The 288,358-nt window shown below is 41.1% G+C and overlaps 1 protein-coding gene and 1 long non-coding RNA gene across 21 annotated transcripts; both read right to left on the minus strand.

Annotated features, from left to right (window-relative positions):
- Positions 1-10,525: 10,525 nt before the first annotated feature.
- Arpp21 (cAMP regulated phosphoprotein 21) lies at positions 10,526-173,335 on the minus strand. Of its 19 annotated transcripts, none has more exons than XM_040739944.1 (21): positions 173,069-173,335; positions 127,824-128,000; positions 125,908-126,071; positions 125,034-125,075; positions 124,279-124,368; positions 119,873-120,017; positions 118,601-118,679; positions 117,907-117,966; positions 117,079-117,219; positions 99,626-99,734; positions 97,196-97,297; positions 91,237-91,274; positions 89,462-89,521; positions 85,326-85,555; positions 78,685-78,918; positions 67,186-67,367; positions 66,284-66,388; positions 64,757-65,017; positions 61,753-61,879; positions 12,461-12,609; positions 10,526-11,288 (listed from the first exon to the last, which is right to left on the minus strand). In XM_040739944.1, exons 3-21 carry the CDS (start codon positions 126,031-126,033, stop codon positions 11,031-11,033), a joined length of 2,538 nt encoding a protein of 845 aa, XP_040595878.1. In that variant the 5' UTR covers positions 126,034-126,071; positions 127,824-128,000; positions 173,069-173,335; the 3' UTR covers positions 10,526-11,030. The 19 variants fall into 19 exon arrangements, 15 of the variants coding, with proteins under 15 accessions (XP_040595878.1, XP_012972490.1, XP_012972486.1 ...); XM_013117036.3 differs by lacking the exon at positions 173,069-173,335 and adding an exon at positions 171,673-172,321 and having other exon boundaries at positions 89,462-89,518; XM_013117032.3 differs by lacking the exon at positions 173,069-173,335 and adding an exon at positions 171,673-172,321.
- A 90,309-nt stretch (positions 173,336-263,644) lies between these two features.
- Positions 263,645-284,005, minus strand: LOC121137436. 2 transcript variants are annotated; one of them, XR_005874656.1, is made up of 4 exons: positions 283,917-284,005; positions 281,938-282,012; positions 266,822-266,906; positions 263,645-264,330 (listed from the first exon to the last, which is right to left on the minus strand). It is a non-coding gene; the product is annotated as an uncharacterized LOC121137436 (long non-coding RNA). The 2 variants fall into 2 exon arrangements; XR_005874655.1 differs by lacking the exon at positions 281,938-282,012.
- Between the last annotated feature and the right edge of the window lie 4,353 nt (positions 284,006-288,358).

Consider the following 288,358-nt stretch of genomic DNA (forward strand, 5'->3'; position numbering starts at 1 on the left):
ATTCCTATTTCCTCAGGATTAATCACTGGCCTGGTATTCAATACTTTATTCTCTTCATGCATATTTTAGTGCATATTTTAAAATATGTGCTATGTATCAATATTTATGAGGCATTTGTAGAGTTGCTCTGAATGTTTTCAAATTTATACAAGTATCACATCTTAAATATTCATCTTCTAGTTGCGTGTTTCATCACAGACTTAGCTTTTTTTGATAGTTTTCTGTGCTAGTTGCAATCACAGCTTTTTAAAAATCATTACTGTTGCATTATATTTCATTGTGTGACCATATTAATTTTACCAGTTTTCCTACTAGTAGGCATTTGGGTTGGCTCATCCGCCTATTAAATATTCTTACAAGCATGCTGCTACTGCCTCTTGCAAAATGCAATCGAGAAACTTTCCTGTAGGTAGGGTTGGCACATCCTGGGGTGTGGTTATGTTGAACTTCTTAAGTTATTGCTTCCTTTTCCCAAAGAGCAGTCTTAATCCCCGCCCCCAGACCAAAGCTGAATGAAACTCTATCACCTAACATCCCCACCCAATGCTCATGCTGCCCAATTATTTGTGGCCAATTAGAGATCTGTCATTGAAAATTTGTCCCTCCTCTCAACATTGGTGACACCCATCATCACTACAGTTTTAGAGTCCTTTACAAGTCATCCTGAAATTTCATCTGCACAACCACGCTGACAGCTGGAGGTCCTCAGAGGTGACAGTTCATAAGGGCACAGGCCTGGGGTTCATGCTGTCACCAGAAGGGTGAGCTGCTCATGTCAGGAATGAGCTTTTAGCAGAGGTAGCCTTCCTTCCCTCTCTCCTGCACACTCTCAGCACATGGACCCCGATGTTCCACAAGCTCATGACAGCAAGAAGGCCTTTTGCTGAGTTACCAATATCCTTTACATATGTTAATAGATATACCACATAGAGGAACATATATGTGTGTGTAAGTACATGTGTATATGCCATACATTCTAATCAAATTCTTCTCTTTATACCTTGTCATGGTGACATTTATAAAAGGATTTCAAACTTCATGGCGATGAAACTTTAACAAAATTTTTGTTTTACCCTTATTCTGTGTGTTCTCTAGAAAATTCAATATATGCCCTGAAGTCATGAAGATACCATTTTATTGCTCTCCTGACACTTTATGGCTTTGCTTTTTTCATTTAGGAATTTCTCCACCTCAAGGTTATTTCCAGCTACTTTGTGAGATAGAGGTCTAATTTTATTTTTTCATAAAGAATTTTCAATATTGTTTTATTCCTTTTATTAAATGGTTTTATTTCTACAATTTGTACTAAAGTATTTTCATATGTGTCTATTTTTAGATACTGTAGTTTTTGTTTGGATATATTACTTTGTTAATTTGTTGGTACTGTGAAGCACGTGTGTGTGTGTGTGTGTGTGTGTGTGTGTGTGTGTGTGTGCATGTGTGTGCTTTTAAGTATCAAGCCAGGGCTTTATACATGCTAGGCAAATGCTCTACCAATGAGCTACACCCTATCCCTACCATACAATTTTAGAAATTATATTTTATATTTGATCAAATAATTTTCTCATCCTGTTCCTAAAAGAATGTTTTCTTTGCTGATGACAATCCCTTATAAGTATGGGGATACACTTTTGGAGTATCTTGATAATATGTCTCAATTTATGGCTTCAGCTAAAAATGACTCCAGGAATATTTCATTTTTATTCACAAGCAGGCAACATCCTTTTCTCTAATGTACATAAGCTCCATGTGGCTTATTATTTTTTCCCTTTTTGCTTTTGGCTTAATTTTCACTCTATGATGACTTTTTCCCATTTTTTATTACATTTTTTTTTTTTTAGAAAAGAGCTTGTTTCACATGTCAATTCCAGCTCCCTCTCCCTCCCCTCCTCCCTCACCTCCGCACTATCCCCCCAGCCTCCCAACCTATCCCCACTCTCTTCCACATAGGGGATATCCAGAGTCTGTCATTCGGCTCAGGGCAGGGTCTAGGCCCACCCCCAAGAGTCCAGGCTGAGAGAGCATCCCTTTTTGTATGATGACTTTTAATGTTCATTTCTCTTAATATTTATTTTTATTATATGTGTGAAGCAGGAACTGAAACAGACAGAAATTGTGAAGGGTATCTGCTAACTGGCTTGCTCCTCATGGCTTGCTCAACTTGCAGAGGGTGGCACCACCCACAGTGCGCTGGATCCTCCCACATTAGTCATTAATCATGAAACTGCCCAACAGACTTTGCCATCAGACCCAGCTGATGGAGAAATTTTCTCAGTTGGTGGTCCCTCTTACTAAATGACTATAGAATGAATCCAGTTGGCAAAATAAACTAAAATAAACCAAAGAACAAACCTAACTATCATAGTGCATGTGAAGATATTTAGGATTTCCATTATTGGGGGAAAGGATGAGACATACAGAGATGTGAAAGAATAAGATGGGTGTGTCTCTCTCTTCCAAGCAATACGAATGATTGATAGTGTCTGTGAGAGCATTTAAATGAGATTGCACATAGACATAGTAGCCAATCAAAGTAGACATTATGTAAGACAATATGAATACTCTCGTTACATATTTGGACTCATAAGCATGCAGTCATGACATAGTATTCTATAATGGCATCTCAACACTTTGTCGCAAATGTGGGCTCTATGCATACCACCTCTCGCCTTTTCCTGGGATCATCTTAGAGCCTTGGATAAAAACTCTTTTGAATTGAAAAAGAGTAGATCGCAGACATCTGAGACTTCTGGAGCTTGGCAGAGTGTTCCCTGTTGTGAGCGATCCCTGTGATTATTACATCAGGGAAGAAAAGATGTTGTCTGAGTCAGGTAAATCTCCAGGGCAGATGACAATGACATCCAGGCCATGAAGACAATCAATCATAAAATGATCTCTGGCAGGCTCAGCTGCCAGGGTTTTCATCTATTCCCACTTAAACAACTGCTTTTAAAGCATCTCACTGCGTCTCCCTTAGGAAATTATTTCATTGTATAATTGCCCTTGCTTCAAGTGAAATTTCCTTAATGTCCAATTTGAATGGCCCATTTTTTCAGTCTCAGGCCATTGCTCTCTGTTACATCTCTATTAAGCACCTTTAGTAACTCCTATCCCTTTTGGAGAGGGGGAAATAGGCTCCCACATCTCATTTGAAAATACAGCCTCATGCTTCTAGATTTAAAAACAGGATAACATGTGAGAATGGCAGGGGACCGTGCAGGTGCTTCTCTTACTTCTGAGTTTTCCCCTGCTTTCGAAAGCAATTTGTGGCAGCCCTTCAAGGAGCCGAGAGTTCTCCATGCACACATTTTTTTCTGAGCATGCTGGAACAGACAGGCAAACACACTCGATTTCCTCAGTGAACTCTGAGCTTGCATTAGCCGACATCCTTGTCCTTCGACGTGAAGGGAGGAAATGTAACTCTGGGAACCTGCCCACTGCTTTGCTTTGCCAAGGTTTGAGAGGACCAGTTGTAAAGGGAAACCATGAAGCTGAAGTGGAGGGAGATGGGGGGTCTTTGGGGACACTGTGGCAATCAAAGCTTGAGGGCTTCAAATTTTTACCACATCCAGACTCTTCTGGGGTGCAGATTAAGCTGTGTCTCCATTCACCTTTTACACACACACATAGATCTGTCACTTTGAGACATTTTCGTGGTGAGTTGGAAGTAGAAACATGATTCTGAGCTTAATAGTGAACTCCCTTCTTCATTTGTGTGTGTGCATGTGTAGTGTGTATGAATGTGTGTAGTGCATGTATAGGTGCATTTTCCTGTGTAGGTCATGTGGACACCAGAGATCAACACTGGTACTTTCTTCAATTGCTTCTTTGCCTTTGTTTTTGGAAGGGGTTCTTACTAAACCTGTAGTTCACAATTTAGGATAGATCAGCCAGCTAGCAACCCCCAGCATCCTATTGTCTCTGCCTCTCGCATTGCTGCCATGCCTGACTTTGATATAGGAGTTGGGGATATGAACTCAGGTCTTCATAATTCTGCAGCAAATGCCCTGCTTGCTGAGCCATTTCCTCAGTCCCTTGCTACTTTATTCTTAATTTTAGGAGCATCGTGAATCTGGCTCTTTTCTCCCCCCTCATGTCCTCCGTGTTCTCAGTGTCCAAGCGCCATCCATCCCCACATGCACCCTCAAGGATGAGGCCTTGAGAGAAAATACAAAGATAGTGTTTCCTGATTGGAGGTGCAGCTTGAGAGTACAGGGCTTGCCTATTGTGTGCAAGGCCCTGGGTTTGTTGTTCCTAGAAAATTAATTAGTTGGTTAAGTGAACAAATAAGGTAATAAATGAACTAATTAATTAATTAACAAAGAAATAAGATGAGTTTCTGTTCTCAGCCAGAGTAGCCTGGGCCAATGCACAATCCATCTGTGCATTCTTTAAACAACTTATGCATCTGGGTTTGTTCCTAGGTTGCATGGCAGATGCATATAAAATCCCCTCCTGATTGACAGTTCCTATCTGTTCCAAGTCTGACCTTTCTTCATCCTGAAGAGTAAAATTCAATAAAGCCTAACAAAAACAAATCAAGTAGCAAATGTAAACATCAGGGTGTTCTCCATGCTGCTGTCCTCAGAGCTACTGACAGACTCAGAGGAGGCCTCACAGAGCCCAGGAGACTGATGAAGACAGTTTTGCGGAGAGATTTTCTTGTACAGAAGGTAACCCTCAGCTGTCCTATCCCCAGGTAAAAGCAGAGCCAAAGAGCAGCAGCTGCTAGGGTTAAGATTTTTGCCATTGATGAGACATAAATAGTGGGCAACTCTTTCTACAGAAATTATTTGTGGTTTGGGACCCTTGCTGGAAGTTGATAGAGATTTAAATTGGAAACAAATATTAATGATGAGGACTATCGGAAAAGAATGCCAAGCCTCTAGCAAAACAGCCCCTCACAGTGCAGAGGGATGTTACAGGGTGGGGGAAGTTAAGTGAAGCAGAGAACCCTGATCTTATGCAGAAGAATTTGTACCCATAGCGGTAAAGAGGCAAAGTCCTGAGCCATGATGGGTAAGCATTCTCATCATTTTCTAATGCAGGGTCACAGGGAGTGGCTATCAGATTTCATTATGTATCAGTAATCATCAAATCATGCTGGAGACTTTGTGACCCTCCCATGATGCCTGCTGGAGACTTTGTGACCCTCCCATGATGCCTGCTGGAGACTTTGTGACCCTCCCATGATGCCTGCTGGAGACTCCGTGGCTCAGGCTGTTTTCAGACTCTGACAACTTATGGGCTCTGTTCCCTGACATGTAGCTGAATGTAGATTTCTGTTGCTGTTCCCTCTGGGTCAGATGTGATCTTTCCCATCTTGAATGAGAGCATCTGGAATCACAGGCATGGCAACCTCAGATATGTTCTAGCAACATTCCCATGGGAGGTGGGATAGATCATGCCTTTGAGTCACCCATGTTCCTGTAAATCACAGTTATAAACTCACTGGGTCACTAAGCCCTACTTGGATGGAATTCTTTCTCTGGTCTGTCAGGGCTTTGTGCTCTGTAATTGAATAGACATTTCTGTGTGTCTCTCTATGAAAAGTCAAGGAATAGTAGGGCATTTTTATGTGCTGATTTGGGGGTCTCTAGTGTCTTGCTGTGCCCAGGGTAAAACTATTGAGTCTTCGAAGCTGCAGATGAAATACATTCTGGTTTGTTCCATAATGTCACTGGTAGCTGTGGCACTATGGAAGACCTAAACAGTTTGTGTTCGTTTGTGGTCTCTGAATGAAGACTCCTTTCAAATGTATCCCATCTTACTTTCAGGGGCATATCCTTCTTTTACAAATCATGGCTGATATCATGTTACTTAAAACTGGAAGCTCTTCCTGAGGTGTGTTACCTGTTTAATTCTACTGCCCAGGCAGGGTCAGATCAGCCAGAACCACTGTGCATTTCCCAGGATGCACCCCTCCATAGATTCTACTCTGTCACCTCCCACTGTAAATTATATTTCATGTTTTTGTGTGTTTCTTTTCTCTGTAGTAATTCCTCTTAGCTGGGGTTATGACACATCCACACCTGTCTCTGCAAACCCAAATTCCATGTTGTCCAACATGGTACAGGCTCATAGAACCACAGATAGATAACTCGTCCCCTTCTTTGAATTGTTAACTTTTGTTATTCTTTGGATAAGCCCCATAGCTGATGTATTTTTGTTTCCTGAAACACCAGCATAACTTGTTCTAAAATTTTACAAGCTTCTTAAAGGTAGGGCTCCATGAGCAGTGGCTCAAGGTCTTGAAATGACAGTAATGTTCTAGTTTGGTTTCTACTGCTGTGACTAACATCAAGGCCAAAAGGAACCGGCAGCCTGGAAAAGACTTTTTGCTGTTGCTTATCCTTCCACATTACGGTGGTCCGTCTTTGGGTGAAGTCAGGGCAAGAATTCCAGCAGGACCTAGAGGTAAGAACTGAAGCAGAAACTGTGGAGGAGCACTGTTTACTGGGTCTCTCCTCATGGCTCGCTTAGCCTGGTCTCTTCTAGCAGCCAAGACGACCTGACCGGGCGTGCACTTGCCAGAGTGACCTGAGTCCTGTCTCAGCCATCCTTAAACAAGAATATTCTCCATAGAGAATAGGCCCACAGGCCAAGCTGATAGACATATCTCCTCAGTGTGGGATTCCTCTTTTCAGATAATTCTAGCTTCTGTCAAGTTGACATAACTAACGGGGCAGTGAGGATGCAGTAAGAACACGGTGAATAAATTGTACCATAAATCACATGTGGGGGGAGTCATCAGGGATAACTATATTCACACACTCTATACCTCATGACTACACACTCACGGATAAAAGAGTAGAGATAAAGTCCCTCCACTAAGCATTCAAAAGTGACAATCTAGAAATATGGCATTACAACAATTCCTCCCAGATTCGTGCCCACACATGTGCCAGAGTGTACATGTGTCTGTTTTATTGTTTTAGGATTTATGTAGACAGATGATATTAAGTTAGGCTTCAAATCAGGGATCTGCTTGCCTCTGCCTCCTCTAATGCTTGGTAAGAGCCAAAATGCCTATCTTGTGAAAACTGGGAGCATGTATGCATGCCCCTACCTCAAACATCGTATGTGCACAGATTCAAAAAATGTTCCAAGGAAAATATTTTAGGAAATAAGACACTTATTTCCTGTTTATTTAAACAATTGTGTCTACTACATTTTGAGAATCCCCAAAGATCTACTTCAGCTTAACTTTGAAGGTGAGGCATTTCCAGAGTTAACTCTGGTCTGTAAATGATCAAGTCACCTGTGACACAAGTGCCAGGGAACAGGTGAATGGTGGAGCAGCAGCCGTGTACACCTCATGGGCCTGTGTGTGGTCCAGAGGGAGGAGGAGGGTGGAGTGCCCATGTATCCATCGCGATTTGACTGTTGTCAAAAGTGGAATCAGAATCTAAATATACCTTCTACAGAAGCTCAAAATCCATTTCTGTTCCTTCCCCCTCACCCTATTTGGTTTTTCTAAGTCATTCTTTTAAGAGTATGTTTTTCACAAAGGGCTCACATTTCTAATGGTGATTAACAGCTCTATTTCAGTCTTCAAATTATATTCGCAGTTATGTAATCTTATTTCTGTAACGCTGGTGCACTCTCTCCAGCCCTGCCTCATATCCTGCAGAGTCATATTTTAAAAAAAAAAACAGCACCATGATATGTTAGTCAGAACACTTACTACCAACTCTCAGAGCGCAGTCAAGACAAGATCCATAGGAGTAAGGCAAAGTACCTCAATGTTCGTGTACTCCTGTTTTAAATGATCCTGAATAACTAGGATATAATCAACCATGTAATAAAAGTTTCCATAAGTCACCAGTGTGCCCTTTTACGTTCACTTAGAGGTGTAGGAGAACATTAGAGATGACTTTAATTACCTATCTATGTGGTTATTTTTCTAACTATCTGTATATTAATATCTCCACCAAAGCTTATAAACTGAGTAAACTATAATTAAAATGTGATGATGATAAAATTATTAACCATGCTGAAAAATATTTTGAATGTACTCTTGACAATAAATAAAATTCTGAATATGCTCACTTGCAAAACTATGATCCTATGTAGCCAATTTAAATATTCTAATGCAAGAAAATACTAGAGGCAAGGCATAGAGGTACATTGCATTTAATGCCAGTAAGGAGGGCAGAGGCAGAGGCAGGTAGATCTCTGTGAGTTCAAGACGAGCTGGTCTGCACAGTGAGTTCAAGAGAAGCCAGAGCTACATGGTAAGATTTGTCTCAAAAAATTAGTGAAGGCAAGAGAAAGAATGTTTGGCATTAAACAATATTGGAAAAGAGTGTATAAACATAAAACCTGTCTTTATCATTAGTGTGTGTAAGGTTTAAATCCACGGAACCAAAGGGGCTCAGCAATTCTAGGTATCATAAAACAAAGGCTAAAATTTTCCAGAGTTCTATAGAATGAAGTTAAACACTTCAACTCAGAATTAGAGCATTTGACTCTGGAATCAAGGGAAGGTCTGAAGGTTAAATAGAGAAAGCCTTTGAAAAGTGAATCTGTGCTGATCCAGAGGGAAAGGTGCTTGACATCAAGGCAGGGGAGTTGAGTTCCATCCCTGGGATATCCATGGTAGAAGGAGGGAAATGAGTTCTGCAAGAAGATGTACTATGACTTTCACGAATACACCACTGCATTTGCATGCATGCACGCATGTGTACACGTGTGCACACAAACACACATACACACAGAGTAAACAAATAAATAAATGTAATTTAAAAAAACGAACACATATTGGTCAAGGTCCTCTTTCCATTTGGGAAAGAAATTAACTGGAAAAATGTACTGTTCTCAGTGTGGTTATTGGTTCAATGGCTGAAATATATATACATATGTAAAACACTTTTCATGGTCAGGGATTAGCTTGATGAAAAAAAAGTAAGCAGATCCAGATATACAGAAAGGGAATTGACTTTACAATGAGAGAACTTAATTAGAATAGCAAAAAAGCTCCCTTTGAAAGGAAAAAGAAAATGACAGACAGAAGAAAATGGTAATCTGCTAAGTAGGGTTTTTAAGTGCTTTACTCTAACCACAGCTAAACAACAAGAAAATGGAGAATTCAATGTAGAAAAGGGGGTCAAATGAAAACCAATGAGAACTTCCCTGATACCATTCTCACAACTAATTTTTCAGCAGGAAATATAAACCATAAGCAATTATTATGCAGTGGTATCAAGATGAAAGCTATGAGGTTTTATTCCCTCAAATAAACATTTTTCCCAAGAGCCAACCCTCAGAGTCCAGAGTTCAGTTATTATTTTTGAAATGTTGTCCTAACTCAGTTTTAACCATGAGCCCCACAGGGAATTATACATTGAGGGAGTGAATAGCTATCTTATGTCTTCCTGTAGATGTTCTAGCATTTGTGATTGAATCACTGCTATATACATATGCATTCTTTTTCAGTTACCAGGACAAATGTCAGCAGCTCTGAGTTGTTGGCTTGCTGTCAAAACCAGTGATAGTTTGGAGTGCACAGTCTAGTATAACAGGAGGAATTAGTCTGTACGTCTTCTCTGTTACTATAAACAAATGTCTTCCAGGTACATGGTTGAACTCCAGTTAAGACAGAACAAGCCTAGATGTAGGATAGGCATTCTTGCTAACAACATTCAAAATTTCCTAGTAGGTACTATATAGCTATATGCCTCCAATATTCCCATAATTAAAAACAATGGCACAGATATCATCTTATATTTAGGACCCTTATAATAATATCAAAATTAGAGGCTATTGTTAGTAAAGTGTTTGCTTAAGCATCTCTTGGAGAGACATTATTCAATGTGCAATGCCTGGGAACCACTGTTACTTTTCCATGTGGCATTCATGAGATGACATCCCGAAAGAACAATCATGACACCAATAAAACATAAAGTGATATTGAATGTTCAGTCATAAGCGAAACTTCTATATCATGCCACTCAGAGCACAGGGAACACCACAGAGGAAGGGCTGAAAGAATGTAGGAGCCAGAGGAAGAGGTGGAGGGTCCTGAACATGACACAGTGTGACACAATTGAGGTCTCAGATGCTGTGGTCACCTGTACAAAGTGAGGCGTGTCAACATCCTATCACAGGAGAGGAAGGCTTATGAAATCCTGCCCCTCTTTCAGGATTTATAGGCAGCTAATGGTTGATGGGAGATGAGAGATTTTCCCCTAAGTGTGTCATTATGCAAGTTCCTGTAAATAATCCCTTTCCCTTGCTTCTGTAAGAAACCCCGCATTGCTTCATTAAAAACAAACAAACAACAATCGAAAAGTGCCCTGGGAGCAGGGCAGCTTCCTCAGAAGAGGGAGGGTATCGATGAGAGTGTGAGGAGATGCTGAGGTTAAATGTGACCAAAATGCATCCTATACATGTATGAAAATGTTATGATGAGGTCCATTCTGTTTAATTGACCTCTGATAACAGAAACATTGAATAAACAAGTAGATAGCATGTTGAAAGAGATACTGAAACAAACTGGTCGTAAAAACATGACCTTCCTCCATAAGGTCAAATAAGCTTTTATTTTGATTAAACACTACAATACCATATATATCCATTTAAAAAAGAAAACTCTATAGTGTATATAAATTATTCCTTCCATTCCTTAGCTCTTTTCTTTTCCATTACAGCTTTGGTACAGTGTGATGTAGTTTATATATTTTTTAAATACTTTTAGCATCACAAACTCAACACAAAGTACAAAACTAATCCGAATCAGGGATATTGTAATCTACACAGTGGTATTCAGTGGTAGGAGAAAATCTTACCTTGATGAACTCATGTCACTAGCTAAGCTAGAAAGGCATACCTAGCAGACATGACAGAAATATGCACCATTAACCAGCTAATGTGTGTGTTAGTCTTTGATTAGTTTGTACAGAATACCAGCAGCAATCAATTGAGTGTTGAGTGGATATAGAAGTCCTCAGCCAGTTGCCCTAGTCTCCTCTTCCTGTGAAGGCCATGAGTTAACATCTAATGAAGTGGACCGCAGGCAGCCTGAGCTCTCAGAACTTGACCTGCCAACTCGCGTTGCTCATGCTCGCACAGTTTGTCCTGCAGCTAGCAGACATGACAGGAACCGTGCTGGAAGGGCAGTGTGGACCCATCAACCTTATGTTGTTTTGAGGGGTTGGCGGTGTGACGTTACAGTACACAGGCATTCCGGTGGCTGGGAGCGACCCTTGACCTGCCTGACTGGGCAGCATGATTGGCGGTTGGTATGTCTGCTGGGGCACTGCTTGAGAACCTTGGGTCATTGGCACCTGTGCAAGACACAAGCAAAAGTCTATGTGAAAAGGCTGCTTTGATGTGTCCGGTGAAGCATATCATGTCATCAATATCACTCGAGTGTTTGAGTGGAACTAAACAGGTCCCTAATCCTATACCTATTGTTTATCAGTTATTTCACTTGAAGAAAGTCACTTAATGTGGCTGAATGTACATCTCCTGACATTGTTGCATGGTGTCATGGCTTAAGATACAATGTACTACATTCACAGGTATTCTGGGATGCAAGTATCCTGTGGACCATAGATTGCACATGCATGAATACCATTTGGGTAAGTACATCTCTGTTAAAAAAAAAAAAAGAACCTCTGGAAGTATGGCAGGGACGGACAGATCCTAGTTTGCAGCAGATGAGCAGATGTTTAGACTCTTGAACTCTGAGAATCTCCTTTCCTTCTCCCCCTCCTCCCATCCTCTGCCTTCTTCCTTTGCCCCAGGACATCATATGGGTGCCACTCACGCTTTCTCTCAGTGTGAAACCATGCCCCTTTCTGGTTTCATAAGAAGTAGTTTGGAGTCTTCTTCAGTAAGGATAGGATTTTGTCCAGGTAGAAGGGGTGAGTATAGTTTCTTTAAAGCTGGAAGCACCCAGCACAGTTAAACTGAATGACCAAACCAGCTTACTCATTCCTCATTTCTTCTTCTAGAAGACTTCTGGTTACAAACCATGAAAGCACACATGATATGTGTTAAAGACTCTAGTTGCTTTGATCTGGAGAATGGAGTGCATCTGCAATGTCGTGCTTTAAATGCATCTTAGATGCCATTTAAAAATCTGTGATAACTTGAAACACATAAGAACAAAGTTTACTTGAGTGAATACAAAAAATGATGCTTGTTTTTTTAAACAAATATCATTTCAATAGAGTGCCCAAAGGGTCTTCTTGTATAGAATATTAAAGAATTTTCTTCTGTGAATAGAAAATTTAAATGGAGGCAAATTCAGCAGAGCATTTAAAAGCCCAGACATTTGTAATGGCACCTGCACACCCTTTTCTTCTCCTACATCTCAATCAAAGTCAACTAATGGTGGGATGGTTCAAGCATCCACAGCCCTACTAACCGCCTAACACAGGGAACTTCCTATAGCGTTTACTTTGAAAAGTGTGAGTTTGTGGCGGGGGCTGTCCCAGATGTTGGCACACACCTGAAAAGAAGACATGGTTGGGTAGGAGACCACCACACCCTGCACTGGGGCTCCTTGCTGACTGCTCATCACACCCTGGCTGTGAGGTGACTGCTGTACTCCCATCAGGCCTTGGAAGCCCTGCTGACCAGACAAGACTGGCTGGTAACCTGAAAAGGAAAGAAAAGAACGTTCTGAATGGATTATAAGAGGCTGGAACAGAGAAATTGTAGCATTGCAGGGGATGTGAGCATTGTTTCAAAGTAAGCCTCAGACAACTCAGTCTCCATGCTGTGAATATGCTAGCCAGCTGCTTGTTTCCTCAGAATGAGAAGTTTTCTTTACAAAATCTCGAAGTGTGGACAATAGCATGATTTCAAAAGGACTACTGACATTTCCATTGCTGCACAAAACAGTCCAATAAAAATCTTCGGATATTTCTGTGGTTACAAAGAATGGTCCAATGAAAACATTCTGACATTTCCATTGCTGCATAGGATACTCAATAAAAAAATCTGACATTATTATTGTTACATAGAATGGTCTATGAAAACCTGGTATTTCTATTGCTACACAGACACTTCCAATGAGCATATGTGACTATGATTAATTCTTTATTACACAGAGGCTTCTCTGGATGTCATGTTAGCGCTTTCCTGTTTGGCTTCATAAGTTGTCTCCACAACTTCATATTATTATGGATGACTGCTTAACTTATTTCCCCACACTTCTGCACTATCTTTGTGTATGCAGAGACCACCAGTCTATTCACGGAGTATGGAATCTACTTGGACATGTCCTAGTGAACAAAACTACTTCCTGTGCTGAGTAATTAAACATCCACTGAGGAAAAATGTGTCAGCAAAAGAGAAGCAATTGTATCTTTATTCTGTTCAATAACTAGCTCCTAAGGGTAGTATTCAAGTAAAATATGCAGTAAATAGTCATGAATATGTATTAGATAGTATAGAATACAGTAAAAATTATGTATTTTGTATTTTAACAATTACATATTTTGTACATTGTTGGTTGTTTTTTTCTTTCTTTTTATTTGGTGATAGAGCAGATTTGATTCTTAATTTTGTTCTCAAAACAAGTAGCTCAAAATGCATTGCAAAAGAAGATTGAGAACTGTTCTTATAAATCTTGAAGAAAGTTACGACTTAGACGATACAGCAATAAATAAACACAGCCGCTTCAGCCCCTGCTGTAAAATAAGGTGTGTCCAGAGATTATCTAATATAATACACTGAGAAATTGAGGATAAGAGAGGAGAATCTTACCACAGAGATAAGTTGTACAAACTGATTCTAAAATTGAAACAAGAACACAGAATGTACACACGTTGTTAATAAATGGTATGTATCGAGCACTTCTGAGGAAAGATAAAATTATAGCCCTTCACAGAAGAAAATACTTGGCTGGGTAAATACACGTCTTCATTTATATCAGAAAGATCATGGAAACCTGGTGGCAGAGAGTCACTGAATTAGAATCCTAGTTCTAGTCTCCAAGTGGATCTGGAGCAAGTTGTTGGGACAGAAGACAGTAGATAGCAAGTTTGGAGGTCTGACAAGTGCCTACAATTAGAAGGCTGAAACACTGTCATTTCTAAGGTCACCTTTTAACCTGTCTTGTGTGTCCTCTTATTTTTATTCTCACTGCACACACCGCTCATTATCACAAAGGTTTGAAATTTTTGTAAGGACACCATGTATCACCAATATAATTTAAGGTAGTGCTTGCCTTTCTGCTCTATTCTCGTAATGAGTACTCAAAACTTTCCTTAAAGTGCTCAGAGGCTCATGAAAGCCTCAAAGCACACCATCCCGAAGGTCTCACGACTATAGTGTGCACAGCTGAAAGGCAAACCCACCTGACTTGGGCTAAGAAATCCCACAAAGGCCACACCGTTGTTAATATTACTTTGCAAAAGGTCCTGGATGGAGAGGTGCTTGAATACATTTTCTTTTAAAATGGTTTCTGTTGGTCTTTGGTGTCTGCACCCTTCATCCTAAATCATACGTCTTGCTTCCATGAAATTTACATTGTGAGGTCAAGCAGAGGAGGTAGGAACGTGTTTGCCTTGCAAGCATGAGGACCTGAGTTTAATCCACAGATCTATTGTTGACAAGAAACAGATCTGGATGTGATGACACGCCCTTGTAATCTCAGTGCTAGGGAGGCAGAGAGAGGCACCTCCTGGGTGGTGCTGCCTTTCCAGCCTAGTCTGATGGGTGTTTCCCAGGCCAGCAAGGGACCCTAAATTAAAAAGAAAATTGGCAACACCTGAAGAATGACACACCCAAGGTTGTTCTTTGTTCTACACACACACACACACACACACACACACACACACACACACACAGAGAGAGAGAGAGAGAGAGAGAGAGAGAGAGAGGGAGGACCCACATACATCAAAGCAACATATCCTAAAAAGATAGCCTGAGAGTATTTTACCATTTCATCTGAGTTCTTTGTATGTTCATTGTTGTACACATAAGAAGATAACTTGATACGGCTGTGGGAGAGTTACAATCAATTAGGAGCTATATTCTTTGTTACCAGTTGATTTTGTAACAGAGAGCAGGCAGTATAAACCCACTGTCAATGTCATTATAACAGAGGTGTATTTCTGCCCCCAAACTGAGGGCAATCTTTTAATATTTGGAATCTCAATAGATCTTTTACAGATTATGTGTAGCTGCTAGATCAGTGGTTCTTAACTACCCTTTTTGGGTGTTGTACAACCCCTCCACAAGGGTTGCCTAAGACCAATGGAAAACAAAGATACTTACATTACGATTCATAACAGTAGCAAACCTACAGTTAAAAAGTAGCAAAGAAAATCATTTTATGGTTTGGGGTCACCACAACATGAGGAACTGTATTTAAGTGTAGCAGCATTAGGAAGGTTGAAAACCTCTGCTCTAGATAAATCAAATGAATAGGAAAGGAACTCATTTGCATGTTTGCTGATCGAACACCCTCATCCTTCCCCGGAGTCACTATGTTAAAAAATAAACTGACGTTGCTGAGAAGAGATTCATGCTTGCTAAAGCCAAACTAAGGTGAAAGGGGAAGAACAGAGGTGTAAAGATGTTCAGAGAGGGGGGGGGGGAGGAGGGAAGGAGGGGACAGAGAGAGAGAGAGGAGGGAGGAGGAGGGAGGGGACAGACAGGGAGGGAGGGAGAGATAATTCCTTTGTAGAAAAATGAAGGCAATATTCAAGGCCAGGCAAAGCCCGTGGGGCTGAGTGGCCACATCTCCATGTAGGACACAGCCTGCTGCAGAGCTATCCACCCTTCCTAGGTGCACAGGTGCAGTGCCATGCACCCTTTCCCTCTCCAGGCCTCATCCCAGGATGATTTGTGAGAGTTAGCATTTGGTTATGCATAGCAATATGCTACCAGCTCTGCACCACGGTCCCACAGTAAACACACTTAAGGCAAATAAGGATTTATGGGGGTGGGCTGGGGGGTGGTGAACAGTCTTCAATTTCAAGCTGAAAACTGAAGTGTAAGGGAGGCTCAATTTATATTCATGAATCCCATTCCTTTCTCAATTCACTCTCCAGGCAAGAAATTTACATCTGGAATGGTTTAATTGGAGGTACCCATTTCTTTAAATTATGCTAGGGAAGGTGGGCTGCAGAGGGGTCCCTAAGATAGGAGACTCAGAGAATGTGAGCTGAGCTCCTGTGCAGACATGGAGAACTAAAAATAACATAGTGGTGACCCAGGAGTGAGCCAGTACCTTCTGCCTGGGACAGCCTTTGTCTGAGGCAGAGATGGCAGAGCCCCTGGCAGCCTGCTTATCTTGCCTGCTCAAATGAAAAATGTGTTCCAGTTTGTCAATTGGTAGCTGTGAAATGATCACTCTTTTATATTTATTGAGGATTAGTCAGCTATAATACATCTTACAAAATAGAAAAAAATAGCAACACCCTCCTGCCTGATGGGCTTGCTCAGGAAATGATGGAGACATTAGTGGTTTTTATTATTTTATGCTCAGTCAAGATTGATTCAATTTTCAAGTCACATGTGCCATTTACTTTTCTCAAAGTGAAAAGGTTAGGGGTAGATGATGCCTCCTGGCCACTAAAGAACCAACTCTACTAAGTGGCGACTTTACAGAGTGTAAGATGTCTGACTCTTGTAAAACCGAGGACCAAATAGGGCTGAAAATACATGAGAGGTTGAATGCTGTGGGAAGTTTGAGGGACTTTGTTAATAGTTACACAAACAAAAAGTTTGTCCTGGCACAGTACAGTGAAAACTTGAAATGTAAAGCGATCTACCTGATACATTGTTGATACTGATATTTTAACTCTAACTTAAAGGCTTTGCTACAGATGGCACTTTGATCATCATTTGGGGATTTAGGGTAAGTCTGCTGCTGTTGGCTGTGGATACTGCAAACCAGGAAAGTGGGAAGAGAATGAATTTCTCGGAAAGTTACTTCTGGGTATCTTAATCTACCCAAGCAGAGTGATTTACGTGTCATGCTATTAGTGAAGCGTTCTTACTGTTGTAGATTCCTTTTCCCACTGTTAGTCAACAGTCTGCATAATACAATGATTTTTCCTATCTGCAGTGGTGTTTAGTGAATAGAGTGTTTGCCAAGCAAGTGTGACGACCAGAGTTCTGTTCCCCAGAACCTACACAAATGCTGCCTAAAATTCCAGCTCTTGGAAGGTAGACTGGAGCAAGCTGAGTACTGAGACTAGCATATCAATGAGCTCTGGGTTCAATTGAGAGACCCACCTCGATGAATAGAGTGGAGATCAATTGAAAAAGGCTCCCAGTGTTGACCTGAGGCCTCTATACACATGTTCATAAACATGCACCTATACATACCCACACAGACACATACTCATACATGTACACTGCATAGTTACCCAGTACATATATCCCTGCATTCCCAAGGAATTGTATCTGGAATAGCTAGCTTCTCAATTCAAACTCTGCTCCTTTATCTGTGGTGTAAGGTAGGAGCATGGCAGTTCCTGATTACAGAAAAACTGGTTATTAACATGAAGGCAAATTGCTTATTCAGAACTGGTTCCTCCCTTTTAAAGTTTCCATTGTCTGCTGGTTCTTGGCTATGCCAGCCTTACGTGTTGATCACCCAGGCTCACACCCAGAGTGAAGTAAGTGCTTTTTCATGATGCTGCAGAATCCTGAGAAGTAGTAACGATCATGAAGCACCTTTTATGCAAAATGATGACTTCCAAAGATACAGTAAATCATTAAGGACCCAGCGCTATTATGAGAGACAACTACAATTTATGCTGTGACTTCTGACCCTGTAGCCTCTTGCTTTCTCTCTCTCTCAGTCGAAGTGCTATTTATTATTCAGGCTTCCCCTCTCTTGTACCTAATATAATCTCTCTCATGTGGCAGGTATTCAATGACCATTTGCTACATTAATTGTTTTCTCAATAGTTAAAATGGTTAGATGAAGAGAAGAATTATGACCCACAGATTTTTAAACAAGGTCCTCTTCATATGAAAGGAAGAAAATCAAAGCTGAAACATGATTGCCTTGTGAAAACCAACTCTTCCCACTTAATAACTGTCCTGCAGGAAAGCCATGCAGATGGTGGGACAGTGGGTGGACCCTCACAGTGTAGAATGAGGTTGGTGGCTGTTCGAATAAATAGACTACACTCTGACAATCTTGGAAGATCAGGCAGGGCAGTCTTGAGTTTCATTCTGTTCCTTCCTGACCAAAAGTAACTCAAGGAAAGAAGGAGTTTATAGACCCAAATTCTGTCCACCACTGAGGGGAAACTGAGGCAGAAACTCAGCAGCTAGTCCCATCATACCCGTAGCCAAAGCAGAGAGAAGTGCTGCCTGTTTGCTAGATGCTTCTGCTTAACTAGCTTTTGCATTCTTCACAGCCCATGAATGGACACTGCCTGTATTTAGGAAGGGTCTTCCTACCTCAAGCAGCACACAGGATAGTCTCTCATAGACTCCCACAGAGGCGAAACTGATCTAAGCATTCCTCACTTGAGGCTGTCTTCTCCGGCAATTTTAGGTTTTGCCAAGTAGACAGTTAAAACTATCAGAGAGAGCTTAATTCTATGTGATATCAACTCAGTCAAAACTCTCGTGGACAACCGGTTAACTCTAGGATGGGTGCTTGGATGTTGGAGGAGGAGGCGGTATTCATAGTATCTTGAGGGTAGAAATGGATGGGAGAAAGAGGATGAATGGGGACCTGCAAAGCCTCCCGGGATATTAGGTGAGGGGCTGAGAAGACAAACAACGTCCACTTGAAGAGCACTGTGTTTGGGGGCGCTCTTGCTATGTATTCTCACTGTGTGGACACTGCGAGTGTGTCTGTTAGTTTCATTCCACCACAGAGGCTGCATCTCTAGGACACGAGACCCTTCTCAGCGTCAGCAACTACCTTTGTTGTTCTAGGGCCTGTGGATGAGGAGGACAGGTGTGTAGCCTCATATTGCAGTATCACTGTGGGTTCCCGAGGCGGACTACCACCTCATGCCTCAGAGAGCAGCCTTTGGGCCCCTCATTGAAAGACATTTCCACCTACATCCTGTATGAGGTCAGCAGCCCTGAGGTTCCCCAGACACACCTGATTTCACTGTTTTTGTTGACACTGTCCAACTCTAACACAATCCCCAGTCTAGTAAGCCAGTCCAAGCGAAAAGCAAGGCTTGAGTTTTCTCAGACACTTCGCTCCGTGCCAGTCTGCTGGTGCACATGACTCGAAGCCCACGTCGGGTCTTTAAGACAAGGGAGGAGAGTATACGAGACTGCCTTTTTCTGTTTTGCTGTTGAAGCCCATTAGGAGTGGTTTCTCCTCTGATATAAATGCCCTCTGTCACCTTATTTATTGGTAGTCTCTGAATCCATTCCCTTCTCTTCCCTTGATATTTATTATTTAGTGGCTTTAATTCCTCAGGAAGAGGGGTGTGCTGTGACCTGGGAGGAGCCTGCCTGGGGATGCGCGATGCTCAGCACACTCTCCTGCACAGACCCGCCCGTCTTAATGACTTTGAAGGGAGCCATGACAGGTCTAAGTGGAGCCAGACTTCCCGAAGAGTCGCTTCTCTCCTCACTTGCTCCTATCCTCATTAGCTTTCATCCTTCTCAGCGAGTAATTCTTAAAAGCCTCTTTACTGTCCCCTGAGAACACCCATGCACAGGTCATTGTCTGATGGCAGCACACATCAGAGGAGCTGTCCTATTACTGCCAGCCCGGGGGCCTCCTCTCTGCAATTACACCACCCTGATCCACGTTATCACAAACACAAAGCTGGGTTCCTTTCTCTCTTTTCTTTCTTCCTTTCCTTTCTTTCTTTTAAATCAGGGCAAACATGAGAGACATTGTTAAATGACTGGAGGAATGGATCATGCCTGGAATTTCAATGAAGGTTCTGAGAGAAGCAGAGCCGAATCCCATTTTAAATGGAAGAGGCTGTCATATTATTGAAGTAATTCTCTGAACTTTCCTGGCCCAGAGTGCTGTGCTGACAGCCGAAGATTTCCAACAATCCGGAGGGAGGAAGGCTGCCTGCAAAACTCACCAACATTTTACTTTCTTAATGAGGGTAGCGGCTCAGAGGACAATGTGGCATTCCTGCACCTCACCTGGCCCCATTAATTATGATGCTGCAAACTCACCTGGCGGGTAGCAGGACACTGGAACAGACAGAAGGAGCACTTCCCACAAACAAGCTGGGGGAGGGGTCAAGAACAAGATGGAAGCAGCTGTGGTAACTGGCCCCTTGGTGCCAGTTTCCACAGATTTAATCCATTTCACCAGGAGGCTACAAGCCATGAGGTCAGCATTACAGACCTGCGCTGCTACAGGATGTAAGAATGTAACCAAGCTTGGCCAGCTACCTCAAAATAAGTTTTATAGCAACAGATTCAATCTATAGATAGCTACCTATAACTACACCTGGGAAGATATTTCATAGGAACAGATCATGTCTCAAAAGTGCCCTCTGGGACCAAGAAGATGGCTCAGTCGGTAGCAAGTGTGAGGACCAGAGTTCAGATCCTCAGAAACCACATATAATCTGGGAGGGCACAGGCAGGCCACCTGCAATCCCAGCACTTAGGATTTTGAGGCAAGGCATTCTCTAGGCAAGCTGGCTAAGGGAGCTAGCCAAACCAGGAAGCTGGAGTCTCTATGTGAGACCTTGCCTCAGTAAATAAAGGGAAGAACAACCAAGAAAGACACTTGCTTTCAATGTCTGGTCTCTCTCCACAGGCACACGCACACACACACACACACACACACACACACACACACACACATACACACACAAGAATACATATACATACACTTAAGTATACACACACTCACACACACAAAAGAATACATATACATACACTTAGGTATACACACACACACTGGTACACACACACACACACACACACACACACACACACTGGTTTCAAGCTACAAGTGCTTAAAATTCAATTGGTACTATTCCTGATTATTTAAAAAACGATTATTTCTTTCCTGAGCGTATGTGTGTGTATGTATGTACTTATGTATGTATACGTATGCGTGTGCACTGGTGTTGGGATAAGGGTTCACACCTTCTGTGTGAGCATGTGTGTGGTGGCTAGAGGACAACCTCAAGAGTAGTTCCTCAGGAGCCATCCACCTCATTTTTGAGATGGGATCTACCCAGTTCTGTCTCCCTGGGACTGGGATAACATGCTTATGCCAAGATATCTGATCTGTGTTCTGGAAGCTTGAACTTGGGTCCCCATACTTATGGAGTGAGCACTTGGGGGGGCATTTCAGCTATACAGCCACTGATGTTTTAACAGTGGTTCTTTAAGCTGACAGGAGATGCTGTCTTACCTCTAACCTAACAGACAATGTCAGCAATCTCATTTGCTCTTCACCTCAGTTTGTTATTTTTATCCTCCTTCCTCAATGTATTGCTTGTTCTTTGCTGTTTAACATCTAAGTGACTGTCATAGCCATTCTCAGGGCTTATATGTGGGCTGGAGATGGAACCAATCAGACAGGGGTGGGGAAGGTGAGAAAGAAAAGTGGGAGCGTGTCTCAGATTCCGGGGACCCCTGAGGAAGGAACTACTCTTTCAGGCATTTACCTCAAGCAGGGTAGGGAAGAAAGTCAGCTAATGGAAGGCTTCCAGGTGGTTCTTTGACAAGCCTTGCTACATGGAGGCTTAAAACTATCCCCTTGGAAAGTCCATTTCACCTGAATTTTTTTCCAGACTTGACTTCGAACCTACAGGTATACAAAGTCACTACATCAAGCATCTATTGATAATAAACCATAAATATAATTCTTTAAATTTATTCGTTATATAAACAACTTTACTGTGCTTGTTTATGAAAACAATCCAAAGATATACTAATGTGATACCTATATTCTGAGGAATGACAACAGGAAAATATCAAGTCTTTGTTTTCCATAATTAAAGCATCATATTTCCATTAAGAGCAGAAAACATTGCATATACAGTTAAAACACTGCCACTCATAACATGCTGTGGTCTAGAATCTGAGCCAATGTGTAACAGTATGATTGGTGTTGTTGGGGTGATGGCATTTGCAGTGTGAAGCATACATGTTGTCCGTTCACAACCAAGACTGTAGTCAAGTTATGTGAGGCAACACAGGTGAACATTCTCAGAAAACTCTTGGATTCACTCCACAGTTGATGTTGAGTTCATCTTTATCCTCATGCACTCAGAATTGTATTGCCATCCATTATTTTCACAAGTCACCCCCATAGTCAGTTATGTGATGTCATAATCCACGACTTAAGAAGCTTCTAATAGGAAGATAAGGGAAAGAATCAGGATCCACATATGCAAAGGCCAGAAAGGTGAGGAATAAATTCAAAGGCAGTAAGACACAGGTGCAGCTAGTAGAAGGCGACAGATTTGGAATCAGGCTCAAACTGTAAAGCCTTAAACACTATGCTATAAAATGAGATTTAATGCCGAAAGATCTGAGCAGCATGCAGAGTGGGCATGCAGATATCAATGAAATGATGAAATGATGGCCAGTTTTATAAAGCTATCCCTGAGTTCATCAAAGATGCAGGGTTGAAGGCTGGGAGTCTCTGGTGACAACACTACCTCAAGAGAAACAATGAATCTTATTCAATCATTCAGGGAGCTGTCCTGGATCTTGCCTCTCTGCCACTTGGTTGAAGACACTAGACAACAAAAAAATCTTGAGATAAGAACAAAACAGTGCTCTGTGATGAATCTGAGAAGCCAACACGAAGCACTCAAAACAAGTCCTTACAAGAATATGATGGAAAAGATGCTTATTTGTTTAATTTGGGGGATATGATTGGTGTTCTTTGATTCATGTTATTGAGATAACTTCCCAAATACTCAGTAGACATCAATGAGAAGGTTCATTTTCAGATGAACTCTTCATTCAAAATCAGTTGACAGGGTTTTTTGCCTTGGTGGTACATTCTACAGTAGCTACAAAGTTGAAGTTGGGTAATCAAGTTAAATTCCCAAACAGAAACTATAGAGAGAACTGGGGAGACGTTTTCAGTTACGTCACAGATATATACTCATTGAGTATATACATGCAAATTCCCATGTGCTAATCAGGATCTGGTTTCCTCTCATTTTTTGGTCACATTTCAGGGAGATACTTTTTTTACACGGCTTCTGGAAGGTTGAACTCTTGCACGGCAAGTGCTTTACTGCCTAAGGTTTCCCCAAGCCAAGGCTAAACATTTTTATAGTTGTCATTACAGTTATAGCTGGTAATATGACTTTCAGTTCCTCACTATTTTCTAATTACATCAATATCCCAATAGATGAGATCCAAAGCAAATGCCTCTGGACATCAGATAGTGTCATACACTCAAACAATGGTCAAGAGACAATTTGTTTTCTCTGTATAACCACCTAACGCATATCCATCATTGATAGAACAACAGTAATAGAGGTCTTATATCCTTCGTATGAGGAACTGTTGTTTACAAGTGTTGTTTCTATCTAGACCAAGGCAATCATCAGAAATCCTCAGTCTTGCCCCCACAGATGCAGATTAGTTTGTCTTGGGCAGGTGAGATGGCTCAGCAGGTAAATGCCTTGCTGTAGAAGCCTGATGACTTGAGTTTGGTCCCTGGAGCCCACGGTGCAAGGAGAGAACCATCTGATGAAGGCTGCCCACTGACCTCCACACATGCATCATAGCATGCAGGCACTGGAAACATGCACACCCCTGCAGGTTGTCTCTGCTGCATACTGAGAAGCCTTGCTTTTTAATGACCCGCTCCAGGGTTGGGAGAGAAATGGTTCTGATCAGTCACTTGTTAACTCCTGCTGTCACCCCAAGGCATCCGAGGGTAACGCCAGCCTTCTTCCATCATGGTTAAAAAGTGATTTATAAGCTCCAAGCTGGAGCTTCTAAAGATGGCTGTCAGCTCATTGCCTGAAGTTTTCTTTCAGATGGCAGAGTACTTTAACCACAAAGCACAGCCAGGTCTCTCAATTCTTAGGATAACAGAGGAAGCTTCTGGGTCCAGATTCCTGCTACCTCAACCTATACAAACACACAGAAATGCAAACATGGGGACTGCAGAAGCTGGCATCTCCCTGATGGACCATGAGGTCACATCCAAAGGTATCTATGTGAGGCACTGTACTGGGCCCATCCACCCAGAGGTTTGAGACTCATTTCTTAAATCAATTATTCATTTACTACTCCATCTAGGCTCACCATTTTGCATCTGCCTCTCCTGGCTAGAACATTGGTTTCCGTGGATCAATGGTCTGCAGGCTGGCCTGTCTCTGCAGAACCTCAAATGGCTATTGAAGGACAAACTACAAAGCACTGGATCCCAGTGATTCTACTTCAGCCAGGTTATCCTACAGCCTGAAATGTGGTTTTTCACAGGTTGGTGTTGATCATGTAATCTCACTCTGAGGGTTGGAGAAAATAGTTTAGTTGGTAAAATGCTTGCCTCAAAAACACAAGGACTGGAGTTCAATACCAAAAACCTACACTAAAAATGCTGGACATGGTGGCCTGCATTTGCAGTCCCCATGCTGAGGCGGTGTATATCGAAGGATGTCTGAGGTTCACTGGCCAGCTAGTCTAAGTGATTGTTGAGTTCCACACTAGTGAGGGATCCTGCCCCAAAGTGGTTTACTGGAATTCATGACACCGGTTGTTCTTTGGCCTCTCCATGCCTGTACTCACATGAACACCCATGTGCCTTAAAGAGAGAGAGAGAGAGAGAGAGAGAGAGAGAGAGAGAGAGAGAGAGAGAGAGAGAGAAGCAGAAGAAGGAGAAGGATAGGGAAAAGAAGAAGAAAGACATAGTTGTTGGGGGAAGTCCTGTGCATTTGTCAATAAAGTACTGTTGAGCCAATAGGAAACCTAGATAGGAGGGACTAGGAGTCGAGGAGGATTCTGGGAAGGAGAAAAACGAGAGTCAACATGTAACACCATGGGGTAGGAGCCCGGAACTATTCTCCGGTAAGAGACATACTTAGATTAACAATTATGGGGTAATTACTTAAGTCAGAGCTAGCCAGTAAGAAACAAACAAGGCCAACAGCTTCATAATTAATATAGCCTCCTGTGTGTTTATTTGGGACTCATGCAGCTCTGGAACCAGGCTGGCGGGAAGGCTTCTCTCAAGGAAAAGACTTCTCATAACACATAGTACTTTGATATTCACTGAACCTTCATGAAGTTCACAGTTAGTAGTTACCTGAATTGAGAAAACAGTGTAATTCCAATACACACACTTCTTCCTTGAATTCCTACCAGTTACTATTTGTTACTTTTCTGAAAGCAAAGCAAACAAGGACAGCTCAGTAAGAGTGGCATCCTTTCTCTCTAATTCCATTTTACTTATTTTTAAAATAGGCTCAGTCTTTGTGTTGAGGAGGCCAAGTTAGACTGACAACGCTCTTGCGAGACATGGGCCAATGGTGAATGGCAGTCAGGGGTCACTGTCTCTGATTTCCTTTTTTGTATTCCTACTTTGCATGGCCTTGAACCACTTTTTCACTTACTTGTAACCTTTTCCCTAGGTACATATTTTGTCCTTCTTAACAAAGAACTGTCTCCTCCCGTCCCTGCCTGGCCTTGCTTCTTCATTTGACACTGTAGTTTACCGTTACTTGTCAGCCTGATGGAATGAGAATCACCTGGGAGATGCACTTCCGGGCATGCCTGTTGGGGGTTGCTTTTCTTGCATTAATTAAGGTGGGAAAACTGCCCACTGTGGGGAGCGTCATTCCCTGCCTGGGGACGCGGATTGAGTAAGGTATTCGCCATCACACAATCTGAGGTGATCGTGTGTTGGGCACGCAGAAGTCGCACTTGGATGTACTAGGTGGGGAATTACCACTCTCCTTTCTATGCCGCCTCTCTGAAGCTGGGTTGGTGTGCGCTCCCCTGCCTTACCACCCTCGATGGCTCACACGGTTTGTGAGGCAGGCATGGTCATTATTCTCATTTACAGGAAGTAAAAACGATGCAGAAAAGATCTGAGTAGAATGCGAAGGTCATGAAGAGTTGAGCTGATGACTCTCCTAACGGTGACTTACTTCTATGCTCTCAGGACCCTGCCAGGCAACTGAAAGGCTAGAACACAGTGAGAGCGGAGGAAGGGGTCACCTGTGAGAATGAATCCCAGTGCCCCGTGCGAGGAGCTCTGCTTCCTTGCCCGCTCTTCTGCCCTTTGACCTCTCTCGGGATATGCTTTACACTGGCATGGTTCACCTAGAAGCCACAGGGCAAAGTAAGCTGAGAGAGGCACTCCACGGGGTTAGAAGAGAAGGAGGGATTGGCAAATGGAGGGTCCTCCACACTCCTTCCCTTCAGAAAGCACAGAAATGCCACACCGAGAAGCGTTTTCCCATCTACTGGGCCAATATGCACAAATGAAGTATTTAAGAGTGACTTGGGTCAACTTCTAATAGCATCCTGGGTTTGCTTTCTTTCAAAAAAATTAAAGATTGATTTATTTTATGTGTATGGGTGTTTTGCTTGCATGTCTGTCTATGTATCACATGCATGCCTGATGCCCACAGAGGCTAGAAGTTGGGTCCCCTGGAACAGTTTTGAGGCACTATATGGGTGCTGGGAATTGAACCCGGCTTCTGCACTATAATAAGTGTTCTTAACCTCTGAGCTATCTCTCTATACATGATCTCTTGCTTTCATAGAGCTTTTCCTTTCCCAACATTCATCATTTTTAACATCGGGTAATATGTCAGACTATGCACTTAGCATGACCACTTCAGCAATTGAATAAATGTTAACTTTCAAATGTTTGTGTCATTAGGCATTAGGGTAGAATATTTGACTCTCTGCTCTAGTGCTTGGCAGGGAACTCATAATAGCACAGGGAGCATTATTAAGTAATGTCACTGTCTACATATCCTAGGGGAAAGGGAAAAAATGATATTATGATTCAACTCAAGTTGCACCACTTGTTTTGTTAAATTTGACATTTTCCTTCACTTTCTGCAGAAGCAGACGGCTGAGAACAAATGTTAGCAGTGGGCGAAGTTAAGAAAGAACGGATGGAGGTCTCTGTTTCTGCCAGCCCCCACCTGTTCTTTCGCTCCTGTGACTGTCTCTGACTAAGGAGATGTTCTGTAGCTTAGTCTTAAGCTTATAGTACATTTAGCCAAAATTTGTTCCTTATTTACTTATTTATTGGTGCTCCGGCTAGACCCCAGAATCACCACCTAAACACAGATTCTACCACCAAATTATACTTCCAGCCCTGATCAAATATTTATTGCAACCATCAGCAAGGTGAGACCGTATGAGAGAATCCTTGTAAATAGTGTGGTTCACTCTGTAGTCAAAGCTAACTTATGTTTGCTGCTGGAAAAGTCAGAATCCATAGCTGGTGGAAGCTGCATGCCAGCACTTCTGCCCATTTCTTCCTAATTCCCAGGTTGTTTGTTTGTTTTTGCTTGTTTTTCTATAAACCAGAAGCAAAGATTCCCCAACCCCCACTTTCAGGGGCTTTCTCAGAGTAAGACGCAGGGTAAGGTGATCTCCTCAGCACATTTAATCCACAATGACTGGACTCATCGAAGAGTCAGTGGAGGTGCTTTTACTCACTTCAGAATTACACTTTCAGTGAGACCCAAAGTGCATATCAGGAGTATCCAGCGGGGGACCTCATTTTCAAAAACCAAACCAACAAACAGAACTGGAAATGTTCCTTCTAGCTTCCAGCATCCAGGTTTCAACTCACAGAACCTCCGCGGGCCACCGAGGAAGAGCAGTGTGCCAGCGGAAGGGGCTGTGACTAATTCAGTGAATGTGCTGCTTGGCCTATGAAGTATAAAAAAATTGTTAATCTCTAGGAACCAAAGCAGTTGGGAGGCAAATGCTGCCTCAGTACTTATGTTAGCCAGGAATAGAAACAGCAAGCCGACAGGCTGGTGTAGCCCAGGCACCAAGTGCAGGCATGGACCCGATTTCTGGCCATCAATGTCCTAACAATCAACTCCTGGGTTCCAGACAGGGTTAGGTCATCAGTATCAGCAAAGAACCAGACTCGTTTGTAGATGAGACAGTTCTAGTTCTGTGTCTTTTGTTTTCTGACCAAAGTTTGCCCATCCTGTAGCTTTGCATTTCCCTACCAAAGTGTTCAGGGAAAGGTGAAGTCACCCTCACTTAGAGCCTTGTTAGGGAGGCTATGGGGGGGGGGGTTGGCTACTGGGTAAAGTGCTCGCAGTGGAGACCTCTCAGAAGTTCAAGTCTGGCATAGTCAGCAGAAAACAAACAATCAAACAAAAACAAAGAGACCTTAAGATGGAAGGCAAAGGCTGATACCTGAGGTCATCCCCTGATCTCCACACATGCACCATGGTATGTCCACATCTCCACATTAATACACGCACACACACATACAAACACACACACACACACACACACATACACACACACACAAACACACAGCCTCCTCAGATGATGAACAGACTCCAGATGCAAACGGATCAGACATCTTACATATTTCCCTGCTGACTAATTCAATGGGACCACTCTCATCACTTCTAACCCCCTCTTCTCAGCTTTCTCTGCAGCTGTGCTGGCCAAGGAGCCATCCTCAGCTTCTAAAGGGCTTCTTGTCACTTAGCACTCCAGAGAACTGGGTCAAGGTCAGGCATTTACTTCTCAAGTCATTTCCAATCTAGTCCCTTCATAGGGTTTTGTGTGAGAGGAATAATTAATCTGTAAAGGAAACATAGTACTTTCAATGAACATGTTGTGCGTTCTTTTATTCCACTTGCAAATGCAGCATTAAATAATACTCATTATCTGCATGAGCCAGATTGACTTTTTTCACATCTAGCAAATGATCTGTGATGCTTTAATTTACTTCTTATTTTTTTTAATCATGAATCCTGAGCAGATATATTTTGAGATGTTGGCCTTGGGAACAAATGAATAATAAATGAACATTAAAAAACTTTGAAGAATAAAAATGCAATTTTTTAAAACTAGTTTTCTTGAGACATGATTTCACTGTTTTCTTAGCTACCCTGAAACTCAGTATGTAGCCCAGGCTGACCTTGAATTCACCCTGGTCCATGGACTTCAGTCTCCTGAGTGCTGGCATAATAGCCGCAAGGGAAAAATACACATCCCAAAACACAGCACTTGGACATGTTATGCTTTGTGCATTAGAAAGCCAACTGGTTGAATTTTGATGGATTTTGTGTTTGTCCTTAATTTATGAGTGAAGGCAAAAGAATCCACGCCTCTCACTGCAACCACTAATCCTCCAAAGCCCATTATGGCTTAGAAATAGCCTTCATTCCTTCTAAAGAGAGGCCAAATTGTTGGGTCACAGATTTCCTCTGTTGATCATTTCTTTAATTTTAATCATCATTCTCTGATTTAATGTACATTATAAGATACATTGCATAAAATGGAGATTAGAATCTGCATATCTTGGTTCTGGTGCTTTGTTTAAATGAGGTAACTTTTTGTATAGTAGACCATATGTCCCTGTTAATGCTGATGCTTTCATGTAAATCGGTAATCCCTTGGGGCTAGGAAGATGGCTCAGCAGTTTGCTGCTCTTGCAGAGGACCCAGCTTCAGTTCCTAGCAACCAGGTTGATAATTTTTTTTTCCAGTTTAAATTTAGATAAGAAACAAGGTTTCTTCACAAGTCAGTTCCAGGTCCATCTCCCATTCCCTCCCTTCCTCCCGAGCCCTCCCCCCCCCGTTATCCCCTCATTTCCCCAGGGAGGGTGAGGCCCTCCATGGGGGTGTGCATAGTCTGTCATTTCATATAGGGCAGGGCCTAGACCCTTCCCCAAGAGTTCAGGGTGAGAGTGCACCTCACATTGTTCTATGGGAGTCCAAAGTCCGTGTGTATACTTGGGATGGGTACTGATCTGCTGCCCAAGGCTCAATAGATTCCCTAGGCCTCCTCACTGACACCCAGATTTAGAGGGTCTTGATCAGTCCCATGCTGGCTTCCCAGGCTGATGCCTGGGATTCAAGAGTTAACCTTTGTCTGGTCAGCTGTTTCTGGGGGTTAAACCAGTCCAGTCTTAATCCCTTTGATCATCAGTCCTCCCTCTCTGTTACCCTTTCTTGAGTTCAGCTCAGTTTACAGTCACCTGTAACACTAGATCCAGGGATCCAGTGCTGTCTCTGGCCTCAGTGAGCACCAGGTACACATGTGGTACACAGACATACATGTACATACATATAGAATAAAAATAGGTCTTTCAAAAGTCCCTCTCAAGTGTGAACAGTTCAGAGAAGAAATTACACAGTTACTATATAGCATGTAGACACATCACACATTCATGTGCACATACATGCACATGCAAGTATGCTTGCATGTATGCATAAGTATGCTTATATGGATACAACAAAAAGTTCATTTTTGTTATTCATTTTGTGATTTTTTTCATAAATTACATTACAGCGTTTGCTTCTCTTTAGCCTCTTATTTATTTGAGTTTCTGCGATAGGATCTCATTATACAGCTTAGACCCGTGGTTCTCAACCTGTGAGTTACAACTCCATAGGGGTTGAATATCAGATATTTACATTGCAATTCATAACAGTAACAAAATTATAGCTATGAAGTAGCATCAAAATAATTTTTCGGTGGGGGTCATCGCAACATGAGGAATTGTATTACAGGGTCACAGTATTAGAAAGGTTGGGAACCACTGTCCTGGTCTGATTTCAAACTCATGATCCTCCTGCCTCAGTTTCACTAATGCCAAGGCTGACATCACGTAATGGTAGACTAAGCTGTTTTTGCTCTGTATTTACTATGTCAAACAATATGTGGCTCAAAAATTGTTCGACGGGGCTTGAGGAGATTGGTTCAGTGGCTAAAATGTTTGCTGTGCCAGCATGAGGGCCTGTGTTTAAATTTCCAAAGCCAACATAAAAGTTGGGCACAACAGGGAGTTCCTGTCAGTGGTCTCAGCTTTCCTGTGAAGAGATGGGAGATGGAGGCAGGAGGCGCCACAGATGCTTGTGGGGCAGCTAACCTGTGCACTCGGTGGCAAGAAACCTGTTTCAATCACAGTAGAAGATGACAAACAACACCAGGAGTTGTCCTCTGACCACTAGTGTGTGGCCTGGCAAGTGTGCATCTGCAATCATACTCAGAAACATGTGTGAGCATGTGGCATGCACACATGCACACACTCATATATACACAGGTTCACAGACACACATACATATACATTTGTTCACACACACCCATCCGCATCCACATGTATAAACACACTTACACACATAATATACATATATATACACACATATATATGTATATATATACATGTTTGCATGCACACGCACACACACACACACACACGAACACACACATATACACATGTTTGGTGGCTGATTAGGTTGCAAACAGCTCCAACAAGGTTAAGTGGCTGAGTCAGAGAGCTGGCTCATCTGACTTCTGTTTACTGGGCTGCTCACCAAGAGCACATCTTTATAAACAGTGTTCTTGACTGTATAAAGTTACACTAATTAATGTGTTAGTCTCCTTTAAATTGACCAGAAATTCTCAGCACAACGTTAGTAACCACTTCCTGATTTCCTCACTGATCTTTGAAAGAGAAGAACCGGAGTGTCCAAACAATAGGTACTGTGACAAAGGGCAGAGCCTTGACCCTGAGTACTTGGAGAGACACACTGGTGTCAGCGAACTGTGGGAAGGGTCCCCTTCTCTATCAGCTACATTCTGACTCCTATGTATAACATGTCCCTGGCTTTGAGAACCCCACAAGCTCAGGTGTCAAAGTTGGAATTCAAAACACCTAATGTAGAAGGAAAGATGAACAGTCCACATTTTGTATCTTTCAAATGTAGCATAATTCTTTTAAAATTGTTGTTTTAAAAATATTTTTTATTTCATAGTTAATTACATATACATAGGGAGATGAGGCCACCTGATTTGGATGTTGGGAATAAAACTTGGGTCCTCTGGAAGAGCATGCATGTTCTTAATCACTGAACCATGTCTACCGCGCTTGTTTATTCTTTCACAGTCTCATGCATACGCACATACTGTTCTTCTAAGTCTTTATCCTGCTTTACCATCCTCCCGCCCTCACCAAATCCCTGCTTCCCAAGTCCTCCTACTTTTGTGTTTGATTATTTTTGTTGTGCTCTTTGCATTTAACTGGTATTTGTGTTTATTTAAGGTTATTACTTATAACCTTACATAAATTTATAATGAAGGTTCTTATTTATAACCTTTAACTGCCTATAGCTCCTTAGAGAGGGGTGGGGACTTATGATTCCCTCTACTACCTGAAAGGAATTAATGACTTGACTTGAGGGTCTCAGTCTTGGGCAGGTCTAATGCACGTAGCTACTGTTACTATGAGTTCATGGATGTAACAGCCATGTCAGGTGAATGTAACATAATTCAAATGGAGACTCCCACATCTAAACACAAGCCCCTGCAAGATTCTTAGTTTTAGAATGGAATTGGAAAGAGAGAGTGAGGAAAAGGAATAAGGAAGGGAGCCAAGGATTAAACCAAGGAGATCACAGACTCCAGAAGAGAGTGGGAATACATTTGCCACCATAAAGAGCAACTCACTGTTACCCAGACGATTTTTGGCATCTATGAGATTCAGAAGAGACAGTAAACAAAGTGAGATATTTCTCAGGGAGTCCTTTGCGAATTAAATGTACATGGTAAGTTTTCCTGAGAAGAAAGACTCGAGACACAAAATGCATCACTTGATCACTTGGTATCTTTTTCACATTTGGTAACATTTTCAGTCCTGTTTTTATTATTTTATTTTATTTTTGGAGTTATCACACCTCCTAGAAGTAACTGTTATTAAATCTGTAAGCACTTCTTCAGGAATGCTTTTTGTCTTGCCAAAGGTACATTTACAAAGAATACATAATTGAGCAGTTAGGCTTTTATACATTGCCATCAATCTGACCTACAGTGGAGACAGGATGCAGACCCTGACTTAAGCCTGTAATCCTGACACTCAGGAGGAGGTGGAAGCAGGAGGGGATTTCAAGGCCAGCCTCAATTGCATAGAGAGTTTGAAGCCACCATGATCACACATATTTTACTAGAGACATCAGAATCTTGAGCTAGACCTCAGCTTAGGGCACTGGGGAAATGAGGACCTGAGTCCTTAGCATCCATTTAAAGCCAGGCATGGCTGCATGTGCCTGTAACATCATCATAGAAGAGTAGAATGTATTCTGGGAGTTAACCTCCCTCAAAGTTGCACTTCCAATTCAGTGAGAGACCCTACCTCTATGGAATAACCAAGAGAGCAAATTCCAATCTAGCCTACCAATGTGAACACAAGCATTTACATGTGGGCTCCTCACATACATGTACCATGTAACACTCACTACACAGCATGCAAGTGCACAGAGACAAACACACACAGAGAGAGAGAGAGAGAGAGAGAGAGAGAGAGAGAGAGAGAGAGAGAGAGAGAGAGAGAGAGAGAGCTTCACGGATACTGCCTTGGCAAGACTTGAGATAACACAAAACTACCTGTATCCACATCTAAATAGATGTACCCACAGATGAAGCATAGTAATTACCTATGCTGCTGTCTTACTAAGACACAAATAGTGGCTTCTTTTGAGCATCAAATTTTAATTAAGGAAAGCTAGTATTTCCACAGGTGAGGTCCCTTGGAAAGCTCATGAGATAAAATTTCATCAACAGCAACTCCTCAGTGGCCTGGCATTATTAACAAGGTCCTGAAGAAGGATACAGTGAGGCAACAGCTTCCCCTCTGTGAGAGCAGCTACTTGATACTCCAGAGTCACCACGGTACACCTAATGATGTCCTGATGAACTCAAGCATCAAGTCGAATGGCTGAGGTTTGTTGAGAGGGGGGCGAGCTTAGTTACTGTCTTTGGTTTGGTGGGTATTTTTTGTTTGCTTGCTTGCTTGCTTGCCTTTTGAAAGCACGAATTGTCCTTATGAGAGACAACATGTTAAAGACCCAGCTTTTCAAATATATTACTTGCATATCCTGGGGTAATTATTTACCACATTATTCCAAATCTCTGTTTCCATTATCTATTCTGCATACAAGTGATGGCACCAATCTGATAGGGTCTTGTGAGAGTGAACTGAAGTAGTACTTTACACTTTACACATACTGACAGCTATACAGAGAATGCTTGAATTGCTTAGAATGTCTTAATCTATTTTAATGTGCTTCAGGGTTTGTTTACATATATGTATGTATGTATGTATGTATGTATGTATGTATGTATGTACATGACCTGCATGTACTGTTTACAGATGCCAAAGGAAAGCATCCATACCCTAAAACTGGAGTTACAGATAGTTGTGAGAGGTCATGTGGGGGCTGAGAACCAACCCTGGGTCCTCTGCAAGAACAACAAGTACTCTTAATCCCAGAGATATCTTTCCATCCCTGCTAGGGATGCTTTGAAATTAGGAATTTGACTGTAGTTAAGGGTATATCATGGCCAGGTTCCATTCCCATTAATGTTCTTAAACTTGAGGGTTTGCTCCTTGCTTTGGTTTGGTGGGAGAGAATCTCTCCCAGGATCCCAGACTGCACTCAGGGGTGATTCTCCAGTCTCGCCTCCAGCTACTTGGGTAATAGGTGCATACCACTACAGCCAGGTGAGGGAACATATATTTTGACAGATTTTCAAGATACCATTTCAGTACCCTCAATAGTAAGAAGGGCTATGCTTAGGGTGAAAACATGTCAAGAAAGCCAGACTCCTTTCTTAACTAGCTTCAGTGAAACCTCAAGTATTTATGAAGGACAGGTTGCTGTAGGCAATGTAATCACAAACTAATCAATGCCAGTCTTGGTCATAGCACTTAAGTACTGGAAGACCAGTCTACTATGGCTCTGGCATGTGTCCTGCACCCTGAAGCTGCTGTCAGTCCAGGAGTCCAGGAAAAGCGCAGGCAGCTATTTCCAGGTACTCAAAGATCTTTAATTAGCATGCATGTGGGAAGCCAGTGACTGCTACACAGAAGATTGCCTGCAGTAAAGTGAATAACAAGAGGGGATTATTCCCTGGAGAGCAGACACACTGGACAAAATACAGACATGCTGGCTTTGGATTTTTCTTTTTTTGAGACAGTGGCTCCATAAGCCAAGCCTGACATCAAATTTCTGGCAATCCTCCTGCCTCAACAGAGTGTTGTGGTTGTAGGTTGGGTGGTTTTATAAAAGGCATGACAGCAGTGGTTTGGAGGATTTTAGTTTTAATGGGCACTGAGGAGGATGATCAATCCCCTATGAACAAAGAAATGCACCCTACTCCTGAAATGGCATCATCGAGCTGGCCACTCCCAATCACCTGTCAATTTGAGTGTCAGCTTACACCTGACTTAGGAGTGTGTCTCTGTGTAGGTATTGTTGATGATTTCCTCAACATCAGTGGGATATAAATCTAAGTATCTTGGGCTTGAATTGGTTTGAGATTATTTCTGTTTAGAATTTCATAAAGTTCAAGCATAATAGCTTTATTGGGACAATTAGATACTAATAAATTGAAATGAATTTCTTAGGCTCTTAGAAGTCGTTTTCCACTTATGTATCTTTTCTTTTTGACTTGCATCTAAGAGTAGCCCATGCTGACATTTGATACCTCAACAGATGCCCACCCCTTCCTCAATGCTTTAACTTAAACTTGTCAACTTCATCAAAGATACAATTTGTGAATGGGAGTAGATGATAGCCACAGAAAAACAAGAACTTTAATATTGACTTTAAGTAACAAATGCATTTGTTATCTACAGTGATAATATCAAGCCTGAACAAAATTTGATATTAAGTCATTTTAAAAATATTTTTCCTGATATAAACTGGATTTTCTTGTAATCTATTGAAGCTTATCTATATCAGTATCATTCAACAGATGAAAACTAAACATAAAAAAAACTTGATCTGAACATGTATCCTGGAGGACATTAAAAATGTTTTGCTAGTATCTGGCTATGCAATCATTTTTAGAAATTACTTCCTCTCTGTTTCTTCACTCTAATTCTAATGTGATTTTGTGTTTCTATTCCCTTTTTGCTTACCTCATACCTGACAAGTAGAACAACACCTGCACATTTCAGATGTGTATAAATGTTTTGCCTTGCATAGCAACAGTGCTCACAAATGAGGCAATGTTCCCTTCCCAAAGAATAAAACCAGGTTGTAGCAAGAAGAAAAGGCATTGGATACCAGCATGCCTCTGGGCCAAGAAAACAGACCTAAAGGCCAGACTAGGAAGAACTGCCATCCTCTTGCCTCAGTTTCCCAGCTTGGAGGATAATCTACAGTCCTGTGATGCTACCAGACATTTTTGGGAGTACACGCAGAGCATCGACACATGTTACTAAGGAAATCAAGGATCCTTCTGGAGTTCTTAGTCTTGTTAATAGGATGATTTAGGAATGAACTCAAAAGGAAACTAGAAAACAATTTTATTATTTTAAAAGAAACCAGTGCAGATAAGTTGTAAATCTCAACACTATCCAGAGTAGAAAGAGGGTGAAGAAACAAAGAACCAGACTTTTTGAGTTAAGTTGACACAGAGGCCAGCTACATGAGGGACAAGTAGCCACATGGTAGGGAGGGGAGCTTTAGAGAGAGTGGAAAAGTCTAAAATATCTTAGACACAGCCAGCATCCCAAATAAAAGGACAGAAGAGAAGAAAACTGAGAAGTTATATCTTTTTATTAGGACTCAGAACAACCCAACAGAACCTCTTGGTGGCTCTGGAGCAACTGCACTGAGAGTAGAAATTCTGGGAAGGAGGAGTATATTATCTTATTAAAGGGATAATTATTCCTCCTGTCCCCTTAGAATGGCTTATCATAGGCCCACTTTCCTGAGGGATGCTCCCCTGATTAGGTGACTCACTGACCCAACTGGATTAGCTCTTAGGGGTCACAATGGTATATGTCCACCTAGAGGTGGATCCCAGTCTCCACTATGACATTAGGAGAAAGTAAATGCCTAGTTTGGACTATGCTTGGAAGAAAAGCATGAAATAAATTTAACTTGAGTCCTACAGAAAGCTAAGCAGTGACTTTTCAGATGAGTGATTTGTAGCCCACTACATGGTCAAGAAGCGTTGTAGCCTCTTTCAGATCTGACTGGTTCTGCTGAGTTCTACTAAATAAGGCAGCATGGGAACTTTGAATTATAAGTCATCCAGGCTTAGTATGTAAAACCTCTTCCTTTGGATCACATTTCCCACATTAGCTTGTTATTAGAAGTGAACACTTAATGGTTTTGAGTCAAACTACCATATACCCTTCTAAGCGATTACTCAACACTTACACTGTGTTTCTGGGCTTCCATACTGAACTACCGAGGCTCTAGCTACAGGAATGTGCTCTTCTCCTTGCTTGTAGCAAAGAGAGTTGTCCTGAAAGGACAACCAGGAACCTGCAAGTATACATAGAGACAGTCTCAGTGTTAAGAGGCCCACAACTGCCAGGACCAAAACTACAGTCTGAAAGCTGTCACTTATGCTAGCCAGTGAAGGCATAAGGCCAGTCACAGAGTTGCTCACTAACCAAGGATGGTACAAAATGGAGAATTTAAATGATCTGGGATGAAGACAAATTTATTTTGTGCCAAGAAGACAATACTCTATCTTGGCTTTGCAAAATACTTGGGGTCATTTTCTTTTGGAAATTCAAAGTCAAGAGAGAGTCCAAATACATGCTGTGATAGGAGAAGGACACCGAGGCATGTCAAGGGAGATTTGATGACACCGTGTGAAGATGTGTCTCTGTTTTACCTCATCTGCCCAAGGTACCTTCTGGTTGGTTTAATAGAGAGCTGAACAGCCAATAGCTAGGTAGGAGAGGATAGGTGGAACTTCTGGACAGAGGTGTGTGTGTGTGTGTGTGTGTGTGTGTGTGTGCTGTAGGTAGTTTTATTGTTCATGACATAACTGTTGCTAGGCGAAATATACTATGTATGTCTATTTACATTCTTCTTTGGTCTAAAGGGTGAATTCTTCTGGCCCCATTATCATTTCTCTTTATCTTCCATTTTGGCTTAGAAAAGGCTAACATACAAGAGACAAATTGTGTTATTTTAGCCCTTTCGAATTTACTTATAATATGAGATATTACTAACTGGTCAATAAACTTTCCTTTGAAAATGAATTTAGGATTGGAAAATGTCATGCCAACAATTAAAGAATGTGCTAGCAATTTGACAGTGCTTTGTTGCAATAGTACTATAACATGGTCATCATTTAGAAGCAGTGCAGGTGGCCCTTTTGTGAAAAGACAAATTAGAGTAAGTTAAGCCCATTAAACATTTACAAAATGTAGAAGTCACTGTGCTGGAACAAAATTATCAGTAAAAATATCATCCTCGGAAGTGTTAGGGACTGACCCTCGGGAAGTGTTAGGGACTGACCCTCGGGCCATATGCACGCACAGCCAACAGTCTACCATTAACCTGCAGTTTCAGCCCCTAAAGTGAAGTTTTAGTGGGATTCCTAATTGAAGACCATAATTCTCTATGAAGTAACTTCATTATTTTCAGTATATAGTTATCTCCCTTTATCCACAAGCTTCCCCTTTGTGGTTTGCTGCCATAGTTTCAGTCACCCACAGTTAAAGTTCAAAACTGTTAAATGGAAAAATCCCAGGAATACATAATCCATACATTTTAAATTGACTCCTGTTCTGAGGGGAGAGACACAGACTCACACTTCTGCATCCTGTCCCAGTGTCCAGCATGTCTATCAGTCCCTTAGCTGAGTTCCTGCTAGTCAGTTTAGTGTCATGGGAGTTCCTGATCTGTAATCAAGTGCTCTGGTTTGCTTCCCCACTTGGAGAGCGACAGGTTTATTTTGGCTTACAGGTTACAAACAGTTCGTCATCTAAGAAGATAGGGCAGGCACTCAAGCACAATCTTGAAAGCAGAAACCATGGAGGAATTGCTGCTTATTGTCTTGCTGCAAGATTCATGTTCATCTACCCTTCCTGTTCAGCCCAGGACTTCCTGCTTAGGAATGATGTCACCTACAGTGGACTGGGTCTTTCAAAATGAATTTAGAAATCAAGTGACCATAATGTAGTAATTTTTAAAAAGTGGCTCCAGAGAGAAAGATGTCATACGGCAGAGTTCAAGTGGAGGGGGTTTTTATTAAGGGAAAAGGATTGTAAGAAGGGGAAATAGGAGGGGAGAGACTGGCTTCTTGATACAGGAGCAGTTGGAGAGAGGAAAGAGAGGCAGAGAGGGGGAGGGAGGGAGGAAGGGAGAGAGACAGAGAGAGAGAGGAACAGACAGAGAGAAAGAGTAAGGTGGGAGGTGAGAGGGCCCTTTTTAAAATAGTGAGTAGGTGGTGCTCTTAGTGGCAGCAGCTGAGGGCATATCCTGTAAGAACTCCAAAGACAGGCCAGTACAGATGCCTAAATACATAAACCAATCTGATGGATGCAATTCCTTAATTGAGGTTCTTTCTCCCCAGTATGCCAAGTCGACAACCAAGATTACCAAGCGAGCAAGTGGCCTTCATTTGACTAAGACATGTCCCAAAATGCAAGAGCAGTGAGTCCTGAAATTTCAACATGCCAAACAGAAGCCAGGAAGCATTTCTTCCAAATGAAATGAGCAAAAATTTAGATACGGTAAGAAAAGAAAAACGGTCATTATGCTGATGTTGCAAAAATGCATGTAAAAGGACTCTTCTAGCCATACTACTCTTAGGAAGGAAAAGGAAGTCCTTGCTGGTTATACTACACCCCTCAGCCTGCAAAAGGTACCCCTGGGATGAATGGCCAGCGTTTCCTAGGAGGGTGAAGGAATGATGCCTGGGGGTTAGAGGCATGAATAGGAGATGTGTTCTTGTGACAAGCACCTATGTGAGAAAGCATCCAGCCAACAGAGATCCCTGAAACTAGTGGCAGCCATACCGTTAGTGCAGGGGAGCCATACTCACAGATTCAGAAAGAGATTTGAAACTATTCACACTATAAAAATGGTAGCAGAGGCTTCGTCTGCTGATGAACACACCAATGCTACTTTTCTGGCTGAGGTGATATGTTGTGGCAAACTTACACATTAAGCTCTATCAAGGGTGTGAGTCTAAGGCAGGGATACAAATTCTATGGGTGCTGAATGGTGTTGTCTATCTATTAGGCATCTTAGGGTAAATCCTGCAAAGGTGGGAGTGAAACATTCCTCTTTCTTCCTTTTCTTGCAAAGATAAACTCCTATTAAAATTAATGACATCACCATGAACTAAATAAATATCAGTCCCCCCCTTTCTCACAACAGAGATGAAATAGTGGCAATCCAAAAATAATTGGTTTTCTAGAAAAGTATGGACTAATTGTATTTTTGCATCTTAGTATTGGACAATGCCATATTTTGTTATCTGTAAAATTGAAAACAATACTTCTCAATGTTTTGGATAGGTTTTTGTATATTGAATAACTTCTAGAAAACGGGAAGTCAGGATCAGCCCCCTTCCTCATGGACACAGACAGAAAAACAAAGAAGGTGAGAGTTTGGGGAATGGAGGAGATACAACAGAGAAAGGGATTCTACATGTTCAGAACCTGCAGTGTTTGCATCCCCAACTCCATTGTACATGTCTCTCCATCCTTCTAACCACAGCAGGCATGCACGTGTGTGCACACAGTGACAAAGACCAAACCAACAGAGCAGATCCGCAGCTTCAGGACAGGTACAGCAGTTGCTCATTCTAAAGCTGGCTTGTTTGTCGACATCGTTTTCTCACAGCGAGCTACTGGTGCAATTACAGACAAAAGTATTTCTTATCACGTACAGTGATGGCAGATGAGTTTACAGATACCAAGCTGCTTCCCAGTCAATCCAATAAAAAGAACAGACTTTATTGTCCATCATCCCGAATTGAGTCCCCGAACAATATCAAAAGGAGATTGAATTTTCCTTACTGGGAACTTCAGACACTGTGTTGTTATGTAATATGTTTATCTTCCCAATCAGGAATCTCAAAGATTCAAATCAGAAGCCTTCTGAATTGAAGCTTGGTGAATGAGAAAGGAGTGGGAAATTCAGAGATGGTTCCAGATAAAGCAATGGGGAAAAAATTGATTCCATAGCCTGATTGATTGCAAAAGTTGTCTAGCAGAACTGACAAGGGGTAAAAATATGTCAAACCACAGGTTTTTCAGTCTCTCACCATGGTATATCTAAGTATGACACGCACACACACACACACACACACACACACACACACACACACACACACACACACTTCTGCATGTGGCTACCAGAAGTTGATGACAGATCTCTTCCTCCTCACTCTCAGCAACTCATCTAGGCCAGTTGGCCAGCGAGCAACCAAGGATCCACTTTTCTCCACCTCCCAGTGCTGGGTTTACAGACATACACTGCCACAACTCACTCCTTATGTTGGTTCTGGGGATCTAATGCTAGCTTCTCACAGATGTAAGAGCTACAGAGACGAACAGAGCTACTTCCTGTTTTATAAAGAGAATGCCCTGTACTTAGCCTTCCTTCCTTGTCAACTATTGCCACAGAAACACTGGGGCAATAAAGAGCCAGGCAAAATTTAACCCTAGTTACAAGCACTTAATGTTCACATCACCATGGTAATGATAAGGAAATAAAATACTGCTATATAACGAGCAGAATAAAGTGTTCTCTTCCTTCATTGACTCACACGATATCTTTGGCGTATGTCCTTGCATCTTAAAAATACACACATCTGGGCTTCTTAATTTCATTTTAGGAAATGGGTTATGATGCGTTATACTTTACACAAATAAAAGTCTTGGAGAGCCTGTGTCTTCAAAGCATGAAGATAACTTATTGTCCTGCCAAATGATAAAGCTGCTTACACTGGCAGTGGTGATTTATTGAAGCAATTCAAACACACTTGGAAAGTATATTAGCTTTGCCTCTGCCCACAAAGGGCACATTTGAGCAGGGTAGGACACTCCTATGATAAATTACAGAGTAGAACCTCAAGTGAAAGGAATTGGCACATTGGTGGCCTGGAGGTTCCAAATTCCAACAAGAATATATGTTGCATGGTGATCCTGCACAGGCATCTAGGGCAGGCCAGGAAACAAATTAGTGCCCGATTGTGATTGTTTGATTTCATGACAATAGTGTTTCCTCTGAGATGGCAAGACTGCCTTGTTTCCAGCCTTAAAGAGACTATAGTGTCTGAGAACATTCAACATTACCTTCAGGCTACCACCACCCCAGCCAGTGGATACACGTATGTTAGTCCCAGCTGGGAACTTGACAGAGCCGTGGCTGTACCATGTATGGCTAAGCTTTTAAATGACCATAAGTTAATTTTGTATCATCGTGTGTGTGTGTGTGTGTGTGTGTGTTCATTTGTGAACACAATATGTACCCAGATACTCATGTGTGAAGACAAGCATGTACATATATATATGTACATACATGTGTGGGAAGGACAGAAGTTAGCTCACCCCGTGCTTCTAAGGTACCACCCACCTCTACCTTGCTTCTTTTGATTTTTTTCCTTTTTAAAATTTAAATTAGAAACAAGTTTGCTTTACATGTCAATCCCAGTTCCCTGTCCCTCCCCTTCTCCCCTGCTCCCACCCACCCCCTGTTCCATTCCCTTTCTGCTCCCTAGGGAAGATAAGGCTTTCTATGAGGGATCTTCAAAGTCTGTCGTATCATTTGGAGCAGGGCCTAGATCCTCCCCCCCTGTGTCTAGGCTGAGAGAGTGTCCCTCTATGTGGAGTGGGCTCCCAAAGTCCATTTGTATACTAGGGATAAATACTGATCCACTAACAGAGGCCCCATAGATTGCCCAGACCCCCAAACTGACACCCATGTTTAGGGGGGTCTGGATCAACCCTATGCTGGCTTAGCTATCATTCTGGGGTCCATGAGATCCCCCTTGTTCAGGTCAGATTGAGTCAGGGGAAGAACTGAGGAGAGCAAGAAAAGAGATACTATAACAGAGGGAGCCATTATAGGCTGAAAGAGAAATCTAGCAATAGGGAAATGTCCAGAGATCTACAAGGATGACCCCAACTAAGAATCTAAGCAATAGTGGAGAGGCTACCTTAAATGCCTTTCTCTGATAATGAGATTGATGAAGACCTTATATGCTACCCTAGAGTCTTCATCCAGTAGGTGATGGAAGAGGAAGCAGATACACACAGCAAAATGCTGAGCTGAATTACTGGAATCCAGTTGCAGAGAGGGAGGAGTGTTGAGCAAAGGGGTCAAGACCTCTTTTGCTTTTTAATCATGGTCTCTCACTGGCCTGGAAATAATCAAGTAAGCTAGGACTCTTGGCCAAGGAGTCTGCTACCCAAGTGTTGGGATTACAAATGTGTGCTGGCATGCCTCGGTTTTTTTATGTGGGTTTGGGAGATTGATTTTAGGACCTTATGCTTTTTGGTCACCGTACTTTTACTCCCATAAGTAGGAGAGTAGGGTCTTCAGAATCACTCTTCTCTGTGCTGGGGCAGTCAGGGCTTTGTTATTCTCTAGGCATTGCTCTCTGTCCAACACTACTTGCCAACGATTTAACTAAGCAATTCACTTGCATTGTTGCATTTAAGTGCTGATGAGACAGTCTTAGGATCATCTCCTAACACTGAGGCACAGAGAGATTAATTTATTCAAGGTCACACTGCTGTGTGTGGCAGAGGTTTGCTCTCAGGTAATCTAATACCTTCTTTCTTAGCTTAACTATTCCATTACATAGGGTAAATAATTTATGTGTAGTAATTATTGTGGTCAACCTATCTAAAAGGATATATTTTTGTCTTTCTCATTTTTTATCCCAGTAGGAGGGAACTACTCACTTGCAATTTAATTTAATACGCATTGAAAGCACTTTGCTGAATTTGTACATTTCCATGTCACCTCTTTGTTTCTTGGAATGTTGAATTTTGTTCCTTGCAAGAAAGCAGGAGCGAAGCTATAGCCCAGTTATACTCAACCAACAATGCTTCCCCACTGACATCAATACATGGATGCCTGCCTTTTGCGATAAGCTTAAAGTCCCAGGGCACATAAGAAGATCTAGTTAACTCTGTTACAGAGTTTCATACTGTCCCCATGCCTTCTGCTCATAGCTAAGTTCCCTAGCTATCTATCATTCAGACCCCACTTCAGACACATTTCTAACAGACTTTGCCATGGCTCTCTCAACCTAAATCACAATAGAAAGAAAGAGACTGAAGGAGGACAATCCTGATCTAGAGTTTGATATCTTGACAGATATAAACCAAGAAAAAGGGAGTAGAGCATCAGGAAGAATTGACAACTGACTTCTGGGCAAAGAACAGGCATAGTGGCCAAGGAGAGAGATTCCACAAGGACGTGCAGGTGAGCGTGTGTGGGTGCCTATGCATGAGCACATACATGCCTGTGGATGATTACTTCAAGTTTCAACTTCAAAGCTGACTGTTCTCCATTTGGGAGAAGCTCTTCATTCTTTGAACATGCTGTGGAATCATAGCCCACCTGAACGGATTCTTACAGGAGTGGTGGGGGTAGCTTCAGTGTGGAAAGACCCCCCTTGCTCAGGGCTCTCTCTGCAACCATCATTGGATAACTGCCTGTCACTATTTGAGGCTCAGTAAATGCTCAGTACAAAGTTGGTGTTATTTTTTCATTTAGAAACGACACTCTCAGAAACAGGGGCCTGATGTCAACTTTTTACTTGGTGGGTGAACACCTTCAGGGGCCAGTATCCAGAGCTCTAGTCTTTCTTGGCTCTGATCCTTAGAAATGCATTTTTCCCTAGGTTTCCTTTTCTATCATCTAAGAATAAAGAATTTGGTTGGCTCTTAAATCTACTGAGATTATTTTTCACTTGGAATTGTAAAAATATGCCTTTCAAAGGTAGGATAAGGAAAAAAGCAGCAGAGTGGAACCCAGCTTTGATGCCAGCCTCTTTGAGTGTCCTCCACTAAGGGGCCTGACACAGGAAGTAGATATTACAGTAAGTTCTTTAACTTCCTATTGTTGTGGTGCCATATAAAGAAGTGCCCATGAGGACTCAATAGCTTATGAATCGCTGGCATCTTAGGATACGCAGCCTGTTACCTTGTCTCACTTTTCACTTCCTTTGTACTTTGCTTCTGCCTGTAAGTTGCCCACCTCCCTACCCATCACCGTCTCTGAACACACTCCTAGAGGCAAGAAGGCAAATAAACATTCACTGTATGGGATGATACTCCTGGGAACCTAAAGATGGGTTTGAAAGTGTGGATGGAAATTCATGCTCAACTTGATCCTTCCAATGGGGGTTCCCTTTGAACACTGGAAAGGAAACAAAAATCGGAAGATTTTTCAAAGGCCAGTGGTTCTTAAATATTAATGCCATGTTAATTGCTGAAGAATGCGTTTTAGAGAAACTGACCAGTGTGAGTTTTAGGATCCATTATCTTTAAAGAGAAAGAAAGCTTTTGAAAGGAGTGGAAGAATGTGCCTGCCCCGCCCAAACATAAATCATCTTTGGTTAGATGTTGGTATTTGGAGGAATCTGGGACTCTCCAAATCCCCATTTATTAATGTTCTTCATGACCCTTCCAGGTCAATATGCTTTGAGAAGCAGTTATTTAGAAATCATCAAAGGACATAGCTAATATATTTTATCATGGATGGTCATGGGGGCATGAGGGGGATGAGGTGGAGGAGTAGGACCGTGACTGTAAAACAGGGGCAGGCTCAATTTGCCTTGGCATGAAGGTCAGAGAACAACTTCTGTGGGTAGTCCTCACCTACTTTGAGACAGGGACCCTTGTTTGCCTGACACGAAGGCTTCTGGGTACTCTTTTTTGTCCTTCTCCCATCTCACCGGAGGAGAACTGGATTACAGATGCACTTTACTGTCTTTTTATGTGGCTTCTCAGGATCTGAACTCAAGTCTTCATAGTTGTATGGCATGTAATTTACCCACTGGGCTCTCTTCCTAGTCCTCTTAATTTATTTGTTTTTCTTTTTTGCTGGTATTGTGGATTGAAACCAGAGCATTGCACATGCTAGATAAACATTCTACCGCTGAGCTTAACGCCCGGTGATGCCTCGGTTCACTGGTGTCACATTGATGGGTCCTGCCAGAGTAATAATCTCCTATCACAGGGTGGTGACATGCTCTCTCATTTTAAAGTTTTCACAGTTTTAATTTGATTCCACACTGTCTCCAAATTCTTCCACGAGCATAATATAAGTTCCAGTCAATCACGAAGTTCATATCAAGTTCCTTTAGGATTAGCAGACACACAACTCCCAGCTGGTGTGCCTTCCTACTTCCTGCTTCAACTCCCAAGCCTGTTAGCTCCTCAATAAAGCCATCTGTTGTGATTCCTTAGAGGCTCTGCCTCCCCACAGGCTCTCCAAACCCAACCCTGGCTTCTGCTACAAATATCACAGAAACAGCCACATGGCAGCTGTCCCTTTACAAGTGGTGCCTGTCACTGAGAGGCAAATGGAAAGAATTCAAGTAGACAAGTCCTTAGAACAATGCCACAAACCCTGAGGGCAGGGAGGTGAGGCAGGAGGATAGCTCTTGGTGATGCTGGGAGCTGGCATTACTGAAATACATAATTTATACTCCGTTACTGTCATGAAAGCCAATAACAATGAGCAAAGGGAGGAAGCTTGGAATCTTGTTAGCATGCTTCTGGTGGTCTCCTTGACACACCCCAGTTTAGTATCTTCTTGTGGGTTTCTGAAATATGTAATATACACAAACATGCAAAGGAGTTTTTTGTTGAATGCCATCCAATTATTGAGGTGGAAGGGAATTCTTACAGTGGTGCAGTGTTACTGGACAAGAAGGGACACAGGCTCACTCTTCCTATCTGCTTCATTTAAATTATTGGTATTTTAATCCAAAGTACAGTGTTTGTTGACTATTTTGGAAGGACACTTGGCTAAAATACATTGATTTTTTTTTACACTGAATATCTTTCTTTGGTTTACAAAGTATGGGCCCACATCAGCAAGTCAAAATATTTTGGCAGATATCAAGTCTGACAGTGGACTCTGAGCCTCAGAGACTGAGAAAATAAATTTCAGTTGTTTAAGCCACATGAAAAGAAAGGTGTAGGTGAGGAAAAAGGAAAGATAGGAAAGGGCAGCAACTCATTCTTTATTTTTTCATCTCTTTTTGTACTGAGGAGTTCATCCTACAAAAGAGGCAAGAGGGTCAACAAGCTCAAAGTCCTACAGTGGCAAGCTGAGCTGGTGGTCATCCCACAGATGGGAGGAGAAGGAGTGGGTTTACCACCTGTCTTGTTTGTTTGTTTGTTTTAGAGACAGGGTTTCTCTGTATTGCTTTGGAGGCTGTCCTGGAACTCGCTCTGTAGACCAGGCTGGGCTCAAACTCAGAGATCTGCCTGCCTCTGCCTCCTGAGTGTTGGGATTAAAGGTATATACCACCACACCTGGCTCAAAGATTTTCTGTAGTTTCTTTGCATTACAAATCTTCATTAGAGTCACCACCAAAAACCACAGGACAGAGTCTATATTAGGTTGTTTTGAGATTTCTATTGTCAATGGAATCACTTTAACCTTGGGAAAACTTCAGACAAGGGCAAAAATCAGTCACTTCCTTCACCAAAATATCACAATGATCTGTAGTCAACATACTAAATTTCTTCTCCTCTGAACCTTCTTGAGTGAGCACGCCACGGTTCATCAAATCACACTCAGCACCACCATCTTTCATGCTCCTACTAGAATGGCCTATTAAGCAGTGCTTAAAGTATTCTACTTCTTTCCTAACCCAATGTCTGAAAGTTCATATTATTCCAAACAAAAGCATGGTGATGGCTATCACAACAATACTACGGTCCCTGGTACGAACTTCTGTTTTAGTCAAATCTTTTATTGCTGTGAAGAGACACCATGACTATGGCAACTCTTATAAGTGAAAACACTCAATTGAGGAGACTTACCTACAGTTTCAGAGGTTCAGTCCGTTATTATCATGGCGGGGAGCATGGCAGTATGCAGGCAGATGTGGTACTGGAGCTGAGAGTCCTGCACTTGACTTAAATGCAACAGGAAGTTGACTGACTCAATGGGTGGCATCCTGAGCATAGGAAAAATCTCAACGCCCTCCCCCACAGCGATGTACAAGACCATACCCACTCCAATGAAGCCACACCTCCTAATAGTGCCACTCCCTATGAGCTTATGGGAGCCAGATACATTCAAACCACCGCAGCACCCTTTCTGTGACTGACAGGCTCAGCAGTGGTGTACCAGAGAAACCAACAACTTTGTGTGCACATTCATCACTGCTCTGGGGAAGGAAGCAGAGTCAGAAGGATCAATATGCAGGAAAGAAGTTGAACTTCAGATCCAAGTGATTCGGGTTTATTGATTTCCTGGTGTTTCCTGGGAGCTCAGCACTCCAGATTGCTCTAGTGACCTGTGAACTTGCTGTGTAGAATTAGAATTCAGTAGGTTCGCCTTCCAAGGTGGTTCCATGTCTATGTTTACTATGCTTGTCTTACTGTATTTTATCATTTTTTAGACCCAGTCTCCTGTATCCCAGGCTGATCTCAAGCTCTCTGCATAACCAAGGATGACCTCAAACTTCTGATTCCTCTGCCTCCACCTCTTGAGTGCCAGGGTTACTTTGTGTACCCGCCATGCTTGATTTATATGATGATGCGGTTTGAACTTTGTACTTCATGAATGCAAAGCAAGCATTCTTCCAATTTGAGCTACATTCCTAGAACCACATCTTGTCCTTTTCAGTAGAGAGAAAAAATATGCACAGCTCATTTAGAAGCATGCTTAATAAGTATGTTGTGAGTATTGGCAAATTATATTATTTTCATGGCAGTCACCAAACATGCCACTATATCCTGTCAGAGTAAAAAAAACTTTTATATGAAATTCAGGGCCTAAAAATAAATGTAAAAATATATTTTGTCCATCAATTAAATCAATCCATCTGGACCATCATAGTTAGACTTGCACACACATAAACTTCACTTATCAGAGTTTTCTGTCTCTCTACTTAAACACTATGAAAGCCAAAGGCATTGATGAGAGAATGCCAATTTTACCACTGAACTGTTTCATTAAGGAACAAAGCAGAATCAGGGATTTGTTGTAGTCTTTCAGTCGGTGGCTAAACCTGGGCTGTGCAACTGCATGTGAGGGAAGTGCTGAGCCTGGTGAACAGCAGGGCATTGTGAGGAGACAGGCACACAGATTTCTGTGTGAGTGTGTGTGTGTGTGTGCATCTGTCTGTCTGTGTCTGTGCACATTTCTGTGCCAAGAAAACCACCTTCCTGTAGTAGATGCATAGAGGCACTTGAGGTAGTGTGAGCACTCCAAATGGTGCCACCCTAACAATGAAATATTAAAAAACAAAACAGAGATAGAAAATTACCCTGAAACTTCCATGGAGTCCTTCCCACCTGAGGGGAGAATACCCAAGCCAATAATGACAATGTTTTATGAAATAGTCACTCAAGGTGGAAGCTGAAGAATCATAAAGAAAAGATTTCCAAGCTCAAGAACCACAGTGTATGTGATGGTACAGGAAACCAAAGGCCACCCAGAGAAGCATCTCACAGCAGGGTTGTTCTCACTCAAGACTGTTGTGTGGAAATCTGGGGAAGTTCCCTTGAGTGGTCCTCATCTGAGCAAGACCTTCCTGGGCAAGTCAGAAGGATTGTCATCAATCCTGTCAGTAAACACATACTAATATTATAAATGGATTCAAAACCTTTCTTTATGTCACCAGTGCACAAAAAACAACAAAAATCTGCTGAAAATCGTGGTCCTTGTGCTCTGCGACAATGTAAACTTATTCTTACTAGTTCTAGAATCTTATTGGTGGATTGCTTTGATTATCTTCTACACAAACCTTTGTGGTATCATCCAATACAGTCTTGCTTATTAAATAGTTGAGTTAGAAATGTTGGAAGAGTCACCGTACACAAAGTATAAAATGTTGAACAAGGAAACACTGTGTCAAAAAGAAGAGTCATAATCAGTAAGTGACACAGTCTGTTGTTAAAAGCAGGTTCCTATCTACACATGCATGCGCATGCTCGGAGGTAGAAAAAGACAAAAACAAAAGAAGTCCCTTGCTGTGTTCAGGCAGCAGTCTTTGTCCTCTACTGCAAGTGCTCCTTCCCCTTCAGACTTTATAAAATGTTCTGTCCATCAACCAAAACACCACAGATGGTACCATCTGGGCTATCTTTTCTCTCTCCTAATTCTTGCCTGGGTTCTTAGATTTGCCTTTTATCTTTGCATTGCTCTTTCTGTCTGGTCTCCACACACGTGGCTTCTGGACAGCCAGGGCTGAGACTTTGTTTTTCAGGCAGACTAGCTGATCCCACATAGAGTCTCCATCTCACTTCACTGGAGAAGAATCCCTCAGGCCTCTGAGTTACGTCCTCTTAGGTTGCTGCACAGGCCTCTGAAGATGGATTTAGTGGCATTCCTATAGAATTTGACTTCCTTAAGAAAAAAGAATGTGAAACCACATGGAGTCGGGCTGGCCTACCATGGGCATTCTTACCATGTTTGATGACATGGGTTTCTCTGAAGCAGTGTGTATTTTGCAAGGTGTTCAGGGCTCTATTCTTCCCGCCTCTTTCTGCATTTATTTCTTGTTCCAAGAACAGTTAGATGTTATGGTTTATAACTCACATCATTTATGAGCCTTGGATTGTTCTCTTTGCCTCATCTGCATCTCCCTAGGCTCAAGACAGCAAAGCTGAGATTTTTCTAATGGGCAGAAACCAATGGCTCATAACATGTGCCATGGTGCCAGAACAAAGCTCTTACAAAAAAAGCAAAGAGGTAGGAATATTTTGAAGGACTTTAAAACTCCATTTTAATGGGTCTCTAGGAACCTTTAAGGAAAATGTTTTGGGGACCAAGCACAGTGTGTCATCAGGACATGACTAAATGGTTGAAATCTTTGGACATCATAGTCATCCTTGAGGCCCCTGAAAAAAGCCATGGAGAAAGCCTGTTGAGGCTTCAGGGATCAAGCTGAAGTATAAATGTGGAGGCTGCACACGTTACCAACACCCATCACCTCCCCATGAAGAGGCAGGTAGGGGTCTGGGTTGTGGGCTGATTCAATTAGCCTTCTCTTCTGGTAACCGTGTGACCTAGGGCTCAGCAGCTAAAAAGGGTGTGTGAGACAAGGTGTTCTCTCAGAATCATTGTAACTCAGTGAGACACATGCAATTGTGTGGTCTGCGTGGGTGAGAGTGACTGATGCCTGTCTCTGCTGGTGTGGTAAGGACCTGGAAGGTCTGGTTAATAGCTGGGCACCATTCTGACAGTGGAGAAGGGGCAAAGCGGGATGCGTGTGATGGACGAAGTGGGCCCTTTCTCACTTGTTTTGCTCAGTGACATTTATGTCCCTGCAGTATACACTCACCTGCCATATCTGAAAGACTGGGGTGAAAAGGATTTTAAAGAAATGCATATTTCAGTGCTACTTAATTCTAAGGAATAGTCCTTTACATTTAATGATTTACATACTACTTTATATTCCAAGTGCAAAGACCACCAATAATCCTAAGCAAAAGCTGATCCAGTGGAAATGACAAACATAACCCTCCTCCCCAAATCTAGCAATTTTGCCATGGGTGCCTGACACCTCTGAATACAGGGGTCTCTCAATCCTCACATTTGATAACTATGGCTCTCTAAATAAAGTCCCAAACATAAGGGCCATCTTTCAAGCTGGCTCTAGGGATAGCCAGGTACTCAGAGCTGATGTGATGGAGTAGAAGACTCAAAGTAAGAAAAGGCGTGGGCTCCAAAGGCACACAGTCAATAAATTGAGAGAGACAGAGACAGAGAGTCAGAGATAGACAGAGAAACGGAGAGACAGAGAGAAGATGATTAAATATAACACAGAGAAAGTGTAGAGTTTTCAGTGAAAATCTTGTCTAATATAAAAAAAGAGAAACTAAAACTCTAATGAACTGGTACAGGTTTGAGTGGGAATAGGAAGTGATGACTACGAGGAATTTTCGAAAATGTCTTTTGAAAGACCCTTAGGACTGAAAGTTCATAACTGCAGGAATAAAGAGCCAAAGACATGGGCAAGAAACTACCAAGAAACCAATATAGGAGGAAAAAGAAAACGATAGACATGATTGCATATGCTCTGAATAGCTTATTTTCCCTTAAATATTTACCTTAAATTATTTTGTTAGTAAACCAGATTTTTTTCAAACAAATATATGTATGTAAAGCCTTTAAAACTCACTATAAAAATGCATTTATTTTTTCCTTGCTGTGTTTCCTTTCTTGTTGCCCCAGCTCTCCTTCCTTTGTTTCAAGAAACTGCTTTTTTCAGTTTTCTACTGTGAAATTTAAAAGCAGAAACTGCATTGTTTGCCATCCCCCCCCCCTCTCTCTCTCTCTCTCACACACACACACACACACACACGCAGCACAATACACAGTGTGCACATTCATAGACACACATCACACCCACAACCACACACACAATATACACACACTACACACATTCATATACACCACACATATACCACTACATACACCACACACACACACACACACACACACACACACACACACACACACACACACACACAAATAAAAAAAAACATCACCACATCCATGTTGGGAAATGCCTAATGAATGAAAATATAGCATCTAAAAGATAAGACAAAGGCAGAAGGCTAAAGCCATTGTCACTTACCTAACAAAGTCCTTTCATTATAAACTCCTGTGGGGTACAGCGAACCCAGACATTTATATGTGGAAACATGTAGGATTTTTCATGCCCAAAAATAGCAATTCCTGTCATCAGTTCCAAGACTTGTTAACCTGTCCCCTAATCACAATGTGATACTTCTCAACCCCATTCCTGCTAATGTAATAATTAGGGAAATTAATGAATGAAACATGGGGGATATTTCCATAGAAACCTTTTCCAAACTATTATTTTTTGAATAGTATTTTCCAGGAGGATTTATCCATGTGACTCCCAGGACTGTTAATAGAAATCAGACAGACCATTAAACCCTCTCTTGTCATTTATCTTTCTGCTTCTGATAGCACAAAGCAGTCACAAAAATTGCACAGCACGTCCCCAGGGCTGTCAGGTGTGACAGACTTCCCATTGCTTCTCTGAGTGATTGTGAACATACTTTCTCAAATAAAATATATACATATATATGGAGAGAGGGGGGAGTTTTAAAATTTAGCATGTATGGAGTTATATGTTAAATGCTTAAATCCTTTTTAGAATCATCAAATGCAAGGGAATGAAATTTAAAATCGAAAAATAAAATCCCAATGGCTGAACATCAAAGTATCATTGTGTTTTTCCTGTGTCTGTGTGTCTGTGTGTGTGTGTGCATATGTGCACACATACACGAACACCAGAGGTTGACTTGGTGTGTCTTCTTTAATTGCTTTCCCTCTTATTTTTTTGAGGCAGGGTCTCTCACTGAGACTGGACCTCATCACTTTGTCTAGACTGGCTGAACAGTGAGTCCCAGAGATTCTCCTGGTTCAGGCATTTCTTTCAGGTTCTGGGGGTTGAATCCAGGTCCGCGTACTTGCATGGTAAGTATCTTATAGGCAAGCCACCTCCCTAACTCCGTAAATGACTGTCTTTCACACCAAATCATAATCCCTACTGCCCCTCAGCAGCTGTCTCTTTTCTCCCTCCACTTGTATCCAACCCTAGGAGTGGAAAGCTCCATTGTGAACTACAGTAAATAAACAGAATTAGGAAAGAGACTTATTTAAAGTCAAAACCTTTCCCAAGTGACAGTGGCACCAGCTACTAAGTGAGTTAGACTGAACACATAGGATTTGTTGTCAGCCCTGGTTAAATAAGCACATAGATTCCATGAAGGTGCAATTTTCCCCATCGCAAATGTGCTTCAGAACATTAGGGATGCAGTAACAGTCTTATTTGGGGCTGTTAATACTAACAGTACACCATTACAATAGAATAGCGCACCTGAAGGAAGAGATCGATAAAGTTAAACACAGCCTTATTTATAGAGCTTGAGTGCAAGCCTATCTGGAAGGGACTGTGGCTTTGGTATATTTTCAAACATACTCATTCAACAGAGAATTGGATGTTTTTGCCAGAATTGCCACTAAGATTATCCCATCGTTCTCTTTTCCACAGAACGCAGAGTGATTAGAGGAGGAATGAGGGACCATTCAGTGACAGGATGGGTTCTCAAGACCGGGTCACTCCAATCATCACAACACTCAAAATTAGCGCTTCATGTTTTACTGTTTGCTAAGTCTCCAGGCACTGCAACTCTGAAAATGGTCAAAATTTAACAATGTGTATATTTACTTGTTGCAGGGAACTGAATTGTCAGTTATCATTCTTTGTCATTCAACAATATTTAATTACAGCTACGATATTGGTATGTTTGAATGGGATGGCTGAGGTGTTTCCATTTAGCTTTTAAATGCTCACACTTTCTTCAGCCACCCTATCCCCTCTCAATCCCTGTGTAAGACACACACACACACTCCCTGCACACAACAAAATGAACACAGATGTATATGAGTGCTGCTATGCCTTCTCTAACTGGCTATCTTTAAGCTGGTATTTCCAGCAGGCTGATTCCCTCCTCCTACTGTGCAATCCTTCCCTAAAGGATTACCCACCAGTGGCTCCTCAAATGTGGAATGGAGGTGTGACCTTTGAGGTATTCCCAAACTTTCTAGTGTCACGTGGACATCTCTGTGTTATTCTGTGATCATATTAGCTAGCAAGATGAACAGAATCAAGATAAGCAGTATCAACGCTCCCTGGCCTGGTTCTCCTCCCCTCAGAATTCCTCAGGTGACTATTATTGGCACGAAGCTGAAAGTCATGTGTGGCCCTAGCTCCAAGGCACTGGGGATTTTACCCCCACTTTCATTTGTTTGCTCCTCTCATGGCTTGTCTGCCTTTGGCGTGTTTGAGCTCACATACTCAGGGACTCTGTCAGCATTTGGTGTTCAATCTGCAGGTAGTGAAGTCCCAGGAGCCTCTTGCCTTCCCTGCACAGCATACTGTGCTGGGCAGAAGGCTGATCTAGGCTTGGTTTATTCCCTGAGCACTGTCAAATGTCCATGTTCTCTTCCATGTGTACTTGTCCTGAGTCCTGGTGGCTCTTAGGCAGTGTGGGCAAGACAGTCCAAGGAAGATTTATATCAAATTCAAGGAGGTCAAGGTGGAAGGATTAAGAGTTTAAGACAAGACTGGGCTATAGAGCAACACTCAGCTGGGATGAGGTAGGGGCAAAGAAGGCCTTCACCAGTGTCTTTGCAAGCGATTCCAATCCAACATGAATATTTTAAGGTCATTGGAGCATCAGTTACTCAAAGATTAGAAAAGCATCCAGTAAGCATAAGGGGCTCTCACAAGTATGCTTGGGTTTTGCAGTACAATGCATTTTTCTCCCTCTTTTTAAATTATTTGACAATCTCATATGTTTTCTGAACTTTAAACTCCTATTCCCCCAGCTCATCCCCCCAACCCAAACTTTTCTTCCCAGCAAGCCCCCTGTCCCCCCTCCGTGTTTTTAAATATATTTTAAAAATGCATTTATTTTTTATTTTATGTTTATTAATTTTTGCCTGCAGGTATGTAAGTGTACCATGTGCATGAAGTTCCCACATAGGCCAGAAGAGTGCATGAGATCCCCTGGTGTTGCCAATGGCTACGTGGCATCATGTGGGTGTTGGGAATAGAACCTAGGTTCTCTCCATGAGCACTAAGTCCTCTTAACCTATGAGCCATCTCTCTAGCCCATACCATTTTTTAACCTTCTGAAACTGATTATGGTTGTTTATGAGAGTGTGAGCCTGAGTGGGGAGGTACTCACTGGATTTACCTTCATGTTTTTCATCTGAACTATAATTTAAAACATAGGGAATTTTCATAGACTGATCTCTATCTTTAGTGTAGTTTTCCCCCATATAAGCCATTCAACAAATAGTTGGCTATGAGGAAAAAGCACAAGTCAAATGGTTTTACAGAACAGAGGTGAGAGCGTGTATAATGACTCACCTACAAACCCAGCATTTGGCAGACAGAGACAAGAGGATCAGAAATTTATAATCATCTTTGGCTATAAAGTTAGCTTGGGATCAGCCTTGACTATAAATAATGTCTATCAATACTTCCCATCCAAGGCTCACGGAGCATCATGGAAGGTGAGGTATGAGAAGATATAAGAGCTAATGAATGAGGTGGAGATTTGTGAGACTGTATATAAAGACAAAACAAAAAACAGGCAAGAAGTATCTCCCGAGAGAGAAAGCTCAAGGGTTAAAAAACATGTACTACTTTTGCAGCTGTCACAGGTTCAGTCCCCAACACTCACATCAGGTGCTCACATCACCCATTTCTGGTCTCCACAGATAGCTGCAGTCACATGCAACACACTCCACACAGACAGATAATTAAAAACAATGAAAATAAACCTGGAAAAAAGAATCATTTCCATAGCTGTCAAAATCCAAGGGGAATCACCTGCAGCAGTTATAACATAATGTAGGAATCTCCCAGGGATTTTTCTCTTTCTGCTCTGTAATCATCTCATTGTTTGGATTTCATGACATGCAAGAAACACGGGCTTTCCTGGTCTGCTAGGTGGGCAGAGCTGTGAACTGTCTGTTGTTGTCATCTTTATTATTTTACCTAACCCTGAAGTTTATTACTGCTGTTAACCAACAATGTGTACAAGCCTATGAGAAACTAGAGACGTGCTGTTTTGCTAAAGATAATTCTGTCGGACTACCTTCTAAATATTTATGTCTGTGCCCATGGATTTGTGTTCATCTCAGCTTCTGTTGAGGAAGTTTTCTTTTGCAGTAGACAATAGTTACTGTAGCAACTCATAACAGTTCAAAATACTGAGACTAAGTCACTGTGGGTGTTCAGCTGCAGACCAATTGTGTCTACCAATACTTCCCATTCAAAGCTCGGGCAACACTACGGAAGCAGGGTAGAAAGATGTGAGTGCCAATTACTGAGCTAGAGAGCTGTGAAATGCTGATTTCTGGACGTGGCATGGCTGATGAACACATCAGCTCACAGCACCAATGGCTGTCTACACAAGAATTGAACGTGGCAGTATGGATGGGCCCCACATGTGGTGAGGGTGCGAGGAGCAGTTGAAAGCTGAAGGGCACAGGGTCTCTCTCCTTTGGGGATGTGGCTTTGGGTGTGTTCCCCATTGTATATGGCACAATACCTCTTAGTATATGGGCAGCATCAATTGCTCTCAGGGCTTCAAGAAAAAACAACAAAGATATTAACTTGGGAAGAACATGGGTATGAGGGAGAAAGGTGGTAGTGGTTGGATGTGATCAAAATACATTGTACAAATGTATGAAATTTTCAAAGACTAAATAAAAATTATTTTAAGAAGTCTTATACACATACAGATAGAGACAGAGAGACACACAGCGAGAAAGTCGTTTAAAAGAACTGTTCTTTCAAACCTCACTCATCAGAGCCTTTCCCTTCTAGACTCTTTCCATGGAATATTCTAATGTTCTTTTTGAAGGAAATGAAGCACCTCTCATTTGTTTGGGAAAGAAGCCAATTGATAGTAAGCATTGTGTACCTCAAAGGCTCCTTTCCTGTGCTTGGATGCCAGGGATATGGGGTAGCCCTTGCATGGAGGTTGATTTCAGATATATAGGATGTTTTATGCCTGGTCTGAATTTCCCGCCTTTCAGGAACTGTCAAACTAGCAAGCGTAATGCCAAGAGACATGCAGAAGAGTTCAACAACAAAACAGGCCAACAAGATGTAGATGTCATTTGTACAATGTGGTACCTCAACATAGATTATTCAGTTTCCCCCAGGACTTCACAGAGCATCATAAAGGTAGAACATGGCAATCTTGGCAAACCTACTTTTAGCATAACTAAACTCACACAGAACCTCCACCAAACTGTAAAGGAATCAGTCTACAACCAATAGCAGAAAGCTGAGAAGGAACTCCAACTTGTGCGTTAGACAATATGAGCTACACAATGCATGGGTCAAAGAGGCAATACTACAGAAACTAAAATTGCACACACAGCTGGGGGTACAGCTTGCTGGGAGAACAATTGTCTAGCATTCATAGGGTCTTGGATTTGATCCCAACAACACACAAAAAGACCAAAACCAAACCGAACCAAGAAAATGAAAACACAATCTATGAAGGCAGGGATGCAGAGGTGGTGACTCACAGAGGTAGGGCCTCATGCTTATGGTAAAAAGAACAAAATGTGCCCAAGTAGCTGAGTCTCCTTTCTCCAAAAAATAAAAAACCCAAAACAAAACAAAACAAAAAACAGAAAACAACATCAGAACAAACCTGAAATGAACAGAGCCAAGAAACAGAGAGATCAGAAATTGAAATGGTAAAACAATAGAGAAAATGATCCATGAAAGAATGCCAAGTTGGGTAAATTTGGTAAATATAGAAAGACTATGCAAAATAAAGAGGAGAGTTGCAAATGAACAATGTCAGGAATGAAGCTGTGAGAATTGTAAGAAAGGGAGAGGAAGCTGGGCGTTGGTGGGGCACCCCTTTAATCCCAGCACTCGGGAGGCAGAGGCAGGTGGATCTCTGTGAGTTCGAGGCCAGCCTGGTCTACAAAGTGAGTTCCAGGACAGCCTCCAAAACAATATAGAGAAACCCTGTCTCGAAAAACCAAAAAAATAAAAATAAAAAAGAAAGAAAGAAAGAAAGGGAGTGGGGATATAGCCCAGGGCTGGAGAGCTTGCTCAGCATACTCATGTCCCTGGATTCAATCCTTCCTGCTGCAAACTGTAATTAATAATAATAATGATAATGATAATGATAATAATATTAATAGAATGCAAATACCAATGTCAATTTGATGCTCCTAAATTCCACAGCTTTCAAGAAATGGGCCAATTCCTTAAGAATCACAAGTTTCCCAAGCTCAAAATTAAGTGTGTAAAATTGGAGTTGTGTAACAATCTGAGCAGCCATCTAATTAAAAACAAATATAATCCAGAGCTGGAGAGATGGCCTGGTAGTTAAGAACACTTGCTGGTCTTGCAGAGGACCTGATGGTTCCCAGCACCCACACCAGGAGACTTACAACCGCTCCAGCTTCAGGGGATCTGACACCACACTGTGGCTTCTCTGTGTACACACAGTGCACACACATACACTCAGGCATGCTCATATATAAATAAAACAAATTTGAAAACAAGTACAATTCGTAATTTAAATGCCCTTGAAATTCTCATAAAAATTATCAGGAAAAGCATTAGAAATGAGTTTTGAACCTGTAGGCTGAGTTGATTTCACAACAGAATTCTGTCAACATTTGAAAAAAAATATCTCACAGTCTCCTCAAAACAAGCAAATAACCAAAACCCAAGCAAACAAATAAATAAGCAACAACAACAAAAGCAGAAAGGGAGGTACCCTTCTCCATTCCCTTATCAGGTTAGCGCTCCTCAAGTGCCACACTCAGATTCTTTTCAAATGGCTGTTTACAAACATTTATTATTGCTGCAAGGGATATTTTATAGTAACGGTTTATAATTTCTAATATAACTATGAGATCCAAATATCATTTTGCAGATAACCCCTTTGGCTTCTCAGACACTGCTTACTATCCCTGGTCTGCATTCATCACCGCTGCCAGCCGGGGAGTCTTAATTATAGTAGTGTCCACCAATGAGGCAAAGACAAAGGAGATCACTAAGAGGAAGATTCCTTTCCCTGGTGTGACTAATGTCCACGCACTGAGTGCCCTGCACAGCCAGTTGTGAGGACTCCTGTTCTCTTCACCATCTGTGCTGGGGAGATAGCTGGGTGGAGAAAGCACCTGCTGGGCAGGACACTGAGTGCGTGGGCATTTTGATCCCCAGTTCTACCAAGACACCCATCATAGAACTAATATAATTCTCTAGAATCTTAAAGTCACACATGGACACTATGTCAGATAAACATGACATCAGTAGAGTTAATGACCTGCACTGTGCCGCCTTCAAATACATCCCTAACCCAAAGTCAAACTTCTCAGTGTTACCTTCTGGCCTAAGATCTGGGAGATTCAATGATGACTGTGTGTGAATATGTATTTTCACATGAGTGCAAGTGCATCTTGTGTAGGTATCCACACACGCATGGAGGCTAAAGAACAGCCGTTTCATCCCTCAGCTGCCATACACCTTGGCTTTTGAATCAGGGTCTCTCCCTGGCTTGGTGTTTGCTGAGTAGACTAGGCTGGCTGGCCAGTGAGCCTTGTTGCCTGTTTCTGTCTCTGCCTCTCCTGGGCTTCTCCTGAGCTGAGATTAAAAACTCAAGTCATCATAGTCCTTTTTTATTTTTGACCTGGATTCTAGGGAACAAATTTGGGTCATTACGCTCACAAGGCAAATATTTAACCAAATGAGCTTTCTCACAGCCCTAAAACATAATTTGAAAACCAACATTAGCAGATGAGGATGGGAGAGTACATCATGCAAATGCTCTATTCTTCACGATTGAGCAGGATGGACAGACAGCACAGCATATGAGGCATACCTAATTCTGGAGGTTTCCTGAAAATTGCAAAATGCATGATCCAAGGCTCCCCTTTAAAAACAACTTCAAACCCTTTGGTTTTCACTTCTACAAAACACAAAAGGGTGCTCTGATGTCCCAAAGGAATACAGCATTTAAACAAAAAGTGGCAGTTGTAGGTTCCTCTAGTTTCTCTTCAAAGTCTTTGACCAGGTCATAATATGAACTTAAGAACACATGGCCATCCAAGTGCCGAAGAGCTGAGTTCTGTCTCCCATTTGGATCTGGCAAAGCTGCAGCATCACTAGCGATGGAGATCTTGGGATGTTTGTACCTGGGACTAATCCTCGGCAAGGACTGTGAATTGTGTTTTCCCCCGGCTTATAACACGGGCACATAATCTTATCCGTGTCAACCACGTGCTATCTGTGCACACTACTATATATTTGTGTATCCGTTTATCCAGTGCAGATATCAGATCTCAGAGCAGGACCTTCGCGGAGAGTCACAGCAGGCGTCCCGCTCTTTAGTGTGACCTACTTACAGAGTCTCCCGAGCCAGGCATCTTCAAGCATGACAATTATCAGTTTTCCCCTGCAGTTTGGTCAGCAGGAATGACACAGAATTCTGCCTAGTGGCAATTCCCTCAGCCCTGCCGGGCAGGTGCCTGCTGCTCTCTGGGTAATGACCTTCCTTAGGCGTGTGACACAGCAGGGAAAGAGACCGGTTCACTGTGAGACCTGCTACTCACTCTCTTACAGTGCATCGGCCCCCCTTCCCACTGCACAGTGGCCGCCAGGACTCTGGGTGGCAGGCATGTGGCCATCGTGACAGTGAACCACGGAGTCAGAGTTCTGTCAATGCATGCTGCATAGTCAGGAGCCTTCTTCTAAAGACGGTGCTGGCTTTTAGGACGGTAGCAAAACACCCCAGTTTGGCTCCTTGAGAACTAGGGGAAATGCTCTCTTTAAATTGAAAAGGAAACAACAATGCATGGGCTGGGAAGGCAGGGATGTGCTTGTCTTGCTGCTTTAAAATAAACCAGAGGGTGTAAAAACAGCCTGTAGGGAAGAACTGCGCATGCACAGGCGGGTATGCACGGGGTCTCCTTCTCGCACCTGTTCATTTCCCACACAGTGAATCAGACGCTTTGCCAGCTTCCCTTGGTAGAGAAGACATGTGACCTAAGATGTCTCTTTTGGGTACTCATCCAATGAGTACAGAAATGAAGTTCACCATCAAAAATAACCAAGCCGGAGGACAGAAAGGAAACAGATTTCACATACCTGCTTGCTGTGCGGTCTGTGGTATCTGCTGACTCCGCTGAGTGCTGTACTGAACAGAGGCCAGGGGTCGGTACTGCTGTGTGGTTGAGGTAGGGTACTGACCAGATGGGTAGTAATATACAGGCATCTGTACAACGTGGTGATGAGAGAAAAAGCAGAGATGAGAACTGTGAATGGGAAATGTATTTTTCTCATACAACCTACTTCTGCTATTCAGTGTCATTTAATTGTGGCAGATGGTAAAGGTGGGCCACCATCTTCCTCTTCCACACCTGTTTCAATGTGCAGGCTCTTTCTCCCATGGTGGGAGACACCTCTTGTCCGTGCTCTAGAAACTGAGGAACCTCTATGACCTGCGTTGATCATAGCAAAGGGGCAGAAGTGAAGTCTGGGATTCCTAAGCCAGAACTTGAAGGAATCTTGCAATTCTGCTGCTGGAGGAGGGATGTAGTAGCCAGGGAAATACTTATGTACCCTGCAACAGAAAGAAGCCAGAGCCCCATGACTGGCAACTCTCACTCTTTGTACAACAGAAAAGGGCCTTTTGAGAAGAGTCCTGGCCACTTGATAAATGGGTCCTGAGCAGCAAAAGATCACTTGTTGTCTAGCAACTGCTTCAAAGACTGATTTACATAAAGCCTGTATCAAAATATTCAGTATAAGTAATACAACCCTATGTTAAGATAGTCTCTATTTATTTTCTGCAAACTTATTTTTGGTAGTGGAGATTGAACGTGGGCCTTCATGCTTGCCAAGTAAGCAACATAGCAATCATCTACCTATGAACCCGGGCATCTTGTAGGTGTGCGTGTATACATACACATGAGCGTGGGAGTGGAGGCCAGAGGTCAACCTTAGGTGTCATTCCCCAGGCATTATTCAGATTGGGTTTTTTGAGAGAAGAGTCTCACTGACCTAGAACTTGCTGATTCAGCAATGCTGGAGGGTAAGAAGAACCCAGGATATATACCTCTCTCTACTTGCCAGCTCTGATATTCCAAAATGAGCTACTATGTATGGCTATTTAATATGGGTTGGGGGATCAAATCCACCTTTACCTAGCACTTCTCCGTGGTGGGTGGGTCATTGCTTACTTCTTAGGAATGATGACATCATACATCAGAAGCTAATGGACACTTGACCCATCCTGATCCTCCAGACCTCCATGCTAGCAGAAGGAATATAAGCTGAGTCCAGAGAAATGTTTTGAAAGACAAGTATGAATGCTTTGAAGGAAGAAAGGAATAAAGATATCTAAAGGGGCATAAATGTACACTTTGAACTGACCATATCAAAATGTGGAGAATCAAAAAGTGGATAAAAATAGGAAAGAAATAAATCGCAGGAAGAAGTAACCAGGAGCAATGAATTCTTCTTCCTCATCTGGTCCTCAGGTTACTTTTAGCCTTGATCGTGTGTCTTTATGATTCTTTCTATGGACATTAAGAAAGCACGCACAAGCCAGAGGAAACACATTCAAAGGTAGTCCTCTGAAGAAACTGAACATATTTCCAAAGATATCTACAGACTGACTTGGCTGAACTCTTCCCAATGCTGCATAGTTGGCTAGTTAGACTTTAAAATGCACATTGGAAGTTACAATGGGCTGTGACCTGCATCTGTATCTATGGGTCTCTTCGTTCCCAATAATAAAGCTTGAAATATTTAATTTATTAGTGAAATTAATTGATATATTAATAGAATCATTTCTCCTATTACTTAAAATTGTTTTAAAGATCACTTTAAATCCCACTAGGAAAGAAATATTACTGCGATGCTGACTGGAGGTGCACTATTAATTAATCACTCAAAATGAGCAACTGAGGAAAAATCATTTTCTGGTGTAGGGTTTTGTGTGGCTTGAAGAGAAAATAATTTATTCAAGACGTGAAGGCAGTGGAACAAACGGCACCATGGTGACATGCACTTTAAGCAGTGCCTCCCAGGCTATACTTCATAATTAGGATGGAAGCTGGTTGGGATGGGCACGCCTCGGGAATGGAACAGAAAATGCTGGTGTGCATTTTCCATCTTGACAGTAATCACTTCCAATATTCTGCAAGGGATACCCAGGAGAGCCCAGAGATGTTTGGGACTGAACAGGAACACATAATCAGTCTTACAGAAGACAGTAAAAATCAGTGATCTGTGGTGTCTTACATGCTCCAGTCAATTAAATATGATTAATGGCTACCTGTGAGATCGAGTATGGGCTCTGTCTCCCCTGGGGAAGAGGGAAGGACAGCAGGCATTGGCTTTCCTCTTTCCTTTGTATTCAAAGAGACAGGCCTGTCTGTAGCTTAGATCCAGAAGGTGGGTGTCAATTGATAAGAAAAGAAAACACATTTCTTGAGCAGCAAGGGAGGAGAGAATTTAAAGTTTCCGGGTTCAGGACATTCCCTCCCAGGCTTCACCCAGGCAAACAGCATCACATAGGACCCAATGCTCTGTGTGTGTGTGTGTGTGTGTGTGTGTGTGTGTGTGTGTGTGTGTGTACATGTAGAGTCCAGGAAGCAAACTTCAAGTGTCATTTCTCAGGATCCATCCAGCATATTTGTTTTGAGATGGGGTCTCTAACTGGCCTGGAACTGGCTGATATGGCTGGATGGAATTGTTATTAGCCTCCCAGGGATACACCTGTTTCTGCCTATTCAGGCCTGGGGTTACAAGTGTGCCTCACTCTACCCATATTTTTAATGTGAGTTCTGGGGATTGAACTCAGGCCCTCGTCCCTATGAATAAGGCCCTATTCTGAGTGAGCCATCTCCCTAACCCGAGTCAATCGTTTCCATGGCCTCATGCCAGCAGCATGGAAAATGGTCATCTCCAGGTTATACCCTCTGTGAGGTTCATTTGTCTCTCATGGTCCCCAGGCTGCCAATGTGGTGAAGAGAACACATTGGTGATGGTGACTATTAGAGCGAACAAGACGGTAAGACAAGTCACAAGGTCAAAGGGTCATAAGCCATCTGTGGTGAAGAAGGGAAGGAAAGCCCACACCTACCTGCGCAGGCGAAGGCTGCTGTACAAATCCCTGGGGAGAGGGTGGGGCCTGCAGGACCTGCTGGGAGATGGGAGGGCCAGTGTCTGAGAAGCCCCCTGTGGAGAGCTGCTGGCCTGCAGAAGTGATGACATAGCTTGGCGGCTGAGCTGGCTGTGGCATGAGGGAGGCCGGGTAGACTGTACCAGACGGAGGTTCAGGGGTGTCTCCGGAGGACTGTCGGCTCATGCTCAGCTGACTGAACTGGGCAGCCACCTCTTCTCTCTGTGATCCAGGGAAATAAGTGAAGAGCCAATAAGGCAAGCTGAACCTGGTTACGAGTAAGACAAATGGAGGCAGACACACACTTACACTTGAGATGAGAGGAAGAAGGAGGAAGCACACATTGGAAAAAAAAGAAAATAAAGGAATTCCTCAGTCAGATATTATAAGACAAATCACATGAGAAATCAAGCTTTGTTCAGCCCAAATCTTCTTTCAGTGGAAGAAAATTACTTCTTTATCATGGGGGGGGTCAGGCTCCAGAGAGGAGGCACTGCAGTAGAGAAGGTTTGCCTGTCAGCTGGTCTCACAGTAGCTAGCCTGGACCTGCCTGCTTGAGAGAAGACACACCCTTCTTCTGGAGTGGCAATGGGATCCACATACCCATCCCACACAATGATGGTTCACTGGGTCTAAGCTGATACTTCTGGACTGTGTGCTGTTTCCACAGGGACCCACTGTTAGTCAGGGAAACATGTAAAGGAAATAGTGGGTTGCATTCCTGAGGGGACCAGCACCAGGAGCTTAGGGTAGTGATGGTTGTATTCTGAGTCAGAGTTTTATATAATTCTGACAATTTTACATCAAGAACATGCCACCTGTTTATGCATGACACCAAACTCTCAGGACAACGGGTGTGCTTAGCTAGTAAACTTTGTGTATGTGTCCATGTTCATGTATGTGTATGTGGGCATGGGTGCATATGTGTGCATATACATGAGAACTCAGAGGTCAGTATTGAGTGTCTTTGTCTGATATTTCTCTAGCTTACAAATTGAGACAGGATCTCTCACAGAACCTGGAGCTTACCAGCTTGGCTAGACTGGCTGACTAGGAAGCCCAACAGGCCCTCCTACTTCTGTGTCTGCGGCACTGAGTGTGCAGGCACTTAACATATGTCAACCTTGTTGCATGTGTTCTGAGTATCTGAACTAAGTTCCTAAAATGCTTAGCAAGCATTTTATTGACTGAGTCATTTCCCCAGCCATTTAACCAGTGAACTTTAAAAAGGGTATCAGAATGCAGAAGCATTTGACTTAGGAAAAACAGATAAAGACAAGAAAAGAAAGAAGGAAAGGGAGAAGGAAACCTGCTTGGAGGGGCATACTGTATCAGTCAGGCATGAGATATTTACACACATACCAGGACCTCACAGCCAGGCCAGGCCGTGCATCTAACATTGTCTATTGCTGAAAAGGAAAACTGTAGAACATATGAGTATGTGTACGTGTGTGCATGTGTGCATGTGTTATGCATATGATACAGTACCAGCGGGAAGTGCTGCGTTGGCGACACAGGCAGGAGATGCTGGGCAGGAAAAGAGACCGCTGGATATTGCACAGACTGGGAAGATGGCTGCAGGCCCTGGACAGACTGGAGGGAAGAAAACACTGATCAGGTAACAGGAGAGTGTGAGGCTGAAATTCCATTCCCTGGGAAGTACACTGCTGTCCTTAACAGGTTCTCTAGGAGTACTCATTGAGGAGAGGAACACCAACCACACAGGCAAGCCTAAGGCTGAGTATGCCAGAGCTAGATGGCCCCAGTCTTGAGGAAGCTCAAGAAAGCATGCCTTTGCAATGTCAGTGAAGGGCACTCAATGGTGGCTCGATGCCCTGGACCTACATGCGTTGTTCAAGGACTATGAAGTGAAATCACATACAAGGAGGCTCACCCAGGGAGCCTGCTCAGGACACCAGGTTCCCTTGTGCCTCTGTAGGGAACGTGACATCTCATCACCTTTCTCGGGAGCCCTGGATGAGCATCCAGGCCATTTGGCACTTAGCTGACTTCTGCTCTTCCCACTGAGGAAGAGCTCAGCACTGATTCTACAGACATGCGCATTTGATCTGCAGTGAGTGGGGATGAATTAACTCGAAGTCCTGGAAGGGGTTGTAAGTTGCATCTGAAGCTTTACATCAAATAGCACTTAACCTAAAGAACTGTATACTCATTTTCCCAAGTACCCACTCTCACTCAAGAGCCACTTGCACTGGGTATATGAGCTCATAATATTGTGCCAGTCAATGATTATACTCCGGAAGATTTTCCCTAAGAACCTGAGCGAGACTACATGAGACATCTTGTCTCCTAGATGGATCGCTGACCTAAAGCCTAGGTATCCCTCATCGGCCAGCCCTTCTGCTCCCTACTTCCAGCCAGATCTTCACCTGAGTGACCAGTGGCCCCGCCATCTGGGGTGGTGATGGCTGGACCTGCTGCTGAGGCTGAGGCGATGGCTGCTGCTGTGGGGGTTGTTGGGGCTGCCCACCAACAGTGCCACGCAGTGTCTGCTGACTTCCAGGAGGATTGTATATTGCAGGAGTTCCATCCGGGTTCACAAAGGGCTGACCTGAAATGAAGCCACACAGAGCCTGGCTCAGATGAGTGTTTCACTATTTTCCCTGCAGGAAAAAAAAAATCACTCTTGTGGCATCTCTGAAAACACCCTAAAATGAAAGCACATGCAATAGGAGTTGAAGACAGGGACCCTGCTCCAAGGATAATGTGTTTGTGCTTATGACCCAAACTAGTATAAATGGGATGACCCGGTGAGCATGAAGTAATTTAAGAAGCAGCAAATAAATCTGCCTCACTCCGTGAGCTTTGCCACGCTAAGGGCAACTGTGAACCATGGAACCCAGTAGGGAGGTCTGTGCAGAAGCAATCTTCATGCAGCCCTGGTTTGCCCACTACATTCACAGTCATCAGGAAGATAACATACACTGAGCAGTAGCAGCTACTTTCCATTTACACAACTCAGGCTACCTCCAGTCACAAGCTGTCTGCCAAAACACTGATTTCGCTTCTATTCAGTCTGGCCACCAAACAAGAATTATGCCAGTTCCACAAATGTATACTCCAAACAAGGGAATGGAATGAGTTCTTCCCTCACGTCTCCAAGCACACGCAACTTTGTTCATTCACTTAGTCAGTAGATGAACAAGTTTCCCCACAGCGTTTTCTTACATGCTTAGTTTTGACCGATCCCCCATCCCTCTTATTGCATCCCCAATGTGCCCTCCTAGCCCCCTTTACCCCCTTCTAGTTAAGAATCACATGTATGCTATCGCCTCACTCACCTCCCCCTCCTAAAATCTCATTTCTCACATCTCATGGGCCCTTTTCAGTTACCAGACTTCTTTTTTTTTAACTGTTTGATATTTTTAATTACTTGATTGTAAATTATACAATTTCTACCGTTTGGTATTTTGTATAAAACCATTTTATAATACACAAGATTTTCAAATGCAACAAGGACTATCAAAAACTGCATATATGTGCCAAGTTACTGGCTACAGTGAAGCTTTATCTTAAAAATACCTTCAGGAGAATAAACATCCAACAAGTTCTCTTAGCTTTAAAAAATATGATTAGAAATATACAATTTAATAAAATATCAAGACAATAATTTATCAAATACTGATTACACTTTAAATCTTCACTTAATCATCTGTGCATGAGTGTACAATAAAGTCTTCAAGCAATAGGTGTAAAACCACAGCACTTTAATCTGATGGACAGTCTATCCACAATGAGTTCTTTTGGATAATTAAGGAGGTAATTTCTATAACACATCTGTAACATGGGGACAGTCACTGACAGGTGACATCTAGGATCCAGGAAGTCTGGGTCTGACTAATGGAAAATCCTTTCTGCTGTGGATTAGTGGGCAATCCCTCCCCAATTACAACTACCCAGAGCCTTCTGGGATAGAAGACCCTGTTGCTACAGAGCATGAACCAGGAGATGTTGGATGGAGGGGCCTCTTTAACTTAAGAATTTTAAATAGCTTTGAAAATACATCAAGTCCTCTTCCAGCAGAATTAAAATTAGAAAGTAAATGTATAGGTGACCTTGGAACTTGGGGGACCCAGACCATCCAGAGTTCAAGAGAGGAATGCTTGCAAAGCTGGGATACAGGACTTGCAGACAGATTAATACAATTCTGAGGCCCAACTAGAACTTTGTTGCCATGAGGCAAGAAGGATGGACCCTGAAGCATGTCACATTCAATGGTAGCAGCATTTATCTAACATGGCTACATGTTCTGCAGAACTTCCTAGCTTTAACTTGATCCCCAAAATCTAACCCCTATCTATTGTCCTGCCCCATGCCCTACCACCTCTTCCCAACAGGTGGCTTCTACCTCTTGGCTTGGGCCCCGATGGGTCATAGAGGCTTTCCCAAGTGTTCTCATGAGACTCGTTGAGCATTTGCAAGTCTAGCAGATCTTTCCAAGTTTCTGGGTAACTTGTGCCTAGACTTCCTTAGTCTTCCATTAGCTTGAATCACTGTCTGTGACAAGTGAGTATTTGTTCATTTGGTGTGTGTTCTAGAAGTAACAGCTGCTTTTCTTCGTATATTTTATGAAAGTTCTTACCACATTTTAGAAAGCAGTTGATCAGAAACATTAAAACCCATTTTCTTTAAGATTTCTCTCCCACTGAAATGTCCTAGTGAGGTTAGCCAATGTTCTAGCATTTTTCAGTTACCAGACTTGAACCCACACTTACTGCCACACAAATACATATCATATCACAATTGGAAGCTAGTCCACAGGAGAGAAAAATATGCCTGGGATTCTTTACTAAATATATTTTTTCCTGTTCCATTCATTTTCCTATAGATTTTATAATTCTGTTTTGTGTGTGTGTGTGTGTGTGTGTGTGTGTGTTATATTTCTAAAGTGATGTGGACCCTGCTTGGGGTCACAGTGTTACCACTTGTGACCAAAGCTATCTTAGATTGGATCCAAACTCAAAGGACAAAATGTATGTATATATGTACGTACGTATGTATGTATATGTATATATATTCACCTTTTGAGATAATGGCATGTCCACTGTGATGTTGTTGGTTGCAGAAACATAAGAATGGCGCCTAGAGGGAGAAGGGCTCCCTGGGTCAGTGTTGTTCTCTGGAGAGAAGCCTTCTCCCCTGGGTGTTGGGAGATGGTGCCAGCAGCAAGGTGAGCTCTCCTGCAGCGCATAATCCAACTCTCGGAGTCTGTGCATTGTACTGAGTTCACAGGGCTTTCAGAAGTGTGCCTTTTGAGAACTAGAAGCATCATATACAGGAACCCTGCCTTGACGTTCTTACTCATATATAGGCAGAACAAGCTAAGATTGGCAGGTGCCTGGGAATTTAGCCAGCAAGAAGTGAGCAGGAGAGAGAGAGGTAGAATGGGGATGGGGAATATAATGTAAAAACTGTCTCAGAGGGAGTAGAATATTATAGGCGGGGATTATACATACAATCCTCATAAAACAATGTGCTATTAGGAAATGGGAGTAAACAAATTAACTCAGAAACTTTAATCCTGACATATCAACGAGTATGCCTCCCAGGACTCAGGAAGTTACATCACTAGGCTCATAATGACACCACTGACTGCTACAGGAAATGAACCAGGAATACACTCACAGAAAATATGTTGATTAAACTGAGTGATTTCTTTTGAGGTCACAGCCAGCCAAGTCTGGAACATTGAGACACTGAATCTGCCCAAATTCTTGAATGCTAGGATTACAGGCATGCACCACCACACCAGCATAATGTGTTTTTGTTTGTTTCTTTGTTTTGGTTTTGGTTTTTTTAAGACAAGGTTTCTCTGTATTGTTTTGGAGACTATCCTGGAACTTGCTCTGTAGACCAGGCTGGCCTCAAACTCACAGAGATCCGCCTGCCTCTGCCTCCCGAGTGCTGGGATTAAAGGCGTGCGCCACCATCACCTGGCTTTTTTTTTAAGTTCTTTATGTTCCAGGAACCTGATTTTGTTGGGGGATATTTTTACACTATGTGAAGATTAATTGCTATGATAGGTGTGATAAAAAGCTGAATAGTCAATAGGTAGGCAGGAGGTATAGGCAGGACTTCTGAGCAGAGGGAGAAACAGAGGACTCTAGGCATACTATTTCATCAGCAGAATTGGAGCAAATGAGATGTGCTGTACTAAGAAGAAGTAACCAAACCACATGACAGAACATAGATTAAGAAAAATATAGGTTAATTAAGTTATAAGAGCTAGTTGGGGGAAAGCCTAAGCTAAGGTGAACAAGCTTTCATAATAATAGTAAGTGTCCGGGTCATTATTTGCAGGCTGATATTCCAAAGATAGTCTGACAAAAAAAAACTTACTACATGATTTCTTACTATTGTCACTTAATTTTAGCTAAATTTTATTACATGATTTTTTTCTTAAAAACTTAAGTGTTTTTTTCTAGACTCTAGACATGTAATCTGTTGGTCCCCTAAGTCAGAAATTTGAAAATAGCTAAAGAATACTTATGTTTCAAATTTTTTCTATCAGCCTTGTGAGTGTTCTAACACTCAGTTTTCTGTAACCCCAAAGGTGGAGACAGGAAGAAAGCTGGGACTCCCTGAACAGGAAGTGCAGGCTACAGGTGAGCCTCAAGCAAACGAATGACCTTGTTTATAAAAAAAAAAAAAAGAATGGTCACTGAAGAAATACACCTGCTCTTTGTCTGTGGTCTCAGAAGACACACACACACACACACACACACACACACACACACATACACACACACACACACTCGCCTATACCTGCACAAAGATGTGCATCTATATGAACACTCACCTCAAATACACATAAAAGAACATACACTAGCTCTCTCACACACACACATGTAAATGAATCCTTTTTATTATGACTTAGCTTATAGTCACCATGTCTGAGACATATGAAAATCTACCTATAGTTCCTGTTAGAATATAACCCTAAATGTCCTTTGTGGTAAATTCTAAAATCTTGGCCAGAAATGTGATTAGCTCACTGTGGTGAAATAAAGTGATGGCTTAAAAATAACTGCCTACGAGATTCCTAATGATCCCTGAGATAGGGATGGCTGGGCCTGGAAAGTGCAGGAGAAATAAAACTCCAGTCTGATGCTCACCCAGGAAAGGTGGCAGAACCCAGGGGAAGCCACTGGCGTTGCCAGAAAAGAGAACAAAAGCAACTTCCCCAGACGCCTGCGCCAGGTGGCTATTGGCTTTCAGGTCAGACCACAGTAACTCCTCTGTGTCCAACGAATTCTGTCAATCCAGATGCAAAATCACACCAAATACCATCCATTAGTTTGAGTGACAGCTGCTGCAGACTTAAGGGAAAGAAAAGCCTGACTGGGCCTGAGCTTGTATTCAGTCTGATAGAAGCAATGTGGCCGAAAAGCTTCAGGAGCAGGCTCAGTGGGCCACAGCATACACACTGGGTGGAAATGCTTGATGTCAGAGATGAACTGGGGTGCCCTGAGTTCAAAGCCAGGGACAAGAAAGGGACTGGATATAAAACACACATTCCTTTCAAACGTATAATACTAGCTAAGCAAGTTTTCCACCATCCACATCAACACATCAACTATTATTTCAATAATAGGTAATTTTAGACAATTACATAAGGTAGAATACTTTGTTATTACTGCAGGACAGTGAAAAGATTTTAAAAATACACTTAAAATAACAGACTGCAGGGCTACGAGATGGCTCGGCAGGTTCTTGCCGGCAAGCATGAGTAACTGAGTTCAGTTCCAGGGATTCCCCACAGTGGAGGAAGAGAACTGACTCCCACAGGTTGTCCACTGCCCTCCATCGGCACAGTGTGGCATGCCTGTGTCCACCAGTAAGTATTATGAAATAAAGCATTAACACAAATGCCCCCTCCCTATAAGGAGCTTATAACTCTCTTAGTAACAAGGAAAGTCACATAAGAAATAAAACCATTATAATCTCTTGAAAGAAAACATGTCTGATCTCTATATGATTGAAGGGTAATGGGGTGGCTTTTGCTTTCCTATTGTCTAGAAGGCCATGTATGCAAATGTTAGAAAATCTTGTAGGCAAGGATTAACTCAGACCTTGAGGGCAGATAGTGCACCAACAATTCAGGGCACATTTGAAAACAATGTGAAAGCATTTTGGATAAACAGAAGCTGGGAATCCTGATGAAAATCTAGCATTGTAGAAGCCAAAGGGAGCATATGGCAGAGACAGTACCAAGAGGTTCTCCAGAGCGAGGACTCCCCAAAATGCAGCACCCTTCCATAGTCATGGGTTTTCACAGATGGAGAGAGAACAGCATGACAATACAGCAGCCAGGACCATCAACTACAGTGTAAGTGGGGGCTGCCTGCTGGCATTTCTGGATTGCAGGGGAACCCCTGCTAAAATCACCCAAAGGAGGCTGGGATCCAGGACAGCTGAAGGAAGATCATGGCAGAGAGTCTTGACTTGCCTGGCAGAGACAGCACTGGAAGACAGAATACTTGTGACCACTCACTCATCCAGGTACTGACAATAGCCAGGAGGAAAAAAGAGGGCCTGAGTGAGGCTGAATGAGAGGTAAGTCTGTGGTCAAGACAAAATTCAAACCTACAGAAGAGGGTGCTGTGGGTTAGCATGCTTGCCATACAAGTGTGAGGATCAGAGTTTGAATCCCTAATGCCCATGAGAAAAGCTGAGGTGGATGCATGATTGCCTTTTACGTCAGTGCTATGGGAAGCAGAGACGGGAAGACTGCATCAGCACCAGCTTGCTGGCCACTCGTCTAACCACAGGTTCAGAGAGAGAGAGAGGCTCTGTCTCAAGGAAATAGAGTGGAGAATGATTGAATGGACATCTGACATCCCCTCTGGCTTCCGTTCATCCGTGAGTACACATACCACACACATATACCCCCCCCCACATATACCACCTTATACTCCCATATACATATGGAATTCTTTCATAGCTGTGGCTGTTCTTGGGTGGGGGCAGGCACAGGAACATACAGAAGGGTTCTCAGTATGCCCCTGTCTAAGACATAGCAAGAGTTAAGTCCACTATGCAAGCAAAGGATGTTCCACTCTTTGTTTCATGCAGCAGACACATGTCTGGGACATACATGTTCATTTACCACACATCCATCAGCAGGTCAGAGAATAACTTGTAGGAGTCAGTTCTTTTCCTTCGTATAAATTCTAGGGATCAAACTCAGATGGTCAGGTTTGGCAGTAGGCACCGTCATCCACTGACCCAATCTTGCAAGGTTGGCCAGTTCTACTTTCATACATTGAACACAGACTCAAATATATGACATTGTGCGAGAAATCAATGAATTATCTGGATAAACACACGTGATGGCTGGCAGATCTTTTTTCGTCAGTAACTATGCAGTATTTGTATTGTACTAAGAAGTCTGTCACTCATTCTAGGGAATCAAAAACTAAGTAATCAATTTATTAATTAATAGTATAGACTTTCCCCAGAAAGTGATTTAAAATACGCTAACAAGGGAACTTGCCAAAGGGCATGAGAAGCAAGGCAATCAGGTGCCATTGGTGTATGACATGAAAGTATTTGTGTCATATGCTTGGTAAGGTATGAAGAGTGATTTCTGCCCATGGTGAAATGAGTTTCAGGCCAGAGGTTATTTAAGAATCATGTGGTAGGCAGACAGTGAGATCAACAATTAATAAATGGGACCTACTGAAACTGAGAAGCTTCTGTAAGGCAAAGGACACAGTCAGGAAGACAAAAAGGCAGCCCACAGAATGGGAAAAAATATTCACTAATCCCACATCTGACAGAGGGTTGATCTCCAGAATTTACAAAGAACTCAAGAAGCAAGTCTCCAAAACATCAAAGGACCCAATTAAAAAGTGGGCTGCAGAACTAAATAGAGAGTTTTCAATAGAGGAGTCTAAAATGGCTGAGAGGCACTTGAGAAAGTGCTCAACATCCTTAGCCATCCGGGAAATGCAAATCAAAACAACTCTGAGATACCATCTCACTCCTGTCAGAATGGCTAAAATCAAAAACACCAATGACAATTTATGCTGGAGAGGATGTGGTGAAAGGGGGACACTCCTCCATTGCTGGTGGGAGTGCCAACTGGTTCAGCCACTTTGGAAATCAATATGGAGATTCCTCAGAAAAATGGGAATAAACCTACCACATGACCCAGCAACTCCACTCTTAGGCATATATCCAAAAGATGCCCATTCATACAACAAAGATGTCTGTTCCACTATGTTCATAGCAGCTTTATTTGTAATAGCCAGAAGTTGGAAGCAACCTAGATGTCCCTCAACCGAAGAGTGGATAGAGAAAATGTGGTACATCTACACAATGGAGTACTATTCAGCAGAAAAAAATAATGGAATCATGAGATTCGCAGGCAAATGGATGACACTAGAAGAAACCATCCTGAGTGAGGTAACCCAGTCACAAAAAGAGAAACATGGCATGTACTCTCTCATATGTGGATTTTAGACATAGATCTGGGGAGTGCCAGCCTACAATCCTATGGCCAGAGAGTCTGGGAAACAGAAACTTCATTTAGTGGCTGATCGAAGAAGAGGCAGACTCCCTTGATTAAGTACTGAGCTGAACTCAAGAAAGCCAGTAACAGAGAGGGAGGACTGATGACCAAAGGGACTAAGACTGGGCTGGTTTAACCCCCAGAAACAGCTGACCAGACAAAGGTTAACTCTTGAATCCCAGGCATCAGCCTGAGAATCCAGCATGGGACTGATCAAGACCCCCTGAATCTGGGTGTCAGTGAGGAGGCCTAGGGAATCTACTGAGCCTTGGGCAGCAGATCAGTACCCATCCCAAGTATACACACGGACTTTGGACTCCCATAGAACAATGTGAGGTGCACTCTCACCCCGAACTCTTGGGGAAGGGTCTAGGCCCTGCCCTATATGAAATGACAGACTATGGACACCCCCATGGAGGGCCTCACCCTCCCTGGGGGAATGAGGGGATAACGGGGGGGGGTTGGGGGGAGGGCACGGAAGGAGGGGAGGGAAAGGGAGAGGGACCTGGAACTGACTTGTGAAGCAACCTTGTTTCTTATCTAAATTTAAACTGGAAAATAAAAAATAAAAAAAAAGAATCACGTGGTAGGTATCACTTGTGTACTTACATGCACACGTACACATACCACTGATAGGTGTGCAGTATGTGTTACATACTTCAAATACATGCATGCATTTCCCTTATAAGAATTTATTTTTATTAGTTTTCATGTTGTGTGGCTGGAGGTGGACTTGCAGATGTTTGTGAACAACCCGACCTGGGTGCTGGGATCCAACTTGGGTTGGCTTCAAGAGCAGTGTGTGCTCCTAACCACTGAGCCATCTCTCCATCCCTGAAAACATATATTTTCAATCAACAGAACTAAAGGTGCTTTAGAAAGAAGAGACATGGTTTCCTTTTTTATGTGCATGCGGTATGTACATATTTATGTTTGCATATATGTGGGCACATGTGTATGTGTGTGTGTGTGCACTCACAAGTGTGTAAGTACAAGTTCATGTCTGTGAATGTGCTTGTGAAGGCCAAGGTTGATGTCAGGAGTATTCCTCAATCTCTTTCCCCTTATTCATTGAGGCCAGATCTACCAGTGGAACCTAAAGCTCTACAATGTGGCCAGTCTTGCTAGCTGGTGTGTTTCAGGCATCTCCTATTTCCACTTCCCCAGCTCTCAAATTGCAGGCAAACTTCCACATGCACCAGGCAGTTACAGGCAATCTGGGGATTCACAGCCATGTCCTCAGGTTTGCAGGCTAGTGCTTTAACCACTGAGCTATCTACTAGCCAGAAAATGTGATTTCTCACCTCCCATCACTCAGTCATACTATAAAATACCATTACTGTGGTCTTTTCCTGAGGGGTAGTTTAATGCCTAGCATCTGTCAGAGCAGACTAACGCCTATAGAGAAGTCATTCAGCAGTGTCTTCCCTCCAGGTGAGAGCCTTTCTCACAAGGAGATGTTTTGATAGCAGCCTTAAGTGACTGCAGCCAATGAATGAGAATCAGGACTTGGTACCCACAGAATTCGATTTCTTTGTTCAATAAGTGAGATTACATATGATAATAAAACACACAACAGATGCAAAGCCACGCAATCACTGCTAATAATACTCTACAAAACATACTGATGTGCCTTCTTAAAGACACTCTGGAATTCTGCTTAAGACAAATCACACACTCACACACACACAGGCATGCTCACACTCCACCACACACATACACACACACAAAACAAACAAACAAAAAACAAATGTTCTGTTTCCACTCATTTCTGTAAGCCCTCTATCCAATCAACAGCAAAAGCGATTATGCCAACAATCGGAGCATCCCTCCATCAGGGCCCATAGTAGTGGATATGATACTGGTGTCCTTTAATTTCCTTTATGAAGCTTACAACAATCCCAATAAAACCGGAGCCATTCAGAGATGCTCCTCAGAAGTACCCAGTCGGAGGCTTTCAAGTGGTTTTCGATAAAATGATTATGGTTCTGTTCTCTTGTACTTATGGCACTTTCAGAGCATCTCCATCAAATGCCAGGCTCTGAGAATGAGCCATATGCTTTATGAAGATGCGCATTTACTCTGGGAGCTATCTTACCATAGTTCCCATGTTGCGCTGAGGACCCTAATCACCAGTACCAGTCTCTGTGTGAGCAGACACAGCCAGATAGATCACTTGTGTGAGACGTTCAGCTGCTGTACTTGCATGATTAGCTAACTGAAGAAATACTCTATACACCAGAGCTAAACAGCAGACTCCTTTCCAGGGAACTCCATTCTTTCCAGCCACAAATAAAAAGCTGTTAGCATTAAGTGTGTCAGCATAGCTCTAATAACCTTTTAGACACCCAGCTCTCTGTGGTGGGAAACTTCGGTCTGTTTCTTAGGGAGGCCGAGACACTTCAGCCAGCAGAATCCCCTTCCCTCCTCAGATCCTAAAGCTTGATGACAAAGGCATCTTGGAGGGGGCTAGGCAAACATCCTTAAACATTCTCTTCAGTTTATCTGCTGAGGTTGGATCCTCCATATCGTAGGTTCTTTGTTGTTAACGTGGAAGTTATCTAGTCCCTAGGGAAATTGGCTATTCATCATAAAACAAGCTATAATTACGAAAGGAACAGTTTCCCAGCCCTACTGTAAGTAGCCTGGGTCTATTATCCCCATGAGCGGCTATTTAATGGCTTGTCATTATTCTCTTTACTCATGTGGGTTCCTCTCACTCTGCAGGAGCTGGGTAAAGTTCTGTAATCTTCTACAATCAGGGAGCTGGGATGGATCCATGGGATGCCTTGCACTCCTGAATGCCTTTGAGTGAAAAATACATCAGATATAATACCGCACATTAAGTGTGAGAAATGTCAAGTTTTGGTTGAGATATCCCAGCTCAGAACACCGCTGACTCTGATCTTAGGTCCTCAGAATGGGATAAAACTCTCCATAGTCAAGGAAGAAAGGACCAAGAGTAGGGGATGCTGCCTGATGTCCTCATCATCTCTTTCCTCCTCTTCCTTCTCAACTCCTTCTCTCCTTTCCTCCTCTCCTCCTTTGCCCATCCTCCTCCTTCTTTCCCTTTTCAGAGCTGGGAATTAAACCCAAGGTCTTAGTCATGCCAGGCAAGTTATCTACCATGGAGTTCCAGTCCTAAACCTTGAGGAGTCTCTGTTCTATATAAATGTTGATGAATATATGCACACAGTTATAATTTAGACCACCCAGAGTCACCACAATGCAGTCCCCACACTCTGCCCCCTACTCAAGAATTTTTCAGAAAACTTGATGGCAAATTTCAATTACCAAACAGGAGAACAAACCTTTAATAACTCGTGTCCCCAGTAGAACGGGGAGGACTGACCTGTGTGTGGATTAAGAAGAATGCTTCCAGGTGGGATACCAGTTGCAGTTTCAAGTGGAAGGAGGATGTAGCTGGTGCTGCTGGGAGGGACCTGGCCCCCCATTCCATTCTCTGCATAGGGCATACAGCCAGGAGAACCAGCTGCCACACTAGAGGTCAGGGCCGTGCTCTGCAGAGGTGGGTGGGTGCGGGACAGCGATCCCGAGGAGCCTGCACTGCTGGAAGACTCAGAACCTGGCAGAAAGATAGAAATCAAAATAACATTGGAATCCAGACAAGTAGAGAGACAATAGTCAGACATAGATGGCTGATGATTCCTTTGTAAGGTGACATTGGGGAGTTTGAGATGTGTGCTGAAGGATGGGGTTAACCTGTGTCCATTCCACATCTTGAGCTTGTGTTTATGCAAATCTTTGCTTCCTATTTCTCAGGTGTGCCAATTTTCCTAGGGAAGGGGGGATTAAAAACAAAGATTCCCTCAACTTTTGCATGCACATTCTAGGAGATAAACTGGTAAATGGGATTCAAGTTATGCCTGCAAACTCCCATCTCTTGAGTATTTAATGCTATGTGAAATACTTCTCTCAGTGAGATTGATGATAGTCTGATAAGAAACAGGGGCAATCTGGGTGGTGGCGGTCCATGCCTTTAATCCCAGCACTAGGGAGGCACAGGCAGGCAGATCTCTGTGAATTCCACACCAGTATGGTCTACAAGATCTAGTTCCAGGACAGGTTCCAAAGCTACACAGAGAAGCCCTATCTTAAAAAGCCAAAACAAAGGAAGGAAGGAAAGAAGGAAGGAAGGAAAGAAAAGAAAGAAACAAGGACAGCATAGAGGATAAAGAGATGTCAACTCGAGGTATCCTAGGACAGGATGCCTCCTGCATGTTTCTGAAACTCCATTCCTCAAGCCCTCTTATGATTAAATTCGAAAGGAACTTATGGAAACTGATATTTATCCCCTATATAAGCACATAATTAGATCATTTCTGTTGAGAACACAGTGTCACATGAATGGGAATTATTTTTATAATGCTGGAGAGTGAATCCAGAAGAGCTGTAGCTCTGAACTAAACCTGTAGCCACAACTGAACAAATTTAAAAATAAATCAGTATTTGCTATAGGGAGAGGGGGTGGCCTACGAGAATAGGTATAGAAGTGAGAGGTGAGGAGAAGCAGCTACCTCTAGAGTCTAACATTTTTCCAACCTTCTGACTGGGAGCAACGTTGAATGTTATGGAAATGTTAGTTTCCATGATGGACTATATATTCAGATTGTGAGTCCAAATAAACCATTGCTTCTTTAATTCACTTCTTGTCAAGTACTTGTTCACAACCATGAGAAAACTGATAAAGAATTAGACAGGAAGCCAGTAATTGTTAGCTGCCCTTTAAGGTTAGCTTTATTGTATGCTTGGGCCAGTTTGTAAGCCTTGGTCATCTGGAACAGGTACGGCAACAGTCTACACAGCTGCACTACTGAAATAGTTGACTAAAAATTATGGACATTCACAAGAATTAAAAAGCACAGGGTGAAAAATGTTCAAAGGTTTAAATTATATTGAAATCTATATTTGAAGACTTAAGAGTTTTAGGCTCCAAGAGTTCAAAATGTTTCTGGCTTCCTTTTACCAAGGGTATACCTGAAGACAGGGAAAATATATAAAGACTATGTTGGTGTGACAAGCACCATGCTCAGTACTGTGGGTGGTTTAATTTCTACAGAAACATGCTGCTGGGGATCAGAATATGTTCCCAGATTCGTTGGATATATTTTCCCAGAGACCGGTCACCGTGTGATTGCATTTGAGTCCAACACACGAAACTTGACTCTCCATGCGGTTCAAGCTCTAAGTCTGCAGGCCGCACATCCAGTTCAGCTGTGTCACTCAAGTGGCAGCCAGGTAGTGCTGAGCCCTGACCAAGCTTAGTCAAGTTCTAGAGGATGTTAAGTGCAAAATTACTCTCAGAGGGATGCATAGCAGCTTCCAGGAAGCAGGAGAGGAAAAAGACATCAGGACAGCTGGAAGAGAGACTAGGTGTACCTTCCAGAGATAATTGGGAGCAAGAAAAGGGAAAGCCACAAAGCAAAGCAAAATGCAGATCTAGGAAGTAATGGACAGGAGGAAAAGCACGGAGAGAAGGCAGAGGACAATGCAGGAGGAGGAAGGGATGAAGGGGGAGAATGAAGAGAGGAGAAGAGGAGGGGAAGAGGGTGAGAAAGGAGAAAAAGAGGAAGAAGGGAGATGACAAAGGAAGAAGAGGAGGGGGAGGAATAGAAGGAGACGCAGGGAAAGAAGTGCTCCAGCTGTTCATGAAGACAGACAGACAGACAGACACACACACACACACACACACACACACACACACACACACACACACTTTCCTCCCAAGACCAACTAGTCGAACAGTAGCACTATTCTGTAAAATGTAAAACTTCCTTTTAGTTTCATCAGGTTATTTTGTTCACTCTAACAGCTTTATTGACATATTTTATGTACCATAACATTCATCTTTTCTCATGAGAAATCCAATAGCTTTGAGTACATTGTTGAAGTAGTACAAACACCAGTACTATCCCATTTTAGTACATTCTCATTACCCCAAGGAAGTCAGTAGGTTTTAGAAGTCACTAGTCAATCCGAAGTCCTTGCCCTAACTCTACATATATAATACATAATGCCTGATCTAAAGCCTGCCTTTATATGTTGTCTGTTTGGACATCGTTCGTAAATACAATTGTAAAATATGTGTAGACATCTTTCTTGATGTAGTTACAATATGGTTCAAGGCTCATACACACTGAATTATGCATCAAAGCTTCATTTCTTTTCTTCATTCAGCTCTATAAGGCCAGAATGAAAAATAAAAACTATAGGGTAGATATATGTATGCACAGTATACCCCCATGAGGCTGGTTCTGATGCACAGTGGAATGATTAAATGTAAATAATTAACATAAAATGTTAGTTATCAAGAAAGGTGATTTCTCATACTTTAGCTGCAGGGCATGGATAAGTCGAACTGAAACTGAACTGGAGGATCCTTTCCTGATGACCAGCTTTTCATAGTGTTGGAAGGTGCTATACAGGATGCCAACAGAGAAAAGCTGTCAGGTATCCTAACCAGTTCTTCATCCTGTGTGCTGTACTACCAACACACCCAACAAGATGTGCCAACTGGCGCGACAGTGACATTACTATGAAGTAACCAATACTTTCTGATTGGATCTGAGGTTCACTTCATAAGAGGGAATTACTTCTTGGTACTAGAGACATGGTCAAAAGCTCATGGCTGGGGGAGGCATAGGCTCTAGTGGGAAACCTACTAGTGTTCTTTTACTAAATGGACATGGTATTGTGCCCTCTAAATAGTTATGCTTATACTCAAAGATTAGTGTTGCTTTTCAAAGTACATTGTGTGTGTGTGTGTGTGTGTGTGTGTGTAGGAAATTTCAAAGGCATGAATAAGTAAGTGTACTGACGAATAGTGTTCTGTACCTAAAACTTCAAATCAAAGAGCAAGGGATGGTAGAACATTACCTCACTTAGTGCAAATTAATAATCATATCTCATGTGTGGCCTCATCACAATGAGCAACCTCCTCTCTATCACCACTAAGCACTTTCCTTCTCCATGCCAGGCCACAGAAGTCTTGTTTTTTAGTAATAATTCTAGAAAATATTTCTAGATTCAGGGGGTCAGAATTCAACAGGGTAACCTAAAACTTTCAAATTATTAGGGGAAAGAAAATGCCCAGGCTTCTCCTTGTCGTAACCAAAATAAAGAGGAGGAAGTGTTGGGAAGAGGAGGTATTTTGCATTTGAAATCGAAAATTAAAAGTAGGACATCAAAATTAATATTAGAATATCAAAAACAACTCTTGGAGGTTGGCATGGAATCAGACAGCAGTAAAGGTGAATTACATCTAGGAGATAAAATCACATAGCCATTCAAATCATAAAAGTAATGAAAGGATGTCTTGTGTCTATGTAGAAGTTATTTCAAAGTATAGATAGATGCATCAGCTGTTACCTGGAAACTTGCTAGAAAGGCAAATTGCCAGGCTCCACCAAGTGACTTAAGAGCCTTGGAGGAGGAGCAATCTGTGATGTCACTAGTCTTTGTGTCTCTGATTACACTCAAGTTGAGAACACTGCTCTCAATCTCAACAGTGGGAGGGAGGAAGAGTGTGCCTAAGCTCAGCCAGGCTGCTGAGCCTAAGGGAACAACAAGGCTGTAACACAAGGTCCATCACAAGAATGTCCCCATGGTCATTGTGACTGCATCCTCAGCCTCCATAGACTTGTGCTGGCCTTCTGGCAAACAGACCCAGCATCAAGCGACCCCATGTTTGCATCTCAAGAAAATGTTTTGTGCTTATGTAGGACAATGTCTCCAGCATGGAAAACATCTCACTATCACCTAGTTAGAGCAGGAACCTGTGCAAGGAGGAGTGTAACTTCAACGTCCCATTTTCAGAAAGCACATTTGGTTTCTGAAAGACCTTAAAAGTATTCAACTTTACTACAGCAATGAGAAAATAAATCATAAATCTGCGCTGAAGCTGATGGCAGCAAAACTGGCAGGTTTACTCCATAAAACCGTCTTGGGAAGTTTTAAGATTGTTTTGACATCCTCCTTTGATCTCCTTCAAAAAAAAAAGTCATTTCTCCTCTCCATGCCTGCACCTTGACAAGATTTCAAAGGCAGACACTTAAACTAAAAGAAAAAAAATTGTCTGGAGTGCTTATAATCGCTAATGGTTCTCCAAAGAGCGTGGCATTTTAACATTCTTGAAGAGTCTTAAATGCTTCCGAAAGCCTGTGCTTTGGAAGTGACATGGGTTTGCCTTGTGGAAATGGTGATTAATTTTAAAGTGGTAAGAGCTCTTTTGGGGTGCTGGAATTTTTAAGTGCACCATTTAAGGTACTTGCTTTCTGCATCTTAAGAACTAAAACTGTTTAACCTTTCTCAGTTTACGAAAGTTCAAGTGCACCACAGTGGTTTGTGTGGATTTCAGATGCTGTGTTAGTGAGAGAGGAGAGCAATTAATTAGAGTCGAAATCAAGAGCTTAGCAGCCAGTAAGCAGAGCTCTCAGGAAGAGGGCACCCACCCACCTGTGTTCGCCAATGAACATGGTGATATGTATATAGCAACATCTCTGAATAAATGCTATTAATTTGCCTTCTGTGTAGGAAAACATGAGATAATTTCTTCGGAGGAATTTGTCAACAACGTAATTACGCTAAACTGTCAGCATAAGGGACCCAGATTTTGTGCAAACTGCTTCTCTCTTGCTCAGCATGATCATGGAAAAGAAGTCAGTGCAGGGCGGGGATGTCTAAGCTTCAACTGTGCTTCTCCATCCTCTGCACATGCGCACAAACACACACACACACACACACACACACACACACAAAATCTCTTTTTCTGGGTGTAAGAGTCAGAAATCAGTGATTGTAATAATTCCCCAGGGACTGTCCACCATTCTCTTGGCACATGGTAGGTATCTCTGTGTTCCGGAGCTCACTAAGTAGGCTAGGCTGGCTGCCTACTGAGCTCCCGGGATCCACCTGTTTCTTCCTCCCACTCATGAGATTACTAGCACACGCCACAAGCCCCACTTTTTACTGGGTCTGAGGATTGAATTCCAGTTGCTGTGCTTGCAAAGCAAGCAATTCACAGAGCCTGACTTCCCAGTCAAGAGTCCACTCTTTTGGAGTGAAACACCACCACGTGATAACAGTATTCTAAAGTTGTAGTTCAAGTGAATTTTCATGGTTGCTCATCACCACTTCCTAAGCACTTTGCAAATTCCTTAGTTTTTTGGTGATATTTACTAAAATATCACTATTCCCCCAGAGGAAGGATAAAGCAGAAATCATAAAGAAACAAAAAATTACCTTCACTTCTCAGTGAAGTTTGGAAACACTCAACATTCCAGAGATTGACCTTCTTCATCTGCAAATTGGGTACACAAACATTCCATGGACATAATAAATGTAAACGGGCAATGATTATACCCGTGGCATTTGCAACGTGCCATGTAGTTAAATTGCTCTGCATATATTGAAGCCTTTTATCTTCCTAATAACCATTAAATGTAAGAATGCAACCATTTATATACCTCAGAGGAGGAGATAGGTACATATAGTTTCAATAATAGCAGGTCCAGATTCAGAGGTACAGTGTGCTAACACAGGGACCGAATCTATTACTATTTTAATGATCATACAAGGTAGATGCAATGAGTATGCTATAGCATTACATTCAAAAGCAGTGGCTAATTTTTGTTAAATAGTTGTCATCATATTTGCCAAGGTAATCATCTTTCTAAAAAAGAAAGAAAATGGTGTCACTTAAACTTTAAGTAAGCCAGATTCACAAAACAGCCTGTGATAACTTACATTTTACCAGTAAAGAAACTAAAGAGTAAGACACTTAATGGTGAGCTTAATTCTGTGGCTAGCTACAAAGACACAATAACCCAATTGAATAGCACCTCCTGATTCCTAGAATGGAATGGAATTAATATTCTTGCCATTAGTCAATTCAAAGTCGAGAGAAATGGAGAGTGCGTGGCCTTTGTAGAATCCCGGAAGCAACGGGGCAGGGACTCATTCGGTAATACCTACCTGTTTTGGACAGTTTCCCAGCACTCCGGGTACTGGATGTGCTGTCGCCCCTGGTCAGCACCGTGATGCCCCCAAAACTTGCTGTCTTGGTCATGGTGGGCTTCAGATTGCGGTTGGAACTGTCAGAGTCTGTGCTGCTCCAGGCCCGCTGCTGGTCAGACCACCTGAGCTCAGTCTCTGAGCTGCTCTGCCGGCTCCCAGAAGTTCTCCCCGAGCTGTCTCTGTTACCCCTGCATAGCCATCAGAGAGATTCATGCGGACAGCATTATGTGTCATGACGAGGTGGGTGGGCTTAGGGGCCCTTAGTAGAATTTGTCTCCTATATTCATCTCAATGACTCCTTAGACAAACCTCCCACCTCCAGCAGTGTTACAAATACCTGGATGACATAAAGACACACACAACGTATGACACATGGCACACATTATTCATGAGAAAACCAAACCTAGAGACACCATGGTCCCTCTGTCAGTGAAGGAGACACAGTTGGAGACAATTGATATAAAATATAGTGGTTAACATCTCTCTCTCTGAGAGGAAAGGGAGTATGCTGTCCTGACTAATGAATTCATGTTCAGAAGTAATTATCATCTTACATAATTCTAAAAATAATTCCCGGGAAAGAAGTTATTTTTTTCTTCTTTAGCACTAAATAATTGGCCTTGGAGAAGAGCTATTTATTAATTAATTTCCAGCTTTATGTTCTGTATGGTCTCTGTGTTCAACAAGATTTTGACAAAAGAGCTATCAGGGAATTACTGTATGAACTCACACTAAGAATTTACCCTGAGAGTTTAACCTCAGAAGTCTAGAGAAACAGCTTGTTAACCTCCTTCTTGGGTAGAAAAGTTTATGACAACAACAGGGCCGACGCTATACTTTGGCATGAGATTTTCCAAGGGCATCAGTGGAAATTTCAAATGCCTCTTGAAGTGAAAAAAAAACCATATCCATTTGAAAAGAATCTAACATAGTGGAAGTTATCCAACAGCTAAAGCTGAATTTCTTGAGGACTCCAGAATTTCTTCAAGGAATATACAAATTTGCATGCGTTTTGAGAGGAAATTTGTAGTTTCCTTGGTTTCCAATCTCCTTAAGGAATAACTTCGTATATATTTACAAGGCTTTTGATTTTTTTCTGCTGAAATAATGAATCATTATAGTACCCTAGACTTTTCCTGGGGTATAAATGAGGGAAGGGAGCATTGCTCACAGATAATAAGTGTAATTGTCACTTCACATCAGTATGTATTGTGATGCTACCAATGCTTGAATCAGATCTCAATCCCCGGCTAGAAGCTTTGTTTAAAAATAATCCTTTAAAATCAATAGTGTCCTGTTGAGGCATTAGAAGTATGTGTAGACATTTGATAGAAGTACTCCAGCCCAATGAGCAGAAGTAGAGCCTAAGTTTTAGCTCCTGTTTCATTTTATGAACCTTTTGTTTTGTCTGGGATGAGAAGGGAGATGGATTTGATAATTGGTAAAGACAATGGCAGCTTTGAGAATCAAGGGAGGGTTTGAGTAGAGAAGTCAGAGAATAAAAAGCATTTTCATGAGGCATGTTGGGTGAAAATACCTCCTCATCAATGTTTTCTTCTGATGTCTATTGTCAGAACCTTGGGGATAGCTGGCTTAAGAAGTAATGGATGCCAAAGAGGAGACATAATATATAAATGAAGTTGCTCATCAATGGCCAGGTGCTTTTAATTTACACACTCTTAGAAATGTAAGAAAACTGTTGGGGCTGTTATAGAGGAATTGGTTCTCCGAGTTTGTTCTTCCAACATCCAAGTTCAACTTCATTCTTTTCATATACATTTTTGATTACATTGGTTCATCGTTGACAAAGTGCAAATTTAAATCATTCCTTAACATGTATTAACGAACCAGGATGGGATAATAACCTCTTCTGTAGATGATCTGGAATATTCATTATAGGAAAACATTGGCTTGAAGATCTGGGGTGGTCCTGAGCCTCAACGTGTTGAATGAGGCAGAAGGAACCCCTCTGGATGGAGGTGGTCATTTGTCCCATCACTGAGTTTGCTTCATTTATTATCCCTTTTATTTGTGACTTTTGCACCTCCATTTCAGGAATATAGACTTGCGAGAGTTCCAGTGTGGCTGAGAGTGTCTTTGCAAAGGACGTGACCTCCATTTTACTTGGGCTGTAGTTGACAGCCTTTGGCATTAAAGAGCTGTTTCCAGCAACTCTATGAGCTCACTAGACTTGAACCACATCCCCTCATCCACAAAGTGAACTAAGATACGCTTGTATGATACCAGCTCAACTTATCGTCTTAAACCAGGAGCTATGCATTTTCTAAAGGGGGGAATTTAAGTATCTACTTTTAGGCAATCCCATAAATAAAATTCAAGTTAAGATATACAATTATTTATGGTTTGTAGATATGTAAAATTTAAATATAACTCTTATTTCTCTATCTATTGGTTATTTATCCCAATAAGTGCAAGCTCCGTCCTAAAATGAATTCCAAGCCTACTTGGTAGGGAATCATGACTATTACAGAAAAGCACTTACTCAAATACCTTTCCACTTCTAAAATTTCATCTTGGTCCTTTCCAACCAGCATCTATGAAAATAATGGTCACTAGATCTGGTCCTTTTGTAGATAACTATGCTTCTTTTCCATGATAGTCATGAATCAGATAGACATTCTATGTTCTGTTTCTCTGCTTATTGATAATTGTTTTTATTTTTCCCCAAGTCAGGGGTATATATATGTACTTGGAACCACATTTACAAATTATCTATGTACCCTGAGTTTCTGGACTAGTGTAAGTGATAGGCTGCATATTGGGACTGACTACCTGATTATACCATATCTCTGCTACGAGGTGATTTGGAAGTTGTGTCAAAGGAACTGGCTTTTTAAAGGTTTATGTCTAATCCATATCACAGAGTATGTGAGTTCAGAGTCAGAGTTTCCAATGGAGAAATTCAAGGTCATTCTTTTATACATTCAGAAATGCGAAGGGAAATATCTAATGATGTGCAAGGGACTTGCTAGAGCAGTGCTCAGTCTAGGAAAGTTAGAACTGCAGAAACAAGGCCCCACTTCTCTTTTTCTGCCAATGCCTGGTGGAACAGGAAACCTGTACTAGTGATATAAACCTTAATTCAAACTGCTAACAAAGGACTTTGTACAAGCACACTGTCAGTACACGGTTCTTCTTTTCTGAAATTAGTAAGAGTTTGATGTTTTATCTTTCTTCTGACAGAGTTGAACGGGTACTTAGAAATGTATGCATGCATACACAATAGATACTGAATATGTCAAATGTTTTGTTGGTGTGTGTGTGTGTGTGTGTGTGTGTGTGTGTGTGTCTGTCTGTCTGTCTGTCCTATGTGTGTGGTTCCATACGGGAGTCTGTTCTCCCTTTTTACCATGTGGGTCTTGAACTTAGATCACAAGGCTTGGTGGCAGGCACCTTTATCCCCTGAGCCATCTTTCAGGATCTGACAATGAGTGTTTTTAATAACACTGTTTACAACTGTCCTTATAAAGCATGTCAGGCAGATATTTAAGAGAGTGGTGAAAGATGGGGATGGCCCCTCTGCTCTCATAGAGGTGTTAGCCTACTCCAGAATTCAAAAAGTAATTAATTCCTGCCCCTCACTCTACAGATCTTGGTTTAAACAGTTCATCATAATTGAAAGCAACTTCATAATTTCATTTTAGAAATTAAATAGGTGCTTACAATAATGTTTGAAATACTGTGATGGACAGGAGTGTTTTAAAAACCAGTCCCCTAATAGAGTTATCATCAATTTGGTTTACAGTATTGGAAATGTACATACAATTGAAAGCTTCCAGAGAAATTGTAACTTTGCTTAGTTTGTCAAAGTGGGTTTGAAAATGTTCAACCAGTGTAAACAGAGAATCATCCACATAAAGGTACTTCTGGGAAGAACCCAGAAGGAAAATATACAAAGTCATGGCTTCCCAGTGCTACTTGTCACCCTGTCTAGTTGTGTATCAAATGCTACGAGAAGAGAACTGAACAGCTTTTATTCCATGAACAGAAATATTGCATACTAACACTTATATTTCACACGGATTCTGCCACATCATCTGAAAACACAGTTTATAAAAGTAAACCATACCAACCGAAAGAGCTGTCTTTTCTTATAGGTCTCATTGCATATGTGAATGTCTTCCTGGAGCCTACTGGGAATAAAAACATGATGTTTATGACACGAAGCCTAAGGGTATGCAATTGCCCTATTCAGGTATGCAGTGCCCTGTGCAGAATGGCTGTGCACATCATCACAGCAAGCCTTGCTTGTAAATCAAGCCCATGAATTAGGATTTACCTGTGTGATGTTAAAGTCTGTATGAGTAAATTCATGGCAGCTTGTAAGGGTGTAGAACTTATCCTATGCTAGACAGAGGGTAGAGGGAAGAATGTAAACACAGAAAAGAGGAATACAAGATGCTGGTAGACATAGGATAGAAATTCAGTTGAACATTTCTTGAGATTTTCCTTAAGATTACTATAAAATTATTTATTACTCCTTTGAACTTCCTGGAAACACCAGTGTTCCAGAACGGTCCAATATACAATTTATTTTTCCTGAAGGGACATTCAACTTAATGTTTCCTTCTTGGAATATCAGAACAAGTTCATATAGGCAATGGACATACATGACAAGTTATTATAATGTTGAATATGATCCAACTTGAACATATATAGCATTTAAAAATCAATGAATAGGATTAGGGAATATTGTAGGGAAATGATTAGTTAGATGACTTAGAAATATGTTTTCAAGGAAGTGAACTGTTAATGTCTCTGGTATGGGTATAAAATTTTGAAATGCTTTAGATCATCGTCAAGGAAACCAATTATGGATTCTAAATTGCACTAAAAATGGAAAATATGTATCTCAAATTGTAACAGTATGGAATGAATATATTTTATCTTTTTTTCACCTGAAAGAGGTAATTTTCTCAATATTTCCAACTGCTAACATGGTGACTTTTTTTCTTTTGGATTAGTTATCTCTAATGTCCAGTTTAAATTCTGAGTACTAGCATTTAATCAGACTTACAGGGACACCCATTATATTAACACCTGAAATCAAATTAACAGTTGCTTTATTTACGAAACTTATGTTTCTAAATCAAGTTCATATTTTGATTAATCTTAAATGTAGCTAGTACAACCCATGCCGCCTTCATTTTTCTAGGATCCACATAACTGAATCGTGGGAACATTTTAATAGCTACAACAGCTTTAAACTGTTTCAGAAGGTAAGTTCTGAAAGGTTAAGTTTAAAAGGTTTGCTCTTAACCCCAAGACATTATAAACTCCATGAGCACTCTGTTTCTCAAGCATCTCCCTCACTAGACTTAAACCAGCTGGACTGAAACTATGACAGCATTGTGGATAAAGTTTTCATATCAGCCGCTTCGGGAAGACAGGGAGACTCTTACAATTTGAAATTTAAAATCATAGTAGACTGATTTTTTGACATAGCTATTTAACGTGATAAGACATAAGAAATGGCTGAATACGCTTTTAGCTACCTGGCCAGTAAGCCAGAGAAGTCTCAAGGCTGCCCACACAGTCTCCATTCCTATCCCATGTCAAGGTTGCAGGGATTACATCTTCAGGAGAGCTTGAAACAGAGACTTGGATGGAAAATACTTAAGCCTCTGTGCAGAAGTGTCTGAGAAAACTTCTTCCTCCAGAAAACTCTTTTAAACATATCAAGCAACATATATGTGATTATATATGCGTGTATACATAGATATATGCATGTTCTCATACATATATTCAAGTACACACTTATATATGCAATACGTATGAGCATGAGAATGTAAAAGACACATGACAAACCATCCCTCTAAAGACACAAGAAATATAAATTTCATTTTACCTGTTATCCATAAACAGGCTTTCCTGGGAGCAAACAGACTGAAAAATAAAATAAACAAGAGGCACCATGTCAGATGTGCTGGATTGTCGGGACTCTCAAAGCCTTGCCTGATTTTAAAACTACTTTCCCTTCCTAGGGGAAAAAGATTAAGAAAATTATGTACAAGAGATGAGAATTTTAAAAGGAGAAAAGCAGGTTAGCATCAGTCGTTGACAGGGTAACCAGTTCTCAGCAGCACATGGTGTTTTCCCGTCAGGAACTCCTCGAATAGGAACAGATTAAGACCCAGGTCAGGATCAATGTCAAAGAGAAATGTGAGCGAAACATCTGGCGAGACAGGGGACTGTAGCATTCTGAGCAGCCATGCAGCCTCATACACCAGTCAAGGGCACGGGTTCTAATTAAGACATGAGAAGCAGATTTGACATGACCCCCCTAGGGATGGCAGAGCTGTGAAGCCAGACCCTGAAATCCCCGCCTCAGTGTGATACATCCTCATGGAAGAGAGACTGACTACAGTGTCTAAAAATTGGAGACGTGCCATCAGTTATTAATCTGAATTAAAGTTGGGGACAGGACAGAAAATGAGCACTAGCCAATTGAAACTAATTAATAAATGCTATCAAGTGTCTTTTCTCTGGTTTTTCACAGAGAAAGCCAACAGCTTTCTTGTTTCACTTCCTTTACTGACCTAACTCTAGGGAAGTTAAAATTCTACCATCTTTATCTGCTGAGAAAATATGGGTCTGGTTGAATTTAAACAAAGAAAGAGAGGGATCTAAGAAAAGCAGAGACGAGAACACGTGACAGCACACTGTGCCGGGGAAATAATAAAGAACTATTTTCGGTGTTAGGTGTTATCTATCTGCCTATGCATCGTTTTCTGTTATAGCTTTCAAAATGAATAAGTGACCTATAAATGGGATAAACAGGAACCTAACAGGTCCACTGCACTACAGAAATAGCAATGACTCTCTGGCATTTTTTATGCATGTGTGCACATATCTATGTATGTCTATGCACATATGCATGTGTGTGTGTGGAAGCCAGAGGACAAGTTCAGGTGTTGTTCCTTAGGGGGTGTCCACATTTTGATCATTTGGCTGGTTGTTTAAAGACTAGTGTGTGTGTGTGTGTGTGTGTGTGTGTGTGTGTGAACATGCATGTATGTGTGCCTGCCAAGATGCACATGTGGAGTTTAGAAGACAACTAGCAGCAGTTAGTTCTTTCCTTTCTACAGGTGTATATTTGGGCCTTGAACTCAAGTTATCAGGCTGGACAACACGTGCCTGTACCTGGTGAGCTATCTCACTGACCGCTACCTTGCCTTTTTGAAATAGGCTCTCTCACTGACCTAGAATTCACCAAGAAGTCTAGGTTAGTTGGCCAGAGACCCTGGGATCTACCTGTTCCTGCCTCCCCAGGGGGATTAGAAACATTTGACATCTTGCCTCACAGCTTCCTGGTTGAGTTCGGGGTCAAATTCATGCCCCTGTGCTTTGCCAACTGAGCCATCTCCCCAGCCCCTGGCAGCAATTCTTCAAATTAAACTTGCAGTTCATGAAGCCAGCACTCAGGGAGGCAAGCCAGATACTGTTCTCCACCTCCATCCAACAGTGAAATCACTTCTTTCCACTAAGCCAGAGGTTCTGTTTAGACATGGTGTCTCCTCAATGGTTGGAAAGAAGTCAGTGGGCTTTATAATGTTACCACCAGGCACTGGAATTGGAGACTCAACCTATTTGAGGAAGTTGATCAAAGACATTCTGATGTCTTCAGACTTTTTAACCACAAACCGTTTGGGGAGGAGAGATTGAACAACTTCAGTTCTTTGCATGAAAAGGGAAGACACCAACAAATCAAAGACATTTGTCCCCAAAATGTCCTTCAAGAGTATGCATCTAAATGTTCAGAAAGAGCCTCAGAAGCAGTCTCTCCAGGGTCCCCCACACTCGCATAAGTGAGACAGCTACGGCTTGTGACTCAGTTGCTGGTGGAAATAAACTTTGGAAATGGGAGTATTAATAACTGGCACATTTAATGGCAGAGAAAGATGAAAGTGTCACAGTAATTAAATACAACATTTAAAGCTGTCACTTATATGCATCCCGGAATATTTAAAAGGCTCCTTTTTTTTCCAAAGAAGAAAATGATTTTGCTTAATGGATTAGCTTTCTCCCCCACATCCCACCCCCACTGAGCTCACAGCCTGTGCCCTCTCTGCAGCTCTCAGAGGACAGACCCCACATTTGCTAGGGGGTCCAGCAGGAGCCTCTTGGGAGACACAGATGTCTTCAGCAAAATACCTTCCAGGCAAGGCAAACCTTGCTCAAATATCCTGCCTTGTTAACCAGTCTTCCCAAGGTTAGTAACATCAGGTGGAAAAGACCAGAAAATGAGATTAAATTCTCACCAAAGAAATCATTTTTTCAAATATTCCTGACAATAGAGACATACTGGTTTATTATTTGAGAGCTAAATTTGTCTGTACATACAACTATTTGGCTCTCGGACAGCTATCTTATCCTTATCTCAAGATACCAAACTTTGGAAACATGCCTATTTTGTTCATGAGACTGCATATATAGAAACACATACAGGCACACATGCACACTGCTTCTCAAACACACTCACATCTGAGGCACCAAGAAGCTTCCTCAAAACACTCAACATTTCTTATTTTAAAATACACCTGAGTTTTGCTAAAGCATAAGTAACAGTCTGAATTCTCAAGTAGGGAAACATGCACACATACTGTTTTGGTATAGCCACTGTTAAATAATAATTGCTGAGCAAGAACTGGTTTTGTTCATTCTGTTTTTTTTTTTAATTATGAGAAAATGAAATCAAAGACTAGTTAGCATAAAGATTAGACTTCTAAAATACAGGGTCCTTGTGCCGGATCCTTTGATTGGTCTAATAGTTGACTTAATGGAAAGTAAACTATGATTTTGTTAAAAATGATGGACAGTCTGAGTGGTGATATGACCCATCAGTTAGGGACCTGCAAGAGCATGGATGAATGTCCCAGGAAGAGGGCTATCAGCATGTGACTGGCGAGGAAATGTGTTAAGGTGTCTACGAGTTCAAGAAAGATCATCTGGCCATGTTCCATCCTTGGAATTCTGAGTTGACAGAGGCTGTGGCCACACCTCGCTACTGCTGAGTCACCTCTTATCTTCTTCCTTGCTGACACATCCTTCCCACGTTACTCTGAGTTTGGTCTGTGTATCCAATGATATACCGTGGGAGGGGAAAAAGTCACCTCCAGGATGACATCATCAAACACCGTTGCTTTCATTACTCTCATGAATTCTCCTGGGGAAGTGAGTTGCTAGTTTTGGAGACATACAACGGCCTTCAGGGAAGTTCGCCTTGGAGAAAACTGCCAACTGCAGACTGGTCCCAGTTCACAAGACTGGCAGAGTCGCCGCATGAGTGAATCTGGAAACAGCTAGCAGTACCTCAGCCAAACCTTCAGGAAATAGGCCCAGCTAAGAGCCGAACAGTGACCCTCTGCTACAGATTCTGAGTTATTATCACCTGCTGAGCTACACTGGATGCTTGACCCGTAAAGACAGTGGTGACATAAGTGGTTTCTGTTTGCTTTATGCTGCTAAATTTGGGATTAATTTGTCATACTCAGTGAGTAGGTTACAGTAGGGTGCCAGCGACAAGAGTATCTCTGTGGGCTTAGGGAACAACAGTGGGCATGAGTTTTCTACCTTAGGCTTTTAAGAATCACGGTAACTTATAGAAAGGTATTAAGCAAAGGGAAGATGTTTTTCCCTTTAAAAACACATATAACATCATTTTACTAATGATATTAAGGGTGTCACTCAACTGTGTAGTGGGTTTGTGAGTGTGTTTTGGCTGAAGGACACTCATTTTAAAACCCTTCCCTGTAGTATTCGGTTGCAAGTAGTGCCAGAAACAGGCTGGCAAATGATATGGGTTTGGAGTTAGTGAGGGACTGGAAATAGCTTGGCACCTAAGCTCTGTCACACTTAGATCTACTTTTCAGTTGAAAAGAATGTTTCCATCCCTGTGGCTAGTGAAGCTCAACATGGCCAGCAGTGTCTCAAGCATTTTCCCTGGGTCCTCTGTCCCCAGGGAAGGAAAGCCATGTAGGCCCTTCTCTCTGTGGTCATCTTCTGTGGAGTTAAGAGTCATGGGTTCCATTCTTATTCCAGACAGGCATCTAAAACAGTGTTTCTTAGCACCCTTCTCCAATAAAGGGGCACAACTTTATATAGATGAAAAGGAAGACAAAACAAAGCAAAAGGTTGTTTATGCCCTGTCTGTGTGACGGGCATTTCCTACAACTCTTGACTTGTCAGAAGCCTGAAGGAAAGCTGCATAGAGCTAAGCACACATATAAAGGAGGAGGGAATTAAAGAACAAACAGCAAACGAACGTTCTGGACATGCTGTCTCTATGAAGGTCTTCAGAAGCAAGTGGGCTGCCTCTCAGCTCACTATAGTCTCTTGCCCTCTCAAGACAAAGGGAAAACTATCAGCCATTTGATTCTCATATCTAGGGAGAATATGTATCATGGTGCATTCTGAACATAGCAAGAGTCTAAGTAGTCCACACATACTCCCTAGAGTTGCACCCACACCTCCAGCTGTGATAACCTCCATTTTTCTCTGGACCTGAGTAACTGATCATTAAATTTCTATCTCAGTGTGTTCAAGAAGAGTGAGGTAAAGAGGATATAAAGGTGAAACCTACATGACAGATCTTGCCTCTTTGGCAGCTTCAAGCTATAGAATTACCGCAAGTGGGGGTTGGTGACACCTGCCTTGGCTTGAAGTGGTCTCCCCCAAGCTGAGGAGCAAAGTCCAAGTGTCCTGCTGGCTTGGTGTGTCCTCCAGCAACAAGTTCAGCCACAGAGCTTGACTGAGGATGCTAGGGATGCTGGAAGTGTTGACCACATTGAAGCCTCCTCCACAGCTTGCAGAGATCAGGCTACCTAACACCCGAGAAAGCTCCCAAGGGCCCCACAGAATAGAAAGCTATGGCAATTCCTCAGTGTTTTAACCTGTTTGTAAAATCCAGTTCTTAATTTTGTGTCCCAATTTTTATCTAACTTAATTGAATTTGGTCTTGAGCATAATGGGTAAAAAAAATTAAAACCCAACCACATTTTCTTTGTTTGATTTTGACTTAAAGGAAGTTATTTTGTGATTATTCCATTGACAAATTGTTCACAGATCTGATTTGATCTGAAATCAAGATGGGGAGTGAATATTATCATCTAGCTTTTGCATACTGAAGTGTTCATATTTGGTAAGAATACAAAAGACACTCGTGTGTGTGGTATTTGCACACATGTATGCCTGGGTACGTGTGTGGAGACCAGAGATCCACACAAGTACTTTCTTCTATTGCTCTTTGCCTTATTGTTTGTAACTGGAGCTTCTCAATGAACTATGAGCTTATAAATTGACTGGATTGTGTGGCCAACGAGTCTGCGGGATCTACCTGCTTCTGCCTCCCTAGTGCTTGTGGTATGGAAGCCTGACCCCATGCCTGTCTTTTACAAGGGTGCTGGGGAGCCAGACTAAGGTTCTCATGTTTGCACAGTAAACATTTTACTCAAGGGGCCATATCTGTGGCCCTAGTGTTAATTTTCTTTAAACTCACTAGGAGGTGATCTCTTCCCTACTATGGATGTAAAGGAATATCAGAAACTGACAACCCTTTCTATAAAGACTGTCTCTTTTAATGACCCGAATCACACCTGACTATCCCTGGGATCACACACAGACTCTTGGTCTGTTTGCACCATGTCCCTGAACCAGATTCTTTCCTGGAAGCATTTGTGTTTTCTGCTTTGTGGCTCGCTCCTTGGTCCCAGCCTCTGTATTCCCTGCCAGCTCTCTGTCTGAGAAGCGAGGGGCCTTTCTGCTAATGGAAGGACCATACTCAAGAGGCAATTAAAACAACTACTCACATCATGTGCAAATATTCTCTCCCTCACTCTCTGATACTCCTCTTCTCTCTCTTCAATTGATTTACTTCGTCTGTCATCTCTAAATGGATGCATTCTGTTTTGCTGAACAGAGAAAAGAAATCAGGAGGGTTATCCATGTTGAGCTCGTAGGCAACTGTCAACTGAGAATAATAAATGCTCATTAAGATAACTGGAGCCTGACAAGCCCCAACCCCTCTGCTCCCTGAGGAGGCTAGGCTGGAAATATGTACTTACGTGTGCATGTGTCTATCTGTGTGTGTGTGTGGTGCATATATGTGTATTCTTGTGTGTGTATCTGTGTGTGATAAGTGTGTATATGTGTATGCATATGTGTGCATCTCTGTGTGTGACATGTATGTGGTATGTGTAAGCACGTGTGCATATCTGTGTGTATGTGTGCATATGCACATGTGTGTGGTATATACATATATATGCATGCATGTATGTATCTGTGTGTGTGATCTGGTTTTCTGTATATATATATATGTGATATATATATATATGCCTGTGCATAGCTCTGTGTGTGATATTTATATTGTATGCTTATATGTGTGGCATATATATGTGTATATAGGTGTGGCGTGTATATGTGTATGCATGTGTGTGTATCTGTGTGTGATCTTTGGGTGTGTGTATGGATGCATGTGTGTGATATATATAGTTGTATGTGTGCGTATTTATTGGTGTGGTTGTGGTTGTTTGTATGTATGTATATGTGTGTATGTGTTTATATATGTGTGGGTGTGTGCATCTGTGTGTGGTATGCTGACATAAGAAGGATACGCTATTCCTGGTTCATCCTCTATGGAGGAAAATAGAATGAATATTTTAAAAATGGGCAGCCTTGAATATGCCTTGATAATTGGCCCAGATATGGGCCAGCCAGGAATAGTTTATTTCCCCTTGCTGAGTGTGTCTGACCACACAGGAGGCAAAGTGTTGATGGAAAAGCTAAGAGTTGAGTTCAGGGGGCCTGAGGGATGAAGTGACTGTAAAGGGATCTCAAGAAAGGACAAGACAGCAGAGAAAGTGGGAGTCTGAAAGCAGCCCGTGGATAGTGGCTGGCTTCTAAGGTTTCTTTGTTTGCTCAGTGGCTAACCCTGTGAATTTCATGGGGACCATAAACTCTGCCTAGCAAACCTGTTTGTTGATAACAGTCAATGCTAGTGCAAAGAAAGCTGCAGTAACAATCCAAAGGACCCAGCATGAGAACCAGGATTCATCCTCTCTGACCTATTCCCTGCATCTCAGCTGCCCTCCCACCTGTCTGCCACTCTGAACAAAATCCTCTCTGCACTAAGCTCATCCATCCATCCGTTCACCAGACACCCACAGAGTACACAACACAGGCATGTTCTGAAGTCAACAAGAGCCCCGGTGCAGTTCAGGGCCGGGGGCTGCAGTGGTGGGAGACAAGGAGGTACAAATGAGGAGTTCCATCAGAGATGCACACGCTGGCTCAGGGTGACTCACTTTGAGAAACTCATAGGAGACTTTGAGTGAGATACATATTGTCTTACCTGTATGAATGCTAAAGCAAAGACATGTTTCAAAAATGTCTATTTGGATTGTCAGACACCAAGTATGTTCTCCTGACTTTCTGATGTTCTTATTGTCATTATTTTTTTCTGTTTTGGTTTTGTCATTTACTTAGTCTTCTTGCTTGTAACCTCCCTCCCTCCTACCCACGCAGAGAAGAGATTCAGTAAGGTCTCTTTTCATTTGCTCCAGGACCATGATTAGGGCTGTTCTAGAATGGCAGTGTTTCATCACAGGCAAAATACGCAGGGATCAGTTTCTGCTACATTTCATGCAAACAAGCAAACACATTGCATAGACCATAAAACACGAGAAGAAGGGTGGGGGACGAGAAGGGAAACTCGATGCTTTGCTGTGAAGATTTATTTTTAGGATAGTTGCAAAATCCTCCCGTCCTCACCATAACAAGGTATGTTCTTTACAGCTACACCGGTGGCTCATCGGTCCTCATTGAAAATCCAGCTCAAATTGTGCACAACGGAAGGAAGGAAGGACAGAGCTGTAGGGAGTGGAGTGACTGGCAGAGTTACACAGACATCTGGAAAGGCAGCTGACAAGCTTATTCCCACAGCTCAGAGCTTGCGGCGTCCCGACCCCCACCACAACATGCAGCAAAGACTGTGCCAAGCACCACCCATGCAGCCCAACACAGAGCCACTGCTAAGCAACTGAGGCAACATCGTGTGGCTACCCACTGAATGCCAGAGGGGGAGGCAATGGAGGCCAAGGGGTTGGAGAGAGGGCAGCGGTTGTCAGAGGCAGGAAGGGGTGGCTAGGAGGCAGGAGGGGGCAACAGAGGGACAACAAGAACATCAATCAGCCCACCTTCAAAAACAACAATGTCAGCCACTCTCAAACTTGAGAACCAACCTGATTGTCTTCTTTATCAATACTAGAGTTATCTCGCTTCAAGATAAACCGCTTCTGGGATTCTTCACTTTTTTCATCTTTTAAATGTTCACAAAACCTTTGCTCTGGTCTGCCAGCAAAGTAAAACATATCAATAAAAAAGTATTTTTCTCCCGTCTGATTAAGCTTAGTTCTTAGTGTGTTCCCCCCACACACACAGTGGCATTTAACTTGAAAGAGAGAGAAGAGGGCTTTATATTTGGTTGTGGAATTAGAATTGCTGACCTTATACAGGTAGGTCATAACATGTCACTTTTCACGTGGATTACAATACCTTTTGTTATTTCCAATGCAGAGTCTTGCTGCTGCACGCCCATCATCGGGGATGAACTTACAGAAACAGTTAAAGCTCCCAGCACACGTAGTGATTCCATGTTTTCCTTAGCTGTTTTGACCTTGTGTGGCCCCACTTACGTGAATCCCCCACACATATCCTCAAGCAAATAGGAAGTTATTTTTTTAATGTTTGTATTTCTCTGATATCGGGGATTGACTCTGGGGGTTCTCACAAGGGCTCTAACTGTGAGCTGCATTCCCCAGCCCTCCTTTTCCTTTTAATTTTGAGACCTTGGTCTCACCAAATTGCATAGGCTGGTCTTGAACTCACTTTGTAGCTCAAGCTGGTCATGGGTCAATGGCCTCCTGCCTCAGTCTCCTAAGTGGGTAGAATTGCAGGTTGTACCACCAGGCATAGCTCAATATACATGCTTAAAACATGATCTGTCCTGTCACCCACACATGATGACTGCCTTTCACCCACACATGCTGAGAGTCTTTGGAGTCCACACTGAGAGTTTTGTTTTCAAGCTATTTTTCTTCTCCCCAAAAATAAATGCTCTGGAATCTGGCTTCTTTAGCCCCTGACCTTCTGGTCCATGCCTTCTAAATCAGGTCAGTAATTAGAAAAGCTGATGATATTTAGTTTAAACAAATTATTAGCTGATTGTTGTGAAGGGAAGGCTCTAAGTAGTTGCATACTACTAACTGGTCAATTGATTTTGCCAAATCTCTTAATTATTACAGGTTAGTTCCCCATGATTGGCACTGCACACACCCTAAACTACACGAATGAGTTGGGGCTTGGGATCATCACAGAGGACATGTTGAAGTGTTTGTCTCTGGGTTAAGAGAAGCTGTCTCACTGCTTCTAGAGTTCCTGACCATGCTGGGTTCCTGGCATCACAGGCAAAGGAAGCCACTTCATAGTGGCTGTGCTCTATAGTGGGTGACCAGCAATTAAGAAAAATTTCCATTACAAACAGCATTTTAGTGACAAAGGAATGACTCAAGAGTCTAATTCAAGTCAGAATGAGGATCACCCTCTCCTCAACACCTCTCCATGTGTTAGAACAGCGGTGACCAGCCGGCGAGAGGAGAGAAGCTTGGCTGGTGCCAGCTGCACCGCACAAGGTTTCTAAAATGATGCCACCCTCTTGTCCCATCCCGTTGGGAAAAGTGGGCTGCAGAAGGAGATTTTTTTTTTTAGATGAGGAGAACATCCCTCAGTGATTAATTTGATTACATAACTGTAGATTTGCCCTTGAAATAGCGTAAGTACATCCCCACAGACGTGGTGGTGCAGGCAGTCCCTCTTTTTTTTTTTTTTTTTTGGTTTTTACAAGACAGGGTCTCTCTGTATTGTTTTGGAGGCTGTCCCTCTTGACTCTACAGTGCACAATGGGCAGGAGGTAAGGTCTTGGAGGATCTCACCCCTCAGCTTAAAGAACCAAGAAGCCTCATCACAGCATCTTGATAATCAATGCGAACATTTTCCACCAAAATTAAAATGTGATAAAATATAACAAATGATCTGGAAGTGGAAATAGGACATGAGGAATGAACACATTTGATGCAGGGTAGTCAGCATATGCATGGGTTCCTTACTGTACAGAAAGTTCTTACGATAGCAACATGTTCAGTTATAGTTTGGATAAATGACAGCTCCCCCAAATAATTTACTGTTTTGGAATTCTGGACCAGCACTTCTTTGACTGTTATATTATCCCCCTCCATAGCAATTGAAATAAGAATGCTAACTTAAAGATGCTGATTATATAAATGTTAATTACATCATATCAATGTTAATTAGTCTCTTCTGATATCCTCAGGCCCTAGTCTTCTAAGCCCTAATAAGTGAAATTATTTGCCTAAATTTGCAGCTATCCTTTTTGTTTTTATTTCTAATAGTCTGTTGATATTCACACACAAATGAGAGGACCTGAGAACATGAATATTTTGAGTCACAAACACAAGGTGAATTTATTTAGCCTAATTTCTTCCTTTAAGAAAAAATGTATTTGAGTGAGAACTGAGAATGCTAGCTGGCAGATGGTTTACGTGGGTTGGACACTGTTTCCTTACAAGCTTTAATCCTTAGTGGCCATATCCAAACCTGGTGCTAGGAAAACACTCAATTTAATGAACGAATCAATCAATTTATGGATGAGTGACAATTTAGCCAAGCTGTGTACAAGTAGTTATAGCTCAGGGACTGACCAAGAGTCACTCAGTCAGATATAAGGTTATAATTTCTGTAATTATAGAGCAGGACATTGGAGAGTTTGGTTCACAGGAGCACAAATTCAAATCGAAAACAGAATGATCATTAAACATTGAATTTATGTTTATTAATCATTAAAATCTTTTACAAAAGTCTGAGCTTCTTGGGTAGGAAAGAAATCTCAATTCTCCTTTTGGGCTCCTATTCCAAGGGTATCTTTGTGTAAAGTGTAATAGAGTTCCTTCTGAAATCCCATTTTGTCATAGTGCTATTGTGTATAGCAACATATATCACATATATGTATGCATGTGTGAAAAATACTTTGATAGCATGATAAAATTTAATCAGAAGTAGTGTAGCTGCTCATAACATAAATGTTAATAATATTTCATTATTTGATATAAAATATACAAACTGCATTCTCAGTGACTGATTTACAAGTTATCTTTTTTATATTTTCAAAAGTTAGAAAAATATTAGGCCTCTTAGGTTTCTTGAAAAATATTTAAAGTGTTCATAAGGTAATTTTGAAATTTGTTTAAAAATAATTAAGCAAGTGTAGTAAGACTTTTTTCCAGGTTAGTTTTATGTAGAACTATTCATGACTTTTAAGCTAACAAAAGTACAAATTGAAATACTACAGTAATTGAATTAAAACTACTGACAATGGGCCATTGTATCACAGCTATTTAAAAAATCACTTTTACATCTAATTGAACATTTCAAGCCCTAAGATGAACAATAGTAAAATAATGCATTTAGGAATAGTATTTCAAATAGTAATGAATTACTTTTAATCTGTGAATACAGGAATGCAATTCAAAAACAATTCTCAAAACTATAAAACAGGTCATGCTTTTATTAAATGATGATAAGTGAACTTTGCTATGTACCTTATGGACATGTATCATTCTGGTTCAATTTGTTTTTTTTTTTTCAATTTGCTTCATGAGGTATCATGTCTACCTTTCTATATACCATTGCCAAAATGCATAGGAAATAAAATTAATGCTTATTTTAGATGAGTAATAGCTTCCTTATCTCAAGGTAAAAATGTGTTTTTCCACAATCTGTAGCACATATAGCAGACTCTGCTGCAAGTCCATAGCATACACTGCTGAGATATAGTGACTGAATAGGCCTGCATTAGGACACACTACTTCTGTATAGTGAATAGGCCTGCATCTTGGCCTCTCTGGAAAAAAAATGAATATTTAAGCTGGTTCTACGGTGCTCCTTTTTTATATGGAACTCATGGAAGAAAGGGTTGTACTGAAGATTATCAAATCTCTTTTCTATTCAATAAATTTCATTTTGGTTAAATTTTTTTTCCTCAAGAGAAATGGACATTCATTATTACTATTGTTTTGAATCTTTGGCTTATCTTTAAATATTTTAAACAGTTTGGTCTCACTTTTAGGCTCTTACCACAAAACTTGTCACTCTTCTTCCAAATAGTCCTGCTGATTCTTACCCTCCCTTCCTACACAGAAAGGAAGAACTGAATGGAGGTGGGGGTGACAGTCGGTGGTGGAAGTAGGGTAAACAGAGACCTTGGCATGTCACCTAGACCACAGGAAAAGTGCGACTGATGGGAGATAGATCTCAATAGTGCTCAGAGGGAGAGATTGGCTGGACAGTGAAATGAATAGTATTCTGATTCTGATTTGTTAAATACAAATAAACCTAAGAAAACTGTGAACATTTCGATTAAAATGCTCACAGCAGTGGATCTTTGACTGAAAATAAATAAACAAACCCTGCACCTTTATTGAAGAATAATATTTCACTATTTCCCATATCAGTCTGTCATGTCATTCCACTTCATTTCCTTTTAAATGATACTATACTGTAATTTAGGAAGTGAACGTGTTTTTAATTAGCTTTGTATATATTTTGCATTTCTTTGCTATTGTCTTGGGAATAGCCCTGTGTATCACAGCGCCTGTGTGGAGCTCAGAGGATAACCTTGTAGGTGTCATTTCTCTTCTTTCACTAGGTGAGGTCTAGGGATCACATTCAGGTCAGTTACAGACTGAATCAATTTTACATCTTTTATTATTATAATCTTTCAAATTTGTGCTTAGAATTTTGCATGTTTTGGAAAAACCATTTTCTTTCTTTTATATGTATGTATAGTGTGTGCATATACATGTCCATGTGTATCCATGTGTGGAAGGTTACATGTATACCTGTGTACATGTTTTTTTGGAGGCCAGAGTTACAGTATACACTGGGTGTCTCCTTCAATTGCTCTCCACCTTGTACTTTGAGACATCATCCCTTTCACTGCATTTGGAGCTCACCCATTTGGCTTACTAGCCAGCAAGCTCCAGAGATCCTTCAGACTGCTGCTCTCCAACACTGAGACTATAGGTACGGAGCCATGCCTGTCTTTTTATTGGCTTCTGAAGATCCAAAGTCAGTTTCTCCTGCTTGTGTGAGGACCGTTTTATAGCTCAAACTATCTCGCTAACCATTTTCCACCAAGTTCTTCAATATGGGTAAGTGCTAGTGGACATGCAGGCTAACAAGGGACCGTGGTTCTTCTTTACTGTCGACAGCTACAAATGACACTTAGCAACACATTCCAAGGCAACCTGAGTCTGCAAGACTCTTAAGATGGTCCTTTTGCTTTGGTAAAAATACTGGGCTATATGAATGAAAAACTAAGCTGTGTCAATTTGCCTAGATAATGGGATTCTATTTCTAAGAATGAATCCAAAGGAAATGGGTGTAAATAAACACCGAATTCCATCCCACAAAAACAGAAGAATGAAGATATCTTCCGTATTGCATAAGGAATTTGAGGTATGTTATAGTAACATGGAGTCCTCTAAAACAATATCCAATAATACTGAACAGTAAGTAAAGACACTGTATAAAAATACAAATGCAACTTGACTATGCTGATGTTCAAACTATAACACATGGCAACAGTAATATTGTTAGCAGAAGGCAGCTTTACTTCTCACCTTCTAATCTTTTATGAATGTATGATTATAGTAATTACACATTATTTTATAGCAAGAAAATAATGAAAGCTATTATCTCAGACAGATAACAAAACAATTCAGCAACTTAATAGTGACTCATACCAAATCATTGGATTATAAAATTATTCTTATATTATGAATATTTTATTCTTTCATTGAATGTATTATTTAATAATCTGCTGAACTGGGGATTTAAATGGTTTATTTTGTCAAATTATTTCTTAATTTTTATATTATACTGCATGGTTTTAGAAATGTAAGATTAAATTTTGCTCTTTGCCCCAGTAACATTTCTTACACTAAGACCCTCTAGTACATGAAAACTCATCTCATACTGCAAGATTTCCATGTTTATTGGTATGTTATTCTTGATTTGTATGGGTAGAAATTTTACCAATGACAAAATGATAATGAGAAAATGTTAACAATCACCAAGAAGATCTTGTGTGTGTGTGTTGTAAAGAAGACAAAACAATAATATAGAAGATGATTTAAGGGGATAAGACAGACACTATAAAAATTTAAAAGGGAAGTAAATCATATACAGTTAAGACCTGATGTGGTATTCTTAGTTTGTGTGGCTAGCTATTCATGAACTGTATTGAGCATGGAGTTTCAACACAGCCAAACAGGGATACAATCACTGAGCTTAAGGGCACTGGTATCATTCTTAAAATTTACATATAAAACAAGGGTTTGCACAAATGGAAAATAACATCTATAATACAGAAAGAAAATGTCCTTCAAAAGTGACCCATGAACGATTTGATATGCAATGCCTATGAAATGTTGTTTACTACTATCTTCAGATAAAAAGGCAATGCACACCTATGTTCTTGAAACTATACATCCATTCCTACACTTTTATCCCATAAGTACCAAAGAATCTGCAAAGACAGGGTCTCATCAGAATAATTGTCAATTTTAGGTTTAGGCTGTTGGATCAGATTCAGGATTTGCTGAAGATTACTTTAGCTTTTTTATATTTCAAAAACCTCAATGATGTTTTTTAAATAAACCTATGAACCAACCATATAATGTCCACCCACACATGTGATACATGCTTCAACATACTTGTCCTTCCTCTCTCACAGCTTCTGCCCTGAGGATACACACTCCTCAGCATGTGGCACCTACATGCTGTTCCTTCCAACACTTCATTAATGAGACATTCTTATTCGGTTCTATCATATTGATTTATCGAAAGTTTTCTAATTCTCAGCTTTTTCTCAGTGGTAATAAACTTACAAGGTGCCTAGACCCTGAGTGTAACTTGCCCATCTAGTTCTGTATTATATAAAGACTCGAGGAGTAAAGGGGAGGAACTTGAGGTTATGATCAAATTACATTGTATGAAATTTGTCTTAGTTAGGGTTTCTATTGCTGCACTGAAACCCAATTGACCAAGAGCAATTTGTGGAGGAAAGGGTGTATTTGGCTTGCACATTACTGTTCATCCTCCAAGGAAGTCAGAACAGGAACTCAAACATTGCAGGAACCTGGAGGCAGAAGCTGATGCAGAGGCCATGAAGGGGTGCCACTTACTGGCTTGTTCCCACATGGCTTTCTCAACCTGCTTTCTTATAGAACCCAGGACCACCATACCGACCAGCTGGGAGTGGCACCACTCAAAACAGACTGGGCTTTCCCTATCAACCACTAACTAAGAAAATGCCTGCAGACTGTCCCTGAAGGCTGATCTTAAGGAGGCTTTTCTCCATCCGGGTTCCCTGTCTCAGATGACTTTAGCTTTCATCAAGCTGACATAAAACCAGTCAGCATGAAATTCTCAAAAAAATAATAAACATATTCTTAAAATATTGCTGTATTAATATATCCAATGACTCTAATTTCCATTCCCTAAAACAAATTCTGGAAGATGTGTTAATAACTGCAGAAGAAATGATCATTTACTGCAGGAAATCATTAATACTAAAATGATTTTAACATACGAACATCACTGAAAAATAAGCCTAACACATACTGAGTCTTTTCAATCTGTCTTATTGACTGTGATTTTTTTTGACAACTTATACAATGTCCATGAAGGAGGAGTCCTGCTCATTTGTTTTGTTGCATAAATTGAAAAAAATATAATGTGTGCTTTAGCATGCAAAGGAGAGATGAATACATGCAAGCAATCCTGGTAAACCCTGCAGTGCTTTACCTGGTACTAGTGAGGATCAAAATAACAGTTAGAAAATCTTATTATACCCTGAAGTGCTTTACCTGGTACTAGTGAGGATCAAAATAACAGTTAGAACATTTTATTATACTGTCTACAGTTTATGAATAGGCAAAATTAGTAGGCATGTCAATAAATTATACTCTAAGTTTTATTATATTTCATTTAGTGTGTGTGTGTGTGTGTGTGTGTGTGGTATAGGAGTTGGTTTTCCCACTTTACTGTGTGGGTCCTTCTAAGGCCTGGCAGCAAGTGTCTTTACCCACTGAGGCATTCCCTCAGTCCAGAGTAAACCAAGAAATATTTACCTTACATTCTCATCAGACTTAGTGATAATATTATGATAGATCCAATCTGTGTGGTAATATTTGTATAATGTTTGAATCATGAGTGTCCAAATGGGCCTGTCAGTAGTTTATGAAAATAATTCTGTCCTTGAAAACTGAAAAGTAAATTGTGCTTTTTGGAATGAATGGTTTTTGTTTGTATGTGATAATATCTGGGTGAATTAGCCCATTAAAATTTGCAGGTAAACATTGTACTTGCACCAGTGAAGAATTGCCATTGTGATTCAGTTGATAAAGATTTTTTGTTTGCTTGCTGTTTTGTACAGGTTTGAATGATTGGGCAGAGATGAGAGACTGGGAAGTTGGGGGTTGTGTTCCTCCGTGTTCACTGTGGGATCTGGAAGGGACTGGCGTAGGAAGAAGCCAGGTCATGGGCTTAAATATTTTGTATGTGCTCATTTCTTTTGGCAGACTCCAGTTTGTTTGAAGAGTCTACCGAGCATTGTAGCATACTGTAACATCCACATCCTCTGACACTCTCATCTTCAAGTGTTTTCTAAAGTCATTCAAGGCACAACTGCTGTAGGTGAATATAGCCCTCAGTCAGTATTGAGCCTATTCCTTCTATCTGCATTAAACGTCTCTGCAGTTTGAGACTTTAGCCAGAGCCTAACTACTTATGCCTAACATATTTTAAGTACATGAAATAAGGTTTACTAGTAAGTGTGCTGAGACAATTCATAGTTTATACCATCTACTTTAAAGTTAACAGTCCTTATTTGGGCTTCTTTAACATTTTTATATGTATGCTTAAGTATGGTGTGCGTGTGTGTGTGTGTGTGTGTGTGTGCATGTGTATGTGTGGTCCATTTGCATGTGCATGTGTGTATGTAGGTCAGAGGTCAACCTCAGGTTCCATTCCTCTGCACGTGATCCATCTTGGGTTTTTGTTGTTGTTGTTTAGTTGCTTTTTTTTTTAAATACAGGATTTCTCACAAGCCTGAAAAGTTCCAAGTTGGCCAGGCTGGCTGGCCAATGAGACTTAGTGAGCTTCCTGTCTCTATATCTCCAGTTTTGATACTACAATCATGCATCACCAAGCCTGACTTTTTATGTGCATCTTGGGGCTCAAACTCAGGTACTCATGCTTGCACAGCAAGCACTTTACTGGCTGAGCTGTCTCCAAATCCCTCTGCACAGCTTTAAAAATAATCAAATGCAAATTAGGATTTTGAAAGTGAACCAATGCATAGCAGTGAAAGATTACTGCTTAATTATCTCCTTGCTTTTCATCATAACTTGACACTAGTGATTCTATGAATGGTAATTCTTCTCCCCATAACCTTTGAAAGCTTAAGAGCTGAGAGGCAGGAGCTCCAGATCTTTGACCATGGTAAGACAGCCTTGGGCTTTGGTTCCTCTCCTACAAGATGGACTGACTGTACATCCTACAATTCTTAGAGCTAAGTGAATAAACAGTCAAATAAATAAATATACCCCTTGGATGCATCACCGTGTCACATAAAAGCTCCCTAAAATAATCATAGTACAGATTCTATCTGTATTCAAGGTGTGTGCTCACTTTGTTTCCAAAATTCAACAGTGAACTACCATACAACTGGAAAAGGGTACAAAATAAATGTGTCTTCCTTCCTCCTTGCCGTCTGTTTCTGTGATCTTCCTCTCATGCACAGAATCTTTTACTCTCAGAGGAAAAAGGAAGACAATACTATGTAGACCACACAATGCTTCAGGGAAATGGCACAGAATTTAACCAAAGTCAACAAACAGCTCTGTGTTTGAGTTTAAGAGATGATTAAGAACCTAGGTGTCTTCCCAAAGAAAGGGTAAATGTTTAGGGAGATGACTATGTTAATGGTTCTGATTCTATCATTGAACAATAGACAAAAGTATCCAAACAGTACAGCATCTTTACCAATCAGATGAGGAACAGGAAGTGGAACATGTTCAGTCCACAAGCCTCATAATTTTACTGAGAGCAATGCATTTTTAGGCATCTGATCTCTGTGTTCTGGTCAGATGATTGGCAACACCATTCATATAGAAAGCTAACGATAGATTCACCATGTTTAGAAATGGCAGGATGCTAGCCAACCACTCCAAGATGCACTTAAATAGATGGATGCTTGGTCCTCTGTAGAGGCCTCAAGTAAGTGTGAACTCAGCATGCACCTTACAGATCTCAACCAAGGACATAACATGGGAGAAAGCCCATGTCTGTTCTTTGTTTTGTTTTGCTTCAGTAAAAACACAGTCACCTGGGGGGGATGAAACTCCCCATTGGGGATACCCAAGCATCCCCACAGTTAAGTTTCAGTGCATCAGCAGATCGTGTGGTCCTTCACCTGTGCTCAGCCTCTCTGTCCCGGGTCTGTGCCCTGAGATGGTGGAAAGTTCAGTAATGACCCTTCTCTTCAGGGATTTAGCAAAGGCCCTTCATCTCATGCTCATCACCTTCTTGAGAAAATGTCTCTAGTTAAATCAGGCTTCATTGTTTGTGATTTCGGGAATAGATGTCTCATTTAACTGTCTTCTGAAGCTATCACTCCTCACCACACACCTCAAGTATCCTGCGGTTGGATCCTAAGCTTTTGTTTGTATAGTTTTGTTTTGTTTTTGAGACAGGGGCTCATTTTGTAGCCCAGGCTACCCTTAAACTTCTCTTGTAGCCAACCTGGTCTGAAATTCACTGTGTACTCCAGGCTGGACTTCAGCTCATGGAAATCCTCCGAGTGATTCAGATTACCCCTGTCTCATGGTTTGTGGAGAGTGGAAGTACTATTCTCCAATGCGTTTGCTGTTGCCAGGCTCGCTCTGTACTCTTAAGGGTAGGGAATTTGAGGCAAGCAGAGTGGGTGGATGTAAAAGATGAAACAGAAATTGTTGAAGATATGACAGCCCTTTAACATGAAAATTATCAGAGTTAAGAGTTGATCTGCACTATGCAAAGATATTCAGGTATGCATGGGTAATAATCTCATTGTTTGTGGTGAATGTTAGTGTAAGCAGATGGTTTCCAGTCTCCAAATGGTGAACTCCAGATCTACATTCTTTCTCTGGGATGAAGGTGAGGAGAAGGAAATAAAAAGGGGGCATGAGGGACCCTTCATAAAAAGAGCAATGAACATCTTTGTGCTAAATATAGAAAAATAATTAAAAGAGAAAATGGAGATTGAGAGACAAAGTGTGAAGCTTCTAATTTAACAGGACAGGCTTGTAACAGAAAACTTCACAAAATCATTTTCAGAGTTTTAGTCTTCTACCTAAATCTCCAAAAATGTAACATTATTCTGGGATGGAGTCTCATGGATATGATCCCAGCTACATGAAAAGCTGAGGCTTGCACACGCAAGTCCAGCTCGGGCTGCAGAGTAAGTTCTTGTCTGAAGACAAAAATAACACTATGAAGAAAGAAAAAGACTAGAGATGGGGCCATAGCCCAGGAGCAAAGCTCTTACCTAGCAAACATGAGATTCTGGGTTCAATCTCAAACACCACAGAAGAATAAAAGCAATATTGTAAAATCTCCGGTGGTAGTCAAGCATCATAGACCCTAGTGTCCGCATCATGGATTTTCAGTGGACGACAACACCAAATTCTGACAGTCAACCAGAAATCCAGTAGTGAGAAATGCAAAATGCTGGAGAATAAGCTGTTTTGCTGTCACAATTCAGAGGGACAGGGCAATGGAACCAATTGAATGTGAAAAAACAAGAATAACAGCAACTGCAAAAACATAGGGTCTTATCGCAAACAAAGAAATTGCTGTTTTAAGCAAAAGTCAGACAATTATTGTTGTAATGTAGGCTCACCTGGCCCCAGCTCTCAGCCACCTGTCCATGGAAGGTGTATGTACTTCAGATCTTTAAAAGAAAGGCTCACCCACTTCTGTTCTCCTTCCACTCTCTCTTTCTCTGTTTCCCTCTCTTTTTCCACTCTCTCGTTCCAGCTGTCCCCAGGGGCAGGCAGGTCTTTTCCTGTCTCCCTCTTCTCTTCTGTCCTCTCTCTGTCTCTGTGTCTCTTTAACTCTTTTTCCTTCCCTCCCTCCTCTTTCTAGTAAAACTTCTCACTTAAGTTCTGTCTGCCTGGCATATTTGTCCCTCTAGGTCACCAACGCCTGCCATGAGGTCCTCCAAGGTCCCCCATGTGTTTTATCATAACATTTATCATAGGAGGCCTCCCTGTAAATTACACCTAGAGGCAATTGGTCACATATTCTCACCTGTTCTTTCTTGGTTAGTTCTGAGCTTAGAAAATCTGCAACACTACAGGCCAAGATTATTTTATACTCAGATGACAGCGCCATCTTGGACTGTCTCCCACAAGAACTCCATGGTAACTCCCTACTTTCTCTATTTTTTCCTAACTCTAGCCCTACAACTCAGAGACAGGAAAGTTTGGCCAAGCCTTCCCATCACTATGACTATTCCTCTCTTGAACTCATCCTACTTGTTAACAGCAGACTGTCCTTCCTAAAGCATCAAGCTCACCTATCAACACTTGCATTCTAAAGGGCTCGCTATTGTCAAGGTCCCCCCCTTTAGATAACATTCTGGTGGATGTCCCAGTGATGTTCTGTGAAGCAGAGAACCACTGCAAAGTCCTAAACCTGGAGGGCAAAGGATCTGAGTTAGACTCCTGATGGCAGAGGTTAACACATAACCTTGGCTGACACCCTCTCTCCCTCTCAGCAGATTTCCTCTCCACTCCAGGCACTAGCGTGACCTTTAAAATAGTCTTTTGTTAGATGGCTATAAGAACTAGATGCCACCATCTCTGCAGAAAGCTCAGCTCTTTGTCACTCCTCAACAAATGTGAAATATTAGCTTAGGTTTGTTTAGATGCAATGGATGGATCCTCTCTTCCTGCATTTATCTGAGTGTTGCTTACCCTCAGTTTTGTCTACTGCACAGGCATTGAGAGCCCAGCCTCTCTGTTACAAAGCCACATGTTCTCTGGGATCTCAAGAGCGTGGAAAGAATTAATACAAAACCTATAGTGACTTTACTCCAACCCTCTCCATCCTGTTTTCTTGTTGCCTGTGGAGCAGAGGCTCCTGTGCCTCTGATGAGAATCTATAGCTACTGAGGGCACAGGTTTTGTAAGAGCACAGTGAGTAGATTCATCTTCTATACTAACATGATTGCTAAACATGACTCATGGTTGTTCTCCTTCAATAAACCACACGCGTTAGTAGTGACAAATTTGAAATATTTATCAAGGAGTATCAAATTAAAGAAAAATTCTTATGATAACTTATAACAGTGAGTAAGTCTTCAAAACATCTTTAAAATAACAGCTCTTTAATTCCTATTTTTTAACAGATAACAGAGGAATTAAGCAGTTGGAATCCCTATCTAATCCACTCACACATCTTGAGGACTTGGCTTAGCAGTTGAGAGGGTTTGGCTTGAAACAATCATCAAATTATACTCACTGGTTTAGATCTGAGTCCTGTTCATTGCTCTTTCTCTGAAAGCCCCAAACTGAAATTCTCTTTGTACGATTAGATGTGATGATATACATAAACCAAGAATTGAAGTGTAGGGCACAATGAACACATAGTAAGTGCCATGATTCTAAGTAGGAGATGGTATCAGTTCACTCACTCAGGAATATGTCCTGAGACTGGTTCTTTCCATCAAGGGTGAGCTGATGGATGATCACTGAGGGTATGACCGAGAATGGCAGAGAGGGGCCATTCATCCTTCCATATGGTACTCAGGGATTGTACCTTATGACCTAAGTAGTCTGAATTTCATATAGAACTATTTCTTTCTGTGAAAAACTTAACAGTCTCAAGTCACTGTTTGGAATGTCTTAAACCACTCCTCATCTGGAAAGCCAAGGCAGACAGAGGCTGCTGACACTCTGCTGTGACTGAGGCCATGGCGCCAGTGTAAGCATCTCTGTTATCGGAGTATCTTACAGAGCTACAAGGAGTCACTGAAGAAAAACAATCAGCAAGTCAACATAAAGAATGCTTTTCTCAGGGTGGTGGTACATGCCTTTAATCCCATCACTGGGGAGGCAGAGGCAGGCTGACTCTATGAGTTCAAAGCCAGCCTGGTCGACAGAGTGAGTTCCAGGACAGCCAGAGCAGTTACACAGAAAAGCTGCTCATCCCCCAAAAAAGAGAGTCTTTTTCTTTCTTAACTTTTTATCTCATTTCCATACTTCATCCAAACAGTTTGCATTCTGGATCTGTTTTCCTAAGCCACAATGACAATTAAAATACGTATTTTCAGGGATTGCACGGGAGCAGCAGAAACCTGAACACATTGGAAAAGTACTCCTTGAACACAGCACTTACAAGGGACCATCCCAGATATCTCCCTTCAATATATTTCAATCCAACAATATGTCAAGATTAGCCTGGCTCTGATTGACTATCGGTTGCTTTGGCAAGGAAAGTCTTCGTGTTTGTGGAGAATTCAAACTTCCCCAAATAAATGGTGGCTGAAACCATCAAGGCACCTAGATCTTCAACACAGCGCTGTGAAGAGAATGGTCCTTTTCTGCCTTTAAGTTCAGTAGACAGCTATAGCATACATAAACACTCATGAACAACAGGCTTTGCTGGCACTGCTAACATGATGCACGTCTTGAAAATTGCAATATGCTACTATTTGAAATAACCTTTATTTCATCCCCTTTCCTTTTTGTTCCCTTTGTAAGGAGGTAGCAGTTCACCCTCAAACTCTACCACTAGTGCCCCACCCCTTAAGAGCCACTTAAATCACTGAAGGTTAAACATACCGTGTTTGGGACGGAGCAAGAGAGTTGGATGCTTGAGCTGATAACTAGAAACTACACAGCTGATAGTGGGGTTGGGCATGATTTGACTCATGGAAGGATGGCAGAAGGCTGGAGAGAAGATGGGGTGATCAGACAAAATTTGTTGCTGCTGCCACCAAAAGTAGTCACCAACCCTTCAAGAGGTGCTGTCTGCCCATGCTCACTGTGCACTTTCCTGAAGGTATAAGCATGCACGGTCTATTTAACAATGCCCCAGAAAAAAACAAAGCTGGGGTCTAAAGAGATGGCTTAGTGGGTACGTGCTACTTCTGCAATGCAGCTCCCAGTACCCATACTGGACAACTGCATTCATTTGGTTCACATAGATAGACACATACCTATTCGAGCATACACACACACACACACACACACACACACACTCACACACACACACACACACACACACACACACACACACACACACACTAAACTTTCTAAAAGTGACCAAAGCTTATGCTTCTCTGGAAGAGAAGAGGTTTTGCGATGGGATTTCTGTTAGTCAGCTAATGGAAACCTTAAAAACAGATTGTCTCCTGCAGTGATGCTGGAGAACTTGATGGAAACACAAGGATCTGCTGAAGAATTCAAAAGTTTCTGGAGTCATGGAAATGTTCTAGATGTGCCCTAACTCTGTAAGCAATTGAACTGTAACTAACTTGACAAAGAAACTGAACTTGAAAATTCCAACTGAGGGTAAATTTGAATGTAAATAGTCATACAGCTATTCCACCATGGAAAAGGCAACTTTGCTAAGCATCTATCAGGAATATTTACAGAGGATCCATATCCCCCAGCAACTAGTGCGCAAACCTGGACTGGCATTCATGAATATGGCACTGTAAAGCCACTGTAACCATTAACAGATCTACCATTGACAAGTCATAAATCCACCAGGCTTAATTTGCTCTATCTGTGTACCAATCCACATTTCCCATGGCCTCAGAGTGAAATACAAAGGACCAATTAAAAGAGGAAGTGAAACGCCTCTCTCCTTTGTTCTCAGTGAGTCTGTCCCTATTTCATGGCACCTGCAAGCCACAAGAAGGCCTAGAACGGAGAGTGATAAACAATACACCCAAAGCAGCTGGGCACATCTGATGGAGAACGAAGATGTGACCTTTACCTTCCATGACAGTCAAAGCAGGAGGCATCGGAGTCAACAATCAGATGAAGTGGAAAGCTGCTAAATTTTGAGATGTGTTTTGCCAGCACAGTAGAATGCAACTGCGGGACCCAATAATTCTGAAGCTTCAAGAGCCCTTAAACGTTATCCACTTCAAACTGTTCTACGGATATATAAGCAATTTGAAACTCAGGGTGAAAAAAAAAAATGAAGCACTTAGTGTCCCGAGATAATAGCCACTCTTGGTCCCAGCTCCTTATTCTGGGCTCCTCCTCCCAACTGTCTCTGCCTCTGCTGAGCTCTGGTGGATCTTTGAGGAGATAAGAACGCTTGAGGCCACCCCACTTACCCTAACCTGTGGTGAGCAGACAATAAAGAATGGTTTAACCACGAGAGTTCCGTTCAACACAAAGCGCCCTGCGCTAACATCCAGACACAAAGACCATGTGATTCACTGCTTATCAAACCCCCAAAAGAAGACAGTTACTCTTTTAAAAGACGATTTACCTTTTTTTATTTTTGAGGATGCCACACCTTTTGTTAAAGAAGTGGCTTAAGCTCTATTCGAAATCTACATGGGTTCAAAGGAGACAATTGCAAGCATCTAGGCTAATGGTCTCTCCTGTTACAATGTTCTTGATGACTCAAAGGGACACAAGAAAGACATGAAGATGAAAGACAGTGATTATCTTGAGAAAAGCCAAGTATTGTTCTCTTAGGGCTAAAACAGAGATGTCTGTTAAGCTCAAACTCCAGCAGGCGGAGAAACCAAATGCAGCAGGCTGTGTGGAACAGTCAGCAGGAAGTGGTTTAGAAGCAAGGTTTCTGTGTCCAGTTCAGAGCTTTCACAAAACTCATGTCTCCCTTCCGAAATAGGGGAGGGAAAGGGACAAATGTCTTTGTGTTTTATGTAACACAGATTTATGAATCCTATCCTTCGCCAGCCCTTCCCCCTCCACGGGCCTCTCTTCCTGTTGACAGTATCTAGGGCTATCCTCAAACTCACTCTCCAGAGTGCTTGGATCACAGGCTGGCTTTGTGGGAAGGGCTTAGTTATCTATTTACTTACTTAGGCCTTACCCATTTTGCAGGACTTTGTGTGTGAGTGTTGTCTATCCAAGTTCTCTACTACTGAGCTACACTCCCAGCTCAATGCCTGTTGTTTTCATCTGAATGCTAGTTTTAATAAAATTTCCCACCACTTTATGTGTAATTTCATGGAATGTTAATAGAAAAAAAAGGAAACCATGAGATTTGTAGAAAATAAAAATAACATTAAAAACAAGCTGGAAGTAAGTTCTCTTTACTGCCTGTAGTTTGCATACTTCCCTGATTCCCATGCAGTATTCTAGTGATCTGTGTCACCCCCCTGCTGCAAGGACAGAAGGATAACCAGCGCTGCACATACTAAATGTCATTATACTTTGAAATGTAAACTCTACTCTTATAAACCAATCCCTGATAGAAAAAGAAAATACCAAACGAACTCCAATATGGGACTTACATTCTGGTGCTGCTAGTCTTGTTGATGATGACAGATTTTCCAGTTTGATCCACGTTGTGGTCCAATCCGAAGTAGGCTGCTACCCGATGGACCAGCATCCTCTGATAGGATGACATCTGGGGGAACTTTTTATAGTGGTTACTGGAACAGGATTACAGGAGGAGTGAAATGGGCATCTTCATTTGATGTCTGTAGTACACTTTACAGGCATTTGCATCACTGTCTCCTTTTATTCACAAACTCTTACCACCTTTCATTTTGGCATCACCTGCTGTCTTCGCTTACAGACAAATTTCTACTATCATAGATTTATTGATCAAGCTGCTCTTGGCATCACCGTTTCACAGCTGCACATTTGTCTTGTCTGTTGCAAAGTGTTCTGGCTTAGTTCATGATACCTTATCAACAGAGGCAGGCAGAGGACAGACTACATGACATAATAGAGATTGCAGATGTCTATCGGGAGATGTGTCATTACCCAGTTTACACCAAACACAGCACAATTATTTCCAGGCATAACTGACTGCAGCCAGCTGGAGCCCATTAAAAAACTATAATAAAATTGAAAAGGGTCGCTTCTTGCTACAGCTCCTCCATGCTAATCAGCGTCCCCCTGTTTATGGCCATTTTGTCACAAATTTAACAGGCAGGAGCACACATGATCCAAGCAATGACCACTCCAAAATCCAGTGACCTCTCCATTTAACATACCAAGAGCCACATGAACTGATGTTTTATCTCTCCACAGCTCTCTCTGGCATGAATCATTAACTCAGATACTGAACTAAGACATGTTATCAAATTAGCTAGCATTGCCATTAAACATACTTGCTGTCACCAATGAAGTCAATCATTTCCTGCTCCATTTTCAAGAGTATCATCCTGTCCCTGGAAAATAAATGTTCAAAGAGAAGGTATCATGTACTTTTCAGTTTCCATAGGTCAAATACAGTTTATCAAATGCAAGGAAAAAAAAAAGAGAAAACCTGTGTCTAACTCATCTTCAGACTATGTTGACTCCTTGGTTTGGATACCATGTTTTTGAACTTAGGATTTTGCTTTAGTCTCACTTTTTAAGTATTTGGTCCTGGTAAATGTTATCATTTTAATGCTAATTATAATATGTAAAATTTTGAATAATAAAAATACAACTGATACAAACTTAAAGTAAAAAAAAAAACCTAAAATGAAGCAAAGCTGGAGTACTGAGTATACACACATATGAATCCACACCAAGACATAAGTGATTGACGTAATACTCATCATTTTCTTTCTCTCCTTTTTCCTTCAATCTTTCCTTGGGTTTAGGGAAGTGGAGCTGGCACACTCTATATTAAGCAGTGGGTAACTAAATACCTATTAGGAGTAGTCAGCCCCAGCGAGAGAAAGATCAGAGAGGGGACTATCAGGGAAGGCCATCTGTGTTTTATGGTTGATTTCTTAGAGGTATTTTGACTAATCACATTGTACTAGTCTATCTGAACCTCCCACCCCCAAACAAAGGGCCTGTGTCACCATTTACCTGGAATTGTTCTTCAGCGTGTTAATCAGGAACTCGTGTAAGTCTATGCCTGTAGAATCCGTGTACTCTTGACTGCAATCTGAAACAAAGAGCAGGGTGAGGTTTACTTGTCAGAAAGGATGATGGGAACACAGGGGTGGGAAAGCGTTTGCAACCTTTCTGGTTTCCTTCCTACTCAGGTAAATTTAAAGGTGTGAAAATGCTTGCTACCTCGAAGGATAACATCAGGATGAAAATAAAATTTGACGGTTGAGATGCTCTTGACTACGGGAGGACCCTGGCGTCAGACGAGGGGAAGTGTGCACTCAGTGGTGGTGGAGTGTGTCAAACACCATGTGTTTTCACTGTGCTCTAAACCAGCGGGGCACTGCCTCCCTGTGACAGGTACATCCAACCCACAGAGACCTCAAGAGCTCACGATCCCATGACAACCTTTTCTATTAAAACAGAGCAGTTAAAAAAAATGAGACTTCTCTTCTAAATTATCTACATGTTAATCAGTACAGAATGTGGCAGGGGATAAATATTTTCAAGCTGGATAAATTCGGGTTTATGCAACCATTTTAGAACAGCTGCAGTTCCTAAGCTGGTGGGGTTGCCTGAGCTGTCTCCAGCCGGACTCCCTTCATTATAGCTTTACTTATCTCTGCTTTGTGCAATTAGAAGTATGTCAGCAGTCTGAAAGTTCTAGGATGTAGGCCTGTGGTTTCAGACAGAATGTCTCTTCTCCACATAGAAATACATGATTTTTGTTTTCAAGTGAAACAACACCAAACCGTGTACGGATGCAGAGTGCAAAGTCCTCTGTGCCAGAGAGCCTACTGACCTAGACACCCCGTGTGACTTTACTGTGGGAAGGTGCTGAGGTCCTTGCTGGCTCTCTTTTGAGATAAGAGAGTGAACATACAAAGCTATTACCCTTGTTAGCTAATCCAAGCCCGTTGTCAATGAACCTGAATACAAGAGCAGATTTGAATTCACTCTTTTGCTTGTCATGGAGAACAGGAGATTCAAAAGTAAACTCAAAGAAAGAAGTGCTTCTAAAAATAACCTCTCTAGCTCTACAGATAAGGGAGCAGGAACAAAAAGAAAGTGAGGGTAGCTTTTTTCTTTCTTTTCTTTCTTTCTTTTTTTCCTTTGGCACACACAGGACCCCTTGGAAAAATAGGTGCCAAGTAGCTGGGGCTGTAAAGACTTGTTCACTTTGCAATGTCTTCTGGCCATGCACATGCCTCAATTAAGCAAGGTAAGGAAACATTTTTTTAAATTCACCTTTTGATAGCATTCTGATCTTGGGTTTCTCAGAGGACTTATCTCTGGTTTTATCCTTTTCTTTTTCTTTCTCAGAATCATCCTTCCTAGATTTAGCTTCCTCTTGCAGGCTGGGGAAACTGGAAAGCTGTAAATGAATTGATTCCTGTTGGGGAGAAAATATAATAATTTAGGGCCAGACGTAATTAATGCTGCCTGGCTTCCATTTTGCACAGAGGTTAGTGGGTATCAAAAAATGAGAGCCAGGTATGGATTGCTGTTTCTGAAGTGGTTAAAAACAATTAAGCTTGGCAGATAAAAAGAACACTTGCCCTTTAAGATGAACTGAGATTCACGAGTCAGTGGGAGGTCAGAAGACACATCTAGTATTAAACTTTCCTTCATGAATATTAACTTTAATCAAGCTAAACTCCTGTAGATCACAACTCTTATTTTCTCTACAGGTTTATTTTTAAATGTGTAGGGGGAAAATTCCTTTATCTGCTCACATTGGAGCCACTGTCATGTCTAAAAAAGGCTTCTCTAGTTCCTTTCCAGAGTTCCTTATAAGGAGGAATGTGCACACAGACAGACATGTTCCAGGAGTCATAATTACAGTTAGAACCAAGAGAAAGAAAGCACCTGACAGCCAATTTACAGTAGTAATCTCTATCATGGAGTCAGCTCTAGAATCAGGATGCCCATGCTATGGAAAACTGAGAATCCTAGGTCTGGGGTCATGGGGATTGCTTACAAATGTCATTAATACTTCATTGTAATTCAAAGTCACAGAAAGGATTGCCTTTTAGGAAATGTGGTAGGTGAGTCTTGCCATGTTTTTGTAAGTTATCTATAAATCTATGTTTGGGTCAATTTAGTTACAGTTAATTCTTTCCCAAACAGATTCTCTTAAGCAGCTGCTTGGTATGGATTGCAGTGTTAAGTTGGATCTACTTTTGTATTCACTTTTTTTTCTGAAAACCAATGGGCTTATATTGATTGACACACAGTAGCCAATACTTTGATTGCAGGTTTGCTTCTTTGCAGCAGAAAGCGCCAAATGATATTTTGTTGGGGTTGTTAGTTTCCACAAAGCATGTGCTGACTACAGTCATAATGAATCAGGGAGGATGAGGCCAGGTTGTATATATGTGAGCGATCACTCAGTGGCACTGCTTCATGATGTGGGGCGGAGGTAGGTAACGTTTCCAGTGAGGACGAGTGTTTCTCACAGAAAACTCCCTGCAGGCGCTCCTAACCCGTGACCTGTGACATTGGCATTTAACTGTGCCCAGGTTGGGATTGGCAATGGAATGGCTCTGAACAAACCTGGCTAATTGAATAAGCACAAGGTAGCACTCCTCAAAGTAAGCTGTATGTGTCAGGAGGGACCATATGAAATGATTGCTCAAAGGAAGTCACCATGATGGTGAGAGGAAAAATCAAAAGTAAAAATAGCCCTAGCCTCCACAATATAGAAGATGAAATAAAATATGTCACCATCATGCATTTTTAACTAAGCTGGGTTTCTGACTCTCAGGAGTTTTTTTCTGTGGGTGGATATATGCACAATATGTAAGCCAGAGTGAAAGGCTATTGTAGTCATTCTTTACATGATTAGGGACAGAACTGTTGCAATTAGTGAGCGTTCAAGTAGGACCTAGGGTTTTGATTTTACTTTGACTGTCTCAGGAAATCCCTGGGACATTTGCTGTTGAGATGCATCTCAGGGTGGGATAGGGAGGACTCAGTCCATCAGTAGACTCTGGGAGAAGCTGTGATCACGTGAGTCACAAGAGAAATGATCCCATTCCTTCTTCAGAAATGTTGGATCCATCTCTAAATTGGAATCTAAAAATCACCATGTTCTATACATGATTCTATACATAAAAACAGAGGCCAAAGACATCCACTGTAAAAAAAAATACAAATCGATGCTTTATGTTGACAAATGCTACACTGAGGATTAAAAAAATATACTTTTTCTACACATAAATATACAGTATGGTGTAGAATGAACACACAAAAAGTGCTATAGAGTTGGTAAAAACAATCTGTTATTTTTTAATATTTTTATTGATATGCTCAATATTAAAATACAAGTGTTAATAAATACAATGGTACAGGATAAGTTTATACCCAACAACAGTAAAAGAATGATTCAAGTTGCAGTAACACACTGGTCAGTAAATAATATAACATTAGAAAAGCACACTTCCTGTAACTCAAAGACAGACTGAATCATCCATCAGGTGTGGGTCTGAGATCAAGTAACACAGGAAACAAGAGTTTTCCCCACACAAGAAGATAAAGGCAGTTTCCCAAATACTGTGAATATACAAACATGGGGAAGCAGTACATTCCATGTATTGTATACTTCTCTCGGAGTCAGTCCACACATTTCCTAAGTGTCCAGTGAAGGCATTGCATATGAACTCTGAGATGGGACCATTTGTTTATACATGTGTCTGTTGGTTTTCTACCAACCTCCTAACCCCATCATTCTTTGGCTAACCAACAGAAAGCTTGGGGACCCTAATTCTCTCTTCCAACACTAGTCCTGATTGCTGGGTTCAGAGTCAGCAGGAACAAAGCACCGTTTGCACCCACTGTGTAGAAGTACCAAGACCTGCCTCTGGAATGGGTGCTATGATACAGGTGACCCTTACCAAAACTCCTCCTGTTTTTGTCGAAGGAGACAAAGAGCAGATGAAGTCTACAAAAGCTGCCTTCCTCTGCCTGGCATTAGGAGTGAGGGACAACTGCGCCATTGCTTCTCCCAGAGCCTGCCATTCTACAGGGTTTCATACCAATCATATGCCATACATTAGAAACCACCAATCCACATTGATACGACAAGGCGTGGTATTCGCATCGTCCGACCTTTCTCATCTCCATGAAAAATAGAAGCATACATAAAATGCTGGAGGAAAGCCACACGTTTCTCAGAGCCCAAGTTTTGTTTTGTTAAAAAAAAAAAGGCTGCATATGAACACAGTAATGGCTACTGACTGACAGCTGAGGACAAAAGTCTATAAGGAATTTATTTTTTTGGTTCTTGTAAAGAAGGTGCTCTCCATGTTCTCTGTGTTAGTGAGAGAGTGTAGAGGATTTCAATTCACGTGAAAAGGGAGGTGGCCTTGAAAGAGAAGCGAAACAAATCCAAATCAAAGCTAATGATGTCGTAATCAATTTTCCCTCCCTTGGGCTCAGGCAGAGCATCTGACTTTTGTCTGGACTGCCTTTGGCCTCTGATAAAATAAGCAAACTTTCTGCATCCAGACTGTGTTTTTTCAGAAGCCAGTATGATGGTTAAAAGAGGAAAAGGCTACGAGGGGCTCCATCTGGTCACGAAGAGTTTTCCCAGACTTTTAAGTTCTGGGTGCCTGCTCATCTTGCAGAAAGGAGCAAAGATAAGGATGAAAATAAGCAGCAACTGGTCAGCATCAAATTCACCACCAGCTCAGATGCTTTTCTGGATCACTGTTACAGCACTCACACACGAGGAAAGAATCCCTCTCAAAGGTTATAAGGGTACTTCTCCAAAGTTCAGGGCACCTTAGCCACTACTATTTCTTAAGTCTCATAGGAGCCAACAGTGGTGTGTTTGTGGGTTTTGTTTTTCTAGGCAGGTGCCTTTGGGAAGGTGAGAGGTAAGTCGTCTCCCTAAAGAGGGTGCTTGGGTTGTATTTGGTTCAGCCTTATCAAGAGAGAGCCTTGGTAGACATCCAGCACTATCGTGCTTGCTTATCTTTTTTTAAAAAAAATTAAGCTTTAATCTAAATTCTTTTGGGTTCCTTTCCATTTGCAGTTTTCAGAGAGTCTGGAAAAAAAACAAAACAAATGCAATATCCTGTGTTATACATTTAAACTAGCTGTGTATGGAGGTGGGTGGGTGTGGATGTGGGTGGGGTACATTTGCATATTTGTGGGAGGCACACCAGGGTGTGTGGGTACATGTACACACGTGGGATCAGAGGACAACCTTGGGAGCTTCTCCTCTGGTGCCATCTACCATTTTCCTTCTTTCCTTTCTTCCTTCCTTCATTCCTTCCTTCCTCCCTTCCTTCCTTTTTTAAGACAGTCTCTCCCTGAGACCTAGGACTCACTGACTAGACCTCAGGCTGGCTGGGCCTTGAACCCCAGGAACCTTTCTGCTTGACTCTATTTCACCCATGCTGAAATGACAAACCATTCCCAACTTTGTCCCAAATGCTTGTGTGACAAGCCCTTTACCTGTTAGGTTATGGGCCCAGTCCCAAACCTGTGACTCCGCAACATGTCTCAGAAACGGGGCATGAAGCAAGAAAATTCTATCTTTTTCCCTTTCCGTTTTCTCCCCTAAAATGTCTATAGTGTCAAATTAGCGACTGGTCATTCAAAGTGAGATAAAATCATGCAAGTCCTTCTCAAAGCAGACTTTATACCTGATCTTGATGACTGTCCCCTCCAGGTCTAGCTGAAGACTCTTCGCAGACAGCGAGGCTTCTGGTCAGCTTCCCTTTGCCTGCTCCTGACTGGGCATTGAGGAAGGCAGATGAAAAACAGAAACCATTCTCAGACTGTCAAATCATGAAGACCATATTTGCATGAGTATTCCCAAACCAGGTTTCTCAGGCCAGCATCTAAAGGGCTGAGTGACTGTGTGTGCAAGGGGCAAGGAAGGATCAGAAAGCCGGTGCCAGAGGAGAAAACACAAGCTTATGCAACGGTTTTTCACTGTCCTCACCCATGTGCATGAAGGGTGAATGGAAGGCATTTTATGAAAATATCAGAAGAATCCCTCCACAGTGAATCTCCACTAACACCAAGTTAGAAGAATCCTCTAAGGAGGAACTCCAAGCCCTGAGAGACACTGTCCAGTTATTTCTAGGTAGAAATCTCTTCTAAGATTGAATGCCTACTCTAAATTTTATTCAAAAACGAACAAAAAACACTACTGCAGCTTTCAGTGGAGAGAGAGAGAGAGAGAGAGAGAGAGAGAGAGAGAGAGAGAGAGAGAGAGAGAGAGAGAGAGAGGAGAGAATGCTACGGGTCTTCAGGTTGTGAACGAGAAGCAACCACATAAGAAAAATAAGGTTGAGGTTCACAGCCAGAACCCACCACAGCCTCTGGGCTGTGGGCACATCTGCTGTTCTGATGGGAAATGTGTGACTCTCCTGTGGAACCTGAAGATCCCTACCTTGGATTTCCTTCTCTCCTGGTTCTGAGCCGCCAGTCGCCGCTGCAAGGTAGAAACAGAAGGAAACAAACAGTAAACTTGAGAAAGGCAGAGAGGAAGACAGAGTAGGGGTGGAGGAGAGGAGAGGAGAGAAAAGGGATGGGAGACTGATAATGGAGATACTGCCAGTGGAAGCACAGGAAGGACACCCTCCTGGCCAGATTCCCGATTTTTTGACATTGTCACTTACAGTCCTTTTCCTCAGAGCAAACACAAAAGAGAAGACCACCTGTCCGATTGATCATTATATGATTATTGACTCTTGATGGGATTGGCTCATGGGAAACACTAACACATTTGTAAATCAGTTTAAAGACAATCTATAGCATTTACAGCTCAGATGACCTTCCCTGGATTAACACCTCCTATTTAATCCCAACTCTCTTCTCTTTCTTCCAACTGCTGCAGGTTCCTACTGCTCCTCACAACCCTTTTTAGTGCTCTGAGTCTTCAGCTGGGGACTCTGGAGTTTAGGCTGGTCTGATAAGAAGATATGAACCTTCACATGTCTACGGTGAATAGAATACATGGCTTTGACATTTCTGGGCTATGAGCTCTGTCTCCATCTTTCCATGAGATAGGGAATCTGTGTCAAGACACCAAGAGCATCACACACACAAGGTGGTCTAACAAAGGACACTGGGCTCCTGTATGCAGAGTCAGTAATTAAATACACTCCTTGGATGATTTTAGTTTTCATCTCCAAAGGCATTTTATGGCATCATTAAAAAAAACAGCTGCATGAGGGTTGCTGAATCCTTAACTATCAAGTTCCTCAAGCGGTCTTAGATCCGTCCTTTAGGTGGAAGGCTGAGGACGGGTCCCCCTGACTCACCTGCAGTTCCAGCTTCTCCTCTTCATCCAGACTTTCAGATTTGACGATGCCATTTTCTGGGGCAGACTCTGGCTCGGTCCGTCCTTCCTCCACTATGGCTGGGTTCAGTTCTCCTTGCTCAGACATTCTCCCAGATGCAAATTAAAACAACGATGTTTTAGACCCTAAAAGGTTTCAGTATCAGAAAACTATGTCAGTGCAGGGAAGCGTCTCCAACTATTCTTGAGCTCTCTGGTGTCCCCCTGTGTATTTGCAACCAGAGGTGCAGACCAGCATCGCTGCCAACGTGACACACTCAGAAGGCTAGAGCAAGACAACCAGCAGCAGCAAATGCACACACAGGCGGCAGGTACGTCAGCCACCTCAGCCTCAGCCCCTCTGCACACGAAGCCATCAGAGGCATGCACTGTCTGTCAAAATGAATCAACTAATCTTGGCTGAGGCACATAGCTCCCACCCAACTGTTAGAACCCACATTCTGCTACAGAGTGAAAGAAGAAAATGGGGATAGTTCCCCGGTACTTCAACAAGTGACCCCTAACTTCTGAGTCAAGAGGTCTTACTGATGGAAGGTGGTACCTTAGAAAACTATTTTAAATTTCAACCATGGAAACACACCCTCCCCCAAGCAACATGGGATACAGTATACTGTATTCAGGGACACACAAGGGGCAAACATCAGATGGAAAGGTTATGATTTGGTACAAACCTGGGATCTACTTTTGACTGTGAACCTTCCCGGGTCAGCACACTCAGGCTTTGAATGGACAACAAACAAAGGCAGCAACCTCAGCCTCAGCAGCAGCCACCCCCCTCCTTAGGTCCCTGCCAGGTACCCTTGCTGCAGATCCCGGAGGAACCCCCTACATGGCAGTACTAAGGATTCCTACAGCTGCCCCCTACCTCTCCACACTCACAACACACTGCTCCACAGACAGGAAGTGGCTTTTTAGACTTTAGTTCCATTATTTTTTTATCCCTCCCCCTAAAAGTCTCTGGTACTTCTTTCTCTCTGCCATGCTAACAAATCATTTACCATTTCCTTATTTACTTCCTGCTCACTTCTTTAAGTATGAAAAAGTGGAGGGAGGGAAAGAGGGGTGGAGGAAAGAGAGGAAAAAATGAGAGGGGGAGAAGGGAGGGAAGAAGAGAGAGGTGGGATTAGGACAGCAGCAGTTTAGAAAGTTCTTTCTTTCACAAACTTCCCCACAATTCCCTGTCCCATTCTAGCCATTACAGAGGAGACTGGCACAGGACAGAGTGTGCCCCATATCTCTGGGAGTGCGGCTGCATTAGCACTTACTAACTTTGTAACTTTGCTTTCTGCTGGAAGCAAGAGACAAATGAACACCATGGCAAATCCAATTGCTAATTTACTTAAACCACCCACCCCCAACAGAGCAGGTGGCTTGTAACAAAAATTTTCATGTACATGGACCTATCTGGCAGAGGATTGTGGGATCGCAGAAGGAAAAGTTTCCGCAAAGGAGGTAGAGGTTAAGCTGGTTGGCTTGCTGATTTTAAGTTTGGAGAAGTTTTAGGATCTGCTGCCTTTGGGCAAATATCTCAGTGTTACCCAGCATGTGTGATGAATCAAATAATCATTTCATTTTTCCCATTGGTGAATAGCTTACTTTCTCTGAACAGTGTGTAGGGCTGTTGGGGACAAAGAACTTCTGTTGCCCTAACTCAGTTTTCAGAGTGCTTCAGCTAACAAAAAAAAAAATTAAATGGAGTAAGGAGACTGAACTCTAATTTCCCAAAGCACAAGTCCAATGACTCCCCCGATAGACTGGTCCTGATGCTGAGGGTTGCATGTGGTGAGCTGGCCTCTGCAGACAGGCACGGTAATGAAAAAAAAGAGCAACAGGAAAAAAAAAAAAAACAGAGGAGATTCGGTCCCACAAGTGCTTTACCTTCCACACAGAATTCCAGCTGTAGATCTGGATGAATGGCTGGCGGCTTCTGTCCTTCTGCACCGGGAGAATCCACACAAGTGATCAGAGGTAAGCGCCGTCCCATGTCCCCATTAGCAGTCCAGAGTGCCCATCTCCAGGCAGTTTCCTTACACAGCTTGACACATGGTCGACAGCCTGCAAAAAGAGCAAGAGTAAATCATCATGGCCACAGTCGTGGCAGTCAGGAGGGAGAAGCACACAGTCAGAAAGACTGGGTGTCTAACCCTAATGACCAGCTTCCCGCAAATCCCTCTCCCAGCCTGCTCCAGCTCCACCTGTCCCAAGCTGCCTGCTTCTTCTCCAATGAAGGCTACAGCCGGCTGTTCAAGTCAGAGCGGCACCCACGCACGGAGCTAAAATTAACAACTGAATTATGCACCGAAGATTACTCACTTCAATTTTAACCTTTTTTAGTGAAATCTCGCACTTTGTATTTAAAAAAAAATAACAAAAAAAAACAAGTTTGTGTGTTTGCCTCAATGAGAATCAAAGTCACCTACATGCCAAAGGTTTGTCTTTTTCTTATTTCTAAATGGAAGTCTTTGTCTAAATTATAGGCAGATATGGTGTATCTTAGCTCTGTCTATGAGTCTGCTGTGAGAGGTCTCTTTATACAGCGTATTCATTGGCTTTATTTTCATGAGACCTTGTCTATAAAGTTAAAAAGAGAGAGGAGAGAGCAGAAAACTTTCACACTGGCACAGCTGAGAGAGCAATTTTCATTCCACTGACAGTTTGCAAAGCACCCCTAAGATCCTCCTTCATGGTGAACATCCTCTCCATTACCCTCCCTGCCCACCAGGACAGCTCTGCCAGCTGAGCATTCCCTGTGACAAGCAACAGATTGGCACATCCCAGGCCCCTTGCAAACAATCCACACTCTAATATACTTTCTTTTCTAGCAACTCCTACAGGAGCAGCCACACAGACAGCTTGAATGCAAACAGAGAGTTGTGTTCCTGGTAGCATTTGCCAAAAGCATACCTCAGTCCAAACTCTCAGCCTCCTGGTGGGGGGGGGCACACCTGCCAGGCATAACTCCAGCAACAGGCATACCTCTTGGGTGCTACAGCCTGTGAAAACATGAACTGCATCCAACTACTGCACCAAAGGCTAGAAACCCTTTCTCCTTGCCATCTCCTCCCCCACTAGCGTAGACGAGCATGACTGGTTCCTTTCTGATTTGGCAGTGGTGCTGCTAATAGCATATTGGGTTACAAGCCATTTGTCCTGCAGTGGGAAACAACTGTTGAAAATACTACCAAGTATCGCATCCATAATTTCTGATTTAGTCATCTTTTATACCAATGGATAACTTGGTTTTAAAAATAGAACCTTTTGTTAGAAACCATATAGCTATTGGGATAGGCAAGCACACATCTGCCACAAAACGGGTCACTAATCGAGGGTTAATTTTCATTCTTCTACTCTGACCTCTTGTACCATGGCTACTGTGACAGATGCCCAATTTTAATTAAATAAAAAAAACTAAGAAATGACAAATTAGCTTGCAAGCCCATTATCTAGAGTAAACACCCCATTAGACAAAGTTACCAACTGCTTTTTTGCATTGTTTACCTTTTCTCAAAGTGGATGATGTTATTGTGAATTAGCCCAAGCCTTTGCGTTATTTTCCTGCCCTCACAATTGCACAGGGGCATTCAATGCAGCAGGCAAATGACAATGGAGTTTCAAAGCCAAGCCTCAGATACCCATGCTGGCTTCAGTAGGAGGAAGTAAGTTATAATTTTTCCCAAGAAGACAGGACAAACTCATGCTCACATAACTACCCAAGTGCTAACAGCCTGGGTCTGTGTGTGTGTGCGTAATTTCCAGGACGTGCTTTGAAATAGAACTGAACTCTAAAGTCAGCGAGGTATTATTCTTACACTGCTGAATCATGAAGTCATCATCTCCCAAGATAAAAGAGAATATGGGCATATGGGAGTGAGCAGAGAGGAGCATATGGATCGCAAATATTTTTGTAGCTGATTAAAATTGTTCTCTTTGTTGAGGAAGCAGTGCCAGGAATCCAGCCCTACTCCAGCTTTCTGCTCGCCAAGCCAACCCCACTCAGGCACTGCCATTTCATGCAGATCGGGTCCAAGTTCGCTCCTTTTCATCGAGAACCAAAACTATCCTTAACAAATATATTTTTCTTGGCGAAATCTTGCTAATAAATATTGTTCTCAAATTTTAATTTATATAAAAAAGAACAGAAAGGGCTTTATTACATATGTCGTATATAGAATACACAAAGAAAAGTCACCGGAGTTCTTTCATTGCCATTAATATTATTACTTTACATTTAATAACTTTTATGTGACTGTGTGCATGTGGACATGTAGATGCCCGTAGCACCCGAGTGGCAGTCAGAGGATAACTTGCTGGCATTGATCCCCTCCTTCCATTATGTGTGAGCTGGGGACAACTTGTTGACTTTGATCCCCTCCTTCCACTATGTGTGAGCTGGAAACTGAACTCAGGTTGCCAAGATTGTCACAAGCACCTTTGCTGAGTCATCTCAGAGCCCCAGAAATAACTATTTTAATCATGAGTTTGCTAGTATCTCTTACAGAACCCACCCGTGTAATGAACCTACAGGAAACTGACACATGCTCTTGATTGTTTTACAGAGAAAACATCAAACAAATGATCATTTCACATTATCCCTGCTGCTTTTTTATGTCTCACGCTTGCTTTAGAATAAAAAAAATGACAGCATTTGGGACTCAAAGGGGGGGAAAAAGAGGTGGAGAAGAGAATAATATAATGCGAGGCATATGTATGTTTTGTATTTTATCCCCACCAACAAATTGTATGCATCTGTTGTATGTATCAATGTGGTACACATCCCAATCACTGCAGAACCATGTAGAATTTGATTTAGTTTCCAGTAGGATGTTCCTTGCCAGGCTCGACCAAAGGGGAATTTGAAGTAGAATTCCGTCTACACGTTGAGATGCTCACTTCATTAGTCACCCCTTCCCAATATGTGAAAAATTAACACAAAGATGACTAACCCAATGCTAAATTAGTGAAGTGTTTTATGACAAGACAACACAGTCAAGTGACAAGAATGGTCCCTCCCACAGGCTCTGTTTTTCAGTAGGTCCTAGATCTGCAAATGAAAATTACTTGCATTTTGAAGTGACAGTAGTGACTTGTTGGTTTCCTATGTAAGGTAGAAACACTGACATACTAAAATATGATCCATTCTCTAAAATCTCACTTTGGTATTTTAGATTAAGTTTAGAGAAGGTTAAATTTTGAAATGAAAGTCTTTCAAAAATGAGGGTAGCTATATTGTAAGCTATATACATCAGTATCTTCAGAAAGTCTGGAATCTTCTCAAAGCTGAAAAAATGGGCAATTTTCCCCATAAATTTAACAATCATCCTATAAATTTAACTTCCTAAGGGTAAATCTAACTTTTAATATGAGCGTACAGGCACTTAACCCTACTTAAGTTAATACTTAAGTTAAATACTTTTGTTTGTTTATTTGTTTTTTTTTGGTGGTTTTTATTTTTGTTGTTGAGCCAAAACACAACAAATATTTTAAGATTATTAAACTTGCATGCAAATGAGAAAACTGAGAAAACATTTTGGAAAGTAAACTTAGGAGAATACCTCTACATCTAGGAAAAGCAGTGTTACCAGCAGAATTCTAAGAAATTGAAGTGTCCTACAAATACCCTTTTTGCAAGGATTTATTTTATTTTATTACATGAGCCTATTTTTATTAGGTTTTTTCATACAATGTCTTATGTATGACGTATAATTTACAAGTATGAGTGAGAGCAGATTACATCATAGAACTATGTCTATATGTGGGTATGTTCACCTAACAGAGGAAGGAGTGATGCCAAAGATTTGGGGACTAAAATGTAGCCCCATGAGCACATGGATGTCTTAAAAAAATTGAGGAAGATCTGTTGTCAATGAAAGCATCTAGGGGAGAAAAGCCAAGCATGGAGAGTAAACTTCACATAAAACAAGCCTTTGCCAAGAGTTCATCACATCCAGAGATAATCTTCAACAAGATGTGACATTCAGGTCAAATGGTGCAGCTTCCCTGGGAAACTTTATTTTGTTCCTTTTGGGATATGATATAGATGAACGATAAGTAAATTACTGCACATCCTGAAAGATCAAAGTCAGCAAAGGCGTGCACAAGAGAGAAATCTGGCATCCTGCCTTTCAAAGTTCCCTCGGGCATCCGAGTGACAAGCATATACAAAACAGTTTTGTGATGTAATCTGCTCTCACTCATACTTGTAAATTATATCATCCCCCGCCCCCTGTACCTTAGCCATCTTGTCCCTGTGTTATGCTAATTAGGTGTTTTTTCTGTTTTTTTTTTTTTTTAACTTGACACACATGCTAGAGTCATCTGGGAAGTGGGGATGTCAACTGTGGAATTTTTCTTTATCATATTGACCTATAGGCAAGTCTGTGAGGGCATTTTCTTGATTAATAATTGACCCAGTCCAAGGTAGGCAGTGTCATTCTCAGATGGGTGGTCACGAATTGCATAAGAAAGCAAACGGAGCAAACCACCAAGAAAAGCCAGTGAGCAGTGGTCCTCCATTGCTACGCCTCACTTCCTGCCTCCAGATTCCTACCCTGAACATCTATCCTGCCTTCCCTTGATGATAGACTCTTACCCGTGAGCCCAAATAAGCCCTTTCCTTCCCAGTTTGGTTTGGGTAGTGTTTTATCACTGTAATAGAAGGCGAATTAGAGTGTGCTCTTACCCACCAGGGCACTGAGTACGACTTCTGGAAAAAATAAATAAAAGGCTGCTCTGCAGTTCCTTTCTCCCCCAAATCCAAGGAGTCGTGGTGCAGTGGGAACTCAGGAGAACGGCAAACAGAGCTGGGTGGCGGAGCCACCGACCGACCGGCAGCTTTGTTGCATCTGTGACCCAACTTTTTTCTTTCACATATTTTTTGTTTTAATTGCAGGTAAGGGAAGTTATCAGATCCAAATTAGTGAAACAAAATTTTCCTGCTACTAAGACTCTAATAGCACTGAGGCTGGGTTCCGTTTGACCGACAGATCATGGTCTAGTTCAAATGTTTTTCCAAAGACCTCAACTTCCATAATATCTGTATCTTTGTTCCTGTCTTTGTTTATATGTATGTGTTAGATACATGCCGGGGCACCTGTGTGGAAGCCAGAGGACAGCCTTAGGCAATCAGCATTCCCTTTTACCATGTCTGTTCTTGTAATCAAACTGAGGTCACCAGGTTTGGTAGCAATCACCTTTACAAGCTGAACCATCTCACGGGCCCAAACACCCTGTATGTCTAACATCATTCTATGAAGAGTGCAAGCATAGCATCTTTAGATGCATTGGTCCATTGACTTCCAAGCAAGTGTAAACTTCATTTAAAAATTACATTGTACAGACAGTAAAAGAGCCACTGCAGAGCATACCTAGCAAACATGAAATCCAGGGGCTTAGACTGGACTCACCACCAAACAGTAATAGAACTCAGAGATTTTTTCAATCACTCTGGTTCCTATACTGCTGGCTGACACGCAATATAAGTTGTATTTGCCCAATTAAAACAATTCACTCACTGGACATGGCAACAGATGGCCTCACATATGTTTTCACTGGGGCATTATCTTCTACCTCGTAAGTGAGCTACTCAACATCACACAGACACTGCCCCTCAGTCCCTGTGATGGTTGGGCCACACATTCTCTCTCTGACAGTCCTAGAAACCATATGCCCCAGGCATCAAAATGCCCTAATGTCTGTGTGTAAACCTGTCTACTTCCCCCCTTTCATGTCTAGAGCTCACAACACCTTCCTTCCTTCCTTCCTTCCTTCCTTCCTTCCTTCCTCCCTTCCTCCCTTCCTCCCTCCCTTCATCCATCCCTTCCTTCCTCTTTCTTCTTGTGGGTATGTATGTGTTATATACATGTAGTACATGTATATAATGTATGCATACTTATGTGACTAGATACATATGCTTATATATGAGTGGAAACCAGAATAGAATGTTTGGTATTCCATTTTACCAAGTTCCACACTTACTTTCTTGAGACAGGATCTCTTACTGAACTTGGGACCAAACAAGTCTCAGCAATATTCCTTTCTCCGCCCTTAACACCACTGGGGTTACAGGCATGAACCTGGGCCACACACAGCTTTTTGAAGTGTCTGTAGGACTTTGAATTCAGGTCTCCATGCTTGCATAGCAGACACTCTTAAACACTATGTGATCTTTTGAGCCCCGACATCATTTTTTCTAGAGGCCATGTAGGAAAACACATGTCTACCTGACATCCAGATAAAGTAGGCTCAGGGTTTGCAGGAAGACATGATCACTTTTTTAAAAGTATTAATCAGACTCTGTAATGAGATTCTTCCTGCAAGCCTGGTTCCAGAGCTGCGTCAACCCCAAATATATATATTTCTATAAGGTATTATCTTACCAAGTACACCAGCCTCATGAGTCCTTTCTTCCTGGGATCATATGGCAACTCCCCCTCTTGACTATATTTCCAAGAATTCTCTTCGACTCCTAGTTCCAACTATTCTGCTTCCCTATTGACCAACAGTGCTTTATTTATCAACCAATAAGACAAATATATACACAGAAGGACTTCCCCATCAAGACTCTGTATTGGCAGACCATTTGCACCATCTAGAAACAAGTGTTTCTACCTAATCTTGAAGCAAAATGCTATGCCCCCAGGCTTCTGTGGTATCCTATTCTTCTGAGTAAGTAGAAAACAAATTTGCTAAAACATATCTAATGCTATCACATGACTTTGTGGAAACACATGTTTTCTTAAACAATTATGTCTTCTATCTCAGCGTCACTGTACTGTGATCTTCTACAGAGAACATCAGTCACCTGAGAGGGTTGATGAGCACCAGAAATGATGCTCCTGCTTAGGCCATGGATCTAAGTTCAGGTCCACACAACATTTAAAACAATCCCCTTCATATGGAGGCTAAGAAAGCTTTTTTTTGTTGTTATTTGTGTTAGTGATACTTTGTCTTGGAGCAAAGATTTATTACAAAATGTATGTCTTCCATCCTGACTTAAAGGGTTTCAAAATATGAAATTCATCATCACAGGAAAGACAGTTTAAAGGGAGAAGAAATATTAATTTTAACAATCATTAGCATGTTTGACATGAACTCTTTTCTTCTGCATTCCTACGTAAAGTGCAAAGCACCTGTCATTTCAGAACAATGGAGCTGCTCCAGAGTGGGAGCAGGGCATTTGCAGCATTAAGATAAGGAAGGATGAGAGACTTCTACAGCACAATCAAAATCAAGAACACTACGATGAATTGTAATGGCCATGATCCTGGTTTTCCTCCACATTTTTTAAGTTAGAAGAAATAGGAGAACTCTGTTAGCATGTAATCTTGTTTTGCATTCAGCATCACAAATGAGTAGTCTGTGCCTTAATGCTGCATTTTAGAATAAGTATCAGCAAATATATCTTTGCTAAATATCATTGAAAAGAATCAACATGGGACTTTAAACCATGCACCCAAGACCTGAGTCCCCCAGACCCACAGCAGAAGTAATGATGATTTCCTAGAAGCTAGGAAATGAAAGGACATCTTCCTGAAGTGAATAGATGTGGTACAGGTCTAAAGGGTCTCTCTGGTTATAGAAGCTCTCACGCTAGAGATGGGAGCTACTCTCAAAATAGAAAGGGGAGGGGCAGAGAGTGAGAGCACTGAGTGGAACAAAGGGATGCAGGAAGCCATCCCGAAAACAGCATCTGGGATTTTGGATGATCACAAAGGGCGTTCTGAACTAAGTTTTGTGTTAGCATTTCAAAAGTCAGTCAGAAAGTTTCTAGAATTTATGTGTATGTAGTATGTGTGCACTTGTGTATGCATTTGTGTATGTATGTATGTATGTGTGTGTGTGCAGGTATGCATACGTGTGTGTGTGTGTGTGTGTGTAGAACCCATGTAGACAATCTCCTTTTACTCCTCCCCACCTTATACATTTAGTCAGCATCTCTCATCTAAAGTGAGAGCTCACCAATGTGGCTAGTCAGGCTAGCTAGGTTAGGCAGCTTTCTTTGTCTCTGCCTCCTGACTATTGGGATTACAGAGGGACCAGGATGTCTACCTAACATTAGCATGAGTTCTGGGAACTGGAAATCTGGTCCTCATACTTGCATGGCAAACACTTTAACCACAGAGCAATCTTACCAGACAGATAGAAAATTCTTTGCAAACAATTCAGTATCTATACTAACAGAAACAACTACCTTTGATTCAGAATTTACAATATGATCAATTTAGAATGAGTTCACAGGTACGAAGTTTGCTCTGTATCAACCACATCTTTTTTGGCTAGCCCCCATGAACAAATGCCCTGACTATTTAGTGTTAATTCAGGTGACTTGATGACCCCTTTACTCCCTGGATGGCCCCAGGACCCCAACACACATGATCACTCTATAGCAAATTTCAGAATTTGAATTTAGGCATAGTATCACCGGCATCCCACTGTTAATGTAAGCTGAGAGTCACAGGGATTTAAACCTGCCTTGTCTATCTCTATAGTAACCATGGGGACAGTGCCTGGCACACATTTGCTCACTTAATGACTAAAGCAAGTCTCCAAGCTCTCTTGGCAGCATATTCAGTGGTGACCAGTCAGATTTGGGCCATGTGTGTACTTCCCAAGCCTGTAACTGATGATCTCTTGTCACTCTCAGACACCTGAGAAAGCAGCTTGGTGAGTTTAACCAAGAGTTACTGGAAGGTACTCAGGGACAAAGCCATGGCGTGGTTCTGGATCCATGGATGCATGGTCTGGCAAACTCTGTATCACTGGGTACTGATTTAAAAGTGCATTTTGTAGGAACCCATTGCATGGAGCATTATATGGCCCTGGAAGATGATACCAAAGACAGGAAAAGATAGTGCACATTTAATGGGTCACTGAACAAATAAGAAATCAATATGGAGGGCTGAAGCAAATAATAAGAGCATGAAGAAGCCTCTTTCTTCTTTCTGTGTAATTTGTTTCCATTTTCTCTACACCACACAACATAATATTGCCTAAAATTCCACATTGATGACATTATATACATGGTCATTAAAATGCATAAGCCACTGTAATAGGATCAACATAATTTTTAGAAATAGCATTAGTACTAACAAATCATATTCAACAATCATTTCTTCTCTCAAACATCCTATAAGAATGTGTAACTTGAGATTCAAGATACAAGGAGGTACTTGGCATTGACTGGATTTATCTGTTGAAATTTGTTCTAATGGGTAGTAGCATTGTGCTGGAATTCTTCCCCATCACAGCTCAACCTCTATAAACCTACTTAGATAATAGCTGCAAGAAAGTCATAACAGCACTATCTCAGAATAGCCATGGTTACACTAAAGGAAAAGGTTCAGCTTAAGACCTTGAGTTCTGGCAAAAAGGTTATGGGATGCTATATGTGACCTTTTTGCTTGTCCTAAGAGACATCTGGGCAAGAGAGTTCTGTGTCATGGAGGTTGTCCTGAAGATGTTCTGGGGGACACAGGCACATTTTGTGAAAGTATATGTGCAGAAGAATATCCCTAAGTCATTATTTACACATCATTAACTATTTATCTTGTGTTTGTCTTGTTATTTAAATATAAATGTTATAATAAACTATCCGGATGATGTTTGTGGGCACTGGACTCTAAGTTCCCTGGACAGGAGGTTTTCTGGCCAGTATATCTTCCAACTGTTGCTTCATACTGAGCAGGACCACAGCTGATACCTGTTGTCTGAGAGAAAATTAGATACAGCCCTGTTAAGACATATTTTCAAGAATTATGCAGCACAGTCATGGAGAAAAATCAGAATTAGCACCATGTGCCCAAGGTCTTAACAAAAGGTATTTCCTACTTCAGGGGCTGTATGGTGTGTATTTATTTGGATTAGTTAGTACCTGGACTTTGAAGACATCCTTAGAGATGCCCTGTTTAGAAAGTCACACAAGGGGACTGACTATTTGGTTTGTCATTTCCTAGTAAAAGTTGGTTTGTTTCCTGTCACTCCATGCCAGAACTGTAATCACACAATCCAAGACTGAGTGTGATGACATCATTTCCTCCCTTCTCAAAGCCTGAATTTATGTAATCCTCTTTAAGCAAATATTCTTGCCACAAGAGCTGGCATTCAAACTAGATGTGTTTGCACATGAAAACATGTGCGTCACTTCGACCAACTCCCCTACCCTGACAAGGTGTAGCCTGGGAAAGTGGACTGCTCTTATCCATGTCTTAAACTAAATAACACATGTTAATGACCTTAGAAAATGACAGCTTGCACAAGCTCTGTAAGCTTTTAAAACATGTTGCGAAAGCCATGAAGAAAGCGGGCTCTCCTTTTGTTCTAGATGAAGGAACTGCCAAAAGTCAGGGCAACACCAGAAAGCATAATGTCAGCCTGGTGAGGAAGATAGGCAATGCCAATCTTTGGGCTCCACACCTGAACTGATGAGATTATTCAATAACACACATAGTGGTAAACACTGCTTAATTAAGAGAATGAAATCACAAAACTAGAATTTCAATGTATCCTTTCCTTAGACTCCTACCCACAGCCTGAACAAACTGATTTCTATGTACATACACTTTATGGGGTTTGATCCATGCGGATGAACCTCCTCTAAACTTCTTTGAGTTTGGGAAAGTCAAGCTAGCTGCTCCCCAAGTTTGATAACATTGTGAATCAATTTATTTTTTCTTTTTATCGGACTTATTTTTATTCCTGCTGGGGGTGTGTGATAGCCACTAACTCAACAGAACCCACTCAATGACCTCAAATGCAGGCCTTTTATTGGAGATCTTGGTGTCAAGGTTATGGCCAAATGATCCTAGGACTATTGATGGAAGTATTAAGATGTGTTCAGGGATTCCGGGGGCTTTCCTGAAGATGAGGTTGAATATATGAGGACACGGACTCACGGAGTTTACCATGCTCAAGATAAAGTCTTGGAAGGAACTATCGCCCTTGCATGTGGTATAAATGAATTAAATGATGTGTTATCTTTTTCTCAAAGACTTCAACTAAAGTAAGTCGCCATAAGCTTCATGAAAACCAATCTCTCTCTCTCTCTCTCTCTCTCTCTCTCTCTCTCTCTCTCTCTCTCTCTCTCTTTCTCTCTGTCTCACATCTCTAGTGTGCAACTATACTCTTACTCATCAAACATGAAGCAGAATCCCTGCCACAAGGCAAGGCATCTCAGCCTCTCCAGCAGGGAGTTGATCAGCTGATACTCCATCACACAACAGCACATAAGACAGCACAGTTTTTAAATCTTGAAAGTCTTCGTATCCAAGCTGCAGCAATGGAAAGTTTCAGGACTAGATTACCCAAATACACACATCACAGAAAATGAGTTATCTGTCACTCTTGAAGGATATACAAAGCTCAGTGTTTGGACTATGGGCTTATTTGCAAAACCTTTGAGATTCTAAGCATAGATTAAGAAAAGATTGAAGTGTTCAATCTATGGTTTTCCAAGGTGGAGACATTTGTGTGACTTACTATATCCTAGTTGAAAAGGGTAAAGTCTAAACAGGAAAACCTATGTGATGGGGGAGAGAAATAATAATGACATGAAGGAGGCAATGGATGCAAGGGAGGAGACAGAGGAGCAGGAAGGGCAGCTGGCCGACTTCCCCTGTAGAATTCATACAGAGGAGTGGAATAGAGAACGTTTGATGATGGGTTTGTGATGGATCCTGTAATAAAGTTCAATTAAAATTAATCAAGCCAGGCACCTGTTTAATTCCAGCAATGCAGAGGCAGAGGCAGGGGCAGGGGCAGGGGCAGGGGCAAAGAGATCTCTGAGTTCCAGCCTACCTATCACTGCATAGTGAAACCGTGTCTCAAAAAAAATTTTTTAAGATTTAATGTTTTTTATTTATTTATTTATTTTGATTTTTTGAGACAGGCTTTCTCTGTGGCTATGGAGGCTGTCCTGGAACTAGCTCTTGTAGACCAGGCTGTTCTCGAACTCACAGAGATCCGCCTGCCTCTGCCTCCTGAGTGCTGGGATTAAAGTCGTGTACCACCACCACCTGGCCTCAAAAAAGTTTTATTTTATTTTTGTTAACAGTGTCAAATTTTGTTAGTCTTTCATTAATAGCGTGTGTGTGTGTGTTTATGTATGCTTGTGGAACGGTTGGTGTGCATATGAACCAGAGGTAAATATCCTCCACAGCCCCATACATTACTGTTGGAGACAGGGTCTCTCATGGACCCTGTAGCTTGCCAATTAGGCTGTCTGTCGGGGAGTCCTAGGGATCTGCCTGTCTCCACTTCCCAGCATTGAGGTTACAGGTACACGTTACCACACCTGGCACACTGGGATCTCAAGTTAGGGCCTCACCTCAGGTAGTGCTTGACTCACTGACTGAGCGTCTCCCCAGTTCCCAGATGTAATTTTTATGAAGATTTGAAATGATGTGGAGAAAAAGAAAGCCATTGGGCCTAATCACTACCACCTAGCAGAAAGGACACTGTTCATAATTATAGATAAGAAGCGAGGTAGGAATGCCATTGTCACAGAGCTATTAAAATATAGGATATAGGAGTATGTGTCCAGTACTTTAGATAATTCACTTATTACTAATGAAGAGATTGACGTGGGAAGGAAACAAAGAACATAATAGGATTCTCTATGACGACAAGGGAAGCAATTTGAATCTAAAAGTACTGAAGAATTTTAAGCTCCTTTACATAGCTGACTACATTTTGCCTCATAAGCCATTATTGGAATCCTAATTTAAAATATTTGAATCTGCAAGAATTGTGGGAGAAATCTCAATCTTGGCTATTTGCAAACGTAGATGTTTCAGACGTTAAGAATTTAAAATCCTGTGTAATCTAAAACTGTCCTCAGAGCCTGGTACATCCTGGCTTCAGTTGTGTGAATGGTAGCTGGCATGGGTGACTGAGGTCCAACTGTCCTCACGGTAGGTCTGCTGATATGAGGGTCAGCTCACACCAAGATTTCCCTAATTTTGAGTTGAAGGGAAACTAGCTGGAAAATTAGGATGCCTCATCTTATAAGGTTTCATGATGCAACATTTGTATGTATGTGTGTGCAACATACATACACACAGTCACACACAGAGACACACACACAGTCACACACAATCACTCTCTCTCTCTCTCTCTCTCTCTCTCTCACACACACACACACACACACACACAGCCTAGAGACAAACATCTGATGTCCTGGGTCTTGCTCTGGCATTCTTTGCCTTATTCCCCAGAGAAAGGCTCACTTAGGAAACCTGACCTAGACTGGTGGTCAGTCAGCTGCATTGATCTTCCTGTCTTTGCCTTCTCCCTGCAGCAAACAGCTCTGGGGAGGCAGGCACACCACAGCTGCAACCCTGCCGGGTTTGTTTATCGAGTAGGTGCTGAAGGTCTGAAGTCTGATCCCCAAGCCTGTACTGCAATTACTCTAACTCCATGAGACACCTCCCCAGCCCATCATTAAAAAAAAAAAAAGTCAGCGAATAGAAGTCAGAAGTAGCTGTAGTCAGCTTGTTGTTGTCACACTTGAACTTTTTTCGGCATCTCTCTGGTAGATTTTGATAATTGCATGGCTGGCCTTTTCTTGAAATAACACCAGAAACACCAGAGCAGAACTTAAGTAAGCTGTGGAAACCATGTTCATCACCCTCGCCTAGAGAGCCTTTGGACATTTTAATATAGCCTTCCTTTTCAGATGTACATCCACATACCCTCACACCTGGGATCTAAGTAAAGGATACACAGTGTTTAGAAACAAGTAACACAATTAGCTTTCCTTGAACCCAGACTTTTAGACTCAATGTCTCCTTTTCTAAAACACATATACCTGGATGTTTAAGACAATACTGTCTTACTCAACAAGCTTGAAAACAAAGAGTCATTTGGCAATGAAAAAAAGAGATATTTTAGGGAGGGGCATCATCAACCCCTTGAGAGAGGGGTTTCTGTTTCCTTTTCCTTTGCTTGACTTCAGGCTTCTTTAAGAAAGGAGTTGCTATAGGTGATACTCAATTTGCCAGAGCTGGTCCAGGTCTAGGAGCTGGTACATTTAAGTCAGAAGCCCATCCTACAAAGGCCTGCTTAGTATAGCTTTTGTTTATTTTTAAACCAAGGTGTGTTCATATTGTCTAGAGGTGTGTGCCACAGTTAATTCTCAAAGTGCATCATTTGGGAGCTGTGTGTTAACACTATTCTGAAATATCATCAGAAATGAAATTGTCAGGTAATGTAAGTCTATTGAAGAAAAACCACACTTTCCTTTAATTGGCTACAAGGCATTTTACCTGCTTCTCTCTTTCATTTTCATCATCTGCCTCTCCACAGGAAATTTAAGGCTGGAACCAACCACAGATTGAGCACAACCCCTAACAGTCATTGAAAACTCGTTTGCTCTTTGTTCAGGAAGAATTCCCAAATGACTTACGCTATTCTCAAACAAGTGTCCCACACTGACTGGTTGCTTAGCTGATAGACTGATTTTTGAGACACTGTGTAGCCCAGGCTGACCTGGAACTCACTATGTAGCTTAGGCTGGCCTCAAACTCAGAGCTATGCTGGATTTACAGAATAAGCCACACAGCCAGCCAGAAGTCGTTTTTAAAGCAAACGCTATTCTTAATTTTGTTGTTCTGAAACAGGTAATAGAGTACCTGACATTCAGTAATGACTGGTTAAGTTACTAAATGAATTAAGAGATAAAGTTATCTATGAGATTATGAAGTTTAACCATAGAGTGGACCATTGCCATCTTATTTCCAACCAATTGTCACCACTATCATTATCACTACCAAAACCACATCGTAAATAGAACTGGCTTTATTTTGTACAATTTGATACTTGACATAGGAATAAAGTGAAATAGTAACAAAACAAGACTGGGCTGAGGGGATTTCTCAGTTGGTAAAGTGTTTGGCTTGCAAACCCCATGATCCCATATAAATAGTCCAGGTGTGATAGTGCATACTTTTAATCCCTGTACCTGTGCTTATACACACCAATGTGCACACACATAAACACACACTGAGTAGCAGCTGGAGCAGAACTTACAGCCTCTGCAACACACACCTCCACAAAACAAGAAAAAGAAAGAAACTAAGCACAATGCAAAAAGTGTTAATAGAGATAATGCGAAATATAAGTGCATGTAATCAAATGTTGAAAAAAAGAAATTTCATTAATAGCAATGTTTTAAATAATTGTTAAAGAAAACCTAAAGGAAAACCCCTTATACACAAACTGGGTTATTTAATGAAATGCCAAAACAATATTCATACTTATTAAATCATCATTTAAATTAGCATAAAATATGTTTGGTGTTTTAAATAAATATCCAAACTAGAACAATGCAAAACACTGAAGACAAGGCCAAGAATAGCTACAAGTGTGACTGGCCAATGACTTAAATATTTTTAAGCTTACTTCTTTCTGTAAGACAAAGATGTAAGAATTTCAGAGAGGGCTGGAGAGATGGCTCAGAGGTTAAGAGCCCTGGTCGCTCTTCCTGAGGTTCTGAGTTCAATTCCCAGCAACCACGTGGTGGTTCACAACCATCTATAATGAGATCTGGTGCCTGTTTCTCAGATAAAGTTGTATATGCAGATAGAGTACTCATATACATAAAATAAATAAATAAATCTTAAAAAAAGAATTTCAGAGAAAAACGAGTTTCTAGGAGAGCCCATAGTGGCATATTTAGAAGAGCCACGTGACACCTGTAACCACTTGAAGCTAAGGACTTTGATGGGAGTAGACTTCACAGACCGGACTAGAATATCATCTCTGGGAGCCTTTTCAAGTTATATTCATTCTATGGAGATGGTTTGGGCTGACTGAATGCCTCTTACTTGACTTCTGACTGGGGAATGGACCTGTGGTCTTCTCATATCACCAACAAAAGACAGAATGGAACCTCGGATGTTTAATGCGATCCTTTCTCTCCAAATGAGGTAGACATTACACAAATCAACTTTATGACATGATGTCAAAAGGTGGATTGACAGTTGCTGAGTGGAAACAACACATAGAAGGGTATCTGAGCTTGCACGTTGAGTCTGCAGTGGTTTATAGACAGCCATGAATAGGTTTTTAGCCTGGAGCTTGCCATGTACTTTAGTGTCTTTAATCTTAAAAGCAAATTTTTGAAGCCAACGAGATGGTTCAGTGGGTAAAGGAGGTTGTGGCTAAGTCTGAAGATCTGGAAGGAGAGGATGAGGTCTGCAAGTCCTCTTACCTCCGTATGCATCACGGCATTCAGTGCTCGAGCACACGCGCACATGCAAATAAGGACATACATTGTAATGTAAGTCCTCATAATTAGACTCGAAATGGTTACTGTCTCTATACTGAAGGGGACACAGACCCTAACAGGGACAAAAGAGAATAGGTTCTCTAGTCCTTCACTCATAGTCTGTTACTCACTACAGGAAAATCCTCTCTCATCAGCAATGTGTGGAATGCACCCATTGGAATGCTGGAATGCTGGTTCCTATCTCTGTCTCTATCACAAAGCTAAAAGCCACCAGGTGCTGGGCAGAAGCATCACATCTCTAAGGACAAACTTGTATCTTAGATGAGGCAATGCCAACCTTATGACTTATGGGAAAATCCCAGACCCAGAGCCACTCCAGCAGCCTGATGAAACCAGCATGGAGGCTTATATGTCTGCATGCAATTGAGACGATGAAAAGAAATGGTATTGAGGGCATGCCGGGAGGAGGTGTGCCTTGGGACACAGGTGACATGAAGCAGAATGGAGACTTGGGAAAAATGGAGGTGCACAAAGGAGGGGGTGTGGTAAAGAAGCTGAGGATGAGGAGCAGTGAGACCTCATCCTCATTGTTTGAAAATGCCATAATGAAACTTAATACTGTATACCACAGTTAAACGATTTAAAATAACTGAACATTAAATGGCCTGTTCCTTCATCTGATACAGGCAGGCCAGCCTCTCTCTGCCGTGCTGGCCCCGGATCTCTTCCCTTTTGCCATCATGGTTTTCAACATGTGGGTCACGGCCACTTTGGGGTCAAAGGACCTTTTCACAGGGGTTGCCTAAGTCCATTGGAAAACACAGATATTTACATTAAGATTCATAATAGTAGCAAAACTACAGTAGCAATGAAAGTCATACTGTGGTAAGGGTCACCACAGCATGAAGAACTGTATTAAAGGGTCCCAGCATAGGAAGGTTCTAGAATAAAAGCTTCTCCTTTATCAGATTTCTTTCTATTATTACCGGGTAAGACATTCCTATATCAATGAGCACATTTGAAAAGAAAGGTGTGGTGGTACTCACATCCTGGAAGCAGAAGCAGGCAGGGAGCTCAAGCTATGTTTGAGGTCAGCCTGAATTACCTGCTGAGGTACAGAGCAAACTCTGTCTCAAAACCAATGGCGTTGGCCACTGTGACCAGGTCAGTGGCTAAAGGTGCTGGTCATACCAACCAGGCAACCTGTATTTGATGCTCATAATTCACGTAAAGGTGTAAGGAAATAACTGTATTCAAAAGGTTCTCTCTGGTCTCTACACATCTGCCTTGGCTGGCCCACTGCCCACAAGACACAATCACATTTTTCTTAGCAAAAACCAAAACAAAACAGCACTGGTGTTCCCCAAAGTCACAGTCTGAGTGCAGAGCTGAGATCTTCCCTAATGATGACCCAGCTTTTTTCCAAGCTGCTCTTGTACGTGTGGACACTTACAGACAGAAGCTACGCTGTCTGAATGTTAAACTCACATTCTGGATTAAGATGGAAGGCTCAGTGTCCTCTCCATGAAGCATCCTATTAGGGTCTGCAGACTCATTGGCCTCCACCAGTCAGGATGTCCCTTCTGTTTCTCAGTGTTGGAAACTTCTCAAGTATTTGAATATTGAGAAGTGTCGTTTAAGTTAGGCTACACACACACACACACACACACACACACACACACACACACACAGAGAGAGAGAGAGAGACAGAGACAGAGACAGAGACAGAGAGAGCGAGCAGCTGGGTTAAGTCCCTTAAGTCAGAGTATTCAAGTGACACTCCTCTGCTGCCCCTCCCCGAATGCCAGATCAGGCCACATGAAGCCTGTAGCTGCTTCCGCTCAGAGAACAGAGCAGCAGCTGCTGGGGGTTGGCTGCTGAATCTCAGCTGTACTCCTGGCCTCCTGCCTCCTCCAGGCACTCATTGGGGCACATGACCAAGGAAGCAGCTGAGCTCCCACCTTAAAGAGGAAACATAGCCGCCTTGCCCCCCACCCCAGGCCACCTGTTCCAGAGCTGAGCAACCAGCACTAGCCCGTTCCCTTCTCATGGTACAGCAGCTGCTGGTTCTCTTGGAGGCATGCAGCGAGGACAGGGCTGGGCACGGGAGGTCATCTTGAACGTTTTGGCCAAACATCCGTGGAGTTGAATTTTGGGGAGTCAGAACTATGTGTTCAAGTGATGGGGCTCATGTTAGATTCCAAGCACTGCTTTCAATATTCCCTGCAGATTTTCTGTAACACGATACACTCCTACCCCTTACAGAAATTTTCATTTTGTTTTTGTGCTGGGATGAAAATCTGCGAAAAACATAGGAGGCTGTTCAGGTCACTTGTAGGTTCATTGACTTCCAAAAGAAAGCCCTCTACTGTGCAGCATGATCTCTCTCTCTCTCTCTCTCTCTCTCTCTCTCTCTCTCTCTCTCTCTCTCTCTCTCTCTCTCTCTCTCACACACACACACACACACACACACACACACACACACACACTGGGAGGGGTCACTGGGGAAATAGCTCAGTTGGGAAAATGCTTGCCTTGCAATGGTAGGGACCTGAATTCATCCCTGACAGCCATGTAAAAGGCAGGCATGACAATACATTCTTGTAATCCTACTGCTGGACAGTTAAAGACATGCAGATGCCTCGTGCTAGCTGGTCAGTCAGTCTAGCTTGGTTAGTGGGTTCTTGGTGAGTGAGAAACGCTGTTAAAAAAAAAAAGGCTGACAGTTTCCTAGGAAGTACACCCAATGTTTGTCTCTGACCTTCACACACACACACCACATACACGTGCATATGCACAGACAAGAATACATGCACATACAGACAAAATGAAACAAACACACAGGACATCTTGTGCCTTTGTGCAGTCTAAGACTCAGAGCATGATGTCCTGGGTGCCACAGGACACTGAGGCAGCCTCAAGTGTCAGAGTCACACCCACTCCCCACGGCTTCTGTAGAGCCTGCACCTTGAAAACTAAAATAGACAGCTTGCCCTGCCTAAGGACTGTGCAGTGGACTTCCCAATTCTTGGAACCATGGTTCAAATGCCTTTACCCTCCTTACTCAGGTCAGTGCGATTAAGAGACATGCCTGATTTCAGATACTGGCAATCCACTCTCTGTTCTGAAACCACACCCTCTGGGTCATTCACCCAGCAACACAACTGGTTAGGCTTGGCACTGTTAAAAATATGTCTAGAAGAGAGGGAGGCAAAATACCAGTAGTCTTGTGTGCACACAGATGCTCAGAATAGATGATTCTGTTTTGTGCATTATTGACATTTTCCACAATAAAAGGTTTGATGTCTAAAATTTAACCTTTGGGATTAATTTATAGACCGATGCATATACTATGCTCAGTTGCAGACCAAGTGGGAGGCTCTGATGTGCAGTTGAGTAGGAATGCCCAGGGGTAGTGTGAAAGGCTTGCAGACTTCTCATAGAAGGATATGCTGGAAGCCTGCTAGACTTCAGTCAAGGGTTTTCTCCCTGGTGACGAAGTAAGGAAGAGCTATTTTCACACTGGCTTGAGATATGCTTCTATTCAGCTGTCACAGAACACCCAGTGTTGGTTTTGACCTTTCTGATGGAGTTTAGGTCATAGACAAAAGTCTTCTTTCTAGGACAAGTGCTCCTAGATGTGTGACTGTGGTGTGTACCCATGGTATTTGTGTGCTCATGTGTGTACCTATGTGTGTGTCCATGTATGTGTGTGTGTATGTGAGCAAATGTATGTGTAACTATGTATGTGGGTGCATGCTTGTACATATTTGAGAATATGTGGAGGCCAGAGGTCAACCCTGAGTGTCATTCTTCACTTTTTTTTTTGAGACAAGGTCACTAATTGGAGCTTGCAAATCAGGCTAGGTTGGCTGGCCAATGAATTGCAAAGACACATCGGTCTCCGATTGCCCAGTTCTGGGATTCCAAATGCATACCAGCACGCCACCCTCTTGTTACTCGGTTCTGGCGGTTGAATGCCCAGCCTCCTGCTTGCACCGCAGCCCTTTCCTGATGTATGTCTATTAAAAAAACCTCTCCAATGCCGAGTCGGCTCACCTCAAGCCACCTTTCCCTTTGTTGTCAGCTTGGCTGGATTTAGAATCAACTAGGAGACACACCTCTGTGAGGGCCTTTCCACAAAGGTTTGTCCGAGTGGAGGAGACCCTTCCTGAATGTTAGAGGTTCTGTCCAATGGGCTGGAGTCTTGCCCTGAATAAAAGGCAGAAAAATTGATGCTGAGCATGGCAGCCATCTCTCTTTACTTCCTGGCTACTGATGTAGCAAAGTGACCTGCCCTCCTGTTCCTGCCACTATGCTTTGCGTGCCAGGATGGACTATAGCCTCAAACAGTGAACCAGACAGAATCCTTGTTTCTTTAAGTGGCTATTGTCACAGCAATGAGAAAAGCAACTAATCCAGTAGTGAGTACCAGAGACTGGGGATTCACAGTCCAGAACCCCTTTTAGCTCCATATCATCCTGTGGGCCTGGAAGAGGCCATTTTCTTCCTATTAGCTCTGCAGCTTTCTCTTTCACTCTTTCCAGATTGCTCTCTTCTCAGCCCTTGACTGTGTTGGTCTCTAGAATGATCCTTGGTAAACAACTGTACACCAAACTCCATTACAGAACCTGCTCCCACACACCCTATCTATGGTCACCCAACACATCCTATCTATGGTCACCCAACACATGCTTTCAAAGACTCCTCAGTGCTTGTAAAACCTAGGAGTCGTACACTATCTATAAGGGACCCAGAAGGAACACCAAATGCTCCTGTTTGCCTATTATATCTTCTGAATATTGACTCATAGAAGCACATATTTAATTCTAAACAAAGCAACAAGCAAACACATAAAAAATGTAAAAATGTGGTTTCCTTTAATGGTGTGAATTCCTATCTATATGTGCAAGTTATTCTTTTTTTTTCTTGTTTGTTTTCACCTTAACATTCAGAGGTTATTTAATCCCCTAACTACAAATTTAAACCCTGTTCATTTAGATGTCTCAAACATTACACCCCCAATTCCAAACCACCAGCAAGTAACACTCTGAAATATACATAGCAGGGACCTAAGATTGACAGGACTAAGAATGTTATGTGTTAGTATCTGTGGGGGAGTGAGTGAGCTAACGTTATCTCTGTGTTCAGAGGGTCCACACAAACAGGTCTTAAAGAAGAAAGATGTATTTCAGCTCATGGTTTTGGAGAACTCAGTTCTTCCCAGCAGAGATAGTGTGACCTCCCCAGTTCATGGGATGGTGTATCACCTACATTCAAGACAGTCTTTGTTAATCCTTTCTAATAAATGTTCTTACAGACACAATCAAAGGGCTGTCTCAATTTCCCAGGCCGTTCTAACCCAAGTTAACATTTAAGAACCATCAATAAATACTTCAAAGCAGTGGTTCTCAACCTTCCTAATGCTGCCACACTTTACTATAGTTCCTCATGCTGTGGTGACCTCAACCATAAAATTATTTTCATAGCTACTTTACAACTGTAATTTCCCTAATATTGCGCTGTAAATATTTTTGGAGCTAAATTATTTTAGAGCTACAGGTTTGGAGCTAGAGGAGTCACAACCCACAGGTTGAGAATCACTGCTCTAAATGATCATTGGCCTGTAGAATTATTTCATTTAGTCTCTCTAGAGCTTTAACTTTCCATTCTACATGAGTCTGCCCAAACACTGCCAGGTCAAATAGCTTTCCCAGCAGAGGTCAAACAAATTCAAAACCACCCTTTCTCCTGAGAGACGAGTAAACAACAGGAAGAAACAGGGTATAAACTTAGAGTTGGCAAGGTGGTGGTGGTGGTGCATGCCTTTAATCCCAGTCCAGCACTCAGGAGGCAGAGGCAGGCAGATTTCTGTAAGTTTGAAGCCAGGTTACTCTACAGAGTTCCAGGACAAGCAAGGCTACACAGAGAAACCCTGTCTTGAATCAAACACACACACACACACACACACACACACACACACACACACACACACACACACACAAAAAAAAAACCCAACACCAACAAAACAAAAAACAAACCACCACCACCAGCAAAACCGTAGAGTAGGATAATACTGATTTTCAAAAATATATAATGGATCACTATTTCTAAGTTCCAGTATTTCATCAAAAATGCCACTCCAGAATTCCTCAAATGAAATGTCTAAGTAACTCTAAAAGCGCCTGCTATGCCACGTTCCTGGTGCTGAGCAGAACTTCCTGACACAGCTAATAACCTGGGGTCTTTCTCCAACTTTGTCCCACTCACTGCCACCCTTCTCTTCTTGGCTCCCTCTAGGGGTTCTGGGGCTTTAGCACCAAGCTTAGTCATCTCGCTCATCAGCACAGTTCAGTGACCGATGTCCTGAACATAACAAGGAATTCACAGAAAAATAAGTTGGAGACAGTATTTGGTGTTTTACAAGGCTAAGAAGGCTTGCATTTAGACAGGATTGAGGAAGACCTGGCTTTAACTATCTAGGCAGTCTATAGTTATGAATGTAGACAGATCCTAATAATATAGGCATCAGTGAAAAGAGACTGTGAAATCAGCTCTTAGAGGGTGTTCCACAAGTTGTAAGGGACACACGTGCTTTAAGAAATTCACACTCGGGAGCTGGAGAGATGGCTCAGTGGTTAACAGCACTGGGTTTGAGCCTCTGCACCCACATGGCAGCTCACAGCTCTCTGTAACTCCAGTTCCAGAGAATTCCGATGTCTTCTTCTGGTCGCCCCCAGGCACCAGGCACACACACGTACACATGCATACATGCAAGCAAATACTTATACACATAAAACAAAAAGGAGTCTTTAAAAAGTAATTAGCAATCAGCTTAAAACAGCTACACAGCTTTACTCATACTAATTTTGTTTTTCAATAAGTATTGTAGAGAAGAACTCTAAATAAATCCTTATTATATAATATATGTATAGTTCTTAGCATTCAAGGAAAACAGACTAATTCATGATTCAAATTAATAAAAACAGAATTTCTCTTACCTCTAATAGCATGGACAGTTACTCAGTATCCTTAGTCAGGGGTTAGTAATTGTCCTTTGGAATTCCACCAGGATGGAGAATTTGCAAATGGTATGACTAGTTATCACACATCAAAGGGTCAGTGGCAGCTATCCTCCTGCCCTGCCACCCCCTGAGTTCCAAGCATGAATCTCCTGCCCTAGCCCTTTCTTTAGAGATACTGTGGCCATCCGGGTACAGGCTGCATGCAATGTCTGAGATGGCTTAGAGGAAAAGAAAAGAAGGTCAAAGCTAACACGCAGACTTAGGGTTTGTGGGAGAGAATCAGCCAGGGCTCAGGCTGCTGGCTTCCAGAGAGACTATGCCAGCGGCAAGGTGAAGCCAAGAGCAGGAGGTCCTCTGGTGACCTGCCACCTGTTACAGATGTCACCATGCTCCCTTTTCAGAGGTGTGAATTGACTAGTGTCGTATATCCCCTGGAGAAAATGAAAACTACCTCTTCCATGGAAGCGTTTCAGAATCCTTGTTCATTTGGGAGCAGTGCATCATGGTCGCCTCTGAAACAGTCTCTCTGCAGAGGTTGTTTTTAGGGAAGAAGGTCCAGATCCCGAGTCTGGGAGAACAAAGCCAGGAAGGCCTGTCCCCACCCGCAAGAACATTGATTGCCCTGTCCCTTGCAGTGAGACTCTTGCTTCCCTGTGCCAGCAGATGGAGCAATGCACACCTGTCATAAAGCAATCTTGCTTTATTGCAAGACTTACACAAGTGAGTCTCTATATACACAGGTGTCCTTGTGTCCCCCCCCCGACTGAGCTGCCCCTGAAGGGTACAGGTTTGAGAGCCTCCATGCCAGGGAGAACTATATCCTACCCATTTCCAACCTTCAGTTTCCCTTTCTCTAATAAATCCATCCCACTGTTTGTGACAGATGGCTGTTCTGAACCTGTGCTAACCCACAGAGTGACTCAGGAGTCACCTCCCTAACAAATCCCCTGTCTGCCCCTGAGTTCACCTGAATGCTCCTACCAGGCTTCATGTCTCCACTTCACCTCAGAGACAGGGCCCCAGAGTCACCAGGCAGGCTTCCTGAGGCACGTAACCAGGCTTTCTCACAGCTGGGTGCCAAGGACTCAGAAAAGAATCTGGACTCTAATAGGAAATTAATGTTTCTAAAAATTAAGATTTTGCATTTGTTGTTACACATTGGCTATTTGTTTTTGTTTTTTACTGTCATATTCTAAAGTAGATTTTAAAGACAAACTAACATGAGCTTGTTGCTGTGATGGAAGGACAAAATTGGAATCATGAAGTATCTTTCAGGTATGCGTGGACCAACTCACACAAGCAATCCTTTACTGGCACAAGTGAGCATTAGTCAGCTACTGGCTTATACCAGTGTCCCCAAATAAATCCTATGTCTCATCAATAAATACTAATTGAGTGAGTAGTGTGATGTTTGTCTTCCAAGACCAGTTTTCACTTGGTGAGACAATCTCAATTCTGACCAACACTAAGATTGTCTTCTGACCAGATGAGCTCTGTTCTGTAGACTGTGGGAGGCCAGAGGGGACCCTAAGTCAACCCACGTGTGGGTCACTGTGCTTCAGTTAGGTGTGACCAACAAACATGTCATGAAGTTTGACTATTACCTAATTATTAAGTTACCGCCTCCCTCCCTCCCTCCCTCTCTCCCTCTCTCTCTCTCTCTCTCTCTCTCTCTCTCTCTCTCTCTCTCTCTCTCTCTCTAAAAGGAGGGTTTCACATATCTCACAATGCCTTAAACCTGAGGTTGAGGTTGACCTTGAATTTCCAATCGCCCTACCTCCATCTCCCAAGCCCTGTGTACAGAGTGCTGGATATAGGTCCCATAGCGGGGCTTCCTTCATGCCATCTACCAACTGAGCTACTTCCCCAGCTGGGTCTTTACATTGAAATAAATAGAGACCACAGATTGATATAGAGTGAGTATGACCATAGACTGAGAGTTAGAGTATGGTACCTGTGCTAAGGCTGTGAGTCATAAAGTTTTGACTGTCATATATGTGCGTGTGTGTGTGTGTGTGTGTGTGTGTGTGTGTGTGTGTGTGTTGGGATTCCAAATGAAAGATATTTTTAATGGTTACGTTGTGGATCTGCATGTGTTTCCCTTTCTGCTTGAGATGAAGGCGAAATGATGGAAGATATATATGCACATTGTGTGTTGATTTCCAGAGTCGTCATGAGAAAATGCAAGCTATGTTGGGGTTCCCTCTGTCTGCGAAATCCAAACACTATTGTGAGATTCAAAGGCCTTATCATTAAACTATGAGGCTTGATGCTGCTGATGAAGGCAGAGCGTCTTAGTTAAAACAAACAGATGATTATCTTGGACAGCAGCGTAAACAAGACCCTAATTCACGAAGCTGCTAATTGCTCTTCCCAGCTGCAGAAGATTGGCTGAGTATTCTCCCATCACGTACACTGTGGCCAACATTTGCAGAGTCCTGAAAGTCGGCACAGAACACACCAGCCTCACACTAGAGTCACAGGCATGTAGCGGTTCGAAACAGACCATGTCCGAGAGGATCTCAGCCTTCATAGACAGAGAAGCATTTACCTCTATACAGGTCTTGGAATTAAACTTGACTAGGTCACTTCTGGTTCTCGCTAGAGTCACTGGCATGCTCTAAGGAACTTGGACCCATGCTTCCTACATGGCAGACAAGGATGCTGCATATTTGTGATGACGTGAACCACAAATTTGGTGTTTCTGTGGTAGTGATCACAACCCCCCTTGCTGGTCATATTTGATTCACCTTCAACACAGAAGCATTTACACATCCCATAAAAATAACAGCTATTGTGGCTTCATTTATATTTCATGTGCCAAGTGCCCAAAGGATCATTTTATATACGATGTTTTTAGTGCTTGGTGTGGCTTACTTATACATAACAAAGAAGGGAAATGGAAAAAAGAGGAAGAAAGTAAAAATAACAACAGCAAAAAGAGGGCTGATGGAATATCCCAGTGGGTAAAGATGCTTGCAGTCAAGCCTAATGGCCTGAGTTCCATCCTGAGGAACCACATGGGGAAGGACGGACTGACTCCTGAGAATTGTCCTCACGAGTCATGCATAGGTTATGGCTCGCACAAATCAATTAATTAATGAGTGAGTGAATGAATGGATGTAATTTAAGACAAAGAAAGAGGGTAGGAAGAAAAGAAATCTATAGAGAGGGAAGGAAGGAGAATTCAGAAAAGAGGGAGAAGGGAGAGAGGGAGGTGAGGGAAAGATGGAGGTAGGGAAGAGAGAGAAAAGTTAGGGATTGTTGAAATAAAAGAATGAGTGTTTGTCCAAGATCAAAGGAAACTGGAATCACCCGCTGTGGTCTAAAGACCCACACTCTGCCCATTGCTTTCCAACCCATCCTTCCATGTACACACCTGGGCTGTGTTTACTCAGAATGAATGCAACAGCCACTCACAGGCGTCGTCACCAACTGCAGAAAGAGAAAGCCACATCACAGTGCATCTTGCCTTATTAACCAGTGTCGTTTCGGCAACCCGCAGAAACACCCAATTGCTTTCCACAAGTGAAGCTTTCTCCCACACACACACCCGAAGCACACATCTGTGTCTCCTGCAGCAGGGTAAACAATAAGAAGCCCTTCAGTCAAGAACACCAAATGCTAGTAGAGCCTCTAAGCTAATATGTGACCATGTTTAGAGAAGGTTTTTTTTTCTAAGGTTCGCCGTATCTTACCTTGACCACTAAGCTTGGCAATTTCTTTGAAGGGTTAGACCCTGAGGTCAGCTTACCTCAATCTATAGCCATCCCCAAGGACTGGGTTGATGGAAGCTGTGACTGATGAACAGGCTTCTGTGGGAGCCTCACTGGAGCCCAAGAGAAACAATTGGTTTGTTTTGAGCCTAAAAAAAACTCTCTGCCACTAACATCTGGGCAGCTGCCTCATTTGCTCCTAGCTGTTCCACCAGTCATGTTAGAGAAAGAGTGAAGAGCTGGATCTTCTTGTCCAGTGCCTTCAGGTCCCACCTGATCACTGGACGGGAAGTAGAAGAATCAGCCACAGCAGGTCAGCAGCAGGTCTCCTGCCTAGCTTCCTCTAGGACGCACTCTGCATTCCGTCATGGGGCATCTGCTGTGGCTGGCAGAGAGTGCCCTGCTGGTTATACAAGACAAGAGCATCTCAGGACATCCTGTAGCATTTGCTCCTCCACCGTGGAGCCCCCTCGTTACTGGGTGTTTCCTTATGTCACAGCTGTGGCTGTGGCCACACAGGTGGGTACCCAGGCAGACCCACGTTGCCCAACAGCTTCCTGTGTGACAGGTTCAGACAGGAGTGTCTGAAATTCTACCCCGGGGACTTCAACAAGATCAGTTCTGGACAAGGCTTACAGATGCCATCAGCTCTGATGGACTGGGTGTGTACTGGGGTGGGGGGGGCATTAATGAGAATATCAGGCTGATGTCGTAGGCGGAACACTTAGAGAAAGTTAAACTTCAGCCAGAGAAAGTGTGTGGTGGTTTCAGTTTTGGACCTCAAGTTAGACATGCAGGACTGGAAGTGTAACTTCATCTCTGACTCAGTAGTTGTCCTCTGTGACTCGGTCTCCCCATCTGAAAATGGGCATCATGATTTCCCATGTCACCTGGTTAGCATCGTGTATGGCTTAGCCACTGCCTGTCTTTCACAGAGGAAACTTCAAGCATCCATTTAGCCTTTGTGTCTGCCCACACTCCTTAACTACAGCTTCGGTTACAATGAACTTCAAACCCTTCCAGAGGCCCCACCTTCCCGCCATCTCTAGAGGCCTCGGTGGCTTCAAATACTGTAGTTATTTCACAAGGGCACTAGCTTCTTTTGGAAGGTGTCTTTTGAACGCCGCTGGGTTTGCAGGCATGAGCTACCATGCCAGGCTAGAAACTGGTCTGTTTCGGAGGTCTTCCTATTACTTCTTTAAGTTTTCAGCCCACGAAATTACGGGTTTCCACTGGCTATGCAAACTCTGCATTCTGAGAAGAAACTTTAGGTCTTAAATAACTTGTTCTCAACTTGTGATTCATGGACCAGTAACACTAGCATCCTTCGGGATCCTGTTAGAAGCTCAGGTCTGAGTCCAACCAACCTACTGAGATAGAATTCTCTGTAATATATATATATATAACCCTTGTGTCTGCTGGTTTCTGTGCAGCCTTGAGAAACACTCCTTCTGGCCAGAACTCCCCTGAGTGTGACAGAAGACAAAGTGCTACAGTCTGGAGATAACCTAAGGAAACTCATGTGAGTCCACTGCACTAGGACTGGCTTAAGGAAAAGCATAGCTCACGAGGGCTAAACTGTGGCCCCTGGGTCACCAGTGAGCCTGAAAGACAGAGCAGCGTTTGCCTTTAGCGTTTGCATCATTCTCTGGGATTGGGATATAAAGCCAAACATTGCATGTATGAACATCCTTAAGATGCTATTTGAAAGTTCTTACTTTCTATTTGTTTTCCCACTTTATTGGGCCAAGGGTTTGGAACATGCAAACCCTCTTCCCTCCTTGATTCTGATCTGTAACCTTCCTCTTAACGGGCTATTATGCATTAGTAGTAGAATAAATAAATGCAAAAGGAACATAAAATCAGTGTGCTCAATGCCACAGACTTTTTAATAGCAGATTTTAATATGTTTGTAATATGAGGCTTCAAATTTATACATGTATATAAATATATTTTACATTGTAGTTTATATGCAATCTACACATTTCCACATGTGGATATATGCATGTGGATATATCAACATAGAAATATATGTGTTTATCGGTTTATGTATATGTATTGTTTCTTCTCTTCTCCCTTCAAAAGGAGTTTCTTGACTTTAAAATTAAACTAACCTCCTCATCTTGGGTGGATGCTTATATAAGTAGTGTTAGCTACTGCCTATGATGAAATAGACAAATGAAAAAATTTGAAGCAATGTGTTGTCTGTGTATCTTGTAAAGCATATTGGAGAAAAAAATCTATTTACCCTTAATGAATATTTCTACAGTTCTGCATTTCTTCAGCTTAGCTAAGTGGGAAAAATAAATAAGATTATTTGAGTTGTTCCTTTGCTTCAGGTCATGAAATAAGATTTAACATCTCATTAGCAAAAATTAAGCACTATCTCTGAATTTCCCTGTTAGAATACTTTAATAACACTGCTTTTCACAAACACTTGATAAACAGGCTCGCTATACCTATTGCACTTAACTTTTATTTCGGGGTCACACTGTGACTTCTGTTAGCCTCGCCACTTCCTTTGTTTGAGAAACTGACTCCGGAGGGTTGAAAGGGAGCGAGAAAAACATCACCTTGATCCTGAACATCTGCAGAGTAACCGTCACCCTGTGCCAAACACAGGCAGAAAGCTCACGCCCTGCCCAAGCACATGTGCATCCCAGGTGGTGGGGAGTCTCCTTGGTAGAAAACACTCAGAGGGCAGTGCTATCTGATGCGGGATCGTGCTGGCCAACTCTCAGTCAAGTGTCCTGGAGGATAATGTTGGGAGAATGAGTTCATTGAAAACGGGCAACTTCATTCCCAGTGTCAATAAAGTGCACCCACACATGATGGCAGCCGGATAAAAATAGGTTCCTCTACCTGCCTGTCGTAGTTCTTCTGCAGGGGACAGAAAGGAGGGAGGCATTGCTTAGCATGTAAATCTGCAGCCTCAGGCAAGATGCCTTCACTAGAAAGAACCAAAATCTGGTACCTTGAGGCATGAACTTGAAAGTCTTAAATGTGAGAACCCTTCAGGGAGAAAAATTGAAAAGGTCATTTCTCTTTGAGTTTTATTCTTTATACGCATCTACAAAACCATTTATTTTCTAATTTTGCTCATTCCCCTCCCCAGAAAAGTAAATTTTTTTCTATAATTCCTTATTATGTGGGCATTTATTTATTCCTAAGTTGGGTCTCTAAACCAGCAGTCTGAGTCACATTAGTCTGTAGGGTAACTTCAAATTTTGACTTGGAGCCCAGGAGTCATTTTTTTCCTGTCCTTTGTTATTGTTGTTGTTGTTATTATTGCAATTATATAATTTATTGCTAACCCTTTTCAGAGACAAGACTCTGTCCACTCCTTAAGTTCATTTCATTTTTCAGTTGACTGATCACTGCATAGCATTCTCAAACTATAATTTTATAGCGTTTGAAACAATAACGTATTGCATCCTTCTCTGAGTTCTCACATCTAGTTTTTTCCTCCTCTTTTGCATGGTGCTGGGGATGGAATCCAAGGTGACCTTGAACAGGTTCAGCAAGTGGAGCAACACACTGAACTGTTTTTACTGACAGTCAGTAAAAACAGAGAGAAGCTTGGGTTCCTAATTATGTGGGAAATAATTTATATGCAAGACTCTGTAAAGGAGCCCCAAGCTCCCCGTGTCCATCTTGGGCAGGTGAGAAAGAGGAGGGCGCTGAGACTCAAATCCGGATGGGTAGATTACCTGTTCACAACCAGGGGCCAATGGCACAGGGCAGTATACACACCCAGGACGGCAGCCACACCCGGCAAAGGAAACCCACTTGTACCAGTTTTCCTTGCTTTCTTTCTGCATCAGAATTCCATTACGTAACCTTCCGTGTCCCTGGGATTTTCATGGACACCCTTCGACGTTATACCACTTTGTGTGTGAGTGTGTGTGTGTGTGTGTGTGTGTGTGTGTAATGACAATTGCATAATGCAGTACAGTTCCTAACCCAAAGAAAGATCATTATTAAAGGAATGAAACAACCTTTTGTCTTATTTCCCTAGGGGGAAAATAAAAGATACCACATCAGAGATACTAACGCTGTGTGATCACAACCAGAAGGCAGGGCATCTAGGACACCACACACACACACACACACCACACACCGAAATGTTGAACACAAAACTACAGAGGCAATGATTTATGCCAAGTGATGACTCTTAAAAAGATCTGATCACAAATGACTAAAAGGCAAATTCAGAATCAATAGAAAAAACACTGAATTTTACTTATCTTTGTCCATGTGGCCCTTGCAAGCAATTCAAACAGCCTACAGACATTTTTCTTTGTTTTTTTTGGTTCTCCACGTTGACAAGACTGTTTTTTTGACCTGCAGGAACTAGGTAATTCGAAGTACAAAAGGCAAGCCATTCCCACAGAGCAGAACAAATGGTACTAATGAGCTAGTCAATGCAGAAGTAAGCACAGTTGCTACCACAAATGGTCACAGGTAGCTCCCCTAAGCAGCCCAGAAAGACACCATATTCTTCCTTTTTCTTCTTTTCTATTTAAAATCTTCACAAGTATTCATCCATGAACTACTTGGGCTCTCTGTTGATTCCATATTCTAGGTGTAAGTTCATGTAGACACAGTAAAACACATCATGAGACCCAGATCTGCAGGTTGGAGGTCTATCTCTCCATGCAACACACACACTGGCCAAGCAAGTGAACCAGCTGGTCCTTGCCTAGATCAGAAGAACTCATCAATCAGCAAGGTAACACACAATGGTTTCTCATCTTAAAGCATCGGTGTGTCTATTTGCACAGTGAGGTCAACACAATAAGGTCATGCTTTCTGGTGATTTTAGGAAAATATAAATTTGGAGCTCTCTTATCTGGCTAAATCCAATGAATGAATCTGGTTTTACAAACAGCATGTGCTAGATAGATTAATGGATTTTCTCTGCCGTGGTACGAGTCACAAATCTATGAACCATGTTTTATTTAAGATCATTTTCAGTTCTTAGATAGTAATCCAAGTCATACCTGGAAGAATTCAACTCAGCGTTATCCTAAGGTGTGTCTGGGAGGAAGCCTGGTTAACTTCCTTTGTGAATTAGCAAAAAGACAGTCTCACCTCAGATGAGTCAGGCTAGCAGGTAATGAAATGCTGGGTGGAATTCTGTGTGGGTCCGGAATTCTGAATCATCCTTACCCGGTCTCTTTTTCAAGGTGTCTCTGCTGAGCTGGCTTAGAAAAGATCAGGCCTTGCCATCCACTCAAGGGGCTTCTGCTAGAAAGATGGATTTCCCCTCAGGTGGCCGCAGATGACAGACTCCCGAACCCCTAACATGTGAGCGTGGCTGTGCTAAAAATGGACTCCAGCTAGGCATAACCAAAGCACCCAAGCAAAGCACGAAAATATGAGGACAAGGAAAAAACACATCATTGAGATAAACACTACGTAGTTAATTCTCACAGCAATCCCACTTTAGAAATGAAGTAACTGAGGCAGAATGCTCAAGAAATGAACTAGTAATGTGCAGAGTTGGACCTGAGCCCAGCTCTTGGGACCTCACCTCCCGATTTTCTTTGCTGGCTTGTCTTGATAAGAACACTGCCTAAACTATTACTTCTATTTCCCAGCACTGTGCTTGATTTTAAGCCTGAAGGGGAATACTATAATAAAAATTCATGAACAATACAATATAAAACCAGACCCACAGTTATTACAACAATAAGTGTCATTGAGACACAGAAATTATAAACTAATAGAGATCTTAGAAATCTTGGATTGCTTTATAGGTACCCCCTCAAAATTAGGTGTGTGGTGTTTGCTTGTTTGGTGTTTTTCCCCTCGGTGTAATATTCTGGGTTAAGGTACTTGGACATGAACCAAGCTGGAGCAGTGAATCCAGATGCCATTTCCTGTTTTGTTTTGGTCACTACTTTTACTTGATCCTATGAACCTCACATCAATAAGCCATCACCCTAAAGTCCTACACAGAGAAAGATTTCACAAAGCAGACTTTTGCTAGTATTCAGGTATCTGCACTGGTCTGCCCTTGGGGTTCTCGTGGGATATGTCCTCAGTTGCACCACCCACGCACATTCATTGCATTCCCTTTTAAAAGGGCTCTTCTCACCTCCCATCTCTCTGTCTTGCTCTCTCTGTTTCTTTCCCTCTCTCTGCCTGTCTCTCTTCCCCGCCCCCTCCTCTCTTTTCTCTTCTGCTGCTCCTGCCTCCAGAGGCTGCTCTCCTTCCTCCCCTCCCCCTTTTCCCATTCCCTTTCTCCTAATAAAAAACCCCTGCCAATCTAGTTGAATTAGGGCGCTCCAGGCTCAGGGTGAGAGAGAGAGATCCTGTCTCAGAACATAAGACATTCCAGTGCCAGTCTCTGCCCCACCACATACCAGCATGCACACGTGCACACACACGAACACATACACACAAACTAGCACGAAAGAATTTTGAATATACACATTATAGTACAAAATACAATGAAATTATCTGTTGCAAATGCTGTGCTTGGCAGGTAACCTGAAGGCTAGATCATTCTTCCTCTGGGATTCCCTACAGAACTGTATCTAATTCTACCTCCTTTTAACCGCAGACAGCAAGCTGCTATCTATTGAGAGCAGTTAGATGATTTTTTTAATGGACCCACTTTTCAATGTCTTTTCTCTAACACATGGCTATAAAACCTCATAGCAAATTTAAAGAATGAGCTATCTTTAGAACAGCCTACAGTTTAATTTGAAATAGTCTCATATACACATATACACACATCTATGTATACATATATACATACATAGATGTATTTTATATAATCATGCATTGTATGTAAATATATGATTATTTGTATCTATCATCTAGGTATCTATATATCTATGCAACCACCTATCTCATGTGTATATCTCTGTCATCTATGTATTTATCTAGCTCAAGATCACCCTTATAGCTGAGAGTAAAGCAATCATCAGTGGTCCTGGGAGGGTTACTGGCATTTAAGTCTGGTTAACTCTATCATTCTCCCAAGAGACAGGAGGAGATCAGCTCCCTGTGGTTTCAGAAAAGTGGTCTTGCCTATGGAAGCCCTGGTGGACTAGGTGGACTAGAGCTCTCTACACTCTACTTCTGGGCTTGCCTTCTGCTGCAGGCTGCCCACTTGCCCAGTTCTTGGGATTGACCCTTCCCCCACAAACGGGACATAATCCCTTCATAAGCACACATCCGGGAAAGAACAGATGTCTCCAGCACCATGAGCCAAGAGTTCCTAACTGTGTGCTTGCTTTTGCCTTATCACCTCTGAAACTTGCTGAGTATTAACTGTAACTTTCTCTCATGCAGGTAGGCATTGGCTTTAAGCGGGCTGACACTGGAGGGGCCTTACAACTGCCACAGAATTTCTGCTTGCTTACTGAAATAGGAAAAGAAACTCACGTGAAACAGCAAAAGAAAAATCTCTTAAGCGACTACGTATTATATTTAAGGACACCTCCTTGTTTTGTTTTGTTTTTGTTTTTTTTCAGAAAGACAGCCCTCAGATCTGCTACAGCTGAAATTCATGAAGGAAATACTATTGAAACTTCACTTGGGACTGATTAGAAACCCCCAAATATGAACTGCAATCAATAACAACAAAAATCAAATTCATTTAATTCAGTAACTATAGTTAAATAACTACCATATATAATTACTATACTAGCCTAAAACTGCTTAGGACTATGAAAAAATATTTGAGGGAGTTGACTTTTTGGGGTAAGTGTATTTTGTTGATTTTAACACACACTCTCTGTATTTATATGCATCTATGTAGCCATGTATTTCTTTTATTTGTTCCCAGCAAATCTTGTAATAGGAAAGGGTTGTAAGCACACCCTCAGGCTTCTGAGAATTTTCATTGGATAACTGATTATGTTATTTCCCCCAGAAAAATGTGAGATATCCAAATTTCAATAGAGAATACAACGCAATTACCCAATACATTTGCTGCTATGTGCGGTCCACATTCTCCTATACTGAGTGCCTTTTGTGGTTTCTCTGCTTCCTGTTAGGGGAACTAAGTGGGAACCCCCATCATGACAGCAGTGTCCTTCCCACTCTGGCCGTATTCACAGGCACAGTGCTGACTCACTGAGCAAAATTATCCACACAGTCTCTTCAGGATCAGAGGCCATCTCAGCTCCCAAGTGTGGGAGATAGGAAGTTGCAGTCGGGGAGAAGGACAGGAGCTGCTTGGGAACCTCCAAACTATTCTCTTTGTCCTAGATTAGAACACTGTTTTAATCTCCTATGTCACATGAACTCTGTTGACAAACTCTACCTAGGATTGACTGCAAAGTCATGCCTTCGTGGGGCCATCCCAAAAACCGTCTGCTCAAAGGTTAAAAGTTGGGCTTTCCCTTTTAGTTGTTAGAAATTGTATGAGTAAAATGCCCTGAACAAATAATAGGTTTGGGGAACTCTTAGGCTGACATCTCTTCCCTTAGGAACTGATGGAAGGTGGGACCTTGTGAAAAACTGTGCTCTTTCCTCAATCAGTACCCCTGGGATTTAGTTAGTAACTTGGCCACCAATAAGTCCTAGACAGAAAGTACTAAGCTGCTCATTAATTTTAACCATTGAAATTGATTATCATATTTGGTAGTTGGGCATGGCAGCATGCTTGCATTTCCAACATCTTGGAGTCACGAGGATCATGAGTTCTAGGCTAGCTTGTGATACCAGAGCCTGTCTGAAAAACCAAAAATATAAGAAGGAAGGAAGGAAGGAAGGAAGGAAGGAAGGAAGGGAGGGAGGGAGGGGGGGAGGGAGGGAGGGAGGGAGGGAGGGAGGGAGGAAGGGCTATTAATGGAAAGGTTCTGAACCTTAACTTTCTTTTAAAATACTTTTAAAAAAGGAAGTTGTGTTAGATCAAGAACATTGATTGTTCTACTAGAGGAACAAGGTACTATTCCCAGCACCCATGTGGGAGCTCATAATTCCAGGGGATGTGAAACCTTCTTCTGCTGGCTCCAGAAAGACACTTACAGGCAAAGCATAGACATAAAAAATAAAATAAATAAGAGACTTGTGTTTCATTTATGTAAAGAAATGAATCTCTGCCTAGATTTTCTGTGTAGTGTTTTTACGTGGAAGGACAAGGGTTTTGTTTTAGTGGGAATATGCTCTGTGTCAGGGGTTGTTAATCCTGGCAGGCAAGCCAAGCCTCATTCCACTTTCTGAATGGGGGGTGAACAAACGAACGGAAGTAGTTAGTAGTCGACTAAATTGCTAGTTATTTAACTAGTAGATTGTTAAGATCAGAGAGCTAGTGCACGAGTTAACTACTAAGCTAGGGCCCCCAGTTTATTCCTTACTCTTAGGCCAAATACCAATTCAGGTGATCAGCTCTGTATCAGGAGGTGAGTGGAGAATTGAAATTTGGAGGTGGAGAAGGCAGGCTTTATCTCACTGAACCTTTGATTATAATGCAAATTATTTTAAAAGAATTCGAGAGAGGCCACAGTCACTTCCTGGGGAGGAAGGTCCTTCATGTAGCTCAGCTATTTCTGCTCTTGTCAAATGAGATCCTAGCCTACCTGGGAGCACACCCTCTCCACTAGTTCTGACCTGAGTTTTAGTACCAAACTCCACTAAAGCCAAAATATATTTGCTTCTAACTTCCACACAGATATGAAAATCAACTGTAGCCGGGCGTTGGTGGCAGAGGCAGGTGAATCTCTGTGAGTTAGAGGCCAGCCTGGTCTACAGAGCGAGTTCCAGGGCAGGCTTCAAAACAATACAGAGAAACCCTGTCTCAAAAAAGCAAAAACAAAACAAAAAAAATCAATTGTAGAAGGATAATTATGTCAAAGCACTAGAAGGTGTGTAGTTTTTAGAAATATTTACATTAATTTTTTTTAGTATGTTGTACATGGGTGTTCACATGCCATCGTTTGTGAGTGGCCTTGGGAAGCCGACTTGCAGGAATCAGTTCTCTCCTTCCAAGTGTAGGTCCCCGGGACGGAACTCAAGTTGTCAGTCTTGGAGGCAGTGACCTATACTAGCTGAGTCATCTCACTTAGCTGAAAATTTTTGTGACACATGAACTGGCACATCGTGTCTGTTCTGACTGCCTGATGCTGAAAAGAATTCCTAAACAGAAATTATTTATAGTTCTAGGAGAAAGCAACAATTGTGAGACTAAACATGCCTTCCTTACAAAACACACGACATTCTGGGCCGAGTTGGTTTCTACAGCAGACTCCTGCAGCTTGATAAACACTGAATTCCTGGATGCTTCCAGAACATTCTTAATGAATATGTGAAAACCTCAAGGTTGAAAAGGGTTTCAGTCTTTACAAAAGAAATATGTTAATGGAAAAATTAAAGGGGTCCAGGAATGGATAAAATAAAATAAAAATTAGAACAACTCTTTGCAGTGGGGTTTCTGACCTCCTAAAAATCTTCAGACACCAGCACCGCTAAATAAATAAAACATAAATGTGAAGCTGTGAAGCTGTGTAGTGTGAGTGTTAGCTCAAACATTCCCCCTGCCCCACTCCTTCAGAACTCCCAACTTCTTTTGGAGAATTCAACACCAGTTTTGACTTTGTACCATATTGGCTTAAGGAGTCATGATTTGACAATAAATCATGTAGACTCATGTCCTAGGAATAAGCAAATCAAAGTGTAGAGTGTAGCATTTCCAGCTACCAAGTTGTTTGACATTCATCAGGAATTAGTTTCAGAGAAGCAGTGCCTAGCTAAGGCAAGTGCCGCACAAATGTTGTTAATTCTGCAGTAAACAGGGAACCGGCTTGCTTTCCCCTCTGCTCATGACCTCATCAGGCCATTACCACAGCTCTCAGCTGCCCTGGAGCCCCCACTGAAGTTGCACATAGAGACAAGCAAAACATGTGCGGAAGACACATTCATCGTGTTTTCCTACAAATAAATGCTAGAACACCCTGTGAGAATTCTGTCTGTGTTTTTAGAAATGTGAGCATCATTGACAGTTTTAATTTTCCCACTGAGCTTATAATAGGTGATTTCAAAATTAAAGAATCAGGACTAACCTCTGAATGTCAAGAGTTAACCTGCCCCTCCTTTAAATTCTGTGGTCCATGTCCAGATTTTTCTAAATTGCTGTAACATTGAGGAAATCTTCTGAAAACGACTTGAGATTCTGAGCCTGTGGGTGGTCTCTGTACTTGTCAAAAGATAATTTATTTAAAGTGGGAAACAAAAAAGGTTTAGAAATTGATGTTCTATGTTGTACTTTAGAAACATTGAAATATATTTATCTCACATGTGTTGATTCCTTTTACATATTTTTATATTACTGTTAAATTTATTTATTTTGTGTGTATGAGTGTTTTGCCTGTATGTATGTGTGTGTACCACATGCATTCCTATGGATAGTTGTGAGCAACCATGTGGCAAACCAGGAACTGATCTCAGATCCTCTGTGAGAACAGCCAGTGCTCTTAACCACTGAGCCATCTCTCCAGCCCCTTCCGTATGGTGACTCTTCATCTAAAACAGAATGCCAGGTTGAAGGAACTTATTTTCCTCTTCACTAAAGACCTTGTATGCTGCGATGTTCTGAAGTAAGGGTTGTTATCTAGGCAATACGAAGGGAATCTGCTAAGTACCAGAAACCCACCTTCCTGGCTTGTTTTCAGGTTATGGTTTCTGCTTCTATCTACTGTAGTAGTGTATAATAATTGAGCACCCAGTGACCTGGAAATAAAGGAACAAAGATTACCAAGAACTCCAACACTAAATTGGATGATGAAGGCAACAATAAAAAAAAAATCATTCTAGACTCATTTAATTTGTCTCCCGAAAACAGCTATAAAGAGATGATTTGATATTTCAATAGATTATTGTTTCTCCATCAAAATATAGCCCACAACATGTCAATAAACCTTTACAAAATTTGCCAAAATATTTGAAATTTAAAATGATGTCACTGATGTCTTGAAAGTCTTGAGTCCTCTCTTTAAAGTAGAAATAAATGTTGCATGTTGCTATCTTTAAAGTAATGTCACCTGCGGGACTGTTGACTTTAATATTAGCACAACTGCAATGATTTGTATATTGTCTTTAATTATTTTTAAGAACTGCATATATCATCTTGAAGTCTTATGAAAACTGAGAGCATACTGGAAGGCCTGTTTATAAAAGAGGAAATTTGTGTCTCACCTTTCCTGGAGAAAAAGCTAATGATTATCTGTTGTTAAATAAAAGGAGTGGAGGTAATGTTTTTAAATGTGATGTGAATTTATGGCTGGGGAACAATTATGAATAAATGCTTTGAATAAGACACTCCTAGATTAAGTGATCAGTATTTCAATAAGTTGCAGTGGCCATTTGATCCTTATTTTGATTATGCAGAACATAAACACCTTGTAAGTTTGTCTTATTGTCATATGCATTAAGCTATGGGTTATAAACACTTCTTGAAAAACGCATAGATGGAATTTGAGGCATTAATCTATTGTGACCACAGACGGTGGTTAACATTCTACTCTCTCTACCTGGCAGTGCTAGGACCTTTGCTGGCAGCTAGAAAAGAAGAAGAAGGGGAAGGAGGAGGAAAAGGAGGAGGAGGAAGAGGAGGAGGAGGAGGAGTAGAATCATTGCATAAACCTAAGGATTCAGTATGAATACAGGAAGCCAATACCATATAGTCAAGACAATACCCTTTTTTTCATTGCCTCTTCAACTGTTTTGCGTAATTATTTTAATTCTTTTTCATTTTTTATAACGCAAATATGCCACAGTAAAGACACACCCAAGATGCAATACATGCTTTTATGTACTAAGAAAACATCTCCAGACAGAAGAAGATTGAAGACAGTAGCATAACAATTTCGTCAACATTAAAAACTATTGCCTGAGCTTGATACTTGAGGAATTTATTCTTTATCAAACTTATTAACTACATGGTGACTTATGTCACATCTCAGTTTATACAGGATCTTTATAGATATGTCTGTCTGTGGTGTAAATATACATAATGAACACTTCCATATCTATGGCCAGCAATAATTTAACATGATCCAAATTAATTTAAGGCTGAAGTATTGAAAAAAATCTATTTTTAAGAACTTACCATGCAAACATCTTAAAAGAAACTCAGGACTTAGAAACAAAGATACAAATAAGTTCAGTCACATGTAGTGTTGCCTCTCTCTGTTTCGTTCTTTCTTTCTTTCTTTTTGCATTCCACAAGCCTTTAGCATTTGCCTATAATAGTATTTAAAATGTAGTTTTTCAAATTTAATGTGAAGTATAGGAGTGAACAACACAAAAAGTAAAACCCACAGAAACATGGAACCTCTGGATTAAGAAATTCTTAAAAATATGAAGAAGATCCTTTGTCTTAAGGAAAGAAGCCAAAGCTTTACCAAATAAAGTATCACTGACTTAAGGTATGCTGACAACTTCCCAGGGGACCTGATGCATGACTATGGAAGCCAGGTCCTTCTGTTATCAGGAGAGTCAGATTTCTAAATGCCCAACCCAGTTCAAACAATGTCAGTACTTACCCTGGAGAAATGGCTTCCCATGTCAACTACACTTGAAGGTCTCCCATTCTTGCCTAATCTTGTCTCAGACCAGATTCAAATTGGATTGACTGATGAACAAATGGTTAATTTGCAGTGTTCAGCCCTGTGGACTTCAGACTGTCTCCTCCTCGTCCTAAAGGAATTCTCCATCGCTACCATCTACGCGGTGTCTTCAGAAGCTGACTCATCCTAAGCACTGCTCATATAGTTTATCATTATCTTGTCCAAAGACAAAATGCACTTTGAATTCAGATGTAAACGCCCGCCCTCGGACTTGAGAGGCTTGAGAAACGCAGCAGTACCCTGGTGCAAAATGCAGAGCCCCGAGGGAAATATTAACAGCCAATGTGGGTGGTTTCCTCCTCTAGAAATACCAGTTGGAAGACAAATGAACCAAAACAAACAACATTTTCAATATCTTCATGCAAATTATTCTTCTTAGATGTTTATTTTATTTCTGACTTAGTCACAGTCATATTGACTTTTCAACTTCTCATAGAGCCCACATTTTCTTATGCTTATTAATTTTGAAACTACTTAAGTGTCTTTTCTAATGAGTTTCACTTTGAGGGAAAAACAAGTGGCCTGATGATTCCATGCTGTTAATACTAAAATGAGCAAGACACCTTTCTGAATGAGCATTCCCACTTTGTGCTTAAGACAGGTGTACTATAGAGGCGGCAGCAACACAGACAGACAGATGGCTTCTTGTATCTTGCATGCTATCATGTGCCCCCAAGGGTAACATCCTAATGGCTTTCTGTCTCTGAGACTCAGATTCTAAAGTATGTAGTCTTTAGAAAAACAAGCATGGGATGTTTACCTCAAACTAAAAAGGAAGAAACAACCCAAATATTCCATCAAACCCATATAAAACTCCCTGCTTCCCTTAGTTGCCACAATTCTGGAGCAAAGTTTCAAGCCCATGACAAAAAAAAAAATTAAACAATCCCCATGGCAGGAATTCAGATTACCATCACATTTGATGATAGTTCTTTGAATCTCAGAATATTTCATAAGGTCCAACCCATCTGCCACAGCAGAACAATGATTCAGGAACTTGAAATTATTTCTGCATTCATTACCCAACATTCTCACAGTCTGTATTAAAAATAGTAGACACACAGGAAGTCCCCAGTTAGCATCTCCTTCAAGTTTTAAGGAACTCAAATTATTGAGTCTTCTTTCTAAGAACCAGTGAAGAAGTCAAAGGAACACCTAGTCAACCAGTCACAGAGAATTCACTCCCCCAGACCAATGAATTCCCATTCATAAGATATGGGACGGATTCTAATGCCCGCCTCTGTAGCCTGTCTTTACCTTTCCATTCCCCTCTGCTCTGCAGTCTTCACAGTCTTTTCTCCTGCTTCTTTCATTGCAGAGTGAGGTGCCCGCTCCTTCATTAAACAGCATTAAAAACAAACTGTAAAGAACGCCCCCATGCAGCATGCTCTAATGGGGCGATTGCTACAGTTCTCAAGGTAACCACACTCAACTGGAATCTACTACAAGCAGTCACTGGGAGACTGGCAATTTGTGAATCTAATAACACACACACACACACGCACACACACACACATTCACTCTGACTTGTCTGGGTCTGAACTGAATATCACCAAAGAGAAATCACTATGTAGTGAAATTAAGTCACCGAGAAACCTAAAGGCATTTCCCAGAGCAGTATAAGTTTCTTTAAATATGCCTCACCCAAAGAAAGCCCTGTTAAATAAGCATTCACCATGAGTAATAGTTACTTTATCATTCCAGTGACATAAATCATACCCAGAGAGGAACTAAGGCATTGTATGGTCCAAGACAATGTCTTTAAAATTACATTGAAACCAAACGGTAAGAATATAGACAAACAGACAGCAGAGATTATCTTTTCCAATCTTTTGTAATGAAAGCAAAGTGTATCTATCACCTTAAAAAGCATTTAGACTTATTCTCTAGAAACATAAAAAGATAACCTGACAGTCAAAGCAATTAAAAAGTAAAAGGAGAAGAGGACAAAGGAAATTGAGAACCAAGCATAAGCAGTTACATACCTTGAAGAGCTACATAACCCTGAAAAGACAGGGTCTCACAGGCAGCCCCGCATCAAGATCACTCCACTGTTTGAACGACTCATGACCAGAATGTGTGCCTTCCAAACGACTGGGTTTTTTTTCTCCTCATGAAAATAAGATTAACTAAAATGCTATTCAGACACCCCAGCCCCAAGGTACCATAACCCTGAAGAGGGAAGGAGAGGATATACTCTGTACTCCTAGTGCTGAAGTGAATATCAAAGGCTTTCTGTCTCTTTCTCTGGTTACTTAAAGTGGTAACAGCAGATTTGATCTCCAAGGCAGATGAGGAAGGGGTGGGCACAGTTTAGATTTATTCTGCATTGGAGCAAAAATAAAAAAAAAAGATACCGATCCATTTCAGTTCTGGAGAGACTGTCATTCTTGCATGCAGAAGCTGGGGACACTGAGAAGTCAGACAGTAAAATGATTGTCTCTATCTGTAACACATTCTCAGGGAGATCATTTCTCGTAGCCTTGCCCTGCATCTCCCTGCTCACTATCCCCTAACTTTCCTCTTTGCTCTTCCTTTAAACTTACACTCTGGCCTTATTCTGTATCTGTAGAAGGTGATCAAGCTTTGAACTTCACACATCTGAGACACCAACAGCAAGTCATAATTTCTCTTCCGAAGAAACTTTTTAAAATGCTCCCCTAACTCAGATTCAATCTTACTCCCACATTTATCACCTGAGACGTCTACCCTTAAATTATGCGATGACGCTGATTTCAAGATTTTAAAAATAAAACAAAAATACTATTACCCCTTCCTCCCCTTTCCAACCTCTTGGGACCCAGGAGCTCTGTGATGACAGAAGAAAGTGACAACTTTCCATTTTCTCCACAGCTCTCTTCCAACTGAATTAGGAGAATCTCCAAACTTGGCACCACAAACCCCACACAAAATTACTGGAAACTCTGTTACAAAAAGCATCGCCCCTTTCAATTCCCTCCCCAGCTTTCAATTTCTGCCTGATTTTGGGGAAGGGAAGTCCACCCGTGCCTTGGGCGAGACATAGAAACAGCAGATAAACAACAGAGAGGCACAAACAGTTCCAAGGGAAAGCACAGATAGACGGTAGAAAGAAGGGGAGGGGGCAGAGACAGAAAGCCCCGACAGTGAGACACAAAAGGAGCGCTATCTCCAAGTCGGAAGAGTTGGCGTTTTTACCTGAAGGAACAGAGTGGAGTTACCCAGCGTCCCGGTGCCTTGACTGACTGGATTTCGTTTGGGGCTTTGTGAATAATGATTGTTTCTCAGTGAATGCTTTGGTTGGGTCGGTTTGGTTTGTAGCTTGCCTCTGTTGTTTGGTCGATTTGTTTAACTGCTAGCTAAAGGAGCCCTCGGCGTGGAGGCAGGGGTCATAGCGCAGCTCAGACACAACCCTGGTGGGGGCCGCGTGGCTGCGGCTGGCGGACTGTGGTCGCCGCTCCGGACTCTTGGAGGTCGTCGCTGCTAGAGAGCCTGCACGCCGCTCCAGGCTGCTGTCTGTTTGCCTGTCTGTCAGTCTGTCCGCACCAGGAAGGGTGTGTGTGTGTGGGGGGGGGGGGATCGGTGTCCTGGCTTGGCTCCGCTCCTCTCTCGGGAGTAGCCACTGTCTCCTGTTGCCAGTCCTTGCGCTGATCTGTCTGTCCCTCCAAGTCCTGGGGTCCCACCAGCAATTCCGAGACCAGGTTTCTATCCTCGGAGCCCGCAGAGTCTCTGCTACTTTGCGCTCTGGGCGGAGGTGACTGCAGGGAGCAAGTGTGCGGGGCTGTCCTGTCCTGTCCCTCCCTCTCCTTCTCTCTTCTCTGCCCACTGAGTTCTCTCTCTCTCTCTCTCTCTCTCTCTCTCTCTCTCTCTCTCTCTCTCTCTCTCTCTCTCTCTCTCTCTCTCTCTCTCTCTCTCTCTCTCTCTCTCTCTCCCTCTCTCCCTCTCTCCCTCTCTCCCTCTCTCCCTCTCTCCCTCTCTCCCTCTCTCCCTCTCTCCCTCTCTCCCTCTCTCCCTCTCTTCTCTCCTCTCCTGTCTGTCTCTTCTCTCTACCTTGCTGGCCCGCTCGCTCGATCTCTCCCAGGCTGTGTGAGTGCGTCCACCTGCCTGTCGCTCTCGCAGTCCCCCAAGTCAGCCTCGCTGGGCCCCCCTGACCGCCTCGCCTGGCAGTGCTCTCCCACGCGGCTGGCACTGCTCCCAGGCGGCGCCCATCTCCTCCCCGCCTGCCGAGGACGTGTCCGACCCGGCAACGAGAGCACTGCACGTGGCCCCTCAATGGCCCCAGCCCTAGACCTGTGTCTCAGACCCCTCCGCGAAGGGAGGTGGCCCTGCGGGGCCGCCTGGCAATGCTTGGCCGCTGTGCCACCACGCGAGGCTGAGGTTTGAGCGCAACCGGCACCTGCTCCATGCACGGGGCGCTGCCATCCCCACTGCTCTGGCCACCCCTGGGCTGGAGACAAAGCGCATGAGCCACGCCACGCGCGCGGCAGCGCGAGCATCATTAATCAGAGAGAAAACTGGCGCGCTGCCCCGGCCCCGTCACCCCGCCTCTCCTTCCCAACCATCGGGCGCGCCCCAGCGCCCAGCCCTTGCCTACCTTGCCAGGGTACCACCTCCAGTCCTAGGGATGCTTGGCTAGAGCTTCTGGTGCTCCGGTACCCCGTGCTCACTCTCCCGGGCCAAGTGCAGACAACAGTCCTGGGCAACCACACCTCACCCCACCCACGAAATAAATCCCAGCCTTGAGCTCCCAGAGATGCCCAGGCTTTGGAGCTAAGAAAGACCACAAGTCCAGCTGCTCAGCGAGGCTGGTCTTCTGGTTGCAAGACCGCCCAGATCACTGCCGCCCGCCTGCTGAGCGAGCTCCGCTGATGTGCTAACAGGAAACCCAGCACTGCAGAGCCCTGAGGGGTAGGGCTGGGGCAGGGAGCAGAGTTGACACCTGAAGAAATAAAACCGCTGGTTTACCCAATTGTTTGGAGACATGTACTATTTTTATTATCCGCAATTCATTTTTTTTTTCATTGTCTAAGAGCACGCTACCAAAAGCAGGAAAAAGTACAGTGAAGACAGGGAATACATTTCCGGAATGCCGCCCACCCCTGAGCAACTATACATCCTACTTTTCCAACAGTATAGGTCACCAGCCAAGATAGACCATTCTAGATTTCTACCCCAGCCGAGAGCAAGGCATTGGATTCCAGGCCTCTTGGCTAGGTTGTTATTAATGGGCAGCAAAATTATAGTTGTGCACTTCTGTGTGGAATTGCCAAAGCTCATTTTGGCAAAACCCAACACCCAAGCTTCTGAAATGCAGACTGAGTTAACCATGGATCTGCAGCAATACACAATACATTGAAAAAGGAAAAAAAAATCAACTCTTATCAGCAGCGATTAACTCCGTAAACAGATGACAAATATACAACTACCATAAACTATGCCACGAAAATCTTTTTTTTTTTTTTGGCTTCTGTTTAGTGGTACCTACCTCTAATGATAGACTTTAAAACACAAACACACAAACAAAAAACCAGGCTTATACAAACACGTGACTTCCATGGTGTTAATTTGCGCAGATTGCTGTATGGTCATATGAGCTCCCAGGTGCTAAGATACAGATTATAGAGCTTCAGCGTGTGTGTGTGTGTGTGTGTGTGTGTGTGTGTGTGTGTGTGTGTTTGTGTGTGTGTGTGTTTCTAGAAAGTGCTATCTATTGTATAGAAGGCTGGCCTGGCTAGCTGTTAGATTCCCCCCACCCATTCATCCACCAGGGTTCCACTTCTCCTGGAAGAGCTAATCCACAGCAGAAAGTTTCAGAGGAGCCTAAAGCTTTCAGGATGGTCACTTTGAGCTGTATCTCTATCTTTCTTACTCATAGTTCTGAAAACCTGTTGGTAAGTGTTTTCCAGTCATTTGGGATATAATAAGAAAAAAAATTAAAATGTTTCTTATTACATCCCTGTGATAATTAGATAACATCTTAAGAACTGAACACTATATTTCCTCTTGGGAAATTGTATTAGATTGGAATGTCATAGGCCCATATAATTGAAACCATATTTAAAGAAGGGGGGTCAGAATGAGTACTCTCTCTCCTAGACAGGAACAATCCCACCCCTGACACACACACCCTCCCATCCACACCCAGAATTCAATTCTGTAAACCAGAGTAGAAATTACAGCCTTTTTAAAAGGGAGGAGAACACTGAGGATTATTCTTTTAAAAAAATCCAGCACTTATACCAATGAAAAAGATTCTCAGTCTTAACAATCTACTGATGAACTGGATGAGGAGACTTCAGGCAAAGCCTCTTATGGACTTTCAAGCTACGTTTGAAAATATGAAACACACTTGGAATTAAAACATTAAAAGTCAATTCCAATTCCTATCATTTCTTCTAATATTTTTTGCCAACAAATCAGTGGCATGAGAAAGCTCAAGTTTATTTGAGGCCATGTTGCCAATTGGTATTGAGATATCCAATTTAAAAAAATGTGTGTTCTAGTGTGGGACTGGAATATCCTCTTGGGACTACTAGGCAGGTAGTGAGCAATGTTATTATTGTGGGCCTTTAGAATGTGCATACATTTCCTTAAATGATTTGAAATGGCTAACAGTTCAGGCCCTTGTCCTGACGTGTTAACAGATCTTGAGCTCTCTAAAACAATGTCTTCTGTTTTGGGCCTCTGGGTCACAGTGGCAGTATTATCCCCTCTTTTGCGATGTTGTGTGGGGGAGGCAGGATGTAATGTTACTCGTGGTCTGAGGGCCCTTGAGTGTTCACTGGCATTGTGTTTGAAATGAGAGAGCATGCCTGTAACCAGGTAACCTCAGCTTAGGGAGTTGAGCTCACCTACACACTGGCAAACATCTTACACTGTTGACAAGCTCCTTTAAACACGTATTCCCTGAAGACACTAAATTAGTGCCCTTTAATGAAGCTCTCAAATTGGATTTTCAAAATAAGGCGAATTGCTAGAATAACCCAGCTACCTTCATGAGCACCTTTTCAGCTGAAGCGAGAAGTAGGATTTCCGTGCTGTTGGACTTGCAACATTTCTCAACAATTAGGCTGTGAGGAACTCCACTTAAGGGCATAAACCCCCTCCCCCATAAAGGCCCACATATTCTCTAGAGAGACTTCTTATCCGTCCTCTATCCAGCAAAACTGGCTAGGATCTCCTAAATAACAGTCTCGGGTTTGAGTTTCAAGCCTTACAAATATACATGAGGGAGAAAAGCAAGGGGGAAGATGGGGAGGGGGAAGGGCGGGGAGGGGATGGCAAGATTAACATTTCAACCAGAAAAGCTGAGAGCCCCATTCTTATTTTGTACTAAGCCAAAATAACTCCAAAAACACATTTCAGAACATCAACAAAGAATGTTACATCATGTATGCATCTGAGCGTGAAGAAATGTCACGATCAAAAACAAAGAGGACTTGGGAGACTAGAAGCCAAATGTTCGGATGGCACGGATCCCTTGGTGCCAGCTCTGTCTCCTCTGCAGTAGGTTGTGTGCAATGCAAGAAAATTACCCCTGTGAGCACGCAGACCACAAATGACCCCTGGCCTGCACTCCCATGAAGCGATGCTCTGTTGCCAAAGCAGCTCAAGACGTTTCTAAAAAATAAATGTGTTTGGGGATTTCATGGTGCCTCCTCTGAATCCGAGGAGGGGCAATGGAATGGCACAGGAGGAATCTGCTAAAGGGAGGTTTGGAAAACCTGTCACAGAAAGATCTGAGCAATAATAGACCAGGAAAGCTGCTGGATACGCTACCTGTTTCTTTTCAGCATCCCTTGGTCAGATACATTGCCACTCAGAGCATACTTGCTTTTTTTTCCATCCTGGCAAACAGAGCACTATACTTGCTTATCTGCATCCTGAGAAAGCCCAGGCTCTTCTGGGGTTCTGACAGGGGGACAGAGGCAGGAAGACATTCTCTCTGCAGAGCAAGGGAAGAATGCCCTTTCCCCTACTACTGTAGGACCATTTCTTCTAGAAATACAGTCCCCCATGACACACACTAAAGGTGTTACTGTTTTTTTTTTTTGCATGTACGTGTGGTGTGTATAAGCATACATTTTCACAGGTGTTTGGGTACACATATGTACCTGAAGTTCACATGAACTTGTGTGTACATGTGTGGGAAGGCCAGAGATTGATAGTGGTGTTTTCTTTCCTCCATTGGCCTCCACTTTTATTTATTAAAGTCTCATCTCTAGCTGAAATCAGAGATAACCAATACAGCTACTCTAACTGGTCAGCTTACCCAGCATCTGGTCTTCCAAGCCTATGGGTTCTGGGGATCTGAACTCTGATCCTCAAGCTTGTAAAGCAAGGACGTCCATCCACTGAGTCATTTCCTCAGCCAAAGGTGTCATGATTTAAAAACAAAAATAAAAACAAAAACAAAACTTAGCCTAAAAAATGAAAGTTAGAGAAAATGCAGAATCGTTAGGGGAAAATGTGAGCAAAGAGACGATGTCCTCAGGAAGCCCCAGGAAGAGCACAGAACAGAAGCTGACATGCCAAGCCCAGGGTGTGACCTGCCTCCTTTTTAGTCTTTTCTGAGGTCACAGATCCCCAGGATGAATGTTGGTTCTTTCCTCACACAGAAGCAGAGGAGCGGCAGTAAGTTATTTGGGAATCATATATTTGGCTTCTTGATCGTGAAATAAGGCAATTAATTAGGTGTTAGAAAAATAGCTTCAATCCAACTCTAATGAGATGCAGGATTTCTGGATTTGAAAACTGTTCTCCAAACCTAAGTTATGTGTGTGTCTGTCTGTCTGTCTGTCTGTACAGTTTGATACTTCAAAGAAAGCCCACTTAAATCTTACTGAAAACCTATCTTGTCTCATATCCAACATCTCCAGAAGGACAACATTACAAAGAGAGTTCTCTGCATAAATGTGCTCCAAAGTCACTCTTTAAAGAACATTTCCCCTATCTTTTCAAAATAAAATTTAATTTATGCAATGTATAGAGGCATTTGGGGTGGGGGAAAGAAGAGGATATCAAAATCAAAGGGAACAGAATAAGAAAATCTCCCAGAATACAACCACCCAAACTGTCATGGCTTTTTTGCTTAATCAGTCTCTATGCATATGTATTCATAAATCCATGGATCTGTTTTGCACATATGGATTATAGAATACGTGCTATTTTATAATCTACTCCCCTGTTCCCTGCTCTCCTCTCTACTTTAGAATGAGACAATAGAGTTCTTTCTATGACTTTGACTATATTGATATGTTAATGATAACACGATAGCCCACTAAATCCTTGAGTATACCTATGTTATAAGTAAAGAATTTGTGAGCTCCAACTTGGAAGATTTCCTCTTTAAAGTAGATGAATTTCCCTCTCTGAGGTCTCCTGTAGCCCAGGCTTACCTCAAACTCACCATGCAGCTGAGGATAGCCTTAGACTGATTGTGCTGCTTCTAGAGCCTATGTGCTTAGACTATAGGCTTGTGCCACTATCCCCAGTGTATACAGTGATGGTGATTAGACCAAGAGCATACTCCATGCTATGCAAGCACTCTGCAGACAGAGCTACATCTCCTGTGCCAAGGCAAATTCTTATAACGAGCTCTTCATCCAAAAAAAGTGTCTATATTCATATTCCATACAATTCTAGATTAAAATTATTATACTAGTATCTGAATATCATCTTTTATTATAAATATTTATTATAGAGTAATTGGTTGGCCTTTTGTTGTTGGTATTGTTTATACAGAATTAAATGAAAGCATACTACAAAAGTATTTAAATACATTTTATGACCAAAAGTATTTTAAAGATATTTTAATTACCTTTTATCTTTTGTGTGTTAAGAAGACAGCATGCGAGAGTCCTTTACCTCCAGACATCATGTGGGTCTCTAATTTGAACTCAGGTCATCAGGCTTGGCAGCAAGCACCTTACCTATTGATACATCTCACTGGGCCAATTTGTTTAAAGGAAGATAAAATCATTTCTATGCAGAAATTCTATTAGTTTACTAATGGTCACCTTAATTCTCTTTGGTAAACACTTTTTAAATCAAACTGAACACTTTCAGACCAAAAAGTGAGGATTTGGTAGACTGGAGATCTCTCTCTTCTCCTTGAGAAGCATAGCAGATCCCTAGGAACCACCCACATGTGTCTAAAGTTATTGTTTTCTTTCCTTACAGCTGTATGTACAGAGTTAAAGGCGCTGATTTGACTTATGTTATAGCAATTCCTCAGCTCCTAGGAATACATTAGCAAAAAGAAAGGCTCAATGGGAAAGGAGAAAATCCCAGGCAATCATCTGTAGTTGTCTTTTCTTTGCTTCATGAAGCTGTAACACAGGCTCACCAGATCTGACTTCCTTCTAGCCTGCATTTATCTCTCCAACAATTCCCAGCCTTCTTGCTGTCTGATGAGGTCATGACAAATGGACCAATCAAATACCATGGGAATGGTTTGTGTCACATTTTGACAAATGGCATGCCTTTGTAGTGTTCTAGGTTATTCTTCATCCTCCATAATGACTCATAAGGTTGGACATACAGAGAATCTAGGCACAGGATTATGAGATCTTGTTGGGTCTCTGAGGAACCAGATTTGATGGTGACCCAATCAGACATATGAGTTAAGCAAGAACTGATACTGTGGTTTAAGCCATTGAGAACTGGCACTTGTTACAAAGTCCACTTAGATTGCCATGATTTATAAACTATTTATCACACAACATGGGACAGACACAGGCACTGTAGTAAACAGAGCCAGGAGTAGGATTCTACAGAATCTGTCACCAAATCACCTTGAGACTTAGGCAAGTCATTTCTATCTGTGAACCTCCATTATGTCTATTTCTTATTATTACATTTTTTTGGGTATTTCTAAATGCAAGGAAGAGACTGTTTTCATTAAATCAATCCCAGGCTGCTCGATTGACACCTTTCAGTAAGACTTGGCACTCACTCAGAAGGAGCTCATTCTTATTGTATATTAACATTACCCCAGAAAATATGACTTCACTGTTTTCTTTGTTTGAATTCTAGAACTAGCCTAGAAATTTTCATAATCCATCTTAAAGATATTTGCATTAGAACTGAATTGGAGAGTAACTGCTGAGAGCTGATGGCATTTGCTATTATCTTCCTAAATGTAAAATCTGAATTACTTCTCCTGTTTTCACCTATGGTGAGGGTTTTCAGTGCCCCTCACTACTCATCCTTGTTATTTCTGTTCATAACTTCCTTCATTTCTAGATTTAATTGTTTAATCTCTGACCTATTTTTAGTGACAGTATCAGAATTTCTGATAGTAGTTATCCAACTAGCTCAGGTGTTAAATAAAACACTATTTACTATTTCATTTACTTCTACATTTTTATATTTCATTTTAGCATTTTAGAGGCTGTTTAATTATTATTGGGACTCTTAAGGAATAAACTTATCTCATTAAATTTAAATGTTTTTACCCTGTTGAATACACTTAAATATATACCTAAACTCACCTTAGCATGCATTTGTTGCAAACTAAGGTTGTTACTATTGTTTATTTTCATTTTGTGCTACAGCATAATTTGCATTATAAATCATTTTCATCCCATGGCAATTTAGAAAATATTTTTACCATTTACATTTAACATATAGTGACCTTGCTTTTTAAGGGATGCCTCACCTTTTACTACAGATATTTGTCTTTTTTCTGTCTTAATCAGTGACTTGAGTTAGATGAGCTGACTTCTAGTCTCTGGAATGCACTTTCTTTTAATATTTCATGTGTTTTGGATACATCATAAGCCCCTTAGTACAGAGTTCTGTTTAAATGTAACAATAAAACATTTACACTGTTTAGAAAAAAAAACTCTGATGTTTCCTCAGTTCTGTTACATTGCTTTCCTGTTTCTGAGTGAACAATGTTAACATGCTTTCCTATTCCTACAGGCTTGCTAATTTTTCCTCTACAAATATTGTGGTTTTTGGTTTCTTTCATTCTGAATATGTTTTATGAGACAAAACATTAAATTATATGTTTCTTGCTGTTTTTATAATCATTAACTATGTATCTTTTTACTCATATTTTTAGTCTATTTTGCCTGTCATTAATCTAGCTAGAAAAGTTTTGTTTTGACCTGTGCATGTTGACATATACAACATCCATTTCGCATCTTCTGTATTGTTACTATTGTATAATCTGTGCCATTATTATGTTTCATTTAAAGATAGACAATGATTGGTCTTTAAAAAATACAATTTGGGAATTAATTTGCTAGATCTGCCTTCATTTATGCTACCACACATGTCATACCCTCATTTTCCAGTTTTCTAGTCCATGTTCTAGAATGGTCTATTAGTTCTCTTCTATGAACTACCCTAGCATTAGAGGACCAGGTAGAACCATCTAAACTACTAGATTCTCATCCTTCTCTATCTACCATGCAAATACCATGTAAATATATACCAAGTATTTATTACATCTAGTGGTAGTGGCACACACCTTTAACCCCAGCATGTTGGAGGCAGACAGGCAGATCTCTGTGAATTAGAGGCCAACCTGGTCTACAAAGCTACACAGAAAAATCCTGTCTCAAAAAAACAAACCAACCAATCAATCAAACAAACAAAAAACCCAAACCAAAACCAGTGCTTGATAAGATATTTTTTAAAAAATAAGGGGTCAGTTTTGTTTCAATATTTTTATATATTTCTGTTTCCTAGTTATTTGTGTACTGTTTTTAACTTTATGTATCTCAGAATAATTGATTTTCATTTGCATATTCATGCTATTAGAATATACCTGTTTAGTTTTTTTTTTTCAATGCAAACTTAAGAAACAACTAAACTGACACGCTGCAAAAAACGTCTCTCCTCAGGTTGCCTGCTTTAGTTTCTTTTCCATTGGTGTGACAAAAAGCCCCAACAAAACAAAGGAAGGGAAAGTGTCAGGGCAGGGTGTGTGTGTGTGTGTGTGTGTGTGTGTGTGTGTGTGTGTGTGGCAGCTTGGCTTGTAATTCCAGAGGAATCTACTCCACCATGGCAGCAGGTAGGGAAGCCATTTGGCAGGAAGCTGGTTGGTCACATTGCTCAGTACTCAGGAAGCAGGGATTAAGCAGGAAGTGGGCCCAGGCTGTAGATCCTTCAGTCCTGCTCCTAGTGACCCTCTTCCTCCTGACTCTGCCCTGTTCTGGCTGAGAATTCTACCCTCACAGATGTACTGGCTGAGAACCCATGGGTCAGAAATGGGCACCCATGGAAGACATTACACATTCAAACAACAACACTGACAATATTTGGAAATGAATAGAGGTGTCAGCATCAGACAGTGCCAGGAACCCAGATCCCACAAATGTCCATCTTCCCATGGCTACTAAATCACTGGCTACTGAGAGCTGCACCCTCCATTTTGAACCTCTGTGGGACTCTTTCCTGCTGTTTCAGGAGGACTTGGATGAGTTCCTCAGTCAAATTCCTTTTCAATCTATACTTCCTTTCTCATAATTACTAAGCCTCTGAGGATGCTCTTTTTAATGTTCTGTGCATTTGCCATTTTCATGAACTCAGCTAGAAAGATGCATCAGTATCAACTAGCATACCATAGAAAGATGAACTAAATATTTATTCTAAAAGAAATTTTGTTATATTAATTTATCTTATTCTTTTTTAAATTTAATGACCTATCAACTCCAATTTATGATATTCAAACGCTTTTGGGTGTGGGGCCATCCACTGGAACATAGCTGATCTACTGAAGTCCTACCCTTAAAGAAACTGATGCTCCCTGTTTCAGAGGCTGTTAACTGTCCATTGCTCCTGTTGGTTGATAAACTAGAACTCATAACACCTTTCAAAGATTGTCCTTAGAGAATAATAATGCATGGCAGGTTTACTGTAGCAAGACAAAAAATTCATGTAGACCAATGTTTTCACACATGAATACTCATACATATAAGCTTAGAGAATAAATTGCCTATGTATATATTTTAGTATGTAGTATAGTACGCTATATTATATAGCATATTATAGCATGAAGCATATATAATATAGAAGAGTTTTCAGTGGATTTGTATGATAGCTTCAAAGACTCATGTCCAACTTCACAATTGCCTTCTCAGTTGTGCTCATGTGCCTCTTAAAACACATGTATTCTTCTTTAAAAACTTGTATTCTTCCTGCCAGCCTGGTTACAGAGCCAAGTCAGTCCCAAATGAACATACAAGACACAATATTAATTATGAAGCTGTTGGCTATTTGCTATGTTTTTTTTTTTTTTTTTTGGTTTTGAGACAGGGTTTCTCTGTGGCTTTGGAGGCTGTCCTGGAACTAGCTCTTGTAGACCAGGCTGGCCTCGAACACACAGAGATCTGCCTGCCATTGCCTCCCGAGTGCTGGGATTAAAGGCATGCACCACCAACTCCTGGCCTTGCTATGGTTTCTTAATGGCTAGCTCTGACTTAATTATTAACCCATAATTATTAATATATATTTTTATAAGGACTTATCTTTCTGAGGATGCCAGACTTGCACCCTTTCCTCCGGGGGTCACATAGTGACTCCTACTCTTGACTACATTTCCCAGAATCTTCCTTCTCTCCTAGTCCTGCCTATCTTGCTTCCCTATTGGCCAACAGTGTTTGTTTTATTCATTAACCAATAAGAGAGACATATACACAGAAGGACTTCCCCCATCATGTCTCTGTGTGAGATACACACACAGTATATTGTACAACAGAGTATATATCAAATATGACACACAGTATATGTTGTTGTGCTATATATGTCTATATAGTGTTTTATGTATTGGGTTTGAATTCTTTAGATTTATTTATTTTATTTAATGTGCACGAGTATTTTGCCTTCATGTATGAATGAATACCACTTGCATGTCTGGTGCCTACAGAGGTCAGAAGAGGACATGAGTTCACCGAGAGCTGAAATTAAAGGTGGTTGAGCTACCATGTGTGTGCTTGTGTGCTGAGAGCTGAATCTGGGTATTCTGTAAGAACAGCATGTACTCTTTGCCACCAAGCCATCTCAATAATACCAATTTATATATTATGCTGTTTTAAATGTCTATATAACAAATGAATTTTCAAAATGTATTTAATGCACTATGACATGTAATACAGATCATGTACATATAGTATATATATAGTATATTGATGACTATATATATAATGTATGTATATATACATATATACATTCACAATGTACACACACATGCAAGCTTCTGCCTGTTTGATAGAAGGAAAGTTTATTTCGTCTATGAATTTAGTAGTGTTGCCACTTTCATGTCTTATATATTATCTAAAATTATTTCTTTCAGTTTCTGAATTGGTATTGCAATTGCATCATTTCTCCCTTCCCTTTCCTCCCTCCAAACCCTACCATGAACCCCTCCTTGTGTCATTGCTCTCTTTCAAAATTGTGGCCTTTTAAAAAATTGTCATTGTCTCATGCGTGTGTGTGTGTGTGTGTCTAAATACATAAATACCATAAATACAACCTTCTCAGTCTGTATTAAATATTTGTATTCATACTTTCATGACTGACCATTTGGTACTGGATAGCCAATTGGTGTGTCTTTCTCTGAGAAAAGGTATTTCTTCTGCTGTCAGTATTCCTTGCAGAAGAGGGGTTTGAAAGATTCTTTAATCTTTTCTGGAACAAGACACATTCTCTTCAGCCTCAGAACAGATATAATTTAGAAATACAGATGCTTTCAGTTTAGAATTTATTTTGTTGTTTTCCCATATCTCTTTTTCTCATATTTCATATCTTTTCATTCACTTAAAATATATTTTCATTTCTCTCATATAGCTTAATTATGACTACAGCTTTAAAGTTATTGGTCATTAATTCTAAAGTCAGAGTTATCTGAAGATCAGTAATTTTATAACTTTCAGTTGATAATTAGTAACATTTTGCATTAAATTATAAACCAAGCCAATGTCATATCTAGTCTTTATTCTGCTGTGGCCCAGTGACTGATGTGCATATCTTTGCTGTAGGAGACACTTAACATGACTGGACTCAAGTTCTCTACTCAGTATTTTAGTCAGCAACTGAAAAATCAAATTGTTCATCTTTCTCTTCTACAGGAAGGTCTGCATTCCATGCAGTGTATGGATCACTTGATATTTCAGATGAGATGGGCTTCTCTGTGTGAATAGCTCCTTTTGGAAATCTCCCACTACTCTCCACAAATCACGTGGTAAAGCCTATGTGATTCTGAGTAGAGTTTTAGCTATCACCTAGAGCTGACTTTAGATTGTTGGTCAACTATAAGCCGTGATAATGTTTATCTTTGTATCTGATTATCTGGTGTTCATCTGATTCAAGGACTGGTTTCCTTCCTTCCAACAACTATCAATATTTATTCCTCACAGTTGACTAGCAGCATGCAGCAGGGTTCTGGACAGTTTGGGGCTTGTTTAATCACACTAGAAAGCGGACTCAAGAGTACCTTGAATTACAAAAATTTAGAAAGGCAGGATAGATGACACAACAAAAATGTTAACACCTGAGACTTTGATCCTGGAGATGAGGAGTGGTGACACCTCCAGTGTCTCCTATTACCCTGATGTCTCATCACCATACTTGTGTGTAAAGTAGCCTGAACAGATTACATGGTAGCCTTTCCATGTTCCCCAATAAACATGAGGAACAGAGAAAGACGGTTTCTAAATTTGTCTCCTGCATCATGTTTCTTCTGACATTTGACAAAAGAATCTTTCTCTGAAGCAAAAGCATGTATTGACTCAACCCATAAATTTGACGAGGAGAGAAGAGATGCTTCCAGGTAGCTAACTGGCATATTTTATAGTAGAAACACTTGAAAAATCTCACACTAAGTATTTGTAACAGAGAAAGTTCTTTTCAGGGCCTTTGAGAAAAAATGACATCTTCCTACTGGATTTAGTTCCTAATTCAAGGAAGATTAAAAATCTAATCTAGCCTTTCTGCTTAATTTGTTAGACATGCTACTTAGGTACCATCATTTTGGAATTGCCAAAATAAATTAAAGTTGATGTATTCTTCTTCTGGCCACTGCCATCCAAATTCATTGCATATCAATAGACTTAAGTGAACAGAAATAATAGAGAGAAATTTGGAGAAATGGCTCAGCAGTTAAGAGCACTAGGTGATTTAGCAGAAGGTCCACGTTTGCTTCCCAGAACCCACTGGTGGCTCAGAGCTGATATTAATTCCAGTTCTAGGGGATCTGACATTCTCTTATGGCCTTCATTAGCACTGCACACACACAGTACACATACTTATGTGCAGGCAGAATACTCATAAAAATACATTTAACTAGATTTTTATACATGAGTGTATATCTCATCCTGTGCATAGATGGCATATCAGACACGATTGTTTCTTAGGAACTTGTCTCATTTAGTACTGAGCACAAGTTCCTCTCTTAGGCATAGGTATTCTTCAATAAAATGAAAAGATGAACACAAAGTAACTAGCAGATAGCAGGTATTCGGCATCAATATTATTAAGGACACAAGTGAAAGAAAGAACACTAATAACAAATAGAGCGTTCTATAAATAGATATGTTATTTCTCATGTGAGCTGTGTTCAAAGAAAGGTTATGTTTAGAAAAATCAGTGAGGATGGGTAACTTGAACAGAACCAACAGACCTCTAAGGCGAGGAAGAGATGTGCTCAGGCAGAAAGACAGATACACTTGCTAAGTGAATTTTGAATCATGTCAGAGAGTATTAGGGAGAAATCATGACAGAGAGCAGCTCAGAGGAGATCATTCAAGGGTTGAGTATTCAGCTATGTGTGTGTTAGAATCCCAGTGTTGACCATAAATCTAGCACAAGGGAAAGATGCCACAGCCACAGGCACTTCAGTCACCTTTGCTGCTACCAAAGTGTTCTTTTCCTGGAAGAGTCTCCATGTACCCTGATGCCAACTTTACCTTTTAAGAGTTGGGAACTCCATCTTTCTCTAGCTCCAAGCTGCAGGATAAATGAGCTGACAAAGGAAACCAGAGCCACATTGGTATATGGCATATTGGAAATTCTCAAGATTTCAAAGGGCTGAACATAGGAAAATTCAGAAATATGATGGACACATTCTACAAGATCTGAGTCTCTGAAAAGAGATGCTGCCTGCTAAGGATGTTTGGACTGAGCTAGAATGGATCTGTGGGTCAAGTTCTTTCTTCAAGCAAAGTGACAGAGCTCCATCCCCTAAATCCAGCATAAGGACATTTTAGGGATGCAGGAGCAAGCAGGTACCTGGGACTCATAGGTCAGCCTGTCTAGCCTACTTAGGAATTTCAGGTCTGTGACAGACCCTTTCTCAAATCAGGGTAAAAGACACCTGAGGATCCACATCCAAGGCTATCTTCTGACCTCCACATGCACATTCCTCTATACATACACACACACATGCACACGGACACTCACATGGACACACAGGCACATGAAGTATGGAATGATTCAAAGAATAGAAATTATTGCATTGGTAAGTAGAAGATGACAGAGATTAGCGGACAGCAGACAGCTGTCCTACAGAGTCCGATTCTACAAGATCATGAGTTAAAACTGGGAGAGAATGTGAGCTGAGCTAAGGCACAGCAGCAAGCACAGCTGTTCATAAGCTATTTAAAGGGTGGGGTGTCCCAGCACATGGCACCTGGTGACATTGAATACAGACCCTGCTGTGATAAGGCCTGGAGTTGGTTGTGAGCTGTCACCAAAATACCAGACATTGGTAGTTTTTATCTCATTTTCAATGCCATTGAAGACTGCTCAAAAGGTATCATAGGTACCCCATCTTCAATAGTTGCAATGGAATGTCACCACCTTGCACAGAAGGAAGAACTATGCTTTGCTAATTTCTTCTGGGCTAGAAAAGGCAGCCCTCCATATTTAACCCAAAAGCTCAGAAGCTGTGGTTTCTTTTCCTGACATAGGTCTCATATTTGGGGAATGAGGGATATTTCACAGCATTTGTGTGTAGTGAGGATAATGGAAGTTTGTAATAGAAATCTCGTACTCTCAGTGTCAGTAGCTGAGGTATTTGTATCAGGAGGCAGAGCCTTCAGGAGATGACTATATATCATGTTAAGAGGAGGCTGAGTGAGTGAGCTTGGTACTCTGATGAAAGAGAGACCAGGGGAATGTTTTGTCTTCTTCCTGCTCTGAGATAATGTGGAAAGAAGCTGGCAGTCAGTAGGCTGAGGGGATGACTCACTGGATAAAATGATTACCATGAGAGCATGAGGAACTGAATTTGGATCCTCTGGATCCACAACAATTCTTGGTTGCCTTCATGGTAGCTCAACAGTAACTCCAAACTTAGGAGGCAGAGGCAGGGTATCCCAAGATTAAGCTGGTTCACAAAGACCAGTTACATTTGTCATTTGTGAGATATGGGTTTGATCTAGAAGCCCTGCTTGAGTGACTATGGTGGCAGAGAATAAAGGATGATTTCCCAACATCAAACTTAGGCTTCCACAAGCACAAGCAAACAACAAACCAACAAACAAACACATTAAGTTTGGTTTGCAGTGTGTAACCTGGCCTGGAAGATAGCCCTTGCCAAAACAAACTAGGACAGTAGGTACACCATTACAAATGCTAGTGTTTTGTTTTGTTTTTAAAAACAAACTCTGACTTAATTTTTTAAATCCACTTATTTTTGTTTTTATTTGGTGAGGTACTGGCGATGATCATGGAGTGTTAGTCCTGTACAAGTGAGATATCATTGCGCTATGTTTCCAGCCCAGGGGCTCTAAATTAAACAAATTTCATTTACGGTGGCTAGGTTACATCAAATTAATCAGATTTACCTACATATGCCATGGTACTTTTTTGACCTTCTAACAGGTATTTTCTAAATTTATCTTATAGTCAAGTGTTGGTGAGGTCATGTGACCTGGCTGTAACTGCAAGACAAGAGAAGAAGCTGATTGGGACAATTCTGAAGAGACTTTTATGCTGAAAGAATCTTAGAGAAGATTAGTGAAGAGAGAAAATACCATTACTCACATGTAAAATTTTGAAGAATTGGAGCATGATGGTAGACAGTGTAGTTACATACTGCTTTTTTATCATATTATAGTCTTTTTAGAAATGCTACATGGACAGCCTGAGCAAGAGATTCAAACTATGTGGTCTTATGTTAGCACAGCGAATCTCAGTTCTTCACTTGAAATTATTTTAACAGAATACGCAATCCATAAAAATACAGCCTCTAATTCCCTCTCTTCAGACCCATCTACATCATTCAGAATCAGTTTCCTCATAACACCCACTTTCAGATATTCTGCCCTATTTTTGCTCCTTACCCTAAGATCCATTCTTTTTATTCTCTGCATGAAATTCTAAAGGCTTTGATTTAGTATGGTGGGGTCCAGGCTAGCTTGGAGCAGATATTGAATGAACGATTTAATATCTACTGAGAACTGCTTTGTGGGCCAGCATGTGCTGCATCTTTGTTAGTCTTTTATGTGTACTCATAAAGAACATGGATTAAATGAGGCCAAGTTTCCCAGTTTCTTACTTAATTGGCTACCATTTATTCTCTCAACTATCAAGAAGAGGGTCTTGAAATTTGGTTATATTACAATTATTCCTCTCAGTTTTACCAGTTTTTACTAAATATATTTGTAATATAATATAAAACTAACATAACATTTATAATATTTTATACTTACAATGAATATATTTATAATATATTTATAATAAGGCTTTATAGGTAGATACACAAATGTTTTGCATTGTTTTCCCCTTGATGGACCAAGTCCTTATTTATTTGATTTTATTGCTGCATTTGTGTGCTGAATGTGTTTCAGATAGAATGAACACTCATTCTAGGTTTTAAAAATCACAATAGTGATAGGGGAAGTCTTTCTGTGTATATGTTTATATGACTGGTTGATAAATAAAGCACTGTTGGCCAATTGGGAAGCTAGATAGGTGAGACTAAGAGTCGAGGAGGATTCTGGTAAATTTAGTCATGAGTGGAGAGTCACCTTGTGAACCTGGGAGGAGAGGACATGTCAGGATCCCATCCTTGGAAAGATAAGTGCTTATAAAAAATTAGTAATTATGGGTTAATAATTAAGTCAGAACTAGCCATTAATTAACCATAGTTATAGCCAACAGCTTCATAATTAATATAGTGTCTCATGTGTTATTTGGGGGCAGAGACAGCAGCAGGACCCAGGCAGCTGGTGGGAAAGAGTACGAGTTACATATGGTATCCGCAACATGTGGCATGACTTTCCATATCAAATGACAAAAGCTTAAAAGGGATTTTAGAAACAGAAGAATAGAGACAAACAAGGCTTCTTGGTAGCAGCATTTTCTTGGGTGGACTCTATTTGCTAGAGACAAACAGAGACTTTCATGGCCAGTGCTGGTGTTAAACTTACGGCTGTCATCTTGGAATGACAACAGTTAAAACAGCCGCAGCTTTGATTTTAGCAATGTTGTTTAGGAGATAACAGACACATGGCCAGAAAAGCATAAAGATTTACAGGAAAGTCAGATTCAGATAAAGTAAAACCTCTAAAAAATTTATAGTGTGCTAAAAAATACACGTAGGCTTGGAAGAGAAAAAGAAATAGGATAATGGCTGGGTGTGGTGGCGCAAGCCTTTAATCCCAGCATTCAAGAGGCAGAGGCAGGAGGATTTCTACAGAGAAACCCTGCCTCAGAGAAAAAATAAATAAATAAAAGTAAAAGAAATAGAGTAATAAAAAAAAGTACAAAGAGAGTCTGGATACTGTGTGCTATTGTGTTGTCTTTGAATTGTTTGACTGCTAAGGAAATAGCAATAACTGCTAAAAGAATTAATCTAACTTATATATTTGAAAATGCTTTGACTTCTAAATTTAAATTAAGGACAGGTTATTTGGGAAAAGAGTTTTTGCTTGTGTTTCCACAAAAAATGAAAGGTTGTGGATTCCTTCTAGACTTCTATGGTTTGATAAAGCAAGACCCCCTGAAGCTGTGGCCCACGTGATCCAACATCTAAGACAGCTGAGATGATGCAGCAGTGCAGACTACAAAAACAAGGACCTGGCCAGGTTTCTGTGTTTTGTCTTGATCCCCATAATACAGACAGTGCCCCTAGCCAGCAGGAAGCAGTTTGGAATGAACAATGCCCAAATTCCCATATATTGTTTGTAAAATTTTTTTTCATTTAAGTGGGGTTGCTTATAAATGGTAATGATCACAATCTCTTTCTAAAAGGACAAAAGGGAATATGATATAGAAATGAATACCCTTAAGCAGGGTGGTGGTGGCACACGCCTTTAATCCCAGCACTCGGGAGGCCGAGGCAGGCAGATTTCTGTGAGTTCGAGGATGGGCTGGACTGATAGCCTCCAAAACAATACAGAGAAACCCTGTCTCGTAAAAACCAAAAAAAAAAAAAGAAATGAATACCCTTATTGTTATGGATTTTTATTTATTCATATAAATTTAAGATCAATTTTGTGATATATATTTCTGCTCTTGTTTAGATATTGTGTTTATACAGATCTTTTAAAATAAAATGTATAATTAGATACAGATTATAGATAGTGACCTATGATAGTCAAAACTTATAGTTAGGTTAGTTAGGTTTTTTAGATATATAGAGATGGATTTGTGATGGACAGATAATTTTCAAACCTTTCAAAGACCTACAGAATATATAGCATTTAAATGCTTTAGGGTTTTTCATGATAATGAGACACAGCTATTCCTGACACACCAATTATATCTTGAGGAAGATGGGCATCAAAGAAACTCATTATGGAGTTTACTTTTAACACGGTAAGATTAGCCATTTGGGCAAGAAACTGCTCTTGCCTGTATTGTTTGACTGCTGCTGTATAAACTAGGCATGAAGTACCCACAGGAAAGTGACTGCTAAACTTATAAAACAAGATGGATAGTCCTAAAGAGTTCATGCTTCATGGAAGGATCTGCCAGACTTTCTGCAGGACACAGAAAAATGACTGACAGACTGCTGATGCAGATGGACAGTTTAAAATTTCCTGCTTTGCTGAGAAGTCTGCCAGACACACTGGCCTATGGGCTGAAGACGGATGCTCCAATGTTACAGAGGAACTTCAGGTGACTGTCCAGGTAGCAAGAAGTTTCTGTCAATTCTAGTGTTTATATATTATCCTTCTGTGGTCTTTGATGGAGTTGAAGACAGATAGTTATAATTAGTTATGATAAAAGATAAGCTACGTATAATACTTTTGACTCACACAGATAGGATAGATGATAAAATACTTTCTTCAAAACTTACTGAATGTTAATGGACTAAATATTGTAACTATAGTTCATACTTAATAAGTGTTCTATTATATATAATTTGACTAGGTTAAAGTTAGAACCTTTCTTTTTATTTTGACAGAAAAGAGGAGATGATAGGGGAAGTCCTTCTGTGTATATGTTTGTATGATTGGTTGATAAAGCACTGTTGGTCAATAGGGAAGCAAGATAGGTGGGACTAGGAGTCGAGGAGGATTCTGGGAAATGTAGTCATGAGTGGAGAGTCACCTTGTGATCCTGGGAGGAGAGGACATGTCAGGATGCCATCCTTGGAATGATAAGTGCTTATAAAAATATATATTAGTAATTATGGGTCAATAATTAAGTCAGAGCTAGCCACTAAGAACCCATAGCAAATGGCCAACAACTTCATAATTACTATGGCGTCCTGAATACCCATTTGGGACTGACATGGCTCTAGGACCAGGCTGGAGGGAAGACTGAACATTACATAGTAGTTTGGGTAGAGTTAAGTGGTTAGAGATATTTACTTCCAAGTGTGACAATCTGACTTGAGTTCAATAACAGGAATGCAGATAGCAGGAGAAAACTGGTTTCCACTAGATTTCTTCTGACCTCCATACATGCCCGTGGCATGTGAAAATACACACACACACACACACACACACACACACACACACCAATGAAAAGTATTAGTACAAAATGAGAAAAATAAAACTATGATAGTTTGTTTAGCAACTTTCATATGGTCTTACAGGTGTTCTCTAACTTCATCAACATTTTATAAAAGTCACACTTTCTCTATTTTTGTCTATATCCATCCTAACAGGCATGGATGATATCACATCATAACTTTAATTTCCTTCTCTCTGATTAGCAGTGCTGAGTGGTTCTATATTCTTCTTTGGCCATTTGTCTCTTTTTGAGTAATGTCTATTCAAGTCCTTTGTCTACTTTTCAAGGAAATACCGTTTCTTTTTTCTTGACATTGAGCATCCTGGATTCTTGTATGTTTCACACATTCGCCCTTTGTCCTACTCTACAGGCTCATCTCTCTGCAGCTGTTTCTTTGCTGCATAGTAGCTATGTGGTTTGAAAACAATTGCACTTATCTATTTTTGTTGCTTGTGCTTCTGAGGTCTTAACCAAACAGGCCATGCTCAGGTCTAGGTGACAAAGTATTCCTTCTATGTTTTCTTCTAGAAGTTTCAGTTCAGTTTCTGAAATAAAAATCCATAATTCATTTTTGCTGAGCTCTGCAGATGATGAGATACATAGGCCTAATTTCAGCCTGTATACAAATTTTGACTTCCCCCAACATTGTTTATTAGAGAGTCTGACTTTCTCCATAATATCTCCTTGGACATTCATGAAAACACATTACTAGAGAATAAATATTTGCTCCTTACTGTTCTGTGTGATCATTGTTAAGCATTAGACTAGAATAATTTTATGGCTTATTCTTATTTTGGAGTCAGGCAATATGATGCTTCCAGGTATGCTTTGTCATTTGTTTTTTGTGTGTGACATTTGTTTACATGGTTTCCCATGGATTTTAAGATTATTTATTTTTACTTCTTTGAAAAATGTTTTTCATGGTGTGTTGTGGAGATGCATATAGTGCTGACCCTTATTGATTTTTCTTTTGAGACAGGGTTCCTCTGTTTGTCTTTGGAGCCTATCCTGGAACTGGTTTTGTAGACCAGGCTTACCTCCAACTCACAGAGACCTGTCTGTCTCTGCCTCCCGAGTGCTGAGATTAAAGGAGTATGCCACCACCATCCTGCCTCACTGATTTTTTAAAATAGGGATGGTATTTGATTTGTAGATAACTGTCTTAGTTACTAGTCTATTACGATGAAGAGACAGCATGACTAAGGCAATGTATAAAAGAGTTCATTTAAGATGGGGTTTGCTTTCAGTTCCAGGGGTTTAGTTCATGACCGTCACAGTGGGGAGCCTTGTGACAGTTGTGGCAGGCAGCAAGGCGTTGCACTGGAGCAGTGGCTAAAATCTTACATCCTTACCTGCAGGCAAGAGGCAGAGAGAGAGAGAGAGAGTGAGGGGAGGGGAAAGGGAAAATGAGGAGTGGGAGAGGGGAAGGGGAGGGAGGGAGAGTGGGAGGGAAGAGACAGAGACAGAGACTGGACCTAGAGTGGGCTTACCCTTAGTGACACACCTCCTCCAACATGGCCTAACCCTTCCAAAAGAGTTCCACTAACTGGGGACCAAGCTTTCAAATACGTGAGCCTATGGGGAGCATTCACATTCAAATTACCACAATAGCTATACATGGAAAAGGTATTTTAATAATATTAATGTTTTCAGTTCACAAAATTGTGTATTATTCCACTTAATTGTGTCTTTCATTAGTGATACTTGATTGTTATGGTGATCACTCACCTGTCTTATTGGTTAAATTTACTCCTAAGGTATTTTATGCTTACTCTAAGTGGGATAATTTTCTTGATTTGTATTTCAGATGATTTTCCATTAGCAAATGTACACACTGCTGATTTTTCCTATTGATTTTGCATCCCACAACTTTATTGAATTTGTTCATTATTTCTAACAGGTTTTCGCTGACAGTTTTGTGGTATTTTATTTAGAAAATAATTTTATCCACAAATGGATAATTTTGCTGCTTTCTATTACTTATCATTCTGGCTAGAACTTTGTAAGCTATGTTGAACAGAGGTAGTAAAAATAGGAAACTATGTCCTTTTGTGGATCATAGAGTAAATTCTTCTTATTTAGTGTTTTAGCTGGGGGTTGGTAACCATGGCCTTTCTTGAGTTTGGTCCTTCTGTTCCTAATTTGTTGTGGATTTTGTCCCCCAAAGAAATGATGAGTTTTGTTAAATGATTTTCTGATTTTACTGAAATGATATAGCTCTGTCTTTATGTCCCAGTCCTTGGGATGATGGGCAGTGCTTCTGAACAGGTGACATATTCAGCTGTACTTACTGTCTATGTGTGGTGAACTGTCTATGCATTCCTGGGATGATTCCTACTCTCTTAACATGAATAGGTTTATAATGTGGATATTTATACAGATGTTCTTCAAAGATCTCCTGAAGTTTTTCCTCCCTCCCTCTCTCTCTCTCTCCCTCCCTCCCTCCCTCCCTCCCTCCCTCCCTCCCTCCCTCCCTCCCTCTCTCCTTCTCTCCCTCTCTCCCTCCCACCCTCCTTTCCTCTCTTTCTTAGTGCTTCCTTTCTTCCCTCTTTGGCTCCTTTCATCTCCTTTTTTCTCTTCTTCCTTTCTCACGCCTTCCCCACTTCCTCCCCTCCCCCACTTCCACCCCTCCCCCTCCATCCTTCCTACCCCTTCCTTTCCACTTATTTCTCATTTCTTCATTCTTTCTTTTCCTTCCTTCCCCTTCCACCCATTCTCTCTCTTCTCTGTACCTCCCTCTATTTCCTTGTTTCCTCTTTATCTCTTTCCTTCTTTCTCTCACTCTTTCCTTCTAGTGTCCTCTCTGGTTGGTTCCCAGGGTACCCCTGAACTCGGAATCATATTGGAAGCATCTCCTCTTTTGCAAGAACTTCCAGCACTTTAATTGGAATTGGTATTTGCTCTTTAAAATGTCTGGTAGAGTGGTAGAATTTAGTAGTGATGTCACTTTGTTATCGAATTTGCTTTGCATGTGGAATGGTGCCAAGGTCTTCCCTACTTAGGTAAGGGGGTCTCTGCTATCTGCACTGTTGTGGTTTCAACAGGGTTTTGGGCTGCAGTTAATTGAAGAGTTTTACATTAGCTCAGAAATACCTTGGCCCAGACAAGACCCTCAGAGCCACTGCTCAGTCCACTGACCATATCTTGTAGCATGAAAATCAGTTTCAGGGGAATTGGGAAGCTTTGGGACTTATACATACATAGTCTTTACATGAAGATGTTAATGTTTGCCTTCTCTGGGTCCCAGACTTAACAGCAAGAATTTGTTAACTCATGCATGCAAATCCCCACACTTATGGAAGACTCTAAGAGCCCGTGTCATGCAGGGTCAAGGACTTACTGCAGACAGGTGTAAGTCACACTCCACATGCACTAGCATGACTAACACCACTCCAGGTCCCATGCGGAAGAGCCTTTCCCAGGCCTTCTGCCCTATGACCTGGATAAAGAGAACAACTGAGTTCAGCATCCCGAGACTCTGCCTCTCTGAAACAAGACAGCGGGCAGCGTTCAGAGTGCAGGCAGGATCTGAGCCGTGCAGACACTTACCTAAGAGAAGAGGGCAGCTGGTGCAGGGCAGACGTATTTCCTCTGGGCATGAATTCAGGGTTTTGGACATATGCCGATCTGTTTACCAGGGTTTACTGGTATCTGTTTTATTGGTGTTCCTGTTTGTGTCCAATCAGTAACTCCTTAAGTGTCCACCTGCATGCATCATTGTTTTTATTGACTTGATTATAGTATTTAAAATTCTAGACGCCACTGGGAGACAGAATATGCAATATTTATTTTTCTACTCCCTTTAAATTTTCATATTCCCTCTTCCTATTTCCCTCTTCCTTTTTATCCCTTACCTCAATTCCTCTTCCCTCACTAAGTAGCTCGTTTCTGATTTCATATATTCATGTAAAATCTAGGTGATATAGGTACATATATACACATCAACACATTTAAGGGTTAAATTATATCCAGTTTTACATTTAAAAACTGATATGATTTATACAAATACTATAATATAAATAATTATGCCGGGCGTTGGTGGCGCACGCCTTTAATCTCAGCACTTGGGAGGCAGAGGCAGGTGGATCTCTGTGAGTTCGAGGCCAGCCTGATCTACAAAGCGAGTTCCAGGACAGCTTCCAAGACAATACAGAGAAACCCTGCCTCAAAAAACCAAAAAAAATATATTTAAGTATTGTTTTCTTTATTATTTTTCACTTATAAATTTTAATAGCAAATTATGAATTCTTTGGGAAAAATGACAATCCTGAGGACACACACTCTATATTTTTGAATTTTGTGCACTTAATTTTTTAATTTATTATAGTTTGCATGTGTCTGTACTGCATATTTTAACTAAGTCACTGTTGCCAAATTAAAGAAAACTGAAAAGTTCACAGTAACAGCAAATTATGGAGTTTTTCTAAAGGAAGAACAAGAAGAGCAAATTTTATAAAGTGACATATAAAATATTGTCTTTATATTGTGACCCACTTACTTCAGTCTTCGGTGTCACCTACAAATGTGAGCAGTAATCATTAGGTTAAGATGTGGACACCTTTTGATTCTTAGTCAAGTAACTCAAGTTTGTCTACCACTTGTCAGCATTTATCACTTCATTTATTCTTTAAAGTTGCTCACTCTGCTGTTCCAGGGACTGCCTTCATTACCAGACACTTACTTCAATGTCTGTGACCCCCAGTAACATGTAGCAATTACTTCCTCAAGACAAGGGAGAGATCTAGATATACTTCCCAGAATCTGTGTGTTAGAAGAGGGTGTCTGTCCCCTGAGAACCTGCCTTGGAGGCAGTTGTTGGGCAGAGGGCAAATACCACAATACACACGTGCACCTGCAAGGTAGATAGCAGGTGGTACCTCAACAGTTACAGGCTGTAGGAACTCTCAGGCTCCTACGCTTTTTTGGGCCTATGCTCTTAATGTTTGACCCCCAAGGTATCACAGACTATTATAGTTTTGAAAATGCTACTTAACTTGATTCATTGACACTAGTCCCACTCACCCCAAACCATTCCAAACCAGGGATATCCTGTTTAAAAAAATTCTGTAGATGAAGACCTTCCTTCTTATCAAATATCTCAGTATGTTTGCCAGCTTGATAATTTGTCAATATGTTTGCAGGCAACACATGTGGCCACCAGCCTTTTTCCTTCAGTGACAACATCCTCCTAATAATTAGAGATATATAGATATATAGATAGGGGTCAGATGGTTTACTTCTTCCTAATAATGTTTATGATATCTATTAACAAAGTAGAACTTGTATTCATTATGGCCTGTAACTGTAACTGGTTAATTAGATTTGGATGGATTCCATTTGCCTTGGTTTATCTAATATAGGATTGTTCATTTGATCTATTTCTTGGTTGTTTGGATTCTGTCAAGTAGTTGTTTCTAAAAGGTCACAAAGATGTATTGATATCTCTCTATTTAACAGTACTGGGCAAAACAACTACTCGTTTTGATCAATAGATTAGTTAAGAAAACACTGATTTGATGCCTCTATCCCAACATGTGAGACAGTCAGTTTTACTTTCTTTTCTTGATTATGATGTTTTTAGGAGGGAAGGCAAAAAGGCTTTACTTGAAGGGCACACTGTGATCAGTCAGTAGGGATGGATTGGCTCAGTGTGTTCCAAGGAGCATCTGGGCTCTGTGGGGAAGAAGACTGTCATCAATTAGTGATCTCTGGAAAAGGCCCAGGAGGGAAGGGAGATGATGAACACACCTTCCACAGACTCATTGGAAATATCACCTTTTCCAGGGCAGCTGGCATTTCAACAGAAAATGAAGATACATTTGGATACAAAGGAATACATGCCTAAGGATGAAATGTAACTGCAAGAGTTGTAAAAATGCCATATGTTTGTAAACACACACATGCCTGAAATGGAAGAATTCATGGAAGTGATAGATAAAAACAAACATGTTAAAGATAGTGAGGTTAAGCCAGGCGTTGGTGGCGCACGCCTTTAATCCCAGCACTTGGGAGGCAGAGGCAGGCGGATCTCTGTGAGTTCGAGGCCAGCCTGGTCTACAAAGTGAGTTCCAGGACAGCCTCCAAAGCCACAGAGAAACCCTGTCTCGAAAAACCAAAAAAAAAAAAAAAAAAAAGATAGTGAGGTTAAATGTCAAAATTAACCAATATGACCTAATAGCTTCTTAGAATATTTTATAACCTCAAAAGAAAAAAAAACTCAGCATTCTTCTCAAGAAACCCCAAAGCATTCCAGATACAGATAATACCCTAGGAAATACAGAGTTAGCTTGGGTTTAGAAGAGATTCAGACTGTCTGCTAACCTTGATGAAGTCAAATTAGAAATCAATAACATATTCATGGCTTATGCCCTCCAAAATATGTGGCTATTAAGTTGCATATTTTTAGTCATTAACTGGCTAAAAATTTAACCATAGAAAATATCAGACCACATCAAGTCTGTGGAAATTAGCATAGCCAGGCTTAGGGAGGTCTTGTAGTCATGAAGGTCTGAGTTCAATCACCAAGACCCACATGAAAAAGTTATCTGTTTTATCTTGCATCAGAAATCTCAGTGGTGAGGAGGTAGATCCCTAAGCCTTGCTGGCCAGCCAGTCTATCCTAACTGGTGAGTTCCATGTTAACCAGGGATCTTATCCAAAGAAGGTGGATGACACCTGGGCTTTTGTCCTAGCATCCATGTCTAAGCATACACACATGCATAAACAAGCACATACACATACACACACACACATACATACACACACGTACACACTCACATGTATGCATTTAAGAAAGCAAACCTATCTGTATAATGAAGATCTGATAAAAGTCACTCTGTTCATGCTGGAATTTCCTGATGTGTAGAGATTGTTGGCCTGAAAATCGCTACCTACTATAGGTAGTGTTGTAACTTACACAAGATGTTATAAGCTTGGTAGAGGGAAGCAGAGATGAACTGCTCTTTCGAACGGCTTTATTAGGAGAGGTAAAGCAGGATGCAATAGAGCCCTGTCTGGTAGGAGAAATCATTTAGATCTGAAAAAGTGCTTGATTGCAAAAGAGAACCATCATGGATAGCTTGATGGCACTGAAAAGAGAGACACACCGTCTAGTCCCATATGGGAAAGGGAATTGCTTGTTCTTATAGGACCCCTGAATGTGTGTGTGTGTGTGTGTGTGTGTGTGTGTTGCTTCTGAATGATGCAGTGGCTTTGAGTCATACATGCTCCTGTGAGTGGTTCTAATAAATTAATCAGCTCATCAAGTTAGACTTGAATGGAATTATTTCCTGTTCTGTCTTCATTACACCTATCTGGGGGTGAGTAGACATTTGTTTATATCTCCCCAGGAAAAGTCATACCACAAGAACGTTTACTGAAATAGCACATGGCACTCACTCCCACAAAAGGGGAGGATTGCATGGTGTCAGGAGGAGGTGAGTTGAAACGTTGGTCCAGCAGAGTTTTAGTCTGTGCCATTCCCTACCTGTCATGAGGCCCAGAACTGTGAGCACCCTTTGGAGTTCTTCCTATTGAATGGCGATGTCTAGGCCTCTATAATCCTGCAGCCATCTGTCATCAAGTATGGTGAATCTCAGGTGTGGCCATGACCTTGTATGAGATGATTCTTGGCCACCATAACAAGCCAGAAGGCTGGCAAAAGAAAGACCTTCTACTGACAGCTTTCCTAGTAGTAAGAACAAGTCCATTTTCTTGTATTCAACTCTGGGCACAATGCCCACACATGCACTATAAAACCCACACCTCTATAGCATGACAGCAGGGACATCGACATAAGGGTTTGACTATAGGCTTCTATGCTCTTTCAGTACTTCACAGACGTCCTTGCCCCAAATGACTCATATGAGGGATAACTTGCTGCAATGAAAACCAAAGAGAAGAATTCGATCTGATTCTCCTAAGAATCAATCTGCACTCTGACTTTGGGTATGGCATCCACAGGAACCAACATTTACTCAGTACTTACCATATACCAATGACCACCTTAACTGTTTTGCTTGTATTTAACTACCTGAGACTTTGTCTTCCTGATTGTAGGCAATAATACCTACTGAGCAGTTTTGCAATGTGTGTTCAATGAACTAACATATTTGCTAATTCTCTTTGCATGCAGTGGGCTCCACATCCATGGGAACTCCTCCCTCCCTTTCCCTCATCATGTGTGAATAATTCTAGATCTTCAAATACACTGTATGCTCCATCAGCCTTGATATATGATAACAATAATGTTTATAATGATAGTTATTATAGCTCTCCTTTATTGAGGGCTTACAATTTTCCAGTCAGTGTACTAAGCCCTTTATGTGTATAATAGATTCATTGTGTCCACAGAATACCCCTGTGTGGCAGAAACATGAGACTTGATTCTATGCTGTCCCCAAAAGGAAACCCAGAAGAAAGCATTTCCCTTCTCAAGCAACTGCTCTTATTTATTACTCCCTTTCTTTCTTCCTTCCTTCCTTCCTTCCTTTCTTCCTTTTTTCTTTCTTTCTGTGTGTACCATGCATGATCATGCACTGTGAACACACACACACACACACACTCACATAAGATCATGCATATACCTAGGGGTGCAAGCGCAAACAGTTTCCTTCAGCTTAATTATTTTTTAACTAGTTTCATTTTTTCCTCTTTCCTTTCATTCTAGCCATGTTTAATTTCTTTCTTTTGTTTTGCATTCGAATTATTTCATGCTCAAAAAAATTATAGTCCTATAGAGAAAGCCAACACCCGTTCCCTCTGCAGAGCTCAGCACGAGTGGGAATCCTGCCATTGAGCAGTCTGTCCTCGTTCAATTTTAGCATCCTATAATTTCCTGGATAATTGTTTAAATGTCCTCATTCTCATCCCTGTCTCTCTCCCCAAACTTCGCTATTTTTTAAAGAAGGCACCCAAGCTGTGTGTCTGCTTCAGTAGGGAACTTCACAGGCTCTATGCCAGACAGCACCATGCACCTTGGGTTACCATGGTACCTCAGCAAGCTTGCTGAGCGTCCGCCATGGAAGCCCTCCAACCTGTCCCTGCCTGGGTCACCTTCCCCCTCTGCCAACTGCCTGGAGGCCAGGCATGTGGAAATTCCTTATGTGTTGATGACATTCGATTCCCAAATATCACATAACAAAAAATATTAAAATAAACTGCTCATAACATTTTCCTGAATGCCATCTGGGCCCCACTGGAAGCTGACACTATCCGTCAGACCCAAGATAACCACATTTTCCCCTCCTTTGTATGTGTTAATGTTGTCATAATGGATTTCACTTTAATGTCCCAATTACATTTATGACATTCTTTCATCCAAGTGGCACTAATGACTTCCATTATTATTTATGCTCCTCCTTAATTATAAGACCCTCACCTCTCTCATTACACACGCCTTCATCACCCCCTCACTTGCACACATGCTCTCTGGTATGAAGCTAATGTTCCTTCGATTCTCATTGTCACAAACACAATGATTAATTACTCCTGTTAAACCATCCCACCCCAGGGGGATCAGATTGGTGAAACAGGAAGGGCCAGATTGCTGCTCTAGAGGATTTCTTGGGACACCTGTCAGAAAGGAGAGAAGAGGAGAGTCCCTAGCCTCCAAATAAACAAATGCCTGGCAGTTCATGCTAGTTTTAGCCTTGGTATTTATCACTAGGAGAAGCAATTTTAAGTTAAACTAAAATAGGTCACCAGCTCCAACTGTCTTGCTTTATAGATGATGATAGCCTGACCCAGAGATGTGTGTAGAAACCATAGAAGCCAGAGAACACAGCTTTGTCAATTAGCATAGTCTTCAGGGATAACTGACCTGCTATGATATGTGGTAAATTATAAGTGATCTTATGTTAAGAGTAAGATTTTCATTTGACTCTTTCAGCCTAGGAGGGCTTATGTTGTAACGGAGATAAAAGGATAAGACACAGGTAATGTTACATTTTTATTACACAAATTCTAGCCTCAAGGGACACAAGCAATGTCTCAACATCAAACCAAAGTACATTCCATCCACATTTACCCTGGAGAACAACTGAGATCATGGGGTTAACTCAGTACAGGCGTGAAGAACCACTTATAGGTGTGTGGTGAGCCCATAACAAGTTGTACCTCTGAAAAATCTCACCACCATAGAACAGATAATGGTTTTCTCATAGCTGTATGGAAAGTTACCCACTTCAGCTGCCTTCTGAGTACACATTCAAGTGTCACCTAAGATTAGGAAGCGATATGCAAGTAGGGTAGAATTTTACACCAATGTCTGAAAGGTAGAGGAAGGAGTGGTGAGAATCTCACAGGAGGATCCAGTGACCCTGCCCTCTGAGGGAATGCCAATAGTCAACACGCCTAATAGCGATGATCTTTTGCAGGAAGGTATAGCTAATGATGACAGCTATTTTGTTCAAGGACCAAATTCTATAGCATATTCCTTTTTCTCAAATCTGGACCTCAAGGGATATAATAGCCTCTGTTCTGCTTTCTTGGTAACCTCATCATTTCCATGGGAACAAACCCAGGCTCTCCATGTGGATAGGGGCCCAGATGTTCCATGCAGCCCTATTGACTTCCCAGCTGATTGGAGATGTAGGAGCAAGGCCAGCCAAGATTAGCCAAACCATAGCAACCAGCCAGCTGCATCCAGTCCAAATTGCCAATCTGCAGATGCAGGCACTCAGGAGACAGCCGTGACTGTCAATGTTTGGGAGGTGGTTCATTAACAACACAAGGTGATGGATGCACTCATCAGGGGAAACACATTTTGGCATGGGGACTGTTGTGAAAGTTAAGAAAACCAATTATGAAAGAAATTCACTTAGCTCCAGGTATAAAGTAGTTCTCCAAGTTCTTGCTTTAGTTGTCAACTTGACACAGCTCAGAGTTAATGGGGGGTATGTCAATATGAAGACATTTTAAAATCAGCTTGGCCTGTGGCTATGTCTGTGGGGGTAGCATCTTGATTGTCAATTGATGTGGGAGGGCCCAAGTCTTTTGTGTGGTAGGTGGGACTGGGCTATACAAGAAATCTAGCTGTAGGACTAGAGATGGCTTATTGGTTAAGAGAACTGGCTGCTCTTCTGGAGGACCTGGGTTTGATTCTAAGAATCCACGTGGCAACTCACAGCTCTATAACCTCAGTGCCATGGGATCCAGCACCCTCTCTTGGTCTCCGAGGGCACCGAGCATGCTTGTGGTACACAGATAAACTCACAGGCAGAACACTCATACAGGCGAAATGAAAGGAAGTTAAATGAGTATAACAGATGTGTGTGTGAGAGAGAGAGAGAGAGAGAGAGAGAGAGAGAGAGAGAGAGAGAGAGAGAGAGAGAGCAAGCGAGAGAGGGCAAGCAGCATTCTTTTATCATCCCACCCAGAGTTGCATCAAAGATGGACTGCAACCTAGAGGTATGAGATGAAGCAAACCCTTGCCTCCTCCTTTTGGTCATAGTGTTTGTCAGTATTTAGGAATTTTAGTGGCCTGCCTTTGGAGTTCGGCAAGATACACCCTCAGCTGCTGCCACTAAGAGCACCACCTGTGCCTATTCAATATGTTTCCTTTTAAAAGCACCCTGCCAACTCCCTGTCTTCTCTCTGCCTCCCTGCCTCTCTGCCTCTCTTTTCTTTCCTCTTTTCCACTGCTCCTGCTCTTAGAGGCCAATCTCCTGTCCCCTTTCCCCTTCACTTAAACCCTGTTCCTTGGTGTCTTTCTTTATCTCTCATGCCACTATTTACATTACAACAGTGTTTGCCACAGCAACGCAGAGGAAACCAGGACAACAGTGAACTCAGCACTCTGTAAGGGAGCCAGTACCACCATTTTTACCACCGTGAAAAGGAGAAAAACCAGAGTTGTGGGTGTCACAAACTGAACTTCGGCATGTCTCAGAGGTCAAATCAAGGTTTTACACTTACCAACTTTGGTTCCAGGGACAATGCATGCTAAAGTATCACTTTTGCTATACTGGCCAATGGCCTGAGACCACCTCACTATCACACTATTCTTTATTCTTGGCATTCTACAAGTTAGCAAAAAGAGGTAACCCAAAGCAGGGCATACAGCAGATATCTGTGTCTCTTTCATCCTCTCCTGTGAGGTTGAGTATTGCTTGGCACCTCCATAGCACCTGGGATCTCCTTCCTGGGAGACATGCCTCCATGCACACCTGTGAGGTGTTATTTGATCAGGTTAGCCTCTGAGCATGTCCATGGGACATTATCTTTATTAGGTTTATTGAGGTTGGGAGATGCACTATTGCCTGGTTTGAGATCCTCTGGAGCATACAAAAGGAACAGACTGAGTTGAGAATAAACTGTTTCTTCTTCTGCAGTGTGGATATAACTTGATCCTCAGCCTCATGGTCCTTTTGCCACGAGTTCCCTGCCATGATGAGCTGTACCCTTGAACTCTGGGCTAAAATAAATTCTCCCTCAATTAAGGTATGTATTCCAGGAGGATACATCACAGCTACTGGAAAAATAACCAAAACGTCGTCATTAGGTAGCAGAGTTGGCCCTGTCACGCCCTTTTCACCAGAGCTCCTGGATTGGGAAGAGCTGGAGGAAACAGCTTAAACAATAGCAAGCTCATATGCACACAGGGTCAGAAAGGCTGTGCATGGCTACATTCAATGCTTAAATTATTTTGTTTATAAGTATGAGTCAGGGATTGAAGAGACTGCTCCATGGCTGTCTTAGTTATTTAGTTATTGGTCTGAAGAAACACCACAATCGAGGCAACTTATCAAAGCAATCATTATTTGGGGTGATTGTTTACAGTTTCAGAGGATTGCTTCATGATCATCAACGGTATGGGGGCAAGGCAGACATGATGTTGGAAAAATAGTAGCTGAGAACTTATATCTGACCCACAAGTTACGGGCAGAAGGGGAGCTTGGTTTGAGTAAAAGCCTATCCCCAGAGATATACTCCCCCCTCAAAAGGCCACACCTCCTCCAAAAGGCAATATTTCATAATCCTTCCTAAACAGTTCTACTAACTGAGGACCAAGAATTCAAACATATGTGCCTATGGGCACATTCTTATTCTGACCACTACAGTATCACTCTTGCTCAATTGAGATCAGAGTTTGGTTCCCAGCACCCTTGGGTGGATCACAACCACCTATAACTCCAGGTTCATGGGAACCTATGGCCCTTTCTGGTCTCTGCAGGCACCTGCACTCACAGGTTCACAGATCGTCCCCCCCTCCACACACACACACACAGACAGAGAGAGAGAGAGTTTAAGAATAAAAATAAGATATTAAAGAAGCATAAACCAATGATTCTGGTCTGTGAATCATTTTAATCCTTTTAATCCTGCTGATAAAAATGTACTTATACTCCTACTTCTTGATCCCTCTCAATAAAAATGCAGACAGGAAAAAGGGAACAGGAAAAAAATGAGGAGGGAACTTAGCTGGGAATAGGGCAGGGAGTGTAATATAGAGGGAGGAAGAAAACATAAACAACACTAAGAATGATTGGAAAAGTGATAGGGAAACCTATGATTTTATAAAAGTATACAACACACACACACAAACACATATATATAATTTAATTCAGTTACTTCACATGAAGGGATAATGCTTCCTGAAAAGTCTTAGAACATTTAACAAAAGATGTAGTACCAAGCAGGAGACATCCCCCTTCAAGTTGTAGGTCAGAGAGGTTCAAGAGACCTCCTAAACAATACAGGCTATTAGCACTGCTTTTGGTTGCCTGCTGGAATATAAAGGTAGGACCTTATTACTATGGACATTACATTGACATTGAAGTCTCCTCCTTAAGGGTCGGCTCTCTTAATGTGGGAATGTATTGTAAATGCTACTAGTGGAGAATAGTTACCAACAGTCTAACCTAGCTATAAAGTCAGAGGACCACAACACCAGGCGGGCACGACACCCTCAATAGTTAAACAGTGACACTTTTATCTTGGAGTTGTCTAATTGGATCTAAGGCCACTCATTCCTCCTACTGTAAACCTAGCTAAGAACCCATTGCTTGAGTGATCATAGGCCCTGGAGAAGAATCTACTATTATTGTATTGCTAATATGCTACTATCATAAAGTAATAGTTTCCAATTGCCTTTTAAGTGTTGAACTTTATACTCAAAGATCCATACAAACCTCAACAAATAACTTTTTGTGGGAGACAAAGGCTATTACAGAGACCCACAACTGGTCAAAAAATGCAAAGAAAAAGTGAAGTTGGGTTGTTCAATCCTCGAAAGAACATCTATAGCACATACCTAGAGCTAAGGCTCAGGAAGTACCAGAACTTCCAGAAGTACTACGTGTGAAGATCTGCAACGTAGACGATATGTCAACATTTATGGAGAAAAACATCTCAAGGCCCTATTCCTATATGAAGACATATGGACAGTCAATGGCTGCTGAAGGAGGGAGAACCAAGGATAAGACCCTGAACCTAATACAAGATGTTGGGGGGACATAGGAGGAGTTGGACCAGGGAGAGGGAGTGTGGAAAATATGTAAATACATCATGGTTATGTATGAAATCTTGAAACAAAAATGAAGTAATTATGGAATAGCCCATTCTAATATCCTTTGAAGTCTCTAAAATAAATTATTTTATAATCAAAGGCATACCTTCTTTGCCTCTTTTGGATGCATTTATTTTTTTAAAAAATGAAATATCATGAAGTTAAAATATGCATATTGATCTTTTCCAAGAGACGTTAAAAAACAGTTTTAATATTTAGGCTGAGTGTACTGGAAGATTCTTCTTGGCAGATGTTTACATATGGAAAGACAGTTGAATGAAGATATGAAAAAGGCTCCCATCAGCTTTCCTACTGGAGGTTGTGGTCATACCATGATGTATAGGAATGGACTTTGAGCAGAAATCTATAAAATGAGGCTAGTAGGAATGCACATAAATAACTCAAACTATGCTCACGCATTTCATAAATAATTTCTTACATGTATGGTCATCTTATCCCTGTAGTAATAAGTCAAATACCAGACCCATATTCTCCTGTGCAGTACATGAGTTTGAAGCTCAAGCTTTTATAAGGTACAACATCACCAGAGCTAGAGTCGCAGTGGCAAATCCCAAAGTCACTGCTTAGCAGGCTGTCATAGAGTCATCTGGGAGGTTTTACAGAGGGTTTGATCTTACCTTCTGTGCACAGAAATTTTATTTTATTAATTATGCAGTAGGGTCCAGATTGTTAACATCATGCTTTTAGCAAACTCCTGAGGTTTTGAGAGTCATTGTTCTGCAGATCACTTGACATAAGGAAGAAGAGCTGAAACATGGGCTGGGTTGGATGCTCAGCAGGTATGAGCACTTTCTGTACAGTCAAGAGCATGGAGGTCTGACTCCAACACCCATGTAAAAAGCTAGGTATCCTGTGTACACCTATAGCCACAGCTCACCTATAGCCACAGCACACCTATAGGCACAGTTCCAAGGAATAGCAGATACTAGAGGATTGCTGGCTTTAAGTCTAGCTGAGGAAATAGGAGTCACAGTTTCAGGGAAAGATCTCACCTCAGAGAACTAAGAGAAATGTGATAGAAGAGAACATCTGACACCCTTTCATGCACAGGAACTCGAGTTCACACAGGTGCATACAAACACACACACACACACACACACACACACACACACACACACACACACTAAACAGATCCAGAATGAGGGTTATGGAGATAGTCCTAGTTCAGATACCTAGCACTCACAGGCAAATTGGGCACAGAAACACATGTCTTTAATCCCAGTATTGTTACAGTGAGGTGGTAGAGAGTTTGTGTCACTGGTGAGCACAGTGACAAACAAGCCTCTGTCTCAAATGGGATAGAAGGCAAGGACTAATATTTGAGGCTTTCCTTTTTTGTCTATATGTGCTCCTTCTTGGCATAGATATGTCTGCACCCCCCACACAAACTTGCATACAACACACACACACACACACACACACACACACACACACACACACACACATGATTAAGAAGGAAAAGCATGGCCAATGCTGTGCCCAGACTCTGATTTTTCTTGCTACACGCACATGAACTACCAGCTATGCTACAGTGGGAGATGCCATGAAGCTTGGGTAGCTGTGACAACTCTTACCACATGGCCTTAGATTATGGTTTAACTTCTCTAGGTATCAGTTTCCTTGCCAGTAAGAAGAGAAGGATTTCCACTCTCTCACGTGACAGCCTGCCAAGGAGCTCCTAGGGTCAATGCAGGTACAAGTCTGAGTGATAGTTGATCAGAAATTATTGCACTAGGGCTTCTCAAGTCCAGCACTCGCTACTGACTTGTTTACAATGTCCAATAGGATTGTGTCTGAAGAAAGTCTCTAGTGGCAACAGTCTTGACTTGATATCTCCCATCCTGGCTCTGCTGCTCAGTGGTTCTGTACAAATAACCATAAAAGAGAGAACCACCCTTAAAATGGCTCATTTGAGAGAGATGGTTGATGGCACAGTTAGGCCTTCAGTCGTGGAGTGGTCAATAGTAGCTCTGTCAGAATGACTTTTAGCAATGTTTCTCATTGATTATGTGGCCATCAGAATGAATGACTAGAGCTGAGGAAAACAGCCTACAATCATGATTAGAACTCTGTAATTGCTACCCATTCCCTATCATGCTACACATCTGTTACTAGATCAGGCAGAACACTACCCCACGTCTGCTAGAGAATGACATCTCATATCTCATAGTTCCTGTAGCACTCAGACATAGACAGTTTTAGGAGATGGAACACCCTCCCACTGATCCTTTTTTTTACTTTTTGAAACCATTTCTATCCCATCCATCTCACTCAGGAAGAGTGTGTCACCCACAAGCCGGAGTTTTCACTGTGTCTGATGATAATCATAAATAAAAATGATGATTAATGAATATAATTTCCTCTCTGGGTCAGGTTTCCTTCCGTATCCTGAGGAATCACTTATGTTTTACTCAAATAATAACTGGGCATGTGATCTCTTCCCCTTGAATCCATCTTTTTCTGCCAACAGACTGAGCACACAGCTAAGCTGAGCAACCTTCTTGGATGGGAGGATGGATGGATGGAGCTTCTGTTTTTTCCCCATTCTTTCAGGTCCTAGAAATACTTGTCCACAAATCATGAATGTGAGTGTTGATTTAGTCTCTAGCCTGTGATTTCACCAAAAAAAAGAAAAAAGAAAAGAAAAGGCCCTGACACATGCCAAGGCAGTGGCTCACACACTAGATACTTGGAACCCCACAAAGAGTCACGTGAACTTGCAGAATCAACAGCTGGTACCACTGTTGACGGGGTATTTAGGAGCTGAACATTTGCTTTCTGTGTATACGTCAGGACCCCTCTCCCTCAGAACCCATGGCTCAACACTCTATTTCTCACTTATCTCTTTTAAAATAAATTTTGTTTTTTACAGTTTTCCATAAACATATTCAAGGTATTCTGACTTCTTTCTCCACACATTTTCTCATCTCCCTTCCAGTTTTCAAGACCCCTCACCCCACTAACTCTTTGCCATGTTCATGGCGTTGGTTCCGTTTTGTGTCCCATTCAGTTTAAGCAGGGCTCTCCACGTGACCATCTGATTGGAAAAGTCTATTTCTTCCCAGCTGTTTTGGTGCTTAAAAGCTAAAAATTTGTAAGTGCTATAAGATGTGTTTTTTTGTAGAGCCGCTTGCAGAGTAGGCCTCAGTCAACTCTACTAGAAGGTGTAGTTCCTGGAAGATTCAAAGCATGATTGGAGACAGGGAGACAAGAGAAGTACTGAGAAATATTTTACTGGCACAGTGGTTGGCATCATAAAGAGGTTTTGGGTTTACAAATTTTAAAATTATTTTAACTCAAAAGCAGTGTTTCAATTCCTGTCTGAATCAGTAGCAGTTCCTTTGGACATGAGCAAGTCATATGGCTGTTTTACCTTCACATATGCCTTTGTGTGCCTGCTGCCCAAAGAGGTCATAGAAGTAGAATCCCTTCAAATTGGATTTACAGATGGTTCTGAGCCACTGTCTTTATTCTGGGAGCCAAACTCAGGTCCTCGGGAGGAGCAGTTAAAGAATCTCAACTGCTAAACCGTCTCTATGCTCGCCTACATCACCTTTGTTTCTCTTCTTGCTTCCCCTCTCAGTGTGAATTTCTGTTATGTCTGTCAAGGCATGATTTGTTGACCTCTGTGTTGATAAGGTTAAATATCTGTGAAGGTTGGATTCCTTTAAGTGATGCATAAACAGAGAGACAGAATATGGAAGGCATGGGTGGTATCTTCTGCTCAGAAACTCTGTCATCAAAGAAGCACAGAGTGGGAAGATCAGGAAGAAAAGGAAAAAGGAGTTGTAAGAAGGCTTAAAAATTCAATCCGCTTAATGGCATTATCTAGGAAATATTGGAAATTACAGAGGATATGAAATTTATATCAAAAGAAATATCAGAAACGGAACTGTGAAGAATGTAGGAACATGGCTTCATGACTTCAAAACAAAGTGTTATTTAGGTGCTGACAAAAAGCTGTCTGTAAAATTCTGTTGTGAAGATCACTGTAAAAACATTGCACCACACACATTATATGGTTACTGGCATCATGTGGATGGTTTGGATGAGAATGGGTCTCTCTCCCTTCTCTCCTTATCTGGCTTTTCTCTCTAAGAAAATGTACCATCCAAGAGGTCTCCATGGCAACACAAGTTGGGAGTTTCCACTGCTCTTAGGACTGTAGGATACCACACTGAAAGGTTTTTTTGCTCTTCTGACTTGGAGAGTGGGGTACTCACACTGAATGGTTGTTCTATTTTCTCTCTCTTCTTTAATTTTGTTTTGTTTTCTCTTAATGGCATTTATTTAAGTTATTTTTCTAAGAGGACTAATGAAAATTTAATTTCTGAGTTCATACTGAGTTTTTCTTTTAACTTTTATTGTTTTGCATATAGAAATCTTTTTTTCTTTTTGGCAAAGACACTCATGGGCATATCTTAAAAAACAAACAAATAGTAGAAAACCAGCAACAAGCCACTGAGGCTCTTTCTGGCACACACTAAGGAAGCTCAAGACCAGCTCAGCAGAAGATACCAAACAAAATATTATATACATAGAAGAAAGAAAGAGAGTCTCTAACACAAGAGCATAAGAAAGAACAAATTTCCTGGGAGAAAAGGAGATGAGAGAACAATTGGAGAAGACAATCCAGAATATTCCACACAGTAAATTGGTAAAACTTAATGTTAAAAGGAGACAAAAAAAAGAACATATAATAGTCATATCTACAACAAAGGAACAAAAATCTTTGTAGGAATTAGTAACCATCTCTCAATAATAACCTTAAAATAATAATCTATCTCAATAATAACCGTACATGACCTCAATTTTCAAGTGATAAAAATGGGCTGAGTAGGTTAAAGAAAACCAGACCCAACTGTTGTGGTTCTCCAAAAACATACTTCCTTGGACAAGTCACCTCCAGGTTGTTAAAAAACATAGGACAATATTTAAGTGAATGGGTGCCAATAATAACTCAATGTAGCTATTACAGTTTCTGATATGTCAAATCAAGATTAGTTAGAAGAGGTAAAGAAGGCTACTGCATAGTGATAAAGGGAGCTAGTCATCTATAGGGTATAATATTTATAAGTATATATACATCAAACACTGTATCACCCAATTTAGTAAAACAAATACAAATAGACATAAAGTGTCAGAAGAGTCCAGAAATAACCTTTACATATATCCAAATTCAAAATCGAAAAAGAAGACTAATACTTAAGCTATGTTGGTTAAATGGAATTAACACTATTTGGGTTTCTGTTGCCGTGGTAAAACACTATGACCAAAAGCATATGGGGTTGGGGGTACGATATTTCACTGCCACATCACAGCCTGTCATCAGAGGAAGTCAGGGAAAGAACCCAAGGGCAGGAATTTGGAGGAAGAAGCTGAAGCAGAGGCCATGATGAGGAATGATGCTTAGGTGACTTGCTCAGTCTATTATCTTATACAACTCAGGACCACTTTCCTGGCGGTAGCATCATCTACAATGGTAGGGGACTCTCTCACATCAATTATTTATCAAGAAAATACCTTGAAGACATCCACTTAGGCCAATCTGGTGGTGACATTTGTTTGCAATTTAAATTCCCTCTTCCAAATGACTCTAGCTTGTGTCAACTTGGCAAAAACTAATCAGCACATGCCTCTGCACTCCTCTCACTAAAGGGTATAGAATGCATATTATCATAGTTCATAGATCATTTTTAAAATATAATACATATATGCCACAAAATTCCTTATCAAATAGAAATAATCTTATTAATTGGGTGTGTCATATCAGGTCATGGATGAATGACACTGGAGATCAACTGTGAGAAAAGCTATAGAAACTGCATGTATACATAGAGACTATATGAGCTATTACAGGAATTGGGGAGGAGTTTTGAAATTCCTAGGTTCCAATAGAAATGAAACCATGGCTCACTACACCCTTTGGGATACTGCAATGTAATTTTAGGAGGGGTGTTTGTAGTTTTGAGTAAACACATTAAATTAAAAAACTCAAATAAATGACAAAATGGTACACCCCAAGGTCCTATAAAAAGAACAATCCAAACTCCAGAGCAGTGGGCAACAAGAAGCAATAATGATCATGCAGAAAATAATAAAGATGAAAATTATGATAAATAGAATCAGGGAATTAGAGTTGGGTCTCTAAAACTTAAACAAGTTCAGAAAAGCCCTTAAATATGCTTAATCAAAAGAAAGAGAAGACCCAAATTAGCAAAATTGAAGATGGAAAGTGGAGGTTACTATCTACTCTATTGAATTCCAGGGAATCATTAGGAAGTACTTTGAAAACAGTTCAGGAAATGGAGGGAAAGGGAGCATGCGGGAGGGCAGTGTGTAGGGAAATGAACTTGACAAAAGCATAATAGCACATGTGTGTGGATTTACCCTCATGAAGCCACTATTCTTTTGCTAATTAATAATAAAACAATAAAAGGAAGAGTGATGCAGGCGTGGAGCTATGGCTTGCTCATTGGGAAAGCTGATTTTAGCAGATGCCCCTCTGAGCTGCCTTTGGTGAGAGGGAAGAGGGCTTGGGGACAATAGAAACAGTGTGCACTTAGGAATGCAGAGTGTTTCCACCAATAACTTATGTTTTGATGAGAATGGAGCTCCTGTTTCTTCCCAACCCACTCCTTTGCATGCAGTGAGAACTGGTAGGGAAAAGCTACACTGCTACAGGCATGTGGTGGCATCAACTGTGATTTAAAATCTGATTTATCAGACATTGATACAGCAATGTCAACTTGTTTTCAGCTGACTCTTGAATACAGAGAAGCATAAAGGGGCCTCTGTTATTGACTCAGAATGTATGGAACACAGTATGGTCTTTCTGGGGCTTAGCTTAGGAAATTTATGTGCTGTTATTAATGTTTCACTATCATCTGTGTAGCCAAATAATACAGCTTATTCCAGAGGATCATGTCTGTGCTTTTGCCATCTCAGTGTCCTATTTCTTAGGTTTAAAGTGCTGCATCCCAACAATAAAGATGTTTAGGCTTGGTACTTTCTTTTTTCTTTTTATAGGATGTATCTATAAATGGATGATTTGAGCACAGGACAAAGGAAAACAGTCAACTCTGTGAGCAATAGCACCTATTTCATTTTTCCATAGTTGGCACAGGTGTTACTGAAAATGACCCACTTATTTCTTGGAAGAAAAATATAAAAAGACCGGTTGTAGGGATTTGATTTTTACAAAGTTCCCATTTGGGAGACTGTTAGCTAGAACACAGACTCTAATTTTAGTCACAAGATGATTTTCATTGGGAAACAACAACCCTTCATAAAGAACAATCATAATGCCTCCCTCTTCACAGATGCCCCACCGTACCTAACTCCTGTGCATTAATTTGTACCATGCATTCATATCATTTGGCCACCTGAGCCTTGGACTCTACCACTGATAAGTATAGAGAGATATTAAATGCCCCAGTTTAGGAATCAGACTGCCTGGAATACATCACACTGCATCCAGGATTTTAGGTAAGTATGTGGTACTCAATCCATTTATCTGTCTGCATAATTGAATAACATAACTCCTTTCAGCTGTTGTGCATACAGCTCTTACCATGTTGTCCAGGACAGGCTCTCTATAATAGTCATCTTGTGCTGCATTGGTTCCTGCTGTAACGACAGGCAGATGCTCTGGAGCCAAAGCACCAACACTTCTACCTTTCTATGATGCCACCATACTGGAAGTTGATCATCCTTTGTTCTTCATTGCACACTAATAGGTCCAAAATGCAATCTAATATAGGTCGATCTCGCGTTTCAGATCTTTTCTACAAACGCTTTTAGTGTCTGGAATTTGTTTCTCTCCTATACTCCTTGCTAAGGAGGGAGAGTGAACGTTATCAAAGATCAAGATCACCAACTCTCACTTTATCAGGCTATCTTCTTTTTTTTAATCTATTGAGACTTTTATTTATTTTTTATTTAAATTAGAAACAAGTTTCTTCACATGTCAATACCAGCTCCCTCTTCCTCCACTCCTCCTCTGTCCCCCTCCCGCCAATTCCCCAGCCCCCCATCCAATCCCCCCTCCACTCCCCAGAGAGGGTGAGGCCCTTCATGGGGGATCTCCAAAGTCTATCATATCGTCCAGGGCAGGGCCTAGGCCCTCCTTCATGTATCCAGGCTGAGAGAGCCTCTCTCCATGTGGAATGGGCTCCCAAAGTTCATTTGGATCAGGCTATCTTCTAATATTATACTATTTAATATTTTATTATCTTACTTAATGCTATGATTAATGTTTCCAAGTCTCCTCTAATGATCTATGGTTTTTAGTTAAAAATACCATTTCATGATTCTTAGTTTACTGGATTATTACTTGAATTTAGCTTTGGATACGTAATACACTAGCATAAACCATTTTTTTGAAATTTGTGTAATCCAATGGCATATCATTAATCAAAAAGTAATAGAGGACTCAGTGGTTTTAAATTAGTGGGTTTTGTCTATGATGTCCATGAATTACAACAGTGCATGATAACACCAAGTGTACAGTAGTTGCACTCCAACCCTGGGAGTAACCAATAGCTCTCTACCTGGTACTAGAAATAGAATCAACTACCCAGTACTAGTTAAGTTATGGATCTTGTAGGAGAGAATCTATAACCATCACTTTGCTAAACCAGCATAATCCCTAACTAACCACACTCCAAATATTCATTCTTATACCCTCACCCCTCATCAAGGAAACTTCTCTTTGCAACAAAAAGAAAACTTTACAAAACCTACAACCAATCAAAATGCAGAGAGGGAAATGGAACCCAGTCTCAATAGATGCAATCTATAAAATAACCCCAGCACCTAAGGCTCAGAGAACATTGTGGAAGCCAGCACAGCAAGAATGTAAGATTGCCAGAGGATCAGGGAGTTCTATATGAGACTGTGTCTTCTAGTAATGTCAGAAGCTACACCCATACAGGCTCATCAACATGGCTGTTTAAATGACAGCAGCAACAGGACAGGGAAAAGACCCTGAAGTATTAACTCAGCACAAAGAAGGCAGGTAACTAAAGAATGCTCAGAGTCAGAGAATTAGTCTTCCCCAGAGAAGAGCATGCCAATAAGTTACCGAATAAAGACAGGTGCAAGTAATGCTAAACAGATTGAGCAAGTTATATTTAGGAATATATGTGAATATGCCTATATGCATGTAACAATGATTAATAAAAAAAGAAGTCATGGATTTGAGAGAGAGCAAGGAGGGATATATGGTGGGTTGTGAAGGGAGGAAAGAAGGAAAATAATGTAATCATATTATAATATCAAAAATGAAAGAAAAAGGCGTGTTTATGAGACTATTGCTGCAAACACTATTTACTTTGGCCACAGGACTCAGAGAGGTCAAACTGGTACTAACCTGGAAGTTCTCTTCACACTGACCAGCTTCCATAGTACTGGAAGGTGAAGGTACTATGCAGGTTGCTGGGGGAGAAAAGTCACCAACTCTTTTATGTAACTCTGAGCACTGCAATGGTCAAAATGGCAGGGTGTATGCATGGGTGCATTCATGGAATGAATACTATGGGTGTGATTAACTGTTTTCTGACTGAATTAAGGCCCACACTACATGAAGAAATTGTAAAATATGACCAAGAACCCATAGCTTGGGTATTTTATATACCCTAGGGTAGAACTTATTATTATTTTGCTAAATGACAGAGTACGAAACTGTCTTACCTGCAGACTGGTATAGCTCTCAATCCTCACCAGAGGAACTTCTTTGTGTGACGGGTGGTAGTTGTATAGTATCACAACTGGTCAAAGTGCAGAGAATACATATCTGTGGATTGCTCAGCCATAAATGACACATCTAGTTTTACAAATTCTCCTCCCCAAGGCTCAGAAAACCTTGCAGAAGAGGGAGCCAAATGATTGGAAGAGCTGGAGGTCGGTGGGGACTAGGGCAAAACTGTTTTTGGCCAGGACAGGGCTGTTGCTTTCATGAACTCATAGTAGCTGTGGTTACCTGCACCAGACTAGCATGAGATCAAGCCAGTCAACATTCCACCAGGGATGCAGGAAGGGGACATTAACTCTCTCCCCTAACTCAAGTGTTATTTATATCTGACTGATAGTGAGGAAAGAGAGTCAGTAATTTTTGGAGCTTTGGTCTCTTATAGGTTGACCATGTTCTAGTAGGTGAATCACTTCTTATGCAAGCATGTATTCATAAAATGAATTGAACTCAGTGGTCTAAACAAACAAACAAGTAAATAAATAAAAGAGGGCATGAAGTTGAGATGGAGACATGAAGGGTTTGGGGGATGAAAATGATCAAATGCATTTCATGTAGACATAGAATTCTTAAAGAAAAAAACAAAAATATTATATATATATTTAAAATTTGTTTCAAATTGAAGGGTGTTTTTTCTGGAATGAAATGAAGCTGGAAGTCATGAGGGTTTTCTAGGTCTTTTTCAAATGTCTTAAAGTTTAATGCCTCATTAATGGCATGTAATAAGCCTTGTAATCAAGTCAGTAACTGTTGAGTATTCCATGTTGATTTCAAGGTGGTGATTTTCACAGTAATTTCTGACTTCTCATACTGTGCATAAAATCAGACGTTATGTCCCCAAATAACCTTTCATTTAATAAAGGAAAGAGTAGACGCCAGTGAGTTTATTTGCTGTTGAATTTTGCTGCATTCTGCTGGATTGCTCTGATATAAGAATGAGTTGATTAGACTCAGGATGGCAGTTGAGGTCACTACAGTTTCAAGTCCTCAACATGATTTGTAGTGATTCAGAATGTCAAGCATAATGATTCCTTGAATTGGGGCTAATGATATTTTTTTTCTTTCCTTCATAAAGAAAAAAAATACAAGCAGCATTTCAGATTTCAGAGTTGATGTCCTTGTTTCACTGGTACTAATATATCACTTCAGACATGTTCTGGTGTCTATTCCTCAACTACCCTCTCCCATCAGCTACACCTGTCTTCACCTGCAATGCCTGCTAGCTGCTGGAAAGTGTCCCCTGCAAGACTGATCTCATTGTGAATTTATTACCTGAAAATTCCGGGAACATTCGTAAACATTTGGTAGCGTAATGACTTAGACCTCAGGCTCTGGAAAGATCATGAATCTTGAGTTTACATCCTGGCTCTGGTAGTAAATAGCCAGATGCCTTTGAGATAGTGACTTAATTTCTTTATGTCTCAGCTCTCTGCTTTGTAAACTAATAATTATAATTAGAGGTTTTATGAAGGAAGGAATAAAATTGTCTGCTTGAAGATGATATTATTGCTTATGCACAAAAGTTGAAAGAATAATAATAATAATAAAAATCTCCCTAAACTACTGTGACTATGTGAAGGTTGCCTAACACAGGGTAAATTGAACGTATATATTATATTTTTCCCTATTTTTCTGCAAAGAATCAAGTGACATTTGAAACTAGAATACAACCCAATTTATATCACCACCAAAATGGAGAAACACTGGAGATGTGCTGAAAGCAAATAATAAAATATGGAGAGATTACCCTGTTTGTGCAAGGTGCATGTTCATTGTCAAGTTCATCCTAAACCCCTCTAGATTCAATGCCGTCCCAATCTAATTCCCAGTGAACTATTTTGTGGATCTAACAAATTGACTCTAACATTTTTATGAGTTAAAAGATACAGAATAGACAATGGTACTAAAGGAGAAAACTAAAGTCAAAGGATAGATGATAGATACTACTATACTTTAAGATTCACTATAGCTATAATAATTAGGGCAGTGTGGTGGAAGAAACGATATATTGATTCTTGGAACATATAACAGAAACCAGATAGAGACATACATAAATACAATCAACTGTTTAGTTTTAGATGGAATCTCATCACATTGCCCAAGCTGGTCTTAAACTCATGAGCTGAAGCACCATCCTGCCTCAGTTCCTAGAGTAACTGGTACTACCTATGTGTACTACCAATCCAGCTTAGCCAAGTGATCTTTAATGATTAATCAGGCTACATAATGGCCCAGACACAGCCTCTTCAATCGTTGGAGCAGGAACAACTGAAAACCCACACAAATAAAGGAAACTAGTCAGCCCTCGTGTCCTTCACTAAAGTTGAGTGAAATGGATCACTGAGATAAATATCATATGCAAAGCTATGAATGTTGCAGGAGATAGCAGAAGCCAGAACTTAAATGGCCTTGGGTACAGTGATGATTTTTAGATGTGATTCCAAAAGCATGATCTATGCAAGAAGAAACTGAAAAGCCACAATTCATTAACATTTCTTAAGCTTTAGGGATGAAGGAGCTAGCCCTTTCGATGAAGTGCTTGCTATACCAGCATGAGGATACAAATTCAACCCTCATTGTCCCATCAAAAGCCAAGAGTGGATATGTGTACTTCTGCTCTCCGCACTAGGGTGGTGGAGAAGGGTAGATTGCTGGGGCATGTTAACAGCCCACCCTGGCCTGGAAATCTCAGGTCTCAGTGGGAAACCATGTCTCAAAAAAAGATAAATAATTCTTATGGAATGACACCTTTGTACTTCTCTCTCATGATCACACACATGCATGTACACACACACACACACACACACACACACACGCCCTAAAATAAATAAATTTCTGCTACATGAAGGATAATAGGAAAGTAAAACACAAACAACCAGTCGGTGAAGAGGTAATATCAGGAAGATGGAGGAATAGAAATTCTGATCTTACTGAAAGTTCCACCAGATGTGCTGTTTACCTACACACACACACACACACACACACACACACACACACACACACACACACACACACTGGTACCATTGTCATCAGCCATGAGGTGACACAGTGTCTGTGCAGCCTGTTTTAACTCCCATGCACCAAAACACAGAGTTAAATAAACTTTTCTTTTTGAAATTAGCCTGCCTCTGGTATTTCATTATAGCAGTACAAAACTGAAACACTCAATATGTGGAGTTTATCTAGGTCTTCATTATAACTGAAGGAAAAAGAAAGTGGAGGTAAGTATACATAAGAAATGAAGTTAAAAGAAAAAGACGATTCTGTCATTTGTGAGAACATAGATAACATTTCCAAGTATTCTTCTGGGTAAAGTAAGGTAGACAGTGAACAGAAACTGTCCTATGCATGAAATTAAATCAAACTTACAGAAATAGAGAGTAGACAATTTAATACTGAAATGACACTCAAAAGGTGTAGGGTCTTAAACAGTGCAATAATTTGTATATTATTAATATCTACTGCATTATGTTATTGATAATTAACAAGCATATTCTACATTGCAGGATGGCTGCAGAGTAAATTTCTCATCACAAAGTTTTTTTTAAGACTTTGAAGTGATTAATCTGTCAATTAGCTTAATTAAAATGAAATAAAATAAATGCAGAACTTTCCTCATTCCACATTCTTCTAAAAAGCAGATCACTTTGTGGTCTTGTAAAAATCTACATGACTATAAATAGTCAATATACAATGAGTATTTTTAAAGTAAATAAAACATAGATGCAGAAAAAATACTTTCAAAGACAGACAAGACAAAGAGCAGCTTCTCAAAAATACATAAAGAACTCTTTCAGTAAAAAGAAGACAATCATTCCTATTAAAATAAGCCATTACTATTAGAACTGGTATATTAATAGAGTAACGCTGAAGCATGCTAAACTAGTAGATAAATACAGCAACATTTTCATACATCAATACCAAGATTTCTAGGAAAGAAATTATGAAAGAGTTGCCATCGCTGACACCTCCAACTAAATAAATATTTAGGAATAAATTCAAAGAAGTTAAAAAAATCTATCATTAAAAATCACAAAACCTTGAGAAAAGAAATAAAAGAGAACATGAAGAGTTTGAAAATCCCTTTGATGGTAAAGGATTAAACAGATTAATGTTGCTTAAGTATTTATTCTAATGCTGGAGAGATGTCTCAGCAGTTAAGAGCACTTGCTGTCCATAAAACGACCTGGGCTGGGTTCCCAGTACCTACATGGCAGCTCCTGACTCTCCCTAACTCCAGTTCCAGGAATTCAACACTTTCTGCTGACTTCTGTAGACACCAGGCACACATGTGGTGTATACACATACAAACAGGCAAACACTCAGATAAATAAGTCAAAAAAACATTTTAGAAGTGACCCCCCACCCAAGAAACCCAACCCAAACCTAACAAAACACTCAGAATGCATCAAAGCCCTAAAACACGAGGCCTGAAAGTATAAGAAGTGGTAGAAGAACACATAGAAGACAACAGTGACAGCAATCGTTTTGTAGATAAGACACTAAAATCTCAAGAAATAAAAATAAATAACAGTAATAATGGAAAGGAAATAAGGTTACAGCAAACTAAAACACTTCTGCAAAAACAGCAGTCAACACAATAAATGCATAGCTCACATGATGAGAAGAGCTGCGTAGTGTGTATCTGATTTGGGATTAGTATTCAGAATACAGAAAGACGTTACAGAATTCAATCACAAAGAACGATCCACTCAAAACTGAGCAAAGTCTCTTATGTACAGACACTTCTCACAAGAAGACATTCTGATGACCAAAAAACTTATGAAAAGTCACGTGTGTTTCAGTTTGGGTGTAAAGTGACCCTGTAGGCTCAAGTGGAGATTTGCTGGTGGTGCCGTTGATAGATGAATGGGAAGAAGTACAGGTGACTAAAAGTCATCTATGCTCTCCTGCCAGCCTTTGACGGCTTCAGCTGCTCATAAACAAACGTGCTAACTTAGCAGAGCCCTGCTGGTGCCACGTGAGGAAGTCTATATTCAGAAGTCTTTTGAACTTCTTTCCATTAGCCACAGTTATTTGATACCGACATGGACCAGTGTAAACCTGTTCAGCCCATTTCTTACATACAGTTAATTCCCCTGGAGCCAGCAGACCTTAGCAGCTGCAGTGAGCAATCAGGGAGAACACTGTCAGGCCTCTTTTGTTTTCTCTTGTTCTAGCTGGCAGATCACTGACGAATTAATGAAGGGCTTTATCTTTAGCATAAAGCACCCATCTCCATAGCTCTGAGGATGCAGGTAGCAAGAAACAAAAACACACTGCAGAGGCAACTGTGGAGGAAGAAGAATGAATAATGAGGCATGATGTTATACTAGATTAACACTCCATGATAGCTTGTCAGAACAAGGAGCAGCTTATTTGACAATCCATTTTCCTCAGCAGTCATGGAGTAAGTGTTGGCCAGCATCGAGTTGACTGCCACAATGGTTCATCCAAAAAGACAAAATGGTAACAGGCCGATCCTTGAAGCCACAAAGGCTATAACGTTATGACCCATCTCTGCAAAATCCACAGCTCACACTGTTCCATCATAAATGCTCATTCTGCCAGATAGATTATCTTAAGTACTGATACATACTCCCAAGAAGTATCCAAAGTTCTTTGGAGTCATTCAGAGAGTGCCTATGTAGGTCTGTGCTGAATTAGAAGCAACAGAATACTAACAAGACAGCAGGTAAATCAACTGTGCAGTACCTGAGGACCTATGGCTGCTCACAAGCACACAGTGGCCCTCTTCTGGCCCTGCGTATTCTGACCATGTATGTGACTCACAGTCGTAGGCCTGGATCCAATACAAAAGGATACAAGAGATAATCTGGTTGCTGGTCCTGGCCACTAGCAGAGTGACTTTGTACAAAGACAACAGATGTACCAGCTGAAAAGCAAGAAGCTATACTCACTTTCCAGAGTCTATGATGGTCGGAATTCCTCCTTCTGATCACAGTTTCACCCATAGCCAGCCTTTCTCCATAGCCAAAGGGGGCAAGAAGTTCCATAAAGAATGTTCCTGGATTAGCTAGGTTGACAGAAACACTGTCAGGCTTAAGTATCCTTCTAATGATTTAGTGCCTTTTATGTATCACCTGTTTATATATATAGAAATAACCAGATATCCTTGGAGCTGATGATACAGTTATCACTTAAACATACAAACGCGCACGCGCGCGCGCACACACACACACACACACACACCACAAACAAACAAACCAAGGATCTTCTGAAACAGCCTATGGGTTCAGGAAGGATTGACCTGTATCTTTGGGAAATGAAATTTCTCTTTGCAGCCAAGGATTATGTAAAGTTTAGGTAAGGAGACACATCCAAATTAAAATGAAAAGGAAGCATTAAATGCTGCTAGTCACTGCTTCAGCAGAATAGGTTGAGTACCATAAAATGCTATATAAGAAGAGTACTAAAATTTGAAAGTTTTAAAAAGTATATTCAGCTCTATAAATGGATAGAAATGGATTCTAATTAGTGGAAATGACAATGAAAGTTTACATGCACAAAAGTTTAGATCTACTAATGTTAAGAAAGCTATAGCTTTCAATTGTCTGGGCACGTGCACATACCTAACTCCAACATGCGTCAGAACTCCACCTTTGAGCTTCTCATGCTCTGTGGTGCAAGCTTGCTGCAGACCTCAGCTCCCTGAGCTAGGAAGGACAGCTAGTGCTCCAGGATATGGCTGTACTATAGGTGGAGGTGGGTCCTTCACCACTCTTCTGAAGTTTCTAGACTCCTTTCTGTTCAACCTAAGCATTCCCGCACCTCACACCATCCTCAGCTGATGCACAATTCTGGCATTTAAGATGGACAATCCAAAAGTAAGTATTTCTAGTGTCTACAGACTCAGAGGCTACGCTGTATTTGCTATCCTTTTGCCAGGATGTAGGGATCCAGGTTAGAAACAACCTTGTATGCTTTCTAAGGCTGTTTCTGGCCTTTCAGTTTTAATGTTGAAGCTGATGTTAATGTACTTTTCAATATTTAATTTTCCATTTTCCCCCTTTTAAGGTTTCTGCCTTATCTTCAGTTTCATAAAATATTCATGTTAATTATTTTTAAAAACTTTTTTACACTTACTTATTCATTTATTTGCTGTGTGGAGGTCAGAAAATAACTTGCCAGAGCCGGTCTCTCCTATCACGTGGGTTCCTGGAATTGAACCTAGGTCATCAGGTTTGATGGTAAGCTTCTTTATCTTCAGAGACTTCTTGCCGGCCTCTTACATAAAATCTTAAGAATCTGATTTCTTTTTCTTTTTTCCATTGTTGTTGATGACATTTGTAGTAATAATAGATATTCGATCTACCTTAGTTTGGGGAATCGACTACTTTTTTCTTTTCTTTTCTTTTCTACACATTAACATGGAAATTGTAATTTGTGTATCAATCCTGCAATTTTACACTGTAGTAATTCTCTCCTAGATTTTGTTTTTGTTCATCTTAGGAAGAGATGACTTGAGCTTACCTGGCTACTTGGTATATCTGTCTGTCTATCTGTCTACTGCCTGATTTTTTTAACTTGGTGGGTGATTAGATGGAGAGTGAAGGAATAAGTGTCCTAACCAGTTCTGAGAGTTATGAAGAGGATTCTCTGAAGATTTTGGTAACCCCCCTCTTTATTTGGTTTTATCTATCTATCTGTGTATCTATGTATTTAGCGTGTGCTCTGTTAGCACACACACACGTGCACTTGCATGCATACACATGTCTGCTTATCTGGATGTGCACTACATGTGCACAAGGCTTGGAAAGGCCAGAAAGGTACCCAACAGAGGTACTGGGAGTCGAACTCTGGTCCTCTGCAAAGGAACTAGGCTGACCTTTGAGCTGTCCTTCTAGCCTCCAATCTCATTCTTTCTCACATATTTTATTAGGACTCTGCATGGGTATGGAAACCTAGTTTTTGCATTTGGGATAGAATGAGAAAAACGGAAATAAGCATTAGTCACCGATGGCGAATCTCTTTCAGTTCCCTCATAGCTGCCGGGCAATCTGTATTTTCATGATCTGTTCACTCTGTGCTGCCTCTGGGGGTGGAATAGCAGCATTTTATCCTGTAGGAAAGCATGCACACCAGGGCTGCAGAGCTGACTCAACAGGTGTCTTAGAGTCATTCCTGCTCTGATGAGACATCAGGACTGGAGAGGAAAGGGTGTGTTTCACTTGCGGTTCTGCTTAACAGCTCACTTCAAAAGCAGTGAGGACAGGAGCTCTAGCAGGGTAGAAACCTGGAGGCAGGAACTGACGGAGAGGCCATGGAGGAGTGCTGCTTACTGGCTTGCTTCCCATGGTTTGCTCAGTCTGCTTTCTTATGGAACTCAAGACCACCATCCTTGGGGTGGCATTACCTATGTCAGGGTGGGCCCTCCCATTTTTGATAACTAAGAAAATGCCCTACAGCTGCATCTTATGAAACCATTTCCTCAACCGAGGCTGTCTTCTAGCTTGTGTTTAACTGACATAAAACTAGCCAGCACAGTGAGTATGTGTACTTGCTCCACAGCATGAGGACTTGAGTTTGAGTCTCCAGCATCTACAATGTCAGGGTATGGCTGGGCACACCTGTGACCTTAGCACTGGTGGGCAGAGACATGTGGATTCTGAGAGATTGCTGGGTGGCCGTCGGTCTAGCCAAATGGTGACTATGAGTCCAGTGAGATGCCTTATCTCAAAGCAATGGAGAGGAAAGCAACAGAGAAAGACACCAGACTTCCTGCTCCGGGTTCACACGTGAATATGGTTGTATTACCCCCCTCATATAAAGGCAACACACATACCATTGCATCCAGTCAGATGCTATCCAAAGCAGGTGGCAACTGTGGGTGGATGATAGAATTGTCTGCTACAATTGAAAAATGAGTGACCGGGTTACTAAAGTTAGAAGAATTCACCTCCCAAAGAGGCAGGATAAGGGGCTTCTGACTTTGTTGCAAGGTATTTGACCTCAAATTGTATAATCAGTCTGGAAAGACAGACAGACAGACAGAAAGACAGACAGGTATGTAGGTAGAAGTTGAGATTCATTATGGACCCATCTTTGTCCAAATATAAAATTGAAATTTTCTTGAAGTCTGTGATTATTTCTTTCTTGTGTTAATTTTCAATGTTAGCATAAAGTCAATGGGAAGTGCATTGCTTATATTAAAGTAGACAAAGAAGACATTTTTGGCATTCAGAGGAAAAGAAGAGAACGAAGACATGGAACCAGATACTTCATTTTTTTTTAAATTTGATTTTCTCAGACAGGACCTGGCTCTATGGCCCAGGCTGGCTTATAAGTCACTAGGCAGTACTGGCAACCAAATTTGCAATGATGTACCTGCCTCAGCCTCCCAAGTGCTGAGATTTCAAGTGTGAGTCACCAGGCCTAGCAAAACTACTCTTTAGCATGTGGAGCCAGTTAATTGGTCTGCACAGTTCCCTGGCAGGAGAGAACAGAGGGCAGAGTTCCATAGAGTTTACTCTATTTGGACTGGATTGGTAGAAGGAGGACTCACCTTTGGAGATAAGGAAAAGTGTAGTGGCTTGATTGGGGCGTCCTGGCCTTGCACAATCAAAGGTGGCTCTGTGTGAAGACACAGAGGATGTTAATGATTACATATGACTGTCACAGGCTTGCCTTAAGCAGATTTCTTGTATGAGCGAATGAAAGATGCTAAGTAAGCGGTTACCCAACACCTACTCTCTCTGATATTCCCTGAATGGCTCTCACAGTGGTGATTTCCGAAGAACATCTTCTAATGTGTGTTAGGCTCTGAGGTGCTATTTATCTCAAAACCGAGTTACTGAAACAACAAAATTTAAGATATACTATGTTTCAAAAAGTCTTATCTGGGGTTCTCAGTTAAATTTAATCAAAGAGAAAGAGAGAGTAAACCAGGCAATGAAGAGGACTTTGTGATTTAGGGCAACCTATTTATAACTTGTGAGTCAACAAAGGAATCTACCTAAGGCTTCAGAAAGTAAATTCAAGAGAGCCTATCCTATCAAAATATTAACTGTACCAGTTAGGAATGTACATCAAAGTGTTAAAAATAAAGACTTCTCGGTTACTATATGAGCTAAAGGACATTCAGTCAATGGGGAACCGTTTACATCATAACAGCAAATATAACTTTTTATAAGAAATATAGCCAAGCACATTTATAATAGATTTTTCCTACCCATATCAGAAATTACTCTTAATAATTTTGAAAATATAAGATGCACACAGATGATAATATAAATCTCCCCTTACTACAGACACCATTATTGAGGTGTGTTCATTGTCTACAAAATAGCATGCTTAACCACAATAGGTACAAGGGATAGATACTTCAGTTATGTTTTATAAATTACTAATATTTTCACAGATATTTAACAGTGACCAAAGAACAGAACAGGGCTGCATTTATGAATCAACATAAATGGAAAAATTCTTGCTTAAGGTTTTCCAGATTAGTCATTAGAGTCTCAGTTTGGCAGCATTATCAATATTGTCTAAGAAATTTTCTGCTGTCCCAGATCTAGTTTTGAGAAAGTGGGGTATTTGACAGAAATGTGTCTGCCTAATTGTGTTTTGTTTTGTTTCTCAAGACAGGGCTTCTCTGTGCAGCTGTCCTGAAACTTGCTTTGTAGACTAGGCTGGCCTTGAACTTGTAGAGATCCACCTGCCTCTACTTGTTTAGTGCTGGAATTAAAGGCATATGACACCATCCCAGACTGCCCTGAGTGTCTAGTCTTAAGGCTCTCCCTTGAGGACCTCCAAAGCCAGCAGCATTTTCAGTCCATAGACTTTGTCCATGTACACTTTCAAGTAATTTCATTTTTAAAAACAAGATATTTATTGGGGTTTTTATATTAGTACAACTCACAAAAATTTCCCTGTATAACTGCTGTAATTTAAAAAATACCAGGAAGAGAAGTCACACAGTACAACATGACTCACATAGGAAGTTTATTGGAAGAGGATAGAAAAGGGGCAGAGAGGGGAGCAGAAGCTGGTCCCTGGGGACAAGAATGGTGGAAGAGAAAGAGAGAGAGGGAGAGAGGGAAAAATGGCGAGGGAGAGGGGAAGAAAGGGAGAGGGAGAGGGAGAGGGAGAGGGGAAGATAAGGAGAGGGAGAGGCAGAAAGAGAGAAAGTGAGAGTGACACACACACACAGAGAGAGAGAGAGAGAGAGAGAGAGAGAGAGAGAGAGAGGGAGAGAGGGAGAGAGGGAGAGAGGGAGAGAGGAAGAGAGGGAGAGAGGGAGAGAGGGAGAGAGGAAGAGAGGGAGAGAGGGAGAGAGAGAGGTGGGTAGGGCCCTTTAAAGAGAACACAGTGAATGTGCACAGGTGGTGCTCTTAGTGGCTGCAGCTGAGGACATATCCTGTTAGAATCCCAAGGGCAGGTCAGTACAGATGCCCTGAATACTAACAATAGCCACCATTGTGGCTTATTGAACAACAAGAACAAGACCTAAGAATATGAACAAATATCACCTATTATCTTAGGTCCATCTAACAACACTACTTGAGAGATTCATTAGAAAAGCAAACTGAGTTTGCCAGAGCCTTTTTGAACATTTGTAGACAGAAGTAACCTGGTGCCTTATGTGGCAAGTCTAGAGCTTAGCTCTGAATGGGCAGTTTGGGTGCTTTAGTTTGAAGTTTGGACTGGAGTATGGGTTCCAGTGGGCATACCTCTCACTAAGTTTCTATGCGAGGTTCTGTGATCATTCACTTGAGTTCCTTAACTCCCAGGGTGGGTGTTTTCATGCCGCAAAGATCGTTCGAATCTGTGCTCCTGTGAGGGATGGTTGCTGGAAACTCTACTCCTACTTTACTACTGATGTTACTCAGAACACCTTCCTTGAAGCTTAAGTCCCCTCACCCTCCACAGATTACCATAACATGTTTTCCACAAGGGGTCAACCTTTCATAGCATTTAGTTAGAATAAACACTTCAGCTGAGCCAAACATGCTTTGTTTTCTGTTCCCTCTAAGAGCAAAGCTTTCCCTCTAATGTACAAAGATAAGGCTATGTCCTCATCATCCTGACACTGGTGGGGAGGCTGACCCATATGCAGGGTGTGCACTGTGTATGGCAGTGAAGTTATAGAGAAAATGCCTTTAACTCAGGAAGGGGTTGTGGGAAACCATGTGACTTACACAAGCATCTGAGATGCTTTGCTCCTCTGACTGCACTCCTTTGCTATCTATCTTTGTCTTCAAAGGTGTTCACTGCAGAACAGTTTTTGCTGTTCTTCATTTTGCTTTAGACTTTTTTTTGAGTGAAGCCAATAGAATGCAATGCTACCTAATATGTAAGAAAGCTGCGTTTCAAGTGTGGCTGGATAGAAAAATTAAAACAATATATTCTTAAGTAGATCTTAAGCAATTGCCCATGTGTGCTTCATTTAGTTGAAAAAGATGGTTTTGCGAGGTAGATTATTTTACTTTGAATCTTCTCTTACACTAGAAACAAGGGAAAGTCTATAGTAAATGTGTTCTTGTTGATCAATGAGTGACAAATTTATTCTGGTCTGTTTTGGGTTTTTTAAGTTGTTAGTTCATAACATTAGCAGCGGAGGCACAAAGACTTCAGTACTGAGCGATTCTATATTCCTAGATGTCAGCTGAAGAATAATGAACAAAAGATCCCAGATACCCAAAGAAACATTGAATGGAGTATGGAACAAGCTATGTGTTGTGCAATATTAAGATGTGTTACATTTGTTTATGCTGTGGAAATTTTGTTTTAATGATGCAAAGAAGGATGTGTTGCATTCTTTTATGTTTCATTTGTTTAATTCTGTGAAGCTGTGTTACTTTGCCTGCCTAAAATATCTGATTGGTCTAATAAAGATCTGAATGGCCAATAGCAAGGCAAGAGAAAGGATAGGTGTCACTGTCAGACAGAGAGAATAAATAGAAGGGGGAAATCTGGAAAACAAGATCTATTATTGAGAAAGAGGAAGAGAGGAAGACTCCAGGGACCAAGTTACCCAGCTACATAGCAAGCCGTGGAGTAAGAAGGAAAGAAAAGATACATAAACAGAGAAAGGTGAAATGCCAGAGGAAAAGGTAGGTAGGATAATTTAAGTTAAGAAAAGCTGGCTCTAAACAAGCAAAGCTAAAGCTAGACAAACAAGATTCTATATGTATTTATTTGCGAACTGTGTGGTAGGTTCCCAAAGAGTAAAGAACAAAGAGTAAAAAACAACCAGTTACACTATGTATTTAAACGTTAGTCTTAGCAAAGGCCTACAAAGGCATAGCTAACTGATGCTCTTCAGAAAATGAGTGAACATCCAGGGCTGGGAGATGGCTCAGTTGGTAAAGTGCTTGTTGAATAAGCATCAGGACCTGGCTTTAGATTTCCAGAACCCACTGAAAAATGTGGGCATGGCAGCATATGACTGTAACCTGCACTGTAGAGGCAGAGACAAGGTGGTTCCCCAGGGTTTGCTGGCTAGTCATTCTAGGCAGATCAGTAAGGCCCAGTTTTAAGTAAGAGATCTTGTCTCATAAAATAAGGCTGAGAGTAATCAAGGATGACAACCAATACTGACTACTGTCCTCCTCCTTCTTGAATGTGTATAGATGTGCATCCAGACACATCCACAGAGAAAACAAATTAAAGGAAATCTATATAGCAAAAATCTCAATGAACTATAGGGGAGCATCTTTCTCCACTACATCTGCTGTTCTTTAAATGTCACAAAGCATTGTTTAAAAAAATTCATCCTTAGATCATTCAGTTACCTTGAACTGCTCATCTGTATTTTGATACTATTCTCCCTTTAGTGTATATGAGAGGATTCAGATATTCATAAACAATACACAAGGAATGAAGCAGAGGAACTGTGTTAGTATTCTGCTTCTGTCTTAACAAGTCTGCCATTAAAACAGAACAAACACGAAAGTCAAACTGGTTCTTCAGGTAAACATGAGGTAAAGGATTGCTGTTATGTGCATCTCTGTCTGCCTTGGCACTAAACATTTGGAACTACAGAATGACTATTGTCTATAAGTAATAGGATCACCCTGATCTCTAAACACCTTCTACATCAGCAGAAAATTATGCACTTTCTATTTTTACTTTTTTATTTTTTGGTTTTTCCAGACAGGGTTTCTCTGTATTGTTTTGGAGACTGTCCTGGAACTCGCTCTGTAGACCAGGCTGGCCTTGAACTCACAGAAATCTGCCTACCTTTGCCTCCGCCTGCCAAGTGCTGGGATTAAAGGCATGTGCCACCAATGCCTGGCAATTATGCACTTTATTGAGACTTTCAATTAAATATTAGACATTTATCTAAGACTCAAAGATGAAAGCTCCTTCTGGAGACGTTTTGCATGTCTAGATCCAAGGAATGGTTTTTGAATTTTCTTTCTTTGAAAGCTCTATCTATCTAATCTATCTATCTATCTATCTATCTATCTATCTATCTATCTATCTATCTAATCTATCTAATCTAGTGTGTGTGTGTGTGTGTGTGTGTGTGTGTGTGTGTGTGTGTGTGTGTGTGTGTGTGTATGTGCAGGTGCCTGTGGAGACCAGAAGGAATGGCACCACATTTCCTTGAGTCAGAGGGTGGTTGTAAGCTGTATGATGTGGGGTGCTGAAAACTGAATTCAGGTCCTATAGGAGAAGTATTCTTAAATACTGAGCCATCTTTCCAGGACCAGGATTTCCTTTTTCTTTAAGCAGATGTTCCATTATGGGACTGTAACTCTGTCTTTATGGCTCTTACATGAATCTCACACATTAGTCACTGAAGTTAATGGTGCTACAGAAAGGGAAAAGTGCCAATGAAGACTGACCATGCAAATCAATGAACATATCCAAAAATACCAGTGAATATTTGCCATATCAACAAATTGACCTACACAATATTGTTTTAATTTACCATTTCAATTGACCTAATTCAGAGAACATAAAGAAATTAAGAAATCTATGTGGAAGCAAGAACCACCAAGTCACTAAGCATTCATAAGAAATATACTTGAGTCAAGATGCTCAAATTTAGAAGGTGGGAGATCACGCCTGTATTATCCTAACAACTAGGAAGGAGGAGCAGGAGGAGCAGGAGTTCAAGACTTTCCTTGACTCTATATTGAGTTTGAGCTCAGTTTGGACTGTGAGATCTTGTCTTAAAAAAGCAAAAGAAAATATTTTAAATTTAGGTCTAGCTCAGATATCCCACAGGCCTCCCATCCCATGGTGGGTGTAGGTGTGGCGATCATGCCAATCTTTCTGCCTACAGCCTTCAGGCACGTTATGTAAGCACTTAAACCCTACAATATCAGTTCCCAATAGAACAAGGAGAAAGCTGAAAATAGTATCTTTTTTGAAACTCTGAGATCTAAGTTTACTCACCTTGTGAAATTCTTCTGAACGTCTCGTCCTGCCAGGCATCTGATGGGCTCTGCCAGTGAGCATAAGATGAGATGACTTGTGAAATGTCCTTTGAAGAATGGTGCATGAGACAGTGAATTGTATGCCTTTTCTTAAAGACAGGGCTGCTTATTCAAGTAACATGCATTTTCAGCATCCTCTACTTACTAAGTCTGCACAGAAACATTTTCTAGAGCTGGGTGGTAACCCTCCCCATCACAGATTTCCAGGCCATGGTTCTTCTCTACTGTCCACACTACAAATTCTTACAATGTCACTAACAAATTCTCACCCTCTGCAGGATTAAGAAGCACCTGGGATGCACAGTGTTTCTTCCAAAGTCAGAAGTTAAACACGGTTACACTCCCACTGATAAGTAACATTACAAATGATGAACTGGGGAGAGATTTCTTGGAAGAGGTAAAGGATAAACTTGAAGAGTTCAAGACTGAAAGATTTCCTATGGTGGGTTTTGGGTAGAGGTGGGGCATTTGCTCCAAGTTATTCCTCCATGATGGCAAGATTACCAAGAACTGGGTAGGTGGGAAGAGAACATAGCCCAGGCGTAGCCTGAGCAAACTCCAGATCATGTCAGCCAAACCTCCGTTTAGATTAGAGCTTACTGTGCCCCATGTTCTGCTAGGAACACAGAGCTCTTTCTACACCAGGACAGCAGTTATAAGCCCCATTATACAGAGAGAGAAAATGGGACATGAAGTTCTTAATAGACTTGTTGAAGTCTGTTTATTACACTGATCATAGAACTTTTGTCGCTAAATGCCAACTTAAATTCATTCAACAGTTGCTTGCTTTCATTTAAAGCAAAAAATCCTGACCTGACTGAGACCAAATGGACAACAAGTTGACTATTTAACAAGCTATGCAAAGACCCCAATACCTTCCAGACTTCACCTGTTTAACCCCATCTTTCAGCTCCCTCCATTTCATTGCTGCCAATATGCAAAGATGATCTGGTGATGAAGCCTGTGAGCCCCAATGAACACCAGCTGTCTCTAGGGAAGATTTGAGAGAGAACTACATGTGCTTTGAGTTGTTCCTCAAGATTTCACTATTGAAATGCACTCTGCAGTCATGGTTCAGGATGCTGTGCCCACATCACTGAGCTTTTATGCCTTTTGCATAAAAGCTGCTCTCAGGGACAGAGCGAAGACATCAGGTTTGGGCTACATAGCAATTTTTGTCATGTTTTATTTAATATTCATTTATTGAGAAGTCAATAGATACAAGAACAAGAAATGAGGAACCTATGGTATAGCAAATTTTTGTTGCTCCACGGATTTTTACAGACAAAGGCAAGCAAGAAGTCATTATGCTGCAACCAAGTATGATTTATTAGTTATTAAAAAATGAAAGAGTTGAGAATACTGACATTCTTCTCCCACCTTCTCCTACAAGAAGTCACTGTCATGACTTTAAAGTATGATGGAAACAGATTGTGGTGACTTACGGTAAAGGCAAGAGAGAACAGGGAAGTTTGGGGTAGAAGAGGTTGCATGAATGTGAATTTAAAAGAACAAGATAGAAGGAAGAGACAGCAACTAGGACACCCCAGTGCCCTGTGTTCTAGACAGTGAGATGAGAGAAGTATAGAATAAAGTGACATCTCTTGTCATTGTTGTGAGCCAATCAGGGGTGCCCAAGGAACAGAGAGTTGAGGCCATGATAGATCAGGATTGAGAGTTTTTATTTCTTCCTGTCTTCATGAACAGTTTTCTCTTTATCTGTGGGAAGAAAACAGGGATTCCATGGCCTCAATGGCTGAATAGTCAGTATGTCATTCAGATGGGAGTAGACTTTAAGATTAAACCCTGGGTGGAACAAATGACTCAGTGAGTCAAAGTTGCCTGTCACACGAGTGAAGGACTTGAGCTTGCATTTATAGATCCCACATTTAAAAGGCCAGGCCCTTAACCCAAGTGCCTATAACCCCAGTGTTATCCACATTTGCAGATGAATATATGTGCACATATGCATCTTATATGCCCAAATTAAAAAAAAACTAGATGCGATTAGAAGACATAGAAACAGGACAACTCTTAAACTTGATGTTCAGAGTGGTGAGTGATCTTACGTTCACAGATGAGATAAAGAAGTAACAGCGAGGGAGATGGGAAGGGTTACCTATGCACCGGACTCACTGATATGTTCATTGTCTGTATCATATCCTAACACACCCAGTAGTTGTCTGACTCTAAAGAAAATAGCTTCTTTTAAGTTCTAAGTCATGGTTCACACATATAGGCTAGTTATTTTTTAAATAGTATCTGAATATGAGAAAATGCACACTTTTTAAAACTGAAAATAAGGGTATCGTGTGCTACATGGGAAAATTCAGTTTCTTTTCCCAGGATCCTAGAACAGATACTTCATTGGTCCTGCTGAGCTCAAAGGAAGATGATGGCTTTGTGGAAATGACATTAACATGAGCAATCTCTCCAGGAATGCTTAAGACGTTGCATAGGACTCACTTTTTTTGTGTGTTTGGTTTTACGAGACAGGGTTTCTCTGTATCGTTTTGGAGGCTGTCGGTCCAGCCCAGCCTCGAACTCACAGAGATCCGCCTGCCTCTGCCTCCCGAGTGCTGGGATTAAAGGGATGCACCACCACCGCCCAGCCAGGACTCACTTTTAAAAGATATAATTCCAGTTTCCATACCTGCTTGTGGAAATATCCCAGGAGTAGGTGCGAAACATCAGGGAACTCTGGACAACCTCTCATTCATTAACAACCTATTTGTGCCATCTCAGAGTCATGCTAGCAGCATGCTTATTGTGTGGCTATCTCCTGTTTGAGTTTTTCACTTTTCACTTTCTTGCAGTATCAGAGAACACTGTGGCTTGAACGAGCCAAGTCTCCACAGCCTTATGTGTTTGAACACTTGGTCCCCAGCTGGTAATGCTGTTTGGGATGTTGTGGAGCCTTTAACAGAGGAACATTGGCAGAGGATGTATGGTACTGGGGGTAGGTTTTGAGGGTTTGTTGTAGCTTGGTCTTTCTATTTTCTTTCTCCTTCCTGTGTGTGGATGAGATGTAATGGGTCATCCACATGCTCTTACCACCCTGCCTTCTCCCATGATTCATTGCATCCCCTCTGGAACTGTTAGAAAAAAATAAACATTTTGTCCACCAACATGACACATTGCCAGGGTATTTTATCACAGAAAAGTAATGAATACAAAGTATGGTGGTTTTAATGAAAATGGCTCCATGAGGTATGCCCTTGATTAACTAAGTATGGTGTTGTTGGAAGAAGTATGTCACTGGAGTTGGGGGAGTTGAGGTTTCAGATGCTCAAGCCAGACCCAGTATACTCTGTTTTCCTGCTGCTTGTCAATTCAGATTAGAAACGCTTGGCTTCTTCTCTAGCACCATGTCTACTTTCAAGATACCATGCTTTCTGACATGATGATAATAGATCAAACCTCTGAACCTGTAAGCCAGCCTCAATTAAATGTTTTCCTTTACAATACTTGCCATGGTCATGGTGTGTCTTGACAATGATATAAACCCTAACTAAAACACATTGAGTGTGTGTTTACGGTTTCCCTTCCAATTCTTCCTATATAATGTCTGATGAAAATTCTCCCCTGAACCAGTGCGTCTTGAGGTCCAGCAATAGAAACCAACCCACCTTTAAGCAAAGAAAATCCTCTGGAAGGACAGTTAAGCAATGCAGAAACCAAGGGGATCCAGAAGTAAAAGGCAGCAGAATCAAGGTTCCAATGGATTGGGACCTACAGGAACACACCACACACACACACACACACACACACACACACACACACACACGCTGCATGCACATGCACTAGACGCATGCACGCACGCACGCACGCACGCACACACACACACACTTAAATAGACCTATAACCACCCAAGGAAATGGAAATAGTCATTTAAAGTCTCCCAAACAACAACAAAAGTCCAGGACCACATGGCTTTAGTGCAGAATTCTATTAAAATTTCAAAGAAGAGTTAACCAGTACTCCCAAAATTTTTATTCCACAAAATAGAAACAGAAGGAACAGTACCAAATTCACTTTATGAGGCCACAGTCACCCTGATTCCCAAGCCAAACATTTAGTTCACAAAGAAAGAGAATTACAGACCAATATCTCTTATGAACATAGATGCAGAAGTACTAAAAAAAATACTCACAATCTAAATTCAAGAACACATCAAAAAGATCATGTACCATCATCAAGTAGGCTTCATTCCAAAGACGCAGGATGGTTCAACATATGAAAATTAGTCAATAGAATCCACCATATAAACAAACTGAAAGAAAAAAAGCACACACAAGCATCTCACTAGATAACAAAGATGTCTTCAGCAAAATCCAGCATTCTTTCATGATAAAAGTCTTGGAAAGATTAGGGATACAAGGGACATACAGAAATATAATACAGACATTTTACAACAAGCATATACCCAACATCAAATTAAGTGAAGAAAAACTCAAAGCAATCCCACTAAATTTGGGATCAAGACAAGGTTGTCCACTCTCTCCCTACCTATTTAGTATAGTACTTGAAGTTCTAACTAGAGCAATAACACAACAAAAGGAGATCAAGAGGATACAAATTGGAAAGAAAGAAGTCAAAGTAACATTATTTGCAAATGATATGATACTATACATAAGCTACCCCCCAAATTATCTTGGAATTCCTACAGCTGATTAACAACTTCAATAAAGTGGCTATATATAATATTTATTCAAAAAATCAATAGCTCTCTTATAAACAAATAACAGACTGAAAAGGAAAACAGGGAAGCAACACCCTTTATATTAGCCATAAACAATATAAAATACCTTGGTGGTAACTCTAATCAAGCAAGTGAAAGACTTGTATGACAAAAACTTCAAATCTTTGAGAAAGAAAATAAAAGAAAATGGAAAGCTCTCTCATGCTCATGGATCGGTAGAATTAACAGTAAAAATGGTCATCTTACCAAAAGCAATGTAAAAATTCCAATACAATTCTTTGCATACATTGAAAGGACAATGCTCAATTTCATATGAAAATACAAAACAACCCAGGTTATCTAAAACAATTCTGAACAATAAAAGAACTGCTGGAGGTCTTATGGTTAGTGATTTCAAGCTGTACCACAGAGCTGTAATAATAAAAATCACATGGTATTGGGCATAAAAACAGATACATTGATCAGTGGAATGAATCGAAGACCTAGACATAAATCCATACACCTATGGACACCTTTTTTTTATTATAAAGAATCCAGAAACACACAATGGAAAATGAAAGCATCTTCAACAAATGGTGCTGGTCTATCTGGATGTCTGCATGCAGAAGAATGCAAATAGATCCATTTTGTCACCCTGCACAAAACTCAAGTCCAAGTTGATCAAATACCTCAACCTAAAACCAGATACACTGACACACTGAACCTGGTAGAAGAGGATGTATGGAATAGCCTTGAACACATTGGCACAGGAGGAAGCTTCTTAAACAGAACACAGATAGAACAGGCACAACGATTAACAATAAATGGGACCTCATGACACTGAAAAACCTCTGTAAAGCAAAGGACACCACTAATGGTACAAAATGGCAGTAGATTTTCACCAACTCCATATCTAATAGAGGGCTAATATACAAAATACGTAAAGCACTTAAGAAACTATACATCAATAAACCAAAAAAGATCAAATTTAAAAATTGGGTACAGATCTAAACAGAATTCTCAAGATAGGAATCTCAAATGACTGAAAAACACTTAAAGAAATATTCAACATCCTTAGCTATGAGGTAAATGCCAATGAAAACTACAATGAGATTCCATTTTATACCTGTCAGAATGGCTAAGCTCAATAACAAATATGACAGTTCATTCTGGTGAGGATGTAGAGCAAAGGAAGAACTCCTCCATTGCTGGTGGGAGCATAAACTTGCACAGTCACTAAGGAAATCAAGGTAGTGGCTACATATAAAATTTGGAATCAAGGTACATGAAGACCCAGCTATAACACTCTTAGACATAAACCCAAAAAGACACCCCATCCTTCACACAGACACTTGCTCAACTATGTTCATTGTGGCTTATTCATAATAGTCAGAACCAGGAAGTCACCTAGATGTTCCTCAAAGACTGGATAAAGAAAATGGGGTGCATTTACACAATAGAGTATTACTCATCGGTTAAAAACAGTGACATTGTGAAATTTGAAAGGCAAATGGATGGAACTAGAAAAAAAATCATCCTGAGTGAACTAGTCCATTCCCAGAAAGACAAACAAGATATATACTCACTTGAAAGTGAATATTAGCTGTTAATAAAGGATAACTGTACACAATTCCTAGACCCAGAGAACGTATGTAACAAGGGGAGCTTTAGGGAGTACCCATGGATCTTCCTGGGAAGGGGAAATAGGCCAGATTTTTGTGGATTAACTGGGCATGGGTGAGCATGTAAATAGGAGGGATAAGGTGAGGAAGGGTGGGATGAATAGAGAGAATACAGGGAGAAACTATAGTAATTGGGAGGCATTTGGTAGCCAAGGCTTCCAGTGGTGAAACTGGGCACCATATCAGCCACAAAACCTCTGTCCTACAACCAGTCCTGCCCGCAAGATGTACTGGATCAATGCTGGCTCAGAGATTGCAGGAGTTACCAACCAATGATTGGTCTGACTTGAGGCCCATACTATCATTAGAGGGAGCCCAAGCCCACCACTGCCTGGATGCCCAGGAAATGGAAGCTGGATGACCCAGAGACATAGAGTAGAACCAAACACTACTGGACAAAAAAAAGGTGATTCCTAATGATATTTTGATATACTAGCCCAATAGTTATCAGAGAGGCTTGCTCCAGCAGCTGATGGGAGCAGATGCAGAGACCCAAATCCAAACATTAGGTGGAGCTTAGGGAACCCCAAAGAAGATGAAAAGGAAGGATTATAGGAGCTAATGGGGTTGAGGACACAAGGAGAACATTCAGGAGTGGTGAAACATTATTGGAATCCTAACACTGGGGTAGTGAAGTTAGGCAAGTTACTGGTTTCACAGGCCAGTCAGCCTAGGATATTTAGAGAATGCCTGGCTAGCTAGCAAAAGACCCTGTCTCCAAAAAAGGTGGGTAGTGTCTGAGAAATGACACCTGAGGTTCTCTGGCCTCCATACACATCTGTACACACACACACACACACACACACACACACACACACACACACACACACACACACACACACACCTATATCCAACCTGAAGCCACATTCTGGAGTCTGTAGAGGAAAATCACTTCCTGCATACCTGCATTTCACCATTGGGATCTGTTGTAGGAAACTCAGAATCCCTGTGCAGTTTCAGTTTCTCTTTGAACTTCGCACTGTTTTCATTCTGTTCCACCAACAGATACCATCTAAGCCAATATCCACCATGACTCAATATTCTCAGGCTTAATCTGGAACTATCCTATGCTGGGAGTTTTGGGTTGTTGTCATGAAGATGCCATGCTTTTAGTAGAACAACACAAACAAATTTAAAGTTTTAATTACAAATTTAAATTTTTCAATACAAATCTAAAGTTTTCATTATTGAACTCTTGGTTTCTTCAGAAGAAGAAACTAGTTCCTTTCTTGGCTGAAAGCCTAAAACACTGCACCTTTTTTCACTCTGCTAGGTTTTCTTCCACTCCTAGAAATATGTGCATTCTTGTTCTTAATAATATAGTAGTTAAACCTTTACTTCATCATCCTTGTTTCTTACCATGTCTAGAGACCAAGGTTATCACTGTGTCTATCCTGCCTGCCATGTGGTTTTGCTCTAGGGATAAATGAACCATTCTCCATGAGGTGGGAGCGACTGCAAAGAAATGATGTCCCTATGCCATCCAAGCCACCGCCTGCTAATTCCCACCATGTCATCAGGTAAAAATGTTTAGTCCTATGTGAACACAATGAGACAGAGTTGGGGAGCGTAACTGATTGTCTGTGTCATCACTCAGACAATGAAGAGCCGTCACAACAGGATTCTTCTCCCTCCAACACCAATGTCTTGAAAACCACAAGACATGTTAGACATCCTGTGGCTCCTGTCATCCAAACTTGCCTGTTCTCACTTATTTTCTGTGTCCTAACCACCCCCTGGAAATATATGGATTCCATTTTCCAAATTAATGTTGCAGAAAAAAGATCTCAAAAGAAAATTTTAAGCTCAGATCAGTCAGATTCAGTTCATGCTCCTGGAATCACCCATCCTCTAAAATATTTATCTTCTCTGAGGTAGCAGTTAAAACATACCTTTATAATTTTTAATTTAAACAACTCCCCTAGGGCTTGATTCAGCTTCATATTTCTTGCTATTCATATTTAAGACAGGCATTCAACAGACGAATGCATTATCATTGCCAAAAATAAAAAATAAACAGGATAGGCTTGCCCCCACCCACAGTTGGAGCCCACTCTGTTCTCTGAGTTATTCTCATGTGTTTGGCAAGGCGCCTCCACGTCCCTCCTGGGGGCTTTTAAAATAGGCATTCACACACACGCTTATGTCGTATACGGTCATGTCGTACACTGTGTGGTTTGAAAGTACTAATTTTGCTATTTTTGTATCACTAGGCTCACTCCTTAGAGATGGCTTGCATTCAGAGGGAGTTGTTTTTGTTTTCAGCTTTAGCTTTTTTTTTTTTCTAAAACCCATCTTCTTCTTTGAAGAACTCTTCCTCCAAAATCACAGAAAGGGGTCCCTTGTGCATTGTGCCTCCTCCTCTGTCAATTTCAAACATAATGATGGTGAAGTTTTTCTTGCTTGCATCTTCTCCATGGTTTCCAGAGCTCCTTGCCACAGCTTCCTTCCTTGGTCCAATTCTCACCTCCCTGATTCTCTTCCCTGGGCAACTAACTCTTCCTCTGTATCTTTCTAGCTTCTACCCAACGACTGCTTCCCCTTGCTTTCCCTTGTTATTGAAATTCTTTCCCCAGCCCCACTTCCTCTCATAGCTCTCAAGGCCTTCCTTATTCAGCTTCCTGCACCTCCCAGTTTGACTTTTCTGAGTATCTCGACAAGCATAGATGTGGTCTGTCATTTGTTCTCATATCTCAAGATGATAGGACAGGATTTTTGTATTCATGAATGAAGAATAGCTAGGACAACCCAGTCTCCATCTTTGAAACTGCTGTGTAGTAGTCCACTGAACAACGACTTCTATCATTAGTTATTTACTCTTCTAAGCCATTGATTGGTTGACTTGTTTTTATGTGACTGCAGACAATATCAAGAGAGAAGTCACATTTAGAGGTAGGAAGTCCATGACAAGTACAAGGAGCTGACTGTGAAGAGCTTTTGTGATAGTCTGCAAGGTTTGCTAATGCTCCGAAAGATGAACAAGTGTTTTGTGCTTTCTCCTTATGGGATAGGATGTGCATGTTGTCTCTGGATCTCAACAATTCCAAATTCAGGGGGCAAATACTTTTTGTATAGATAGAAACCCTTAGCCACAAAGAAAGTAAAACAAGTGTTAGGCTTATTTCAGTAAAACTCATTAGAAGAATCTGCTGTGCTTAGGTCAAAATTATAATAATTTAAAAAGAAAGAAAGTAGCATTTTCTTGGAATAAATTACATTATCTTCACTCGATATGAGCTTCTTGCAGGCTTAAGTGTCAAATAACCTTTGCAATTCATAAATATAGAACTACTTTGTGTAGACCATACTTTCAAAAATGTACTTTAGAATTTGAAAAAAAAAGGTTGAAAGGGGAAAAAAACCATTGACATGAACAAATTATTCAATTTGTTTTCATTTTTGTTGTGTTTCCAGCCAGTATACGCACACACGAATGCACGCCAGACTCGTCCTAATTTCAGAAGTAGAGATTTAGGCTGCTGCTACTTTTAAAGAGAGAGAGCTACTAGAACCATCCATTGCTTTCCAGTGCTCTTAAGTGGCTCGAAACTATAATTGCTCATCTTGATGTTATTGTTATTTATTGATTTATTCCCCATCTTTCACAAGATTAAAAGAGCCGTAGCGTCTCGGGCACTCATTTCCCCTCCTAAGGCTTGCTTGTTTCTTGTCTTGCAGTAGCTGGTCTCAAAGGTTAAGCATGTAGAGCTTTGGGTTCTTTTTGATGTGAGAATCAATCCACTACCACGCACTGAGCTGGGCTTAGAGGAAGCGAAATTCACAATCCAGGCGTAGGCTTTCCAAAGTGAAGCACTTCCCCTTGTCTGCGCATCTGTGATGGGTATTTTGCTGAGGGTTCCAATTAAGACAAGGCTGCATGGCTAGTGCCTGTGATGCTTGTAACAGAAAATAATTTTTCTCTTGAAGCAAATCCACTGTGGATGTGCATTATATACCGGCTATCTTTTCTTAGCTGGGGAAGCTCTCAAGGGCAAGGCTGAGGACTTACTCGTGTCTGCATTTCCTTCCTGATATTCACAACGTGTATTGCGAAAATACCCCATGGGCCGATTACTCTTGCATTTTTTTCTCAATCAGGAATCGTGTTGATGATCCCTGACTACTTACCCTAGTGAATTCACACATGCAGTTTCATTACCTTATTCATTCAATATACATTTGGGCGATTTTTTAAAAAAATATGTTTTACTCTATTTCTTTATTTGGTATGTATGTGTGTGTCCTATCAGGGAGTACACATGGAGGTCAAAGGGCAGTCTGTTTGGCTCTTTGTATTATGTGGGTCCTGGTATAACAGGGACCCTAGAAATTAGGAGACATCTCACTGAGAATGAAGAGGGCTAATGGCAAAAACACTGAGCCATAATCCAGAGAGAGAGAGAGAGAGAGAGAGAGAGACAGACAGACAGACAGACAGACAGACAGACAGAGACAGAGATATACAGAGAGAGAACAGAGACAGAGAGACAGAGAGAGAGATTTGCCAGCCTAGGCTCAGTGAGTAACAAAGAAGCAGACTCTGGACTCTGCATGCATGTATGTGCTCCCTCCACACACACACACACACACACACACACACACACACACACACACACAAACACACACATGCACATGCATCCATATGCACGAATCCCTTATTTTTAGTCCTAAGCTTATTTGTTTCATAGGAAAATGGTTATGATGTCAAGGAAATCCAAAAAATAGTATTCAGATGCTATATTGTTACTCCTGAAGGAGTAATTTTGTGTGCTAGAGCTATTCAGGGTTCTCAGGAGGCACCGTATCCTTAGGCAAGCTATGTGGGTGATGGGGATGTAGTTCAGTTGGCAGAGTGTTTGCCTAGGAAGCCTTGCATTTGACCCTTAGTGTCACATAAACTGGACACTGTGGCACACACCTGTAATCTCAGCATTCACTGAAGTTGTGACAGGAGGATCAGGAGTTTGAGGCTAGCCTGGAACACATGGGATTTCTCAAAACAAAGTAAGTACTTGGGGCTAGAGAGAAATCAGTGCAGAAACAAGATTGCTTTAAAACTGACCTACATACATTCTTATTGTAAAAATAGGAGAGAAATGGCTGAAACCATTGACTCTCAAGTGAAAGTCTTGAAAATCGTGTTTGAGATCTGTGTACAAGTAATACCCAGAGAAAGCATCACAATTCTGGGGAATGGGAGGACAATGAAGAGGGAAGCTGACAAGGTACCATCTGCAGCAGAGACAAAGACTTTTCCATGGGCACATCCTATCCTGGAAGATAACACTCCTGAAGTGTGAATGTGTGTGTGGGGGGGCACCAGCAGACAGTGATTGGTCCTTTAGAGGAGATGATTGTTCATGAGAGAGGAAAAAGAAGAAGCTGTGTATGGTCAAGGCCAAGGGCCAAGGATGGATAGAGAGAAAGGACCTCGTTATCTCATTGTTAATGCAAGTAACTGTAGGGAGAGATCTAGGTACCTATGATGCTGACCACGCCCATTTTGGACATGGCCACAGGTGCATAGGAGCACGTGGAATGAAAGGCAGAGGAGGGGGCACTTGCTCTCTTTTGGGGTTCTGGTCATGTCTCTAAAGGCTGCAGAGACTAACCTAGGTTTTTGGTTTCTTGTGTAATTTCTCACAATAAATAATCAACAACATCCTTATCCCGTGTACTGTTATATTTCCTCAACAAGGAACAGTTTTCTTGCTAGAAGTAGAATCTTCTAAGGCTGAGGCAGAAGGATTGTCATGAGTTCAAGGATAGCCTTAACTACAGTGTGAGATCCTATCTTAAGTAAAATAAGTGACAAATCAACACATATACACACAATATTTTATGTGCCTGTATTTCTGCACACACATATAAAAAACACAACTTTTCCACATAAGAATGAACATGTGATACCTGTCTCTATTCCTCCCCAACATTCATTAAAGTGTTAAGAAGAAGATGAGGGAAAATGTGATCAAATGTAAGAAGAGCGAGAAGGAGACACTAGTGGGATGGGGAAAGAGGAGACATTAGGAAGAAGAGAGGCAGACTTTGGGCAAGTGGTGGAAGCTGCAGGCAATGTGCCCATGATTAGAAAACACAGGCAGCAGAGTTTCCGGAAGAACCAGGCAAGGGCTTGTCTGACAGGGAGCCCAGGCAAGCAAGGCTGAGGCACACACAAGGGGATGCCAGGATGCCTACCAGAATTCCTTACTAGCAGACCAGGCCTGCACCTCTTGCTTTCTATAAGAAGACTGCCTTTCTTTATCATCAGGGCCTTGGAGGTTTCCTTAGGAGACGCAAGGCATGGGAAATCTGTGGGCATGCAGAATAGATTGGCATGTGACACCAAGAGTAAAACCACAGCAGCACAAGCTGCAGAAAGGAGATGCTGACCTGCTACAGAAACCAGAGATGTGGGCCATATATTCTTCAGAAATTCAGCAAAATGGTTTGGAGACAATACTTCCCAGGTGTCCCTGAGAAGAAAAACTGGTCTGGGTATGCGTGTATTGCTCACATTGCTCCTACATTACTATGTTTTCCTGTCTCATAACAAATAAGCTGGCACACATTGCAAGCTATTCGGGTTATTGGAAGAGCCTCATGTCGCAAGCATACTAACTGTAGCACACCACCATCGAAGTCCTTTTCCTCATTTATTGTGGTTGAAGCCACCACCCTATTCTTAGGATACAGAATGCATATTCTAAAGAAAATTGACATTGTTCAATATTTTAGTAAATCCAAAAAGGTACTCTTTAAAGATATTCAGTTTAATTTCTAACATGCAGAATTGCTTACTTTGTAAAATAGATCTCTCTTTTAAAGGCTTACAGCATGACCTATCAGAATATTGGCATGTCAGTGGTGGAAATATGACAGTCCCTTAGTTCTTGTCTTCTTGAAGCAAATAATTTGTCCAGATACACACATAACTTCATTTATGTTGTTGCTATTTTTCTTTATTAATAATGTGTGGATATTTGAGTGTTCAATGTGGAGGTCAGAGAGCAGCTTTGGGGATTAGTTTACACATTCTGTCTTTATTTAGGTGCTGGAAATCAAACTCAAGTCATCAGACTGAGCTAGGTCACACAGACTGTTTAAGGAGAAGTTTATTTAGCAGAGCAAACACTCCAAAGAGAGCTTTGAATAGGCTGACCCCAGGTATAGAACTGCCCCAGTGGACTATGCATTATGGATTTTAAAGACATTTTATGACTATTTATGAGGTTGGTGGCATATTCATGTGATAAAATGACACTTCTTTCCCTCCTGACTCTGGGTAGACCATTTCTTCCTTTAAGGTATTTCTTCCTCGAATATCAAATCCAAGGTCATTTGAAGATATAAATCCTTCCTGAAGGTACATGCATGACAATTGGGAAAGTGCCATGGCATGTTAGCTTCTGATGGCATGGGAAGGATTTATTAGAAACTTCAAGGATGTTTAACCACATTTTGACCTTCAAGAGACTCAGATGGCACGATGCAGCTTCAGTCTTTCTGAGTTCCCTCATATCTGACACAGAATAAGACAAATAAAATTTGCCTATCATGTCAGTATTGTAGCATGCAGAGTCATGTGTTGGGTAAGACTATTGTTGGCTTTTCTTGCCCAATGACCTGTATAGTACATTTAGGCACTAGGAAAGATATTGTCCTTTTTTTTAGATATAAAAAATTTAAATTAGGAACAAGATTGCTTCACATGTCAATCCCAGCTGCCTCTCCCTCTCCTCTTACTATGCCCCTCAACTCTCAGTCACCCTCCATGGGGGATCTCCAGAGTCTGTCATTTTATTCAGGGCAGGGCCTAGGCCGGCACCCAAGAGTTCAGGCTGAGAGAGTATCCCTCATTGTGGGATGGGTACCCAAAGTCCATTTGTATGTCAGGGATAAATACTGATCTACTTCCCAAGATTGCCATAGGCCTCCTTACTGACACCCACATTCAGGGGGTCTGGATCAGTCCCATGCTGGCCTCCCAGCCATCAGTCTTGGGTCCAAGAGCTTCCCCTTGTTCAGGTCCACTGCTTCTGCGGATTAAACCAGCACAATCTTGACCCCTTGGCTCATCACTCTGTCACTGGGTTCCAGGAGTTCAGTTCAGTGTTTAGCTGTGGGTGAGTGCCTCTGCTTCCATCAGTCACTGGTTGAAGGTTCTCTATTTTTAATAAAGTTGTTTCCTTACTGTTGAATTTTGAGACTTCATTTTGTATTTTGAATATAAATATTCTTATCCGGAGTAAGGATTTACTCTTTCCACTTGGAAAACATCATTTGGTAGACAGATAATTGAGGTTATATTTCTCAAACAGACACATGATTCCAAAACTAACTGACATCTTAGAAAACTACAAGATCCCATCAAAAGGGAAACTCTAGGACAAGTAACAAGTAAGTTCATGGAACACTCCTTATTGTTCAAAACAATGGGCTTTGGAAGAGAAAAACCAACAACAAAAACACAGTTGACTCAGCTGGGGTCAGAGAACAAGATGTCTTTCAGAGCATCACCCAGTAGAGTGGTATCTTGCAGAGAAAGCATATGAGCCAGTCTGTGATAATATCTTGTAAAGAGTGATGTGGTATCTTCTCTTAAGGTTGAACTTGAAACTGGTGCATGGTTCTTGGAAACACGGGAAGATGGGATTTGGTGGTGTCACTTGTACTGAACTCAATCACTACTAACTAATACTTTCTTCTGATTTTCTCTTAAAATAAATAGAACAATATCAAAAATAACACTAAAGAAAAGGCTTGTAGGGACAGGAAAATATCTCAATAGTTAAACCACTTAGTGTTCAAGAACCTCTGCAAAAGAGTGAGGCTTTTATGGTGCCTGCTCATAATCCTAATACTGAGGTTGTGGAGACAGGAGGATCCCGGGGGGCTCACTGGCCTGAAAGTTTAGATAAATGGATGGACTGAGTCAACAAGAGACTGTCTCAACAAACAAACAAACAAACAAACAAACAAACAAAACACCAAAAATGAAATGAGTCGGCTGGGCATTGGTGGCACAAGCTTTTAATCCCAGCAATCTGGAGGCAGAGGCAGGCAGATCTCTGTGAGTTTGAGTCCAGCCTGGTCTATAAAGTGAGTTCCAGGACAGCCTCCAAAATAGTACAGAGAAACCCTGTCTCGAAGAACCAAAAAAAAATGGAATAAGTCATGAGAAACAGCAATAAAGATTGACTAATGGCCTTTACATGACATACAGATACAGGAGCACACACACACATACACACACACACACACACACACACAGAGAGAGAGAGAGAGAGAGAGAGAGACAGACAGACAGACAGACAGACAGACAGATGAACAGAGACAGAGAGAGACAGGCAGACAGGCACAGGCACATAGACACATAGAGATACAACAATCTATTGTGTCTAATGTAGATGTCTCCAACTGCATTCCAACCAGACTGAGGGTAAAGAGTTGTCTAAAGCACTGAGAACTCATTTGCCACAGTTATCCTTGACATAGCAGTAAATGGGTTCAGTGAGTAAATTTTACAGACTTTTCCCCCTTGTATATTTCCTAGCAGAGTGCCTTCTTCAAAACATTTCTTTATTGTGGAAATGGACATGTGTGGTGTCTATATGTGCTACAAATAAGCATTTTCTCTCAAGTAGGGAGGGAACAGGAGCCCATTTACGTGTTCAAAAGCAATCCAATTTCCCTGTTGACTGTCAAACAAGCCAGGGATGAAATTGATCCATTTTAGGGAAGTAATGAAAAGAATTGACTAGGGATTCAAAACGGTCTATTTTAGGAGAAAATCACTACACATATATACTTCAAGTTAATAAAATTGTTCCCAAACTGAGAAACTACCATATTTTGATACCAACAATCATCATCTGCAAAGCATTTATTGGGTTTCTTCAAATGTATCAGAATAGTGGTAGCCAACATTCTTTTCAGTTTTTCATATTTTAAGGTCTTAATGTAGTGCCTCCTCTCACAATTAATTCAGATGTTCATTCACTTGGGATGAGTTTTCCATTGGGTAAGCATAAAAAGAATTTGTGTGTGGATGTATTATAAGGTGAGAGGAGCTCTGGGAACAGATAGAGAGGCAGTCACCCACAGCTGGGAACAGAAAATAAGAGGCCTTTGCTAGGTATAAATAATGACATCATATTCAGGTATTTGTTAAATGGAAAATAGTGGGTGGCTATCTTGCACATAAGATCAGAGTAGGGGATGCATTTCCCCAAGTGACAGGTTGAGGTTTTGGAAGGGATTAAAGTGCAGTTTGAAGAGTTATATTTATCTTGGAAATATTTATTTTATTGATTGTTCTTAAAGCTAGAGATGAAGATGATAATACCCAGGTATTAGGAAGCTATGTCCAGGGCTGGAATCAGACAGATAAGAATGGTGATAAAAGAGAGACAAACAAACCAGTTTACTAAGGGCTTTCTTCCCGCTGTCTGAGAAGGAAGGAGAGGTCCAGAGACTCTGCAAAGAAAACAACTAACCAAGGCCACGTTTGAAGAAATAATGGGTATAATTTTTTAGGGGGAGAGAGAGAGAGAGAGAGAGAGAGAGAGAGAGAGAGAGAGAGAGAGAGAGAGAGAGAGAGAGAAGAAGAAGAAGAAGAAGAAGAAGAAGAAGAAGAAGAAGAAGAAGAAGAACTTGGCTCTTAGTAGACATCCCTTTGACATGTAGAGACATGGTTTCTAGGACTCAGAAAACACAGTTTCTCCTCCAGGAGTGGCATTTGATAGCTGTGTGTTTGAAAATAATTATTCAAACACTAAGAATTTTGGATCCTTCAACTAATAGAAAGAGGGAATCCTGTTAGAACTGAGTCTGTTATTTATGGTCAACTGACCTCACTCTGGGGTTTCATACGAAATAAGATATGGTGAATTAATCAGTTTGTTCCCATTGGATATTAATAATGCCCCGTCATCCTGATCAATGAATGAAGCACTGCAGATAATTCCTACACATGGAAGGACAGTTTTTAGTGTGGAAACTAGGGTTTTTCCAATATTGCCTATTGCTCTAGTGTTTTCATCATTTGATGTCACAGTGTTAACTTCAGGAGAAATTTGGTGGATATAAGAGGGATGACGAAGGAAATGGGCAGGGGATCAGATACCATAGCATCTGGAGCAGGTTGTGGTTACATGTTTGTGTTGAAAGGTCAACTGTGTTAACTAGATATTTCAGTAAAGGACAAGATTGTTGACCTGAATGAGAACCAAGGAAAGAACCAAAAAGAGAGGAAGGAAGGATTGTAGGAGCCAGAGGGGTTGAGGACACAAGGAGAACACAGCTCACAAAATCAACTAAGAAGTGCTCATAGGGGCTCATAGAGACTACAGCAACAAGCTCAGAGCCTGAATGCATGGGTCTGTGCTAGGTCGTCGTCTGCATATACATTAATGTTTGTATAGCGTGGTGTCCTTGTGGGCCTCCCAAGAGTGGGTGGATATCTCTGACTCTCCTGCCTGCTCTTGGGACTCTTCCTCCTACTGAGTTGCCTTGTCTGGTCTTGTTATGAGGGGTTTTGTTTAGTCTTAATACATATTGTTATTATTGTGTTTGGTTGATATTTCTTGTAGGCCTGCTCTTTTCTGAAGGGAAATGGGGGACCAATGGATTTCAAGGAGAGGGGAAGTGAACAGTGGAACTGAGAAGAGTAGGGGAGACAAGTGTGGTTAAGATGTATTCTATTAGAGAATAATAATAATAAATGAATTGATGCATAGAAGTGGGAAACTCACAGGATTCTAATATATGTAGATATCAGAATGAATAGGGTCATTCCCATTGAGTACATTGCAGAAACATTGGGTACAGCCATAATGAGATTTAAGTGATATCAGACCAAGTAGACAAAAGTTATGGCTATAAAATCTCACATTATAAACACTGTTGAAACTCTGTTGCATGATTATTTAAAATAAAGCAAACTTCACTATGTATTTTGTTACAAATTAAAATACAATTGTATTATTTTTCTCCTTCCCATTTGTTCCTCCATCCCTTCCCATGCACAGTCATATTCTGCATTCTCTCAAATTTGTGGCCAAATGATGACACCAGCTCACATGCTAAAATGAAAGAGGGGAGTCTCACAGGGACTCAAACAAATTGTTAACTACCAAGGCTCAGCCTGAAATTATTCACACACACACACACACACACACACACACACACACACACACCACAAAAACCTTATATATTGAATTTCTTAATGGACTGGGGAGATGTCTCTGGATAAAATATGTGTTTTGCAAACTGAGGACAGAATTCAGACTTTCAGCACCCATGTAGGTATGGCAGGGTAAGGGATCCTAGAAGAAGCTGGCTTGTTTGACTAGTCAAAATTGGAGAGTTTTATGTTCAAGTCATAATGTCGGGAGTAATGAAAGAAGACACTCGGCATCAACTTCAGGCCTACACGCAAAACATGCACACTTGTATGTACAGTGCACCAACACACATGCTAACATATATATATGCTTGCTTACTAGACACATGCATATACAAAAATATCAAAAATTTTAATTAGGAATAAAGTAACCATGTAACAATATGCCTTTTAGCTTACTTTTTAGCTAAAATGCAAAAAATAAAAGTAACTTTAAGTGATGTCACCATTTAATGCCTGCTCATAAAACTCCTAGCCTAAATGACATCTATGTACATATTTGAACACTGAGTTATTGTGCTCTGAGGTATATCCTACTTTCTCTTTCTCCCCTTCCCTCTCTGTCTCTTTATATCTTCTATTTTTAATTGCCTGTTTTTTACAGCAAAGAAAACTCAAGCCAATAGGTTTCCTAGTTTGTATCATGCAAACTGATGTCAATGATATAGTGTATAATTATCACAGTAAGCTATTTCCATGGGGCATTATAAGCTGTCTTGAGTATGAAGTAGTTTATATACAAGTGGAATTAACTTAAGGTTTCTGATCTTGAGAGGCAGAGACTGTGCAAGCAAATCCCTTCTCACATTGTCTGCATTAATAAATTATTTCACTATTTTCATATTTTTAATGAAGGAAGAACCTTAATAAAAAAGTTTTATTAACTTCTATATAAATGCTCATTGAACAAGCTAATAAGCCAGATGTTTCATAATTAGGTAAGATTTATCAGATGTCTTAATTATGAATAACCACAAAAACAATATGACTACTGTTGGGGAAGTCCTGTGTATATGTCAATAAAGCACTGTTGGCCAATAGGAAAGTAAGATAGGTGGGACTAGGAGTCCAGGAGGATTCTGGGTAGGAGAAACACAGGGAGTCAAGATGTAACTGTCATAGGGATAAGAAGCCTGGAAAAGTTCTCCGGTAAGAGAAATACTTAGATTAACAATTATGGGATAAATACTTAAGTCAGAGCTAGCCAGTAAGAAGCAAGCAAGGCCAACAGCTTCATAATTAACATATCCTCCTGTGTGTTTATTTGGGACTGAGGCAGCTCTGGAACCAGGCTGGTGGGAAGGCTTCTCTTTACAGACTACTAGGCTTATTTTTCAGTTGTGGTACCAAATGATACTAATTTTTGTGCGTGTGTGTGTGTGATTTGCATGTGTTTATGCATGTTCAATAAGTGAGGGTGCAAAGACACAAGCCAGACACATGGATGTCAGAAGTTGATTTGGGGGTTGTCCTCAATTGCTCTCCACCTTATATATTGAGGAAGAATTTCTCTGTTGAACCCAGAGCTCTCTTCTTCCAGCCAGTCTACCAAGCCATGTTGGTTTAGGGATTCCCTGTCCGTGCTGCCTCAGATATGGGGTTACAGGGGAGCTGCTATGCCCATGGCATTATGTGAATTCTGGAGATCTCAACTCATGTCCTCACTATTACATGGTATGTATATAATGCACAGCTATTCACTTTCTCTTCCTCTTCAATCTGTCTCTTTAGGATACACCTGCCTTCTGTACTAAGGATCAGGTTCTTAGTCCTCACACAAGTATCTGTTCCATTCATTCTCATTACCTACAATTAACCTATTTCTAAAGAAAGCATTATACTCACACTTGTCTCATATGTGTGGTTATGTATATGTGTATTCATAATGGCTATATATATATTTACTCATATTTTAATTCTGTCACAGATATCATGCGACGTAGTCTTTTTAATTTGTTATCATTCTTTTCCTCTCTCCCTCCTCCTTCTCTTCTCCCCCCTCCTCCTATTCTATCCCCTCCTCTTCTGTTCCTCCTTGGTTAGTCTCAGACAAGGTCTCACTTTGCAGCCTCGCTAGCCTCAAAATCACAGTTCTCCTTCTTTAAATCCCCCAAATTCTAGAATTACAATCAGCTGGTCACATACCCACCTTAAACCCAGCGACTTGTTTTGTTTTGTTTTATAATAGGGAGGAGCATAAGTCAACAGAGGCTTTCTGAAGGGCAGTTTGGAAATCTGTGTCCATAATCTTCAAGTGATGTGAGTTCTTTGAAAATCTTCTTGTTTCAACACAACACCTCCCAGCAATGATCACAAGTCAAAAGTCAAAATAAGTCTCCCCATTACCTAGCTTCTTGTCATTGTGATGAGGAAGTAACAAACATACAGGGCAAATATTTAAAATGTACAACTGATTCCAATTTTGCTGGTATACTCAGACACTGCTGTTTTCTTTATACACGGACCCACATAATAGTCCCAATATTTTTATTTAACTCTTTATTTAGGAAAATTCCAAGATGAAAGAGTCTCAGAACTTCCATATGTACCTCTTGTAGACACAACACTAAAGTGTTGTCACCCCTTGTTCTTCCTGATGCATGTCATGAAATTGGCATGATGGTAGGTCATCCTTGAAAGTCGTAGTTCGTATTTGGTTTACAAAATGACAGTCTTTTATGAAATCTCAATACCATTGTCAAATGCGAAGACATTCACAGTGCTTTATCACAAATAAATGCCAGGTCAACATTCAAATTATCCCCCAAAATATCCTTTTTTAATTGGCTTTTAAATGTGGACAGACTTTTAATCATTGCAAGTAGTGAGATATTTGCCTAGGAAAAGTGTCTAATTATTTTATTTGCACTTATAGATTAATGAGAATTGATATATTCTTTCTTATTATTTGCTCTCTGAGTTTTCTTTTCTAATGTGCCTAGTCCCCAAAGATTTTTTGCCTTTTGTCTTCTCTGAGGGGACTCCATTCTTGACAACCTATAAAAGTTATTTGTCTGAAATATGTTTACTTGTATAACCTGCAATGTGATAAAAATGAAAATTCTCTTGTATGTTATCTTTACTTGTCATCAGTCTTCTTTCAGAGGCTGTACTTAGTAAACACTTAAAATGATTGTCCAAAATTAATATAATTTTCTGGAATTCATATCATGATTAGAAATTGCCTTCTTCTTTAAATACTTTTCTATGTTTACTACTCTTTATAAACAAATTATATTTAAATTTTTTGTTTAATTCTGTAGTATGTATGTATGTGTGCATGGGCATGTGCATGTGAGTGCAGGTACCCATTGGGGCCAGAAGAGGGAGCTATATCCCCTGCAGCTGGAGTTATAGGTTTGTTGTGAGGCTCCCAGTGAGAATGCTGAGAAGTGATCCTGAAAGAGGAACAAACACTCTAAAGCTCCAAAACATCTCTCTAATTTTCATTTGTGACTTGCTAAGAGATTTGTAAACAAAAGTTACTGCTAAGTAGTTTTGTTTTAGTTTTTTTAATTTTATATTTAATTTAGAAACAAGCTTGTTTCACATGTCAGTCCCAGCTCCCTCTCCCTCCCCTCCTCACTCATCCCCCCACCAGTCCCCCAGCAACCCACCCAATCCCCATTCCGTTCCCCAGGGAGGTTAAGGCTCCCCATGGAGGATCTCCAGAGTCCATCATTTTGTTCAGGGCAGGACCTAGGCCCTCCCTCAAGTGTCCAGGTTGAGAGAGCTTGCCTATTTGTGGAATGGGCACTCAAAGTCCATTTGTGTTCCAGGGATAAATACTGATCTACTACCCAAAGCCCCCTAGGTTGCCTGGGCCTCCTCACTGACACCCACATTCAGGGTGTCTGGATCATTCCCATGTTGGCCTCTCAGCCATCAGTCTGGGGTCCATGAGCTCCCCCATCTTCAGGTCAGCTCTTTCTGTGGTTTCATCAGCCCAGTCTTCACCCCTTTGCTCATCACTCCTCCTTCTCTGCAACTGGGTTCTAGGAGTTCAGTTCAGTGTTTAGCTGTGGGTGTCTGCCTCTGCTCCCATCAGCCACTGGATGAAGGCACTAGTATGGCATATAAGACAGTTATCAGTCTAATTACCATGGAAGGGCATTTAAGGCAACCTCTTCACTATTGCTTAGATTGCCAGTTGGTGTCATCCTTGCAGATCTCTGGAAATCTTTCTAGTGCCAGATCTCTCCTCAAATCTATAATGACTTTCTCTATTATGGTATCTCTCATCTTGCTCTCCTCCAATCTTCCCTGACTCAAACTTCCTGCTCCCTCATGTCCTCCTTTCCCCTCCTCTTCTCCCACTATTTTTTTCCTGGCTCCCTCCCTACCCCCCAAATTCCCAATCTGCTCAGGAGATCTTGTCTCATTCCACCTTTTCTGGGGTACCATGCATATCTCTCTTAGGGTCCTTCCTGGTTTTTTTTTTTTTTTTTGGTTTTACGAGACAGGGTTTCTCTGTATTGTTTTGGAGGCTGTCGGTCCAGCCCAGCCTCGAACTCACAGAAATCTGCCTGCCTCTGCCTCCCGGGTGCTGGGATTAAAGGCGTGCACCACCACCGCCCGGTGCCCTTCCTGTTTCTAAAAGCATTTTAGTAACATTTGGCAAATTTAATTTCTACTTATAAAAATTATACCTAAATTTTATAGCACTACCATTGGTTTATAATACTTTCTGTTTCTATTTCTTAAGCTATATTTTCTTTCTTCTCTATTAATTTTTAATTGTTTTCTCATTTTAAATCTTTCTCAAAAAGGTAGTTTTTACTAGATTAAGAATGGGAGGGAGGGTGGAATGGGAGTGCGGGAGGAGGGGAGGGAGAGGGAACTGGGATTGACATGTAAAACAAGCTATTTAAAATTAAAAAAAACCACCAATATGAATAAAACAAAATTAAAATAAAAAAAAAGATAATGAAAAAAAAAAGAATTTCAGACCCCCACTGATTCCACAATTTGGAATAGATATGATTTACGTTATTGACTAAATATTAAGAAAACGTAAACACCTACCAAATTCTATATGATGAAATGCAAACATAGCTGAGTATTTGGAAAAAGGCTGTCAAAGTTTTAGTTTTATTATAAATTTCCAATATTTGAGTGTGTCTTAAAGTTTTATTCTAAATTAAAAAAAAAAGAATATTAGAAGAGATCAGCCCCTCCAAGACCCCAACCCAGCGAGCCCAGCTTCAGAAGAGCCGCCCACACAGGAAGAGATCAGCCCCTCCAAGACCCCAACCCAGTGAGCCCAGCTTCAGGTGAGATTGGGTCTCTGGCTGGGACCACCCGCCCATCACCCATCCCCCTCCATCTTCAGGGCTGCTCCCGGCTTCCAGAAGAGCAGCCCACACAGGAAAGAGATCAGCCCCTCCAAGACCCCAACCCCAGGGAGTCCAGCTTCAGGTGAGATTGGGTCTCCGGCGGGGACCACCCGCCCATCACCCATCCCCCTCCATCTTCGGGGCTGCTCCCGGCTTCCAGAAGAGCCGCCCACACAGGAAAGAGATCAGCCCCTCCAAGACCCCAACCCAGCGAGCCCAGCTTCAGAAGAGCCGCCCACACAGGAAGAGATCAGCCCCTCCAAGACCCCAACCCAGGGAGCCCAGCTTCAGGTGAGATTGGGTCTCTGGCTGGGACCACCCGCCCATCACCCATCCCCCTCCATCTTCGGGGCCGCTCCCGGCTTCCAGAAGAGCCGCCCACACAGGAAAGAGATCAGCCCCTCCAAGACCCCAACCCAGCGAGCCCAGCTTCAGAAGAGCCGCCCACACAGGAAAGAGATCAGCCCCTCCAAGACCCCAACCCCAGCGAGGCCAGCTTCAGCTTCAGCTGCAGTAAGGAAGGAGACCAGTGGAGACAGAAAGCCCCCACCAGCACCCACTGGAAGAAGAGATGGGAAGAAGACAGAATAAGAGATCACTCAGCAATAGAAACACCAACACGACCCCACCAGAATCCAGGGATCCAACACCAGCAAGACCTGAAAAGCACTGCATAGATGAAGAAGAGGAGACAGACCTTAAAAATTATTTCATGAAGATGATGGAGAGCCTCAAAGAAGAAACGAGGAAATCCCTTAAAGAAATAGAAGAAAAAACAAACAAAAAAATCCATGAAATGGGGGAAAATTCAAGAAATAAACAAATCTCTCAAAGAATCTAAAGAGCACCAAGAAAAAACAACCAAGAAAATTAAGGAAACAGCTCAAACAGTTGAAGGATTGAAAGCTGAAATAGAAACGATAAAGAAAACACAGAATGAAGGGATGCTGGAAATAGAAAAGCTCGGTAAACGGTCTGGAATTACAGATGCAAGTATCACCAATAGAATACAAGAGATAGAAGAGAGAATCTCAGGTGTTGAAGACTCATTAGAGGACATAGCATCGTCAACCAAAGAAAATCTCAAAACCAACAAATCCTTAACACAAAATATCCAGGAAATATGGGACACCGTGAAGAAGCCAAACCTGAGAATAATAGGTATAGAAGAAGGTGAAGAACTTCAACTTAAAGGTACAGAAAACATATTCAACAAAATCATAGAAGAAAACTTCCCTAACCTAAAGAAAGATATGCCTATGAAAGTACAAGAATCTTACAGAACACCAAATAGGCTTGACCAGAAAAAGAAGTCACCTCGCCATATAATAATCAAAACATCAAACCTACAGAGCAAAGAGAAAATATTAAGAGCAGCTAAAGAAAAAGGCCAAGTAACATATAAAGGCAGACCTATCCGAATTACACCTGACTTCTCAATGGAAACGATGAAAGCCAGAAGATCCTGGTCAGATGTCCTACAAACGCTGAGGGAACAAGGATGCCAGCCCAGACTACTATATCCAGCAAAGCTCTCAATTACCATAGATGGAGAAAACAAAATATTCCATGACAAAGCCAGATTTAAACAATACATATCCATGAATCCAGCTCTACAGAAAATGCTAGAAGGAAAACCTAGAGCCAAGGAAGATAACTACATTCACAAAGACACAGGCAATATATAATCATACTTTTCAAAACACTAAAAGAAAAAGGGAGGAGAAACTACACAAAATAACTTCACTAACAATAAATCAAGCACAAACAAGGATCACCAATCAATGGTCATTAATATCCCTCAATGTCAATGGCCTCAACTTACCTATAAAAAGACACAGACTAGCAGAATGGATACGAAGACAGAACCCTTCCTTCTGCTGCATACAAGAAACACATCTCAACACCAAAGACAGACGTTATCTCAGAGTAAAGGGCTGGGAAAAGATCTTCCAATCAAACGGCCCCAAGAAACAAGCGGGCGTAGCAATCCTAATATCTAACAAATTAGACTTCAAATTAAAATCAATCAAAAGAGATGAAGAAGGGCACTTCATATTCATCAAAGGAAAAATACATCAAGACGAAGTCTCGATTTTAAATATCTACGCCCCAAATACAAAGGCACCTACATTCGTGAAAGAAACATTACTAAAGCTCAAAATGCACATAAAATCTCACACACTAATAGTAGGAGACTTCAACACTCCGCTCTCACCGCTAGATAGGACCTCCAGACAGAAACTTAACAAAGAAACAAAAGAATTAATAGAAGTTATGACCCAACTGGGTTTAACAGACATCTATAGAACATTCCACCCAAATACAAAGGGATATACCTTCTTCTCGGCACCACATGGAACCTTCTCTAAAATTGACCACATAATAGGAAACATAGCAAATCTCCACAGATACAAAAAATTGGAATAACCCCTGCATCTTATCAGACCACCATGCATTAACATTAGAATTCAACAATAACACAAATCGCAGAAACCCTACAAACTCATGGAGATTGAACAATGCACAATTGCACCATCCCTGGGTAAAGGAACAAATAAAAAAAGAAATTAAAGACTTCCTCGATTTCAATGAGAATGAAGACACAACATACACAAACTTATGGGACACTTCGAAAGCAGTGCTGAGAGGAAAGTTTATAGCACTAAGTGCCCACATGAAAAAACTGGAGAACAGTCATACTAGAGAATTAATAGCACAGCTGAATGTTCTAGAACAAAAAGAAGCAAACTCCCCCAGGAGGAGCAGACGCCAGGAAATAATCAAATTGAGGGCTGAAATCAATCAAGTAGAAACCAGGAAAACATTGAGAAGAATCAATGAAACAAAGAGTTGGTTCTTTGAGAAAATCAACAAAATAGACAAACCTCTGTCCAAACTAACCAAAAGACAGAGAGAGAACATGCTAATTAACAAAATCAGGGATGAGAAAGGGGACATAACAACGGACTCTGAGGAAATCAAGAGAATCATCAGGGCATACTTTGAAAATCTGTACTCCACAAAATTTGAAAATTTAAAGGAAATGGACAATTTCCTGGATAGATATCACTTGCCAAAACTAAATCAAGAACAGATAAATAATCTAAACAGACCTATAACCCCTAATGAAATAGAAGCAGTCATCAAAAGTCTCCCAAACAAAAAAGCCCAGGCCCAGATGGCTTCAGTGCAGAATTCTACCAGAAATTCAAAGATGAGCTCATTCCAATACTCGTCAAAGTATTCCACACTATAGAAGCAGGAGGCTCACTGCCAAACTCTTTCTACGAGGCTACAATTACCTTGATACCCAAGCCACACAAAGACACAACTAAGAAAGAGAACTATAGACCAATTTCCCTCATGAACATTGATGCAAAAATACTCAATAAAATACTTGCAAACCGGATTCAAGAACACATCAGAAAAATCATCCACCATGATCAAGTAGGCTTCATTCCAGGAATGCAGGGATGGTTCAACATTAGAAAATCTATCAATGTAATCCACCATATTAACAATCTGCGAAAGAAAAACCACATGATCATCTCACTAGATGCTGAAAAAGCCTTTGACAAAATCCAGCACCCCTTCATGATAAAGGTCCTAGAGAGATCAGGGATAACAGGAACGTACCTGAATATAATAAAAGCAATATACAGTAAACCAACAGCTAACATCAAACTAAATGGAGAGAAACTCAAAGCAATTCCTCTAAAATCAGGAACAAGACAAGGCTGTCCACTCTCTCCATATCTCTTCAATATTGTTCTTGAAGTTCTAGCTACAGCAATAAGACAACAAAAGGAGATAAAGGGGATACAAATAGGAAAAGAAGAAGTCAAACTTTCATTATTTGCAGATGATATGATAGTTTACATAAGTGACCCAAAAAACTCCGCAAGGTTACTCCTAGAGCTGATAAACACCTTCAGCAATGTGGCAGGATACAAGGTAAACTCAAAAAATCAGTGGCCCTATTATATACAGATGATGAAGTGACTGAGAAAGAAATCAGAGAAACATCACCTTTTACAATAGCCAAAAACAGCATCAAATATCTGGGGATAATGTTAACCAAGGAAGTGAAAGACCTGTATATCAAGAACTTTGTGTCTTTGAAGAAAGAAATCAAAGAAGATACCAGAAAATGGAAAGATCGCCCATGCTCTTGGATTGGTAGGATCAACATAATAAAAATGGCAATCTTGCCAAAAGCAGTCTATAGATTCAATGCAATCCCTATCAAAATTCCATCACAATTCTTCAAGGACCTGGAAAGAACATTAATCAACTATATATGGAAAAACAAAAGGCCCAGGATAGCCAAAACATCCCTATACAATAAAGGAACTTCAGGAGGCATCACCATACCTGACTTCAAGCTCTATTATAGAGCTATAGTCCTGAAAACAGCTTGGTATTGGCACAAAAATAGGCAGGTAGACCAATGGAACCGAATCGAAAGCCCTAATTTTAACCCACACACCTATGAACACCTGATTTTTGACAAAGAAGCTAAAACTGTACAGTGGAAAAAAGAAAGCATCTTCAACAAATGGTGCTGGCATAACTGGGTAATGGTATGCAGAAGACTGCAGATAGATCCATGTTTATTGCCTTGTCCAAATGGATCAAAGATCTCAACATACATCCAGCCACACTGAAACTTTTAGAAGAGAAAGTGGGAGATACTCTTCAACGAGTTGGTACAGGACACCACCTCCTAAACATAACACCAGTGGCACAGGCACTGAGATCAACAATTAACAAATGGGACCTTCTGAAACTAAAAAGCTTCTGTAAGGCAAAGGACACAATCAAAAAGACAAAAAGGCAGGCCACAGAATGGGAAAAGATATTCACTAACCCTACATCTGACAGAGGGCTAATCTCCAAAATTTACAAAGAACTCAAGAAACAAGTCTCCAAAACACCAAAGGATCCACTTGAAAGGTGGGGTACAGAGCTAAATAGAGAATTCTCAGTAGAGGAGGCTAAAATGGCCAAGAGACACTTAAGAAAGTGCTCAACATCCTTAGCCATCAGGGAAATGCAAATCAAAACAACTCTGAGATACCATCTTACTCCTGTCAGAATGGCTAGAATCAAAAACACCGAAGACAATTTATGCTGGAGAGGATGTGGAGAGAGAGGAACACTCCTCCACTGCTGGTGGGAATGCCGACTCATACAGCCTCTTTGGAAATCAGTATGGAGATTCCTCAGGAAAATGGGAATTAATCTACCACTAGACCCAGCAATTCCACTCTTAGGCATTTATCCAAATGAGGCAGGTTCATACAACAAGGGCATCTGCTCCACTATGTTCATAGCAGCATTGTTTGTAATAGCCAGAACCTGGAAGCAACCTAGATGCCCCTCAACTGAAGAGTGGATAGAGAAAATATGGTACATTTACACAGTGGAGTATTACTCAGCAGAAAAAAACAATGGAATCTTGAAATTCGCAGGGAAATGGATAGCACTGGAAGAAACCATCCTGAGTGAGGTAACCCAGTCGCAAAAAGACAAACATGGTATGTACTCACTCATATATGGATTTTAAATATGGATCAGGATAGTGCCAGTCTGCACTTCCACAGATAGAGAGTCTGGGAAACAGGAAAGAACCTAAAAGATATGCATATATGCATAGTACCCAAGAGAAGAGAATGGAGACAAGATCCTCTGAATGGATGGGGAACACGGCGAGGGGGGGTAGTGGGACCTGGGAAGAATAGAGGGGGTAAAGAGGAAGGGAGTTGGTCATGGGGGAACAGGAAGTTGAGGGGTGGGGTAAAATAGGGGGAAGAGGGAATCATAGGATCGAAGACAGATCAGGCACCAGAGTGACCTCGAGTGATCTAAAGGTATAACATCAATTGGCAAGCTAAGCAATAGTGGAAGGACCACCTCGAATGCCCATTCCTGATAATGAACTTGATGTCTATAACCATCCGGGAGCCTTCATCCTGTGACTGATGGAAGCAGAGGCAAACACACAACTAAGCACTGAACTGAACCCAAGGAACCCAGTGACAGAGAGAGAGGAGTGATGAGCAAATTGGCAAAGAATGGGCTGGCAAAACCAGCAGAGACAGCTGATCTGAACAGGGGAGTGCTCTTGGACCCCAGACCGACAGTGGGGAGGCCAGAATGGGACTGATCTGGACCCCCAAATGTGAGTGTCAGTGAGAAGGCCTGGGCAACCTATGGGGCCCTGAGCTGTGGATCAGTGTCTATCCCTGGTATACAATCTGTCTTCATGTGCCTATAGCACAAAGAGAGATGCTCTCTCAGCCTGGACTCTTAGGGGAGTGCCTTGACCCTACCAAGAGTAAAATGATAGACTCTAGATATCCCCTATGCGGAAGGATTTGGCAATAGGGTGGGAGGGAGGGTGGAAGGGGAGTGCGGGAGGAGGGGAGGGAGAGGGAACTGGGATTGACATGTAAAACAAGCTATTTAAAATTAAAATAAAAAATGATAAAAAAGAATATTAGCAGCTGAGTTTGCACAACCTCACATTTTCCTGTCATTAATTTACACATTTTTATTACTGAATTTCTTCTGTTTTTCTTATTATTAGCTCTTTTATCTATAATTTGGGGGAACACCCTTTTTTCAGTTTCTAGTTTAACAGAGCAAAGACTTGGTGCCCTTAAATGCATACTGTGCAGTGTATCTGACATTGTGCTCGCTCCACCATTGCTATTGCAGAATGTATCATCAGGATTCTCACTTTCACTGGATTCAAAATTGTCCATTTCCTGTGCACAGTTTTTAAGGGTTTCCAGTTGTGCTACTTACCAGCTTCAGTCAGTTATGGTCTGTATCCCTACTCAACACAATGACCAGAGAGGCTCATGGGTAACTCTAAACTGAGCATCGTCTGCAGGGGCAGCAGCATTTTCTTAACTGATTTTATACCTCCTGCTTTAAATTTGCACGCATCCCTTTGAATTTACCTATTTTTGAGCCTCTTTTTTGGTTTTTAAATTTTTATTTATTATTTCACAATTTCACACACACAGTAATGTTTTTTGATCAAAGTTTCTCCTTCATCTTTTCCTACCACCTAATTCCTTTAGCTATTTCCCAAATTCCTCTTCTCCTTCAGTGTAGTGTGTGTGTGTGTGTGTTTGTGTGTGTGTGTGTGTGTGGTGTATGGTATGTATATGTGGTATGTGTATATGTGTGTGTGGTGTGTGTGTATGTGTGTGGTGTTTGTAGTGTGCGGTGTGTATGATGTGTGTGTGTGGTGTGTATGTGGTGTTTGTACATGGTGTGTGTGCACATAGTGTGTGTGTGCATGGTGTGTGTGTGTGGTGTGTCTGTGCATGGTGTGTGTGACATGTTTGTATGGTATGTGGTATGTGTGTTCTGTGGGGATGGTGTGTGTGTGAGTGGTGTGTATATGTGGTGTATGTGGTATGTATGTGTGTGTGTGTGTGTGTGTGTGTGTGTGTGGTGCCCAGCTGCTTTTAATTAGTGTTGCCTACATGAGATGAATACGGGATTGTTTGTGGGAATGAGAACAATGAGCTATTAGCTATACTACTGAGAAATATGATTCCCTCTCTCCCAGCAACCATTACCTGCCTGTACCTCCTCAGCAACTCACACCCCATCTATGAAGAGATGTTGAAATGCCACTGTTAGTGTGAGTTCATGGGTTTTCTTTTACTGGAAACAACAGAGAAGGAAGACAAGGAAACACTATGGACAATACTTCAGGGCCTTGAGCTTAGAATACTTAACTATCCTTAGAAGGGAAGTTTGACTTTCTTTTAAAGCAGGATCTTACTATGTAGCTGAGGTTGCCCGCAAACTTGTGATATTCTTCCAGCTGTTCAGCCTTCCAAGCATGTGAGATTTCAGCCATGTAACATCCAATGTGGCTTGAGGAGAAGCTTCCAAGAGGCATTTTCTGTGTTTTCACTTATGATGGGTGTATGGAGAACTTCCTCAATCCTCATCCTTAAAATTGTCCTCGGCAGTGGACACAAAGAGTAGATGAAAGCATGTGTGCTTTTCTTTCTTTTCTAAGGACATTTTATTTTTTATATCTGAGATACAGTCTTAGTCCCTTCCATCCACACATGTCCTCCTTTGGGTTAGACGCTCTGCAACACGATGTTGTGATTAATTTTGTCTTTGAATATTAATCTGCTTTTCTCCCTGGTTCAGATGGTGACATTTTTTATCGTAAGTGGTTTTATATTGTTGTCACATTTGGAATATGTATTGGTGTCTCGTGTCAGACTTTGGAGCCCTGGGGTGTCAACCTGATCTGCAGCCATTATCTCTTCCCACACTGAATTGTTCTTTCTTTGGTTGTCTTGTTCCTGGTCATTAAGAGATGACAAAGACTAATCAGGAAAGATGTAATTTTCATCATGGAATCAAAGACCTTTGATCCTTGAGCCCACCCAAACCTTCCTTTTATAACACAGGAAGCCCTTTGTCACAGTGAAGACAGCATGCTGTCTTCTCAGAATCATCACTCTCCTAACTATCCACACTGTGTGGCAATAGTTGGAGGGAAGATTATGTGAAATGTATGATAAATTAACTCAATCAATGAGTCATTACAATGAGATGTAGCTCAAGAAATGATGCACGAGTGTTGAGGAAATGACTCAGCAGCTAAAATGCTGCTACGTGTGAGGGAACCCACGTAAATGTCAGGTAGGTGTGGTTGTCCACCTGTACTTCCAGTCTTGGGGCAAGTGACTCCCTAGAGCAAATTTTCTAACAAGACCAGCCACATCAGAGAGCTCTGGGTTTGATTGAGAGATGCTGCCTCAATTAATAAGGAGAAAGAGCTATCAAGAATAGCATCATGCATACATATACAAGTGCATGCGCAGTCACAATGCATATGCCCACAGATGGAAAATTATGTATGCATATGCATGCATACCACACACACATGAGAAATTGAGAAAGAAGAAACAATAAGCAAAATAGATATCGGCCTCATGTAGCTTTAAAATCCTGTGGTACAGAATGATATTAGCCATAAATTCACACAATAGAAAAGTAAAACTATGTTAACTGCTAGTGAAAAGAGGTGTATGAGGGTTTGAAATACTAAGCCTCATTTCAATAATCAGGGAATTCTCTATAGAGCAAGTGAAACTGGAGCTGAGTTCTAATTCAATAAAATTAGCTGAGGCAATAGAAAGCAAAGGCCAGTTAGTGCTTCCAGTAAGGGAGGAGATTATGCAGAGTATGTAATGCCTGCTACCCCAACACTTGAAAGATTGAGTCGGGAAGATCATGGTTTTGAGCCTAACCTGGTCTACACACAGCTTTAAGGACAATGAGAGCTGCATAGTAAGAGTCTGTCAAAGGAAGGAAGGAGGGAAGGAAGGAAGGAAGGAAGGAAGAAAGGAAGGAAGGAAAGGAGGGATGGAAGGTGGTAAAACACAGCGTGTTGAGGATCTTCGGAAAGTTCCAGAATTACTAATATAGGTGTGAAAGAGGATACATTCCATGACTACATAGAACATTTTAGAAAGATTGTACTTTATCCATAAAGCAATAGAAAGCAACAAAACAGTAGCACAACAAGGAATGGATATATATATCGCTCCTGAGTGAATGGAATTTGGGGAATAAAGAGCAGATATTCTGTCACATAAAGCTACCTTCCTTCCCACTAAACACTTATATTCTCTTGAATATATAGCCTTTTATCATCATTAAGTTTGGAGGACCTTAACTGGTTAATCCAGACTTCCTTAATGCATGGATGGCTGAGTCTTATTGCCATATCAGGATAGCAAACCCTCCTATTAACTGTTAAAAGCACTGTTGTAGAATGCTTAAGATTGTAGCTGCACTGATGACATATACCTATATCCACACGTGGGAGACTGAGCCAGGATGACTGTGGTCAGGCTGGACGTTTTAGCAATTCCCAGGCTGTCTGAGTTTCATTTCAGGTTGCTGTGATAAAATACCCTGACAAAGGCAACTTAAATGAGAAAGTCACAGAAAATGAACAACAACAACAAAAAAGACCAGGCACTTAAGCCTTAGGGTTTTCCCCCTTAGTGACTATTTCCTCCACCACTCTATCTCCCAAGGGGCCCAAAAACTTTCCAAATGGAATACCAGTAAGGACCAGGTGTTTAAACACTGAAACCTGTGGTGAACATTTCAAATGCCAGCCATAACACAGAATATTCTGAGCTATTTACACAGCAGAAACATGCCTCAAAAACTAAAATCATGGGGCTAGGAAGATGTCCCAGTACATAAAATACTCGCCACACAAATATGAGAAGCTGAGTTTGGTCACCAGTACCCACGAAAAAGCTGGAGTGGAGGCATGTTCTCAGAATCCCAATTCTGAGTAGACCGAGACAGAAATATTCTAGAACTTTGTAACCAGTTAGTTTAGCCAAATCAGTGAACTTCAGGTCAAGTGAGAGACTCAAGGAAAAAAGTGAGAGAACAATTGAAAAAGACATGAAACTTGGACTGCTAGCCTCCCCATGCTTATAGACATTCATGCACAGGCCCTTGGCCTTCACACAGTGTAGACACACATACAGGCAGGGAAAAAATGCCTAAGATTTCAGGGCTCTCACTCCTTAGTTGACCAGCCTGGCTCTCTCACTTTAGACAGGAACCATGTTGATAATTACCTGTTGCCACCAAATACAATCCTGAGTCTATAAGCACATTTCTTAGAGAAAACTTGATTTGAAGTAAAATGAGATTCTATCAGTTAAATTAAATCAGCTTTATATATATATTTATATATGATATCTCTCATTTAGTAATTCCGACTCAATTCAAATAAGAAAAAGAAAGTATACTGACCTGGAATGACAATACATTTAAACAGTAGTTTTTATCCATTCTAAGATGAGAGCAACACATCTTTTGGCATGGCTTGAATTGCCTCCTATGATATAAAAATGATATTGCTGTTTAGGACAGACATCGGACTAATTGTGGCTCTAGCTGTTTAAATATCCCAAAACTCATGGCTGGATGCAATGGAAACCTGTGCCACCTTTTGAATGGATGCAGCTTTTTCTGAGTATTTTGTGAAAGTTCCAAGAAATTCTCTACATTAATGAGCTTTGATTGTTTGACACTTGTCCCAAAGATAACAGAATAGACATGAATACTAAATTGTCCTGAAAAATTCATTTTGTAGATGTGCAATAACAATAATCCAAGAGCACTATCCAAGGGAAATCAATTGTCAGTCCTGTCTGCTCCAGCTTGAGTTAATTGCATTCAATGGGATATGTAGATTCAGTCTTTTAGTGTTGTGTTGTGTCAGTTAAGGCTTTAGTTCAATCTGAGATACATCTCCAGGGCACTGCTCTTTGGTTGTATATTTTTAATTTTTAATTTGTGCTTGTGTGTGTGTGTGTGTGTGTTTGTATGTGTGTGTGTGGCTGGTATGCAGGTGCCTGTGGAGTCCAGAAGATGCCTGTAGAGCTCCAGGAGCTGGATTTATAGGAAGTTGTGAATTGCCTGACTTGGATTCTTGGAACACAACTTGAGCTCTCTACAAGAGTAGCAAGTATTCTTAACCACTGAACTATCTCTGCAGATCCATTGGTTAGATTTCTTCTTCTATAAAACCCTGCTATTTAAATGCCTTAGCCATGAAAAAACATCATTCACTATAAGTTCCTAATGGCATTGTCCTATTATAATGGCTTGTAATGTCCTGTTGGCCATGATCAGAGCTACCTTTGCAGCACAGCTACCGGAGCTGCAGAGGAATTCAGATTCATCTCAATTGCAGGACAAATGTTACTTAAAAAGAGAAGAGGATAAGAAGATTAAAAAGAGAGGTAAGGAAATAAATTAACACATATTCTAAGTGCATAAATAAAGGTATATTTGACATGCTCTACCTCCTGGATTTTTTTTCTTTTGGGTCCTGTTCACATGTATTCATTCCAGGCTATCTTTGAGCTTCCTGTGTAGCTGAAGATGACCTTGAACTTCTGCCCCCCACTTACTAGCTATTTTGATTAAGAGTGTGCACCTCCATGTTCAATTTTTTGAGGCACTGAACCTAATCCAGGGGTTCATACCCTTTAAGCAAGCACTTTTTCTATTGAGTCATGTTCTTAGCCTCCTCCTAATGCATGTACTATGTGGAGCTGTGATTCCCTGACTGGGGATGATACCTATGACATAATCAATAGAACATTGCAAAGATGAAGGGACATTACTATCACATTAATGCCGCTAAGATTACAACCAAGTTGCTAGGATATTCTCTATCAGACTTTGAGAGAAACTGTGGTCATGTTAGGAAGTTGCCATGCCTAGGAATATCATCATTTTCAGTCGATACCAAGATACAGAGGCCCTCAATCCGTGGCCACAAGAGACTGGATGGGTACCAATAATGTAATGACCAGGAATATGAACTGTTTCCCAACTGAGCTTCTAGTAAGACTACAACCCAACATATGGACTGTGTTTTATGAAACCTATCATCCAAAAACCTGATCAATTGCACCAATACACACACAGATCATGAGACAAAACACATATTCTCCTTCTTAGTTCATATGGCAAAATTTTTACACAGATATAGAGACATAGTTTAAATATTAGTATATTTATATAGAGTCATGATTTCAATATAAGATGTACTTAGTTTGAGTTAAGCATTGTAACTTAACCAATTTGACTTCCAATATATGAAATCTATAAAATGACCAAAGTATATTATTTAAATTAAAAGACATCCACATAGATATTTAGAGCATTTTGTGATATAATACTTTGTTTAAAAATATGTTTCTTTCCTATGTTAAAACCAGCTTGGTCACACAACACTAAATTTAGAAGATTAAATATTTTGGTAGAGTGTGAGATTTGACTTTATAATATGGTATTTAAGAACTTTGTCATTATAAAAATATGAGGATTTCACTTGAATTATTAGAGTTAGTGAAAGACATATTTTAAAAAAGGAAAATACATCAGAGTTTTGGGACTTATATTTAGTGAAAAATGTCCTGCTGTGTTTTCTCATCTGTAGTCATGGAAAGAGCTACTGATATTCCCACATAGTTTTGAAGGTACTATTTTTTATAATCTTTATTTTTGCTACATTATTTCTATAAGTTGATTTATTTACCTCCTGCCATTAAAGTTTTCATTTTAGTTTGTATTCCCTACTTTCCCAACCAGGTAGATTGCCTTACTTATCATGGTTGAGATTCACTATGCCTTATGAATCTGATTTCTCACTTTTCTCAATTCTAGAACAGTGCATACCCTTTTTTTGTTTGAATATTCCTTGACACCCTTTTCTATGTTTTCTTTCATGGAACTCTCAGAGTATGAATATTAATTTTAAGTTATTATTATACCCTCATTCTGAGCCTCTCTTAATGTTTCTCCTATTTTATATACTAAAATAATTTGGATTTATTTCTTTGAACAATTGCCTAAGCTTACCTTCCACATCACTGAAGATTTTATACTTTCATAAATTATATTGCAGTATATAAATGCTCACATATATGCATAGTCACAGACATGTGTACATAATTAAATACATTTATTTAATTTTAGAAAGTTGTTTATGTATTTAATTACAGAAAATTATATTTTGTTCTACTCTTCATAATATTTTTCATGGTATTTCTCTCATTTTTAAAGTAAATACTTTTATTTTTAAAAAATTAATTTGTAAAAATCATATGTATTTATTTTTATGTGTATTGGTGTTTTGTCTGTGTGTCTGTCTGTGCACCATGTGCATGCCTGATGTCCACAAAGGTCAGAAGAAGTGTAAGAACCCCTGGAACTGGTGCTATAGACTGTTGTGAGCTACTGTGTGTGTCCTGGGAATAGGAAGATCAGCTATATTTTTTATATCATACCTTAATAGATTGATTAATAATCAATCACATGGATATCTGTGCTTATCTAACACTCTATATTTTATTAATTACATCGGTAGTATATGATGTTTAAATATTTATGCATGCATATGATCATGAACATATTACATATAGTCACATTTGGTGCAGTCTTTCTAGCCATAAAGAAAGAAATCATGGTAGAAAATGGAAAGAACTTAAGATGATCATGTTATGTGAAGTGAGTCAGCTCAGAGGCAAATATCACAGGTTTTCTTTCATATGTGGGATATAGTGGGCAGGCATAGAAAACTGAAAGAGACATACTAGGGAAGAGCAAGGATTTCAGAGAAAGTGGAGTCATGATTGCGAATATAAACAAAATATGTTATATGAGCTTATGGAATATGTCTCAGTGAAGCTCACTACACTGTGAAATTAAGGCATATGAATATAAAACAAGGGATAAGCAGACATTCTAGAATGAGCAGGTTGTTTAAACTGGAGTACACATACAAAGTGACCTGTGTATCACTAACTCTCAAACAACTTTGCTTAACTGTGTCCTGAGTCCCAGCCATGCTGGAATCTTCCTTGTGCCAGTCACAGGTGTCACAGGTGACTTCCTTGTCTATGTTCCCACAGCCAGTCAGATCTACCAGCATAAATTACTTCAGTTTCTCTCCATGAGCTGCATTTTCCATCCCTTCTCCTTGTCCTTTGAGTGCTCCTAAAGAGATGATGATGGTACTTTTCTGAGACTCAGGTGTATTTCTTCCCTGGTTTGTCTTTGACCATCTTCGGAGACTTTTCAGGTCATTGTGTACATTAAGTCTGTTTGAAGCTCAGTCTGGTAGTATATGCATATAAGTCCCACTACACAGAAGGCTGAGGCAGAAGTATAGCAGTTATCTCCATGCCAGCCTGGGCTACATCATAAGGCCTTGCTTCAAAAATGAAAGAAGGAAAAAAGAGAGGAAGGAAGGATGAAAGGAAAGACAGAAGACCTTTTGTGATATTTTTTGTGATATTTCCATTTATTTATAAAGATTATTTTGATTGTGTCATTTTCCAAAAGCCTTTTAAGGTACAGACCTGACCTGATGCTGCCTAGGATCAACAGGATGCTAATGCTGATCCAGGCCTGTGTATCACATAATTCCCTCACTAGGAGAATGTCTTTTGCAATGTCAAATATTTCTCCACTCACAAAATATCAGGGTCTCTACATCCCATGAATCCCTGTTACTAGCACAGACCTGGAAATTAAACTTGAGTGGGTGAAAGATCTCCATCTCTACATAATTCAATGATGATGGAACACCCAGGCATGGTTGTACAAATCTGTAATCATGACATTATAGAAGAAATAGAAAAAAACAAACAAACCAAAAAATCAACAAATCACTTAAAGAAAGTCAAGAAAAAAAAACAATCAAATAGATGAAGGAAACAATTCAAACAGTTCAAGACCTGAAAACCAAAATAGAAGCAATAAAGAAAACACAAACGGAAGGAATGCTGGAAGTAGAAAAGCTGAGTGAACAATCAGGAACTACAGATACAAGCATAGCCAACAGAATACAAGAGAGAGAGGGCAGATTTTCAGGTGTTGAAGATAAACTAGAGGAAATAGATTCACGAACCAAACAAAACCTTAAATCCAACAAATCCTTAACACAAAATATCCAGGAAATATAGGACACCATGCAAAGCACAAACCCAAGAATAATAGGTATAGAAAAAGATGAAGAAGCCCAGTTCAAAGGTACATGAAATATATTCAACAAAATCATAGAAGAAAACTTTCCCACCATGAAGAAGTACATGCCTTACAGGAAGCTTACCAAACACCAAAGAGACTGGATAAAAAAAAATGTTGGGGAAGTCCTGTGTATATGTCAATAAAGCACTGTTGGCCAATAGGGAAGCAAGATATGTGGGACTAGGAGTCCAGGAGGACTCTGGGTAGGAGAAACACAGGGAGTCAAGATGTAACCACCATAGGGATAAGAAGCCCGGAAAGTTCTCTGGTAAGAGAAATACTTATATTAATAATTATGGGATAAATACTTAAGTCAGAGCTAGCCAGTAAGAAGCAAGCAAGGCCAACAGCTTCATAATTAATATAGCCTCCTGTGTGTTTATTTGGGACTGAGGTGGCTCTGGAACCAGGCTGGTGGGAAGGCTTCTCTTTACAAAAAAAGAAGTCCCCTTGCAACATAATAATGAAAACACAAAACATACAGAATAAAGAAATAGTATTAAAAGCAGTGAAGGAAAAAGGCCAAGTAACATAGAAAGGCAAATATATCAGAATTACACCTGACTTCTCCATGGAAACTGAAAGTCAGAATGTCCTGGATAGATATTCTACAAACACTAAGAGACCACAGACTCCAGCCTAGACTAATATAACCAGCAAAACTCTTAATCACTAGAGATGGAGAAAACAAGATATCCCATGACAAAACCAGATTTACATAATACATATCCACAAATCCAGCCCTACAGAAAGTTCTGGAAGGAAAACTCCAACCCAAGGAAATTAACTACACTCACAAAAACATAGGCAATAGATAATCTCACTTTAACAAAAGCCAGAAATAGGGGGAAAATTCACACACAATACCAGTACCAATAATGAATCCAAAACAAACAAGAATCAACAATCAATGGTCATTAATATCCCTCAATTAATGGTCTTTACTCACCTATAAAAGACGCAGGCTAACAGAATGGATAAGAAGACAAAAATCTATCCTTCTGTTGCATACAAGAAACACATCTTACCTTCAACGACAGACTTTACCTCAGAGTTAAGGACTGGGAAGAGATTTTCCAGTCAAATGGACCTAAGAAGCAAGCAGGTGAAAGCTATCCCAATATCTAACAAATTAGACTTCAAACTAAAATGAATCAAAAGAGATGAAGAAGGTCATTTCATATTCATCATAGGAAAAATCCATCAGGATAAAGTCTCAATTCTAAACATCTATACCCTAAATACAAAGGCACCCACATTTGTAAAAGAAACATTACTAAAATTCAAATCACACATCAAACCACACGCAATTATAGTGGGAGACTTCAACACCCCACTCTCACCACTGGACAGGACCACTAGACAGAAACTTAACCAAAAAACAAAGGAACTAACTGAAGTAATAACCCAATTGGGTTTAAAAGACAACTATAGAACATTCTGTCCAAACAAAAATGAATATATCTTCTTCTCAGCACCACATGGAACCTTCTCTAACAGTGACCACATACTTGGCAATAAAGCAAACCTCAATAGATAAAAAAAATTGGAATAACTTTCTGTATCTTAATGGACTACCGTGGCTTAAAATTGGTATTCAATAACAACATAAATTGCAGAAGACCCACAAATTCATGAAAATTGAACAATGCTCAATTGCATCACTCCTGAGTAAAGGAAGAAATATAGAAAGAAATCAAAGACTTCCTAGAATTCAATGAAAAGGAAGGCACAATATACCCAAACCAAGGGGACACTGTGAAAGCAGTTCTAAGAGGAAAGTTTATAGCACTAAGTGCCCATGTAAAGAAACTGGAGAGTAGTCAGAGAACACCTGAAAACTCTAGAACAAAAAGAAGCAAACTCACCTAGGAGGAGTAGATGCCAAGAAATAATCAAATTGAGAGCTGAAATCAATAAAGTAGAAACAAAGAAAACAATACAAAGAATCAATGAGTTGGTTCTTTGAGAAAACCAACCAGATAGACAAACCTTTATCCAACCTAACCAAAAGGCAGTGAGAGAACATGCAAATTAATAAAATCAGAAATGAAAAGAGGGTTACAATAATGGACACTGGGGAAATCCAGAGAATCATCAGGTCTCATACTTTGAAAACCTGTACTCCACAAAATTGGAAAATTGAAAGGAAATGGATGAATTTCTGGATAGATATCATTTACCAAAAATAAATCAAGAAGAGATAAAAAATTTAAATAGACCTATAACCCCTAAAGAAATAAAAGCAGCTATCAAAACTCTCCCAACTAAAAAAAGTCCAGGGCCAGATGGTTTCAGTATAGAATTCTACCAGAAATTCAAAGAAGAACTTATCTTCAAATTGTTCCACACAACAGAAGCTGGAGATTCACTGCCAAATTCTTTTTACGAGGCTGCAATTACCTTAGTACCCAAACCACACAGACACAACTAAGATAGGGAACTACAGACTTATCTCCCTCATGAACACTGATGCAAAAATACTCAATAAAATACTGGGAAATCGAATCCAAGAACACATCAGAAAAATCATCCACCATGATCAAGTAGACATCATTCCGGGAATGCAAGGATGGCTCAACACATGAAAATCCATCAATTTAATACACCATATAAAAAATCTGAAAAAGAAAAAACACATGGTTATCTCACTAGATGCTGAAAAAGCCTTCAACAAAATTCAACACCCCTTCAAATTAAAGGTCTTAGAGAGGTCAGGGAGAACAGGAACATACCTAAACATAATAAAGGCAATATACAGCAAACTGACAGCCAACATCAAGTTAAATGGAGAGACACTCAAGGAGATTCCTCTATAATTAGGAACAAGACAATGTTGTCCACTATCTCCATGTCTCTTCAATATTGTACTTGAAGTTCTTGAAACAACAATAATACAACAAAATAAGATCAAGGGATACAAATTGGAAAGGAAGAAGTAAAACTTTCACTATTTGCTGATGATATGATAGTCTATGTAAGTGTCCGAAAGAATTCTACCAGGAACTTGTATAGCTGATAAACACCTGTAACAAAGTGGCAGGATACAAGATTAAATAAAAAATAGTTAGTAGCCCTACAATGTATAGACATTAAATGTTCTGAGAAAGAAATTAGAGAAACATCACCCATAGCCACAAACAACATAAAATATTTTGGGGTAACTCTAACCAAACAGATGAAATACCTGTTTGACAAGAACTTTGAGTCTTTAAAGAAAGAAATTAAAGAAGACACCAGAAAATGAAAGATCTTCCATGCTCTTGGATAGGCATGATCAACATAGTAAAAATGTCAATCTTACCAAAAGCAGTCTACAGATTCAATGGAATCCCTATCAAAATCACAGCACAATTCATCACAGACATTGAAAGGATGATTATTAACTTTATATGGAAAAACAAAAGATCCATGATAGTCAAACAGCACTGTACAATAAAGGAATTTCAGGAGGCATCACCATCCTTGACTTCAAGCTCTACTATAGAGCTATAGTAATGAAAACACCTTGGTATTGGTACAAAACAGACAGGTAGACTTATGGAATCAAATTGAAGACCCTTATATTAACCCACACACCTATGAACACCTGAATTTTGATAAAGAAGCTAAAACTATAAATAGAAAAAAGAAAGCATCTTCAACAAATGGTGCTGGCATAATTGGATGCTGGCATCTAGAAGACTGCAGATAGATCCATATCTATCACCATGCATAAAACTTAAGTCCAAATGGATCAAAGACCTCAACATAAATCCAGTCACACTAAATCTCTTAGAAGAATAAGTAGGAAGTACCCTTGAACAAATTGGTACAGGAGACCACTTCCTGAACACAACACCAGTAGCACAGACACTGAGGTCGACAATTAAGTAATGGAACCTCCTGAAACTGAGAAACTATTTTAAGGCAAAGGACACAGTCAACAAGAGAAACATAGACATAGAATGGGAAAAGATATTCATCAACCCCACATCTGACAGAGCGCTGATCTCCAAAATTTACAAAGAACTCAAGAAGCAAGTCTCCAAAACACCAAAAAATCTCAATAGAGGAGTCTAAAATGGCTGATAGACACTTAACAAAGTGCACAAAAACCTTAGCCATCAGGGAAATGCAAATTAAAAAAACTTTGAAATACCATCTCACTCCTGTCAGAATGGCTAAAACCAAAAACACCAATGATAGTGTATGCTGGAGAGGATGTGGAGAAAGAGGAACACTGTTGGTGGGAGTGCCAACTCATACAGCCACATTGGAGATCAGTGTGGAATTAATCAGGAAAATGGGAATCATTCTACCACAAGACCTAGCAATTCCACTCTTAGGCATATACCCAAAAGAGGCACATTCATACAATAAGGACATCTGCTCTGCTATGTTCATAGCAGCATTATTTGTAATAGCTAGATCCTGAAAGCAACCTAGGTGCCCCTAAACTGAAGAGTGGATAGAGAAAATGTGATACATTTACACAATGGAGTACTACTCAGAAGAAAAAACAATGGAATCTTGAAATTTTCAGGTAAATGAATGGCACTAGGAGAAACCATCCTGAGTGAGGTAACCCAGTTACAAAAGACAAACATGGTATGTACTCTTTCATACATGGATTTTAGACATGGAACAGGGGAGTGCCATCCCACTGCCAGAGAATTTGGGAAACAGGGAGGAAGAGATATGCATGGAATAGGACAGGATCCCCTGAGGGGATTGGGAACATGAGGTAAGGGGAGGGGAGAGGAAGCTGGGAGAAAGAGAGGGGGAGAAGAGGAGCAGAGAGGAGGACATGGGGAAGTAGGAAGTTTGAGTCAGGGGAAGAATAGAGGAGAGCCACTGTAGGTTTGAGAAAAGATCTGGCACTACAGAGATTTTCAGTGATCTACAAGGAAGACACCAACTGACAATCTAAGTAATAGTGGAGATGTTACCTTAAATGCCCTCCCCAGATAATGAGATTCATGACTACCTTATATGCCATCCTAGAGCCTTCATCCAGTGGCTGATGAAAGCACAGGCAGACACCCACAACTAAACATTGAACTGAACTCCTGGAACCCCGTTGCAAAGAGGGAGCAGTGATGAGCAAAGGACTCAAGAACTGGCTTGTGAAACCCACAGAGGCAGTGGACCTGAACTAGGGGGAGCTCATGGACCCCAGACTGGTGACAGAAAGGACAGCATGGGAATGATCCAGACACCTTGAATGTGGGTGTCAGTGAGGAGGCCTCGGCAATCTATGGGATCTTGGATAGTAGAGCAGTATATATCCCTGTCACACAATGGACTTTGGGAGCCCATTCCAGATGAAGGGATGCTCTCTCAGCCTGGACACACCGGGGAGGCCCTAGGCCCTGCCCAGGATGATATGACAGAGTTTGAAGATTCTCCATGGAGGGCTTCACTCTCCTGGGGAGTGGAGGGAGGATTCGGTGGGGGGTTGGGGAGCTGGTGGGAGGTAAGGAAGGAGGAGAGGGTGAGGGAGCTAGGATTGACATGTCAAGCAAGCTTTTTTCTAATTTAAATTAAAAAAGAGAGAAAAAAAGAGCCAGGGAGGGAAGTGGCAGAAGGCAGCCATAAACCTAACACTTCAGTCTATACTTGTCTTGTTTTTTTGTATCAAACGATCTAGAACTTCTGAAGCCCTGTGAGCTATTTTTTGACATGAAGTGTTTTCTCAGATTCCCAAGAATGAACACAAGAGTTGAGTCTCAAAACCCACTGACTTTATTTTGTTTGTTCTGGTGAAGCCCATGGTGCTTAGCTGAAGCCTCTTCATCTTTCTAGGAGGCACAATCTCATGCAAACTCTGACTCCTCTGACTCTTACAATCTTCCTGTCCCCTTTCCACAGTAATCCCTGAATTACTAGGTACAGGAATGTGAAGAGGTTGCATTCATGTTTTTAGAAAAAATGTATACGTAAAAATAATTAAAGTTAAAGAGGCTATGAATTTGAGAGAGGACAAGGGGATCTGTGGGAGGGAGTGACGGGAGGAAAGGAAAGGGAATAAATGATGTAACTATGATTAAAAATAAAAAAATATTGTAAAATATGTAAAACATTATCTTTAAACAGATGGCTATCTATAAACAGATTTATATATTCTTGTATTTTTTTCTCCCTTCAAGGATATCATATGTTGTTAAACAATATTCGGAATACTGTGATTTTTTAAAAAGTAATATATATCTTGAAAATTTTGCTTCCTATTTTTGAAAGTGTGTGTGCATGTGTGTGTGTGTGTGTATGTGTGTGTGTGTGTGTGTACCACATGTGTTCAGCTTCCCACAGAGGCCAGAAGGGTGCACCAGATCCCTTGGAGCTGGAGTTACAAAAGATGTGAACCACCTGTTTACTGAACAGGTGCTAGGTGCTAGGAACTGAACTGAGGAACAAGCAAAAACACATAAAATAAATTCAGCAAAATTAACAAAAATACCTAATCTTGCATGGTGGACAGTGAAGCCAGAATGTAAATGCTGATGCTGGTTTCTATATGCACGTGGGAGATGCTGAGAGCTATTCTACCTGCAGCTGCTAAGAGCACTTGCTGTTCTTCTAGAGGACCTCAGTTCCAGAGTGACCTCGAGTGATCTAAAGGGATAACACCAATTGGCAAGCTACGCAATAGTGGAGAGACCACCTCGAATTCCCATTCCTGATAATGAACTTGATGTCTATAACCATCTGGGAGCCTTCATCCTGTGACTGATGGAAGCAGAGGCAAACACACAATTAATCACTGAACTGAACCCAAGGAACCCAGTGACAGAGAGAGAGGAGTGATGAGCAAATTGGCAAAGAATGGGCTGGCAAAACCAGCAGAGACAGCTCATCTGAACAGGGGAGAGCTCTTGGACCCCAGACCGACAATGGGGAGGCCAGCATGGGACTGATCTGGACCCCCCAAATGTGAGTGTCAGTGAGAAGGCCTGGGCAACCTATGGGGCCCTGAGCTGTGGATCAGTGTCTATCCCTGGTATACAAACTGTCTTCATGTGCCTATAGCACAAAGAGAGATGCTCTCTCAGCCTGGACTCTTAGGGGAGTGCCTGGACCCTACCCAGAGTAAAATGACAGACTCTAGATATCCCCTATGTGGAAGGATTTGGCAATAGGGTGGGAGGAAGGGTGGAAGGGGAGTGAGGGAGGAGGGGAGGGAGAGGGAACTGGGATTGACATGTAAAACAAGCTATTTAAAATTAAAATAAAAAAATGATAAAAAAGAGCAAATGAGCTTACATTCATGGTTCACTTTTCTCAATTATTACTTCCTATTATGTCCTTGGCTCATTAATGATCTGCCAGCAATCTTGAGTTCTGACTTCAAATGTTGTGTGATAGGGCATGGAGATGTGAGCCCTGCATGTGATCCCCCTGATGTATCTGACAGGTCCTTGTGAAGTAGTGATGAGTAGGTTAGTCCCCTTCAATTTGAACCTCTTCTTTCAAAGTTTCATGATTTTTCAAAAGATTTATAATGGCGTGTGTGTATGTGTGTGTGTGTGTGTGTGTGTGTGTGTGTGTGTGTGTGTGTGTGCATGCATGTGCATTCATGGGGAAGCTAGAAGTTAACCTCTGATGAACACCATTATCTCCTCCTTTGGGACAGGGCCTCCTTAGACTGGCTGACTAGCAATTTCCAGGGATCCTCCAGTATTTCCAGCACTGAGATTAGAAGCTCACACTGCCACACCTAGCATTTTTGTGTGTATTCTGGACATGAAGCTCCACCCTTAAGCTTGCAAGGCAAGTACTTTACAGATGGAGAAACCCTACCCCACCTGCAGCACTATCTAACTGATGGGATGCTGACGATTTGCTCAATGCACATGACGGGTAGAAAAGAAGAAAAACAAAGATTGGTGAAATTTCCCCATTTTCTACTATGCTGAATAAAATGGCTAAAGCTACATAAAATAAGATTATTTTGCTGTATGTGTTTGGGTGTGTATCAGACACAACCAGGCATGTGTGCAATGCAGATATGAAGAAGAAAGTACACCTTTTTATGTTGTAATGAGCAAAGGTCCTTCCAATCAACTACATGGATGTGGTTCCTAGACTAACCATGTAAGCATCCTTGATGAAAATTTGTTGCACAAGCACATTCTGCAGTCCAATAATCAAATTCTGCAGTCAGTATTAGGTGTACTGGGTCAGCAATTCCGGAGGTGTCACTCAGTAATCTGTGTTTTACAGATCCTGCAGGTAAATTTTGTACTCACTAAAATTTACAACCTTCCGTAGTACATGGTTCAAACCTCCAAGCATTCTTAACCCATGTATCTTAGGACATTTGATTAGAAGACTGTGGGCACATGGTTGGAGCAGTCTGGTGTTTAACATTCTTTATAAATCCTCTCACAAAACAACTTATGGAGCTGCTTTGGGTGAATGATATATGGGGAGCTACAGACAAATGTCTAATTCACTGCAGATAGAAAACCAAGGAAAGGCTGGGCAGTGGTGGCACATGTCTTTAATCCCAGCACTTGGGAGGTAGAGGCAGGCAGCTCTGGTCTACAAGTGCTAGTTCCAGGACAGCCTCCAAAGCTACAGAGAAACCCTGCCTCAAAAAAAAAAAAAAGAAAGAAAGAAAACCAAGGAAAGAACAAAATAACATTTTCATCTAAGTTCAAGGTAGCAAACCAATGAGTTTAAAGGAGTTATTAGTCAAGGACATGGACCAATCAAAGGGAGCTAAATCATTGAAAACCCCACACTAGCCTGAATGATGACTCATGGGAGCTGAATCTCCAGAATTACACATGTGACTTACAGGCAGCTTTGCTGGTCAGAGAGTCTTCCTCAAGGTAGTCGTGATAAATTCGAGACTCTTTTCCCCCAGTAGCTGCCTACTGTTTCAATAACCTTGGGAAGAGGCCTTGTGAATTATATTGGTTTCAGGGCCTTTCGGAGACTTGTAAATTGTTATCTTCTTGAATCTCATGAGCCATCATTCTTCCTTCTAGAAAGGAATATTTCATTGTGGGGGAAATTGTTTCATAACAGCTGTGTAGACGCCTTAATATTTAAAGTGCTTGCCACACAAGCAGGAGGACCTGAGTTCAGATCTCTAGAACCCACATAAAACTAGACATGGCAGCACACATCTATAATCTTAACAATCCTATGGTTATATGGGAGATTAAGACAGGAGAATGTTGTTTGTTTTTTACTCTTTTGGCTCTTTGTTCTTTGGGGGCCCACCACCCAGCTTCCAAATAAATCATGTGGAGACTTATTCTTACTTATAAATGCTCAGCTTTAGCTTGGCTTATTTCTAGCCAACTTTTCTTAACTTAAATTATCCCATCTACCTTTTTCCTCTGGGCTTTTATCTTTTTCCTGTATACCTTTCTTTACTTCTTACTCTGTGACTGGTTGTGTAGCTGGGTTACTGGTCCCTGGAGTCCTCCACTTCTTTCATTACAAGATCTCTCCCATATTTCTCCTCCTACTTTTTCTCTTTGCTTTCCAGCCCTACATATCCTTTCTCCTGCCTTGCTGTTGGCCATTAAGCTTTTTATTAGACCAATCAGGCATTTTAGACAGGCAAAGTAACACAGCTTCACAGAGTTAAACAAATGCAACATAAAAGAATACTATCATCTTTGCATTATTAAACAAATATTTCAGAGCATAAACAAATGTAACACACTTTCAATTAATATTCTACAACAGGAAAACTATATGGAGGCTCATGAGCTAGCTACCCTGGCATTTGTAGTGTGGACCACAAACAGGATCCTGTCTCTAACATGGTAGAAAATGAGAACAAACATATAGGTTTTCTGACCTCTACATGTGTGCTATGCAAGTGTATGGTTCACCACCATACAGAAGAAGGATTTAAACAGAAAAGACATATCCTGGAGAAATCTGAGGAGGAGTAATGGAAAATGAGATATCCAGAAATGAAGAGAAGGTGGAATGACCTTGGAATTGTGAATGTACTGGCATCAACTCTTACCTCCAAGGAAACTCTAGTCTAGGTATTTTTGTTGAGTCCATGGCCAGCCATTAATACTAAACTGTATCACATGACTACAGTTCTCACTGTCAGGATGGGTCTGATCTATAGACAGTATTCTTTCTAAGGCTGTACACTTCATTCAGTATGCTCCACATGGAACAATCCAAGCATCCTTCTAACATAGGAGGCAATAGTGGGCAGGACTTGTAGATTGTTCTAGAACTGTCTGAAGTATGACTGCAGTTTCATTGTTGCATGTGCTTGTGACTTTTCCCATTGCTATGACAAACTAGTTATCAAAAGTGTCTTTAGGATGGGTGGGTTTATTTTGACTCACAGTTTGCGGGGAGAAGTGTCCATCACAGCAGGAAAGGCAAGGTTGTGGGAGCATGAGGTGGCTAGTCACATGTGTCTGGAGTCAGAAGCAGAGATAGATGAATGCTGGTGTTCAGCCCTTTTTCCTTTTACTCAGTCTCTGAGCGATGCCTCTGAGACTGTGCCACCTACATTAGAAGAGGTCTTTGCTCCCCAGTTAGCTGTCCCTGGAAACAGTCTCTCTGACATGCCCAGAAGTGTGTGATTCTAAATCCAGTTACATTGATCATGATAATTCTCACATTGAGAAACTCAGCTCTGAATTGAGGAATGTTCCAGTTTTCCCATGCTCTCCTGCAGTGGAATGTTTTTAATGAGCCACACCTTGAGGGATTGTGGTGTCTCAGTTCTTTTGGTTTCTCTTAGTGCTACCAGAACCATCTTATATCCCATCACCCACCAGTTTCCAAAACTTGGCACCCCTTGACTTATCCTTGACTACTGAGTTCTTATTTAGGCTGATTTTTGTATAGCCAAGATCCCTGCCCCATTTTTACTCCTTACATCCTAAGTCAATTCATCTGGAAGCTTTAAAAATATTTTGGTGGAACTTTTATGAATAGAAGGATGGTGTAGAGTAAGCATGGGGTACCAGTTTGTTCTCTATGTTTTTCTACACCTTTATCACTAGCACTTGTTAGGAAATCAAATGTTTATTTTGCTACATAAGTGAGAGGATACTTGTAGCGAACAATACTAGAATATTGTCCTCCATGTCTTATCCAGCTACATGGCCAGCCCATGCTCCAGCCAGGTCTTGCAAGCTTTTGGAAGACATATAAACTACAGGCCTTACCATGCATACACCTACCGCCTCTCCCCTAAAACGAATGTTCACACCAGGAGTTTCACTAAGTATTAAAACCAAGTAATTAAACCAGAAGGATACTTATCTTTAGTGTCCTAGAGGTAGTTAACTTTTAAAAGAGAGTGCCAATTAACAATGCAAAACTGTAAAGAGCAGCAAGAAAAAGTGGCTTTGAGCCACGCATGGTGGCACAAATCTGTAATCCCAGTTGAGAGGTGGAGGTAGGAGGATCAAGAGCTCAAGGGCATGTTCTACTGTGTAGGAAGTTCAGAACCAGCCTGGGTTATATGACAGCCTATCACAAAACACCAAAACAGGAGTGGTGAGATTGTTCAGTGAGTACGCTTGCTGTGTAAAGTTACTCATTAAACTAATCTTTGGAATGTAGGCTGTCCTCAACATTGTTTGTGGCCTTAAGTATAAAGCATCATCAAGACTGTGGAACATTCCATATCCAGTTTCCTTCAGAGAGTATGTTAGTTCCATAAGCTAATTAACCATAAAATTCTCTCTCTCCCCCTCCCCTCTCTCTCTCTCACACACAGACACACACACACACACACACACACACACACCACATACAATACATATGCACATAAGCTTTTAACATGAGTTCATTACTAATGAATATAATCACTGTAATAAAAATCATCATTCCAAATACATCGACATTAAGTGGAATCGTGGATAACATCTTCCTTTCAAATTTTATTTCAGTAGGCTGGAGGGATAAAGTGTAGACTAATGTTGAAAGATGATAAAGAGAAATCGTTTAAGCTCCAAAATACACTTTGCAAGCACCATGGAGCTGCTACCAGTGTATCTGGTCAAAGGTGTTCACTATGTGCTTTTCTCTCTGGTATCTTTTCTTAGGCTAAGAGTCACGTATCATCAAAAGACTTACTGCATTCTCTTTTTCTGAAAATAGCAAATTGGAAACAAGTGGCATTTCCCTCACAGAATCCATTATTTTTCATGAAGATGACCCCGAGTGGCTGTAGCACTCCTCAGCCATCTGTTGTGCTAACCCCAGTCAGATTTCAAACTGGGGGAAGTGGTCAATAGATGAGAAGGATAAAATTCTGAGGACTCGCCCAAAGGCTTTGCTGCCTTTTGCATTGTAGGATTCTCACCTTGACTCTGATGCAGCTTTGGGGAAGAGCTGGATTCTAAAAATCTCCTTAAACTTCACACAGGTGGGTATACATGCTCACTCACAGAGCTGCAGGGAACAGCAAAGCAAGGAGGTTCATCCTTTAGTGTCACATACTTTGCCTCTCTTATGTGTGTCATAAATCTCAATGGGTGTGTCACATAATTGATAAACCTGACTTCAGAGAAAGGATAGCAGTTGTCCTGAGTCAGCTCAGGGTCTCACTCCCACAGATGCCAGCCACTGCTGCTCATCTACTCTCTACCAGGGCACTGAGTTTGATGAAAATAGATGCCACAGCTTCACAGATGATGGAAAATGACATTTTGGCTGCACCATAGTTTTATTGTCTTTTGCACCTAGAAATTGATGGTCTTTTCTATAGATTGTGTCCTTCCAAAGGGCATAGGCTGAGTACTTGTTGCTTCTCTCATACATTACATCTTGACCACAGTTTTCTCTGATGCTACTCCTCCCAGTATCCCCCACCACACACACAAACAACACACAATTCTTCTTCCCTAGATCCATTATTCCTCTGTGTCCCTTAAGAAAAGAACAGGCCTCCCAGGGATGTCAACTGAACAGGGCATAACAAGTCACAGTAAGACTGGGAACAAACCCCCATATCAGGGCTGGATGAGGGAACCACACAGTAGGAGGAAAGGGGTCCTAAGAGCAGTTGAAAGAGTCAGCAACATCATCCCATATCCATTGTTTGGAGTCAAACAACAACACCAAGATACATAACCATAATATATAAGCAGAGGACCTGTCACAGACCCACAGGCTCCATGATTGTTGTTTCAGTCTCTGTGAGCCCCTGTGAGCCTTATTTAACCCTAAGACTATTAAGTTCATGGCATTCAATGCTGAACCTCTATATCTAGAAGATATCACAAAAAATCTATCATCATGATGAGGCTAGTAAGACAAACAGAAAAAAGACAAACAGGCAAAACAAATATGTATCTTGAACTACCCTCTCCACTCTTGTCTTGGGGCACCTCCACCATGTGGTGGTAGAGCTGAAGGGCCATCACCAGGTAACAGCATCTGGATAGAAGACTTTTCAGGTTTAGAACTCTGAGAAATAATTAAATTTCTTTAGCGATTACCCAGACTGTGACACTCTGTTTCAGCAACACAAAACCATATGAAGACAGCTGTCCATGGGTGAAGCACAAGATCAGTTTGACAGAGGGCCAGGGGAGGGGGCACCCCAGCATAGATGCCTGTGCCACTGGCACAGCTGTCCTTAAATACATCCCAACTGTCAGAGATCTAGTATCTCAGAGCCGCCATCATTCCAAACTCCGTGACCCCTGCCTAAGGGGCTCCGGTTTCCCTTCAGCAACAGGTGTGTGCAGAGCTGGCAGCTCTGGTGTCTCAACACCACAGCTGCGGCTGCTAGTGTATAAATAAACTGGAGACCACTCCAGGCACTGTGCTTTCTCAAACCCATAGAGGGAAAATAGCATTAACTTTTAGCTTGCCATAAAAGACTGCCAATAGCTGCAAATGGCTTAAGCACCACAGCATACACTAACAAAGAGTATTTGGGGATTAATCTCATCCCTTCTTCACCTCCCCATCCCTTTACTTAGAAATAATCATTGCAAGGCTGGCTCAGTTTTAGGCACAGGAAATCTTAAAAATTTCCAGTACAATGATCAAACTACTTCCTATTTGCATTCAGTGAGCTGGAAACAGAATTCATGGCACCTCTGAAAACTGTTGAGTGTGTGCTTTACTACTGTGGTTTTTTCCCTTTTCCCAGTGTCTGCATAGAATCACATGCCATTTAGAAATAGATAATTCTGTAGTTGATTCATCACTGCGTAAACTTGTGTGAGTCTGCTCTTAGGAGCATCAGTCATTAACTTCTACCTTGTTTGAGGAAAGGTCTCTGTGGTTCATGTGCACTCACAGGTGTCTGCCCTGTGAACTCTGGCTGTTCTTTTCTCTGCCCTCATCTCACTGTTGGATCCCTGGGGTTATAGATGCATGTGGCCACATCCAGCATTATGTGGGTTCTGGGGATACTGACTCAGGTCCTCATACATCTGTGGCAGGACCTTTCCCTACTAAGCAGTCTCTATAGCCATTGGCCATTTTCCTTTCATAGTAAATACCCTGCTTTCTTTGTCCTTCTCTTCCACTACCCTGTCCAAGCGTATATGTACACACATAGCTATGTATACATTTGTATCATTTTAGTTTGATTTCTGTTGCTCTGATAAACACCATTACCAAAGGCAACATGGTAATTTGGCCTACAGGTTTACCAGTGAGGGACGTTAGAGCAGGAACATAGAGGATGGAGCTGAGGCTGAGATCAAGGGAAAATGTTTCTTACTGGCTTACTCTCTCTGGTTTATGTTCAGATAGCTTTCTTATACATCCTAGGTCTATGTGCCCAGAAGTGGCATCTCCCAGAGTAGGCTGGGCCAACCTATATAAGTTAGCAATCAAGAAATGCTTCCAGATAATGTCACAGGCCAATGGCTGCAATTCTTCAGCCGAGGATCTCTCTTCCCAGGTGACTCTAGTTATGTACATATATACTATGGTATGGTTTCTTTGAAGAACCCAGAATAATATTAATATTAAAAGAGAAACATGTTATTTCTACAATTAAATCTTGAAGAAGAATATTTAAGTTCAGAAAACTCTAGTGATTTGACATAAACTAATATTTGGGTACAGAAAACTCTAGTGATTTGACGCACACTACAATGGATGGAAGCTGATATTCTACATACCCTGATACTACATTGTGTATTCATGTAAATAGCAAGAAGCCTCAAAGGGAATGTAGTTAATACTAATAATGGTCATTTGTCACTGTTGGAACTTCTGGGAAATGATATATTTACTTTTCAATTATTCAGATTTCCAAAGACCTTGTAATGAATATGGTTTACTTCTTAATCTGAGAAAAATGCTATTATTTAACAAAATGTATGTAGCTTAAAATGCAAGCATGGTGGTTAGAGTTTTGCTGCTTTTGCCAGAAAAAAAGAAAGTAAAAGAGGAATTCATTTCCCATGAGAACAAAACAAAACATTTTTCAAGGAACTGTAGTTCTCATTTTTAAACAGGTATGCTATCCTAGCAGATGGTATTTGTGGGAGAAACTGCTGCTGCACCTTAGTTGGAAGGAATGGATATAATGTTCTTCAAAAGTTCGCCTGGAAATCTGCATAAGCCCTCCCCCTCTAGGGAAGGGACATCCAATACATGTACTTTGTGAAGAGTTGAGTCTTTATTTGTAGTTATTCTTTTTCACAGAGATCTGTTTACAAAGGTCCATCCATCACTTAATTCCAGTTCTTGCTAATGTGAAAGACAGAAAGAACACACCCATAAGCACACACACACACACACACATACACACACTCACACACTCACACACACACACATGAAAACCCACACATTCACAATTAAAGAGGACAACTTTCCCATTTCCTGTTGTATAGCATTACTGTTTACATTATGAATTGAAAGAACACATTTCCACAGCTTGCTGTTGGCCTGGATAGATATCTCTGTCTTAACATATTTTCTTCACTTTTGTTTTCTTATTAAGTTAACATAATTTACCAAATGCCTAACTTAAAGTATGTGTGCAGAGGTGCATTCAAGTAGTAAACATTTAGTGCCTTTGTCTCTCCATTCATTCTTATCCATGGTGGTGACCTCCTGATCATGTTCCCATGGATTCTCAGATGAGAATTAAAGAGTACAGTGTCTGCTTTCAGAAGACCAGCACAAGTTCCTGGGTTGTTGAGCATTTTGTTGGTTTCTTCATGGTGAGAACTCATGAGCTATTGCATAAATACTTTCTCCTCACCCTGCTGATTTTCGCTCATTGAAACTCTTGTTTAGATTTGCATCAAAACCTTGCTGGGGTTTTATGAGCATCCAGCAACTAAATAGTAAAAAGAGTCCTTGCAAGGAAGTTTTGAGATGGATGTGTATTTTAACACATGGAATGTCCATCCCAATTTTCACTTGTTTATTTTAAATAATTTTTAGTTGACTTTTGATTCCAATTTTGGAAATCCAATTTCTTTTTTAATTTTTTTACATTCCCCCCTCCTCCATCACACACTGTATTATCTTCTCGATCTTCCTCTGTAATATGTATTCAAGTTAAAGGTAGTAAACTATTGGGCATGGTAGCACTTCTTGTAATCTTAGCACTGGGAAGGCTTCAGCAGGAGATCACTCGTTTGAGGACAGCTTGGGCCATATAGAAAGATCCTGTCGCAAAATAAAATGATTAGAGAGAGAGAGATGGAGAGAGAGAGAGAGAGAGAGAGAGAGAGAGAGAGAGAGAGAGAGGGAAGGAAGGGAATGTAATGAAAAAATGGGTGACAGAGGAGGGAAAGAATGAAGGAATGTGAAAGAAAGGTA

The sequence above is a fragment of the Mesocricetus auratus genome, unplaced genomic scaffold, assembly GCF_017639785.1.
Source record: "Mesocricetus auratus isolate SY011 unplaced genomic scaffold, BCM_Maur_2.0 Super-Scaffold_100691, whole genome shotgun sequence".
Classification (NCBI taxonomy): domain Eukaryota; kingdom Metazoa; phylum Chordata; class Mammalia; order Rodentia; family Cricetidae; genus Mesocricetus; species Mesocricetus auratus.

Excerpts from the sequence above, each read along its gene's own strand:
- Arpp21 (XM_040739944.1), bottom strand. The coding sequence starts at position 126,033 with ATGTCTGAGCAAGGAGAACTGAACCCAGCCATAGTGGAGGAAGGACGG. Across the intron at positions 67,368-78,684 it reads TCTTCTTAATCCACACACAG|GTCAGCCCTTTGTGAACCCG; the intron begins GTCAGTCCTCCC and ends GCTTCATTTCAG. Across the intron at positions 66,389-67,185 it reads CGGGGCCACTGGTCACTCAG|TCTGTCCAGGGCCTGCAGCC; the intron begins GTGAAGATCTGG and ends TCTTCCCTCCAG.